Here is a 221,192-nt window from a genome sequence, read left to right as displayed (position 1 = left end):
TGAATAGCTTGCTTTTCTAATTGTTCCCTAATTTTGTATTCCACACGAATCTAGATCTTGAAAGGAAATGTGTACATCTGTCACAGGGCAGGGGCTGTGCAGTGACTGAGTCCATTTGCACTGTGGTGGGAGGGGATTGTAGGGGAGGAAAATGAGTTGTTTCCTCTCCCAATCCTCAGTGCAGGCCCATCAACCCCGTTCCCTCTCCCAACTCTGGCACTGCCAAGGACAGATTGGGGTGCACGGCTGCGGGGAAGGGCCAGAGACGGGAGTCAACGAGGATTTCTTAGCCATCCAAGTGCCCTACTTGCCAGCTGGGCTGTTTTCCTCAGCTGGGGCTAGAAAAGAGATAGATACCAGTTGTAGAGGGGAAGTTTCCTCTCCTGATAGAACAGAAAAATCCCAAGCTGCTGAGAGTTCTAAGGCAGAAGGTGAAGAAGAGGTGACTCTTTTTTGCTGCCGCTGCCGCCGCCCACCGCCAAACTCTAAAAAGAGGGAAGGATTTCAACAGCCCCAGGACATCACCACCGGAACCAAGGTACTTTTTACAGGACTCTCCAACTTCTCATTTTCCCACCTGTCCTTTTCCAGACTCTCCCTTCACTATAGACAAAACCACTACCCTCCCACCCACAAGCCTGAAACCCTGACATTATCCTCGACTCAACTCTGTCGTTCAACTCACGTATTCGGTCGGTCACCAAATCTTTCTAGGTTCTACCTTCGCTACGTCTCCAGAATTTGCCTTTTTCTCTCCATCCAAACTGCTGTCCGGCCGATCAAAGCACGTTTATCCCGCTTTGAACACTGTGTGAGCGGCCTCAATGGCATCCCCGTTTCCAGGCTGGCCCTTCTCCATGTCCATACTTCACTCGCTACCCGGATCATTTTTTCTGAAAAACCAATCTCCCCAATCTCCAAAAACCTCCATTGGTTGCCCATCTACTTCCGCATCAACAGAAACTCCTTAACATCCGCTTCAAGGCACTGTCGGCCCCCTCCCTCTGGCATTTCCTTTCCGATCTCATATTATACAACCCGGACCTCACATTGCACTTCCCTAACTAGTCTCGGAACCTCGATCTCCTCTAGCCCTCCCCTGACCGAGTTCTCCCTCAGGCCTGGAATTCCCTTCCATCTTCATATTTGCCAGTCCACCATTCTCTCTGCCTTCAAAACTCTCCTAAAATCATATCTCCTCAAAGAGACCTTCCCCAGCGAATCCATCACTTCCTTTCTATGTCAACTATGTCCTTGGCATTTTGATACTCATCCCAGCTCCCCAGCATCTACGGAAACATCCTAACGCTCTATTTCCCTTGTCTGTAATTTACTTTCATGTCTGTCTCCCCCCTGTAAAGGGGAGTAGAGATGTATTATCATTAGCAGTAGTATTGTTGTTGTCTTCAGGAGTATTGTTTTTAGGAGTATTGCTTATCATGGGCCAAGCACTGGTACTAAGCGCTGAGGTAAATACAAGATAATCGGGTGGGATGCGGACCCCGTCCCTCATTCATTCATGCAGTTGTATTTATCGAGCACTTACTGGGTGGAGAGCGCTTGGGAGAGTACAACATAACAGAGTCGGCAGACACGTTCCCTGCCCATACTGAGCTTACACAGCCTTCATTTTATTATTGTTGCAGACGCTCCTAGAAGAGAGTGTAGGCGGAGCGGGCGCCGGATGCTCTCGGCTCTCCCTCCGGGAGGCAGGAGCGCGCTCCTACGGCACCTCGGTCCTGCTGCGCCAGGAACGACCCAGGGCACCTCGGGGGCCTCCGGGCCGGGGGCCGGGCCCGCTCCGGCCTGCGGCCGCCGGCCCGCCCGGCCCAGACCCCGGGTCTCTGCGGCCCATCGCCCCATCCCTCCAAGGGCCGGAGGCAACAGAAGCAACCTGGCCAAGTAGCTAAAGCCCGGGCCTAGGAGTCAGAAGGTCACGGGTTCCAATTTCGACTCCGCCACACGTCTGCCGCTGACCCGGGGTGAGTCGCTTGACGCCTCTGGGCCGCAGTTCCCTCGTCTGTAAAAGGGAGATTGAGACTGGGAGGCCCATTCGTTCATTTGATCATATTTATTGAGCGCTTACTGTGTGCAGAGCACTGTACTGAGAAGCAGAGAAGCAGCGTGGCTCAGTGGGAAGAGCAGGGGCTTGGCAGTCAGAGATGGTGGGTTCTAATCCCAGCTCCACCACTTGTCAGCTGTGTGACTTTGGGCGAGTCACTTCACTTCTCCGTCCCTCAGTTACCTCATCTGTAAAATGGGGATTAAAAGTGTGAGCCCACATGGGACAACCTGATTACCCTGTATCTACCCCAGCGCGTAGAACAGTGCTCAGCACATAGTAAGCGCTTAACGAATACCAACATCATTATTATCACTAAGAGCTTGGAATGTACAATTCGGCCACGGATAGCGACAATCCCTGCCCAACAACGGGCTTACAGTCCAAAAGGGGGACAGGGACTGCATCCAGCCCCATTTGCTTGTAATAATAATAATGTTGGTATTTGTTAAGTGCTTTGTGCAGAGCACTGTTCTAAGCGCTGGGGTAGATACAGGGTAATCGGGTTGTCCCACGTGAGGCTGATAGTCTTCATCCCCATTTCACAGATGAGGTAACTGAGGCCCAGAGAAGCGAAGTGACTTGCCCACAGTCACACAGCTGCCAAGTGGCAGAGGCGGGATTCGAACCCACGACCTCGGACTCCCAAGCCCGGGCTCTTGCCACTGAGCCACTGTATCCACGCCTAGCGCTGAGTACAGGGCCTGGCACATAGTAAGCGCTTAAGAAAACGCAGTATTATTATCGTTGTTATTTCTTTGCCCCTCAGATTGTCGCCGCCAGGAGAACCGAGTTGAGCCCAGGCCTTCCTAGGCGATTCCAACCCAAGGGTCGCTTGGCTTCGCCCAATGAGAATTCGTCCGCCTGCGCCCGGGAGCCAATCGGAGGCCCCGCCGCTTATGACGTAGGTCACCCCTCCCTTCCCTCCCCTCGTCCGCTTCGCGGGGGCTGGCGGCCATCTTGACTGTGGGCAGCCATTCCCCCCCCCCCCCCCCGCCCCCTCCCCCGCTCCCCCGGTTGGGGCAGCCGACGGAAGGGTCAAGGCGGGCGGCGTCGTGGGGGTGTCCGAGAGGCGGGGCCGCGGGCCGAGGACGGAGCCCCGGCAAGGGGTCGGACAGCGGGGCGGCCGCCCTCACCCAAGATGGCCGCGGCCCCAGAGGACCCCGCCGTCCCTCCGCCCCGCCCCGCGGCGGCGCTGTAGCCCGGTTCCGGGCGGGGGACGACTATCTGGCCCAGTTCCGGGGTCGGCCGCCCGCCTCTATGGTGGCTGTCGGGCGGGGCCACGACGGGCCGGGCCGGGACGGGCCGCGGAGGCCCGGGGCAAGCGGCGGCGGCGGCGGCGGCGGGGCTGGAGCGGGGACCGCAGCCGAGGCCCAGGTAACCAGGCCCCCGCGGCACCCCACGACCCCCCTCCCTCGTTCAGTCCTATTTAATGAGCGCTTACGGTGTGCACAGCACTGGACCCTCGCCCCCCCCCCCCGCCCCCCTTCATATCGTCTCCTCGTCCGGTCCTTTCTCCCCGTAGCCTTGCAATCCCCCTCCACTCTTGCGCGAAGCGCTGCGCTCGGACCCGCCGCCGAGGTGGAGCTTCGGCCCCGGGAAGGCGGAGGGACACCCGGGTTGCAGCTGCCGGCCCGTGGAACTGCAAAAATGGAAGCCGTCCCCCCGGCCTCGGCCCGCTGCCCTTTGTCTCCGTCCGGATTCTCTTAGCCCTGTAGGAGCTCAACGGATCGCTCTTTTATTCCGCAGCTTTTGCTTCCGTTTACCAGCGGCTGCCCGAGTGGTGGGTGCGAGGATTCGTGGCCTCGGAGTGGAAGGAAGAGCCCGGGTTCCCCTCTTAGAAGCGCTTTCTGGTCGAAGTAGGGAGACCAGTGACTTTAGAATACAAAAGCCCCGCTCCGAGGAGGCCTTTAAATCCGAGTGGAGAAGCAGGGAGGCCTAGTGGAAAGAGTCAGGGGTCGCGGGTTCGAATCCCGGCTCCGCCACTTGTCAGCCGGGTGACTGTGGGCGAGTCACTTCACTTCTCTGGGCCTCAGTGACCTCATCTGGAAAATGGGGATTAAGACGGTGAGCCCCACGTGGGACAACCTGATTCCCCCGTGGCTACCCCAGCAGTTAGAACAGTGCTCTGCACATGGTAAGCGCTTAAAAAATACCAACAGTAGTAGTATTCTAATCTGGGCCCCCACACCTGTCTGCCGAGTGACCTCGGTCGAGTCACTTAACCGGTCTGCCCCGCATCTGTGAAATGGGGCTGCCCACACCGTGAGCCTTGGGTGGGATCGTGACTTTGTCCCATGTGATTATCTTCTATCTACTCCGGTGCTTAGTGTAGGGCCCGCCACACGGTAAATGCTTAACAAATACCATAAAACGTCCTGGGCAGGGATCGTCTCTGTAGCCGAATCGTCCATTCCAAGCGCTTAGTACAGTGCTCTGCATATAGCGCTCAGTAGATACTGAGCTTCGGGTTGGACTTAAGGTGAATGCGTTCTGGAAGAAGGAGCGGGTTCTTATTGTGAAATGTTTTCACGGGCTCTGGTTCCTCGTGTTTCTTCCCTCTCTGCAGGCCCCCGCTCCTGTTGCCGAAAGTCCCTTCTGGGCCTCTGCTGCTCGTTAAGTAGCCTGGTTAAACGGGCCGATCTCTTTCTTCCGCCAAGTGGATTTTTCCCTCTCCCGTCGTCTCGGGCGCCGTGGGCTTTGGAAAGTGCCCGGGTGGCTTGGAGAAGCGAGAGGACGCTCTGCGCTGGCTTATAGGAACCGGTCGAAAGTCCACCTTACCGGGGAGGCCCCGGGTCCGACCCGTCCACGGGGCCAGCGAGTTCACCTACTCGTGGTTGAGACGCCTGGACGACCGCCCCGAGGTGCTGAGCTCGGCCCACAGAGCGGGGCGGGCTCGGGGGCCTCTCCCGGGTGGGAGGGTGGACGGCTCTCGTCCACCCCCGTGCCGGCCCGCTCCAGAGAAAGGCAGACGCTCGGGCCGATTGCACCGCCGACTCGTCGAGCGAGTGACCCGCCCCACGTGGCTCTGAGACGCTGACCCCGAAGGGTCACGTCCTGCAGGTCACACGACGCCTCAGGGAAACTCGCAGCCCAACGTGTGGTCAAAACCTGTTTTTCCTCCCGCTCGGGCGAAGAAGAAAAAGCGCGATTGCCCCACACGCTGCTTTGGGAAACCTCGTCTTCCTCAGCGGGGATAGGCCCTGTGATTCTTCCTGTTTTCGTTGCCTTTGCCCCGTAGTGCTTTCTGAATCTGACTTGCTTCCCTCTGGATCAGAGATTCCCCCTGCCCAATCCTGTTCCATTTCCATTCCCGAGCAGATGGGAGTTTACGTGGAGGTGTTAAAGGTAAACAATAATGAGGTTGTCTGAAGAGAGCAGACTAGTCCCATGTGGGACCGCTTTTCTGGGCTTCTTTGGTTTTGCTTTTTTAAATTGTTACGCACTTTACTGTGTGCCAGGTGCCATACTTACAGCTGGGCTAGGTATAAACTAATCAGATCAGACAAAGACCGTGTCCCACGGGAGGCTCGCTGTCTTAATCCCCATTTTACAGATAAGGTAACCGAGGCACAGAGTAGCCGTGTCTTGCCCACGGCCCCACGGCAGACAAGTGGCCGGGATTTAGACTCCAGGTCCTCTGACACCAGGCCGCTTCTTGAGGTGTGTAGCAAAAACTCAGCTCCAGAGCAAAGAAGGTACAGAGTTGTTTTTTTTGTTTTTTGGTTTTTCTAACGATGAGCTTCTTTCCGAAGACTGAAGAGCCTAGGTGAGCGGCGTTCGGGCCCTCGGTCATGTAATTCGGACAGCCGTCTCCGGGACCGTTTCCTGTTCCTTCTTTCTGTAGGATTTAATCGGCCCAAACCTTTCTCCTCGTCCACAGATCCGTTCGGCTCGGAGAAGAAACTTCCCGGCAGTCCTCTTGGCCAAGGGATGGGATCAGAGAGCAGCGTTTTAAAGAGCTACACGCTAAAAGAGCCGCCTTTTTCCCTGCCCTCTGGACTTGCCGTTCACCCTGCCGTGCTGCAAGATGGCAAACTCGCTTCCGTGTTCGTGTACAAGAGAGAGAATGAAGACAAGGTTAATAAAGCTGCCAAGGTACTGGAGGGGCTCGGGGGCCTCTTCTCACTAGCCCCGCTGCCGCCTCCTATTTCTCCTCCCGTTTCCCCTCTTCCTCCTCCTCTTCCCCCTTGGCGTCCGTATGCGGTGGCGGCGACAATCCCAAACCTTCTCTTTTGAAATCGGAATTAAGAAAGGCATCGTTGGAGCTCTGAACCTATTTTTTTGTCCCTGTAGAGCTTGTGTGGAAATCGGTAGAGTGGGAAAGACAGAATCGCAGAATGGAAGCCTGCGGGCTTCCTTTCCTTTTATAGCCGGAATGAGAACTAACCGGCAGGAGTGGTGGAGGGATTTGAGAAATTAGTTTGGGTGGCGATGTGGAGGAGAGAAAAGATTTATTAATAGTAATAATGTGGTACTTGAAGCGCTTCCTAAATGCCGATTGCTGGGATAGAACTGCTAGAGTTTAACTCTGAGCCTCTTCCTTGTCTGTCTGCCGTGTGCGTGTGAGAGAGAGACAGATTTGCGTACTGGTGGGGCTGGGATGAAGGGCTCTCATTCATTCACTCGGTACTATTTGACTGATACGGGTGAGCGATACACAGTAGTGGGGGGGCGGGGTGACCCCTGCCATCCCTTGGGCTGAATGTCAGAAAGTACATGCCTCTGGGATTTTAAGCCAAAGTGTTTCTGAGTTCATCTTTGTCTTCCCGGGTGGGCCTGAGTTGCCATTTATTGCTGAAATCATGATACCCGTCAAATTTTCTCCTGGCCTCTCCCTGACCAGGACCGCTGTGCCACATCGCAGGCCGTTCAGCCGGATTGGGATGGGGTCGAGAAGGTGGGAGTGGCCGGCCCTGGGGCGTGGTGTGGTCAGTCGGGGCATGCGTGGCCGTGCGGCTCCTTGCCCTCCCGGCCGCTTGCTGGAGCTCCATTCGTTCATTCAATGGTATCCAGCGCTTACTATGTGCAGAGCACTGTACTAAGCGCTTGGAATTTACAGATGGGCAAGAGATAGAGACGGTCCCTGCCCATTGACGGGCTTACAGTCCAATCGGGGGAGACGGACAAAAACAATAGCGATAAATAGATTCAAGGGGATTTACATCTCTTGGCCAGCCCCCAACGGGGGGTTGATCCCCACCTCCTCCCCCCCCCCACCACCCAGAGTTTGGGCTCAGCCCTTCCGGATGGGAGGGATCTGCAGCGCTGCTGGGGCCGGGGGACACTGAGGACTTGAGGCTCTGCGTGTGTGCATCTGTGTGTGCGAATGCACGCCCCAAGTTGGGGAGGGGGGGCAGCAGCCAGTCTCTGGGGCTGCTCGAGGCCGAGGTGGCAGAATCAGTTAATCGGTAGTATTTATTAAGCGCATTTTGGGGGAGCTGGTGACCGTACTGAGCTCTCCGAAGAGAACAATATAAATAGAGTTGGTAGGCACGGTCCCTGCCCGCCAGGTGCTTACAGGCGAGAGGGGGAGACGGGCTTGGGAGTCAGGGGTTGTGGGTTCCGATCCCGGCTCCGCCACTTGTCAGCAGAGTGACTCTGGGCAAGTCACTTAACTTGTCTGGGCCTCAGTTCCCTCGTCTGTAAAATGGGGATTAAGACCGTGAGCCCCACGTGGGACGATCTGATCACCTTATATCTACCTCGGCGCTCGGAACAGTGCTGGGCGCATAGTAAGTGAGTGACCGGTACCGTCTTTCTTATTAAAGTACAGATTGGGGAAATGGCAGAGCGTAAGCACGAGCGTGTAATTGCAGAGGGGCTGGGGGTGGGGCAGATATGGGCTGGGGGTGGGGCAGATATCAAAACGTTTAAGGAGTACAGATTCAGAAGGGAGGAGGAATGGGGAAGTGAGGGTGTAGTTGGGAAAGGCCTCTCAGAAAAAGAATGATTTTAATAGGGACAGGAGAATGAAAGGCAGGATTACTTTCTTTTCCCCACCCGTTGAGCTTCCCCTCCTCACCCCTACGGAATGCGGCACTGCCTGTGGATCCCGGGAGTCTCCCGTCTGTGCCGGGGGGCCCGCCCCTCCCCGAAACTCTCACTCTCTGACCGGTTACCCGGTGAAGACTGGGCCCGTGTTCCCTCTCAGACCTAGAGCGGAAAATAGTTCCCCTCAGGTTGCCTCGGGCCCGGGCCACGAGGCCGGCAAGCTGAAGATCGAGAGTCTCCGCAGGGAAAGTCCTAGGCGCCGCAGAGGGGGGTTGAGGTACGCTCTGGGCACGGGTGTGGATTGTGCAGATCGGCAGCCGTTAGGATCTGAGACTCCGTCCACTGAACCGTCGGCCCCCAACCTTCAGTGGTGACACCAAGTGATTAGTAGTGGGGAATTGAAGAGAAGGGAAAACCTCTTATCCCGGGAGTTTGCGTGTGTGCGCGTCTACGTGTGAGTGAGAGACGGACTAAGGTATCGCTCCAAAAGCGAGCAGTGGCCACCGGTTGGAACTGAGGGAGGAGCCGCTACCTCGGGTGAGTGTCCCGTTTTGAAGAGATGAAAGCCTAGCCCACGGCTGGCCGCGGCGCTGTGCCGGGCCTCCCTGAGCCGCGGCGGTGCCTCCGCTTGTGTCTCTCCAAGCACTTGAAGACCCTGCGTCACCCCTGCCTGGTCCGATTCCTGTCCTGCACGGTCGAGGCGGACGGCGTCCACCTGGTCACCGAGCGAGTGCGGCCGCTGGAGGCGGCCCTGGGGACCCTGTCTTCGGCGGAGGTCTGCGCCGGCATCTATGACGTCCTGCTGGCGCTCGTCTTCCTTCACGAGCGGGTCGGTGTCTGGCCGGAGGCCGCCGGGGGCGGGGAGGCCGCCGGGGCGGGGGCACGCGGTCCTGACCTCACACTCCCACGGGCGGATACCCCGAGGCCTCGAGGAGTGGTTTGCCTTGGCCCTCGACGGTTCCTGCCGGGGTGGGGGTTGTGGGGAGGAGCGGAATGCCGATGATGCTTCCCTCAACCCGTCACTCTGGCCACTTAGTCGGCCAAGATTTTGGGAGAAGAAAGTGTGGGAGCGCTCGGTGCATCTCCTCCTCTCTTCCCCCGGTTTCCAACCCCCAGAGTCTCCAGAGGGCTGCCCTTCCTCCCGTTGGCCTTCTCTGGGAGCCCTCCAGGTCCCTCGCCGCACGGCCGGAGGAAGCGGCGTCTGTCCCAGAGACGGTCCCGGCCGGCTCGTCTCCCTCGGCGAGGCCTCGCTTGCGTCATCCTCCTCCTCCTTCTCGTTTTTCCGCAGGGAAACCTGACGCACAACAACGTCTGCCCGTCTTCTGTGTTTGTGAGCGAAGATGGACACTGGAAGCTAGGGGGAATGGAGACGGTGTGTAAGGTGTCCGAAGCCACCCCGGAGGTAAAGAGCCAGACGAGAAGCCCTCCGTCCCGGGTGGGTTGGGGAGCGGTTAGCGGTGGGAGAAGTAGCATTTACTGAGCACCCAGGCGATGTGGTGCACCGTACTAAGCGCGTAGGAGGTACGGAATATCGGTCGGCCTGTTTCCTGCCCGCGGCAACCTTTCGCTCCGAAGGGAGAGACGGTTAGGAAAATACGCGCTGCCGGACTAGTCGAAGTGATCGAGTACGGAGATGAACACGGATGCTTAGGAAGACGTAAATAAGTTCCAACGCGGTAGAGTTGGCCGAAAAGGTGATGTGTCTCGGGTTGCCGGGGAATGAATGGGAGGAAGCTTGTGAGATGGAGTGGGTTGCCTTTTGTGGGATGGGAGGGGATTCCGAGCCAAGGGAGGAGCTTGAGTGACGGATAGGAGGGGGAGAGTGAAGTGTGGCTTCGTCTCGGATCCGTGCGGCGACGTGGCATACGGATTGGAGCAGGGAGAGCAACGAGGAGGCCAGGGCGGCTCCGTAGCCGTGGCGGGACCGTAGCTTGTGCTGGGGCGGAAGCGGTTGGGTCGGAGAGGATCGGGTCGATCCGGGAGATGACGTGCCGGAAAACCCGGCGGGATCTGGCGACGGATCGGCTGGGAGAGTTATGAGACGGCAAAGGATCGAGGGCGACCCCTAGGTTTGGGGCTTTACTTCTGGGCCGGGAAGCCCTCGAGAGCCCCACCGAGTCCCGTCTACCTGAATGCCGTGCCGGGCCCCGGGGGCCCTCCGTTTCGCCGGCTGGGGGAACGTGTTCCACCGCAAGCCAAATGACTCTTCTCAAGGTTCGGGAACCGGTCGGTGGCACTGGAACCGTGACACCTCCCCCCCGCCCCCCCGACTTCCCCTGGTTTGAGCATGAATCCACGCTGCCCAGCGGGCACCGGGCCGCTCCCGGTCGGCGGACCTCGCCACCAGAAAACGACCTCCCCCCCGGTGGGGGACGCGTCAGTCACTGGCTCTGACGTCCGGCGCCGAGCCTGCGCCTGCCCCCGTCGGCTCTAGGTTTAATCCCCATTTCCTGTTTTTGTCAGTTTCTGAAGAAGATCGAGCCCGTGAGGGACCAAGCGGCCATTCCTCCCGAAGAACTGGTAGGTTATTCGGTCGGTCGGACACTTCACCCGAGAGGTCTCCCTGCTCCCAGAGCACACCGGGGCTAGAAGTGCAGAACTCACCTGGCCTGCCCTTACCCCGGGGGCGGGGGGCCTCCAAGCTCCCCGCCCAACTGCCAGGCTGGGGGACTCCGGGGCCCAGCTTTCAGGCCCGGGGAGGAAGAGGAGGCCGGGACCACCAAGGCCTGCCCCACGTAGCCGGCGCGTGCGAGGCTTCGTACCGGGGCTTCTCCCTGAAAAGCTACCAGGTCGGGGCCGGAACCTCGAGGCGCTGCCAGGGCCACGGGGAGCGGGGGAACGGCCGGCGCGCTTGGCAGCCGGTCACCGGGACCCGGTCCTTCCCGCTGTCAGGCCGCGGAGTTCGAGACGCTGCCAGAGGCCCACGGACACGCCCGTGATGCGTATTCATTCGGAAGGATGGTGGAAGGTTTGCTCGCGACCGTAAGTGACCAGGGTGAGTTGGAATGGCCACGCCGCTTCCCCGAGGGTCCGGTGGGACGGGACGCCCTCCTCGCCGGTGGTCCGGGGCCCTTCCTCGGCGCGGGCCCCCCGGCGGGCCGCGGGGCCGACGGAACCCCTGCCGCTCCGGAAACTCCCCCTCCCCGCGGTCGCTGGGGCTCCCGGGGCGACCTCGGGGACGGGCTGAAGGCCAGCTGATCCGGAGAGCTTGCGGCTTGGGCGGGGCGGGCTGGGCGGGCTGGGGGCTGGGATTGGGCTTTTTCCCAGGTTGGTTTTTGCTCCCTGTCTGCCTGCGTGCGGTGACCGGGGGGAGGGAAGGGGGAAAACGAAACTAACGGCAGCTGTGGATTTCAGTTTCAGCCGACGTCCTCTCCGGCTTTGAGCGCACCTTGCGGTCTACTGTGCTGAGCCCCGATCCCCAGAGTCGGCCAGCGCTCCGCACCTTGCTGTCCCATGACTTCTTCAGGTGAGGGACTGTGGCTGGGAGGGCCGCCGGCCCGCCCGCCCGACGCGTGCGTGCACGCTCTGTGTGGGCCATAAAGGCCTGGGAGAGTACGCTGGGGTGGGGAGACACGACCCCTGTCCTCAAGGCGCCCTGTCTCAGCTGCTAGATACTTAATGTGCTTTTCTCCCTTTCCCCAGAAACGACTTCTTAGAAGTGGTGAACTTCCTGAGCAGTTTGACGCTAAAGAGCGAGGAGGAGAAAACGGAGTTTTTCAAGTAAGCGAAGCACGTCGAAGCCCAGGGTCAGGAAGTCAAATTGAGGCTGTGCGTCCGTCCACCCGTTCCCGGGGCAGGCCCCTGGGGTCCGTCCTCCCAGCCTCCCGTCTAGGTCTGCGGTTGCGCCCGCCGGGAAAACCCTCCCCCCCTTTGCCGAGCAGGGCAGCGGCCCGGGGAACCCCGGGCTCTCGGGCGCCGACCGGGGGCCCTCTCTCACCCGGGCAGCTGCGGCTGCCGCTTCCTTCCGTCAGCGCCCCGGGGTCCTTATCCGGGCGCGCTGCCCGCTGGCGTTTCACCGAGAAGGAAGGAGAGGATGAAGGCGGCGGGAAATCCTCACTTTTGCTCTCATTCACTTGCCTTGCAGATTCCTGCTGGACAGAGTCAGCTGCCTGTCGGAGGAACTGATAGCTCTGCGGCTGGTCCCGCTTCTGCTTAACCAGCTGGTGTTCGCCGAGCCGGTGGCCGTCAAGAGTTTCCTTCCTCATCTGCTGGGTCCCAAACAAGGTGAATATCCGGAGCGTCCCCGGTCCCGTCGATGTCCGTCTCCCCCTCTAGACTGTTCTGCGCTCTCCCGACCGCTCAGTACGGATCTCTGCACCTAGAAAGCGTTCAGTGAATGCCATCGATAGATTGGGAGAGGGAGCCCTTGGGGGCAAGGGGCGGGGCCGGGGCGCCGTGTCCGCCCTCCGTAGGGCCGGGGCTCCTGAGAGTCGGACCGAGCGGCCAGTTGATTTCCCTTCAAGGGAAACGAGTCCACTTGGCTCAGCCACCGACCTGTCCTAGCTCCGCGGCCGGGGACGTCCGCGCTCCGGTCACCGGCCCGGCTCCGGGGGGCCGAGGGGCCGCTGTCGGGTGGCGCGGAGCTGTGCCCGTCCCCATCCTCGGCCGTCGCCCCTCCCTCTCCCTGCCGGGGGCCGAAGAGCGAGCTCTCCGCTAGTGGGACTTTTTACTCCGTAAAGACGGGAGCCGAGGAGGCCCAGGGGACACCCCCTGAAACTCGAAGATGGTAGCTTCGGAGTAAACCGGAGCAAACGCTTTGCCCTCACCCGGGGGCAGAGAGGAGCGGACTAAAATACCGCCCGGTTGGGCGAAACGCGTGCACAGTGGGTCTGTAATGGAGCGAGTTAGTGCGGCCCTGCGTGATCGAGCGGAGGCAGAGGATCACCGCCCCATCTGTTCCGAGCCGCCGTGCGCCTTGCTCCTCCCTCTCCCCCCCCCCACCCAAGTCCATCCGCCCGGCTGAAGAGAGGGAAGCGTATCATCGACGAGCTCGGTTGACGGCCCCCGGGCGAGCCCGGATCGTAAGGCAGCCTGCCGGCCGGCCCCGCACCACCCCCGCCTGTGCCGACTCCCGTTTTCCGTAGATCCACCGGGCGAAAAGCAGATGAGCCACTTGCTGTCGCCGGCTCTGTTCCAGGCGCGAGTGATCCCGGTGCTGCTGAAGCTGTTCGAGGTTCACGAGGAGCACGTGCGCATGGTGCTGCTGGCCCACATCCAGGCCTACGCCGACTTCTTCACTCAAGACCAGCTGAAGAACCTCATCTTGCCGCAGGTCAGCGGGCACGGCTCCGGGGAGCGCGCCGGGGCCGGAGCGGGGCCGGCGGGTGGAGAGACGGGCGCTTTAAGGCCCTCGGCTACACCGAGAGGCGAGAGGGGCGGCCGCCTGGCCGAGGCCCGGAGAGCGGGGCCACGGGCCTGCTTTCAGAGGACGGTGAGGGAAATATGCAGCAAGTCCCGCCGGTCCAAGAGTGAAGGAAAGGCCAAGCGCTAGAATTTGGTCGTGAACAGGGGGCCGAGGCCCTGGGTGAAGTGTGCATCTCCTCCCTGCCCTCTTGCCCCCCGGTTATTTGGGGCGAGTGCCACCTGACCTCTGGAACCCCGAAGACAGCCTTCCCGGAAACTGAAGTTGAGCCCGCTGGCGTGCTTGGATTCACTGTGACGTTAAGATTTTCACTGCCTTGGGCTCCGCTCCTCGTCCTTATGATAATCATCATGTTGGTATTTGTTAAGCGCTTACTATGTGCAAAGCACTGTTCTAAGCGCTGGGGGGATACAGGGTGATCAGGTTGTCCCTCATGGGGCTTCCAGTCTTCATCCCCATTTTACAGATGAGGGAACTGAGGCCCAGAGAAGTTAAGCGACTTGCCCAAAGTCACACAGCTGACAAGTGGCGGAGCCGGGATTAGAACCCGTGACCTCTGACTCCCAAGCCCGGGCTCTTTCCACTGAGCCACGCTGCTTCTCTTATCCCACGCGGTCTTCTCAGTGCCGGGAGAAACCCAATCCGGTCGCCCAGAGTTGTTCCGTGAGAAATGCAAAGATGAAAACATTGACGTCTCCCTCGGCTTCTGCTTTTCGACCCCCCCCCTTCCCCCCCCCCCTTAGGTGTTGCTGGGCCTGCGAGATACCAATGACTCCATCGTGGCTATAACCCTGCACAGCCTGGCCGTGCTAGTGTCTCTCCTTGGCCCCGACGTCGTGGTGGGAGGAGAGAGGAGCAAGATTTTCAAACGCACCGCACCGAGCTTCAGCAAGACGGCGGACTTCTCCCCGGAAGGTACGTGGGTGGGAAACGATCCGGAAGCCCGAGTCTTCCCCAAACCCCCGGGGGGTCTTCCCGGGGCCGAGGATCCGGCTGCCAACCGGGCTCCTGCCTCTGCAGGTGCACGATGGGCGGGGGGTGCCTCCGTCTACCGACTCTGTCGTGCCGTCCCCTCCCCGGCGCCCTGCACGCCGTAAGCGCCGACGGTTTTCCCGGGCTCCGGCCGCCGTATCGCGGCCGCCGTGGGCCTTCCCGCAGCCGGAGGAAGGGGAGAAGGGGCCTCTTCCAGCCGCTCCCGTCTGCCGCTCGGATGGGGAGATCGGGCCCCTCCCGGGGCTCGCGGAGGGGCTGCTCCCGCCCCCTTCTCCCGGTCAGCCGGGCTTCATCTTTGGTTCTCTGAGAAGAACCGAAGGCAGACGCCGAAATTTCAGGACAGCCCGTTCGGGGCAGGTCTAGAAAGAGGAGCACGCTGGAGAAGGGTAAATGTAGCGCTTACTCATTTAGGAGTTGAGGTTCGTCTTCATTAAGGCGGGGTTTAGAGTGGTCGGGGCGGGGGAGAACTGGCAGTCCAGCGGATAACCCTCCTGGAACCGAGGGGCCGGCGGCGATCTCCTCTCCCTCTAGCACGGTTCTCCTTTCAGACTTCACAGGAAACCAAAAGAGCACCCCCCTCCCTCTGTTTTGCATAAAACGTGGTTGCTCTTAAGAAGCCGTCGGCCTGGCGGTCAAGTCCAGGGGATGCGAACCGCGGAAGAAAACCGGGGAGTGGAGGGAATACACGGTGGCCCGGCGGATAGAGCCCCGGGCCCGGTAAGGCAGGAGGGCCTGGGTTCTGATTCTGGCTCCGCCACTCGTCCGCTGGGTGACCACTGGGCTGAGCCCCACGCGGGACGTGGACCGTGTCCGACCTGATGAGCTCGTGTCTACCCCGGGGCTCGGGACGGCATGCCAGCGGGGAAGAAAATTCAGGGAGTCTTCAAGGGGAGCCAGCACGTCTCCAGGGAACCGCAGCTCCCACGTGGGCCTCGGTCGGTGGCTCTGTCGACAGATTTGATCGTCTTGCAGGCTCTCCCGATCACATCATCCACAGTCAGCCAGCTCAGGCCTTGCCTCTTCCCGACGCCACACCCCACGGGCAGGAAGACGGCCTCCCTCGCCCGCCGACAGGTAAGGCCGCCCGCCCGGCCCATCGGAGCGCGAGCTCTCACCCCTCCCGACGCGTGAGCCCTGGGGTCTCATCCCGGGCTCCGCCTGTTGCCTGCGGCGGGACTTCGGGTGAGTCGCTTGACTTCTCTGGGCCTCGGTTACCTCACCTGTATCGTGGGGATGAAACCCTTCTCCCCCCACCCCATTCGCCCAGGCTGCGTCTGATAGCGCTGGGGTGGATTCGGCTTGGCCCAGCGTGAACACTTGAAAGACACCACGATTATCGCCGGGATGGCTGAGATCGCGGTGGAAGTAATGACGGTTTACCGGGAGATCTGGAATCCACCGAGATGAAATTAAAGGCTACCGAGGTTTACCGTTACACAAAACCTAGGCCTAGGTCAAGACGTCGCCGCCGTATTAGCGGATTCGGTGCGATTTAAAAAGATCAGGGGCCTGAAGGTCTTTCGGCTCGACGGTCAATCCAGTCGGTTGCTGTTCCTGAAGCTCGAAAAGGTTTAACGGAAATCTGTTTTCTTATCTTGCCTAATTACCTGCCCGATTATGATGAGCTTACCCGTATTAATATAAATTGGTTTCTGCGGAGGAAGGATACAGTCTAGAGGAGAGTCACTATGGGAGTAGCCCAGACCCCTCTCAGAAAGGCCAAGCCTGGTTTCTTGCGGTGTATTCTGGGTTCTTTCCAGCGTTGCCTGTTGGAGATAAGTTCCTTCGTAAGGCTGGCTAGCGAGGGCAAGTCATTAACTTTTTAGTAATAACCGTGGTGTTCGTTAAGCGCTTACTGGGGGCCGGGCGCTGTACTAAACCCTGGGGTGGATACAGGCGGATCAGGTTGGACGCAGTCCCTATCCCTGTCCCCCGTGGGGCTCACAGACTTAATCCCTATTTTACAAATGAGGTGACTGGGGCCCAGAGAAGTGAAATGACTTGCCCAAGGCCACGCAGCAGACAAGTAGGCGGAGCTGGGATCAGAACCCATGCCCTTCTGACTCCCGGGCCTGTGCTCTATCCACTAGGCCATGCTGCTTCCCCTGCTTAACTGGGCCGATTCTCCTTTGCCTTCGGCAGGTGGGCGGGTCCCTCAGCCCCCGGAGCCGTCCGTGAACGGCATCCTGGGCGGCGGCGGGAACTTGCCAGCCAGTTCGGCGCGGCCGGGAGAAGAGTGGCCCGACTGGAGCGAGCCCGAGGAAGAGACCGACGGCATACGGGTGTGGCCGGTGGACCGGCGGCCCTGGGACCACGGTGAGCCCGACGCCGCTCCGAGCCCCGCCCCGGCGGGAAGGGAGAAGCCAGATCCTGCCCTGCCGCCGCCGCCCCGGGAATCCGAGAGCCTAAAAGCGAGCCTCCCGCCGGGCTCCAGTTCCGGGGGCGGCCCGACCAGGTCTCCCAAGTTCCCTGCCGAGTCGGGCTTAGGAGAGGAGTTCACGATCCGGGTGAAGAGGAAACCGGCGCGGGATCCGGAGCTGGACTGGTTTGCCGACATGATCCCAGACATCAAACCCTCCGCGGCTCTCCGGATCCTGCCCGATCCGAGCCCGGACCCGGCGGCCCCCGGCCGCGCGGACCCTCCGCCCGCGGTTCGGTTTTCCTCCAAGTTTGCCGCCGTCGAAGTCGCCGAGGTGAGGCTCGCCTGTTCTGCGGTCACGCGGTGCTGGGATGCGAGAGGTTTTCGTATTTCACCGAAATGCGCAAGCCTGGTCTGGCGGGCTTGGGCACTGAATTTGTAGGCTCGGGGAGATCAGCGTGTTAGAGGGCAAACACGCATACTCTCCTCTCTCTGCTAACCTGACAGGTTCAGCAAGGGCACACCCACTTACGGTCATCTCCTCCAAAGATCCTAAATAACGGTGACCATCTCTTCCCCACTCTGAGGAGGCTCGCTTTCAGCTATAAACGAGGAAGGTTGGGGGCTTTCTAACCCGAGCGTTTTAAGAAACTGGACCACCGAGGGAGTGAGTGGCCCAGCGGCATCAGGGAGAGGACATCACCTCTGATCCCGGGGACGGGGGCCTGACGGCCGCTCCGGAACCGAACCTGTTCCCCTCCCTTAGTCTGAGGCAGCAGGAAGCCTCCAGAGCCCCAGGTGGATTGTGGAGGCAGAAGTGGTGAGGAATCTCTGAAATTCTGCCTCCCCCACCGAAGGGCTGAGTCTCCGGGTGGTGGTGGTTCTGCTTGGCAGATTTAGACAGCCCCGTCAGAGCTTAAGGGCAAAAACCAGTAAATTGATCGGGCATTTCGACTTCTTAAGGGACACACGACCAAACCTGACTTCGCCCCACTAGCCCAATGTGACCCAGCTCAAGTCCTGGACGGCTCAGGGCAAAAAGTCAGTCCCCGAAAACGGAGGGTTGCCCGTTAACTCTGAACTGAAGTTGACGCTGAACCCCTCACACCGGCATTGGCCGTCGGGCCTAGTGGGCGGAACCCCGGGTGAGGGAAGGAAGCCGGGGAGAGTGGAGAAGCGGAGCTGTTCTCACCCGAATGGCGCTTCGGTCATTAAACCAGATGGGACCCGGGTGAAGGCCTGGCCCTCCTCACCGTGGGGCTCTCACCCGCGGCGAAAAGCCTTTAGGATCGGGGAGCCGGGGAAAGAGCCGAATACTTAAAAGACATCGTTTATTACCGCAGCGCTTGGGCTGACCTTCTCCTTCCTTGCAGGCCGAGGCCGGAGGCTGGGGAGAAGAAGGGGAACTCACCTGGGAAGATGACAGCAGCTGGTGACAGCTCGTGGAAACCAACGAGACTACAGCGACTGAGTCGTTTTCTTCCTCGATCTGTTGAATTACCTCAACAAGTAGGCGCTTAGCACAGGGGGCGGGAGTGGCCCAGACCTTATTTTTCCTGTACCAGGAAGCCGTTTTTTCCCCCCAGGCTGTCCCGACAGCCGTCAGCTCTGTGCTAAAAAAGCCATAGATGTGGACCTGAGGTTCCCCCACTGGATTCTGGGCGGAGAGGCCGCGCCGGAGGGCTGGAGCCGAGTGGCAGAAAAGATTATGCCTCAGGAAAACGAAAATTCGATTTGGCTGACTTACCCCGCTGTTCACTGTGCCACTTTCCTGCGTTCAAAAGAGCCCCCCCTCTTAAAAACTCCCAGAGGGGCTTGCCGACGTTCGACCCGGGAAAAGGTTTTTTAGACTGCCCGACTCCGGACTTATTTATTTGTTTACGCACGTGGTCCCGGGATCAAAAGGCCCGTTCCACGCCATCCGCCTGTCTCTAAATACGTCCAATAAAGATTATTTTCAGGAGATGAAACTCTAGCCAGCCACTGCCTCTTCTCCCGTCGGCGCCAGACTTTATTTTCGTTATAAAAGTTAACAGATGGGGATGCCGGACTCTGACCGGGGCTTCCTCTCCCAAGAGCTTGAATTCCCACCTCAACTCTTTATTGGAGTTGCACCCCGCCAACCCCTCTGTCCCCTACTGCCCTCCCGCTGAGTTTTTTTCTAAGTTAGCGATCCTTGCCTGGAGCTTCACTAGGGTCCCCGGGAGCCAGCCGGGGGCAGGGATCTTCTGAAGCAGTAACTGCACGGTGGCCAGGGCCTCGTCGGCCGTGAGCAGCGCCGCCTCCAACTGCTCTTGGAGGGGACGTTCCTGGCAGGGGCGCTTGGCACTGGGCTGCAAATAAATACAGAAGTCCGAGGTTACACCCGACACACATTCGGGAGCAGGGGAGAGAACTCTCACTTGAGCAGTCTTTGGACCCCAAGTGTTTATCTTCCATAAGTTGAACATCCTGTTTTCAACTGCCCGCTTTCTGGTTCTGGCTACGGTTTTTCTCAAAGTCCAGGAAGAGTTCAGATTGTACGTCACAGATTTCCTTCTCCAGGCTGAGACCGGATCTGTAAAGTCGGTACTTTGCGGCGGCTCTTCGGTCTCACCCCGTATGGCGTTTTGGTGACCAAAACGGAGTGAGCTGCCAAAATTCCATGTCTGTTTTCACAGCCAATTCATTTAATTACATAGCGACCAGCTAGGCAAGCAGTTTTCACATAAGGAGCAGTGGGTGGGGTGGGGGGGAAGAGAAACAGATGGCCTGGATCTCTTAATCGCAGTTCTGCCCCTGCACTGATTGACAACTTCTCTTCCCCAAGACAAGAGCGGTCTTGGTCAAGAGAGCCCGGGAGGAGAATGCCGCCTTACTGAGAGAACGCTCACGAGGACCAAGGTGAGATCGTCGGGTCGTTCCGGGCGGAGCAGGCTGCCGATCTGCCTGACAATAACTTCAGTGGGGTTTAAGGGAGACGCCGTTCAGGATCAGGGAGGCAAAATAAACCACGAGCCCTGCGTCCCCAGAAGGTGGACAAGAGATGTATAAGACCACTTCGCCCAAGCCCTTGAATCCACAGCAAGCCCTTCCATAAGTACCATTAGCTGAGGCGGGTTTCGGCCATTTAAGGCTACCCTATTCCTGATTCCTCAGTGCTCGTTAACTCCCTGAGTTATACTCCTTATGCACGTAGCTCGGGCCCTTTTTATCACCCATACATGGAAAGGTGAACTCGATCAATGGTGCTTATCGAGTGCTGTGTGCCGTACTAAGCGCTTGGGAGGATATGATATTAACAGAAGTGTTAGACGCGTCCCTGCACGCGACAAATTCAACGTTGTGACCTGCTCAGGTTCATCTGAGTTTCACAAACTCTTCGGTTCAAAATCTTAAACAAATTACCCCCCGCTCCATTTCCTCTGAAATGGGGAAGGTCATTTTTTTTCTTAGCAGCCCAGAGCCGAACAGAAGAAAATAATGTTTAAAGGACCTCCCTTCTTTTCAGTGCTGCTGTAATTCCAGCACATCTACCCAGATCCAGAATCACTAAGCCGTCGGTTGTGGAGAAAGCTTAATAATGACAAGGGCGCCAGTGGACTCCACAAGCCTTCATTCCTCGGCTGCTTAAGAGATATCCTGCCGCTAAACAGCTTTCATTCTTTGCCCAGTGATGTGAAGGGGAAAAAGCACATACCTGAAAATCCGACCTCGTTTCTTCGGTCTTCATGTGAACTAAGTGCTGATTTACTACACTTCTTTCTTGCTTCACACGTTCTGCTCTTGCTTCTGTGGGTTCATCTGTAAGTCTTACCTGCGAAGGAAATCGGAAAGCCATCGATCAGGTGAGATGCCTCCTCTGTTCTTCAAAGGACAGAGGGAATAGCAAAACTGAGTTTTGTAGGGGTTGGGTTCTTCGATGTACCGCCATTATAAAGGGAAAGTTGCTGGGGTTAATCAATTACAAGAAATCACTACCAAATGCTTCCTCGTGAATGGGATCAGCTCCTGCTACCGTTAGACTGTTACATAAACAGTTCTTGAAAGGCCACTCTACCGGGGGAAAAAACAGAGACTCCTAAAGGATCCTGCAATCCCCGAACCATAAACGGGTACAGATGAGGCAGCGACCTTTCTGCTTGGCCTCACGACACCCGACCTCCTTGACTGGCCCACTCCAAGAGTTCGATTGAGTTTCTTAAATTTTAGAGGGCCAGGTTCCCGTTCCTTTGGACCCAGCTGAAGCAGGTGGGTCACTGGAATAAACTCTGAATTGCACTTTGATGCGACGGTACTTTCAGTGTGTCCAGGGGACTTTAAAGGAGGAAAAAAGGATCAAGAAAAACATTCTAGCACCATGGGGTTTAAACTAGAAATGAGCATTTCAACATCAGAGTTCTGGGAAAGGTCAACATGCCCGGAGCGGTATGATGTCACAAAAGTTTAAACTGAAATCGAAGTAGTTGACCACGAGACATTCCTACCACTGCATACCCTAAATTGATGTCTTCCTAATGCAATGGGTCCAATGCTGAGGAAAATTTACCCTCAAAAAAGGCAATGGAATTGCTATAAAAATAGATTATTTCAAAGACAGGCCTGTATTAAACTTACCTTATCCAGAAAGCGCACAACTTTATTCTTCAGTTCTTCTGAGTTGAGGCACTGGGGCACAATTTCTTCATGGCTTGTCCCCTATCAAAGGATATTTTCAACCATCGATTAATAGCATTTTCCACTGCCAAAATCATAAAGTTAAACAGAGCTTGCCTCTGTCAAACCCTCTGACTGTGCGTACCGATGTTGTCTTAGTGAGGACCCAAAACTAGAGTTCCTATTTCTAGCCCAGTGAATTTCCTTCACCTCTCAGCCCAGATGTTCAGAAGTGGATGAGGAAATCTTCCTCCTGCTTTTCTCTTAGTTGTTCAGAATGGCCATTGGGTTCCTCTCTATAAAAACAACCACTTCCCACAGCTCCCTCCAATTTAGAGAAGCAGTGTAGCATAGTGGAAAGAGCTCAGGCCTGGGAGTCAGAAGGACCTGGGTTCTAATCCCTGCTCTGCCACTTGTCTGCTGTGTGACCTTGAGCAAGTCACTCCACTTCTCTGTGTCTCACTCACCTCGTCTGTAAAATGGGGATTAAGACGATGCCCCAGCACAAGCTACCTAGTACTCGGGCACCAACATACCCAATTATAAAAGAGGATCATTTGGTTCATTCTCCATCAGGCTGCTTTCTCAGTTTACTTTGGCAACATCCTACCCTATCCCAGCACGCCGGCCTTGCTCTTACCTCTGCAAATCGAGTAAATGCTTCCAGAGCGTGCTGTTGTAGCAGCCAACTCTTACCGTTCAACAGGGTGGCGAAAAGGCAGGCCAAGCTGCGCCCAACTTCATCCTGAGTTGGGGGAAAAAATACAAAGGATCCGTCACACCGACAGGGAGGCTTAACGAGCTCCTTTTAAATATCCATACTGCGGAGCAAAAGCTAAAGCTGTGAAAAGGTTTCCACGTTTATGCCCTGCAGAGCACGCGTGAGGAATGGGCTACATACATACATTTATGCCCTGGCTCTGCACACAGTAAGCACTCAATAAATACCACTGATCGACGTATCCCAGTTTGTGATAGCAATACTGTCTGACAGCTGGGAACACCCTCAGAGTCCAGACATGCAAGTAAACCACAGTTTAGCTTCGGTGTCCCCTTCCCTGAGCCCCCAAAGGTAGGGCCGGTACCGTAAAATGGAGAAGCGGCTTTAGCTTGCCTGAATCATCACGTGTGGGCAAAATGAGGGTTGCTGATCCATCAGACATTTGCTAAAATACTTAAATTTCCACGCATTTTGCAACGAGCCAGTACTGTCAACAGAACGCTTCTTTCAAGCCAAAGCCTCTGAGGATACAGTATCGGTCACAACCGTTTTTAGGCAGTGCCTACAGAATGCAGTACATTAAATCACACAATAGATGTATTCTAGCCAGGCGCTACAAACATCATCAGTGTTATTGGACAACACTGGACAGGCTTGTGGCTTTGGCGTTTTCGGCCACATACACCCTCGCGAGTGAACTTCACTGTCAGTGGTGTCGTCTTCAGATATGAAGGACGACTAACTAACTTGTAGTAGGGCCGTGGGGAATACCCCAAAAAAGTACAAGACCTTTGTCTTTGAGAAGTTTCAATCTAAAGGAGAAGAAAATAGAGAAAAATGTGTGATTATCGAGTACCCTCGGTACAGCTGAGCTAAGTAATCTAGCCATGTGAATAAATACCAACTAAATGCATGGACTACTGAGGAAGGTGAAGGAATTATCTGACATTAAAAAAAAAAATTCCTTTACTCTGAAATTGATTTTGCCCAAGAATCCGAGTGAAAAACAATCTTTTCGTACATCCTTCTTTGAAAAGGGATTTTTTTCATTTAATCACCTAAGAGGAGAGCGTTTCAGAGCACTGACCTGGATATCTGGTGGGATACGGAGTTTCCCTAAAGAACCAGCTAAATCCAGTCCTGCCAAGTGCACGTAGTCAGGAGGATCCAACTGGAGAAGTGAAGTCTGAAGGGTCACCACCTAGAGAACAGCAAATCAAGATGGAGACTTTCCAAACGGTATTTATAATCCCAACTGTACGGGCCGATTATAAAGCCCTTAGTGCCTATGTGCCCTGCACATAATAAGCACTCGGTAAATGCCATTGATGATCAGAAACACCACATCACCCCGTCAAGTACTCAGTTCCAATATGACATAATTCCCAAGCCAGTGGATTCGCTACAGGTAGCTACCCTTAAGCCACACTGATCAAAAGGGAGTCAACTGGCGGGTTAAAAGCTTAACCTAGTTGCTTCAACTGGGATTCAAGGGCCACATGGAGATTTTACTCCGCAATGAAGGATTCAGCAAAGAAGAGGAAAAACAAAAGCTTAGAAGAAACTGCCCCGAAATACCACTCTGGACAAGGTTTCATTCCAGGGCAGTTAAGCCAGAGACATAGTTCTTACCTGATTTATCAGCTGAGGGTCTACGAGGTGGATGAAAAATCCAAAGAGTGGCAGCAAAAGACAGAATGTCTGTTGAACGGAAGGCCGACTTGAGACCTGAAGGAGCATATTAATAATAATAATGTTGGTATTTGTTAAGCGCTTACTATGTGCAGAGCACTGTTCTAAGCGCTGGGGTAGATATAGGCTACAGAAGAACACAGAAGCTCACAGAAGAACACAACTTGTTCATACCTCGTGGCACAATTACTTCACAAACTTCCCCACGTAATGCAAGCCAGTAGAACTGGGGAGGGTGATAAGCCACCTAATCTAGTTAAAAGGTACAAATGTTCAAAGGTTTATTCAAAGGTACTTAGACAAACCCACTAAGTATCTAGCAATCATAACAACCAATAGTTCTATATGCTTGGGTACTGAAGTTATGTTATTTTAGTGCTCAAATAAACACGTTGGGCCTGATCTTTCAGAGAATCAACTTTGCTCTCAGAGTAAAGCTTAACCCCAACATAACATCTCTTCCACAGCAGTAACATACTAAGGACGTTCCATACAGTGTAGTGCAGTCAATATTAAGTTTTGAGAAAGTTGGCAGAAGTGTTTACTTACAAATGGTTTCTACCTGTCATGGAAATAAGCAGTTGCCATGGGCTGCCGGGACAGCCCGCACACGAGCAAACTACCCCTTAGCTGGTGTGACAGTTAGGGGTCAAAGCCAGGAAAGTGACTCGCTCCCAAAACTCTGTGTTGCTAAAATTCCTCACTGTTCATGTGGATAAGTGTTAAAAGTTAGAACCACCAATAATTTTGACCTTTACCAGAAGAAAGCACTGACCATGCATAAATGTTAAAAGGTGGGGCAGATGATGAGATGTGCATAAAAAGAGGTGTTCTTTTATCTCTCTAGAATAGGTGTACATCACTACAGGTCCCACAGCCAATCTATTTTGAATTCAAAGAAAGAATCTTACTCAGGAAAACAACTTCTCACTCATAATGTTCAAGCTAAGAATTCCCATGAAACTGAAAGCAACTTTGCGGAAATGGGGGTGCTGACCATCTATCTTATTTCTAGATTTGTCCAGTCTTTTGGCCTGGCTGGGAGCCTAAAGATGGAAGTGACTTCTGGCCCTGCACCCTCTCTGATTGGCCAGATCTGCCACCCAGTGCTGTAAAGAGCCGCCCGGTCAGAGGGGTGGCCTGGACCTGACCTAGTGGGGAAGAGAGGCAGGGAGCAGATTTATGCCCAGGACCACTAGGCCTCAGGCAGCAGATTTTAGGGATGGAAGGTTTTGCCACTGCTGTGCCACCCTCCACTCCCTTCTTCCTGCCTTGATAGGAGACTCTCGGTTCCCAGCCGCAATGGCTGCGCTTCCTTCCTGCCCAAATCTTCTGTTCTTCGATCCCTCCTCCCGCCCAGCCAATTTGGGCATCATCTAAATTCGGTCTGGCACGGCCTCCGGTGGCCCCGACCGCTAACATCCCCCGATGTCAGCACTTGACCACCTGGGGACCTAATAGTGGCACATTTCATACTGGGCCTGAGGGAAGCGGATTCTTCAATCTGCTACTGGGCAGACGGGTCCAGAAACAGTAACCTGGCCGGGTTTGAAGAGCAGCATGGCCTGGTGGAGACAGCCCGGCTAGGAGTCAGAAGGACCTGGGTTCTAATCCCGGCTCTGCCAATCGGTTGCCGTGTGATCTCGCACAAGTCACCTCATGTCTGTCCCTCAGGTTCCACAAGTGTAAAATGGGGATACCTGCTCTCCCTCCTACTTAGAGCATGAGCCCCCTGCGAGACGGGGGGTCCGACCTAATTAACTTGTACTTACCGCAGAGCTTAGAACGGTGCGTGACACACAGTAAGCACTTCACAAATACCATTAAAAAAAAAAAAAGAATGCAGGACCGCTGCCTAACTGTGATATACTTCAAACTCAACTTTAAATCCATTTGTGTTTTTTAATTATAATCCAGCATCTTTCTTTTCCAAACATTCAATCGAATGTCATTAAAAAAAAAAAGAATATAACACAGTGGCACATTACGTTTTTCAAAAACTCAGCTCAGCGAGAGATTTCACAATCTCTGCATTAGTGCCAGAAGCTGAATCCAGTGAGCGGGAGGAGGAACAAATCCTGTACGAGAGGAAATTCTTTCAGTAAACAATGTGAAACTCGTCTGATCGGTCCCTCACCTGTTTAATGTGGAGGAGAGCCCAGAGTTGGCTCCCAATGCTCAGGACTGCTGACTGCACCTCTGTCTCCAGAGTGTCGCCGGCAGAGCTGCACACATTGAGCAAAACGGAAAGGGCTGCATTCTAACAGGAAAAAAAAAAGGAAAAAAGAAAGAAGCCTCATGAGAAATCCCCCTGCCCAAACCAAATGTTTCAGGAGTGTCGGCCCCCTCAGGCATTCACACATGCTCCCCGTAGGCTGCTGTAAAACATAAGCGACTTGAGGACCTGAAGCACTCAGGGCTTTACACACAGTAGGCATTAAATGAATCCTATTGATGTGACTAATCAAACGTTTCTCAGTGATTCCTGCAAATAAGGACCACTGCCTCAAAGCAATCACTGGAAAATGCATAGTTTTACCTTGGTTGCCCTCCTTTTTTAAAATTAAAATAAGCTTGAATCTCCCAAATTTTGGAGACCTGTAAATTCAGGTACCTGGGGAAACGGGGCAAAGGTATCAAAGTAGAACCAGCAAGTGATTAGCAGGTGTTTACATCACACTACCATGAAAAGTTCAATTTAAAACCCCCCTTGCTGTGTGACCTTGGGCAAGTCACTTAACTTCTCTGTGCCTCACTTTCCTCAACTACAGAATGCGGGTTCGGTACCTGTCCTCCCTTCTCCATAGACTGTGAGCCCCATGGGGGGGGCAGGGACTGTGTCCAATCTGATTAATTTTTGTACCTACCCCAGCACTTCGAAAAGTGCTTGACAAATACAATCATAATAACAACAATAATAATATGAACTTTAGCTAAAATTTGCTCTAGCTGTACCCTTGACTCTTGAAAAAGGTAGGATTCTCACAGAGCATTATTTCACTCTTTCCCGGAGCACTTAGTTGAAGATGTACGGTCAGGACAATCCCGCTGTACCAGCCAACCTAAGTGTTCACACTTTCTTTCTGGCTTCCTTTCCCCCTTGGAAAAAAACTCTGCAAACACTCAAGTTTTCAAAAAGCACACTTCACTTGAACGAGACTGCACCGTATGAAAAGAACACCGCGATAGACGCACACGGTTGTGCAACGGCAATATGATTTAAAGAATTCACGACCAATAGCAAATTATTAGGATCACTCAGGAATCTGGATTCATTCCCAGAGTCACTTCCTAAAAATGCTGGCATGCCAAAAGATTAGCAACATTAAACTCTTTATGTCATAATCTCACGTTGTATTATCCTCTCCCAGATGGGGCAGACCATCCTAGCTTTACAATTTATCGATCAGTAGTATTTACTGAACACTTAATCCGTGCAGACTACCCCATTTATCACGGGAGAGAGTTAGTAGGCACAATCTCTGCCCTCAACTGGTCAAAATCCCTGCCATTAATGCCACGTTAAATTCTTGTGGGCGAACCCCCACTGAACTCTGCTGCAGAGCAACATTTCAGGAATCACAAAAAAAGTAGATGCTTCACCTCCAGACTCTACAATACCGAGACCAAACAGGAATTGTTTCACCGATGATCTTAAGCTGTTTGCTTACCACAGGCTCCAGTTCTCCCAAGACACGCTTGCCGCTGATCCATTTCTTACATTGTGCGATCGCCTCCTGCGTGACTTCACTTACTATTTGTTTCCTAAGATCAAGAGGAAAGGCCTTGAAGGAAATATACTGCCACAAAGGCAAGTTCTCCTCTTCTTTGGGGGGAAAGTTTTGGAGGAAATCTCTCTGGAAGAATTGACAGGATGAGAAAAACACGTGAATAAATGTCCCTGGTGAACGAAACCAGAAAGAAAAAGTCCCTTAGAGTTTAGTACTTTAACCATAACACTTACTAAGCATGTATGACATGGGAAAGATGGTATTGTGCAGTGGGAAGACACTGGCATCCAGTGGGGAGGACAGGACCACGGAAAAAAAAATTAGGGGCTAAAACAAGCAAATCAAAAGCATCGGCAGCAAAACAAAACCACTGATTCCTGCCGGGAAGGCATAGTCCTCCTCTCCTCAGGCTGCTCTCGCTCCAGGCCGGGCCAAACTGCCTCTCTGGCTCCCTGTGGGGCGGGAGGCTTCTGCCCACTCTTAGGCTCCTGCCAGTTGAGGGTGGGAGGGTGAAGGGGGCCCTGGCCACTGGGTCACCCCTTGCAGACTCCATAATTCCGTCTCAATTCAAAATCCTCAGCAACCTAGAGGGCTGTGAACATCACTGGGTACGTCCTAGCCTACACTGTCCTCACCACCACTGCGTCACAGCGGCCTCCTAACCACCAAGAAGGCTTCACTTCTCCAGGCCTCAGTTCCCTAATCTGTAAAATGGGGATTAAGACTGTGAACTCCATGTGGAACAGGGAGTGTGTCCAAAACCCCATGTGGAAGAGGAACTGTGCCCAACTTGATTAGCTTGTAACTACCCCTGCACTTAGTACAGTGGTTGGAACAGAGTCCCAGCCATTCTGGGCTTCTATTTTCCCCTCTGTCAAACACAAATACTAATACAGTACTTGCCAGCTGCCTATCTCACAAGAATGCTATGGGAAAATTACCCCCTGAATTTAAGGAAATATTAAGGCACCTCATTTCAACTGAATGGCACACTATTACAAAACATTCACTTTGGGGTTTTTTCCCCCCCAAAAAAATTCCTTTTGAATGTTAAAAAATCAATTAGTGCCATTCCATCATATGCACAAAACCAAAATTCAACTGAGTATTCTCTTCTGATACCTGAAGGCCAATCCCACACATTTCCCACACAAAGTCAAATGTTTAAGAATGTTCATGGTTTTTAAAAAAAAAGACAATACCACCTCAAAAATCTGCCTAACGCCACAAGATGACCCAGAGGGCTTAGGGGAAGAGAACAAAACGTTCTAGGGAGAGAAATAGTTTGATTCTCGATGTATGGCGTGAAGAATGAATCTGAAAGTAGCCTTGGTGAAAAGGCCTTGGGGTCCTCATACGAGTTTGTCCCGTGGACTAGAACAGAGCCAGACAGAGTTCAGCAAGGCCCGGGGTTGGGTCGGGGGGGCCTTCTTTACCTGGTGTCCTGCGGCCATGAGGAAAACCATGCGCCGGAGCAACACTGACAAGTTAGAGAGCTGGAAACACTCTCCAGGGCAGGACTTGATCTGTGGGGTCAAAAGAATAGGAAATGAACGCCATCATTTCGACTACATTTGAAAAGTACCGGATAAGCCCTGAGAATAAAAGGAAAAGGTTGCTCCGGGGACTACGCTGCTTTCTGGCCCGAGCACCGTTGCGGGAGTGTGAGGTCAACAACTGTCTAGTCCACCATGGGCTGCAGAAGCGCTCAAGAGAAAAGGTCGGAAGAAAGATAACTCCCAATGGGAGACACTTTGGAGAAAGGCATTTTCTTAATCACCACGTCCAAATAAGGGGATGTTTAGGAGTGGGAGGTTGGAGTGGAGGAGCACCAAAATTGTAACAAATCTACATCTTCTGCCCACCGGTCAAAGAATGAGCTTACGACCAACGCTCAAACCATCAGTTCAAAGTAAAGAAAAAGCCTAAATAAAGAAAGGAGGTTTTCAAGTCAGAAGGACTTGGGTTCTAATCCCAGCTCCGCCACTTGTCTGCTGTATGACCGTGGGCAAGTCACTTCATTTTTCTGGGCCTCAGATACCTATCTGTAAAATGGGGATTAGGACCATGTGTCCAACCTGATTGCTTTGTATATATCCCAGTGCTTAAAACAAAGTTTGGCACATAGTAAGTGCTTAACAAATGCCAGAAAAAAAAAGTTTTAAAAGTCCCCACCCAGCACAAAATGTTCACAGGAAATTAATCTTTTTGAATGGAGAGGAAGGACATCATCTTTTCTGTCAGAAGCTAGGCCCATAACCAGCATTGCTGGGTTTCTTTCCTGCATTCTAGTTTCAATAAGTGCCCATAAATGGCCCAAATTCGGACAGGTAACCGGAGGGAAAAGAGTGCCAAGTTTATCAAGCCCAGAAAAAACAGATGTGGATTTACATACTACTGGCCACTCACTTGTTTCTACATTCTATTTTCTATATTAAACTCTTTTTTGCTTGTTAATTCAGTCCAGCTGTGTGACAGTCCCCATAACATAACCTAAATATGCACTGCCTCAACCTTGGGCCAATGGCTTATTTGCTGTCCCTTTCTAATACAATAATGCTTCCCACAAAAAAAAACAACGAACAAAACAACATTTTCACACTTCTGCTCTGGTGAAGTCAGTGTTCCAATTCCTAAATGGTTTTCCACCAAAGCCTCTCTGCCTCTCTCCTAAAAGTAGCCCCCTATTCCTTGGATAGTCAGGCACTGCAGAATAGAGGTAAGGAGATTCTACAAACTACTCACCAAATGGGCTATAATGAACACATGATGGGCACAGAGTTCAGCAGTCCCATATCTGCGATCCAAAAGAGAAACCAATCAGATTTCAACCAACCAAGCGAATTAAAAAAAAAAAAATCAGATTCCCAAAAGGCGCCAGATATTCCAAAAACAACAGGCAGATTTCAGTCATTTCTAAACCATAGGAAACCGAAATGAGACATGATCCCAAACTAGCAGTCTGTGGCCAAGCCTTCTTCTCTGCTACATCCCCGGTCTCTCGTTCACCTTCTCCCCTATATTTAACTCCATTTTACATAAACACACACTCCCTCACTCTCTCTTTCCCTCCACACCACCCCCATCCACCCCCACCTCCACCACTACCAGGTCACTCATTTTGTCACTTGTGTGTGAATCCAGGTTTCTCTATGGGGGACTCTGTGCCTACATTGTGAGGGTACAGCCGAGAGGTAACTGCTTATACTTTCATTTTTCTACATGGCTCTCCTAGCTCCTTAAACTCCTTCTGGGTGAGAAGATAAAATCCTTAGGCTCTCTTCAGGGCCAGTTCAATAGTCCTGGAAGGGTAGGCAGTTCCTCCAGGACAAGGATCACGTCTTTTTGTTGGATTGTATGGCCACGAATGGGTGCCTAAAGCAGGGCGCTGCACATAATACGTGCCCAGTCCATGTTGATGCTGAGGATGGGGCCGAAGGTGACAGTCTCCCAGGACGCCTGAGGAAAGCTGAGAACCAGGCATCGGTCAAAAGAGCAGAAGGGCTGTTTTTAGCCTGTTGGTTTAGAAAGATCTTTCCCTTAAGGGGAGACTTTCAAAAGCATGGCAATCCCTGATAGGGAAAGTTTTATTCTCTTTTCTTTTGAAACTGTTCTCCCAGATACACAGTAGAGGCTTGAAAATTGGAGTCCACTGAACCGGGTACATGTGGAATGGGGAGGGGTGGGGAGAAAGAAAGACAGACAGGCAGAGAGATCAATACAGTGCTCACAGTAAGCACTTAATAAATACCACTAATTGATTAATTCACTAGGGGGGTAGGGGTTAGGGGAGGGAGAGAGACTAGCTGGAACCATTTAGAAAGGATGATGAAAGAAGAGGAAGCAGGGGCAAATGTTGTAAGGGGCAAAACAATAATCAAGAATAATCACTAAGATGACAAGGGCCAGCCAATGGATGTTAGTCAGGGCTAAGTCAGTTTCTATTTCCTAAGTCAACGAAGCAAAGGATGAACTGGCAAAAGAAAGGAAAAATATTATGAGAGGACCAGCTCATTTTATGATCTGATGACACTGGTATGCTACTTGTTTTTAAAGGAATACAGCAAAAGAATTTTCTTTTGAACTTGCACATATCCAATGGTTCCTATAACCGGCACTGCTACACATCAGACTTCCCAATAAGTGAGAGCAGGTAAATGTCCTACCGGGCAAGAAAGCACCATGCATCCATAGCCAGCAAAGAGGTAATAGTGCTGTAGCTAAGCACGGCATCCAATAAAGAGGCATCCTGATAAGAAAACAGAGAGATTGTATTAGTTTATTTATGACGATGCCTCCAAAATGGTGGAACAAATGTGCCTTAACATCTTATTTACAGTAACAAAGCAGAGATTAGATTGAGAAGAGTCACTGATTCTCAGCCAAAGGGTACCAAATACTATCTCCTCCTCTTGGAGCCAAATCTTGATAAATACCTAGGGTCCCCTTTTAAGGACGCCATTACTCTGCTGGGTTGGATAAGCCAGAGGATACATTTCGTTAGACAATTTCCAATTTGTTATAGACGACTGGGCAGGCTCCTACAGCACTTCCCAAACAGAAAACACTGAGATTCTTAAAGTAATCCCCTCACCCAGTGTGCACCTCCTACATACCCCTTCCTAAAATGGAGACTCAGTACCAGAAGGGATTGAGAAATTAGAATTCCTCAGCTACAGCAATTTTAAACCTGCTGAAAGCTTGCCAGGAATCTTGAAATATTTCATTTTCGGTTTAACTAATCTCTCTCTGAAACCAAGTAAACAGAGGGAAGTAAGGGACTTTTTACCTGTTTCTAACACAGAATATACTTCAACTCAACTGCAAATAATCACGCTACTGCAGCCCGGCGGGTGCTAAAGAAACTCTAAATTGGCATTTTGCCTGACTTATTTTGCTCTTAAACATTTGTCTGCATCATTTTGAGGACTACAGTGACTTCCGTGAGTGAATGGGGAAAAGCTAAGGCCGGGTAACTGACTTTTTGGGTAACTATCCAAAGTTGCAGAACGTCTTTTTAAGGCCCTGGGAAATGAGACGCTGGCTGAAGGTCAGTTTAATGTTTCAGTGTCCAACGCATTGCACTGGTGTTCTCACTTACCAGCTCAGGAAACAGTGAAGGGTGAAAAGAAGCAATGAAGGTACATAAATGGACGCAGACGTGCTGATACAGGGTGACGGCGACTTCGGCTTGCCCTCTACTCACCACTCCCTGCAAACGAACAGGTAGAGCGAGTTCACCAGAACACTGCTCAAAGGTGCCAAAAAGGGCTTTGAAGAGATTCGACCTGCAGAAAAATTGAGAACGTTAAGCTAGAACTGATGTTTACTATCTGACAGGCACACAAGCAGTAGCAGTGATGCTCTATCTTGAGAGGTTGATTTTCTCGAGTGAAGGTACATCCGTCAATCCTATTTACTGAGCGCTTACTGTGCGCCCAAGCAGCGTGGCTTAGCGGAAAGAGTCCGGGCTTGGGAGTTAGAGGTCGTGGGTTCTAATCTCAGCTCCGCCGCCTGTCAGCCATGTTACTTTGGGCAAGTCACTTACCTTCTCTGTGCCTCAGCTACCTCATCTGGAAAATTGGGATTAAGACTGTGAGCCCCACCTGGGACAATCTGATAACCTTGTATGTCCCCCAGCATTTAGAACAGTGCTTGGCACACCGTTAGCACTTAACAAATACCATCATCATCATTATTACTAAGCGCTTGGGAGAGTACAATGTAACAGAGTTGGAAGACACCTTCCCTGCCCTTCTGGAGAATAATTCTTCAGAGGAAAATAATTCTTTTTTAATTCTTTTTCACTTCAAATACAGTTTGCCATTCCTTTGCACTTGCTAAATGATACTTAAGCATTTTTTCTTAACTGATAAGAATCTACTAAGTTACATCACTAAGTTACTTAGCCAAATGAGAGTTAGTTTTTTCATCTGTACCAAAAATATTTTAATCCTTGTTGAAATTATTGTCTTGGCAAAAAAGAGACTTTTTTGACTGTCAAAATTATAAAAACTCATATATTTTGGAAATGACACATCATCTTAGTATCACTAGAAAACAACCTGACAATTAGTTTCCGTTCAATCGACTCAGCTTCTTTAAGACTTTAAAGTCACACTCATATAGAAGCCGATACCCAAAATATTTCTGTTTGAATTAGAACTATCCTTGTTACCTGGTCGTTTCTCCTGAAAACTGGTTTCCAGAGCACCAGAGAGTTTGAACATCCTCCGGCTGAGACGAAAGTTTATCCATGATGGTAACCAGAAGTAAACACTGTGGAAGTTGCTGGTCTGAAGAGAGGCCTTGCAGGAAGGAAAGACAAAATGATACAGTTAAAAAAAGCCTGCAGTTGTAAAAAATTACTTCAGCAGAAAGAAAACACAGGTAGGTTGAAAAGATCCTTCTAGCACTTTGAAATAAATGTCTAAGTTGAAAGTAGAGGGTGTCATGGAAGAAGCGGATTAAAAGTAAAATTCCTGAGGCACAAGAGAGCAGTGTGGCCTAGAGGAAAGAGCCTAAGCCCGGGAGGTAGACAGCCTAGCTCTAGTCCCAGCTCTTGCCGCTTGCTTGTTGTGTCACTTGGGCAGGTCACCTAACATTGGGGTGCCTCATTTTTCTCATCTGTAAAATGGGGATTAAGTCTGTTCTCCGTTCCCCTTAGACTGTCAGCCCCATGTGGGACAGGGACTGTGTCCAATCTTACGATTCTACATCTACTCCAACGCTAAGCACCACGCTTGGCAGTAACTGCTTAACAAATCACCACTATCCCCCTCCTACCTTATCTCCCTGACTCCCTACTATAACCCAACCTGAACACTTTGTTCTTCTAAGGCCAACATGTACCTCGATCCCATCGCTCTCGCCGACCTCTTGCCCACATCCTGCCTCTGGCCTGGAATGCCCTCCCTCCTCTTATCTGACGATCACTCTCCTAACCTTTAAAAGTCTTATCGAAAGAACATCTCCTCAAGAGACCTTCCCTTAGCCCTCGTTTCCTCTTTTCCCACTCCCTTCTGTATCACCCTCACACTTGGATTTGTAACCTTAATTCACCCCTCCCTCACCCCCACAGCCCTCACGTCCATATCCATAATTTACTTATAGTAACTTTTGTCTGCCCTTCCAGACTGCAAGCTCATTGTGGGCAGGAAACGTTTCCAGCAACTCTGCTGTAATGTACTTTCCGAAACACTTAATGCAGTGCTCTGCACACAGTAAGTGCTCAATAAATAAATTGAATAATTAATTAGTATTGTTAAAATGAAAGTTCTCTGATCTACAGAATATTGAAATTGAGGGAAACATGAGCCATGTGCAACATCAACTCTGGTTGGGGACATACCTAATTTATCACCTAGCAACACTTCCACAAAAGGCTGGAATGAAAGGAGCTGGCTGATGAGCGGATCCAGGGCCACTAGAAAAACACCGGCTATTTCGTCTTGATGTGCTTTAGAAATCACTGGGGAATACAGACTGGGAGGAAACTTGCTGAAGAAAATAAAATGGGGGAGGGGGAGAGGAACAGAATCATTTATCTGTTTCATTTTCCGGCAGCAGTTCATCTACAAATGATATTGATGGAGTTGAAAATGTATGAGTGTTGCGTACATGGATTCTATAAATCAAATGTCTAAAGGTAAGATTGTTCCAGAGGTGGGGAATCAGGGCAATATGAGTCATGCTTGACAACTAGAATGCAAAATCTATCAACCAATGGCATTTATTGAGCACTTATTATATACAGAGCACCTTACTAAGCGTTCGGGAGAGGACAATACAACGAAATTAGCAGAACATGCCGTAACAAACTTGTAGTCCAAATACAAGGCAAAAGCCACATACAATAAGAGATCGGGTTATTTTAGTAAATTGAGCATTCAATGCAGTTTATTTCTTTCTTTCTTTCCTTGGGCCAAGGCAGAAGTATGCAAGCTAATCTTCTGCCCCGGCTCTGTGAGCTCAACACTCCCTGCCAAAGCTTTTCCTTTTCTTCAGTGATGTCCAAGACAAACTCAAGTCAACTCAAGACTCAAGTCACGCGGTGGTCATGGGTTCAAATCCCACCTCCGCCACTCGTCCGCTTTGTGACTGTGGGCAAGTCACTTAACTTCTCTGGGCCTCAGTTCCCTCATCTGTAAAATGGGGATGAAGACTGTGAGCCTCATGTGGGACAACCTGATTACCCTGTATCTACCCCAGCGCTTAGAACAGTGCTCTGCACAGTAAGCATTAACAAATACCAACCTTACCATACCTTAAAACAGTTCGGCGACTCTTTTAAAACTCTGTAGGTTGGCCTGGAATGCTGAGCAAGGGCCGGAGTTCGTGCTGCCACAGGGGGACCCTGGCAGTGTGCAATCCATCGATCGATCGTGTTTATTGAGTGCTTCTTGTATGCAAGGCACGGACTGAGGGACTGACTGTCTGACTGACTTGGGAGAATGTAGCAGAATTAGCAGACCCGATCCCTGGGGGGAATTGGCACTAAAATCAATTACAGGTGCTGTGACTGCTATAGAGCTTTCGAGGACATCAACAGGTACTGAATGAGATCCAAGCCAGACCTAGATGTTCCTGATTTGACCCCTCACGGGAAACTGGGAGACTCCAAGGAGAGGTGACAACTTTGTCAGCACCTTTCGGGCAGGGATTGTGTCCTCTCCCTCTAATAGAAACTGCCAAGTGCTTAGTACCACACTCTGCATATGGTAGTCACTCAAAAAACATTACTGATGATTTGAGCTCTTCTGAACTGCTAGCTTCTACTGAATTTTTGGTCTAAACAGGAAAAAAAATAGAACTTCAGTCCAAAATACTGCCAGTACGACAGCCACGCTCAGTAACGCCCTGGAAATTAATTGCGGGCAGAGAGAAAGGGGATTTGGTACCTGCACAAGAGACTTTTCTCTGAGAAAACTCACAGAAATGATGCAAAAAAGATGATGAAGGGTTGCAATTACTCTACTGATTTCATCTTAGATGTTGTACTTTGCCTTTGAGGGTAAATTTAAATTTACATTGCATAACTGTCACCTTTTATTGTGACAATTTCTTTACCTGTGTATCTGAAGATAAAACTGGTGCAATTTACAGCAAGAATCAGAGATGAAAGGCATAAATTCCTAAAATTTAAAAAGACATTTTTAAAAAGACATTATTTTTAAAGTACAAAATAAAATCCAATCCTTAAATTGGGTTAGAAAAGTAGACACACACTCAATGAAATTTCAAGAAACCTGTAATTCTAAACTTGATGGAACATTAGCCGTGCCTATGATGAATGGGACAATGGGCTCTTAGAAGAGAATTTTTCAGTAGAAAGGTAAGTTTGGAGAGCAAATCTGCCCTGGAGAAACCCAGCATCAATCCAGTGTCAGCAAGAACTGCACCTCCTCTGACAATTCTTCCCTGATTAATCTGCTAGGACAGCAAGCCACATAATCCCATCAGCCAATTGTAGCATTTATCTACATACCTTTAATTTATGTACTATAAATTTCTTATTTATTCATATTAATGTCTCTCTCCCCCTCTAGACTCTAAGCTTGTTATGGGCAGGGAATGTGACTGCTCATCCTGTTATATTATACTCTCCCAGGCGCTTAGGCCAGTGCTCTGCACATAGTAAATGCTCAATAAATGATTCCTTGATGATGAACCTATTTCGACCCATTTTCAGCACTCACGGATATACACGCCCACGATCATTAATTGTGCTCAGCTATTTGTAAATATTTTTTGTCAATCAACAGTGTTTATTGAGCGATTACTATTTGCAGAGCCCTGACTGTCTCCCTCAAGAGTGTACTCTCCTTGTGTGTTGGGAATGGGTCCCTTTTTCTCTACTTTCCAAGCGCCTAGTTCAATGCACTGCACTGCTACTGCTGCAACGTACAAATCAGATTTGTGTTCACGAAGCCTTTCACCACATACCCCGGCCCTACCTGCCGCACTTCAGACTTTCCTTCTCGCAGCTCATTACTAGAAGGGGGGCCGGGGGGAAGGAATCAAGGTAGCTCATGCAGGCTGATTCATTAAATCGTATTTATTGAGCGCTTACCATGTGCACAGCACAGTACTAAGCACTTGGAACGTACAGTTCGGCAACAGATAGAGACAGTCCCTTCCCAATAACGGGCTCACAATATAGATGTTTGCAATACACAATACATAATGCTGGTCTTACATTTAGATAAGACAAAAATTACGCTTACCTTTGTATAACGTACAAGTGAATTAGCAAAGAAACGACACAATTTAACCATTTTCTGGAATAGTTTTTGATCCACATTATCCTGTTCAAATGAAAAAGAAAAAACCAATTAATTAACAAGTCAGTGAAAAAGCAAAACTCACTTAGAAGTATCAAAAAATTTGTATTAGAACTATGCTTCAAGTATATCAAAAATATCTTGCAGAAACCTAGAGAATTTGTAATTCTCTAAAGGGCTGGTCACATAAAGGAAAAACGTGACGGGCTATCTGTGAATATTCAGTAGGTGCATAGTCAGTTTGGAAAATCAATCAGAAATATCCAGGTCATATTACTGCAAACTCATTCTGTAATGGTTGCATATCACTATATAATAACTACAGATAAATTTGAAATATCTTGTGTCCTGTAGGATATGACATGAAGCAACATGACCTAGTGGAAAGAGCATGGGCCAAGGAGTCCGTTCTGTTAACTGCTTGCTGTATGACCCTGCGCAAGTCACTTAACTTTTCCGTATCACAGTTTCCTCAACTGTAAAATGGGGATTAAATACCTGTTCTCTCTCCTACTTAGACGGGACAGGGACTGTGTCCAACCTAATTAATTTGCATTTACTACAGAGCTTAGAACAGTGCTTGATGCATAGTAAGCACTTAACAAATGTCATTAAAAATTAAATTAAAAAATTTAAAAAGTTAAAATAATTTGACTTTAAAAATGCAATCATGGACTATAAATTCCATGAGGGCAAGAAACAGTTGCCCTTGCTTGCTCTATTCTTCCAAGGGCTAAGATTAATTTTTATACTTAGTAAGTGCTCAATAAATACCACTGACTGCTTGACTGGTGGTGGTCAAAGAGTAACAGGAAAGTAGAGTGAATGTTAAAATTGCTACCCCAATAACATGTTCAACCACTGCTCAATAAATCTTAGAAGTCAGACTAAAAAGTGACTAATATATTTATAAAATTAGAGAATATACATTAAAAGAGAAAATAAAAGACCATTTGTCAGCTTTTTCCTTGGTTTTGAAAGATTTGCATTCTCATTATGGGCAGGGATCATGTCTATCGACTCTGTTGTGCTGTATGCTTCCAAGTGCTAGTGCATTGCTTTGCACACAGTAAGCACTCAAATTAAATACCACTGATTCACTGACTGATACTGAGAACCAAACAATTTAAAAATTAGCTATTATTCTATTCCAGTTTTAGCAATATTAATATTTAAATATTATTTAGCCTTCCGACATCCTTTATGTCACGGAGAACATTTCCTATTTCCATAATCATGTTCTCATTTCTGCCCATGATACATTCTTATAACTCCTATTAATGAATTTGCCACCTTTTATGAAAAATAATTCTCAGCTTTGTAGTCATCTTTTACTAGACAATAGATGCAGGAAACTGGATAGAGCATTGGGTCCCATAAATTAATCTCACCTTTAGAGGTGATATGTCTTTATCTTATCTTGGGGAAAGGTAATATGTTGTAGAAGCATTAGCTCCCATGGCCGGGTGGATAGAGCACGGGTCTGGGAGTCGGAAGGACCTGGGTTCTAATCCCAATCATGCCATTTTTTTCCGCGATCTCGGGCAAGCCGCTCGACTTCTCTGGGCCTCAGTTGCCTCGTCTATAAAATGGGGATGAAGACTGTGAGCCTGACTGTGTTCAACCTGATTAGCTTGTATCTATCCCAGTGCTTAGTAAGTGCCTAGAACGTAGTTTGCGCTTAACAAATACCATTTTTTAAAAAAAAGTTCTTTCTCCCAAGTTGTCTCCTCAATGAACCGCCCCCCCAACAAGACCAGCAGGGGGCACTGTCAGCGCAGTCTGCGTTATAAACCGAGAAGTAAATTACGAGAAAATAGGCGGAAACCCAGTTCTGACACCAGGTAGTGCTAGGAGACTGTCATATGGGTACGTATCAAATCTACAAGAAAGTTAGAGAAAAGAACACTGAAGATGGCCAAAGTGATTATCACATAATGTTCACCTGGTGAAATATCTGATTTGTACTCACATCAAAAGAAAAACAAAGTCCCCAAAGCAAACCGCGCAACACGCGGTTATACTTTGCATGGGATTTTTAGACCTTGGAACATTAGGCAGGGCAATTTTAAACCCAGTGTCAATCCACCTTACTGTTTCCATTTAACTTTTCCACTATCGGCACCTACTATGGAATACTAATCCCTTTCCCTCCTTAACCCATCCAATCCCTGAGATTTTGCTTTTGAAATGCCAGGCGGTTTCGGTTTTCGGTTTATCTTTCAAGGTGGAATAAGTTGCTGTTTTCAAACTCTCAAGCAGAAAACAGGAATCAGTACAGAAAGATAAAAATAGAAAAGACAATTGAAAAAACAAGCAGAAAGGGCAAGACATGAATATTAATGAGGAGCCAATGCGTAAAAGAAGCAGAAAAAATAGGTAAAGCAAACAGCAAACAGGAAGAAATACGAAAAGAAGAGGAACCCAGTGTAAAAACAAACGATTGTGTTAACAGCACACACACTGATGTTCCCTTTATTTTGTGAAGTTGCATTAAGTGCTATATCTTATTGGCAATACACATCCCAAAATTCCATCAATGTTGGGAAAGGTGTATATCCAGAATAACCAATCTACAATACTGAAATTACCACAAAAGAACAGCAACTTGGCTTTGTGCTTTAGTCATCCCTGGCTCATTCTGTTTGCCAGGCCTTGAGCCAGCACTAAACTGGTGCTGTAATATCTCTTTTACCTGTATCCCTGACTGTGCCATTTCCTCAGCTATCTGTAAGCAAGAGTGGAAGGCGACGAGGTTGTCATCACACAAGGCAGTAATGATGTCCTTATGCTTCAAATGCCTCTCTATCGCAGGCTGATGCTTTAGGCTCTGCCTTTAAAAAAAAAAAGGAGGAATCCTTCGCTCAGTATAAAAATAAATAAATAAATGGTGGGACCACAAAGAGTACAGCTCCTCAAAATCCAGTGATCACAAAGCCCAAATTAAACAGAAGTGTGGTCTCAGTTACAGCAGGAGACTCGGGAGTCTAGTCTACGACTGACTATGGAATGAGTCTGGCAAATCAATTACTTTGCTCTTTTCTCACTGTAGCACAAGATCTCCTGCTCCATAGCCAATACAGAAAACTGTGCGGCCCCAAGAAGGAACGTTAAGAAAATGCTTAAATGTTCATACTTCTAGACTGTGAGCCCATTGTTGGGCAGGGATTATCTCTATCTGTTGCTGAATTGTACTTTCCAAGTGCTTAATACAGTGCTCTGCACACAGTGAGCGCTCAGTAAATGTGATTGAATGAATATTACAAATACTGGAAAGCATGCAAAATTATAGAGCACTAAAGCAAAAATAAAAAACATGAATCTCATTTCCTAGGTCTTCTAAAGCCAACACAATAAACCGTGGCACTTGAAAAGCAGAAGCTATACAGAAAAATTATTCAAATACAATGTAATTTAGAGTGTATATATGAAAAAATAGAATTTAAAGCAGATAAACCCCGGAAAATGATGACACATACTTGATAACAAATTTCCATGTGTTGGCATGAAAAGCATGATCCATACTGGAAATAACTGAACATATATCCAACATGGATTGGATGACTGCAGAGATTTGGAAAGAAGAAATCATGAAACACAAATCAACATCCTGAACAAAGTTCTATTATATAGAAAACTAGTTACTGGACAAGAATAACAACACTTATTATAATGGATCGGAACATCATTCCACTTCCCACTTCATGAGCAAACATCATCGCCAACTTGAATTTGTAGAGGCCATTAGAATGGAAAACAGTTGCTTACACCGAACAGCTTGATTTACCATTTTTATAACACTCAATGGTAAAATAACTAAGTTCCTGCTAGAACCAAAGTTACAGCCTGATAGAATTAGAACCCTTCACTGACATGGATAATATCCCATCAAGCACAAATTATGATTATTGTTATTATTATAATAAAGAAGAAAAAATCAGTAATGTCAAGTTCACTCCCTTTCCTTCTCCCTCCAAAAAAATTTATATCACTCCTCCTCTCCCAAGCACCAGCCCTTTTAACATTTGCTCAAGCTATTTTGTTTTCTTGTTCCTTCAGAATGCCCATTAAAATATTGACCTAGAGAACCTCAGAGCTTAGCCATTAAATTTTCAAGCAAGACCATGATTTCATTTCACAGAGACTCTATGAACGACATTATCCTCTAAGACCTAGTTCAGGGGAGAATAAAAGCATACTGGAAGTACTGAATAGTCAATCACCCTAAACAGACTGATTGAAAAAAAAATCAAACCTGAAATGAATCAAGTCAAAAAATTATATTTGGTAGCACATTTCTACAGTGGGTTCATTACGCAGGGTTTTCCTGACTGTTTTGAGCTCTGCAAACACTCAGAACTCACCATTCCAACCGTCAACTACAATCCAGAGTGGACCGTGGTCCATTTAACCCTAATCAAGGCGACACAGGCAATAGGTTATATAGAAGTAGAAGTACCGTAACACACCTGACACCATATGCAAAACAACATCATCCTCAGCTACCGAAGGGTCCATAGAGACTGTGTCCAGCAGTTCCATTAGCTGCTTTTGAAGGGAATAGGCCTCCTTGAACAGAGCCTGGAGAAGGTCAGAAACGAGGTGCAGATGACCAGAGTACACAGACTCACTGTCCTGATGAAAAGCAATCCAAGACAGACAAAGCTCATTAGAAGAAACAAGAACTGAATCTCCAGTTTATCCTACAAGTCTCACTCCCAGGAAATTTGTCAGGGCACTGGTTTGCAGAGAAACACAGAGCTGAAAAGGAATTGGAGAAATGATTTCACTGGAGGCACCTCAGAGGCACCCATCCAGCTATTTTTATTTCAGAGAACGCACGATTCCTTGTCTAAATGTACATTTCCATCATCCTTTTCTCAAGTGTTAAGTAGAATTTCCCAACATTACAGTTCAAGCAAAATGTAAAAACCAAATTGTTCAAGGCATCAATGCAAATACTTCCAAGCCTAAAACTAAATGAAAACCTAAAATAGTTTACCAGACAAAATGTAGGCGGGAAATCGTTCACAATACCGCTCTCAAACCAAAACTAGAATCTACTGCAAAATACACTATTTCAACAGGATACTTTTCTCGCATGTTTAGAGTTTACTCGTGAGCATAAACACATACGAGTGCTGCAGTGATTTATATTTACACCCAGTTAAAGAATAAATTTAATCTGGAGTGTCAAACCTTGAAAAAATGCAATAAACTGGCTGTTATTAAGAACATATCACCCACTTCCAGTCAGAAAGCTAAGTGACAGGTGGCAGGAAAGAAGTCAGTTGTGTGGAGTAGATTTATTCCCTGCGGTGTTATTTTTCAACCACGGTTCACACCCATTACCTTTTTCATTTCTTTTTTCCATTCACAATACCACCACCCCACACCTAATACACACATTTCCCTTGTTACGTGCCTTGGAAATATTCAAGCAAGCCTTGACAAAATTCTTTCCATATACAGCCTTTCTTCTGTGGATATTAAATGGCTAGTGCTCTTTTGAACCTACTTTGAATTAAGTAGGCAGTTCTTAAAAACCCCAATTATATCATTTTCCTTATCTTAAAGCTTCGATCAAGGGTTACCCACCTTACAGTGCACAAATGTCTTCTTGATGACATGAATAACGGAAATGGGGAGGGTATGGATGTTTTCTAATACGATGGGCTCCTGGATGGAGCAGACGTGGCGCACACATCCTGTAAGAGCGCCCAAAACTTCCACCATAGCCTGGAAAGGAAGGGAAAAAAAAGGATTGTAAGAAAATATTCTGAACACACATGCCTGAGAGTTCAGACTATTGGATTTACACTTCTTGTGTTGTCATTTCTAAGAGATGTGATGCTTCTTATTATGATAGAAAACTAATGTCAGCGTGCACAATAATGATGGCTCTCTCAACTTTTCTCAACCTTAAAATTGGGCTTTCGGGGCCCAAAACAATTATGTCCCAAAACAATTAAATCACATTTTTAATTTATTCACAATCAATCAATTGTATTTACTGAGTGCTGACTGGGTGCAGAGCACTATATTAAGCATTCGGAAAAATACAATGCAAGAGAGTTGGTACCTAAGTAGCATTCTTTTTCCAATCCCACTGTACTCGACTTACTTGTAAAATGTTCCTCAGGGTGGTCCGAAGCTCTAAATTTTGGCTCGAGAGACCCTTGGCCTGGCTGGATAATTCATACATCATTTCGTCAAACACTTTTACCGTCTATTAGGGCAGAGCAAGTTAAAAAATGAATGCACCCTCTACTGTGTCTGTTGGGTAAATCAAATCCCTAAAACTGAAATACATGCTCTATTAAGTGACATCATTTGATTTTTGTAAATCCACTTAAATTTATAGAGAGCTCAACATCTTTGAGGGGAACAACCATGGCTGTATCTACCCCAGCACTTAGTACAGTGTTTGGCGCAGAGTAAGCATTTACCAAGTACCCTCCCCACCACTACCCCCCCTCCCCCTGCAAAAAGAGAAAAAGATAATTTATAAACTATGTGGGGAAAAATTATGCAGAATCTAAGCATTTCCCCTACCAAAACCAAGGGTCAGACCCAGATATGTTTTGTGATTCATTTAAACCTAGTAAATAACAAGATTAACAATTACAGAGATCAGATCTCTGGATTGAAACAGTGCAATTTTTAACACGGACTGCATTAAAATATACCTGTGGTAATACATGTGAAAAAAATGCTTGTTCCAATTCCAAGAGGTTGATATGAGGTAGAAACATCTCTGTAAGAATCTTCAGAACACCTAGGATGCAAAATAAGTACACAATATGGTGAGAAAATTGATCAATATCTGCCAAATTACAGTCAACTGGCTAAAATAAATAAAATAAATTGGCATAAAGCACAAAATATATAACTACTCATTGAAACATTTATTACTAAATATCAATGGCCAATGCCAGCTACCCATTATTAAAAGAGAAACAATTAATTACCAAAACCAAAAAGAGAGGGAAATATTCTTAGAAAAATAATTTGCTTCACCTCCATTGGAAAATGATATAAACTGTAAAGCTACAAATTTACAAATACTTGGCCTAGTGGAAAGAGTCCGAGTCTGGGTGTCCGAGAACCTGGGTTCTAATCCCGGCTCTGCCACTTATCCGCTCTGTGACTTTGGGCAAAGCACTTAACTTCCCTGTGCCTCGGTTAGCTCATCTGTAAAATGGAAATTAAGACTGTGAGCCGCACGTGGGTCAGGGACTGTGTCCAACCTGAATTATCTTGTATATACCCCAGTGCTTAATACAGTGCCTAGCACATAGAAAGCACTTGATAAATGCCATTAAAGAAAAAAATAACCTTCAGAGATGAAAGAACTGACGACAGAGGTAAATGACATTAGCCTTCAGGAAAGATCAGGCAACTATATGTCTAAGAATACTTGGAGATAAACTTGTAGTTTCCTTAATCCAACCCCAGGTGATAAACTTGGCCAGTTAGGGGGTTTCTCCACCATTTCACAGTCCTGACCATCCACCCACAATATAATTAACGAGGAAAATAGGCAACTCCTCCCTGTGCTCTCTTAAACCCTTCCAATCCTTTTGTGAAACATAGGAACTGAAGTGTTCAAAAACAAAACTTTCCAACCTCTATTAGCCCTTAACGCTCTTTAAATCATTACCACGCCAAATGAGCTAGAACTGAAATTTAAATGAGAACATATTCAAGCAAATTCATCGGACAGGGTCTACTCCAAAAGGACCCAACTCTAACCAGGCCCAAGTGCACAAGCAAACTGTGTTGAAAACCTTGAAAAATGATTTTAAAAAGCCCGCTGATGTTTTCTAAGGAGGCTTCCATACACGGCATATTCCCCAGGCAAAGTTCCCCAAATCAGCTAATAAAACATCTCATCAAGAAATGGCATTAGAGTTGCACTAGTGACTCCGATTACAGTATCAACTTCTTCCTGATGGAGTGGGCCTTCACAGCTATCTAGGGAATGCAGTCAGGTGACCACACGTCCAGTTTCCAGTCGGTTTATATCCCATCTGGTACAGTATATGGTGAGGGAGAGGTGGTGAGAGTCAGCTAAGGCGTGTCCAGTGTCCTGGAATGCCATCAGTGGCCACCCTAAAACACAATAAGCTACGAGAGCTTCCATTGAGACCTGTGCCCTGAACTCCGTCGGCGCGTAAAGAGGAACTGTTTCATTTACACGGTCAAAATATTCCTACTTACGAACATGCTCAGTCCAGCTGTCCGAACACTGATACATAGAGTAGAATAAAAATTAAGGAAAAAACTTAAGTATCAACCGAAGCACAAATCAGGCAGAAGTCATTCTGAATAACACGACTATACACACCGCCAAACTGCAAGCACAAGTTCCCAAGCGTTTAGTACTGTGCTCAATAAATATGCTTACTGTTTGCAGAGCACTGTACTAAGCATTTACTACTGCTATCACTATCAAAATACTGGTCTGTTTTGTCCCCACATACACCATGTACACAAAGAGCAGCCTGGAGGGAATGGGAAGATAAATAAAATGCTGTTGATTCCATCTCAGATGTTTAGCCCTCAAGAAAACTGGGTGGTGGGGGATGACTCTTATCACCCTACTACTGCACCAGGAAAAATGACACAGCAGAGGCCTCAAAATACGGGGAATACCGGGTTCTTTAAGCCAGGAAATGTCTCAGTCAAAAATAACTGACAAAAAGTACATTCCATACAAAGGACTCAGTGAGAGCTACCATTCAATCATCAGGAAAGGGGAGAAAAAACATACCCATAAGAACCCTTTTTATGATATTTGTTAGGTGTTTACCATGTGCCGTACCACTTTACTAAGCGGAGGGATAAATACAAGCTAATCAGGTTGGACAGTCCCTGTCCCCGTAAGGCTCACAGTGTCAATCCCCATTTTACAGATGAGGTAACTCAGGCACAGAAGAGTGAAGTGACTTACCCAGGGTCACACAACAGACAGGTGGCGGGGCCAGAATTAGAACCCAGGTCTGCGCTCTTTCTACTAGGACATGTTTCTTTTCCTTATAATACATCTACAAGTATAATGCATCTTTTGCTATTCTCGCAAATTCTCCATGGGCCCTACCTAGTTGTTACTAAGAACCACTCTTAGATCTGGAGAAACATCTCCTAGTCAGGTCTCTACAGGAACAGTGTTGTATAGTTTGCACAACTGCTCTTGGAAAAAAATGAGATTGTAACTCACTGCGGGCAAGGAATGTGTCTGTTCACTGATGTACTGTATTCTCCCAAACGTCCGGTACAGTGTTCTGCGCACAGTAAGCGCTCAATAAATACAATGAATGAATGAGGATGCACAAATTACTTTTGGTACAAAATATACAATCTGATTGAAAACATCTGATTTCAAGTTTGCATGCTGGTTTAACTTTTGAAAGAAAAGCTAAAACTATTATCAGGGAAAGTGGTCAAACTGAAAGAGGTTGGACAATTACTTTCCCAAGCACTTAGCCCAGTGCTCTGCACAGCTCAATAAAAACGATAGACCAAATAACTGGCTTTAAGAACTCTTTTGAGTGAAGAATCACATTATTTTAAGGTCATTGTAATCAGGCAAAAGCATTCCTTGAGCACCTTACCGTGTTAAGTGCCTGGGAGAGTACAAAACAACAGAGAAGCAGCATGGACCTGGGAGTCAGGGAACCTGGGTTCTAATCCTGCCTCTGCCACTTGCCTGCTGTGTGGCCTGGGGCAAGTCACCGAACTTCACTGTACCTCAGTTACCTCCTCTGTAAAACAGCAGTAAAGACTGTGAGCCCCATATCAGACACGGACCGTGTCCAACCCCATTTGCTCGTATCCACCCCAGCATTTCGTAGAGTGCCTGGCACATTGTAAACCTTTAACAAATACCACTATTATTATTATTAGGGAAACTGAGGCCCAGAGACATTAAGAGAGTTGTGCCAACTCGCACAGAGCAGAAGCAGCGTGGCTCAGTGGAAAGACCCCGGGCTTGGGAGTCAGAGGTCATGGGTTCGAATCCCCACTCTGTCACTTGTCAGCTGGGTGACTGGGCAAGTCACTTCACTGGGCCTCAGTTCCCTTATCTGTAAAATGGGGCCTCACGTGGGGCAACCTGATTACCCTCTATCTACCCCAGCGCTTAGAACAGTGCTCTGCACATAGTAAGCGCTTAACAAATACCAACATTATTATTAAAGTGGAGGTGGGAGGAGAACCCAGGTCACCTGAGTCCCAGGCCCTGGCTCTAGCCACTAAGCAACGCTGCTCCTCATTCATTCATTCCCTCCATTGTATTTGTTGGGGGCTAACGAGGTGCAAAGCACTGTACTAAGCACTTGGGAGAGTCCAACACTGCCATAAACTGACACAGTCTCTTCCCACAACGACAAATACCAGAAATGGAAGAGCTGGGTTGGGGGGAGATGAACAAAGGGAGCAAGCAGAATGGCGTTGTGGCCATTCTGTGACCTGAGAGTCCCGAGTCATGGGTTCTAATCCCGCCTCCGCCCCGGGTCTGCTGTGCGACTGTAGGCAAGCCACTTCACTTCTCTGGGCCTCAGTGACTTCATTTGTAAAATGGGGATGAAGACTGTGAGCCCCATGAGGGACAACCTGATCACCCTGTATCTATCCCACGAGATGCAGCGTGGCTTAGTGGAAAGAGCACGGGCTTGGGAGTCAGAAGTCATGAGTTCGAATCCCGGCTCTGCCACCTGTCAGCTGTGTGACTGTGGGCAAGTCACTTCTCTGTGCCTCGGTTACCTCATCTGTAAAATGGGGATTAACTGTGAGCCTCCCGTGGGGGCAACCTGATGACCCTGGATCTCCCCCAGCGCTTAGAACAGTGCTCGGCACCTAGTAAGCGCTTAACAAATACCAACATTATTGTTATTATTAAAATGGGGATTAACTGTGAGCCTCCCGTGGGACAACCTGATGACCCTGTTTCTCCCCCAGCGCTTCGAACAGTGCTTTGCACCTAGTAAGCGCTTAACAAATACTAACATTATTATTCTCTGTGCCTCAGTGACCTCATCTGTAAAATGGGAATGAAGACTGTGAGCCTCACGTGGGGCAACCTGATTATCCTGTATCTCCCCCAGCGCTTCGAACAGTGCTCAGCACACGGTAGGCACTTAACAAAGACCCACATTATTATTATTATTTCACTTCCCCGACCCTCAGTGACCTGAAGCAGCGTGGCTCGGTGGAAAAAGCCCGGGCTTGGGCGTCGGAGGTCGTGGGTTCAAATCCGGGCTCCACCGCGTGTCAGCTGGGTGACCTCGGGCAAGTCACTTCCCTTCTCTGTGCCTCGGTTTCCTCCTCTGCAAAATGGGGATGAAGCCTGGGAGCCCTACCTGATGACCTCGTATCTCCCCCAGCGCTTAGAACAGTGCTTGGCACCTAGTAAGCGCTTACGAAATACCAACGATATTATTATTATTCTCTGCAAAATGGGGTGGAGACGTTGGGCCCCACGTGGGACAAGGAACCGAGTCCAACCCGGCCGGCTCGACTCCACCCCAGCGCTTAGTACAGTGCCTAGCACCTAGGAAGCGCTTCACAAATATCACGGTTACGATGCGGATGATGATTTTATTCCGAAGGGGGGGGGAGAGGGAAGGGAGGGGGGTAGTCAGGGAAGGCCTCCTGGAGGAGGCGCCCTCGGTTGGGCTGAGAGGAGGGAGAGGGGGAGCCAAGGATATGAGAAGTCGGGGCAGGACGGAGGGCCAGTGTCGGCGGCACAGCTCCCGGGGCCAGCGGCCGAGCTCGTCCAGCGTGGGGGCGGTGAGGCCGGTCCCCTCAGGGCCCGCGCCGCCCGGCGCCATCTTGCCCCCTCCTCCCTCGCGCCTCAGGGCTCCGCCACCGTCCCGGCAGCCCCCGCCACCAGCGAGTGGCGGCGGGCCGCAGCGGCTAGAGGGCCCCTCCGCGCAGGCGCCGTGCGGCCACTCCCCACCAGGCCCCGGCCTCTCTGGCCCCCGCGGCTCTCACTGGTGCGTCTTGGCGGCCCGCGGGACCGGCCCGGGCGGGAGGGAGGGGAGCGGGGAGGGAGGGGAGCGGGGGGGCCGGGCCTTTCCCGGCTTCTTAGAACAATGCTTTGCACAGGGTCAGTGCTTAACGAATAATACTACTAATATTGGTATTTGTTCATTCATTCAATAGTATTTATTTGTTAAGCGCTTGCCATGTGCAGAGCGCTGGGGGAGATCCAGGGTCATCAGGTTGTCCCACGGGAGGCTCACAGTTAACCCCCATTTTGTTAATAATAATAATAATGTTGGTATTTGTTAAGCGCTTACTCTGTGCCGAGCACTGTTCTAAGCGCTGGGGGAGATCCAGGGTCATCAGGTTGTCCCACGTGAGGCTCCCAGTCTTAATCCCCATTTTCCAGATGAGGTAACTGAGGCCCAAAGAGCCCACAGTCACCCGGCTGACAAGTGGCAGAGCTAGGATTCGAACCCATGACCTCTGACTCCCAAGCCCGGGCTCTTGCCACTGAGCCACGCTGCTTCTCTAATACCATCATTAGCATTCCCCCTCTAACAATGGTATTTTTTAAGCGCTTACTATCTGCCAAGCCCTCTTCTAAGCGCTGAGGTAGACCATCAGGTTGTCCCACGTGGGGCTCCCACTCTTCATCCCCATTTTACAGATGAGGTAACTGAGGCCCAGTGAAGTGACTTGCCCAAAGTCACCCAGCTGACAAGCGGCGGGGCCAGGACTAGAGCCCACAACCTCTGACTCCCAAGCCCAGGCTCTTTCCACTAAACCACGCTGGGGGTGATAATAATAATAATAATGATGGCATTTGGTAAGCGCTTACTATGGGCCAAGCATTGTGCTAAGCACTGGGGAGGATACAAGGTGGTCAGTTTGTCCCATCTGGGCCTTTCAGTTTTAATCTCCATTTGCAGATGAGGTAACTGAGGCACAGAGAAGTGAAGTGACTTGCCCAAAGCCCTTGCTCTGAGCCCCAGGTGGGACAACCTGAACACCTTGTAGGAATTTAATAATCGTTACAAACCTGGTATACGAACTGTCTCGGCACTCCAGCCTGTTTTTAACTTCTACTCAAGTATGTGTTTTCCTTGTTCCATTTGGATGGAATGCTGTTGAAGAATTAGGAAACACTGTTTCCACAATGCCCATCTATCTGCACAGAACACGAACCGGTGTGTACATAATTGCAGGGTTGTGTCAGTTAAGCTGTGAGTATAGAGAAACAGTGGGAAGATGATAGGCCTGGGAGTTCGAGGACCCAGGTTCTAATTCTGGCTCTGCCACTGTGTGACCTTGGGCAAATCCCCACTCTGTGCCTCAGTTTCCTCATCTGAAAATGAGAATTTAATCTCTTCTCCTTCCTACTTAGACTGAGAGCCTCACGTGGGTTAGAAACTGTGCCCTATCTTGTATCTACCCCAATGCTTAGTACAGTGCTTGGCACAGAGTAAGCGTTTAACAATTCCATGACTATTATTTCTATAGCACTAGTTTCTTTAAAGAGCACAAGGTTCTTTAAAATCCCAACCTCCACTTTGTAGGAGAACAGGCTCTACCGTAATCTAAGTAGCTGAATTGAAATACTGGTTTTGATTAAGGAAAAAAAAAATACATGTTTTGTTTCCCTTTCTGTACAGCTAAATTGAAAAATAATCTCAAAAGAGCATATGGATGTGAGATCTCCAAAGTAGCAGACTTGTAACTGTTGCCTGCAAGGAAGCAGCTGAAGAAAATTGCACTGGCTGTAGCTATATCAGAAATACGACACAAATTCCATCACCGAAGCAGAACTTGAACATCTTTGGGTGAATAGAGACAGCTCTTTAAAGGCCACAGGAAACTGAGTGCGTGAATATCAGGGAAGGGACTGGCTGCGCCTTACGAGAAAATGGCTTTTCAGTTTAACTTTGCCATAGAAGATGACCCAGAAAATGAACCAACGATTTTTGGAGATGAGGCTTCGAGGCTGGACTCCGGAAGAGGTGTAGCAGCCTTGGAGGCTCAAAAAGGACTGCTGAAGTCCGGAATGTGCCCGTCAGATAAATGTGGGGGGCCACAGGAGGCTTTGCCTATATCTAAGTCAAGACAAGAAATGACTCTCGATAGAGATAGCTCTCGAAATAGTGCTGACGAAAATGAAGGGGGTTTGGATCTCAGAGAAAAACAGTCCTGTTTTAGAAATGCTAAAGAACATGAAATTCCCCAAGATTTAAAGGGAGTTTTAGAAAACAAAGTGGTGGAAGAAGTATCGGGCCTCCGATATATTAATACGTCAACTGTGGACGTAGCGTCGTCCAAAGTTAGTTCCTGTGGAGAAGACACAGTATCCAGAAGTCTTTCTTCCCATTCTGATCTGATAACAGGGGTCTATGAAGGGGGCTTAAAAATCTGGGAGTGTACCTTTGACCTCCTGGCTTTTTTAGCTGAAGCCAAAGTGCAGTTTGTTGGGAAAAGAGTGTTAGATCTTGGCTGTGGAGCGGGGTTGTTGGGCATCGCTGCGTTAAAGGGAAAAGCTGAAGAAGTTCACTTCCAAGACTATAACAGTACTGTGATTAATGAGCTAACCATCCCCAACGTAGTAGCTAACTGCGCTTTTGACTGCCAAGTCGGAGAGGTCGAGGAGCCTCAGCTGAAGAGATCCAAGGCCTCCGACCCCCCGCCCGAACTTTTGTGGAGGTGCCGCTTCTTTTCTGGGGAATGGTTTGAATTTACCAAGCTCGTGCTCGGCGGTGCAAAACCGCACGGGAACTATGACATCATTCTCACGTCAGAGACCATCTACAATCCAGATTATTACAGCGCTCTGCACGACGCGTTGGTTAGGCTGCTGAGTGAAAATGGGCGTGTGTTTTTAGCAAGCAAAGCACATTACTTTGGTGTGGGTGGAGGGGTTCACCTATTTGAGAAGTTCGTGGAAGAAAGGAACGTGTTCAAGATTAGGACTCTCAAGCTAATTGACCAAGGACTAAAAAGGTTTTTAATTGAGATGAGCTTTAAGCCCCTCAATTAGTGTCCACCCTCACTGTATGTATGTAGTTGAATGGTGGTGGCTAATAAATAGGTATTTTGACCTCGTCTATGTCCTGGCGCCTATTCTGAAACTAACAGTGTGTTTACGATTATTTCTTTCTCTAAAGCAAACAAGTGTAAGCTGTTGTGGGTGGGCAATGTATCTGTTTATTGTTGTACTCTCCCAAGTGCTTAGTTACAGTGCTCTGCACATAGTAAGCGCTCTATAAATGACTGAATGAATGAATGAACTATTCAGACCTGGGAGAGGAGTGTGAAAGAGAGAGTGAGAAGGCGCCTCTCCCTGCCTCCCACCTCTCCCCACCCCAGTTCATACTTCACTGTGGATCACTTTTCTACAAAAATAATCAGTTCACAGTTCCCCGCTCCTCAAGAACCTCCAGGGGTTGCCCAACCACTTCTGCGTCAAACAGAAACTCCTTTACAATTGGCTTTGAAGTACTCAATCCCCTTGCCCTCTCTCACCTTGCTACTCTCCTACTACATCCTAGCCCACACACTTCATTCCTCTAATTCTGACCTACTATACTTCAGCCTCGTCTATCTCGCCGCCAACCTCTCGCCCACGTCCTGCCTCCGGCCTGGCTCGCCCTCCCTCCTCTAAGAGCCTTCCATGACTAAGGCCTCATTTCCTTTTCTCCACTACCTTCTGTGTCACCCTGATTTGCTCCCTTTATTCAACACCCCCTGCCCAACCTCAGCCCCATAGCACTTACGTACACCTCTGTGATATATTGATTTCTATTAATGGCTATCTCCCCCTTTATGGCTGGAGTTTTGGGCAAAGAATATTTCTTATACTGTACTCTCCCAAGTGCTTAGTATAGTGCGGTGCACGTTATAAACGCTCAGCAAATACAACTGATTGATGACACAAATCACGTGAGGGTCATCCCGCCAAATCCGTGAGACCCACTCAAGCGGGGGAGGTAACAACAGTCCCGTATCTGGAATATCAGGGGAGGAGTTGACCCACCTAGTACGGTTCTGACACACTGCAGCCCTTCTGCTCTCTCTGTCAATCCTGGGTGAGGAGAAATGATGCGACCCTGACCGATTCTCCCATTCTCAACGAAACCCAGATTTGACACAGCTTGCCCCAGCCCACACCGAAAACACTCGGCTAAGAGGCGGCTATGAAACCCAAGGTCTTCTGACCCTGGGACCTCTTCAGGAACTCTCCCCTCTCCCCTTTGGATGGCACCCTTTACTGAGTTCCTCTCAAAGTGATTCTTTCCTGTTTTGGATGGCAAGAAAAAGAGGAAACCGCTGCTGGGTTAGCATTATCTGGAGGAACAACTTTGGGGAAGGGTCATTTCTTGGGGAAGAGCTTTGCTCCACCAATAATTTTAGAGCATGCCAGCCTTTTATTACCGTGCAGCTTTCTCCATACCCCTTCTATTTCCAGATTCTATGGAGCTAATCGCAATAACCCTGCCTTTATTTTCTTCCCTGGTCCCTTGTGAAGTGTTTTCTGCATCCTGTTGATCGGGATTAACTTGCTGTTAGTAATAATGTTCAATGAGGAGCGCTGATAGCCTTTTGCTTCTGAGTACACTACATTGGGGAAATAGTTTCTAGGAAGAATGACCTTAATTTTTCTGCTACTTTGAATGTCAGTTCTTTTCCTGTAATAGCCACCCTGACAACTCTTTACAAAGTATGCTAGATCGCACAACATTATTTTAAAATACACTCATACATCCTGAAGCTTCATAGTCAAGCTAGAGCTCTGGTCATTTTAAATAAAATAAGTAAATAAAGCCTAAACAATAATACGATATACCATCACAAATCCAGAATCCTTAGGGCCTAAGCATCTTCCAGATTTTTGAGGCACAAGGTAAGTTTAGGGCTATCTCTCAAATAACAAATTACACAGCAAATGTGGGACCTTAGTCTCTATTCGAAAATAATGCTATTACATTAGCTTCGTTGAAGACATTGTCTTTCAAAGGTAATGACGATTTTCCTAATCGTGGCACTGCAGATCAGTCAGGCACAGCACAATTTAAGGTGAATTTTTGAAATCCTGATTGATGAGATTATACTCCCTTCTGTGTCGCCCTGATCTGCTCCCTAATTCACCCCCTCCTTCACACCCAAAGCACTTATGTGCAAATCCTTAATTTATTTATTTATATTAATGTCTGTCACCCCTCTAAACTGGAAACTTGTTGTGGTCAGGGAATGTGTCTACCAACTCTGCTGTTTTGTACTTTGCCAAGCACTTAGTACAGTGTTCTGCACACAGTAAGCGTTCAGTAAGATTACTTTCAAATGTTATTCCCTGGGCGACTAAGCAGACTTGTTAGGGCAAGTACAAAATTGAAAATTAAATTCTGCCATGGAAGATCCCAGTGGGGCAAAAATAATATTAATGATAATAATTTTGATATTTGTTGAACGCTTTACTATGTGCTAAGTACTGTACTACGCTCTGGCATAGATACAATATGTGTAGATCAACCCCTATCCCTGTCCCACATGGGACTTTCAGTCTAAGCAGGAGGGAAGAATGTATTGAATTCCCACTTTGCAGTTGAAGAGACTGAGGTCCAGAGAAGTGAAAGGACTTGCCCTAGGTCACACAGCAGACAAGGGGTGGAGCTGGAATTAGAACCCAAGGCCTCCAACTCCCAGGCCCGTGCTCTTTCCACTTAGCCTCTTCCCACTCTCCCTAGAAGGACAATGAGGCCCACCGAGGCCAGGCGACTCATCTCAAGGCTCACGAGTCAGTGGAGAAGAAGACACCAGAAACCTGCCGTCCTTGCTTCTGCCCACTGAACTGCCACCCAACCCAACTCCCACCATCCATTTCTAAACCATAGATTAGCAGATCCTAATTGCAGAGGTATTACAGATGACATGTCACTGTCAGGTGCCAACATCTGAACGAAGGACTTGTTTTCCTCAGACGGGTTGGAGGCAACATAGAGCCCCCATGGTACCTTCCTTAAGTGCACCTAGAAATTGCTGGGGTCCAAGACCCAGCAACAGATCACTTAGGTCGCTTGCCCAAAACCCTGACATCACTTGTTTTGCTTCGAGGTTGAGGTAGCCAAAGGCAGCTAGTCATTAGAAAACACGAAAATTGAAACCAATGGGTTTTTAACACACGCGGTTGAATAAAATGGGGGTTAGTTTCCATCTCGTAGTCTCACTTTAGGTTCTGATGATAGAACGTTTCACATATTTCCTGTGGGCCGTGAGGGAGAACTTCCAAGAAGTGATATGGCCTAGTGAAAAGAGCATGGGACTGGGAATCAGGAGACCTGGGTTCTAATCCTGGCTCCGCCACTTGCCTTCTCTGTGGCCGTGGGCAAGTCACTTTGTTTCTCTGTACCTCCGTTTCCTCATCTGCAAAATGGGGATTCAAGACTTGTTCCCCCTCCTACTTAGCCTGGAAGCCCCATGTGGACAAGGACTATATCCAGCCTGATTAACTTAAATCTATCCCAGCGCTTAGAACAGTGCTTGATATAGTGTGGCCTAGTGGATAGAGCATGGGCCCGTGAGTCAGAAGGACCTGGGCTCTAATCCCATCTCCACCACTTGCCTGCTGTGTGACCCTGGTCAAGTCACTTCACTTCTCTGTGCCTCAGTTCTCTTATCTGTAAAATGGGGATTAAGACTGTGAGTCTTATGTGGGACATGGACTGTGTCCAACCCGATTATCTTGAATCTACCCCAGCACTTAGAACAGTACCTGCCACACAGTAATTGCTTAACAAATGCCACAATTCTTCTTATAATTGTTGTTATTATTATGAATAATAAGCACTTAAATACCATAAAAAGTTTAAAACTGTTTGGCACAAAATGAGAGCTTAATAAATACCACTATTATTATTATTGATACTAGCATCATTAATTATAGTAGAGCTTACTCTGTAAGAAAAAAGTGGTTGGGAAAGTAAAAATCCCCAGTGCAATGAAAAATGAGGAGGAAAGAGTTAAACAAAGGAAGACTTGTAATGAAAGAAGCAGTCTTCAAAAGCAAGGGGTTCGCAATCCCAGAAGATCAAAACACAGCCTCAAATATAACCAGGACATCATGGCCAAGTTTGCCTGGGAGAAGCATATTTTTCCAAAGAAAATTTTGCTGAGGAAAAATCAATTTCTAGTCCCGAATCAACCATAGCAACAAGTCAGTCCTAGGAGGGGTGGCCCTCTGCAGACCACGGTGAGGGTTTCCTAGTTACCCAGCAAGTGTCCTTTAGAGTCTGTCCTCCCCTTGAAGTCTAATGCCATCCCTCCCACCCCCTTGATGGGCATGCTGCATTTCAGGCTGCGCCCCGGCCGCTGGATCTGTCCCCTTACCTTGCTGGAGTGCCTGGGGTGGGCACAGGTTGGCAGCAATGGAGGTGATGGGCGGCAGAGAGGAGAAGGCTTGTTCTTTCCAGCCCAGACGACGAGAGAACCGGCAAGGTAGGAGGCAGGGGAAACTGCGTCTGTTCTTTTCCTGGTGGAGAAAAGTGTGGGGAGGGGTTTACTAAAATGGGTTTTGCTGAGGGGGCTTTCCTGGCCCATGTGTGGGGCTGCAAAACTAAACAGAAAATTCTTGCAGATACTTTCAGGTGAGAGGGAAAAAAAAATCATCCGCACCTCCTGGCAGCAGCCATAAGACAGAATACTGGACAGGTAATAAAAAACAATAATAATAATACCCGTTGAACCCTTACAATATGCCAAGTACTGTACTAAGGGCTGAGGTAGATACAAGAAAATCAGGTTGGATACAATCTATGTCCCACATGGGGCTCACAGTCTAAATAGGAGCGAGTATGATTTAATCCCCATTTTCAGCTGAGGAAACTGAGGCACAGAGAAGTGAAGTGACTTGCTCAAGGTCACACAGCAGGTAAGTGGCAGATTTGGGATTAGAATAGTTCCTTCTGACCTCCAGGCCTAGGCGCTTTCAGCTAGGCCATGCTGCTTCCCAAGGAAGCACCCAATTACATAGGGAAAACCTGTTGTGGGTAGGAAATGTGTCTTCTGACTCAGTTGGCGCTGTTTTCTCCCAAGTGCTTAGAACAGTATTCTGCACAAGGTAAGCTCTCAGTAAATACCATTGATTGACTGAAACAAAAATTCCCAAATTTTATCAATAGGATCTCAACCAAATGGATTGCAGTCATTCCTTGCTGACTTGAAACAGGTTGTAGGAGGCTAAAAATGCGGGTGCTCTTCGGAAGGATGGGAATTCATAACGGCACCATATTCTGTGGAGTAGAGTGGAGCAAGCATTTGGACTTTTTCTTTCATTCAATCATTCAACTATTTATTGAGATCTTACTGTGCGTAAAGCACGGTTCTAAGCGCTTGGGAGAGTCCAATACAACTGTAAACTTGGCATTGTTCTCGACTAACCTCCCCTTCAACCCACATATTCAGTATCACCATGTCTTGTTGGTTCTGTCTTCACAACATAGCTAAAATCCACCCTGTCCTCTCCATCCAAACTGCTTCCATGCTGATCCAAGCACATATCCAATCCTGATATGACTCCTGCATTTGCCTCCTCTCTAACCTCCCAGCCTCCTGTTTCTCCCCACTCCAATCCATATTTCACTCTGCTGCATGGATCATTTTTCTAAAAAAACTTTCAGTCCATCTCTCTCCACTCCTCAAGAATATGCAGTGGTTGCCAACCCACCTCCTCATCAAACAGAAACTCCTTACCTTCGGCTTTGAGGGCCACAATCAGTTCACCCCCTCCTACCTATCTCACTGATCTCCTGCTACAGCCCAACCCACACAATTTGCACCTCTAGTCCCAGAGTTTACTCACTGTGCCTCGATGTCATCTATCTCACCATGGACCCCTGTCCCACATCCTCCCCCTCCATATACCCCATACCACCACTTTTTCCACCTTCAAAGCCCTATTAAGGTGACATCACTTCCAAGAAGCCTTCCCCTATTAAGCCCCCTTTTTCCTGGTTCCCTCTCCCTTCTGCATCACGTATGCACTTTGGATCTGTGACCTTCGGGCAGTTGCTATTCCCCCCACCCACAACCCTGCAGCACTTATGTACGAATATTTAAATTATATACTATAAATGATTTATTGGTATTAATGTCTTTCTCCCCATCTAGAGTATAAGCTCATAATGGGCAGGGAACATATCTGCCAATTCTCTTTTATTGTACTCTCCCAAGCGCTTAGTAAAATGCTCTATACCTAGTAAGTGCTTAGTGAATACCACTGATGATCAATTAATCAATCGATCATATTTACTGAGAGGTTACTGTATGCAGAGCGGCACTGTTCTATGCGATTGGGAGAGCACAACAGAGGTGGTAGACACAAATATAATAATAATAATAATTGTGGTATTTGTTAAGCGCTTACTGTGTGCCATGCACTCTACTAATCACTGGGGTGGATGCGAGCAAACTGGGTTGGACGCAGTTCCTATCCTACTTCCGGCTCACAGTCTCAATCCTCATTTTACAGATGAGGTAACTGAGGCACAGAGAAATGAAGTGACTTGCCCGAGGTCACACAGCAGACAAGTGGCAGAGCCAGGATTAGAAACCATGTGGCTCAGTGGAAAGAGCCCGGGCTTGGGGGTCAGAGGTGATGGGTTCAAATCCCGGCTCTGCCATTTGCCAGCTGTGTGACTGTGGGCTAGTCCCTTAACTTCTCTATGCCTCAGTTACCTCATCTGCAAAATGGGGATGAAGACTGTGAGCCTCACGTGGGACAACCTGATGACCCTGTATCTACCCCGGTGCTTAGAACAGTGCTCTGTACACAGTAAGCGCTTAACAAATACAAACGTTATTATTATTATTATTATTATGACCTTCTGTCTCCCAGGTCTGTGAATTAAAGGGTACAAATCTAAGTGCAAGGGTGACACAGAAGGGAGAGAGAGTAGGAGAAATGAGAGCTTAAGGAGATGTGATTTTTAAAGGCTTTGAAGGGGGGAAGAGGAATTGTTGGATATGAAAGGGGAGGGAGTGCCAGACAAGAGCAAAGACATGGGCAAGGGGTCGAAGGAGGGATAGACCCGATTGAGATTTGAGTGACTTCAATTTTTTAAATAACACAACGTACAATTTAAATAGTTTTGAAGCGTTCCTAGCATTCTTGCCTGAATTACCCTCTTTAAAATGACTCCTAAAAGAATTTTTAAAAGCCAGGGATAGGCAACCTAAATTTATTTACATATGCAAAAAGCCTTCCTGTAAATTTGACTAACAGATAGAAAAAACTCTCCTCATAAATCTTCCCGGAATTGAATCTGACAAAATCTAAGGATTGCGAGCCAAAGGAAAATCATTGTGTGGTTTTCCTATTATCTGAAGATGAAGTTGATAGAGAGGCAGCCCCCTCCTTCTCTTCCCTCCCATCCCCTTCCCAAGAGGATTTCACATCCTCCTTCAGTGACCCATTCCATTGTTTAACCACTCTCCCTGACAGGAAATCTCTTCTTATCAGCTCACCTAAACCCCTTCTGCTTCAGTATAAAACTATTCCCTCTTGTTTCCTCCTCAGAGGACAGGGAGAGCATGTATGTGTGGGAGACAGTTCTTTTTGTGTGGGAGACAGTTCTTTGTGTGGGAAACAGTTCGGAGACACTGGGATTCCTGGCATACCTTCTATATCCTCTCTAAATTCTCCCTTCCCTCTTGAAATTGTGCAGCATTCTTAACTAGACTCAGGTCTCTTACCCTCTCTGATTGTAAGATAACTCTAAGCTTAAATTGTAGCGGAAGGGATTTGCGATAGACACAAGGAAGAGATGGGGGATGGCTGGTAAACACTGAGAAGGGTCCCATCCTGAAACTGCTTGGGTCATTACTGGCCGGAGGCAGAGTACTGGATTCATTGACTTTTGACCCCGGCTCCTCTACAACCATGACCTTCTATCTGATCCTAGAGTTTCGATCAATCAATTTACTGTGTGCAGAGCACTGCTCTAAGTGCTTGGGAGAGTACAGTGTAACAGAATCGGTAGTCACATTTTCTGCCCACGAGTTCACAGTCCAGAGGGGGTGTTAAATGGAGAACTCAAAGATCTAGTGTTTGGGCGAGTCATTCTGAAGAATGGTTTCAAGCCTCTTTTATTGCTCCTCAGCTCCTAAGTTCAAGATGCATTAGAAATCCGACAGAAATCTGGAAACACATTATCCTTCTCACCCACATCCTAAGGAAACCCAGAAAACCTTGCTGTTTTATAATTCTGTAGTATTGCGCTCTGCACATAGTAAGCACTCAATAAATACAACTGAGTGAATTAAAGCCCCCAAGAAGCTAGTTATGTTTTCCTGCTTTTGACTTCTCTGTCTCCAGTCTCTCCTCTCTTCAGACCATCCCTCACTCTGCTGCCAGGGTCTTTTTTCTAAAACGTCCTTCGGCACATATCTTGCAAACCTCAAATGGTTACCCATTCCTCTCTGCATTAAGCCAAAAGTCCTTTCCGTTGGGTTTAAGTCACTCAATCAGCTCTTTCCCCCAGAGAAACACTGCCAAGTAGAGCATGAGTCAGGAAGACCTGGGTTCGAATTCCAGTTTTGCCATTTGTCTGCTGTGGCCTTGGGAAAAAATCCCTTCTCTTCTCTGTGCCTCAGCTACCTCATCTGTACAATGGGGATTAAAAGCGTGAAGCCCTATATGGGACATAGTCTGTGTCCAACCTGATTAGTTTGTAGCTACCCCAGCACCTAGTACAGTGCCTGGCACATAGTAAGTGTTTAATAAATAACGTTTTAAAAAAATAAATACTATTGATTGCTTGCTTGTTTCATGGTCACAATAGCCTGATTTCTATGTACAGAGTCCAGCCCACAGGGTAGGACCAGCTCCCCCCCACCCCACCCCATTCCCAAAAGCTGGTTCCATTTTGATCCAGACCCCAAAGTGGATTTCTGACTTAAAGGAACCTGCTCTGGTCCTCAGGTGCCCAAGGGAGTTGGACCTACATCTTTCATAGTATGACAAACTCGGGAAGTTGGCTCCGAAATCAATCCTGAGATCTGGGGATTTTCTAACCTGTAAATTCATTATGGGCAGGGAAAGTGTCTGATAATTCTTTTGTATTGTCCTCTCCCAAGTGCTCAGTACAGTGCTCTGCCCATAGTATGTGCTCAGTAACTACCACTGGTGGATTGATCGATTCTTTTTTGAGGCTTCTCTCTGGCTTCTTCATCTAATCTTATCCTTGTGGTCAGGGATAGTGTCTACCAACTCTGGTGTACTGCACTCATCCAATTGCTTAGCACAGTAAATACCACTGATAAATACCACTGATCGACTGATTGGTCTTAAAAGGACCCAAGGTATGGGTTGGGTCCAATCTGTCTCAGCGTCATTAATATTAACAATGACCCAGAACTAAGCCAGCCACCTGAGCTTGCCCTGACCCAGTCCTGGGCCTGGAAAACGCCTATCAGGGTCATCAGAGAGGGGAACAAGAAGACCGGGATAAAATTCCAAGTCACCTCGTACAGTTCTCATGGAGACAGAAATTCTGTTTGGTCAGGATGGGAAAGCAAAATGACCCCCACCCCCTTCCTGTTTGTCTCCTACTTTTCCCAGAACCGAGAAACTCTTTTGTCTTAGAGGAGCTGTGCCTGAGGATCTATTTCCCCATCTGTACACCCTAAGACTAAGAATTCCGGGATTTTTTTTACTGGGTTTTCAGAACAGGGTCTCTGCCATTTGCCTTTTAAGGGTAAGAGCTTTGTCTTAATAAAATCCACACTTCGAATGAGAAGTGCAATCTAAATAGATGCTTTCAGAGAGACTAAAAGTAGACCCGATTAATGTGACTAGAAAAGTTCTTGACCACTCTGAGAGAATTCTCAGAGTTGCGTCACCTGCAAATCTAACCTAAGGGTAAAAACTTGCAATTTCAGTTTTACTGGTTGGATTGATTTTTAGGTAGAATCAAATACTTCTCAAATATAAATTGCAGGCTCCATAAAGGCAGGGTTCATGTTTACTAATTCTACTGTAATCTCTCAGGTACTGAGCACAGTCACTGGATTCATTCATTTATTCAATTGTACTTATTGAGCATTACTGTGTGCAGAGCACAGTCCTAAGCGCTTGGGAGGGTACAATACAACAATAAACAGGCACACTCCCTGCCCACAACGAGCTTACAGTTCAGAGGCGGGGAGATAGACATGGATACAAATAACTAAATTACAGATATGTACATAAGTGCTGTGGGGCAGGGAGGGGGGAGAACAAAGGGAGTAGGTCAGGGCCACACTGAAGGGAGTGGGAGAAGAGGAAAGGGGGTGCTTAATTTGGGAAGGCCTCTTGGAGGAGATGTGCCTTCAATAAAGCTCTGAAGTGGGGGAGAATAACTGTCCCATTTGAGGAGGGAGGGCCTTCCAGGCCAGAGGTAGAACTGCTTCACTGAATATTCAAAATACATGATAATTGTGGTATTTGTTAAGCACTTACTGTGTGTCAAGCACAGAGATACAAGATGATCAGGTCCCACAGAGGGCTCACAGTCTAACTAGGAGGGGGTAGGATTTAATCCTCATTTTGCAGATGAGGGAAGTGAGGCAGAAAAGTTAAGTGACTTGGCCAAGGTCATACAGCAGACAAAAGGCAGAGCGAGAATTAGAACCCAGGTCGTCTGACTCCCGGGACCGGGCTCAGGGACGGGAGCTGTCATGGCTGCTCATCTTGGAAGACAAAATCATATCTGAGGCTGAGTTTGTTTGACAGAGAGAGGGGAAGTACCAGAGGAATCTTCTTCATAAAAAGTGAAAGTTTGGGATTTAGAAATTTAAGCTTGCAAGATGGTTTTAAGTAAACAAATGTAATTCTGAAGGTTTGAGGGAGTTTTTTTAAAGCCGAAAAAATGAAGAGGTTATCTTTTTTCTTTTCTTGTTACACACTATAGCAATGGAATTGAGTCCAATTCCTGTCCTCATTAGGAGGATGAGATCCACTAGGCCATGCGATTTCTGCATTATGCATTGATATAACCCAAAGTAGCCTTATTCCTTTGAGAAGTTTTATGCCTTAGAGAAGCAGCGTGGTCTTGATAGATAGAGCTAGGCCCTGGAAGTCAGAAAGACCTGGGTTCTAATCCAGGCTTTGCCACTTGTCTATGTGACTTTGGTCAAGTCACTTAAAGCCTCTGTGCCTCAGTTACCTCATCTGTAAAATGGGGATTAAGATTGTGAGTCTAACGAGGCACACGGACTGTGACCAAACTGATTAGTTTGTACCTATCCTAGTACTTAGCGCAGTGCATGATGCATAGTAAGCACTTAACACATACCATTAAAAAAAATTCATTATTAACAAAGCCCCGAATTCCATCTTTAAAAATGGCCTTCAAGATCAATAATCTTATGATTAACAGGATAGGAAATTTCTCTTAGCAACAAAAGCCAAGTTCCTAATTGGCAGGGGCAGAATATCAATGTGATTGGCCTGTGGGCCTCGGTTTCCCTTTCTGCAAAAGAGGGGAGAAAATCCTGGATTGTTCTTCCACATCATCCTGAGGCCTCCTTTGTTTTTGAACGGGGTCCCAAGGTCTATAATCAGGGGCAAATCACCCAAGGGCAAGGGACTCTGTTATGCCTGCCTTTCTTAGAATTTCCCCATGAGAAATCAAATTTGAGGAAACTCCATTCTCTCCATGACAGGAAAGGACCATAAAGATAACCCCAGCTGTGCAAAAACCCCAAACCGTGAGCCAAGCCAGCCTTACATCTTGCTCCAAGTTGGCAAAATTCACAGAGATTAAAGAAGTGAAAAGCTGAGGTTCGAGACGTGTTTTCCTCTGTGGGGCTTCTCTTGATCTGCCAGCGCCTTCTAGGGAGAAGGAGCTCCTTGTTCCTGGCTCGCGCTATCTCTAACTCCTTGACCAAGGTAAGCACAGGTTAGATTTCTCAGGGGCTTTGACAACCACTCCCTAGAGGCTCCTCGACTTTAGGCTGTCAATCATCTCTGCTTCCCTCTCTCTGTCAAAAGAGAAATTTATTTTTATGGTATTCATTAAGCACTCACTATGTACTAGGCACTGAACTGAGAGCTGAGGTAGATATGAGTAGATCAGATTGGACCCAATCCATGTCCCACATGGGGCTCATAGTCTTAAGCCCCATTTTACAGATGAGGTACCTGAGGCACAGAGAAGTGAAGTGACTTGCCCAAGGTCACACAGCAGAGGTGAGGAGGAGCCGGGATTAGAAGCCGAGGTCTTTCTGACTCCCAGGCCTGTGCTCTAACCACTAGGCCTCTCCGCTTCTTGGTCCAGAAGTGGGAGGAGGACTGAGGTTGGTCCGCCATTCTCGACGGGAGACTTCTTCATCATACCTACCAAGAAAGTGACTTTCCCAGCCCGATCTGGAATTTTGCCGGGGATATTCTTGGATTGTGCCAGGGACGCTGGGGGTCTCTACTGTGGGGCAGATGACTGAGTTCAGGCAGAAGAAGGCATAGGAGGCCTCCCCAGCTCCCCTCCCTGGGGGCACAGAGGGGTTCAGTGCTGGAGAGGGAGATAGAAGGACAACAGATGGATCAAAGTGGAAAGAGCCCGGACCTGGGAGACAGAGGACCTGGGTTCTAGTCCCAGCTCTGCTACTTATCTGCTGTGTGACCTTGGGCAAGTCGTTTAACTTCAATATCTGTTCTCCCTCCTACTTAGAATGTGAGCCCCATGTGGGACCTGATGATCTTCTACCTGCCCCAGAGTACACTGCTCCGCATGTACTAGGTCCTTAAAAGATACCATTATTATTATTATTGTTATTAATAAAGGGTGGATTGCGGGACCTCAGAACGGACCGCCACCTACAGTAGCCACAGACTTTCCACAGCAGCGGCAACCTCTCTCTTTCGGTCAACCCAAGGCCAGCCAACCCAACCGGCCTTCCTCTACCAGGCCCCGACCCAGGACTCCAATGGTTTGATCCGCAACTCTGGGCTGGGACCTGTGGGTTGAGTAAAGCATGGGACATGCCCTCTGCCACCAATTCAGGACACATCTCTTCTCGCTTCCTGCATCCCACAAGGCTTTGGTACAAGGGAAGGAACCCTGTCCCTCCACGGCCCCGCCTCGGTCCCCTAACTGCGGGCTCGGGCTGCCGGACTCAACGGGCAGCTCTTCCACGCCTCTCCGCCACACCCCGGCTCTAGCATTTCATCACCACAGCATCGCGGCACGTTTAGATTGCTCGGGCTTCCGGGCCGTTGAGCAAGATGGCAGCTCTCGCAACTGATTCCCCATTTTTCAGGGCAAGCAAAGAACGGCTTGTGCTGCGGAAGTGTAAAAGTGCACGAGATTGAAAATCTGGCAGAGGATCTGTTAGTGGGAACGAGACGACTAAAGCGCTTTGTTTATTTCCGCCCTGGGACGTCATTTTATGTCACAGCAAAAGGTTAATTTTAGGAACTCTTTCCAAGAAAACCTGTTTTTTTCTATGGTATTTGTTAAGCACTTACTATGTGTCCACCACTGTTCTAAGCACTGAGGTAGATACAAGTTAATTAGGTCAGACACAGTCCCTGTCCCTCATGGGGCTCTCAGTCTAAGTAGGAGGGAGATCAGGTATTGAATCCTCATTTTACAGTTGAGAAAACAGGGGCACAAAGAAGTGAAGTGACTTGTGCAAGGTCACCCAGCAAGCAGTTGGCAGAGCTGGGATTAGAACCCATGTTCTCTGGCTTCCAGGACCATGCTTTTTCCACTAGGCCATGCTGCTTCTCATAATTTTCACATGATTTCCCTGCATTTAAATGTATTTAATAAGCTGTATTTAAGTGTGTTGAATTTAGAATAATATAGGGTGGAGCTTCTGGGGAAAAATCACACCATGAAGACCCCATCCTCATCACTCAATCAATCAATCAATGGTATTTATTGAGCAGAGCACTGTACTAAACGCTTGGGAGAGTGCAATACAATAGAGTTGGTGGGCAGGCTCCCTGCTCATAACAAGTTTGCGTACCTTTCCCTTCTTTCTTGGCTGCAGGTGGGAGGTGCAGAATGTATTGTGTCTATTTATGGTTGCATTGTACTCTCCCAAATGCCTAGTAAAATGGTATAAACACAGTAAGTGCTCAGTAAATACGAGTGAATGAAAGAATGAGTCCTAAACTGAGCATGCTCCGGGGTGGATGTCGGTGTCCAGATTCCGTATTTCCTTTTGCAGTTTCTCGGGGCTTCTCTTCACTCAAGCCACCATCCTTTCCCTGTGTCCACCTCCTCCTCCACTTACTTAACTTCTCTGTGCCTCATCTGTAAAATGAGGACTGTGTGCAACCTGTCAAACTTGTATCTATCCCAGCGCTTAATACAGTTCCTGGCACATAGTAAATGTTTAACAGATACCATTAAAAAATGAATAAATACCATCGATTGATTCATTGAATCTAAAAAAGTAGGTGAATGATGCCTGGTTTGGGGGGCTTGCTGCAAGCACTGAGTACTGGGGAACATCCCCAGCTCAAAGATTTCCAGGCCAAGGTTTGGTCAAGATACAGGAGGCTTCTGCCTCACCAGTGAGTGAACTCAGTGGCAGGAATTAAAACTCTTTGCCCTGAAAATCCCGAACAGGTGTCTTTTAAATCATTTGCATACGGAGATATGATCTGTGTAATTTTAGAGCCAGAAGGTTCAAGAATCAGCTCCCCCAAATTCCCCACCATTTCCCCCACTTGGTTTGAGGAGAATCACCGAGGATGAAACAATATCCCTTCGCCAAAGAAAGGAACTGGCCACTCCACTTGTTGGGCTGCTTCCATCTACTAGCAACCGCAATCAAAGACCTCGGACTCTTGTTGGAGAAAATAGTTCTCCTCTGAAATCCCTGGCTCCGTTCTGGCTTTTCACTCTTCTGTTTATTTTCAACGGTGGCTTCCTCACCCAGCCCCTTAGCCAGGAGCATCAGGAGGGAAAGGCCCCCAGAGTTACTGGTTTCTTGGGTTTTTTTTAATGGTATCTGTTAAGCACGTACTATGTGCCAGGCACTTTTCTAAATGATGGAGTAGATACAAGTTAATCAGGTTGGACACAATCCATGTCCCACATGGGGCTCACAGGCTTAATCTCCATTTTACAGATGGAGGAACTGAGGCAAAGTGAAATGACTTGCCCAAGGTCACGCAGCAGAACCCAGTTCCTTCTGATTCCCAGGCCCGTGCTGTATCACAAGGCTATGCTGCTTCCCAACGCTGCTCACTTATACAATAGAATTCTCTGGCTTTGGAAATTCCCTTCATTTTCATGAAAGCGTGAGGGCAACAGGACTGACTACTGCCAGTAGATTTGCAGGTGAGTCCTGGGCACTCAATTCTATAGCTGATCTCAAGAAAAATAAGAGGAATCAGCACCCTGCGAGAAGGCAAAGAGTCTCCTCAGCTTTCATTTTCCAGAGGCTAAGACCCTCAATCGTATATTCTTCAGCTTCCCCTGATTTATCTAATTTATAGCAGTTCTCAGCTTTTGGATATATATACATATTCAATCAAACATTCAACTTATCTGACTGATTCCACTGCCTGCATTTGCCATGTCTGCCTCTCCAGCTAGAGTGGAAACTCCTTGAAGATAGGACCGGGTCTTGAGTTTCTTTCAAACTTCCCAAGTACAGAGTACAGTGCACTGCATTCCGTAGACTATAAGCTCGCTAGTAAGTCTACCAACACTGTATATTGCCCTCTCCCAAGCATTTAATACAGTGTTCTGCACTCAGGAAGCACTCGATAAATACCATTGATTGATAGGTGCTCAATAAATACCATTTCTGCTATTATGGTGTCGTCCTGAAAATCATCAGGGCCACCGTGGCTAGGCATGTGAACTCAATCGAGGGATCTTTAAGCTCTCTGAGCTACAATAGCTCCGTCTTCAAAATGAGGGTTAAGCTACCTTCCTCAGGGTTAGAAGATTGTGAAGGTTGAACTGACAGGGTTGAGTGAGAGACTTTGTGGGTTGAAAGAGAGATGTGATTCACTGATAACGTCAAGGTTATGGGAGAAAGGATGATGGTGGTGTCTACAGTGACAGGAAAATCGAGGGAGGGCAAGGAATGGGTGGGAAGATAAGGAGTTCTGTTTTGGACATACTAAACTTGAGGTGACGGGAGGACATCCAAGTAGAGATGTCTTGAAGGCAGGAGGAAATGTGAGACTGCAGAGAAGGAAAGAGATCAGGGCTGGAGATGCAGATTTGGGAATCATCCACATAGAGATGGTAGTTGAAGTCATGGGAATGAAGGAGTTCTCCAAGAGTGAGTGTAGATGGCGAATAGAAGGGGAGCCAGAACTGACCCTTCAGGGATATCCACAGGTTAGGAGGTGAGAGGCAGAAGAGCAGCCTGCGAAACAGGCTGAGAATGAGCGGCCAGAGAGGAGGAGAACCAGGAAAAGACAGTGTCAGCGAAGCCAAAGTTGGATAATGTTTCCAGTAGCGGGGGTTGGTTGACAGTGTCGAAGGCAGCTGAGAGGTTAAGAAAGAGGATTAGGATGGAGAGGATTTGGCAAGAAGATTATTTGTGACCTTTGAGAGAGTGGTTTCATATCCATTTCACTTCTCTGTAAAATGAGATTTAAGACTGTGAGCCTCATGTGGGTCCAACCTAATTAATTTGTACCTACCCCAGCATTTAATACAGTGCCTGGCTCATAGTTAGTGCCTAATAAATGCCATTAAAAAATTTTTTTAGTAAACTTCTGCTGTAGAGGCGCAGAAGTGGCAGTTGTTGAGGGGATTTAATCTGGGGAGATTAGAGAATGATTGCAAAAGGATTCTTGGAGGAAATGTGATTGAAGAAGAGTTTTGGAGATAAGAAAAGCTGTGGTCTTTCAGATTTGAAGTGCCAGGAAGTTCAGGTAGGAAGAAAAACAGTAATTGTTTTTGTCAAGTACCGGACTGACTACGTATACCTCACCAAAAATAAATAAATAAAACAGATCAGAGAATTGTTGGGGCTCATTTCAAAGAGGAAGGAATCAGTGGAATATGACATCCATGAAGGGTAGATCTAGACACTTACTTATATTAGTCATGAGCAGCTATTGTCTGATTGCTATGGCAATCTCCCAGTCTTGTTGTGATTTTTAACATTTCTTAATTGAAAAATGCCGCTTGTCTCTACAAATCCCAACAAACCAACTTTTGAGGACAGAACCCTGGAAATGGTCCAGGCCGTAGGAATTACAGGAATCAACTGAACTTTCTCAACAGCTCCAAAGATTCTTGGCATGAACAGGAAACAGCTTGGTATGATCCCTAAATGTAACCACGGAGAAAACAATCACACCTACGACTGTTCCGCGAAAAATGCTTCGGTGGCCATCATAGTGGATTTTAACCCAAGAAACAGTTCCAGGATTTCCAAGCACTTTACTATTCCAAGTCAATGGAACCCCTAAATACCACAAGAGGTGGTACTGCTGCTAAATTGCTCCTTCACAGTCAGGAAGAATGTGTCTCAGGGTGATCAATGCAAAATGGAATATACAAATCTTAGAGGAGGCAGAACTTGGGGTGACAGATTAGATCCATCTAATTTAATCCATCGCCTATTTAGCCTTCTTGCCCCCGTCCTGCCTCTGGCCTGGAACCCCTTTCCTCTTCACATCCAACAGACAATTAGCCTCCCTACTTTCAAAGCTTTATCTGAAGGCACATCTCCTCCAAGACGGCTTTACTGACTAAGCCCTCATTGCCTTTTCTCCCACTCCCTTCTGTGTAACCCTGATTTGCTCCCTTTATTCATACTCCCCTCAGCCCCGTTTTAGGTATGTATCCATAATTTATTTATTTACATTCGTTTGTGTCCTCCTCTAGAGTAAAATTGTGTGGGCAGGGAATGCATCTGTTCAGTTGTTATAGTGTTCTCTCCCAAGTGCTTAACACAGTGCTCTGCATACAGTAAGCACTCAAAAAATACTATTGATTGATTAATCCATCAGGTCCATCAATGGGGAAGTTCTTCTGGGTTCTTCTTATTCCCACTGAAATGACCACAGATAGAGTCTCTCATCTGTTTTCCTGATTCTCTTGTGGCATCTATCTGATATCACTAGTTCAATAATTTGCCACCTAGAAGGTCTTTAGAATCACCCAGAAGCTTAGACTCAAGGAAAGCAGCGTGGCCCACCAGAAAGACCATTGGCCTGGGAGTCAGAGGACCTGGGTTTTAATCCTAGCTCCATCACTAGCCTGCTGACTTTGGGCAAGACACTTAACTTATCTGTGTCTCAGTTACCTCATATGTAAAATGGCAATTAAATCATTTTCCTTCCTACTTAGACCATGCGGGACAGGGATGATGTCCAACCTGATCTTGTATCTTCCCCAGCACTTAGTATAGTGTTTGGCATATAGTAAGTGCCCAACAAGAACCACAAAAAAACTGCTAATACTCTAAATTAACTGGCACTATTATGCCACCAAAAATTTTTTTTATTCTAATAGAGGACAACTTTGCCTATATCTCAATATCTTGACTGAGTAGATTTCCTGGAAATAGCAAATCCCAAAGTCTCTTCCTTGGTCTGTAGTTCAAAGAGGCTCCTGAAACAAGGGAAGAACTACTGTTTAGTACAGTTCCTGGCACATAGCACTTAAAAAAAGACCACAAAAAAAAGATACTAGACTTCCGATTTGCCACGATCAGACATCTTTGTCTCTTGACGGAACAAGGGGGATCCCAGGGGTTAATTTTGAGTTTTAGGATCTGGTCTCTCCTCAGTGACCGCGACGCAGGCTCCAGGCCTTAAATGGAAATTCTGCCTGTGATGCATAATGGTGCTTAGTGCCCCTTGAAGTCCAGGGACTAATCAAAAATGAATCAATCAATGGTATTTATTGAGCACTTACTGCGTGCAGAACCCTGTACTAAGCGCCTGGGAGACTAAGATACAACAGAGTTAGTAGACTGATTGATTATTCTATTTTTATTAGGGTATGGATTTTCATATTCCTTGGAAGTCACCCTGAAGTAAAAATTACCAGGGGAGGCAGAGCTGGTGAGCAAATGACACTTAAGACAAGTAAACCTTAATGTAGAATATATGCAAGTTGTCCATGTGCATAGAATTCACCAAGGCTGCAGACCCAGGGTGCAGAATAGATGAATAATAATTATAATGGTATTTGGTGAGCATTTTCCATGTGCCAGGCACTGTCCAAAGCACTGGGGTACATACAGGCTAAGCAGGTTGGACACAGTCCCTGCCCACATGGGGCTCACAGTCTAAATCCCCATTTTACAGATGAGGTAAACGAGGCCCAGAGCAGCAAAGCAACTTGCCTTAGGTCACACAGCAGACAAGTGGTGGAGCCGGGATTAAAACCCAAGTCCTTCTGACCTGCGGGCCCGCTAGGCCTTACTGCTTCTCAACGTGGATTTACGTGCAAACAGGGTAATTGGGCGACCTGCTCTCAGCTCCTCCGGTCCCTTGCCCAGTAAAGACATCCTGAGGAGCAGTTTCAATTGTTTGGGCCTGACTCCACAGGCCATTACAGTTTCCTTTCCTTCACACGGAAAGTGATTTGCCTCCCAGGGTGAGTAGGGAGGAAGTCCCTGGTGTGGGAACTGCCCCTGGGGAAGAGGCAGTGTGGCCAACTGCTGCTCGAGGTGGAGAGAAAGGCTAATGGGATCTGGGACCGAGGGGAGCGTGTCCGGAAATCCCTAATTAAATCAGGCAGACCTTTATGAGTGTGCCTGTGTTGGGGCCATTGTGCCATGCTCCCTGTGGTCATGCCAAGCTGGGGACGCCGGATACCTGGGGGAATCTTGCCGGCCTCAGTGGTTAATTCAGGCCCGGTCTCAATCATCCAGACCCAGGAAGATTTTGGTCTTGTGTGATCGGTTAATCAATCAGTGGAATTTACTGAATCAGAAAATTGGATCTAATCCCACCTGCACCACTTGTCTGCTTTGTGACCCTGGACAAGTCACTTCACTTCTCTTGACCTCAGTTACCTCATCTACAAAATAATAATAATGAAAATAATGATGATGGTATGGGTTAAGCGCTTACTTTGTGCCAAGCACTGGGGTAGACACAGGGTAATCAGGTTGTCCCACATGGGGATCACACTTTCAATCCCCACTTTACAGATTAGGTAACTGAGGCACAGAGAAGTTAAGTGACTTGACCAAGATCATACAGTAGACAAGTGGCGGAGTCGGAATTAGAACCCATGTCCTCTGATTCCCAAACCTGCGCTCTTTCCACTAAGCCAAGCTGCTTCTCATGGGAATTGAGACTGTGAGCCCCACGGGGGACAGGGACTGTTTCCAACCCAATTTGTTTGTATCCATCCCAGCAATTAGGACAGTGATTGGCACATAGTAAGCACTTAACAAATACCATTATTACTAATAATAATAATATTACTGAGCACTTACTGTACGTAGAGCACTGTTCCAAGTGCTTGGGAGGGCACAATACCATAGCGTTGGTAGATAAAATCTTCTTGACACTGTTCCTTGTGGGCAGGGAACAATTTCACCAACCCTATTGTACGGCACTTTCCCAAAGGCTTAGTCCAGTGTTCTGCATACAGTAAGCACTCAAAACATATGAATGATTGATTGAGAGATGCAGTTCCTGACCACAAAGACCTTAAACCATAGAGGGGGAGGCAGACATAAAAATAAATCACGGATATGAACATGAGTGCTGAGGTTCACCCCCAATTTACAGCCTAACTGTGTAACCCTCAGCTTTGGTTCAGATAGGCTTTCAGTTGGGACTCTGCTTGAACATTTTCCTAGGAAAAATCCAGAAGAGATCCAATAAGATGGACTCACATGGGATTTATAAAAAGCTTAAGCTTTTGGATGGTTTGAACTGCCAGTGGGTCTTAACACGGCTAGAGACTTTCTGAACGGGGTGCAAGCTGGGAGGGAATGTGTCTACCAACTCTGTTATATTGTACTCTCCCAAGTGCTTAGTAGAATGTTCTGCACACAGTAAGCGCTCAGTAAATACACTGAATGACTGACTGGAAACTACTTTGAACATCAGATTCCTTTGCCAATAGGATGTAATTGCTAAAGGGTAAATGAGACAACCCAAGAGAAGCCAAATAATCTGGCTACTAGACCCCAAATCTTATTTCTACTCTTCCAAGCTCCTAATACTGTTATCTGCATTTGGGTTATATTATACTGTGAAACCCCTGAGGACGAGGACTGTATTTATTGCTTCTGGCACACTTAATCCAGGGCTGTGCACATGGAAGGCAGTTAATAAATACTATTAACTGATTATTGATTATTTGCTCTGTAGTCTGCGGTCTTAGAAAGCTCTATTTTGGTGCTTTGAGCAATTAGTTTACTCTTTGGGGCTGTTTCTTTCAAGGGTTGTGCAATAATGGATCAACCGCCCTAAAAATGTCATTGGTATTTTTCTAGAAACACCCTATATGGGAGAGATTTTCTTCCGCAGAAAGGGAAATATCTCTTGAGTGACAGAGAAACAGAGAGCTGAACTTCTGGGATAAGGGAAGAAGAGGAGCAGGGGTGATTAAAACAGGAACCCTTCACACAGCACAGGAGGACTTGGGAGTGAGCTAACACAGAATTCTTTGAGCAAACTGCCCAAACCACAGTTTTAAAAATTACGATGACTGCTTTTTGATATTATTTTTCAAAACGTTGGAGATATTTTGATGCTAGGTACCGTTTTTTCCCTACTTTCCAACCGACTTTCTGATAGGAGTAGCACGGTATAGTGGATAGCATGGGCCTGGGAGTCAGAAGGTCATGGGTTCTAATGCCAGCTCTGCCATCTGTCCCCGGAGTGATCTTGTCTCTGTGCCTCAGTTACCTCATCTGTAAAATGGGGATTGCAACTGTGAGCCCCACGTGGGACAGGCACTGTGACCAATTTGATTTGTCTAGAACCTAGTACAGTGCCTTAACAAATACCATAATTATCATTATTATTATAAGCCTGGTTGGGAGGTGGGAGTACGTTAATATTGCTTAATAATAGTGGACCCAAACCCTGGAGTTGAGGAGCACCGAACAGATGTTCAGGTTATAAAGGCCCACCTCCTTCCACTTACCTCTTCCTGCACTTCACACCCTTTTCTTTTGATTATTTTTTGAGCCCTCAATGTGTGCTTTCCACAGAATTATCAGAAATTGGTTCCTATTCATTTCTCCAGGGGGAAAAAAACTGGAGGGACTGAATCATAAGGGGCTTGAGGTCTCACCTTGAGAGTTAGATAGGGGTTCAGGACAGGGAATTCATGCATTCATTTATTCAGTTATATTTACTGAGCACTTACTGTTATGCAGAGCATTCATTCATTCAATAGTATTTATTGAGCGCTTACTATGTGCAGAGCACTGTACTAAGCGCTTGGAATGAACAAGTCGGCAACAGATAGAGACGGTCCCTGCCGTTTGACGGGCTTACGGTCTAATCGGGACTGTACTAGGGTTGGGGGAGTACAATAAAAGAATAAATGGTCACATTCCCTACCCACAGGATATGACTGCACACTAATGGCTGCTCCTCGCTGCCCTGTTTCTCAAGACTATTAGAAAACCTGGCTTTCCCCGATGCCAAACTTTCCCAAGAAGAAATATCCTGCTCCCCCATCCCCATGATCCAATAGAACAAGACAGCAGGAGAGACCAGTCAGTGGGCATGAGATTCAGAGGACGTGGGTTCTAATCCAGGCTCTGCCATTTGTCTGCTTTGTGACTTTAGACAAGTTGCTTCACTTCTCTGGGCCTCAGTTCCCTCATCTGTAAAACAGGGATTAAGAAGGTGAGCCCCAGGTGGGACAGGGACTGTGTCCAACCTGATTAATTTCTATCTACAGCATTGCTTAGAACAATGCTTGGCACATAGTAAGCGCTTAACAAGTGCTATTATGATAATGATGATGATGATGCCAATTTAGCTATGCCCAGAATCAGTCGTAAACCTGGAGGGCAGACCATTATTCACTTGGGCAGGGAACATGTCTACCAACTTGGTTACACTGTATTCTCTCAAATGCTTGGTATGATGCTCTGGACACAGTAAACACTCAATAATTATGATTATTTGCGAGGTCCTGCAGGAGCTCATTGGCAAGGAATAGAAGATGAGGTTTTATTATTGAGTTTCTAAAAAGGTTTCGATAGCCTGAATAAGGTGCTGGTGCATATTGTTTCCGAAAAGTGACCGCCTATACGAAGCTTACAAAAAGTAATTCAAAATCCCCTTAAACTCCTAACGGGACCGAAAACTTCAGAAAACAACAAGAAAATAATGTTTTCAAATGCTTCTCTGTTTCCTTGAACTCTTACCTCTCAGTATAGCAAAGGGAAAGAGAGGCTGCAAGTCAGCACTAATAACACAAGAAAAGACAGAATAAGTTAAGAGGAAACATCTCAGCAATTCTGCTCCTAAGGATTCCTGCCCATTTCGGTCAAAATGTTCTCCAAACTTTAGTCCCCAAATTGTTTTCTCAGGGGAAGGACACTGCCCCCCATCATCTCACTCTCTCTCAATTTCCCTCACTCTCTCACTCACTCACCATATCTCTGTCTCTTTCTCACTCTCTCCTTTTCCAAGTACACCATATAACTTGGCTCAAAACTTTTTTCTCCCATCATATTGCTTGCCTAAACGAAGCTACAGAGGGTGTTACAGATGAGGCCGGGCAGTCTAACTCATTGACAGTCAAACTAAAAGGATTTGGGTTGAAAAAACATCTCCTCAATAAATACAACACACCAGTTGGAAAGACAGAACAGATATCGCAATTATTATTTTTGTTGAATACTTTTGAGAAATGTTTCGTAGGAATGAACCAGTTTTTACACTGGTTTTACATGTACACTGAGTAATTATTTCCCAAAATGTTTGCTGCTGGCAGGGAGTAGGGGGGACCCTGAAGATTAGCTGCCTTGGTCAGGTGATCGATTTGTCCACTGGTTAAAACAGCTTTGCCTTTTTCTCTTTGACAGGATGAAGGGTTTTTATTTTCATGAGTCAAGCTGAGGGATGTTTATGGAAAATATTCCAGTTATCAGGACCAGAGATAATTGTCCTAGGCGCCTACTACCTTTGGCCAGACTGGAGACTGAGTTTTCAAACTTAGGAAAAATTCCAGTTTTTAGTAAGACGTATTATTCATCTCCTCCTTTTCTTCCCATCTAATGTAATGGCAGAGAGGTCAGGAGATGAGACTACACGGACTTCATGTCAAAGTCTTCAGGCTTCTTGGAATTTATTCACTGGAGAAAGATTGAGGATTGTTAATCTCAGCCTTCCATCCAAAACTAACAGCACTGAATAACTGAAGGAACCGTGTGTTATCGAAGACTGAGGCTCACACCCACAAAGTGAGGAAATGATTATCTTGAAAGTGAAACCAGTAATCAGTCAATTGATGAATGGTATTTATCGAGTGTTTGCTGAGTGCAGAGCAGTGTAATTAAGCACTTGGGAAAGCACAATACAGTAGAGTTGGCAGATATATTCCCTTCCCAAAATGAGTTTACAGTCAAGTTTTAACCCCTCTTGCTCTCGCTCACCCCTCTTGTGAGACAAATGGGGTCTCCTATCATTCCTATCTCCCTCATCTCACCAGCTGGAGGGAGGCGAGGAGCGAAGAGAGGGTTGCCAGCCCAAGATGGCTCATTTCCGTACCACAGAGAGGCCGACTAAGGCTGTGGCAACTGAGCCACCAGAAAATCAACAGGCAGAGCAAGAAACAGATTCCAGGCCAGCTGATTTGTATTAGATTTGTTCTTAAACTTTTATTCAGAGAGGCATGGGGCCCTAGTGGTAAGAGTCCAAGCCTGGGAGTCAGAGGATTTGAGTTCAAGTCCTGGCTCTACATCTTTACTGCTGTGTGACTTTGGGCAATTTACTTAACTTCTCTGTGCTTCAGTTTCCTTCTCCTACTTGGACTATGAGCCCCATGTGGGACAGAGACTTTGTCCAACTTGATTATCTTGCATCAGCTACCCCAGAGGTTAGTTCAGTGTTTGACACATACCAAGTGCTTCAGGAGAAGTAGCGTCATCTAGTTGACAGACCAGGGGCCTGGAAGTCAGAAGGACCTAGATTCTAATCCTAACTCTGCCACTTGCTTGCTGTGTGACCTTGGGCACGACACTTCACTTCTCTGTGTCTCAGTTACCTAATTTGTAATTTGAGAAGCAGCGTGGCGCAGTGGAAAGAGCACGGGCTTTGGAGTCAGGGCTCATGAGTTCGAATCCCAGCTCTGCCACTTGTCAGCTGTGTGACTGTGGGCAAGTCACTTAACTTCTCTGTGCCTCAGTTCCCTCATCTGTAAAATGGGGATTAAGACTGTGAGCCCTACGTGGGACAACCTGATTCCCCTGTGTCTACCCCAGCGCTTAGAACAGTGCTCTGCACATAGTAAGCGCTTAACAAATACCAACATTATTAATTTGTAAAATAGAGATTAAGACTGTGAGTCCCATGTGGGACACGGACTGTGTCCAAACTTATATCTACAGTGCCTGGCACATAGTAAGCACTTAAAAAATCCCATTTTTTAAAAAGTGTTTAACAAATTCCACAATCATCATCAGTTAGTTGCTTGCCCTTACCAAACTCTTTGGTCAGGGAATTCCTCTCACACTTTCTCCTACAGTATCAATTTCTTCATTCATTTCAATTTCCACAGGACTATGCTTTCATTTTAATAATTCTATTTATCTTGGGCTGTTCTATGAACAGAGACCTCTTTGACCTTTCAGGTATTCTATGAATCTCAGCTACTCTCTCCTCAGACTTACTCTCTCTTCAGACTATGGGGCCCCCTTAGCCCGTAGCTTGTGAATAGAAATAGAGGAGATGTTTGCCAACAGCGGAAATATCACAGGAAAGGTCAGAAGCAGATTTGGTCCCCAAAACTTATCCAGAGGAAATCATTAAATGGTATATCTCATTGTGTGGGGGAAATCTTCAGTGAGTCAGAGCCTTCACTGAAGCCTTTCTGTCTGGCCTGAACCAGATGTTTCCCCATCTCGGTGATCTGAGAACTTGGAGGCTCCACTCTGGACCTCACCCACAGATTTTCTTTCAACTGATTTTAAACCACGGGTGCCTTTTTAACCTCATTTTGAGGACAGCCCACGCACTTTCTTGTGTTTTATCCTTGTATCTCTTCCCCTCTGCTACCCTCTCCAGATTGGTAATGAATTTGGCTATATTTCCTTGAATTGCTCTTGAATTTTTACAAGAGCAGTAGTTATTCAAAACGGTATGCTCCCCTTAGGGAAAGGGGTTTTTTTGGCATTGTCTTTTTTAATGATATCTGTTAAGTGCTTAGGTGTGTCCAGAACTAAGCGCTGGGGTAGAAACAAGTTAATCAGGTTTGACAATATAATGGAGTTCGGGTTTCTGCGCAAAACACAAACGTTAGAGATGGTGAGCCCAATTTCTGCACTTATCATTACTTTCCTGGCTATCGTAACCATATTCTCCACTAGATTATAAATTCCTTGAGGGCAGAAATCATGTCTACTAAGTCTATAGTTACAGTTAACTATAGTTACAGAGAAGCAGCGTGGCTCAGTGGAACGAATCCCGGCTCTGCCACTTGTCAGCTGTGTGACCGTGGGCAAGTCACTTCACTTCTCTGTGCCTCAGTAACCTCATCTGTAAAATGGGGATGAAGACTGTGAGCCCCACGTGGGACAACCTGATTCCCTCGTGTCTACCCCAGCGCTTAGAACAGTGGTCTGCACAGAGTAAGCGCTTAACAGATACCAACATTATTATTATTAACTCTATATTTAACGCTATACTAACTCTTCCCAAGCGCTTAGTACAATGCTCTACACACAGTAGGTCCTCAATAAACAGCACTGATTTAAGTGTCAAATTCTGTGTCCTTTGGATTTTCTAGGTCGGCTATGATCCCAAGTTCAAAATGTCTTCAGCCCTGAAATCTAAATGCTTAGGGGATAAGGAATCAAGTGCATAGGCCGGACAGTAGAGGGGGGGAAACGGGGTGAGGAGAAGAGAGATTGCTCAGGGAAGGCTGCTTGGAGAACATTTGATTTTAGTAGGGGCTTGCAGAAACGGGGAGTGGTAGGCTATTGAACCTGAATGAAGAGGGAGTTCCAGGAAGGGGATAGAGTGTGAGCAAGAGGGTGATTGTGAGGCACAGTGAGTAAGTTGCATTAGAGGGTGAATACTGTGGGCTGGGTTGTATTGTGCAAAGAGCAAGGATAAGTAGTGGGGAGAGAGCCAACTGAATACTTTAAAGCCCTTGGTCAGAAGTTTCTGCTTGATGTGGAGTGGGCTGAGAAACCACTGGAAGTTTTTGAGGAAAGGAGTGGTGCATGCAGAATAAGAATAAATGATTGATTTTACATATATACATACAAGTGTCAAAGAAGCATATAATAAATACTCCTTTCAGGAGAGTTCTTAGATATTCATCACCTGAAGACGGCAAGTTCAATTTAAGAATCTCTGCTGATGCTCACTTGAAGGTAGTTAGTTTCAAGGTGCTCGTTTTCCTCGAAAACTTAGACATAAAAAACAAAGGGCCAGATTGAGTCCCTGCCTGAAAATGTCCATGCTAAACGGGTGGAAAGCCTAAAGGGGGTATAGGTACAATATCGTCTTCCACCTAACATTAGTGTAGATATAATAGTACAACTCCGTTTTCTAAATCCAGCAATACTTTCACTGAAAAGCAGTGGAGTCATTGGTGCTGGAATGGAACGGTCTCAGGTGAGAGATACCTCCCACAGGAATTCAGGAGAAGTAGCATAGCCTAGTGGCTAGAACACAGGCTCAGAGTCAGAAGGACCCGGCTTCTAATCCCGGCTCCGCCACTTACCTGCTGTGTGTCCTTGGGCTAGTCACTTCACTTCTCTGTGCCTCAGTTACCCCATCTATAAATGAGGGATAGAGACTATGAGCCCTATGTGGGTCAAGGACTGTGTCTGATCTGATTATCTTGTATCTACCCCAGAGCTTAATACAGTGCCTGGAACTTAGTAAGTGCTTAACATATACCATTAAAAAAAAATTCAGGGGCCCGTTTTGAAATACATCTGAGTAAGGATCCCAGAACAGACACATTAGGGGTAAGAACCGTCTCTACTCCCAAAGACATAGGATGACGGTCCAGGTTCCTGAGGTCAGGAAAGGCCTCCACAATAAAAATGAGGGTGAGATATCTGCCAAGGGCTCAGGTGACATTTCACTAACCTTTTCTGACTTTCTTATTCAAGGAAAAAAAAGACGACTCTCACGATTGCCTCTTCCCACCCGATTGTGTTTGGGGGTTTTTGATTTCTTAGAGCATTTGGACATTTCATTGTATTCTATTTGGAGCAAATTACAGCTGTGAAAAATCAGCATCCTGATGGAAAATCCAAGCTTCTGGAAGGGTGGGCTTGGAGAAGACAGCCAAACAGAGCTAATAATAGCCCCTTCGGCGCCCACTTCCAGCTGATCGTCCATCAGGTTGCAAAACAGGTAGCCTGGGCCGCCAAAGAAAACAGCAAAGGGGATTTTCGATGCCACAGGGATATTTTTCCGGTCAAAACTGTCGACAAACAGTCTGGCTGCATTCAGGAAGAGCTCTGTAAATTAACCACTAGGTTCCATGTCGCAGCCTCTTCCGTTCTGGGAATTCACCGCTCTTGGCCCGATTTTGCAAAAATTCCAATTACTAGGCTGCGTGGGGCTAAAGCACAAGGTGGAAGTAACCAGATAAGGACCAGCCAAGGAGGAAGCTCATTAAGTAATTAGAGTAGCTACCAAAAAAAAAAAAAAAAGAAAGAAATGCTATCTTGGGGATTTCAGTTCCCTTCTGCCTCAGGGAAGAAATAAAGGAAATCTATAAGTAAAATGGATCTGTATTTGAGGAAGCTTTTGAGCCCTTCTCCTCTTCTCCCCTCAGTGATTTCTTCAGTTTGGTTCGATATCCTTCACTTGATTGCGAGTTTCTGAGAGATTACTAAACGCTGAATCACCCTCAGAGGAAAGAGAATAAGTTCCTAAAATGAGAGTGAAGTGCTCACTTTTCACCAAACAGAACAAGGACAGAAGTAGGATATAGGATTTGGAGAAATGCGGTTTTCCAAGGTGCCTGGGTTTCTCTCAAGGATAAGAAAATGTGTGCTCCTTGGGAGACCAGGCTACCTAATCTTTCAATTCCATCTCCTTCCTTTGGACAAAATTATTTTACAAAAAGCTAATAATAGCGGTAATGGGGTAGATATAAAATAATCAGTTGGGACAGGGTCCTCGTCCAACACGGGACTCACAGTTGAATAGAGAACAACTATTGAATTCTCATTTTAGAATCGGGATTAGAACCCATGTCATCTAAGTCACAGACCCTTGCTCTTTCCACTAGGCTACGCTGCTTCTCTAAGTGAGAGTAAAATTGGCAATACAGATTTCCTCTTTATTCACGGTAGCGCAGATAGCATTTGGGACAAGGAGTTGGATGACCTTGGTCCTTGCCCCAGTTCTGCCACTGATTTCTTGAGTGACCTGGAGCATATCACTTAACCTCTCTGTGGCTCAAGAGTTTCCTCAGATGTACAAAGGGAATAGGAGGCCCATTCTCTCTATCAGCCTGCCATCCCATGCAGCACCAAAATTGCCTTGTATTTTGGTGGGAAACTGCCCTCCAGCTTAGCACCGTGCTTGGTACATAGTAAGCACTTTAGTTTGTTATAGGCAAGGAACGTGCCTGCTAATTCTGTGTTTTTGTACCCTCCCAAGCACTTAGAACGGTGTTTTGCACATCCTATTGATTGATTGGATGATAATCAGTAACAACAAAGCTTGGAGAGGTATCAGGCACTAAGGCTGGATTTACCCTAGATTTACCAAAATCCATATGCCAAAGGCATAGTCCAGAGGTGTTTTATGGACCTAACTAAATAAGCCAGATAGTTGTGGTAACATTTATAAGTTCCTTGAAGGCAGGGAATATGTCTGTTTTATTACTGTATTGTACTCTCCCAAACACTGGTACACAGTAAGTGCTCAATAAATACGATTGAATGAATGAATTGGTAGCATTGATATTTTTTAAATTAAAAGTTCCAAGTATCCACTGTTAATTCTACGTCTACAGTTCCCTTCTGACTCCCTTCGGAGTCTGACTGACTCCAATCTCATATTTTTCTTCGATATTTATTAAGAATGACAAATCGGCAAAAACATGGAAGGGTGAGGCAATTTCCCTCAATAGAATTACTGGGGAATAACTGAAAATATCAACAGTTCTTGCACCTGCAAGATTAGCCCAACAAGCAACCCCAACCCTAGCCGAACAGGGATCAGTGAATACCACTAGTACTAAATACTACTAAAACCAGTAGTAGAGGCAGGTAAAGAGAGAATAACATAAAGAGCAAAAGGGAGCCTTAGTCTGAGATGTAAACTAGACTGTAGTCTACTACAATCTGGGAAGTAGCATGGTCTAGTGGAAAGAGCAGAGGCCTGGGAGTCGAGAGAAACCATGTTCTAATCCTGGCTCCGCCAATCGCCTGCTGCATGACCTTGGGCAAGTTGCTTCACTTCTCTGTGCCTCAGTTTCCTCATCTGTAAAATGGGGATTCAATGCCTGTGCTCCCTCCTACTTAGCCTGTGAGTCCCACTTCAGACAGGGACTGCATCTGCCCTTACTAACCTGTATCTACCCCAGTGCATATAATAGCATATAATAATCATAACAATGATAGGTAAATTCCTCCACCAGGTTGCTAAACTCTTTGAGGGCAGGAATCTACAAACTCTACTTATTGTGCTCTCCCACAAACCTAGGTCAGTGCCATAAATACAGCAAGCGCTTAATAAATATCACTGATTGAATGACAAATAGCAAGTACCGAATCACTAGGGGTCCGAGCTCTCAGTAAGTGGAACCCTTGAGGGAGAAATTTGAACCTGGGCTATTTAGTTGTGCTTTGGGGTCAAAAAAGTTGCTTCTGCTAATGAGATTTTTATCGACACATGCGCAAATGTGACTACGAGCACCACTGTGTGACAGCCTCTATATCTGATGGAGACGGCCCTTTCCTCCACTCTCGCATTCATTACCCAAAATAACGGGCGCTGTTCTCTCTCTCTCTCTCTCGATCTTCCCAAAGCCTCGGTTCTAAGACAGTCACCTTATTCCTTACTGCACATCCACAGGCTGAGCTGTAATCTGCTGTCTTTGTCTTCTGCTCTGCCACATTAGTTTCAAGTTTGCTTTATTGGGCCTTTACTGTGTTTGCAGTTGTTCCGTCTCAGCTTGCCGCAGGGAGGCTCTTTGAATGTCTAACTGCTGTCCATTCTTCTCACCTGTCTTGCCCGATCAAGTGGGATGTGAAAGGCATTGCTTCCATGCTGGCAGACAGATTCATTCTGGAGCCTCGTTTTTAGTGACGCTGCCAGAAACACGGCTCAGTCCCCAAGACATTGGATGTCACATTGCCCCATCCAAGATTCATTTCCTGTCACCATCCAACTATTTATTAGCCTGGAAAATGATTCTAACTTATCCACTGTCAAAAAAACCCCAAAAATCAAAACTTCAAAAGGAAAAATAAACCAGTTCCCTTTCTCACCAGTCTTGCTTCCAGCCTCCAGAGACTGGAAAAGGATCGGAGATTCATTCATTCAATCGTATGTATTGAGCACTTACTGTGTGCAAAGCACTGTACTAAGCACTTGGGAGAGAACGATAGGACACTAAACAGACACATTCCCTGCCCATAACGAGTTTACAGACTAATAATAATAATAATAATAATGTTGGTATTTGTTAAGCGCTTACTATGTGCCGAGCACTGTTCTAAGCGCTGGGGTAGACATAGGGGAATCAGGTTGTCCCACGTGGGGCTCACAGTCTTAATCCCCATTTTACAGATGAGGGAACTGAGGCACAGAGAAGTTAAGTGACTTGCCCACAGTCACACAGCCGACAAGTGGCAGAGCTGGGATTCGAACTCATGAGCCCTGACTCCAAAGCCCATGCTCTGGAAGGGGAGATGGACATGAGGATCCTGGAGGAGGGAAAAGGGCTCAGGAATCCTGTCTTTGATTCTAGACCGTAAGCTCGTTGTGGACAGGGAGCGTGTCTGTTTAGTGTTGTACCGTATTCTCCCGAGCGCTCTGCACATTGTAAGTGCTCAATAAATACCACTGATTGATCGCTCAGGGAGGGATTCAGGGCAAAGGGGTTTAATGGCTGATCGCCCCCTCAGCTGAACTCTTCAAACCTGCTTTTTTAGGACGTTGTAGAAACCAAGAGCAGGCTCAATACTTGGCAGCTGGCATGGTGAACTGCACCTCACTGTCACCCCATCACCTTCTCTTGCCCTTGGATGTTAGGCGTGGCACAAAGGTGGCATTGAAGGGATTGCCCTAGAAGTTGAGTGTGGCAGATGGAGCTGTGGATGAATTTCCCACAGACCTTCACTCTGGTCTGAATTTCGATGCCTTGATGGTACCACCCGCTCAGTCTCCCAGAGGACATGATAGTCTTCCTGATTCAGTTCCTATTCCTCTTTATCCTAGCATCATTGCAGAAGATTCTTTCATTCAATCAATCGATCCCACTTATCGAGCGCTTACTGTGTGCACAGCACTGTACTAAGCACCTGGGACACTATATGAGAGGAAGCAGCAAGGCCTAACAGAAAGAGCACAGGTCTGGAAGTAGGAAGAACTGGGTTCGCATGCCGGTTTGGCCACTTGCCTTCTGTCTGACCGTAGGCAAGTCACTTCCCTTCTCTGTGCCTCGTTACCTCATCTGTAAAAGGGGGATTAAGATGGTGAGCCCTAGGTGGGACAGCGACTCTGTCCAACTCAATTATTTTATATCTACCCCGGTGCTTAGTACGGAGCCTAGTCCATAGTAAGTGCTTAACAAATACCATAAAAAACTATAGCAAATACCATAAAAAAATCAATCTACTTATGCCATTTATCTTGTCCAGCTACTTCACTGTGCCAGCTTCATTTGTATCTTTGTGCTCATTATTTGTAAATAATCTAAGTCCCTCTCCCCTATTTGACTGTAAGTTCCTTGAGCAGTAGTAGTAATAATAACATTTATTAAGTGCTCACTGTGTACAGAGCACTGTGCTATGCACCGGGAGAGAATACACAGGTGGGGATTTGACTCAGTCCCTGTCCTTCGTGGGGCTTAGTCCAGGGAAAGTGTCCTCTGCTTCTGTCATACATTCTGAGTGCTTAGTATAATATTCTGTTTGGAACGGGCGTTCATTAAATATCATCGATGGATCATTTTCAGTCTAACTGCCCATGCTTCTAGAACAGAGTCAGTGTGTTAACTACTTGACTGTGGTCTAGTCCCAGTTCAGCCACTAGCCAGCTGCATGACCTTGGACAAGTCATTTAACCTTCTTCTGGACCTCGTAATTTCCCCATCTATAAAATGAGGCTAATAATCCCCACCTCACCTTACCTCACAGGGATGTTGGTGGGTAAAATGAGAGAACTGATGTGAAAATGCTTTGGAAAAAATAAAAGTGCTCAATGAGTTCCAAGGTGTCTCACCAGCACGTAGGAGCTATTCAGAGTTATTCAAAGGCTTTTTAGAGGCGAGTTACATACCTGGGCTCTAAACCCGGCTCCGCCGTTTTTCGGCTGTGTGATCTTGGGCAAGTCACTTCACTTCTCTGTGCTTCAGTTCCGTCATCTGTAAAATGGGGATTAAGACTGTGTGCCCCATGTTGGACAGGGACTGTGTCCAGCCTGCTTAGCTTGTATTTATCCTAGCGCTTAGTTTAGTGCCTGGCACATAGGTAGTGCTTAACAAATACCATTAAGAAAAGAATAAAAACATCCCAACCCGGGGAAGACGTACAGACGCATAGTCTGAGAGAGCCCCTTTGCTCAAAGCTGACCTGGCATACAGCCACGGAGCCAACACTGAGGGGCTTTGAGATCTTTTAGGGGTGCTGGGTTACTAGGGAATGGTTTGGGAGAGTGGGGATTGGGCTTCTGTCACCATGGGTTTTCCCAGAATTTTTTTTCCTCAGGAAATTTCTGCCTCTCTTATTTGGAGACATCCTCCCATTATTCCCAGCTGACACATCACGGAAATTTCATAGGAAGTAGGAGCCGGCCGGCACAGGGATATAAGGCTGCCGGGCGTCAGCAGAAAGAGCAGAGCGAGTAGCAGTTCTTGGCTGTTGGATCAGAAGACAGCATCTGAAGCCCCCACAGCAGCAGAAGAGAGGAACAGCTTCACATTTAGGGGTATCAAGAGAGTCAACTACCGCATCGTATCGCAAAGCTGTGAGTACAAAATCTTTTCAAGGAATTTTGTTTCTTCCATCTCACTACAGAGAACTCGGACCTGATCGAGAGGTTTAGGAAGCAATCTGGAGAAGTAGCTTGCGGAGTTCGTTTAATCTCCAGCTTGCCTAACCCCAGCTTTCTTATATGAATATCATTCTTCATTAAATAGTACTTACAGAGTGTTTACTGAATGCAGAGCACTATATTAAGCGCTTGGGAGAGAACAGTATAACAATTAGTCTACTGTTTTTAATCATCTCCATGAAGCCTTTCAGGAGACAGTTGGTACTGAGAACACCAAAATTCTAGTACTGAATTTTAAAAGAACCTCTGCGCTTGAAATCTGATCCCTTAGCATTCACAGTCTAAATTGTCTTCTGACACGAATGATTGTCTAATCAAGAGTCCCAACGTTTCTGTCTCATTGGTGTTTGCAGACATCTCCAGGAGGAATTCAGTTCAGCCAAGAATTTACAAGATGCCCAGAAACATGATTGGCCGGTGGTTCTTATCTGCTCTTGCGTTGGGTAAGATAATGTTCATTTGAGTCAGGTCCCCTAGTTAAAGGGAAACACCCCATTCCAGGGACGGAAATGATGTAGTTTATTTTCTGAGGCCCCCATGAGTGTTGGATTATAATGATGGAGGTGAGGGCATTTTTTAGGGGCTTACTATGCGCCAGGCACTGGGGCAGATTCAAGACGATTAGATTGGACACAACCCCAGTCCTACATGGGGCTCGCAGCCCAAGCAGACAGGAGTACAGATATTTTAACCCTATTTTACAAATGAAGAACTGAGGCCCGGTGCTGATAAGAGACTTGCCCAAGGCCACCGGGCAGGCAAATGGCAGACCCAGGACTAAAACTCAGATCTCCTGACTCCCAATCTTGTGCTTTTTCCCAGGAGGTCACACTGCCTTCTGTACTTAGAAGAAATGACCACTACTTTAATTATCCTCTTTGTTAGTGCCCAAAGAAATAACTGGTTTCCAATTGGCTCTTTCTCTGGCCAATCATTCAGTTAATCAATGGTGTTTGCTGAGTTCTTACCTTACGCCGAGCACTTTACTTAATAATAATGTTGGTATTTGTTAAGTGCTTACTATGTGCAGAGCACTGTTCTAAGCGCTGGGATAGACACAGGGGAATCAGGTTGTCCCACATGGGGTTCACAGTCGTAATCCCCATTTTACAGATGAGGTAACTGAGGCACAGAGAAGTTAAGTGATTTGCCCACAGTCACACAGCTGACAAGTGGCAGAGCCAGGACTCAAACCCATGACCTCTGACTCCAAAGCTCGTGCTCTTTCCACTGAGCCACGTTGCTACTTAGCCCTTGGGAGACTACAATCGAGTTGGTAGACATGATCCCTGGCCTCAGGGAGCTTGCAATTTAGTTGAGGAGACAGATGTGAAAATAAGTTACAGCTAAAAGAAGCAGCAGATTAGGAGGATATGATTAGTGGGGCTTTGGGGGTTGGGTAGCAGAGTGTTTATTTAGAGGGTCTAGACCCAAATGCATAGGTGATGCATTAGAGGGAGGAACATCAGGATGAGATGAGAGGTAAGTCAGGAAAGGCTTCCTGGTGGATTAATCCACAGTCAAATATAAGATTAAGTTCAAATTTAGGATATAGTTCACTTAGCAGTTGAAATTTTGATCTATTCAGATTATCCATTAAGGTTTTGTGGGTGGGGGTGTCAGGAACTGAAACTTCTATTCCCCACAATACAGTGATGAAGGTCTGATGGTATTTGTTAAGTGCTTACTATGTGGCAAACAGTTCTAAATGCTGGGGTTGATACAAGCTAATCAGGTTGGACATGGTCCTGGTCCCATATAGGGTTCACAGTCTTAATCCCCATTTTACAGATGAGGTAACTGAGATTCAGAGAAGTGAAGTGACTTATCCAAGGTCACACAGCAGACAGGTGGCAGAGTCCGGGATTGGAACCCAGATCCTTCTGACTCCCAGGCCCATGCTCTCTCCACTAGGCCATGCTGCTTCCCTGCCTTGGGGAAGCAGGCATCTTATTAGACTTGAGGAACTCATTTCTCTGACAATCCAATTTACCATCTACCAAATGGCGATGGCTATTCTTGCCCCTTGCCCTATAGGCATGATGGGTGAATTTGCCAGATCAAGAAAAATAGATGCCCATATTTTTTTTTTTGAGCATATCTCTTTCAAAATGAATGGGACCCGTGACAAAAGCTCATTGATCCTTCTGTGCTCCTCTTTCTAGCTCTGATGGTGTTTAAAGGGAGCAACGCCTGGTCATACAATAGTTCCCCCGAGAAAATGGACTACGAAACCGCCAGGAAATGGTGTCAGGAAAAATACACCGACCTGGTTGCCATTCAGAACCACGAGGAAAATCAGCACCTTAATGAAATATTCGACTACTCTGCCGGTTACTACTGGATCGGAATCCGCAAAATCAATGGCGTCTGGACCTGGGTGGGGACCCAGAAGAGTCTAACGGAAGAAGCAATGAACTGGGCCGAGAACGAACCCAACAATCTGAAGGCCAATGAAGACTGTGTGGAGATCTATATCAAGAGGCAAGATAAGCACCAGGGCAAATGGAATGATGAAAGTTGCATGAAGAAGAAACGAGCTCTCTGTTACACAGGTAGGGGATGCGATTGGGCGGATCTAATTTACGAAAATTGAAGTGGTTGTCCTGGGTGGACCTCTATCTGGAGGGATGACCATCCATTCCTCCATAAGGAGGAAAAGGTTGATTTCCCTATTGCGTCTCTCGCTTCGAAAGATGTCAGAAAACATTTAAAGGGAAAGTGCCATCTTATTGAGAAGCTTTAAAGGGTAAAATGCTATTGAATTGGGAAATTCAGAGTTCTGAGACTATTTGGGGATGCCAAAACAGAACTGGATGAAGTTCTTGTATTGTCCTCACTGAATATTGAGTCGGGCCCATTTTAGAGCAGCATTTCATCAGAGAAAAGAAATCCAGTGCATTAGAACTGAGGGTTTGAGCAGGGAAATCTGAAACACAAGCCCAGAAAGGTTCTTGAGTTCGAATAGGAGGTTCCTTGGGAAGGGGACGAATCTGAGTCTTTGTTTCTGGGCCTCTGCGCTTCCTCTGTGCTAACTTCACGTGTCGGGGAACTAACCGTGGCCATATCCAGTGCTGAGAACAGTGCTTGGCACATGGTAAGCGCTTAACAGATGTCATCATTATTATTATAATTGTTTTGGTTGCAGCTGCCTGTCACTCATCTTCCTGTAACCGCCAGGGTGAATGTGTGGAGACCATCAACAGCTATCAGTGTCAATGCCACCCTGGTTTCTACGGGTCCGAATGTGAGCATGGTAAGTAAGACCTGTTCCACCCGCGTGGTCTCACGGTCGCCCCCTCCTCCTACTTGGCGGTCTGGAAAGTCGGTCCTTGTGACTGCCCTTCTGCCCCACTCAAGGCTGAAGAACAAGAGCTGTTCATGCTCCCCGTCAGATGTCAGAGGGAGCGTGACCTAATGGGAAGCAGGCAGGCCTGAAAGCCAGGGGACCTGGGTTCTAATCCCAGCTCCTCTCCTTGCCTGCTCAGGCAAACCCCTTCACTTCTCTGTGCCTCAGTTTCCTCGCCTGTAAAATGGGGCTTCAATACCTGTTTTCTCCTCCTACTTAGATGGTGAGGCTTCTGTGGAACAGGGACTGTGTCTGACCTAGTTATCTTTTTTTTATGGTATTTGTTCAGCACTGTGTGCCAGGCACCGTTCTAAGCGCTGAGGTAGATACAAGTTAATCAGGTTGGACACCGTCTCTGTACCACCTAGGGCTCACAGTCTTCACCCCCATTTTACAGATGAGGGAACTGAGGCATAGAGAGTTCACTTACTTGTCCAAGGTCATATAGCAGATAAGTAGTGGAGCCGGGATTAAAACCCAGCTCCTTCTGACTCCCAGGCCTGTACTCTATCCACTAGGCCATGCTGCTTATCGTGTAACTTACTAGTAAGCGCTTAACAGATACCACCATGATTATTATTATTCTGTTCCTTTGCAGTTGCGACCTGTGAGGTGCCAGTGACCCCCAAACAAGGGATCCTCAATTGTCACCATCCAGTGGGGAACTTCAGTTACAATTCGACCTGTTCTGTTCACTGTGAAGAAGGGCACATCCCAACTGTTGATGAACCAGTGCGATGTACTTCGTCTGGACACTGGAGTGCTCCGCTCCCAGCCTGTAAAGGTAACTAACCTCTACATAACCTTTACTTAACTAACCTTTAAAGGTAACTAGAGGGATGAAGTAGTCCCTCTCTCCTCCACCTGCCCACTTCCATCACAATCCTGGGCTATAGGTTCCCATATGCCAAACTATTTTTCAGGGTCCAGGATATGCTACTTGAATAAAATGTTAGCAATCTCCAGGAAATACATCGAGATGTAACCTCCCAAAATGTTTAAAGGAAAATAAAGAATGTGCGGCACACTGTAAAATTCACTGGGTCATTTCTAATTTCCAGTGGTGGAGTGCGGGAGCCTGACAGACCCCGATCACGGAACGATGACCTGCTCTCAACCTTCGGGAAGTTTCCCGTGGAAAACCAGCTGCACCTTTGCCTGCCAGGAGGGATTTGTGCTAAAGGGCTCGGACAGGCTCCAGTGTGGCTCTTCGGGGAAGTGGGACAGGGAGCAGCCCAAGTGCGAAGGTAAGGTTTCTTTCAAACGATCAATCAACCAATCAATCAGTGATAGCTACTGACCACTTACCATGTACTAAGCCCTCGGGAGAATATAATACAATTGAGTTGGTAGACACAATCTCTGCTCTCGAGGAGCTTCCCCCCTATCGACTTTCGATTGAGGTTTTCAGAGACAAGATTTTTGTTTCCTTGCCCAGCTAATCCCTGCACGACTCACGCTAACTCTTAATGTGCTTCTCTGTTACAGCGGTCAAGTGTGACGCCCTCAGCCAGCCCCCAAATGGCTCCATGACGTGTGACCATTCTCTCAGTGGACAGTTCTCTCTCCACTCAACCTGTCACTTCACCTGCTCGGAGGGATTCGCGTTACGGGGAGCAGCTCAACTGGAGTGCAATCCACGGGGAGAATGGACAGAAGCAATTCCAACCTGTGAAGGTAGGCCTGGAGTCCTTCTTTAACAGTGCTCTCTCTCTCTCTCCTTACACCACGGGCTGTTGGATGTCTAGTTAGTTAAGCCTGAGCAATGGAACCGTATCTAGGAAGATCAGATCAGGAGCAACATGAAGTTTTAAACCCAGTTATTCCCGCGGCAACAACCAAATGGTGGTAATAATAACAATTATGGTTCTTGTTAAGTGCTTATTACATGCTAAGCACTGTTCTAAGTGGTGGGGTAGATAGGAGTTAAGCAGGTTGGACACCGTCCCCATCCCACATGGGGCTCACACACTTAATCCCCATTTTACAGATGAGGTAACTGAGGCCCAAAGGAGTTAAGTGACTTGTCCAAGGTCACACACAGGACACGTGATGGAGCCGGGCTTAGAGCTCAAATCCTTCTGACTCCCAGGTCCGTGCTCTATCCACTAGGCCAGGCTGCTTCCCGGTATTTATCGCCCGTCACCTGGGTGCCAAGCACAGAGCTCAGTGCTTAGGAGAGATCAACAGAAGCTTCTAGAACTGGCTGACCCTGCGTTACGTCAACAGAAATGCAAATCTATAAAGGCTGAGGGCCAGAGTAGCCATTCAACCAGTCTGATTGAAGTCACAGGAGAATTTGGGTGGTCGTTTATCCAATGAGTCCTTGCCTGGAAAATACTAAAATTCACGGCTGCTTCTGAGGTCTTTTTTAATGGCCGTTATCATGAGCATTAACGGGATGCTACTGAACACTTGGAGGGCACGTATCAGCGTTTTAGACAGCATCTTGACCAACGGCTAAGGCACGTCATCTCTTCCAATGAAAGGAGGGTATTCAGATCCAGGTTCTAACTCTTGACCTTTCCATCTTCGTCCTGTAGCGATGGTCTGTGAGCGCCCAAAGACCCCGGAGGCTGCCGTGTTGGACTGTTCTCACAATGCCGAGAGCCTGGAACTGGGTACCACCTGTAATTTCAGCTGTTCAGAAGGGTTCTCCCTCCAGGGCGCTCAGAGTCTCCGCTGTGTCAGCCCTGGGCGTTGGACAGAGGAAGTCCCAACTTGTGAAGGTAAGCTGGGGTGGCATTTTTCTACTTCCCAAAGTGCCCTGACTAGCATATCCCAAGGGTTCCCACGGAAGAATCCGTCAACGCCTCATTAGGACTCTAAACCACGTACTCTGCCCTTCCCAAGTGAACTATTAGCTGGGGTTTGGTGTGGAGGGTGAGTGGGAGAGTAAAAGTGGGACAGAAAGTGAGATGCAATTCTAAGCATTATGACACTAATGTCCTGAGCATTCATAGAAGTTTTCTCTCTTCTGTGTCACACAGACCTATTGGGATTCTTCCTCCCAGTTGCTCAGAGCAGTCAATCTAGTGATAAATCCCATATAACGGTACTAATAATAATGATGATTACTATATGTCGAGCACTGTTCTAAGCACTGGGGAAGATGAGTTAATCAAATTGGGCATAGTCCCTGCCCCACGTGGGGCTCCTAGTCCAAGGAGGGAGAACAAGCGTTGAAACTGAGGCCCAGAAAGTGAAGTGACTTGGCCAAGGTCTCACTGCAGGCAAGTGGCAGAGTCTGGATTAGAACCCGGGTCCTCTGACTCCCAGGCCCGTGCTCTTTCCTCTAGGCTATGCTGCTTTCAGATGAGGGAACTGAGGCCCATGGGAAACTAAATGGCTCAAGCCAAGATCTCTTAGACCCAGTCTTGGGGAAGCCTGGTATTTTCAGAAATTAAAAAGCTTTGAGTCATTTGGGCTCTCAACGGTCCTGCTTAGCCTAGTGACCGAAACAGCCTTCCCCCAGAAGTGCCTGGTATTACACACACCCGAGAGTAGGCAACTCTACTTTCCCTGAATTGTAAAAACGGTTCTGGTGTTGAACCATCCCCGCCGCCAAACGGACCCCGGGTTTCCTCGCCATCCCGACACTGGTCCTTTGTGTCTTATTAGCTGTGCTGTGCACCCCACCCTCCATCCCGGAGAGAGGCAATATGCTTTGTTCTTCTGGAAACTTCCAAAGTGGCTCCAGCTGTGCGTTCTCCTGTGAGGATGGCTTCTCTCTGAGGGGTTCGGCTAACCTTCACTGTGGCGTGACCGGCGAGTGGGACGGAGAACAGCCCACGTGCGAAGGTAAAATTTCCCGAGATGAAGTCTTGAAATCGTGACCCTTTTGTTCCTCACCCTGTCTTCCTTGGCGCGAGGCAAACTGATTGTTCACGTGGTTGTGTTTGTGTGTTACAGCGGTAAAATGCAAAGCCGTGGAAGGACCTCCAAATGGCTCTTTGCAGTGCTCCCATCCTTCCAGTGGAAAATTTGCTTCCGGGACAACCTGCGATGTCTTCTGTGAGGAGGGCTTCGCACTTCAAGGACCGGCCCATCTTGAGTGCAGCATGCAGGGGGAGTGGACCCAGCAAATCCCCACCTGTAAAGGTAGGCCTCCCTTTCAAAGATGTGGAGGAGGCCTGGGGACTTGGGCGGACCCTCAGACCTAGAACAGGCACTGCCAGTTAGACAAGGCCCAAGAGACTGTCCCGCAGAACAAGCTTCCCAGGGGATTTTACAGACCAGCTGGGCGGAATAGGCCGGCTCGGCTTGTAACACTAGCAGTCCGGAGCAGTGTGGCCTAATGGAAAGAGTGTGGGCCTGGGAGCCAGAAGACATAGGTTCTAATCCTGGTTTCGCCTCTTCACCTGCTGTGTGACTTTGAGCAAGCCACAACTTCTCTGTGCCTCAGTTCCTTCACCTGTTAAATGAAGATTTAATATCTGTTGTCCCTCCCCCTTAGTCTGTGAGCCCCATGTGGGACAGGGACTGTGTCCAGACTGATTATCTTATATCAACCCAACACTTAGAAGAGTGTTTGTCAGAGAGTAAGTGCTTAACAAAATTCAATAATAATAATAGCCACGCATTATTTCTAAAGTGCAATGCAGAGCACATTCTTCACAGTAATGGGACTTCCATTAATAATAAAAGAAATAATATTGAGTGCTCACTGGGTGCAGTGTGCTATACTACTACTAATAATAATTGTGGTGCTTGTTAAGTGTTCACTTTGTGCCAGGCACTGTGTTAAGTGCCGGGTAGATACGAGGTAATCAGGTTGGACACAGTCCTAAGTATTTAGGAAAGCACACCAGAAAGAAGAGATATATTCCCTGCCCTCAAGGAGTTTACCCTCTAATAGAAGAGCTTTTCTTGACCTGGTATAATTCTTATGTTTTTCAGTGGTACAGTGTGCAACCTTGACCGCCCCAGAGAAGAGCGTCATGAACTGTTCTCACCCTATCGGGAACTTTCTCTTTGGCACCGTTTGTGAATTCGGATGCCCAGAAGGATGGAAGCTCAATGGTTCCGCTGCCCTCAGATGTGATCCTACGGGAAGCTGGTCCGCGATCCCGCCCACGTGTGAGGGTATGTTTTTCTCTTCTCCCGGCCTGCACAGCTCTGCATGGAGAAGCTTTGATCTCTGCTGGAGTGGAGGGGAAGACGAAGGGAGCAGGGAGAGCAGAGAGCCAGCCTTTTCCTCCATTCCAATTTTTTTCTTTTAATAGCATTCATTAAGCGCTCACTATGTGCCGGGCATTGCTCTAAACGCTGGGGTAGATTTAAGGTAATCGGATTGGACGCCGTCCACGTCCCACGTGGGGCTCACAGTCTTAATGCCCATTTCACTGTTGAGGAAACTAAGGCCCAGAGAAGTGAAGCGACTTACTCGATGTCACGCAGCAGTCAGGTGGCTGAGCCAGAATTAAAACCCAGGTCCTCTGACTTCCAGGCCAGGGGTCTACCCACTAAGCCACACTGCTCATCTCTTTGTTTTGACCTAATTGCAAAGTCACATCTGACTGGCAGTTCTCTGGAAGGGTCAGTCAGGTAGAATAGCTTCAAGGTCTGTAGATTCCCTCCTCATCCTGATCTCCCAGTCATTCTTCCATTCCCTCTGGTTCCTCTAGCTCCCACAGTGTCAACCACCTACTTAGCAGTTGGAATGACAGTCACCGGAGCTTCTCTCCTGTCAACGGCCTTGTTCCTTCTCTGGCTCGCCAAACGCCTCAGAAAAAAAGGTGAGGGGCTGGGGGAGATGGGCTTTGTTGCTGGAAATTTGGAAATATCTTCACACAGGATTGAGTAGAAGAAGACTGACTGAATTTGGGTATAACATGGCATATTGCAATCTACAGGCAACGCTGATGGGTAGAAAGAGGGTCTAAAGGAGCCCAAGAGGTGGAATCTTGGGAATGTCTGAAGAGCAGAGGTGTCAGGGGCTGTTTGGACTACTGTGTACCTGAATAAATCCCAGGCGAGAGAGCTGTTCAGGGAACAAGAATTCAATCCAGCTGAGGGTGGCAGGGTGATGATTTTATAAGGATGATGTGGGGGAAAGATATCGGTGTCTTTCCATTGCCAGGATTGAAATCAGAGAGAATTCCCACGATTCCACAGCTGACTTGGGAGAGGGAGACAGCTAGAAAACGGTGCCCTTAGATTGTAAGCTCGCTGTGGGCAGGGAATATGTCTACCAACTCCGTTATATTGTACTCTCTCAAGTGCTTAATACAGTGCTCTGCACACAGTAAGCGCTCAATCAATACAAGAGATTGATTAATTGATTGGCTAATCGGTGGGAGAGAGGGGTGCAGAAGGTGAATGAAGGATGTTGTTTTCGTTCCTATGAGCATAGTCGTTGCTAACCAGTGTTTTGAAAAAGTGAACCAAACTTCAAAGATAGGAAAAAAGGAGGGCAGGAAGGTTGGCAGAGATAACAGGGTTGCCTCTTTTATTAGAAAGGAAGGGGAAATAGTTTACGGCCTAGTGATCTTTTACTTTCACTTATTTCAGCACCCTAATGGCTTTCTTTCTTTCCCTTGCAGCAAAGAAATTCATTCCTGCTAGGTAAGTCGAATCTCTGTGTCTCTAAAATATGACATTTCATATTAAGCGGGGCTGTCTATTTCTATTTATCCTGGTGATGAGTTGTCAACCAAGTCTTTCCCTGTGTATTTTACAGCAGCTGCCAAAGCCTTAATTCGGATGGTACCTACCAGACTACTGCAGAGCTGATCTAACTCTAAAGAGATAAGGTAAGATATTTAATTTACTGGGCCCCGACTATCTTTAACCATTCTTCAAGTTCTTAGCCATTTTTCCACCACACACGGAAAGCGCTTAACAAATACCATGCAAAATATGATGTGAGTGAAAACTGACTGTGAAGAGCAAGCTAAAATATAATCCACGCATTAGTTTTCACTGAGTGCCCAGTTAATGTGGTGCGCTGTCCTAAGCACTTGGGAAGCACAAAATAAAGACGTGATACGTTCCCATCCCACAAGGAACTTGCTCTCTAATGGAGGGAGGACAGGAATTCAAATGTTTACAGGAGTAGTTCAGATTAAAAAACTGAATTGTCCCTTGAGGTGTTTTAATAGTGTGATTTTTTCGTTTGTTTTTTGGCAGGAACTGAAGGTTTGCTTCCCATCCTCAGGAAAGAAAATGGAAGCTGCTCCACAAGACAATCGTCCTTATCGTCAAGAAGGTTTTTCTCTGGTCCAAGATCCTCCTCTTACGCCCGAGAGGAATTGCCAAAGACCAAGACTGGGAAGCCAAGGGTTACAAGAACCCTAACTTTCACCAGGAAACCATTCTGTTCAGTTTCTTCTTTGATGTATTTTTGTATAAACCGCAGAAAGGCACTCCCTAAAGGGGGAGAGCCTGTTGTTTTGTAGGTAAATCATAGGTGCTCAGAAAATCTTGGGATTTGAGCCCCTTGCCTTTCAGATTCATGGTATGATCTTCAGAGAACCTCATCCTCTCTCAGATCCCCCACTTGAATAAGGGGAGACCCCAGCTTTCCGGCTACTTTCCTCCCGGGAGCCGTCGTGAGCACTGATAATATCGGTCAAGGGTTTCAGGAACCCTTGAGGAACTTGCTGCTAACAAGCTTTCATTTTTTTCCGAATTTCTAGTGTCTCCCGGGAGACGAGCCGATGAGAGCTCTAGAGGCTATTAGCCAAACCCTTTCCTGGAGGGCTCGGGATAGTGGAGTTGCACGGCACAGAGTCAGATCACTTTCATCCCCGTGGGATATCATAGAGCAAAACATTAGTGGCGTAAGTTGGGGCCACTCGGAAGTCACTTAAGGGGTGGCGGAAGAGTTCTAGTCCTGAAAAAGAAAAATTGCAGGATCTCCTACGCTCCTGTCCAGAAGCCATGTAGGGTTTATTGGGCCACGGGTTTGCTTGGATGCACGTTTCACCATCTCTGCAGGTCCAAACCGGCCCGCTTTTCCACCCGCTGGGTGATTTGCTTCAACGGAGACCAATCCCTAGTCCAAGTGAGGCAGAGAAAAGCTCCGTTGCTAATGAAGCCAACATGGAGGCTGGGGAATATGCACTTCTCTAGAATTGGGGCAAGTCATTTAACTTCTCTGGGCCTCAGTTTCCTCAGTCCTAAAATGGGGATAAAATAATTGTTCTCCCTCCTTTTAAGACTATGAGGCCCATGTGGGACTGGGATTGGGTCCATTCTGATTATCCTTTATCTATCCCATCATGGTGCTCTAATAAGCACTTAAGTCCCACCGTCATCATCATTCTTAATATTATCACATTAATAATAATAATAATAACTTCCTTCTTCCCATTTGGGTTTTCTACTGTATAAACTATGAAGCCCACCTTTACCTTCCCCACATTGTTTTTTACTCAGGTATAAGGGCTCAATATCACAAGTGGGTAAAAGTCGCACAATTAGTGGGTTTGTAGAGTTTCAGGGATCCTCTTCCAGATATTTCTTATAATGCAAATAGTCAATATCCTGTCGTGTAAAGTAGTCCTGTAACACTGAGTGTTCTGCTTTTAAAAACCAATGGAGGTACAATTGTTTCGAAGCAAATATGTATATATATTTATGTGCAGAATTCCCAGATGAAAGCTTACCACCCACGTAGACTGAAGCAATAACTTGTGGGCAGGGAACGTGTCACTTTTTGTGTTGTTGTTGTTGTGTTTTCCTAAGCACTGAGTAGAGTCCGTGAACGCTCGGTTCAGTATCGTTATAACCACTGATGGGAAGCGATCCCAGGCCATTGACTCTTTCTAAGATGACCGGGTCTTTTTGGCTTCTGTGGCCCCGCACTGAAGATCCAAGGAGGCACTGAAGCTTCAAGGAGGGCAGTGAAATCTCTAAGAAAGGGAATGAGCTTGGAGTGCTAGAGAGGGACGAAGCCACTGACACAGAGAACTGCTTCTCCCTGAACATGCTCAACCTTTGTCTATATGTGCAAATGTGAGTGTACGAACCATCTGTGCGTATGAAACGTGGTCGTCCTTTTGGAGTTTTCGACTTTTAATTTATGTCTTTAATATGTTCTGTATTTATTTAGGTTTTTATATGTATTGATTTTATCCCATTATTTATATAGATTTACCTATTGGTCGATTTTGTCTTACTATTATGCTGTAGATATTAATAATAAAAGATTAACACCTTCCAACGTGTTGAGTGCTTCGCATATGTGTTAGGCAACCACTGACCTGGGATAATCGGGGGCCTCCAGGAGACACACATCATCAACCAAATATAAAAATGCTAGTCAAAGCAACAAATCCCTTTTCATCCCTGAAGAAGGAGCGTTGGGCAACCACTACAGTGTGATAATCGGGGCCTCTAGGGGACACACATCACCAACAAATTCTAAAAATATGAGTGAAAGCAACACAGCCCTTCTCATTCCTGAAAAAGGAGGCTTGACCCCGGCCTGGCAGGTCTGATTTTTCCATGTTGGGGCTTTTAACACTTATAGGTTCACTGACAGGTGTCCTCGACCCATCACATCTCCTCCGAGAGGCCTTCCCTGATTAAGCCCTCTGAACCCTGGCTCGCCCTACCATCTGTGTTGTCTACGCACTTGGATCTGTGCCCTTTGGTCATTTGATAGTCACCTTGCCCTTAGCCCTGCAGCATTTATGTCTACACCTTTAAATTATATATTACAAGCGACTTATTTACATCAATGTCTGTCTCCCCTTCTAGTAACGTTCCCGTCACTGTAGACAACACTGCCATCCTCCCAGTCTCGCAACCCTGTAACTTGGAGATTGTTCTCAATTCATCTCCCTTCTTCAACCCTCATCTTTAGTATTTAACCAAATTCTATCAGTTCTACCTTCACAACATTTCTAGAACCCACCTTCTCTCTCCAAGCTGCTACCAAACTGGTCCAAGCACTTATATCCCACTTTAACCACGGCATCAGTTCCCTTGCTGACCTCCCTCCATCCTACTGCTCTCCAGTCCGGTCCACACTTCACTCTGCTGCCCAGATTATTTTTCTAAAATAGTTCTGTGCACATTTCCCACTACTCAGAAACCTCCAGGCGTTGCCCATCCATCTCTGTATCAAACAGAAACTCCTTCATATAATAACTAATAAGAATTATGGACTTTGTAAAGCACTTACTCTGTGCCCGGTACTAAGCTCTGGGGTGGATATAAGCAAATCAGGTTGGACAGTCTCTGTCCCATGGGGAGCTCACAGTCTTAATCCCCATTTTACAGATGAGGGAACTGGGGAGAAGTGAAGTGACTTGCCTGAGGTGACACAGCAGACGAGCAGCAGAGCCGGGATTAGAACCCATGATCTTCAAGCCCCATGCTCTATCCATTACGATGTGCTTGAAGGCCCTCAATCAGTGTTTTTCCTGCAACCTTGTCTCTCTAATCTCCTACTGCAACCCAGCCTGCACACTCTGATCCTCCAATACCAACCTACTCATGGTACCTCAATCTCATCTCTCTTGCTGCTGACCCCCAGCTCACATCCTCCCCTTGGCCTGGAACTCCCCTCCAGCCCTTTATATCCAAAGCCTTATTAAAATCTTATCTCCTCCAAGAAGCCTTCATTAATTCACCTCTTCTCCCCCCATCCCATTCACCCTCCCTTCTTAGTCACCTAAGAACTTGGATCTATACCCTTAAACATTTAATAATGTTGGTATTTGTTAAGCGCTTACTATGTGCCGAGCACTGTTCTAAGCGCTGGGATAGACACAGGGGAATCAGGCTGTCCCACGTGGGGCTCACAGTCTTAATCCCCATTTTACAGATGAGGTAACTGAGGCACCGAGAAGTGAAGTGACTTGCCCAAAGTCACACAGCTGACAAGTGGCTGAGCAGGGATTCGAACCCATGACCTCTGACTCCAAAGCCCGTGCTCTTTCCACTGAGCCACGCTGCTTCACCACCCCCCGACCCCACCCCCGAAGCCCATAACTTATTTATAAATCCTCATACTCCACGCTTCCCCTAGCTGTAATTTATTTTATTCTCTGTCTCCCTGGAAGGCAGGGATTAAGTCTTCCAGCTCCAGTGCATTGCATTTTCCCAAGGACCTAGTACACTGCTCTGCAGTAAGTGATCAGTAAGTACCATTGTTTACTGATTGTGCTAAGCACTGGGTTAGATACAATCAGGTCAGGTACATTTCCGTCCCAAATGGGGCACGCGGTCTATAGCGTAGGGGCAACACGTATTTTATCCCCATTTTACAGGTGAGGAAACTGAGCTAACATCAAGTTAAGTGACTTGCCCAAGGTCGCCCAGCAGGCGAGGGGCAGAGAGTCAGAATTAGAACCCAGGTCTCCCGATTCCCAGTTCTGTGGTTTCTCCACTAGGCCACACTGTTTCTCCTTAGACCTCACTGTACTTTAAATCACTGGTCTGAAGTATAGCAGCAGTCAAAAGGGCCAAGGAAAATATGGATTTACTCAGAAAGGGGATAGGGATCTCAAATGAAGTCATCCCTAGTCACTATTTGAAAGCTTGGTAGACACGGACCTGGAATACCACAGGTAGGTCTGGTTGCTATGTCTTAGGAAGCCCATAATGCAGCTGGAGATGGTTCTAATCCCCGCTCTGCCACTTGTCTGCCGTGTCACCTTGAGCAAGTCACTTCACTGTGCCCCAGTTCCCTCATCTGTAAAATGGGGATTGAGACTGTGAGCCTCATGTGGGACAGGGACTGTGGCCAACCCAATTTCCTTGAATACACCGCAGGATTTAGAACAGGGCCTGCCACATGGTACGTGTTTAACAAATATCATTGTTACTATTTCTATTATTATTAAGGGAAGAGCCTGATTTACGCTCTTCCCTCAGGCCTGGGTGAGCGTGTTCTCCAGGGCTGGAGGATGGGGTGAACATAGGTGAGGAGGATCCTCTATTGTCCAAAGCCCGAGGACCCTCACACCCTTGATCTGGCCTTGCGCAGGAGAGGGGCAGAAGTCCAGCTGGACTCAGCAGATAAGATGTTATATTTCCCTTCCTGTTCAGATCTTGCCAAGATCAATCCAACAAGCATTTTTGAAATTGAAAAGCTTTTTGTGAATTTATTCCGCATCAAATTCCCCTACTCGGACAAATGCCACAGCAATAATGTGAGGAAACTACCCAGTCCAAAATGTAACACGCACACCCTGAGAGAGAGAGAGAGAGAGAGAGAGAGAGAGAGAGAGAGAGAGAGAGAGAGAAATCTCTGCTACTGCAAAACACTGACCTAGAAAAAGAGGAACTCTTTTTTACCTGAATGCTTTGATCATTTGCCTAGAAAACTATAAAGTCCCCAGATTTTTCCTTCAACAATCCCTTTTGACAGCAGATTTTGATACCAATAATAATAATGATAATTATTATCATTATTGCATTTACTAAATGCTTACTATGTGCCAAGCACTGTACTAAGCGCTGGGGTAGACACGGTCCCTTGGGGTTCACAATGGGGCTCATGGTCTAAGAGGGAGGGAGGGGAGGCATTTTATCCCCATTTTACAGATGAGAAAACTGAGGTCCCAGATAAGTTAAGGGACTCGTACGAGGTCACCCAGCATGCAGGTGGGAGAGTTGGGATTAGAACCCAGGTCCAATGACTACCAGGCCAGCGCTCTTTCCATTAGGCCACACTGCTTCCCAACTTAACAAAATGGCCCACGGGGCAAAGATTTCAGGGGGGCTGGGGTTCTTGGCCTAGATTCAGAACCCATGTACTGTGAGACGTCAGATGAGCCCTTCCTATCTCTGGGTCTCTGTTTCCTGCAACAAAATATTCCCTCCTCATCCTCATCAGCAGTATTTACTGGGGACCTTTGTTCCTTGAGGGTCCAGGGGGAAGGAGAAGGAGAGATGATTGGAGGGAAGAGAGGGGTTAGCTCTGGGTGGGATCCACTCTCCTTGACATTTCTCTTTCAAGAAAAATCCCCCCTGCACTACTGAGGCAGATCATTTTTTCTTCATTTTATCTTCATAGTGGTTGTTTGGTGTCCCTTTTTCTTTTCCTTAGCCTCCTCTAAAAAGTGCCCAGATCTTGTGGATTTCAGGGATGCCTCTATTTCCATGATATGGCACGTTCTGCCAGTTTAAATAGAGAAGCAACGTGGCCTAGTGGATAGAGCCCAGAAGGATCTGAATTCTAATCCTGGCTTTGCCATTTGTCTGTAAAGTGGCCTTGGGCAAGTCAATTCACTTATCTGGGCCTCAGTTCCCTCATCTGCAAAATGGGGTTTAAGACTGGGACCCCCATGAGCGACATGGACTGAGTCCAACCTGATTACCTTATATCTGCCCCGGCACATAGTACGGTGCCTGGCACATAGTAAGTGCTTAACAAATGCCATTAAAAATTTTTTTAAAAATCAGTCAATGATATTTACTAAGCACCCATAATCTTTGCCCTCAAAGAGCCTACAATTACCAGAGGAAACAGGCACAAGATAAAATAAATCACAGAAATGAGGAAGAAAGGAAAGGAGAGATGGGCATGTGGAGGAGTAAGTGCTCAAAGAGTAGAGTGTGTAAATGAACAAAAACAGAAGAATTAAAGTTGGTTGTGAATGCCTGAGAGTGGTAATGGTATAAAAAGTGCTGGGGTGACGGTTGACGAGAACGGACAAGACACTAGAAAATACTAGTAACACTAGTGGTATATTTTAAGTGCTTACTATGTGCTAGGTATTGTACTCATCTCTAAGGTAATTACACGATAATCAGGTCAGATACAGTCCCTGCCCACTTGGGGCTCACGGAGCAGAATCTGAATCGCCATTTTACAGATGAGGAAAGTGACGGACCCACATTCACACAGTCAGCAAATGTCAGGGCTGAGATTAGAACCCAGGTCCTCTGACTCCCAGGCTCTTGTTCTTTCCATTAGGCAACACTGCTTCCCCAACGTGCCTTAGAATATTTTCAGGTATTCAGTGGGGAGGGGACAACCTTCCACAAACGTGGCTGTCACTTGACTTTCAGCAGGGTCACCTTCTGATTTGTAGCTCAGCCCCAGATGACCACAGACTTCTTGGACTGTGAGCCCCAGATAGGACAGGGTCAAATGCAGGTAATAATAATAATGATATAACAATAATTGTTTTTAAGCACTCGCTGTGTACCAAACAATGTATTTAGCCCCGAGGTAGATAGAAGATAATCATGTCAGACACAGACCCTGCCCCACATGGGGCTCACAGTTGAAGTAGGAGGGAGAAGTTATTGAATCCCGATCTCTGAGGTGCAGAGAAGTGAAGTGACCTGCCCAAGGTCACAGAGTGGGCAAGTGGGAGAGCCAGGAGCAGAACCCAGATGCCCTGACTCCCCGTGCTCTTTCCACTCAGCCTTGGCCCTTGTGATGATAATGACATTAATTGTCATCACAATCAAGAATGGGTTTGCGGTAAAAAGGAAAAAAAAAAACGGTCCTACTAACATTTCCTGTCAGATAACAGGGAAGTGGTGCAGGGTGGGTGTTGGGAAGGATGTGAGGAGAGTTAAGCAAAAAAAGAAGCTAAGGTTCTGAGAAATGCTCAGTGTGTGTCTAGCACACCACCAGAGCACTTGCACTGAAGAGGACAAGGGCCCAGAGCACCAGCGTCTGAGCGCAGAGATTGAGCGGCCGCAGGGAGACCTGTTGTAGAAACTGTACATCATGGTAAGCCCTTCCCTCCTGAAAGTCTCCAAGCTCTGATGGAGAAACATCGGCTCTCGGGAATGTGGAGGAGGAGGAGGGTGGCAAAGAGCAAAAAGGGATTCGTTTCGAGATCCGAAATGGAAGAGTCGGAGAGGCCTGGGAGATGTCCCACTTGGTGACATCTCATGGAAAGAACAAATCCCAAGGTCTTCTCGCTCTTACGGTTGATTTCATTTCCTCATATTGGCTCTTGGATGAGATTCTCAAAAGGGGTGAAGGGAGAAATGAGACTGAAAATACGTAAAAATTCTCAAGAGATGCGTATTTTAAAATAGACTGATGCATGTTGATCTTTCTGTAGAAAACAAATGGTGGTTTGTGGGAAAAAAAAGCATTCTTTTTTTTCAACCAGTTTTTTCAAAGATATCTCATGAGTATAGGTAGGGCTTTTTTTTTCCTTTTAAAAGTAACCCCAGGGCAATTCCACCAACCAGCGCCATCTCAAAGCGATCGAAATTACTCCTGCCTCACGCTCCGCTCCGTATGCAGGGCACCGCGTCCAATTTAAAACATTTAAATCACTTGATTCCATGCAAAAGCATGATGTTTGGTGGGTAATGTTTCACATGTATGTTGGAAAACAGTCTGCTCATTTGTAGTGACTTTTCTATGTTTAAACCCTTTTCTTTCCCAGAGTTTGTTCATTTAGAATCTCTACGTGGTACGATCGCTGAAATCAAAGTTTATCATTTCTTGTGCTTGAGGTCTTATATTGTACCTTAAGGCTTTTGCGCCGTACAGGCACTGAATTCAAAGCTTATGGTATTGTGCAGTCCTAGAATATGATAATCTTGTGTTTGAGGTTTTTTATATTTTACCTTAATGCTTTACTATGGATCTTGTTCTTTAAAAGGGAAATCTCCCGGGGGCGTTTTTATTTTATTTCCTTTTAGGAAATATTACTACCACTACTCAGACATACAAGCGGGGTCTTCAAGAGAGGAGCCACAGGGCAGATGATAGTATTTTAAATCTCTGTTACTTCAACATATCAAAAATGAGTAGGAATGGGGATTAGTAGCCTAAAATAAAAAAGGGATTAGAACTCCCCCATTAGGAGACAGGCATAAAGGGGGCATAGATTTAATTTGGTTTTGGATTTTTGGAGTTAAGAATATGTGTCTGTTTGCACATATTTACTTTATTCTAACTTTCGGCAAGCTTTTGAAATCTCCTCTTGCCCGGGCAAAGCCTGCGGCTTGGGAAGAGCTAATGATCTACTTACGATTCTTGGTTTTTAATCCTGCAGAATGAAAAAGTGGGCCCAAAGAAGTGGAAATCTGAGAATCTTCCCGGAGGCCAGTGGAATCTCCCAAAGCTGTGGCTCTTGACAGTCGTTTGTTTCGGTGTGTTTAACCACCTACTCGCTCTCATCCCTCTAGACTGCAGTAAAATTGTTGGGGGCAGGGAATATGTCCGTTTGATGTTATACTGTACTCTCCCAAGCACTTAGTACAGTGCTCTGCACACAGTAAGCGCTCAATAAATATGACTGGATGAATGAATGAATGGAGGGATTGATGTTTGCTCTTGCCCTTCATTCTGGAAACGAGCCTAGGGGGTTTCCGATCCCTTGAGGCTCGATCTCTATTCTGAGGGGCTTCAAAGCTGACACCGATTTGCCCTCCTCTTAGAGCTGGGGTGTTTACGGGTGGGAGTTCAAATTGAAAAGGACTTGAAGGGAAAATCCCACTCCCCAAGAACTCCCCCAACACCATATATTTTTTTTTCTTCCACGCTGCAAGAAAAACTGACCACCCATACTGACCACGTTCCACCTACGTTGTCCATATCACAGAGAAAAAATAGGATGTAGTCTAAGAATCTCTAATACAGCCAACCTAGTAACCCCGAGAAGCAGTGTGATCTAGTGGATAGAGCACCGTCCTGAAAGTCAAAAGGACTTGAGTTCTAATCCCGGCTCCGCCACTTGTCTGCTAGGGGGACCCTGGGCAAGTCACTTCACTTCTCTGTGCCTCAGTTATCTCATCCATAAGATGGGGATGAATACTGTGCGCCCCATGTGGGGCGTGGATTGTGTCCAACTTGATTAGCTTGTATCTCCCCAACACTTAGTACAGTGCCTGGCACATAGTAACGCTTAACAAATACTATTTTTCAAAAAACCCTGCTTTTCACTCCTCCTTAGAATGATATCCCATTAAGCCTTAAGAGTAATAGCTACAAACTCCATAATACCTGGAGCTGTAGTTAGTTGGGCTTATAGGGGATGTGGAGTTCTTGAAGATATGGGTGAGAAGGCTAGAAATGCAGGAGAAATAGAAGTGAAAGGGATTACAAAAAAAAGGGTTACTGAAATGGGAAAGGGAAAGAGCAAAAATAGGACGAATGATTTTTTTTTCTCACCCTTGCATCTTTTAAATCTATTTCCGATATCGTTTACTGAATAATAAAATTCACATTTATAATTAGAAAGAAACGCCCATAGAAAAGGTAGATATTTAATAGCTAAAATTGCCACTAGAGTTGTGCCAACTGCAACAACATTTCATTCATTCAATTGTATTATTAACTGAGTGCTTCCCATGTGTGGAGCACTGTACTAAAGGCCAGGGAGAGTCCAATAAAACAATAAGCCGACGCATTCCCTACCCATCATCACCAATCATCAATGGTATTTACTGAGCTCTCACTGCGTGCAGAGCACCTAACTAAGCACAAGGGAGAGTACAATACAACAGAGTGGGCAAAATTCAGTCTAGTCCTGGCTATCTATTTTGCAGCGATAACCGGTGCTCACTAAATACCATTGGTGATGATAACCATCTGAGGTATCCAAGCGCTCAGACCACAGAAGGACTTGCATCACGTGGGTTCTAATCCCGGCTCCGCCGCTCCTCTGCTGCATGACCTCGGGCAAGTCACTTTACTTCTCTGTGCCTCAGTTACTTCAACTGTAAAACGGGGATTGAGACTGTGAGCCCCATGTGGGACAAGGACTACGTCAACCCGATTCGACTGTATCCACCCCAGCGCTTAGTACACTGCCAGGCACTGTACGCAGTAAGCTTAACAAATAGCCTTATTATTACTTTCATCATATGTTATTCTTTTAGAGTTCCTGGCTTGGCATGGGGTTGACTGCTGGACTTACCATTATTCTGCCAAAACCCTACCATGGGAGAACGCGAGGCGGTTCTGTCGGAAGTACTACACAGATCTGGTGGCTATTCAGAACAAGGGAGAGATTGCGTACCTGGAAAAAACCATCCCCCACAGCAAGAGCTACTATTGGATAGGCATCCGGAAGATTGGCGGGGCCTGGACCTGGGTGGGGACCAACAAATCTCTCTCCAAGGAAGCGGAAAACTGGGGTGACGGGGAGCCCAATAACAAGAAAACCAAAGAGGATTGTGTGGAGATCTACATCAACAGAACCACCGATTCGGGCAAATGGAACGATGATTCCTGTCAAAAACCGAAGAGAGCTCTGTGCTATACTGGTAGGAAGCCATCTTGGGTTAACTTTTTTTCTTTAATGATATCTGTTAAGCACTTACTATGTGCCAGGCACTGTTCTAAACCCTGGGGCCGATACCAGATAACCCAGTTGGACACAGTCCCTCATGGGGTTCACGGTCTTAATTCCCATTTTACAGATGAAGTAACTGAGGGACAGAGAAATTAAGTGACTTGCCTAAGGTCACACAGCAGGTAAGTGGCGGTGGTGGGATAAGAATTCAGGGTCTTCTGATTCCCAGGCCTGTGCTTTCACCACTGGCCCACTCTGTTTTTCTCAAATATCTAGTACTTGGCAGCTTCAAATGAGGGAAGGGGGTGGAGAGCTGGGGGAGAAAGGCTGGAAAGAGCCCAAGAATAACTGGGGAATGGACAAGGCAATTCGGTTCAAGTAGTCAAAAAAGATCTTTATCAAGAGTTCAAGATCAGGTGCTACACGCCGACAGGTGTTTAATGAACATTACTGATAAGATTAGGACCAGATTTCAAGCAGCTTATCCTGATGCAAAAGTCACAGGCCTGGGAGTCCGAGGATCTGGGTTCTAATCCCACCTCTGCTACTTGCCTTCTCTGTGACCTTGGGCCAGCCCTCAATGGTCTGGGCCTCAGTGTCCCTATCTGTAAATATTGGGGATTGGTAAAGACCTCTAAATGTGTTTCTACCCCAGGGCTCAGTCAGTGTTTGGCATATAGAAAACTTAACAATATCACAATTATTATTTCACAATTATTTATCCAAAGGACTCCCTCCTCCACCGCCTCAGAGGCAATTCAGCCAAGAGCCCCTGGACTCTTAAGCCTTTTTGATTTGAATGACCCATGGACAATTCAACCTTCTAATCTGTTATTAATAATAACATTAATAATGATTCATGTAAACACCACTCTCTGTGCATCAGTTCCTTGTGGGCAGGGACTGTTTCTACAAAGGATATTTTCCTAGATGTTTAATACAGTGTTCTGCACACAATAAGCACTCAATAAATCCCATTGATCAATTGATTGACAGAAGGGAATTTCTACCTTACTGCTCTCCCCCTGCATCTTTTATAGACAACCACAATTTTCAATCAATCCATTAAAGGCATTTATCGTAAGCATGTTATGGGTAGGGAACGCGGCCGCTAATTCTCTCGAACTGTACTCTCCAAAGCGCTTAGTACAGGGCTCTGCACATAGACGGCACACAATGAATTCTTCCGAGTAATAATAATAACTGTGGTATGTGTTAAGAGCTTACTCTGTGCCTAGCACAATTCTAAGCATGAGGTAGGTCATCAGGTTGGGCACAGTCCCTGTCCCACATGGGGCTCACGGTCTTACTCATTTTACAGAAGAGATAACCGAGGCACACAGAAGTGAAATGACTTGCCCGGGGTCACACAGCAGACGTGGCAGATCCAGGGTTAGAACGCACATCCTCTGACTCCCAGGCCTGGGCTCTTTCCACCGGACCACGCAGCTTCTCCGATTGACTGATCGAGCGCTTACCGTGTGCAGAGCGCTGCACTAAGTGCTTGGGAGAGTACGATACGGCAATAAACAGACCAATTCCCTGCCCACAAGGACCTTAGAGTCTAGACAGGAGACAGATGTTAAAATAAATTACAGAGAAGGGAAAAATGGGAGAGAAAAACCTTTGGGCACGAGTGTTGTGGGGCTGAAGGTGGGGAGTGGAACTCAGTTACAGTTTGACTCTCTCTTTGTGCTCTCTGTTTAAAGCCTCTTGTCGAGCTTTGACCTGCAGTGGCCACGGGGAATGTGTGGAAGTCATTAATAATTACACCTGCAACTGCAACCCCGGGTTCTTCGGGCCACAGTGTCAATACGGTAAGGCCCCCGCTCACGCCCTTCCTTTGGTCTCACCTCGGGGTGACCTCATAAAAGGGTTGGGTTCTGTTTTTCAAACTTTGGGGCGCATCGGCACCGTCAGCCCTTCTGAGAAATGGGAAGTGGGCCCTTCAGAAATCTGCAACGCCTTACTTTTCTGAAAACGGTTTCACAATCAGCATGATGCAAAAGGAGAAGACGAAGAACCTAGAAGCCAGGTCACCTCAACCTGGGCCGTTCCTTCGCCCTCACCGCGTGTAAACTGTAAGCTCCTCACGGGCAGGGACCGTGCCTTCCAACTCGGTTGTTCCGTGCTCTTCCAAGCGCTTAGTACAGTGCTCGGCTCACAGCAAGCGCTCGATAAATACGACCGATTGATTGACCATGGCGCCGAGGCGTGGCTCGGGGCTGTGGAATGAGGAGGAACCTCCCTCGTTGCCCCCCTGTTCTCATAAGCTCCAATCCACCGACTCTATGGTATTTATTGAGTGCTTACTCTGGGCGGACGACTGTACTAAGTGCTTGGGAAAGTACAATCCGCTAGAGTGGGTAGATAAAATCCCTGCTGATGCCTGTCTACTTGTTATGTTTTGCTGTCTGTCTCCTCCTTCTAAGCTGTGAACCCGTTCCTGGGTAGGGATTGTCTCTATCTGTTGCCGAATTGTACTTTCCAAGCGCTTAGTACTGTGCTCTGCACACAGTAAGCGCTCAATAAATATGATTGAATGAATGCCCACAAGGAGCTTATAAAAATAATAATAATTATATTTGTTAAGTGCTTTCTATGTGCCAGGCATGTACTAAGCACTAGGGTGGTACACCAAATCAGGTTGGATACAGTCCCTGTCCCATGTGGGGCTCACAGTCTCAATCCCCATCTTATAGATGTGTCAACTGAGGCACAGAGAAGTGAAGTGACTCACCCAAGGTCACACAGCAGACAAGCGGCAGAGCCAGGACTAGAATAGTATCCACTATGCCATGCTGCTTCTCTACAGTCTACGGCTTAGTGGCCTACTCAGGACAAGTGCTCCGCACCCAGTGAGCGCTCAACAAATACCACTGATCGCCCGGGTGAGTAGGGCTTTGGATGATCTCTTTGACCCCGGCAATTTGTGCTTCTCCCATGGGTCCTGCTGCCCTTCTCCCTCCGGAGCAATTTCACACCCCTCACGCGACTCAGAGCGGAAAAATTAGCAATTAAAAACCCACCTACGGGAGCCACAAGTTCAGTACTTGTTTTGACAGCTCTTAGGCTATTCCAAGACCAGATGTCCCAGATGAGGAAAGACGCCTCTTACATGATACTAACGTTTTGTGCCGTAGTGGAAAAAGGTCAGGCCTGGAAAGGAGATCCATGTTCCAATCCCCACTCCGCCACTTGTCTGCTGTGTGACTTAGGGCAAGTCACCTAACTTCACTGTGCCTCAGTGACCTCATCTGCAAAATGGGGATTAAAACCGTGAGCCCCATGTGAGACATGAACTTTGTCCAACCTGATTAGCCTGTATCTATTCCAGCGCTTGGGACGGCGCCTGGCACATAGCAAGCATTTAGCAAATACCATTAAAAACGCGAAACAAAATAACAGTCGGTAGACACATTCCTTGCTCGTTATGAGGTTATAGTCTTTCGCGGAGCTTACAATCTAGAGGGTCGGGATAGGGTCTGTGTCCGCCTCGGTTATTGGGAAACTCCTTCTGCACTTCGCGCAGTGCGCGGCACACAGTGAGTACTTCATTGACACCATCAGTGTTGTCTTGATCGTTGCAGTGGTTCAGTGCGAGCCTCCCCTAGTCCCGATGCTGGGCGCCATGAACTGCAGCCACCCGCTGGGGAACTTCAGCTTCAGGTCGGAATGTGCCTTCTCCTGCCTAGCGGGAACCGTCCTGACAGGAAGCGAAGTGACTACTTGTGGAGCAACTGGAAACTGGTCCACCCCGACCCCGACATGTGAAGGTTAGAAATTGCAGGGCGACAGTGGGGGAAGAAGAAGAAGAATCATAATGGTATTTGTTAATGATGATGATGACGTTGGTATTTGTGAAGCGCTTACTACGTGCAGAGCACTGTTCTAAGCGCTGGGGTAGACACAGGGTAATCGGGTGGTCCCACGTGAGGCTCACAGTTAATCCCCATTTTACAGATGAGGTAACTGAGGCACAGAGAAGTGAAGTGACTTGTCCACGGTCACACAGCTGACAAGTGGCAGAGCCGGGAGTCGAACCCATGACCTCTGACTCCGAAGCCCAGGCTCTTTCTACTGAGCCACGCTGCTTCCCTAAAGCGCTTACTATGTCCTAGGCACTGTTCTAAGCACCGGGGTAGATACGAGATAATTAGATTGGACACAGTCCCTGTCCCACCGAGGGCTGCCGGTCTTATTCGTGGCGATGGCTTTCACTGTCCAGGTTCTGTCCCCCTTACATTTCCTCTTCCCTATCAGATAAGAGGACCATTAATCAATCAATCGTATTTATTAAACTCTTACTGTGTGCAGAGCACCATACTAAAGGCTTGGTGCTTGTACAATATGACAGTCGGTAGACAGTCTACTTAGATCGTGAGCCCCAGATGGGATCTGATGATCTTATCTCTACCCCAGTGCTTAGTATTGCACTCGACACATAATAAGCATTTAAAAAAATACCACAATCATCATTATTATTATTACCTGTTCCCCGCCCACAAGACCATCCCATTGGACAACAGAATAGCTATCCTTCTGACCCGTCCGGGTGGTTGGCACTATTACGATGTCCTCCAGACCCTCAGCCTAAGATGCTTAAACAGCCGACGTGTACAAAGACGACGCCGTCACCCGTCGAGAACGGCAGACTGAGAACCTGAGCGGAGGAGATGATTACAGTTACTACTGGCTGTGCAGGACTCTAGGCCGTAAGCTCGCTATGGGCAGGGAACGCGTCCGCTAGTTCTGTTGTATTGTCCTCTCCTAAGTGCTTAGTAGAGTGCTCTGCACAGAGCAAGTGCTCAATAAATACCACTGATTGACCACTTGCGCTCTCTCGCCTCTTCTAGGCGAGCTCCTTCCCGGGGCCGGGAGGGTGACGAGCTATGGACAGGGAAGTGGTAAACAACAGTGATCACGGAGCGCACGATCAGCATTCAGAAAGGAATCTCAAGAGATTATCGGGTCCAGTCTCTCTGAGGAGAGTTATTTCCAAACAAATCAAGAAAAATCTGTTTCCTAAGGGAATCCCTGTGGCTTTCTCTCTCGGTAATCCGGCTCAGCCTTTAATCTCTCTTAGACACCAGAGTCCTTTTCTATATCTAACTGAACTCTCTCGTGCTGGAGGCTAGCTCCATTTCCTTTTATTCTGTCCTCTGGGGAAATAGAATAAAGCTAAGTAACATTCTGCTTCTCTTGGATCTAGAGCAGCGCTTAGGGCACAGTAAAGACTTTATCCACACCATTAATATGAGCTTCAAATAACTCTTCACGTACTTAAGCGCCGTTAGTATCACCCTTTAGCCTGATCTTTTCCCCATCCTCTTGGCCTCTTTTTTCCTGCTTTTTAATAGTCTTAATAGTTCCACTTTCCAGTTTCTCTGCATCCCTTTTGAAGAGATCCATCCAAAGCTACAACGAGGACTGAAAATGGCTGAAAATGGGGTCTAATTTCCCCCTTTGGCCTGAATCCTCCTGTTCGAGGCTTCTTTTTTCTGGAGAAGGTGATCAGCCCACCACAGGCTTCACTATGGATGGCATAGCCTGTCAGGAACGAAGGAGGAGGCTTGCGCTGACACTTTCAGGCTCGAGATCACGCATGGAAGAATTGATTCTGATGCTTAGCAGCGTGGCTCAGTGAAAAGACCATGTGGGCTTGGGAGTCAGAGGTCGTGGGTTCTAATCCCGGCTCTGCCAATTGCTTGCTGGGTGTCTTTGGGCAAGTCAATTACCTTCTCTGTGCCTCAGTTTCCTCAACTGTAAAATGGGAATTAAATCCCACTACCCTTTACTTAGACTGTGAGCCCCAAGTGGGACAAGGACTGTGTCCAACTTAATAAACTTGTATTTACCCCAGCGCTTAGAACAGTGCTTGACACACAGCAAGGGCTTAACTAATACCATAAATCAAATCAATCCATGACCACAGGAAAAAGCTACTCATGCTCCCCTGCTTTCATTTCTGCAATCCACATGAGAGTGGACTCTTCCATATTCATAGACCAAGTCTCATTCTAGCCAAGCATGGACCCAAGAGAAGATAGTTCTAGAGGTTTTGCTGTACTGAGGCTAGTGTTTTTTTCCCTTCGTCCAGTATTATATTTGTTAATGTAATAGCAGCCCTTCTTTTCAAATGATATTCAATTTATGGCCCACTGTGGCCCCAGATCTTTTGGAAAGAGCATGGGCCTGAGCGTCAGAAGGATCTGGGTTCTAATCTCAGCTCCACCACTTGTCTTCTTTGTGACTTGGCCTCAGTTACCTCATCTGTAAAATGGGGATTAACACTGATTAGCTTGTATCTACCCCAGCCCTTAGAACAGAGCCTGGCACACAGTAAGCACTTAACATCATTATTATTTGGGTTATGCTTTCCCTGGCCATTCTTTCTCTATTTTTCCATCACACTGTAAGTTTCTTGAGGGCAGAGACCTCAGTTACACTAGAGGACTTAATTTCTACGGCCCTTTCCGTCCACCAACACGTTCCTAACTTTTCTCAGCAAAACCCACCAACGCACATCCTCTGTGTCTTCTCAGCCCCTCTGCCCCTACCCTTCAGCTAACTGAGCAAGTTCCTGAGGGGAAGCAGTGTGGCAATTTCAGGAAGGGGAGGGTGAGGATGTGGTTCCAAAAATAAACAAACAACCTGCCACAGCTCTAACAGATCTTAATGCCCCACAGAGTGCTTTTGGAAACCCTACCCAAGTGGGAAAAAGATCTGCGCTTAACCAAGCACAATGCCAATCATCTTTTTTTTTTTTTTTTTAAAAAAAGCAACTGTGGAAAAGATTTGGAGTTCAATTCAGGGTGCGGGGTGAGGTGTGTGTGTTTGTACATACATATACATAGAAATATATGTGATATTTGTTAAACACTTACTATGTGGCAGGCTCTATACTAAGCGCCGAGGTAAATATAAGCTAAGCAGGGTGGAAACAGTCCATGTCCAACGTGGGTTTACAGTCTTAATCCCGATTTTACAGATGAGGGAAGTGAGGTCCAGAGAAATTGACTTGCCCGAAGTCACCCAGAAGGCAACTGGCAGAGTCAGGATTAGATCCCAGGTCCTTCTGACTTCCAGACCTGTGCTCTTTCCACCAGACCACACTGCCTCTTGAACCAGTAAAACGGGCCATGCATTAGATTGTAAACTGTACACTTAAAACCTTCTAGACTGTAAGCTCCTTTCTCTGTAACCTCCTTACGGGCAGGGAACCTGTCTACCAACTCTGTTCGGCTGCACTCTCCCAAGCGCTTAGTACAGAGCTCTGCAAACAGTAAATGCTCATTACACACAATTGATTGATTGACTGGACTGGGGAAAGACCGATACGACGTGAGGCCGGATAGAGGCAGGGCGACTTACTATTGCTTCCGTGCTCAGATTCCTGGCATGGCTGTCACCTTCATCAGGACCACCGTAGCCGAAAGCGGTATCTTTCTGGGCCCCGCAGGGCTTGGCTGGCAGCTTCTCTGGCATCCGAGGCAAGCGGGGCTGAGGCTACGGCGGTCACAACCTGTAGGTAGGAGGAGGTTGAAGGTAAGTCCAAGAGGCGGGCTGAAGCAGGTAGAAGAAAATCACACAGGTGCCTTGGGGGTGCAACCCCTTGCCCGCTTAACCAAATCCCGGCGTGGCCTAGTGCAAAGTCAGGAGGACCTGGGTTCTAATCTCAGCTCTGCCAACTGTTTACTGGGTGACACCGTGCAAGTCACTTAACTTCTCTGTGCCTCTGTAAAATGGGGATTAAATCCTCACGCCTCCAATTTAGACTGGGCAGGAACCACCTTGCTGGGATTCTTGTAGATTAAACTCCTTTTGCCCGTCACAGGTATGCCTGCTACAACTCTGGTCCCTCAGGAAACGGCTCTCTATCTTACAAGCTCTGCCACTTATTCGCCGCAGCCCAGAGGCAGCACGGCATCTCTCTTGGGAGGCACAACCAATGTCACGAACGACTTCATTCTAGATCTCGGTAGGTAATTATAAAAATAACTGTAGTATGGGTTAAGCGCTTACTCTGCCCCAAGCACCGTACTAGACACTGGGGTGGATACGAGAGCGTCGGGTCTGACGCAGTCCCTGTCCCACAAGGGGCTCCCGCTCTAAGGAGGAGGGAGAACAGGTATTGAATCCCCATTTATAAAGGAAGAAACTGAAGCACAGAGAAGTTAAGTGACTTCCCCGAGGTCACCCAGCAGTGACAGGGAAGGGATTAGAACCCAGGTCCTCTGACTCCCTAGGGCTGTGCTCTCTCCCCCACACCATGCTGCTAGAGAAGCAGCGTGGCTCAGTGGAAAGAGCCCGGGCTTGGGAGTCAGCGGTCATGGGTTTGAATCCCTGCTCTGCCACTTGTCAGCTGTGTGACTGTGGGCAAGTCACTTCACTTCTCTGTGCCTCAGTTCCCTCATCTGTAAAATGGGGATTAAAACTGTGAGTCTCACGTGGGACAACCTGATCACCCTGTATCTCCCCCAGAGCTTAGAACAGTGCTCTGCACATAGTAAATGCTTAACAAATACCAACATTATTATTATTATTCTCAAGTATAATTTCCCCCCAACTCACATTGCTCAGGCAGCATTCAGGGTCAGCTACAGATAGGACAGATCTCCCCATTTCCTCTTCTGAAACTAGCATTCCCCATAAGCTTCCAACAGCCAGCTCTGCCTTGTGACCTTGAGCAAGTCATTTCACTTCTCTGGGCCACAGAGAATCTGTAAAATGGGGATTAAGACTGTGAGCCTCATGTGGGGCACAGACTGCGTTCAACCTGATTAGCTTGTAGCTACTTCAGTGCTTAGTACAGTGCCTGGCACGTAACAGCTGCTCAACAAATACCATAAAAAACAAAATTAAAAAAACCCAAAAACCCAGCCCAGGGCACCAGGCACTGCACCGATTGAAATATGCCCTGCAATTGTATATTCAACTGCTCGGAGGGCACCGCTTAACTGGTGCTGAAGAGGAAGCTGAGATTCATTCATTCACTCTATTGCATTTATTGAGCACTTACTGTGTGCAGAGCACTGTGATAAGTACTTAGAAAGTACAGTTCAGCACCAAATAGAGACAATCCCTACCCAACAACGGGCTCACAGTCTAGAAGGCTAGATGAGGACCTGTGAGGAAGCTGGTAGGTAGTCAGGCCCAGGGCCAAGGAGTGAAGATAGGGAGCCACTTTTAAAAACATAATAATAATAATGTTGGTATTTGTTAAGCGCTTACTATTTGCAGAGCACTGTTCTAAGCTCTGGAGGAGATACAAGGTAATCAGGTTGTCCCACGTGAGGCTCACAGTCTTAATCCCCATTTTACAGATGAGGTAACCGAGGCACAGAGAAGTTAAGTGACTTGCCCACAGTCACACAGCTGACAAGTGGTAGAGTTGCAATTTCCATGATAATCCACCCGCTATCTCAACATTTTAATGAACAACTCCTAACTAATGGCCTCGTGTAATATAGATGCTCTTCATTTAAGATCCCCCTGCTCCTTTTCAACATACTCCTGGGGGGGGGGGGGGAGATTGCTCAGTTGTTCATTTTCCCTATCTTGCTCTGATCCAAGGGCAGGTGGGATTCTAGCCTGTGAAATGGGGGAATCTCTAAAGACGCCGGGGAAGTTGGGAAGAAGGCAGAATTTGTTGATTTTCCTCAGTTTGAACTGATCCTACCTCAACGGCCCCAGCAGTCAATTCATCCACAGTCAATCGATCAGTATTTATGGAGCACTTACTATATGCAGAGCACTGTACTAGACGCTTGGGAGAGTACAATATAGTAAACACGAACCCTGCCCCCACAAGGAGCTTACAGTCTACAGTGTGCAGAGCACTGTGCTGAGCACTAAGGAGGGAGCACAATCTAGCAAGACAGGGGAACTGAATAACTGAACAATCTCCCTTCAGGAATGTGTTGAAAAGGAGCAGGGGTATCTTAAAAGAAGAGCATCTGTATTATATGATGCAATTAGTTAGGGGTTGTTAATTAAAATATTCATTCATTCGATAGTATTTATTGAGCGCTTACTATGTGCAGAGCACTGTACTAAGCCCTTGGAATGTACAAATCGGTAACAGATAGATACAGTCCCTGCCCTTTGACGGGCTTACAGTCTAATCGGGGGAGACGGACAGACAAGAACAATGGCAATAAATAGAATCGAGGGGAAGAACATCTCATTAAAACAATAGCAAATAAATAGAATCAAGGTGATGTACATCTCATTAACAAAATAATAATTGAGAGAGCAGGTGGATTATCAGGGAAATTGCATAACTATGTTTTTAAAAGTCGTCACGATCCCTGCTCCCAACGAGTTTAAAGCCGAAGTCCTGCTCCTCGGCTCCTCCTGTGTTGTGAATTGTCTATCGATTATAAATTCCTTGAGAATGAAAGATGAGCCTTGGCAAATATTACTACTAATTATAATAATAGTATTTATTAAGTGCTTCCTATGTGATAGAACACCGTACTCCGTGCTGGGATAGACACATGATAATCCGAATGATGGTCAATTTCTAGCAGAGCAAATTGCTTACATTCGTATTTCAATACTGATCGAGAACAGTGCACTACAGAGATCTAGCGGCACAGTCTCCTAAGAAGTTTGGGAGAAATTCTCATCCTAAGAATGTACTTATTCACCTCTCACATGCTTTCTTCCTTACATCTTTCTGCTGAACAAGTCGAGGAGGACATCCAAAGAAATACATATGTGAATATTTATCTACTTTGAATTCTACGCTTTGTCGCCCGGCAGACTGTAAGCTCCTTGTGGTCTACTGACTACTGTGCCGTGCTTTCCCAACCACTGATGTGGTGCTCTGAGCACAGTAAGCATTCAGTAAATACCACTGGTGGATAGATGAGGCCTTCATGTTTGAGGACGAGGAGAAAGAGATGGAGGCGAAATGGGAGGGGAAAGGACGGGAGAGGAGGAGGAAGAAAGAATAAGTAGAAACAAAAGGAGGAAAAGGAGGAGGGAAAGAGGAAATGAAAAAGACTGTAAACTGACTGTGGGTGGGGAACACGTCCGCCGAATCTGTTGTATTTGGACCTTCTCAAGCGCTAAATTCAGCGTAGTAAGTGCTCAATAAATACCGATGATGACGATGAAGGAAAATGAAATGGACGAGAGGCGAAGGAAGCAGCTACCAGCACCTTCCCTGCCTTCCGTGTGCTCCGTGGGCATTTCAGACTCCAGGAACGTTGGGGCTACAAGCAGCGGTGTGCAGGAAAGGGGGCGCTCAGGCGGGAGAGGGATGGTGCCAGGGTGCTGAACTTCAGCCAGGGATGTACCCGGGCCTCTCCGGGGTCTTCCTTTAAGAGAAGACTCATTATCCGTCTCCTTTCCAGCAAACGGGATGCACTGCGATGAAGTAAGGGCCCCAGAGCGGGGCTCCGTGAACTGTTTACACGCCCTGGGAAACTTCAGCATCCACACCAAGTGCACGTTCAACTGCTCGGATCCCAGCACTTTAGTGGGTGCCAGTGTGATCTTCTGCGGGGAGCTGGGGCGATGGACGGCCCCCGCCCCGACTTGCGAAGGTGGGCCGCGGTCTCCCCCGGAGGGTCATCGCCAGCGGGTTGCGGGCGGGATGGGAGTCCCCTAGGAGTCGGTCTGCCTCGATCTGTTCATCTGGCTTTGGGCACCGGGAACCGAAACTACGACGGGTAGCGCTCGGAAGGCTCTGGAAAGCAGGAATCAAATTCTATTTCCTTGATCGATCTTGACGCCAGGCCTAAAAACCCAGGTTGAAATCCAGTGGGGACAAAGGAGCGGGGAGAAACAGTGTGGTCTAGTGGGTAGAGCACGGGCATGGGTGGCAGAAGGACCTGGGTTCATCCATTCATTCAAATGTTTTTATTGAGCACTTACTGTGTGCAGAGTTATGTACTAAGCGCTGGGGAGGGGACGATACAACAGTAAACAGACACATTTCCCGTGCATAATGAACTTCCCAGCTCCGCCACTTGTCTGCTGTGTAAACTTGGGCAAGTCACCTCACTTCTCTGCACCTCACTGACCTCATCTGTAAAATGGGGATGAAGGCTGGGAGCCCCCTGTGGGACACCTGATTACCTTGTATCTATTCCAGTGCTTAGAACAGTGCCTGGCACATAGTAAGCGCTTAACAAACACCCTTTTAAAAAAAAAAAAAAGGAGCGTGTAGCGTGCACACCTGCCTGAATTGGTAGGGAGAAATCTGTCCCAGGGCTTGCTACGATTTAGCCCGAGGACCCCGTGAAGAATTTCAGCACCTGTAGCCACGGCCCCGCAGCCAACACCCAAACCAGAAGGAACCGTGAGAGGAAACCTTTACGAACTGAGGCTTTACGAAGTGTGTCAAAAGGGGAAGAAACAGAGTGCTATACAAAGTAGCAACCGGGCTAATATGCAAAGCTTTGGCTCGGAGATGCCACTGCTGACTGTGAGATTCGAGCTCTCGGCGAGAGCGTCCCACAGACTCTTACACGCCGGTCTCCTGAAAAATACAATAATACACCTTTCCTGGCTCCTTGCCATTTGAGATGAATTTATCAATCAACCAATTGTAGTTATTGAGGTTGACGGTACTAAGCGCGTGGGCGAATGTGATATAACAGAGTCGGTAGACACCTTCCCTGCTCATGACCAATGCTCAGACCCCAGTGATTAAAATGGTAAAGTAGGCCCTCACATTGTTTTTGTGGAGCTGGTGATGGTTTCCACTGAAATACCCACAGTCTTTCACCATTCTTTCATCGCTACAGAAGCAGTGTGGCCTGGTGGAAAGAACTCTGCACATAGGAGGCACACGATAAATACGGCTGAATGAATGAACATGGGCCTGGGAGTCAGAGGACCTGGGTTCTAATCCCGACTCCGCCACGTGTCTGCTCTATGACCATGGGCGAGTCACTTCACCATGCTGTGCCTCAGTTCCCTCATGCGGAAAATGGGGATTCAATACCTGTTCTCCCTTGTACTTAGTCTGTGAGCCCCAGGAGGGATCTGATGATTTTGTATCTACCCCAGTGTTTAGTACAGTGCTTGACACATAATAAATGCTTATTAATAATAATAATAATAATAATGCTGGTATTTGTTAAGCGCTTACTATGTGCAGAGCACTGTTCTAAGCGCTGAAGTAGATACAGGGTAATCAAGTAGTCCCACGTGAGGCTCACAGTTAATCCCCATTTTACAGATGAGGGAACTTAGGCCCAGAGAAGTTAAGTGACTTGCCCACAGTCACACAGCCGACAAGTGGCGGAGCTGGGATTCCAACCCATGACCTCTGACTCCCAAGCTCGGGCTCTTTCCACTGAGCCATGCTGCACCATTATTATTATTATTATTATTACCTGGTCTCCTTCTCCCAGCAGCACACATCATGTGACTGCAGTAGGGAGAATGGGTGCAATTTGGGGTCCTAGAAGCCCGTCAGTGGGCCGGGATTGTCTCTATCTGTTGCCGAATTGTACATTCCAAGTGCTTAGTACAGTGCTCTGCGCATAGTAAGCGCTCAATAAATACTATTGAATGAATATCTCTGAAATCTCAATTTTAGCAGACCTCTCAAAAGCCATCTTTTCATTCAGCCATATTTATTGACCACTCACTGTTAGCAGAGCGCTGTCCCTTGGGAAACTAAGTACTGTCAATCAGAAGGGTCCCAGTACCAAAAGTCCCAGTCGTAGAGAGTGAACGATAGGGAAGGAAAAAATTCAAGTATTTAGAACCCTCAAAGACCCTCACTTTTGGGGGGCTAAGTCGGCCATGGGGCAGGGGGATTCAGGATTACCCAGAAGTCCCATTTTCCTGAGGTAAACCAGACATGGAGGTGAAAGAGAACAAGCAAAGGGACAAAAAGAGTGGCTTGCTCAAACAAACAAACATAAAGAGAGGTGGCTTGCTCTGCTTACTTTCTTCCCGTCGCCCGGTCCTGGGTCTGGTCTGAAGAGGGCAGCCTCTTTCCTTCGCTTAGCCAGACAGACCCACGACTCAATTTTTAATGGTATTTATTAAGTGCTTACTACATGCCAGGCTCTGTGCACAATCCCACGTTCCTCTCCCTAATGGAAGGAGAGTCTGGAAGTCTTCGGGACAAATGCGTAAGGTGAAATTCTGAGAACGGATCCAATAATCTGTGGTGTTTGTTAAGCGCTCACTATGTACTAAGCCCTGAACTGAGCCCTGGGGTAGATACAAGATGACTGGATTGGACACAGTCCCGATCTCACACGGAGCTCACGAATCAAAGTAGGAAGGAGGACAGGTATTGGGTCAGGTGAGGAAACTGGGGCCCGGAGATGTTAAGTCACTCATCCAAGGCAAGTGGCAGAGCCGGAATCAGGACCCAGGTCTTCTGATTCCCGGACCCATGTCCTTTCCACTGGGCCAAGCTGCTTCTCTAAGATCCCCGTAATTACTCATAACGGATACTGTAATTACTACTGTAGATCTGTTTCTTAAACAGAAGAAAACGTATTGCTTTCTTCTTTCAGCTTTGAATTTGGTTCTTTCGAGCATTAAGCGGGGTGAATACCAACCCATCTTAATTCCACTGGGAGTTACGGTTGGAGCAGTATCTGGATTGGCATTTACCATCTGGCTGGTAAAGCGACTAAAGAAAGGTATGCGAATGCAGGCTCCTGAGTGGACTGAACGGAAAATTCTAAAAATCCACAGGAAGCTGGATGTGACAGACTCGGCTGCTGTATCAACTACTGAGCAGGTTATAGGATTTCTTGCTCCAGAGAGATCGATCCAATTTTCAGGACTCTGGGCTGGCCCCCTGGGACTTCAGGGGGCTTTTGTGGGGGGCATTGTGTTGGGTTTCAGGGTGCTGAGCTGGTGATGAAGGGTGAAACACATTTTCTGAGGCCTTGGCTACAGTGCCCTGAGGTAATTTACAGAATGTCACTTCTCTGCACCTCAGTGACCACATCTGCAAAATGGGGATTTAAACCGTGAGCCCCATGTGGGACGTGAACTTTGTCCAACCCGATTAGTTTGTATGTACTCCAGCGCTTAGGATGGTGCCTGGCACATTGCGAGCGCTTAACAAATACCCTAAAAAAGGGGTGTCTACCAACTCTGTTACGTTGTTATATTGTACTCTCCCAAGCGCTTGGTACAGCTCTGCAAATAGTAAGCGCTCATTAAATACGATTGATCGATTGCCGGATAGCGAAACCTCCCCAATTTCAGAAGGGGAAACTGAGGTTCCGGCATGTGTTCCATGCATTTTCCACGGAAAGCCAGGAGCCGAGTGTGAATCAACCATCGACTCCCCCGCCAGCCCACAGGTGGCATCCAAAAGGGGGCACTCTCTGGATGCCACTCATCTGGGGAGGGGTGCCACCTGAATGCACCCCAGGTCGAGAATAGAGCTTGAGATGGAAAACACGCCCCAGTCAGTTCCTTTTTCTCTCAAAATAGACCCTGTGAACAAGAACAGAATCGTGCCCGTGTAAGAATCAGTACCTCTGCCCTCCCTCCTATTTGCTCTTTATGACTAGGATTGGATTCTTTTCACCCTCTGCCCAGCGTCTATTTCAAAGGCAGGCTGACAGTTCGGAAGAAATGTCTGTCCTGAAGCTCTTCCCCTAAAGCCCTCATCTTCAGCTTCTCCTGGAGCTGGGATCAGGGCTGAACACGTTTTGATTCGTTCGTGGCATTTGTTAATCATTTCTTGCCATGTGCCAAGCACTGTCCCCAGCGCTGGGGTAGGTACAATATTTCACCCAAATATTGGCTCAGCGGCACGGAAGAAGTCCAGTGGAGAGAATCTTTAGACTCCTGGTAGGGAGGGATTGATTTTATACTTATATCACCACTTAATTGACTTAACGGGAGGTGGGAAGAAGGGTAGTGGTTTCCCTTTGGATTCTCACATGCCTTCTGATGCCGGTTTTCTTTCTCTTTCTTTCTATTGCCAGGCAAGAAGTCAAAAAGAAGGTAAGTCCCTTTCATCAACGAATCCCCACTGCAGTGAAATCAGGTCTCCTGGCTTTTCCGAGCCCCGGACTTGCTCAAGACCTCGCTCAGCTCTCTCTCTTGACTATATGCTCTCTTCTCCTACTGCACCCCAGCTTGCACTCGCCATTCCTCCTAAGGTCTCTGGAGAAAATCGGATGCGGTGTCGGAAGAAATGATCGGGTGCCTGTGTGCAGTGTCGGTCAAGGCATGAGCCTAACACAGTTTTTCCTCAGTGGGAACGTCATCTCCGTGTTCTAGGAGAACTGATGATAACAGGCAGTCGTCCCTGCTGGGGAAGTGTTGATAATCTTATAGTCCTCTAGACTGTAAGCCTATGGTGGGCGGGGGACTGTGGCTACCAACTCTGTAATCAATCAATGGTATTTATTGAGCGCCTACTATATGCAAAGCACTCTACTTAGCATTTGGGAGAGTACAATATAACAGAGATGGTAGACACATTCCCTGCCCACAGTGAGCTTTAAGTCTAGAGAGGGAGACAGATGTTAATATAAACAAATGTATTTCTATATCGACCAAGTGCTCAAGATATACTCTTGATTGATTATCTCACGGGGGAGGTATTGAGAGAGGCTGGAGGATGGAGTTCCAGTCAGAAAATCTCCTCTGTTCCATTTATCAACTTCTTGGGAAATTTCAGGACCCCACTGTGATCTGACAAACTCAACTTTGTGGTCAATCAGGGAATGGATAGCCCAACCAACGCATCTGATTTAACTCCTCTCAGAGTGACGACGCAAGACTGCCGTTCCTTGCCCCGGCAGGGGCTGGGAGAGGAGGGACAGTTGTGGTGGTTAAGCAGGGTTTTATGAAGCGTTTGGAGACCTTAACCACCACAGAGGCTCCCTAAACTAAGGAAGGAAGAAGAGGAAGGATGGAGGGAGAATGACACCGGCCAGGCCGTCCACGAAAAAGGGCCGATGGAGAATAGAGCGGTAAAGCTCTTCCTGCACTGTAAATTCCTCCTCTAGATTGGAAGCTCCTTGTGGGCAGGGAATATGCCTACCCTCTCTGTTATACTGGACTCTCCCACGCACTTGATTCAGTGCTCAGCACATTGTCAGTGCTCAATAAATACCCCTGACTGATCGAAAAGGACTACTAAAAAACGCAACCTAAATAATCCAGGGTGTCCTATTCGATGACCAAGAAGGTTGGTTTGTGACCCACAAGGAGACTGTGGAGCCCCTTTTCCTGGAAGCCATTTGAAAGGGAAGAGAATTTTTAATGGGATTTGTTAAGCGCTTACAATACAGCAGGCATCGTACTAAGCCCTGGGGTAGACAGAGGGTAATCAGGTTGGACACAGTCCCTGTCCCACAGAAGGCTCACATTCTTAATCCCCATTTTTCAGATGAGGGAAATGAGGCCCAGAGAAGTTCGGTGACTTGCCCAACGTCACACAGCAGACAAGTGGCAGAGTCGGGATTAGAACCCAGGTCCTTCTGCCCCCCGGATCCGTGCTCTATCCACCAAGCCACGCTGCTTCTTATCCATCTAAGACGGAGTTCCCATCAATCATGTAGGAAAAGAGCTGGCAGATTAAAGATTTAATTATTCAATCCTTCCTTGGCTTGTCCTGAGTTAGGGAACTGACTAGTCTTCCCTGGCCAAGCGGCTCAGTGAAAACCGATGAATTCATCTCTTACTCTCTCGATGCATGTCATCCGTCACTCTCAGTATCACTAATGATGTGGCTTACTACCTCATTAAGGGCATGCTTCAGGGGTTGAAATTCTCTGGAGGTTTTCATCAGCTCCCTATAGACTATAATGGTACTTGTGAAGTGCTTACTCTGTGCCATGCACTGTGCCGAGCACTGGGATGGACACAAACTACTGAGCTCATAAGCGGTCCCTGTCCCACAGAGACCTCACAGTCCAAGAGGGAGGGCGAGCGGGTATATTATCTCCATTTTACAGATGAGAAAACTACAGCCCCACAGACATCAAGGGACTTGCCCAAGGACACACGGGCAGGCGAGGGGTATCAATACCGTTGTCATCAATGGCATTTATTGAGCGCCGACTGCGTGCAGAGCACTGTACTAAGCGCTTGGGAGAAGACAGTACAACAGAGTTGGAAGACACATTCCCCGTCCACAGCGACCTTACAATCTAGAGAGGTGAAACTGATCATTTCATTTTCTTTTGGGGGTATTTTTTTGCAGACGTTTGAACTTGGTGAAGCAGATGTTATCTCTCTCTTGGGCTGGGCTATAACCTCTGTGGGTCCTTGGGCAGGAAACTTGACAAGATTTTCGTATTCGTTTCATGGTCACACCCACTGTGTAAAAAGATGCGACCATTTTAGCCGTCACAATCCATCTCAGGCAAACTTCTCCCTCTAGAATTCCCGTGCTCTATTATCACTAGGCACAAGCCGTTCAATTCAATCGCTCAATCGTTCAGATCCGGGAATATTTCTTGAATGTCCCCGGGGGATAAAGCAACACCCTGGGAGGGTTGAGGAAATCCAAATTGTTAAAGAGTCAGTCAATCAGAGAAGAAAACAGTGAATCAAAGCATTTCTGAATCAGGCCAGTCTGGGCTTTGAGACTTTCTTATCACCGCTGTATGGAAAATGACTGGTTTTACTGGTTTTTCGAGGAGAAAAGAATCTCAATATGCCTAAAATGGAACTAACTCATCTTCTCTTGCAAGCTCACCCCTTCCTCTTAACTTTCTCATCACAGTCAACAACAACTCCACCCTCTCAGTCCTCTAACCTTGACATTTATCTTGAAGTCTTGCTATCTTTCACCTCACACTGAATTTGTTCTAAAGTCCCGCATTCATTCCTCCACAACGTTCCCTTAACCCATCCTTTCCTCTCTTTCTAAATGACCATCACCTTGGTCCAAGAGTTCATGCTAACCTGCCTAGATTACCAAATCAGACCATAATGTACTCTGCTGCCTAGGTCATTTTTCTAAAATATTATTGGGCCCACATCTCTCCATTCCTTAGTAACTTCCATGGGTTACTCACTCCGTTCCACATTAAGCAGTAACTCCTGACTATTGTCTTCAAGATAACATAATAATAGTAACAAAAATAATAATATTAATAATAATGGTACTTGTTAAGTGCTTACTATATGCCAAACACTGTTCTTAGAGCTGGGGGAGATAGAGGTTGGATGCAGTCCCTGTCCCATATGGGGCTCACAGTCTTAATCTCCATTTTACAGATGAGGGAACAGGTTCAGACAAGTGAAGTGACCTGCCCAAGGTCTCACAGCAAACATGTGGCAGATCCAGGATTAGAACCCAGGTCCTTCTGGCTCCCAGGCCTGTGCTTTAGTCTATCCACTAAACCATGCTACTTCAACATTCTCCTTCTCACTTATCCATTCTCGTCTCCCACTACATTCCAGCTCGCACTCTCCTCTCCTAAAATAACTTGCCACTGTCCCTCATTCTCACTTCTCCCATTTCAATTCCTTGCTAAAATGTTTCTTCCTCCCTGGAACACCCCTCCCTTCAAATCCACCAGACCCCTTCTTTCCCCGTCTTCAAAGTCTTCCCGCAAATTCACCTCTTCCAGGAGGCCTGCCTCGGTCAAGCACCACCTTCTCGATCCCATCCATCCGTCCGCTTCGCTTGTTATTTACGTTTATTCTCCTGTCCTTTGCAATTATTAATTTTCTTTATTTTAACTTGGTATCTATCCTTCCAAAATTTTGCCATGACCTTGTGTAACACTGTTTCTTTCTCCTCCAACTATCTGTGAATGGCTTCGGTCCCTCACTCTCCAACATTACATTTGTAAGCGCTTGAGATAATTGTACTCACCCGAGTACTAAAGGGAGTGCTCTGCGATCAGGTAATGATTGAAGAGAAGGGGAACCCTGCTACCACTGGGAAGCAGCGTGGCTCAGTGGAAAGAGCACGGGCTGGGGAGTCCGAGATCATGGGTTCGAATCCCGGCTCTGCCGCTTGTCAGCTGTGTGACTGTGGGCAAATCACTTCACTTCTCTGTGCCTCTCTTCCCTCTTCTGGAAAATGGGGATGAAGACTGTGAGCCTCGCGTGGGACAACCTCATTACCCTGTGTCTACCCCAGCGCTTAGAACAGTGCTCTGCACATAGTAAGCGCTTAACAAATACCAACACTATTATTATTACCTCTTCTAGAAAAAGAGAAGAGATGTCCTGGTGGATAGAGCTTGGGCCTGGGAGTCAGAAGGTCATGGGTTCTAATCCCGGCCCCGCCATTTGTCTGTTGTGTGACCTTGGGCAAGTTACATAACTTCTCTGTGCCTCGGTTACCTCATCTGTAAAATGGTGATTATGACTGCGAGCCCCACGTGGGACATAAACTGTGTCCAACCAGACTAGTTTGTATCTACCCCAGTGCTTGATATAGCGTCTGGCACAGAGTAAGTGCTGAATAAATACCATTTTTCAAAAAATATCAAGCTTCTATTAGAATGTGAAAATGACCAGATAGTGCAACTGTGTCCGTTGGCCTAGTTGACTCTATCTGTTGGTGAGTTTTCAAAAAAAGTCTCTCGGCAGATTCCCTGGGAGTATTTAATTATTACTTGAGTCATTGAGAAATGGTTGGGGGGGGGGTCTTTGAAATAAACTGTGAGGTGGACCTTGTCCACGTCCTCTTTTATTCCCCACCCCTACCCTCTCAACCCGCCAACCCAGCCGACGGGTAAACACTGTAACTCTCTACTGGGCACTCTGGGTATTCGTGCTTTCACCCCTTGCCGGGTGGTTTTCATTTCTGCAAAGCCGTCTTGTTGATTCCCTCTTTTGATCTCTGAACAACTCAATTCCACCACGGTGAAGAGTCTACCACAGATGCCCAGGAAGATAGTGCCCAATTTCCGATAAAGATGTTTCTGAAACTTTTGCTTTCTGAAACTGCTGCTCTGCATAGAAAAGCCTGTACGCAGAAGTTGGGCTGTGGTTCACCCAGGCACTTCACAGTAAGGTGACAGAAAGAGCCCCGAACCCAGAACTCAACCTCAGCCACCTCGAAAGCACTGTTTGGCTTCCCCTGCTTTTTTATTTTGTGTGTGCTTTTTAATGGTATTTGTTAAACACTTTATTGTGTGTCAGGCACTCTACTACGTGCTCTTGTAGCTAATCTGGTTGGACACAGTCCATGTCCCATCTGGGGCTCACAGTCTCAATCCTCATTTTAATAACGATAATTATTATTATGGTATTTGTTGAACACTTACTGTTGTGCCGGGCACTGTACTAAGCGTTGGAACTGAGGCATGGAGAAGTGAAGTGACTTGTCCCAGGTCACACAGCAGACAAGTGATAGGGTGGTTATTAGAACCCAGGTCCTCTGACTCCCAGGCTTGGGTTCTCTCCATTAGGCCACGCTGCCTCTCTGATGCGGGCATTTGAGAAGAGCTCATGCTGACAACTTTGTCTCCGAAAAACCATTCCTCAGCTTCCCAATCCTCTTAGACTCTCTGAATTTAGAAGCCACCTACAGATGTAAACTCAGCATATATCAAAAAACATGGATGGAGATCCCCTTGTGGGACAGGGACTGTGTCTGACCTGCTCAACTCTCCTAACTTGTAACTACCTCAGCACTTAGGACAGTTCTTGACACCTAGTAAGCGCTTAAGACTTAATAAATACCATTATTTGTATTATCATTATTATATATTTAAGGTCTAGTCTTCCATCAACTCTCCCAGCCTGCAGGAGTATGAAAGTGGGAGTCAGGAAACCCAAGTGCTAATCCCAACTCTGTCACTGGCCTGCTGTGTGACCCAGGACAAGTCACTTAACCTCTCTGGGCCCTAGTTTTCTCATCTGAAGAATGGGAATAACATGTTTCCTTTCTCTACCTCTCAGACTATAAACCCTACGTGGGCCTGTAAGCTCCTTATAGGCAGGGAACATGTCTACCAACGCTGTCATATTGACCTCAAAAGAGCGCTGTGCACTCAGTAAATGCTCAGTAAATATCACTGATTGATTGTCTGGGGCTCGGACTGTGTGATCTGAGTGTCTTATTTCTAGCCAAGTACTAGACACTTAGTTGCAGCCCAAGACAATTAGGTACTCAATCAATTAATCAAACGTGTTTTCTGGGGGCTTACTGGGGGCAAAGCACTGTACTAAGCGCTTGTCCTGTTGCACTGCTCCTTAGTACTGGTGAGAGTGCCTCGACTACTGCAGCCCTCCAGTGTCCTCCATCTTAGAACACTCCCCACATAACAATGAAGGTACTTGCTGAGCACTTACTCTGTGCCAAGCACTCTACTAAACGCTGAGGTAGATGCCAGATCACCAGGTCAGACGATCCCTATGCCATGTGCGTCCACACTCTGAGGAGAGGGAGAAGAGGTACTGAAATCCCACTTTACAGATGAGGAAACTGAGGCCCAGAGAAATGACTTGCCCTAGGGTCACACACAGCAGCCAAGTGGCAGAGCGGGGATTAGAACCCAGGTCTTCCGACACCCGGGCCCGGGCTCTTTCGCTAGGCCACGTGGCGATCTTGTCCAGAGCTTCTCCAAGTCTCTTTCCTTGTCCTCGCTTCGTAACGGTCTGAGACATTTCATCTGAAAGGTGCTAGAAACGCAAAAGCATCCCCCGGGTAATTCCTATTATGTCGGGATTCAATCGACAGGGAGGACGCGTATTAAATCACCGCCGAGGAGAGAAGATCCCGCCAGCACCAAAGAGCCGCCCGCGGGGAGACCAGGACGGCGTTGACGTTACTGCCCTCACCTCTGGAGTTCGACTGCCGGGGATGGGGTGAACCGGGCCTGGGCAGTCGTTCCTTCCGCCAAGGGGTCCCGCGCTTAGCCTGCCCCCCCGGGTTGCCACCGATGCCATCGCCCACAGAGCCCTTCGCTGTCTGTAGCCTCTGCCGCTGAACCCGTATCATAGCCGTAAAGAAAACTCGCCTGACTTCTCAGGGGAAACGAGAATGTTAAAACATAAAGATGCCTGACTGTTCTCTGGTTGGTGGTGTGATTTCTGTGCTTCCGATTTCACCACAGTTGGTGGTCTAAGGGGTGGGAGGACGGGCATTTGATCCCGATTTTTACAGATCGGAGGCCCAGAGAATTAAATCACTTGGCCAAGGTCACACAGGAGGCAGGTGGCAGAGCCATTACTAGAATGTGGGTCTCCTGACTCCCGATCCCACGCTACTTCTCCGAAATGCCACTGCTCCTATGATGCGGTGCCAGGTTTAAAACTCAACTCCCTCTTTTCAGGCCGCCAATACTTGGAGTTCGCAACCAGCAGGGGAGAGTGGGGAGACTGAGTGGTCCCTCCACGATGTGCGCTGGGATCAGCGCCCAATCCGCCCTTGCGGGATTTTCCGCCTCCTGCTGCCCCCCGTCGCCACCCCAAAAGTATCTGTCCTGTATCCATTCCACTTCCAAAACTGAGAGTCAAAGTGCCAGAATTTGCCAGATCTTTCCAGCAGAGAAGCGGCATGACCTGGTGGAAAGCGCATGGGCCTGGGAGTCAGAGGATGGGAGTTCAAATCGCAGCTCTGCCAGTTGCTTGCCGTGTGACCTTGGGCAAGTAACAACTCCTCTGTGCCTCAGTTTCCTCTACTGTAAAATGGGGATTAAATCCTACTCCCTCCTAGTTAGACTGTGAGCCCCTCGCGGGAAAGGAACTGGGTCCAACCTGATAAACTTTTATTTACCTTAGCACTTAGAACAGTACTTGACACATGGTAAGCGCTTAACAAATACCATAAAATAAAACAGTTATAGAAAACAAACCATCTACTTCTGCCTTTATTAACCCAGGCCATTAAGTCCCTAATAGGGTATTTTCAAGGATTGTTTGTAGTGGAAAAACCACCTCAACTTCCTCTTCACTTTCCCAGCTAAGACTGACAACTGCCAAGCTGCTCTTACCATCTAGGAATTGGATGGACAATAATAATAATAATAACGTTGGTATTTGTTAAGCGCTTACTATGTGCAGAGCACTGTTCTAAGCACTGGGGTAGTTACAGGGTAATCAGGTCGTCCCACGTGAGGCTCACAAGTATCCAATTCCTTGAGATGACCAAGCTAGACTTTCATTTGGCCTTAGAATCGGGCTGTTTCTCCCTCTAGGCTATGAGGTCCTTATAATTATAATTTATAAGTGTGGTATTTGTTAAGTGCTTACTATGTGACAAACACTCTTCCAAGCATGGGGTAGATACAAGTTAATTGGGTTAGACACAGTTCTCGTTCCACAAGGGGCTGAAGGTCTAAGAGGGAGAATGGGTGTTAAACCCTCCTTTTACGGTTGGGAAACTGAGGCACAGAGTGATTGAGCAGGGTCACCCAGCAGGCGTGTGACAGAGCTGGGATTAGAATCCAGGTCCTCTGACTTCCAGGCCGGGGTTCTTTCCACTAGGCCGTGCTGCTTTTACCATCTAGGAATTGGATGGAGCGACACCTATCTCTAGGCAGGTTTCTAATTCCTCGAGATAAAAAAAAAAAAGGCTACAAACTTTCGATTAGCCTTAGAATGAAGCTGTTTCCCCCCGTTAGTCCGTCAATTCCTTGTGGTCAGCCATCTACTTGCATTTTACTCTCCCAAACGCTTAGTATAGTGCATTACGTACAGTAAGTGCTCAATATATAGCATTTGATTGGGTGCCCGAAGGCGATTAACCGGAGAGGAGTCGGATGGGCCGAGCCCTGAAGATGCTCGGTGGATGTGGTTTCTGACAAAGAATGCTCACAGAGAAAGGAGAAAATCAGCGGATGAGTGAAATATGGCTTTTGCAGATTGTTTTTGGTTGGTTCTGGGTGGGGGGGATGCGAGTCCCCTCCCCGACCCCACTCATCATGTTTCCTGTAAATCAGCTAAAATGTGTATTGGCAGCTGAAAAACTTAACAATATGCACCATACCATGCACCATAAAGCTCTCTTTCGCTGTCATTGCACTTCTGCTGTGTTATTGCCGTTTTTGCTGTGCTACTGCCCTTTTTGCTGTGTTTTCACACCCAGGTTTTGCCACCCTGAGCTTCTTTAGATCAACAGAACCAGGACCCCCATTTCCCTCAGAAGCCCATCATAAATAAAGATGGAGAGGGAATGTGTTCTAAGTTATTCCAAAATAGCTAAGTCGTGGATCCTTCTCGGTATGCCAGAATGAAATTGTGGAGGGAGAGGGAGGAAGAAGCTAAACCTTTTCTCCGCCTGCGCTGTTCAGTCACGAGCTTTGCAGGTTGGAAATGCTCATTAAAAATTAAAAAGTCACACAGTCCCATCCCAAGTCAGTTTTCAGCACCCTTCATCAATCGATCCATCAATCAGAGGTACAGATTGAGTGCTGATTCTTTGCCGTGAGCTCTACCAAGTGCTTGGGAGACGTAAACTAGGAATAATCTGGTTACGTTTGGAACAGATCTATTTGAGGTCCTTTGGTTTGATTCTACTATCCTTGGTATTTCCTGCCCGGGGCAGCAGCAGCATCAGTTGTCTTTATCGAATGCTTCCTGTGTGCCGAGCACTGTACTAAACGCTCGGGGGAGGGAGGACTCCGAGAGGGGACAACCCCCAGTCGGCCTAATCCCGTCCCATCCCGCCTGAGGTTTCGGAGGTCCCGGATGGGGTAAGCTGCAAGGGTCCTGGGTTTTGGAAAAGGAGCAGAGAATAATGATCGTAATATTGTGGTATTTGTTAAGCGCTTACTCTGTGCCAGGCAGACAGAAGCTGGGCTTCCAAATTAAGCTCCTAGAGGATGGGTTCAGTTATGGGTGTGGACTGACCCAGCAGCGAGGTGGTCGGGGCGGGGGGGAAGGAAACAGAGAGGGCCACGGGAAGGGGAGTGGGGAGGGGCAAAGGGAACTAGGGGGGGGGAGAGGTGGAAGGGAGTCAAGAGGGAGGCAGGATGCGTGGGGTGGGTGGGGTGGTGAGGGTGGAGAGAGGACAGGGTGAGAAAAAGCCAAACAAACAAATCATGCGGTTGGCAAGGCGGGGTCAAGCAGGGAGGGCACGGGAGAACGCCCCAAAGTCGAAGCCCCCCCCCCCCGACTCCCACCTGGAAAATAAAGCTCCTACTTATGGAGGCGGGCGCCTGGACGGTCAGGATCGGAGAATTCCACAACTGGGCATCCTGCCGGTAGGCTGGCCGGCTTCTAGCTCATTACCTTCCCTCCTCCGGGCGCCTCTTGAGAAACACTTAGAAGAGCGCTTTACTGGGCTCACAGAGAGCCCAACGCATCCTGTTCTCAAAAATCCGATGAACAGGAAATTTAGCAATCAGAATTTGACCCCTGCAGTTGCGAGGGGAGTGGCTACCTGGAAGACTTCGGTATCTAACGGGCCTGGGCTAGATCCGAAGCATCGTGGTTTAGTGGAAAGAGCCCGAGCTTGGGAGTCAGAGGATGTGGGTTCAAGTTCCACTCCGCCCCTCATCTGCTGTGGGACCTTGGGCAAGTCACTTCACTTCTCTGTGCCACCGTTACCTCATCTCTAAAATGGGGATTAAGACTGTGAGCCCCGTGTGGGACGATGTGATTCCCTTGCAACAATCCCAGCGCTTGGCTTAAAAAATACCATCCTTAATCATCATCATCATCATCAATTTTTCCCGGGGGCATTACCAACCTGAGAGTGAAATTTATCTTTACATTAACCGCTCATTCCTGCCGCACAAAACTGGTGCAGTGTTGATTCTTAATACTGCCAATCGCTAAGCCAGCCATAATAATAATCATCATCATCATGGTATTTGTTAAGCGCTATGTGCCGAGCGGTGTTTTAAGTGCTGGGGTAGATACAAGGTAATCAGGTTGCCCCACATGGGGCTCACAATCTTAATCCCCCTTTTCCAGCTGAGGTAACATAGGCACAGAGAAGTTAAGCGGCTTGCCCGAGGTCACACAGCAGACAAGTGGCAGAGCCAGGATTAGAACCCACGTCCTCTGACTCCCAAGCCCTGGCTCTTTCCACTAAGCCACGCTGCAGATCCTCAACCCGGCTACCCAGCAGCACAATACTTAAGTAAATTTCTTTACACTCCCGTTTCCCCTCTTTTCATGTCTGTCTCCCCCTTAGACTGTAAACTCCCCGTGGGCAGGGATTGCACCTACGATCTCCATTGCACTATGTTTTTGCGAGCTCTTAGAACAGTGCTCTGCACACAGTAAGTGTTCAATAAATACCACTGAATGACTGGGGATTCAACGTCTGTCCTCCTATTTAGACTGCGAGCCCCACGTGGGACCCGGTTATCTTGTATCTACCCTTATGCTTAGTACAGTGCTTGGCACGTAGTAAGTGCTGAACAAATACCACAGTTATTATTACTGCTATTATTACCATCGGTGTCATTATTATCCACTCTCTTCTTCCACCACACCCCGGCTCACACTCTTTGCTCCTCTTAAGCTAATCCGCTCACTGTGCTTCGTCTTCCATTCCTCCGACTCTGCCCCCTTGCTCATTTCTTTCCTCCTGCTTGCAACTTCCTCCCCCTCCCAATCTCCATTAATTTAACCCCACCCTTAACCCTCCCTGGCCCAAGGTCAGCAGTGTGTCTTTCCACTTGCCTGCCGTGTGACCTTGCGCAAGTCACTCGACTTCTCTGGGCCTCAGTTGCCTCAACCGTAAAATGAGAATTAAACGCTTGCTCTCTCTCCCCCTTAGACGGCGAATCCCATGTGCGATAGGGACCGTGTCTGCTCTGATTGTACCGCGTCTACCCAGTGCTTACCGCCGAGTTGGGCACACGGCAAGCGCTGAACAAATACAATTGTTATTATCATTAGGGAAACCTTGCCTGGTCAGGCTTAGTCTGGGGACTCCCTTCCATCCCCACAGCCCATACGTATATATTTGGAGAAGCAGCGTGGCTCAGTGGAAAGAGCCCGGGCTTGGGTTCGAATTCCTGCTCTGCCACTTGTCAGCTGTGTGACTGTGGGCAAGTCACTTAACTTCTCCGGGCCTCAGTTCCCTCATCTGTAAAATGGGGGTGAAGACTGTGAGCCTCACGTGGGACACCTGATGACCCTGTATCTATCCCAGCGCTTTGAACAGTGCTCTGCACACAGTAAGCGCCTAACAAATACCGACATTATTATATATCTGTAATTCTATTTATTTATATTAATGTCTGTCTCCCTCTCTAGATTGTGAGCTCGTTGTGGGCAGGAATATGTCCGTTTGCTGTTATACTGAACTCTCCCAGGCACTTAGTACAGTGCTTTGCACACAGTAAGCACTCAATGAATACATTCGAATGAATGACTGAATGGAGAGAGGGGAAATTTCATTGTCTGTCTCCTGTCTAGCCTGTAATCTCCTTCTGGGCAGGGATCTTGTGATTACTATTACTGTGGTAACTGTTAAGCGCTTACTATGTGCCATTTCATGCCCATTTTACAGATAACAAGTACAAGGTCACGCAACAGACAAGTGGCGGAGCCTGGATTAGAAACCAGATCTTCTGCCTGCCAGATCCGCGCTCTTTCCACTAGGTCACACGCATGTCTTCCATTGTACCCTCACAAGCGTTTAGTACAGTACTCGGCACGGAGTAGGTCTTCGATAAATACCACCGATTAACTATTAGTTTTCAGCCACTTGGCTAGACACCACAAGAACATTCCAAAGCAGATGAGGGGTGGGAGGACGGTGGAATAAGCTGGGGGAAATAAAGGTTCTAATAATAATAATAGCGCTATCTATAATGAGCTTACTACATGCCAAGCACTGAACTAAAGCGCTTGGGTAGAGACCAGATTAATAGGGTCAGACCTGTCCCTGTCCCACACGGGGCTCACGGTCTAAGGAGACCATGTAGCAAATCCCCATCTTACAGATGAGGCAACTGAGGCACAGAAACACTGCGTGACTTGTCCACGCTCACAGAGATTAGAACCCAGGTCCTCTGACTCTCAAGTATGTGCTCTTTCCAGTAGACCACACTGACTCTTGCCAAGCTATCGCCGAGCATCCAACCCGACACCAATCCTCTCCACATCGGTGATATTTACGGAGCGCTTAGAGTGTGCAGAGCACTGGACTAAACACTCGGGCGAGTACCAAACAACAGAATTAGCAGACACGTTCCCTGCCTCTAACAAGCTCCTGGTCCGGAGCAAAGCTTATCTTCACCGCTGTTCTATGCCAACTTGCTAAACATTTGCAGCCTCGATTGCATTCCTCCTAAATTAAGCAAGAGAGCACCCAAAAGAGGAGTGATTTAGAAGACAAACACATCTGTGCCATTTCCCAAGGCAAGGACCGCACCCAGATGTCAAGGAGAAACCAGCTTCCTCCTCAGAATCCTTCTCTTCCAAGATACCTTCCCTCTGCTTGGTGCCGCTGAAGAGCTTCTACCAACGGGAGAGGGAGAGAGGAGAGAAGGAAAGGGCAAAAGGAAAAGAGAGAAAGGGAAGAGGGACAGAGGAAAAGGGAAAATGAAGACGGACAGGAGGCATTCAATCCAGAAGGACAACACTGGTTGGGCAAGAATCGGTCTTTGTCAAGAGGCTTGCTCAATGCAGTCAGTAGTTGTTTCTGCTTTTTTTTTATTTATAATAATGAGGGTATTTGTTAAGGGCTTACTATGTGCGGAACACTGTTCTAGGCGCTGGGGTAGATACAGGGTCATCGGATTGTCCCACGTGGGGCTCACATTTTTTAATCCCCATTTTTACAGATGAGGTAACTGAGGCACAGAGAAGTTAAAGGAATCGTCCGAGGTCACACAGCAGACAAGTGGCGGGATCAGAACCCACGACCTCTGACTCCCAAGCCCGGGCTCTTTCCACCGAGCCACGATTTATAATGGCATTTGTTTAGAAATGACCACGTGCCGCGTAGTCTACTAAGCGCTGGGGTAGATACAAGCTAATCAGGTTGTCCCACGTGGGGCTCACAGTCTTGATCCCCATTTTACGGATGAGGTCGCTGAGGCACGGACGAGTGAAGCGACTTGCCGACAGGCGGCAGAGACGGGATCAGAACCCAGGTCCTTCTGACCCCCAGGCCCGGGCTGTAGACCACGCTGCTGCATACCACCCTGGTCTGGCAGCTCTAGGGGGCTTCCAGTAGCCCACAGAGGGACCTGCTGAGCACCAGCATTATTTGAGATTCTGCCTCACTACGTCTTTAAATTGCTCACCCTGTTCTCTGGCTTTTTCAGTTCATCCGGCCGTCCCGCTCTCCCCCGACTGTGGACATCGCCACCATCCTCCCCGTCTCACAAGCCCATAACCTTGCCATTCTCCTCGACTCATCTCTCTCATTCAACCTCCGTATTCAATCTGTCACCAGATCCCGTCGGGTCACCCTTCACGACATCGGTAAAATCCACCCTTTCCGCTCCATCTAAACTGCTGCCGTGTTAATCCAGGCTTTTATCCTAACCCGCCTTGACTAGTGTATCTGCCTCCTTGTTGATCTCCCTCCCTGCCTTCTGCCTCTGCCCACTCCAGTCCATAATTTGCTCTGCTGCCCGGATCATTTTTTCTACAAAACTGTCGGGCCCACGTTTCCCCACTTCTCAAGAACCTCCAGTGGTTTCCCAGCTACATCTCCAGCAGACAGAAAATCCTTAGCATAGCTTTAAAACCCTCCATCACCTTGCCCTCTCCTGCTTCAACTCTCTACTCTCCTACTCCACCACAGCCCACACACTTCGCTCTACTCCCAAAATACTCACTGTACGTTGATCTCATCGATCTCGCCACCAACCTCTTGCCCCCATCTTCTCCCCAGCCTCCGTATCCTCCAGACCAACGACTCGATTATCGTGTATCTACCCCAGCTCGGCTTGGCAAATGCCAAGCCAAATACCATAATTATTAACAGATACAACTTATTATCAGCCCATAGTCCTAGGCCAAATCTGCAAAATGATTCATAAATACCATGGGCAGGGAACGTGGCTGCTAATTCTGTTGTATTGGACCCTCCCGCGTGCTTAGTACAGTGCTCTGCACATAGTAAGGGTTCAATAAGTATGACGGATTGATTAATCTATAAGCAGTTGAATTTATCAAGCACCCAAAGGAGTTTAAGAAAGTATAGAAGAGGTAATTGTTGATCTTAAATCTATGGATAGAAAGACACACATTTATAGTGGGGTGGGGGGAAGAGAACGAAGAAAATGGAAAGATGCATCAATGATCGAGTGTTAAATAGAAGGGTATATAAATTGATGTGTGCATAAATTCTAAGGAAAGATGTGGATACATAACTGTTGAGGTGAACAATAATAACTAAGAACAATAATAATAATAACTGTGGTATTTGTTAAGGGTTTATTGCATGTCAAGTGCTCTGCTAAACACAGAGATAGGTACGAGATGATCAGATTGGACCAAAGGCCCCGTCCCACACAGGGCTCACTATCTAAGGGGGAGGGAGGCCAGGTATTGCATCTCTATTTTACAGATAAGGAAACCGAGGCACAGAGAAGTTAATATGGCCAAAGTCACACAGCCGGTTAGTGGCGGAGGCCAGGATCAGCCTCTCTGACTCACAGGCCCGGGCTCTTTCCACTGGGCCTCACTTGCGAGGACGTAACCGGGGAAGATAATGAGTAAGATAATGCCTCCAGGGAGAGGTGGGATTTCAGGAAGGCCATAGAGACGGCCATAGTGGGCAGGGATCGTGTCTACCAACTCCAATGTTCTTTCCCAAGCACTTAGTACAACGCTCTGCCCAAAGGAAGTACTCAATAAATATCACTGGTGGATGGATGGATAGCATCAAGAGCAGCGTGGCCTAATGAAGACAGTACAGGCCTGGGAGTCAGAAGGACCCGGGTTCTCATGCCCGCTCCGCCGCTTGTCTGCCGTGTGACCTTGGCCAAGTCACTTCATTTCTCTGGGCCTCAGTTCCCTCATCTATGAAAAGGGGATTGAGACTGTGAGCCCCACATGGGACAGGGACCGTCCAACCCGATTTGCCTGTATCCACCCCAGCGCTTAGAACACCCCCCGGCCCATGGTAAGCGCTGAACGAACACCGCAGTTATCATTATTATGGACAACTAGCGTGAACAACTCGAGCCTGAATTCAAGGGCCGCCTATTACACAGGTAGGTTCCACGTTGTCTGTCTGATCCCCGTCGCTGATCGCATAGTAAACGGTATCTCTATCCCAGCTCCGCCACTTGTCTGCTGTGTGACCCTGAGCAAGTCACTTAACTTCTCTGTGCCTCCGTGACCTCATCTGTAAAATGGGGATTAAGACTGTGAGCCCCATGTGGAACAACTTGATTAGCTTGTATCCACGTGGCTCAGTGGAAAGAGCCTGGGCTTCGGAGTCAGAGGTCATGAGTTCGACTCCCGGCTCTGCCACTTGTCAGCTGTGTGACTGTGGGCGAGTCACTTCACTTCTCTGTGCCTCAGTTCCCTCATCTGTAAAATGGGGATTAACCGTGAGCCTCACGTGGGACGACCCGATGACCCTGTATCCACCCCAGCGCTTAGAACGGTGCTCTGCACGTAGTAAGCGCTTAACAAATACCAACATCATCATTATTATTATTATTACTCCAGCGCTTAGAACAGTGCTTGGCACAAAGTAAGCGCTTAACAAATACCACAATTAAAGAGAAATGGAAAACAATGAACGGGAACGGGATTAATCAAGCCCGAAGGAAGAAAGCACTGGTTCGGCCGAATCGAAATATAAACAGTTCACTCGATTCAATCTTCCAGTTCACGCTTCCTCTTGTCCGGTCATTGTTGAAACTAAACCAAAGAAAAATTCCGAGGAAAACTCTTCCACCAGTAGCCCAGCCAATTCCCCTGCAGGAGAACCCAGTTTGAAAGAATTATTTTAAGATTCAAAAATTAGATTTGGCTTTATCACTTCCAGTTAAGTGATTATATGCTGTTGGGAAGTGATCCTCCTCTTAGTGTGACAGAGTTAGTCTATTATTGCTGGCGATTTTAGATACCTTAACGAATTAATAATAACCGTAGTATTTGTTAGGCATTTACCATGCACTAAGTGCCGGGGCAGATACAAGTTAATCAGCTCAGATGCGGTCCCTGTCCCACACGGGGCTCACGGTCTAAGTAGGAGAGAGAACAGGGGTTGAATCCTCATTTTACAATTGAGGAAACTGAGGTACAGAGAAGGTAAGTGACTTGCCCAAGGTTACAAAACAAGCAAGTGGCAGAAGTCGGAATTAGAACCCAAGGTCCTCTGACATTCAAGCCCGTGCGTGGCTCAGTGGAAAGGGCCCGGGCTTTGGAGTCGGAGATCATGGGTTCGAATCCCGGCTCGGCCACTCGTCAGCTGTGTGACTTTGGGCAAGTCACTTCACTTCTTTGGGCCTCAGTTACCTCATCTGTAAAATGGGGATGAAGACTGTGAGCCTCACGTGGGACAACCTGATTCTCTTGTGTCTACCCCAGCGCTTAGAACAGTGCTCTGCACGTAGTAAGCGCTTAACAAATACCAACGTTATTATTGTTATTTTCCACTAAGCCACGCTGCTTCCCATAACCAATTGTCAATCTGACGGTCCTCGTGCTCCGAGGTATTTGCTGAATTTCAAGAAATAGAATTTCCACTGAGACTCCGGCCAGCCGAGGCAGCAATCCCAGGGTGGGGGCTCATTAACCTTCATTTGCCCTCCGTGAGGCTAAACGGTTCTTCGCCATCACCACCAACGGTCTTTACGGTGTACCGAACACCGTACTGAGCGCTTGGGAGAGTACGATACTCTAGCGCTGATAGACACGTTCCCTGCCCACAGCGAATTCTTCGACGCTGGCAGGTGCCCGTGGACGGTGAGGTGACCCTTGGAGGAAGGCCGAGCATCCGGAAGTCGCCCTCCGTTGCTTCTCCAGGTTTCTCCGTGTCTTTTTTGGTTGATTTTTTTTTTGGTAATAGCATTTGTTAAGCGTTTACTACGTGTCAGGTGCTGTACTAAGTGCTGGGGCAGGTACGAGCTACTCAGATCGGACACAGTCCCCGTCCCACAGTCCCGTGTCCTCTCGAGAAGGTCCGAGCCCGTCAGTGAGCGACGATAAAGACCAACACCCCCGGATCTGGGCCCGAACCCAGAACTCTCTGGGGTAGGAGGACAAATGAGTCCCGTCTTCAGGGTTCAGGCCTCAGCCCCCGCGCCTACTTTCATTAGAACACAATATTCAGGAGAACATTCAGGCGAGTCTCTGTCCTAGGTCAGGCATCGGATTCAGCCCTGAGTGCTTAATACACAGTGCTCCGCACACGCAACCGGTAAGCGCTCAGTAAACGCCACTGATTGATCAAAGCAAAATCCCTGCAGGGTTCCTAGACACCTTTAATGAGTTCCACTTCTTTCCTTCAGTGAAATCCCACCCAATCCTCAGTCAGTCATCCTACTCTGTGGCCATTCCCCCTTAGCTCAGGCTGGTAGCTATTTATATGTTAAATTTCAACTCCCGCATTCATTCATTCAATCGTATTTATCGAGCGCTTACTGTGTGCAGAGCACTGTACTTAGCGTTTGGAAAGTACAGTTCAGCAACAGAGACAATCCCTGCCCACAACGGGCTCACGGTCTAGAAAGGGGGAGACAGACATCAAGACAAGTAAATGGGCACTGATAGCATCAATATAAATACATATAATTTTAAATATATACACATCATTAATGAAATAAATAGAATTATTTGTTATTATTTATTGAATTAGATTGCAAGCCCACCAGAGGCAGGGCCCAGGTCTTTTCTTTAGAAGCGGCGTGGCCTAGTGGAAAGAGCCCCGGCCTGGGAGTCAGAGGACCTGGGTTCAAATCCCGCATCTGCCGACAGCTCACTGTGGGACCTTGGGTAAGTCACTTCCCTTCTCTGGGCCTCAGTTCTCCTGTTCTCCGTCTGTGCGACGGGGTGCTGTGTCCAACTTGATTCATCTCTATCTACCCCAGTGCTTAGAACAGTGTTCGACACAGAGTTAGCGCTTAATAAATACCGTTAAAAGATAAATACCAGCACTTATTCAGTGCTCCAAGAGTGCTCGGTAAAGGCTTGCGGACCGACGGTTGCCGGAGCTTTCGTCAACTGGGCTTTGCGATCCGCCCCCAGCTGCCAAAAGCACCGGCATCCTGCAGGATAATTCTGTTTATCCAACACTTCGGTTTACAACAATATGAACCAATTTTACTCAGATTTACCCTTTCACGCCCCATTGAGCCACGGTTGAATCACACCGTCTTATCCCCACAGCCATAAAGGAATCTGGGACCAGGTCAGGGTCAAGCGCCGACCTCGCCGCTTCCAGAGGGATACTCTTCCCCAAACTCTTTTCTCTTTTATTTCTGGGACTTCCTTCTCAATCAGTGGTCCCCCAAATAAGGCTAGGTGTCCTGCTGGGATCTGTACCTTGTAAGTCCTCTCCCAACTTCCCCCGGGGAAGTGGATTCCCACCTCTCCTCCCTCTTCCCGGCCCTCTCCCTTCCAACTGGAACGCCAAAGCTATTGAGAGAGCGAAGATGCAACCTCCCAAGAGTTCCATGAAGGAAGTGGTAATAATAATAACTGTGGTGTTTGTTAAACACTTACTCGGTGCCAGGCACTTTCCTAAGCGCCGGGGTAGATAAAAGCCAACGGAGTTGGACACAATCCCCGTGCCACAGAGAGGTCGCAGTCTTAATCTCCATTTTACAGATGAGGGAGTTGAAGCCCAGGGATTTGCTCGAGGTCCCGTAGCAGATGAGTGGTGGAGCTGGGATTAGAGCACAGGTCCTTCTGACTCCCGGGCCCGGGCTCTATCGGCTAGGCCAGGTGGACTCGCCAATCGGATCCCGCCTGCCCCGCTTTTCCACGCCAAGTCTGAGAGCTGCGTCTCCACCGGCAGATAGGCCGCCGGGGCCTGCCTGGGGGAACTAATCCGAGAAAGCGCTCCGTAAAACGATACTTTGAACGGAAAGAAGGTCGCCCGGAAACTCAGTAAGCCTCGTCAACAGGTGACTTTCTGGATCCGCACAGGAGGCACGACCACCATCCCGCATCCCATCAAGGCCTGGGTCTGTGGTCCCCGAGAGGTTTGAAATCCAATAGCTCCATCCCCACCCGGACACTCCGACCAATTACAGCCGGTAGAGTGGAATAGAGGAGCGTGGCCTGTTGGATAGAACCTGGACCTGGGAGGCAGAAGAACCCGGGTTCTGATCCCCGGCTCTGCCACTTGTCTGTGTGACGTTGGGCAAGTCACTTCACCGGGCCTCAGTTCCCTCACCTGGAAAATGGGAATTAAGACTGCAGGTCCCATGTGAGACAAGGGACCGCGTCCAACTTGATTAGCCTGTATCTACCGCAGTGCTTAATACGGTGCCCACCGCATAATAAGTGCTCAACAAATACCATTTAAAAAACAGACGGCACGTAGATAGGTTCAAGGATATGAGAGGTTAAGGGCTTAGCTGGGGTGGAAGGGCAGTATTGGAAGTCGGTGGGTATTAGGTGGGAAAATTGGAGGGAATTTGGGGAAGACCTCCTGGAAGAGATGTGATTTCAGAGCGGTTTTGAAGACAGGGAGTGTTCTGGTCGGTTGGATGTGAAGACGGAGGGAATAAATTGGCCTCCCCCCTGCCCGTTCTGATCTGACAGATCACCACTCTCCCTATCTTCAAAATCTTAGTAAAATCACCTCCCCTCCAGGAAGCCCTCCCAGACTAACCTCTCACATCCCCCCATTCTCTTCTCCCTCCCTTCCAGGCCATCTAGACGGTAAGCTCCTTGTGGGAAGGGAATGTGTCTACCAACTCTGCTGTATTAAACTCTCCCAATACCCTGGGAGTGCTGAGTACGGTGCTCTGCACACAGAAGGAATACAGCCTAATGGATAGAGTCTGGGCCTGTGAGTCCGGGGATCTGGGTTCTAGTCCTGGCTCCCCCATCTATCTGCTGTGTGACCTTGGGCAAGCTGCTTAACTTCCCTGTGCCTCAGTAACCTCATCTGTAAAATGGGGATTAAGGCTGTGAGCCCTCTACCAGATGGGGACTGCGGCCAACCTGGTAAAGTTGTATCTACCCCAGTGCTTAGTACAGCGTCTGACACATAGTAAGGGCTTAACAAATACCATTGAAAATAAAGAAATCAATAAATACCCGTTTGATCTTTGTGCTTATTATTATATACATCCCTTTACATTCTGTTGCTCCTTCCCAACCCGTAATTTATTTTAATGACCGCCTCTCCGGCTACACTGTGAACTCCTAGAAGGCAGTACAGTGCTCTGCTCACCTTAATTGCTTGGTAAATACCATCGATGGGTTGATCGAGAGGTGGGAGGCAGGAGAGTTGAGAAGGAAGGCACAGTGAGTAGGTAAGCAATTAATCTATTCTTTTCCAATTTGCTTTCGAGACAGAGGCGGTGACTGCTTTCCCAAACCACATTCCTCAATTTAGCTTTGCGAGCTTCTAACGCTTGGATAGTTTTAAACCGGTTTGTTGGTTTTTTTTTTTCAGATGGTATTTGTTAACTTCTACCAGGCACTTTAGTAAGATGTTGGGATAGATCCAACAAATCAGGTTGGACAAAGTCTGGGTCCCACAGGGGAACCCCGGTTTTCATCCCCGTTTTACAGATGAGGGAACCGAGGCACAGCGAAGTGAAGCGACTTGCCTAAAGACACACGGCAGACAATCACGGAGCCGGGATTAATTAATCCATCGACCGTTGATGTTTATTATACGCTTACTGTGTGCAGAACACTGTACTACGTGCTTGGGGGAGTACGATATTAGGGAGTTGGTGGATATGTTCCCTGCCCACCACGAGTTTAGATATGAAGAAGGAGAGCCGTTCCAGGCCAGAGGCAGGATGTGGGTGAGAAGTTGGCGTAATGATAATAAGAGTAGCATTTGTTATGCATTTACTGTGTGCTATGCACTGTACTAAGCATTGTACCGTGGATACAAGATAATCAGGGTGGACCCAATCCGTGTCCCGCATGGGGTTCACGGTCCAGTTGGAGGGGGAACGGGCAGTGAATTCTCATTTCACAGATGAGGAAGCTAAGGCACAGAGAAAAAGCGATTCGCCTAAAGTAGTATTGATGCTCTGATTTTGAATAATGGTTTTACTTGTTTTGCCCTCACAATATCTCGGTCAGGTGGGGAGAGAGGCGAATCAAGTGGAGCAGCTGGGATTAGAACCCTAGTCCTTCTGACTCCCAGGCCTGTGCTCTATCCCCTAGGCCAAGCTACAGCACTCGGGTGCTAGCTGACAAGACGTGACCCGAAGATAAAAAGAAAAGGAATCGGGGAGTGCCTGACGGAGGAGGCAGGAGCATCAGGTGGGAGGTTTGGAAATGGGGTGAATTCCCAGTGGAAGGGAAGCTGTGAAGAAGGAGCCGAGGCTGTCCCGAAGCTAATTCTCCTTAGCCCTACGGGAAATGCTGACGAGTGACCTGGGTTCTTCTTTACTGTGCTCTGACTGGAATATCTCTGAAATTAGCATCCACGTTCCCATCCGTCATTAAGAGTGGCATTATTGGCACGCCTAGCCCCCTTGCATCAGCACCGGGCTTGGCAGGGGGGGTCACCGGGCTTCGCCCAGAGCAGCCGCGGCCAATAGGAAGGGGCCGCTGAGGATATCTGGAAAGTTCATAGGAAGTGCTTTAAAAACAGCCTGACCCTAAAGGAGAAGTAGTGAGTCTATAAATCGCCCTGGGAGAGAGAGAGACGCGATTCCAGGAGCATCTGCAGAGTCGGTGAGTTCTGATCCTCTTTCCCTTTGGGAAGGGGAAGTCCCAAGGAGGGGTGTTTGGGAAAGTCTGGGGCAGGAGCAGGGAAGCCCAAAGCCAAGGAGAGGGGAATGACTGCGAGATGGTTACGGGCAAGGAACGAGTCTGCTAATTCTGTTGTATTGTATTCTCCCAAGTGCTTAGTACAGTGTTCTGCACAGATTAAGCAGTCAAAAAATGCCAGTGATTGAGTGAAAGATAGGGCATTCCTGTGTCATCCTCCATCCCTCAATTCTGCTCCTTGGAACGCGACCGGACGCAGAGGTGAATAATGTAAATCCCGGGCCCAGGTGCCTGCGGATGCCGGATAAACCTTTAAGGTGCATCCCTGTCCGGGAAGTTCCAAGAGATCCAGCTTCTCTCCTCATCTTTCTCTTCCCGCTTCATCTTCACCATCTGGCCCCTCCTTTCTCGGTCTCTCCTCTGGGACGTAACACTGACCGTTCGGCCGCTACGCTCCCCATCTCCCATCCTGTCAACCAACCGGGGAAATTGATGGAGCGCTTACTCTGTGCCGAGCGCTGTGCTAGGAGTTTGGGAAGCAGCGTGGCTCAGTGGAAAGAGCATGGGCTTTGGAGTCAGGGCTCATGAGTTCGAATCCCAGCTCTGCCACTTGTCGGCTGTGTGACTGTGGGCAAGTCACTTCACTTCTCTGTGCCTCAGTTCCCTCATCTGTAAAATGGGGATTAAGACCGTGAGCCCCACGTGGGACAACCTGATTCCCCTGTGTCTACCCCAGCGCTTAGAACAGTGCTCGGCACATAGTAAGCGCTTAACAAATACCAACATTATTATTATTATTAGAACACAATACAGCAGAGATGGTAGACACGTTCCCTGCCCACAACAAGCTCACGTGACTCCCAGCCCCAGGGGAATAAGAAGTAACAATTATGGTGCTTATTAAGCTCCTACTGTTTGCCCGGCACTTTTCTAAGCCCTGGGGTAGATACAAGTTAATCAGGTTACACCCCGATGGGGCTCACGGTCTCAAATCCCATTTTACAGATGAGGCACCGAGAAGTGAAGTGACCCACCCAAGGTCACACAGCAGACGAGTGGTGGAGTCGGGATTAGAATCCAAGTCCTTCAGACTCCCGTGCCCGTGCTCTATCCACTAAGCCACGCAGAGAAGATCTAAAGGGCTTTTCTATGCCAACCGACTCTGTGTCGATTTTGCCTTTGCCAGCGCTAGGGGAGAATTCTCTGCCTCATGACTCCTGCTTGGGAGCTGAGGGTTGGGTGAAGAATTTCTGCGAAGGGGACCAGTGTCTGATCTCTGGAAAGCGGCTGTGAGCGAGGAAGCTCACGGGTAGGAAGTGAGGTGGTTTCCCCAGTCAGTCGGTCGATCGCGTTTATTGAGTGCTCACTGGGTGCTGAGCACTGTACTAAGTGCTTGGGAGAGTACAATATTCAATAAACAGACCCATTCCCTGCCCACAGTGAGCTGCCACTCCAGAGACTGTAAGCTTCATTCGCCGGTAAATCTGCCTTCTTCCAGTTTTCCTTGGGGCTCCCTGCCCATGGGGGGCAGTTTTAAAAAAGTTCCTCATTAAACGGAGCTGAGCAAGGCCAGCGTTCCGGGGCTTCTCTTGATAAATTGACCTGAATCTCTGGGAAAACTGAACTGCACTTCTGGAGTGTAAGCTTCTTATGGGCAGGGAACGTGTCTACCAATTCTGCTGCATCGGAGTCTCCCAAACGCCTCAGAACAGTGCTCTGCACACGGTAAGAGCTCAAGCCCGTGCTCTATCCACTAGACCACGCTGCTTCTCCACTTCCAGATGTTAAGGAGGATTGAAACGCTGTTTAAACAAATAATAATTCTGTGTTTAGAGAGCGCCTACTTTGGGCAGAGCGCCGTTGAAAGCGCTAGGGAGAGTACGATAGAGAAGAAGAGGTTCCCACACTGGGACCGGGGCTGTGCCCGATCTGCTTACATCGCATCTACCCCGCTGCTTAGTCCCGGGCCTTGAACATTATAAGTCTAACAAATACCCAGTTATTATCACTATTATTATTATTGCTATCTACACGGAAATTAAAGGATAGGAACAACTGCAGAAACGACGGTTTCATATAAACTCCCTGGAAAGTTTATTTCCCAAGTTGGCAGTCCTAGCTCCACTGGTTTAGGTTTCCGGGATGGAAAGCCCCAGCCAGCTTTCTGCTTACCTTCCTATTTGGATGTCGACCGGGGAAAATGGATGGGATACGATCCGGTGGGTGGATGGGGGGGGCTGGCTGGTCTGTAATAACATTAATAATTGTGGTATTTGTTAAGTGCTCACCATGTACCGGGCAGCGCGTTAAGCACTGGAGTTGATACAAGATAGGCCCATCAATCAGTTATATTTATTGAGCACTTTCGGGGAGCATGGCACTGTACTAAGTCCTTGGGAGAGTAGAACACAATATAACAGACACATTCCCGGCCCACAACGAACTTCTCACTCTAGGCTTCAAGGCTGTCCATCACCTTGCCCCCTCCCACCTCTCCTCCCTTCTCTCTTTCCACCGCCCACCCCGCCGCTCCTCCGCCGCCCGCCTCCTCACCGTCCCCCGTTCTCGCCCGTCCCGCCGTCGACCCCCGGGCCACGTCCTCCCGCGGTCCCGGAACGCCCTCCCTCCTCACCTCCGCCAAACTCATTCTCTTCCCCTCTTCAAAACCCTACTTAAAGCTCACCTCCTCCGAGAGGCCTTCCCAGACTGAGCTCCCATTTTCCCTCTGCTCCCTCTATCCCCCCCTTCCCCTCTCCGCAGCTAAACCCTCTTCTCCCCCCTCTCCCTCCGCTCCTCCTCCTCTCCCGTCCCCTCCCCTCGGCACCGTGCTCGTCCGCTCGACTGTATATATCTTCATTACCCTATTTATTTTGTTAATGAGATGTACATCACCTCGATTCTATTTATTTGCTATTGCTTTAATGAGATGTTCTTCCTCTCGATTGTATTTATTGCCATCGTTCTCGTCTGTCCGTCTCCCCCGATTAGACGGTAAGCCCGCCAAAGGGCAGGGACTCTGTTACCGATCTGTCCATTCCAAGCGCTTAGTACAGTGCTCTGCACATAGTAAGCGCTCAATAAATACTACTGAATGAATGAACTTACAGTCTAGAGGGAGGCAGGCATTATTAGAAATAAGTAAATTGTGGATATGGACATAAGTGCCGCGGGGCCGGAGGGAAGTGAATAGAAGAAGCAAGTCAGGGTGACGCAGAAGTGAGGGGGAGAAAAGGAAATGAGAGGTTAGTCAGGAAGGCCTCTTGGAGGAGATGTGCCTTCTCTAAGGCTTTGACTGGGGGACGGGTAAGTGTCTGTCGGCTATGAAGGGGAAGGGCATTCCAGGCCAGAGGCAGGACGTGGGCGAGGGGTCGGCGGCGAGATAAACGAGATCGAGGTACGGTGGGAAGGTTAGCATTAGAGGAGCGAAATGTGTGGGCTGGATTGCAGTAGGAGAATAATGAGGTGAAGTAGAAGGGGGAAAGGTGACTGACTGTTTTAAAGGACTTTCTGTTTGATGCAGAGGTGGATGGGCTACTATTGAAAGTTCTCGAGGAGTGGGGAAACACGGACTGAACGTTCTGGAGAGGTCAGATACAGTGCCTGGCCCACATTCATTCATTCATTCAATAGTATTTATCGAGCGCTTACTATGTGCAGAGCACTGTACTAAGCGCTTGGAACGTACAGATCGGTAACAGATAGAGCCGGTCCCTGCCCTTTGACGGGCGCACGGTCTAATCGGGGGAGACGGACTGACAAGAACAATAGCAACAAATAGAACAGTCTAAACCAGAGGGAGAATGGATTCTTCCGCTTGTTTGCCTATGGTCCTTATTAAGTGCTTACTACATGCAAGCACTGTACTAAGCGCCAGAGCAGATAGAAGACAAGCTAGTCGAGCACAACCCTCGTCCCACACGGGGCTCACAGTCTACGTAGGAGGCGGTAGGATGTAATGCGCGTTTTACAGATGAGGCCCAGAGACGTTAAGTGACTTGCCCGGGGTCACACAGCTGCCAAGTGGTAGAGCCGGGATTAGAACCCAATCCGATTCCCGGTCCCGTGCTCTTTCCCGTAGGCCACACTGCTTCCCCATATTGAATCCCCACTTTACAGGTGAGGAAACTGAGGCACAGAGAAGTGACTCGCTTAATATCCCGGAACAGGGCAAGTTGAGGAGCCAGGACTAGAACCCAGGTCCTCTGACGCCCAGACCCAGGCTCTTTCCACTAGGCCAGGGTTTGCGTTTTTAGCTCAAGTCTATTTTTTACGCAACGCAGACGGGAAGCCGGCAGCTACCGAATATTGTGAAAAAACCACCACACAATCTGATTCCTGAGCCTGGCTTTGCCAAATCTTTCCTCGAGGTTTATCTGGCAACTGTTCTCTAGCAAAACACCCTAAGAGGCTCAACAGCCCACAGAAAGGTGAGGGGGGAAAAAAGGTGGTTTCACGGGCTGCGGCTGCTGCTGCTGCTGCTGCTGAAGTTATCTGCCGAGTTATCCGCTCTGCCCTCTGTCCGCTGTGTGACCTCGGGTAAGTCACTTAACTTGTCTGGGCTTCAGTTCCCTCATCTGTAAAATGGGGATTAAGACTGTGAGCCCCATACGGGACAGGAACTACGTCCCACCCGCTTGACTTGTATCTGCCCCCGCGCTCAGAATGGTGGTTGTGGCCCATAGGGAGAAGCAGCGTGGCTCAGTGGAAAGAGCCCCGGCTCGGGAGTCGGAGGTCACGGGTTCGAATCCCGACTCGGCCGCTTGGCAGCTGTGTGACTTTGGGCAAGTCGCTTAACTTCTCTGGGCCTCAGTTACCTCCTCAGTAAAAGGGGGATGAAACCTGTGAGCCCCACGTGGGACAACCTGATCGCCTTGTATCCCCCCAGCGCTTAGAACAGTGCTTTGCACATAGTAAGCGCTTAACAAATACCAGCATTATTATAGTAAGCACGTAACAAGTACCATTACAAAAACACCCACCACCCAACCTCTCCCACAACCAAGCCTTGGGCTATTCCTCCAGTGGACCTCAAATAAATAGCGGCGACGGACTAGGTTATAACTATTTATCCCTGAAGGTGGACCTCAAATAAATAGCGAATAAGTTCTAACTATTTATCCCTGAAGGCATGCTAAAAACCGAGGCACAGAGCGATGAAGGAGTTTGACTAAGCTCTCCCAGGAAACGATCAGCAGTGCTAGGCCCCGGTGCCAGGCATCTTCGAACCCAACCCTCGCCTTAACTTTCTGGGTGATGCTTCCTCTGCTGGTTATCGCAGCCGGCCGGGCTCCGAGCACAATGGAAACCTTCCCGTTTCGCCCGCCGTAATCACCCTGGATGATTTAGCCCGGCACTGTAACCTTATGAAGTCATCAGGCGCACGAGGGTTGGCGAGATAACCATAATAATAATGTTGGTATTTGTTCAGCGCTTACTATGTGCCGAGCACTGTTCTAAGCGCTGGGGTAGACACGGGGGAATCAGGTTGTCCCTCGTGGGGCTCACGGTCTTAATCCCCATTTTCCAGATGAGGTGACGGAGGCACCGAGAAGTGAAGTGACTTGCCCAAAGTCACACAGCTGACAAGTGGCCGAGCCGGGATTCGAACCCATGACCTCTGACTCCCAAGCCCGGGCTCTTTCCACTGAGCCACGCTAAGATGACGGTGATGGTATCTGTCGAGCGCTTATTATATGTCAAGCACTGTTCTAATGATAATAATAACAATGTTGGTATTTGTTAAGCACTTACTACGGGCCGAGCACCGTTCCAAGCGCTGGGGGAGGAGATACAGGGTAATCGGGTCGTCCCACGTGAGGCTCACGGTTAATCCCCATGTTACAGATGAGGTAACTGAGGCACAGAGCAGTGAAGTGACCTGCCCACGGTCACACAGCTGACAAGTGGCAGAGCCGGGAATCGAACCCATGACCTCTGACTCCCAAGCCCGGGCTCTTTCCACTGAGCCGCGCTGCTTCCCCGCTGGTGCTTCTGAGCGCTGGACAGATCTCCAAAGTCCCAGGCAAGTGAAAGCAGCGTGGATAGAGCCCAGGCACGGGAGTCACCAGGATCTGGGTTCTTATCCCAGCTCTGCCACTTGTCTGGCCTCAGTTTCCTCATCTGTAAAGTGGGGATAAAGACTGTGAGCCCCGTGTGGGACAGGGACCGATTAGCCTGTATCTACTCCAGGGCTCCGTAGCGGGCCTGGCACGTAGTAATGTCTCTCCCTCTAGAGTGTACACTCGTTGTGGGCAGGGAATGTGTCCGTTATACTGTCATATTGAAATAATTGTAATTGTTAAGCGCTTAATCATGTGTCAGGCACTGTATTAAGCCCTAGAGTAGATACAAGTTAATTGAGTTGGACGCAGTCCCTGTCCCACGTAAGGCTCACGATCTTAATCCCCATTTGACAGATGAGGTAACTGAGTCACAGAGAAGTTAAGTGGCTTGCCTGAAAGTACAGTGCTTTGCACAGAGTAAGGACTCAACAAATACGAGTGAACTAATGAACTTGCTCAAGGACACACAGCAGACAAGTTAGGGAGCCGGGTTTAGAACCCAGGTCCTTGTGACTCCCAGACCTGCGCTTTATCCACTAGGCCGTGCTGCTACTCTCCCAAGCGCTTAGTACAGTGCTCTGCTTAGCGCTCAATAAATACCATTGACTGCCCTGCACACAGTAAGCGCTCAAGAAATACCATTTTCGGGAAGCAGCGCGGCCTGGTGGATAGAGCACGGGCCTGGGAGTCAGAAGGTCACGGGTTCTAATCCAGCTCCTCCAGTTGCCTGCTGTGTGACCGTGGGCAATTCATTTTTCTTCTCTGTGCCTCAGTTACCTCATCTGTAAAATGGGAATTGAGACCGCGAGCCCCACGTGGGACAGGGACTGTGTCCAACCCGACTTGCTTGTATCTACCCCAGCGCTTAGTATAGTGCCTGGCACATAGTAAATGCTTAACAATTACCAGGATCGTTATTATTATCACTGACTATCAAATAGCACGAGGAAAAAAAGGGATGCCGTTCCACCTCCCACCAAGAGCCTAACGGGAGCTTCTCCGTCCTTTCCTCAGACAGGCCCGGGACAGAATGGAGCAGAGGACTCCCTTCGGTGCCTTGAGATTTCTCTGCCTGGCCGCCCTGAGCTCCGGTAGGTAAGGAGGCCGGGGCGTCTCCCCCAGCCCCGGCCACTGCGGCGGCCGGAGCCGGGGGCAGAAGGGGAGAACCCGAGGGGCCCGGGCCCGGTGATGGAAGGAAGCACCCGGAGCCAACATCCCCGGCCTCGGGCCCGGGCTTCGGGAACCCCCCCAGCCTCCCGCCCCTGAGGAAGCTTACCGCCCAGCGAGGAGGCGGGCAGATGCCACCGAGAGAGACACACAGAGAGGTCGGGATGGGGGAGGCGGTCAGGCCCAGGCGCGAGCCCCTTGGGGGTCTGGCTGCAGGGGAAGGGCAGCTGATAAACAGGAAGGGAAGCTGTTTCCCCGCCCCGGCTCTGCTCTTGCACACCTCTCTTTTATGGCTTTATTTTTTTCTGGTAGTTGTTAAGCGCTTTCTACGGGCCAGCCACTCTTCCAAGCACTGGGATGGACACGAGGTTGGACACAATCCACGTCCCATATGGGGCTCAGTCGTAATCCCCATTTTCCAGATGGGGTGACTGAGGGATAGAGATATCAAGTGAATCGCCCAAGGTCCCGCAGCAGACCCGTGGCGGAGCCGGGATTAGGACCCAAGTCCTTCCGACTCCCAGGCCCGGGCTCTAACCGGAAGGCCACACCGCTTCTCTTCCAGAGCCTGGGCCACACATTTGGCCCCAGCTCTCGACCCAGCCAGGGGCTCGGATTTTTGACTCGAACCAGAGTACGATTTAACGATGATACTTTGATGGCCGTCCCGATGGGTGAGAAGCCTCCTCCACCCGGTCTATGCGACGTTTCCATCTACCGGTGTGTCGGGTTCGTTCCACTTCCTCCTCAGTCCGCTGAAATCCAGAGTTTTATTTTCTGGGAGGATGCACCCGAATGGCTCTCGGTGAACGGGGTGGGGGGAGCTTGGTCTGTGGACCCCAACAAAATGTGGGGAGCGGGAGAGCAAACACTGGGGCCATTCATTCATTCTTTCGCTCGTATTTATTGAGCGCTTACTGTGTGCAGAGCACTGCACTGAGAACAATAAATAGCAATAGAGACATTCCCTGCCCACAGCGAGTTCACAGCGGAGGGAGGAGTTTAAAATTAGCTGCCTTGCTGCTGCTACTGTTGGACAGCTGTGCAGAGCTCAGGACCCCTGGGTTACTACAAGGGAAAGGTAAGTCGATGGGGATTCATTCATTCAACAGTATTTATCGAGCACTTACTGTGTGCAGAGCACTGTACTAAGCGCTTGGAATGTACAAGTCGGCAACAGATAGAGACAGTCCCTGCCCTTTGACGGGTTTACGGTCTAATCGGGGGTTGGGGAAGCACTAGCATTGTTTGGATAATAGTAATAATTCTGGCATTTTTTAAGTGCTTACTATGTGCCAGACACCATCCTAAGCGCTGGGGTGGATATAAGCAAATTCAGCTGGACCCAGTTCCTGTCCCGCCTGGGGCTCACAGCTTTTAGTCTAACTCTGGTATACTGTACTCTGCCAAGTGCTTAGTTCAGTGCTCTGCACACAGTATCTTAAAGGCTTAAAAGATACTTCAAAGCTCTTGGGGAGTCCGGAAAAGAATTTTCTTTCCAGGGACTAAAATCAGTTTTGCAGAGGCTTTGCTTCTTGTCTGAACGGATGATTCTTAAAGCATAGAGCATTCTTCCTCGCCCCTGTAAACTGTGGGAAGGGAATGCGTCTGTTTATTGTTGTATTCTACTCTCCCAAGTGTTTAGTCCAGTTCTCTGTACACAGAACGCGCCCAATAAGTACGATTGAATAAATGAATGAAAGTAGTCAGTAAACACCATCGATCGATCGACTTTCCTCCCTCTCCTTCACCTCAGAGTGGATAAGGCAGAAGAACGTGGACGCCTGGACGTACCATTACAACAATAAAGGGATCTACGTCTGGGATGAGGCCCGGGAATTTTGTCAGAAGTATTACACCGACTTGGTGGCCATCCAGAATCAAAAAGAAATCTCCTACCTCAACGGGCACCTCCCCCGCTTCAGATACCACTACTGGATCGGGATTCGGAAAGTCGCCGGGGTCTGGACCTGGGTGGGGACCGGGAAGCCGCTGACCAAAGAGGCCGAGAACTGGGCCGACCACGAGCCCAATAACAAGGGGTCCAGCCAAGACTGCGTGGAAATCTACATCAAGGGCGACACCCAGCCCGGGAAGTGGAACGACGAGCCGTGCAACCGTCGGAAGAGGGCACTCTGCTATCGGGGTAAGAGGAGCCTCCTCCCTGCTCTCGTTCCCTCCGCTACACCGGTCATCCATCCTTCGGTGGTATGTACTGAGCGCTTACCGGAGGCAGGGCACTGTAATAATAACAATCCGTTAAGTGCTTACTATGTCCTGGCCGCTGTACTCGGCGCTGGGGTGGATATCAGTAAATTGGGGTGGACACAGTCCCTGTCCCATGTGGGGCTCATAGTCTCAATCCCCATTTCAGCTGAGGCCCAGAGAAGCGAAGTGATTTGCCCAAAGTCACACGGCAGACAAGTGATGGAGCCCGGAATCAGGACCCACGACCTTCTCATTCCCAGGCCCGTGCTCTATCCGCTACGTCATGCTGCTTCTTTAGTAAGCGCTTGCGAGAGGACAGTACCACAGAGTCGGCAGAGACGAATCCTGTCCCCAAGGGAGTCTAGAAGGGTGATCCCAGCTCTGCCACGTGTCAGCTGTGTGACTGTGGGCCAGTCACTTAACTTCTCCGTGCCTCGGTGACTCATCTGTAAAATGGGGATGAAGACTGTGAGCCTCACGTGGGACAACCCGATGCCCTTGTATCTCCCCCGGCGCTTAGACCAGTGCTCTGCACACAGTAAGCGCTTAACAAATACCAACATTATTATTATTATCACGTGTTGACCGCCTGTGAGGGATGGAACAGGTCCAAGCGGTCAGCTCACAGCTCCAGGTTTTTTATCACGGGTAGTAGCAGTAATAATGATGACGTTAAGCACTTAGTACGTGTCGAGCACTGTTCTGTGTGCTGGGGTAGATATATAAATTAATCAGATTGGACACAGTCCCCGTCCCACACGGGGCTCACACTCTTAATCCTCATTTTACAGATGAGGTGAGTGAGAAGCAGGACTGGGGCCGGTGGGGCGGGGGGTTGGTGTGAGGGGCACTTGGTTACCCTCGCCAACCTCCGCCCACCGGATGGGCCCTGCCGGCAACAGGCTGTCCCGGGGGGGCCCCGGGGGGAAATGGTTCTGCCTTTGGCTTCCCTCACGAGCTCCCCTTCCGTGTCCCCTCAGCCTCCTGCCAGCCCGACTCCTGCAGCCAGCGAGGAGAGTGTGTGGAGACCATCGGGAATTACACCTGCTCCTGCCTCCCCGGATTTTCTGGGCCGGAGTGTGAATCCGGTGAGGACCGGGGCAACTCAACAGAGGGGATGCTACTCCGAGTCGGGGAATCAGGTCCTTCCCGGAGTTCATATTGGAAACTTTTCCGTTCCCTCCATTAGCAGCCCCGTCCCCCATAATCTGAACCCCGAACAGGAAGCCATGGGGAGAAGGGCTCGGGGCAGTCACTGGCTCCAGCCCCAGGTCAAGCTATGGGTCGACAGGATGCAGAAGTTCCAGTCTCTGAGGGGGTGATGGCTCGTAAGGACCCTTGGTCTACTTAACGATAACAATAATAGTATCTGTTAAGGACTTTCTATGCGCTAAGGACTGTTCTAAGCACCTGGGTAGATTCAAGGTTCTCAGGTTGGATGCAGCGCTTGCCCCACGCTGGGCTCACGGTCTTAATCCCCATTTTACAGATGAAGTAACTGAGGCCCAGAAGTGAAGTGACTTTCCCAAGGTCACACAGCAGACAAGCGGCAGAGCCGGGATTAGGACTCCGGTCCTTCCGGCTCCCGGACCCGGGTTCTATCCTCTACGCCACGCTGCTTCTCAAAAGCCACACAGTCTTTGTCATCGTGACAGCCCTACGCTGAATTGATCGATCGGGCAATGGTATTTATCGAGAGCTTACTGTGTGCAGAGCACCGTCCCGTGTGCTCGGGTGAGAGCACTCCAACAGAATCGGTAGACACGTTCCCTGCCCGCAAGCAGCTAGAGGGGTGGTAGACATAAATATAAATCGTTTATAATCTGTAATCTGAATGTACGTACACAAGTGCCGGGGGCCGAGTTGTGGGGCAAATACCAAACGCCCAAAGGTCGCGGATCTAAGCGAATAAGTGACGCAGAAGAGAGAGGGGGCCGGGGAAGAGACGACTCAATCGGGAAAGGCCTCTTGGAGGAATGTGATTAAAGAGCCCAGGAAAAATGCTGGGGTGGGCACGAGCAAATCAGGTTGGACACGGTCTACGTCCCGTGGGGGGCTCTTGTCTCAGTCCCCCTTTCACAGATGAGGTAACTGAGGCTCAGAGAAGTGACTTACCCAAGGTCACACAGCAGACATGTGGGGGAGCCGGGATTAGAATCCATGACCTTCTGACTCCCAGGCCCGGGCTCTAGCCACTACACCCTGCTACTTCCCGTTCCTATCCCAGTGCCGAAAGTGGCGCCCGACACATTGTTAGTGCTTAAAAAATACCAGAAGAGGAAGAGATCCAACTAGTTTCCCAATGCCTTCAGCCAAGAACCAACTGTGACTCGGAATGTCTCCCTCAGTGACAGAATGTAAAGATCTCCGCGCCATCCCTCACCAACCCAGCATGACCTGCAGCCACCCACTGGGATACTCTGCCTTCGATTCCACCTGCAACTTCAGTTGCCCGGAGGGATTTGAGCTCCAGGGAGCCGCCAGCCTGCAGTGCTTGGCATCTGGAGACTGGTCAGCTGAGATCCCACAGTGCACAGGTATGACCTCCCTAGAGACCACGGGTGCGGGAAATGGGTCTGTTCTATTGTGGCGCGGAACCCCCCTGAGCGCTCGGTACAGCGTCCGGCACACGGGACGCGCTCAATAAATCCGACCGGCTGACCGATTGAGGCTCTTTCCCTATGGGCACGGAAAAGGTCTGCCGACTCTGTCGCACTCTCCTGGGCTCTTAGGTACGGTGCTCTGCGTGCTGTAAGCGCTCAGTAAATATCACTGACTGATTGATAGGACAAATTAGAATTGGGATGGAATCATTTGAAGACACTGGGCATTCCTCAAAAATAATAATAAATAATAAAGGCATTTAAGCGCTTACTATCTGTCAGGCACTGTACTAAGTGATGGGGGCGGAGGGATGGAAGCACATTAGGTTCCATGTGGGGTTAACGGTGTTAATCCCCATTTTATAGATGAGGTAACTGAGGCACAGACAAGTAAAGTGAGTTGCCCAAGGTCACAGAGCAGACAGGTGCGGGGGCCGGGATGAGAACCCGTGATCTTCTGACTCCCGCCCGTGCTTTATCCACTACCCGACGCTGCTTCTTCCTCAGAGACTAACACCGCTCCATTTCTGTAGCTGTCCGGTGCCGGCCCCCGGAGCGTCCGGACCGAGGGGACGTGAGCTGTTCCCCTTCCCTGGCGGAACTCCAGTTCAACTCGATGTGCCGCTTCCGCTGCGAAGAGGGGTTTGTTCTGAACGGCTCGGAGACCGTCTGGTGCGGGGCCTCGGGGGAATGGACGACGCCAGCCCCAACCTGTGAAGGTGCCAGGGCGTCTAATTGCTGCCCTCTGCTCTAGGGCATCGCTATGGAGACCGCGCTACTGAGAAGACTCTGGGAAATACAGATGGGCAAAGTTGGGCGAGGAATAATAATAATAATAATAATAGAAAATACGCTCTTTGTTAAGCAGTCTGTGCCAAGCGCTGTCCTAAGCGCTGGGGTTGATATGAGATCATTAGGGCCCACATGGGAGAGAGAACAAGTACTGCATCTCCATTGTGCACTTGAGGGAACTGAGGCATAGAGAAGTGACTTGCCCAAGGTCACAGAGCGGGTACAAGGTGGAGTAGGGATTGGAAGGCAGATGTCCTGACTCCCAGGTCCACGCTCTGTTTTTTTTTTTTAATGATCCTGGTTAAGTGCTCACTATGTGCCAGGTACCGTACTAAGCACCGGGGTAAATAAAAGCGCTGGGTGCCACTTGTCAGCTGTGTGTCTGTGGGCAAGTCACTTCACTTCTCTGGGCCTCAGTTCCCTCATCTGTAAAATGGGGATGAAGATTGTGAGCCCCACATGGGACAGCCTGATTATCCTGTATCTCCCCCAGCGCTTAGAACAGTGCTCTGCACATAGTAAGCGCTTAACAAATACCAACATTATTATTATTATGGGTGTGTCTTCTCGTCACTTGATCATCACTTGGCTGTTTTTTGTCATTTCTAGTAATAAGATGCCCCAGCTTGGAAAGTCCTGAAAGAGGCACCGTGAAGTGCCACCATCCCATCGGCCCCTTCGCCTACGACTCTCGCTGTGACTTCCGCTGCCCACCTGGCTTCCGCCCGAGCGGCTCAGCAACGCTCCGCTGCACGGCCCTGGGCCTGTGGACGGCTCCGCCCCCAGTCTGCCGCGGTGGGTTTAGCCCCTGAGGTGGGGGTCTCCGCTGCCTCCGCCCCAAAGTGGGTGACGCCATAAAACACTGTGACTGAGCAGTTCTCCATCCCTGACTCTTGGGTGGGATGATGATGATTACAGTATTTATTATGTATTTACTATGTGCCAAACAATCATACTAAGCGGTCTACTAAGGGATAGACACAAGATAATTCAGTTGGACACCGTCCCTGTCCCACACGGGGCTTAATCCCCATTTTAAGATGAGGGAACCGAGGCACGGAGAAGTGAAGTGACCTGCCCATGGTCACCCAACAGATGAGGGTGGAGTCGGAATTGCAACCCAGATCCTTCGGACTCTTAGGCCCGGGCTCTATCCGCTGGGCCATGCTGCTTCCCTGGCTTTGCGGGTTGGATCCCGTGGGCACGGGGGAACCCGCAGCACGTCCGCCAGGGCAACCAGGCGGCACACAGCGGGCATAGAGTTCGGTCTGATGGCAGAGTAGCTGCTCCCAGCCCTCAGTCTGTAAACGGAAGCGAGAGCGAGGGGATGCCCAGGGAGGGGAATGAGCCGATCAATTCCGGCAAGAATGGCCAAGGTGCAGCTCACGACCCAGATGCTTCCACGTGAACGGCCCCTCGGGGTCTGGGGGAAAAAGCAGGTCCCCTAGCGTCGCGGAGATCCAGGAACGGCATCGGTTCCTTTAATATCTGGTTTCACTGGGCCTCGATCTCATCTATCTCATCTACGCGCTTAGACCTGTACCTTTTGAGTACTTGCTATTCAACCCATCCTCCACCCCACAGCGCTTATGTCCGTATTCGTAATTTATTTATTGATACTAATGTCTGTCTCCCCTCTAGGCCGTAAACTCGCTGAGGGCAAGAAACGTTTCTACCAACTCCGTTGTCCATTCCCAAGCATTTAGTAAGGTGCTCGACACCGAACGATTGATTTCTCTGGTGGTTTTTCCCTCTTCAGTCGTTGAGTGTGAGCCGCCGGAGATTCCGGCCCATGGAGCCATGGATTGTTCCCTCTCCGGGGGAAGAGTTCTGTACAATTCCAGCTGTGATTTCCGTTGCGCTGAAGGGTTTACCCTGAATGGAGCAGAGACGGTTTCGTGTTCCGCCTCCGGAGACTGGACGGCGTCGGTCCCCACTTGTCAAGGTAAAGTTTTCACAACTCTCTAGACTGTAAGCTTCGTGTGGACAGAGACTGCGTGCGTCTAGGAAGGAGGGAGGGTATGAGCAAGGGGTCAGAGGTGGGAGAGTTGAGAATGAGGCACAGTGAGTTGAGCTTGGGAGGAGCCAAGAGTGTGAGCTGGGATGGAGTGGGCAAAGAGAGTGGATAAGTAAGTAGGAGAGGGTTGATGGAGTGCCTCAGAGCCACTCATCAGGAGTTTTGGCTTGACGTGGAGAGGAACGGAGGTCTGTGAAAAGCGGAGACATCGGCCACCGAATCTTGGCCGCCTTGAGAAAATCAGGAAACGTTCCTAAAACTCAGTTTACCTCTCTGTCGAATGGGACGTTGAATTCCTATCCACTGCCCGTCTGGCTGCCTCAGTGTGGCTCATTGGACTATGTCTTAAAAGCCCCCTGAGCTTTCTCCACCAGCTCTTACATTCTGATGCCTTTCTGCCGTCTGACCTCCTCACCCTGCAGCCGTGCGGTGTCAGGATTTGGAAGGTCTTGTCAGAAGCCAGATGACTTGCTCTCACCCGTTTGGAGATTTTGCTTTCCAATCCACCTGCAATTTCACGTGCGAGGAGGGGTTTCAGCCGGCCGGGCCCAAAACGCTGCACTGTTTGGCTACTGGACACTGGACTTCTTTGCCACCCGTTTGCCAAGGTAAAGCTGCTTTCCTTCCTTAAATTAGGAACCTCAGGTAGGGAAACCGGCCAGATCTTGGAGAGATTGGATGGCAACATGGCCTATTGGATAGAGCGCAGGCCTGGGACTCAGAAGGTCATGGGTTCTAATCCCCGCTCCGCCCCGTGTCCACTGTGTGACCTTGGGCAAGTCACTTCACTGGGCCTCATTTCCCTCATCTGTAAACTGAGGATCGAGACTGTGAGCTCCTCGTGGGACAGGGACTGTGTCCAACCTGATTTGCATGTATCCCCCCCAAGCGCTTAGTTCAGTGCCCAGCACACAGTAAGCGCTTAACAAATACCATTATTATTATTATTCTTCATTCATTCAATAATCAGCGTGGTTGCCCATCTCTGGGCAGGGCTCCCTGGCCTCCCTGCTGGCAGAATGCAGAGGCACAGAAGAGCAGGAAATAGGAGACCGCGTGTATATGTGGGTGTGTGTCTGTGTGCATGAGCACGTGCGCACACGCACCGGAAAACCACCAAACACTAGAAAGCGATCTTTATATATTCGGGGAAAGAAAGAAAGAAAAAACTACAGACCAACAGATGGCAGATTTCAGGTGCTTGTCCTGGAGCTCCAAAGTCAGAATTTTCAAACCTCAAATCTCTGTCCACCCAAAAATGCATCCCTGATATTCTCTCTTTCCTAAACTCTTTGTTATGGTATTCGTTAAGCACTGTATGTCAAAGGCTGTTGTCTCTATCTGTTACCGATTTGTACATTCCAAGTGCTTAATACAGTGCTCTGCACATAGCAAGCGCTCAATAAATATTATTGAATGAATGAATAAGCGCTTAGGTAGGTACAAGTCAATCAAGTTGGACTCGGTCCCTGTCCCACACGGGGCTCACGGTCTTAATCCCCATTTTACGGATCATGGAACCGTCGCCTAAAAAAAACACCACAGTTAGTGTCGTTATTCCAACAACACACCTCTCTGGATACGGTATGGTTTGGTGTTGGGAGAAACGGTTGTGCAAATGGGTGCGGCGTTCTTTCTTCCTTTTCTTTTCTTGTTTTTCTGTCTGGAGTAAAAACCAATGTGAGTTTCCCTTAACACGAAGTACGTCAGGAACTCCCTTCCCACATCTGAGGAGAGCTGACTGGCCTCGAGCCCAGTGCCAGGGTGGGAAGGTAGAGAGGGAGAGCCCACCAGTCGGGAAGTCAAAGAATTTCTGGAAGTGCTCAACCAGAGCACAGGGAATACAGAAGGAAAAGGACTCCAAGAGGAGACGATAGAGATTGCTCCACTTCTGTTGATGCTGGGAGGGGCTGTTTCCTGGCCTAGCAGCTAGTATCCTTCCTTGGACTGTGTCCAACCTTATTAGCTTATAGCTACTCCGGTGCTTAGAACAGCGCTTGGCTATTCCTTGCCACAGCTGTGGGAAACTAGCGGATAGGGCCTAGGAGTCGGAAGGACCTGGGTTCTAATCCCGGCTCTGCCATTTGTCTGCTGTGTGATCTTGGGCAAGTCACTTCACTTCTCTGTGCCTCAATTACCTCATCTGGAAAATGGGGATTGAGATCGCGAGGCTCATGAGACACAAAAAGAGCAAGTTGGAGGGGAGCGGGTTAAGCGGGCAGATGTGTAAGGATGGGTAAATTGGTGCAGAGCCTCGAAGCAGTGTGGCCCAGTGGAAAGAGCAGGGGTCTGGGAGTCAGAGGACGTCGGTGCTAATCCCAGCTCTCTCATGTTTCTGCTGGGTGACCTTGGGCATATCATTTCACTTCTCTGTGCCTCATCTGTAAAATGGGGATCAAGACTGTGAGATCAATGTGGGACAGGGACTGTGACCAACACGATTAGCTTTATCTACCCCAGTGCTTAGAACGGTGCGTGGCACACAGTAAGCACTTAAATACCACAGTTTTATCACTGTCACTATTGAAGTGGATTGGGAAGAGGTTTTGTTTGAATACGAGGGACCCGGGGAGCTACTGAAGAGCTTTAAGTAGGGGAGAGCTGTGTGCTGAGCCATGCTTCAACAAGAAGATTAGAGCGGTTAGCGGATGGTATATACTGATTGGATTGGGGAGCAGTTGGAGATGGGGAGATCATCGGCAGGACTGAGCAGAAGATTAAATGTGAGAGTAAAAGGACACCAAGGAAAATCCACGAGATTTCACTATATACTTTGAAAATCACCTCCCTCAGCCTGGCACCCATGCTGCCTGCGTTCCATGCTGACCAGGGGTTGTGCCCTGGCATCTGCTGCTCCCCGGGCAGCCATCTGGGGCAACCCCACCGACAAGGGTCTTTTCCAGCCCGTTGGCAGAAGTAATGTGACCTAGAGGAAAGAGCATGGGCCCGGGAGTCACGGGGCCTGGGTTCTAAACCAGCTCCATCACTTGCTTGTGGCGAGACCTTGGACCAATCACTTAACTTCTCTGTGCCTCCACTTCTTCATTGGTATAATGGGGAGAAGATACCAGTTCTTCCTCCCTCTTAGACTGTGAGCCCCATTAGAGAGAGGAACTGTGCCCAACCTAATTATTTAGTATCTACCCCAGCCTAGCACAGTACTGGAACACCCTAAGCCCTTAACAAATACTACAAGTACCTGTCCTGTGCGGGTGGAAACCCGGGAGGGCTACAAGTTGCCCAAAGCCAAAACCATCCTGCTTTTCACCGCAGCGGTTCAGTGCAAGCCTCTACTGACCCCCCGGCAAGGAACCATATCCTGCGTTCACCCTGTTGGAAATTTCAGCTTTAAATCCACCTGCCAGTTCACCTGCCTGGAGGGATTTTCCTTAAATGGATCCGAGACGCCGAGCTGCACGGAGGCTGGACTGTGGACGGCGCCGCCCCCGACGTGCCAAGGTAGTTTGAAGCTAAAGATGCCTGAGATGAACGTATCCATTTTCCTCACGGTGGAGAGAGAGAGAGAGATGAAAACAAGCCGGGGCAAAGATAACCGCCTCGACCGAGCGGAAGAAATGCCGCCGGTCGTGGCCAACCACGAGGTTCTTTATCAGCAATGAGGAAGCAGAGGAGTTGGAGGCCACTGGTGCTAACACAGTGGCCACTGCTGGGTGACCTTGGGCAAGTCACTTAACATAAGGAGCAGTATGGGCTAGTGGAAAGAACGCGGGCCTGGGAGTCAGAGAACCTGGTTTCTAAATTCACTTGCTTGGGGCAAATCCTTTACTTCTCTATGCCTCCATTTCCTCTTCGGTTAAATGGGGTAAGATATCCCCTCTCCCGCCCTCAGAGACCGTGAGCCCCATCAGGGGAAGGTACTGTGTCCAGTCTATCTACCCCAGCCCTTAGCACAGTGCTTGGAGCATAGTAAGCACTTAACAAATACTGCCGGTACCTTGCCATTTAAGGGTAGAAACTCTAGAGAGCTGCAAGCTAACAAATGCCAAAATCATCCTGCTTTTCATTGCAGCGGTTCAGTGCAAGCCTCTACTGACGCCCCAGCAAGGAAGGATGTCTTGCGTCCACCCTGTTGGAGATTCCGGCTATAAATCCACCTGCCAGTTCACCTGCCACGAGGGATTTTCCTTAAATGGATCTGAGACGCTGAGCTGCACAGAGGCAGGCCTCTGGACGGCACCGCCCCCGACGTGCCAAGGTAGGTTGAGGCTAAAGATGCCCGGGACAAACCCAAACGTTTCCCTCGTGGTGGAGAGAGAAATGAGAACGAACTGGAGCAGAGATAACCTCCTCACCGAGCAGGAGAAATGCCACGTCCGTGGCCAACCACGAAGTTCTTTATCATCGATAACTAAGCACAGGAGTCTGAGGCTATTGGTGCTGAGACAGTGGCACGGCTGGGTGACCTTGGGCGAGTCACTTAATTCGAGGAGCAGCGTGGCCTAGGGGGAGGACCAACACGGTCTAGCGGAAAGAACAAAGCCTGGGAGTCGGAGGATCCGAGCTCCAAGCCTGGTCCTGTCACTTGCCTGCTGCGCGGCTTTGGGCAAGTCGCTTAATTTCTCTGTGCCTCGGCTTTTTCACCTATAATAATAGTGCTTCGGTACCTTTTCTCCCTCCTGCTTAAACTGTGAGCCCTATATGGGACAGGGACTTTATCCAACCTGATTAGCTTTTATCCTACCACAGTGCCAGGGATCCCTATCTGCTGGATACCCCTTTGGGTATCTAGTCTCAGCCTGGGTAAAGGTCACGCTTCCTTCTCTGTGATTTATCGCTACCTCTCTGCCCGAGCGGGAAGGTACAAGGAGCCAAGGGAAGGCTGAAGAAGGGTGAGGAAGCCCATCAGAAATTTTTGCCGGGACCCAACCTAAAGACCAAATAGAGGGAACCCGTGGCCTGCGTAAGAGACAGAGACGGCCCATTATTTTCAGTTTTCTGAAAGGGGGGAAAAAAATTTCCAGAGAGACAGAATTTAGAACCGTTCAGAGCTAGTCCTCTAGACGATAAGCTCGGTGTTGACAGAGAATGTGTCTCCTATATTGTACTCTCCCAAGAGCTTAGTACATAGTACGCGCTCAGTCAGTAAATACACTGACAATGGTGGGTGACAATGTAGTAACGCAGTTGAAGAATAGAGGGCACTGGTGAACTGGTAAAAATAAGGGTAGGGATTATTATTAATAATAATAATAATAATAATATTCATCCTCAATAAAGCTCACTGGAAATTTTGCCTAAATTATTTGCCACTTGGTTCACTGGAAAATGACTGGTGCATCCTGAAGGCAAATGACAAGAGGTAGAGTTCTTATTAATACAGGAGCTAAATAGTCCAAGCACAGTAGAGGAGCGACGTGTTGTGGGATGAAGAATGTGAGCCCTGTGTGGGAGAGGGACTGTGTCCAACTGGATCTGCTGGTATGATGCTGGTATTTGTTAAGCGCTTACTACGTGCCAAGCACTGTTCTAAGCGCTGGGGTAGATACAAGGTAATCAGGTTGTCCCACGTGGGGCTCACAGTCTTAATCCCCGTTTTACAGATGAGGTAACTGAGGCACAGAAAAGTCAAGTGACTCGCCCAAAGTCACACAGCTGACAAGTGGCGGAGCCGGGATTAGGACCCGTGACCTCTGACTCCCAAGCCCGGGCTTTTTCCCTAAGCCATGCTGCTTCAGTACTCGGTACAGTGCCTGGCACATAGTACGCGCTTAACGAATACCATTATTATTATTTATAGCCGTGAGAATAATGTTCTAAGAATTACTCTGAGGGCTCTAAGTGGCAAATGGGGGTTTCATGGTCATTTTCTGGGCTGTTTTTATAGCGATTCAGTGCCCGGAACTGCAAGCCCCCACGCACGGCCTCGTGAACTGCTCGGACCCTCCGAAGCGATTCGGCTTTAATTCATCCTGTGACTTCGGCTGTTCGGAAGGATTTGTTTTGCGGGGACCTGGGGTCGTTCGGTGTGAAACTACTGGAAACTGGACCGATCGGCCTCCCGTGTGTGAAGGTACCACAGGAACTTCCGTACTGGAGTTGCCTGCCGGGAAAAGGGGCCGGGACGGGGGGAGAATCTGTTTCTCAGATTCGGAGTTTAAATTCGCCATCGGTCCAGAGTTTTTGCGTGAGGAGTGGGATAACCTTTTGAACTGTATCTTATTCTAACAGCACTCTTTATCCAAGGCCCTAGAGATTTCACCCCAAGGTAGTCTTACGTAGACTATAGCTCTGAGAACGGCTGGCTCCTGGGAGAGGCGAGCCTCTTAAGGTGAATCGGAACATGGAGACTGCAAGGGTTGTCTCTGATTTAAATACTAATTCAGTCTAGGACGCTAAGATCTTTAGCTTAGTCTGAGGGCTCTTGCTGCCCCATTATTATTGTTATTATTGGTGGTTTTACTAAGCACTTACTATGTGATGAGCACTGCTCTAAGCATCGGGGTAGATACAAGTTAACCAGATCAGACACGGTCCCCGCCTGCTCATTCCGCACCCCACCGGGATTCGTCTGAAACCCACCAACTGGCTTGGTAGAGTACCAGAATTCCTTCCCTCGGGGTAGCGAGTTTGGTCCTGCTGCACCACACAGGGGGAGAAAAGAAGACCCAGCTGTTGTGGATATTTTTTCCCTATCCTGGATTCATGTGTTTTCCTTGTTCTTTTATCCTTTCTCCACAGTTATCAGATGCCCCTACCTGGAGGCTTCTAAGCCACTGGAAATGAACTGTTCCCATCCCTTGGGGAACTTCAGTTATGGATCCGCCTGTGAATTCCACTGCCCCAAGGGCCAAGTCTTAAACAGCTCGCCAACCATATGGTGCCAGGGGAAGGGCGAATGGTCAGACAAGATGCCAACCTGCCAAGGTATTTTGTTTTTTGTGGGTTAGCATGTCACCCCGATACAGAAGGCAGAGAGGTCTGGGCTGCTTCTCTGGCTCCTAGTACACCCCAGCTGGGGTGTTTGTTTGTTTTTTAATGGTATTGGTTAAGTGCTTACTATGGGCCAGGCATTGTCCTAAGCACCGAGGCAGATCCAAGATAATCAGGTTGGACACAGTCCATGTCCCACATGGAGCTCACAGTCTTGATCCCCATTTTATAGATGTGGAAACTGAGGCACAGAGAAGCGAAGTGACTTGCCCAAGGTCACACAGTTGACAAGTGGCATAACCGGTCTTAGAACCCAGGTCCTTCTCACTCCCAGGTTCTTGATCTATCCAGGAGGCCACACCGTCTCTGTGTTTTTCTGTCATTTCTCCTTGAAAGAAGCAATCAGTCAAATCAGTGCAATGGAACACTAACTGTGTGCAGAGCACTGTCCTAAATGCTTGGGAGCACACAATCAAGAGTTAGGAAATATGTCCCCTGCCCACAAGGAGCTCACAGTCTAGATGACACAGAAGGGAGGGAGCAGAGCCCCCTTTCTGAAACCACGGAGACCCAGGATGTAGAAATAGCCGCTCTGCCTTGATGATCATCTCTCTCTATCTGGGTTCAGTTTCCAGAAGCGAGTCCATTTCATACATCTATGATTGGACTGCAAACTCCTTGAGGGCAGGGGTCATGTCTACCAATGATATTGTACTGCCCAATGTGTTCAGTACTGTGCTTGGTATACGATAAGTGCTCAATAAATGCAATTGATTCATTAACTCCGCCTAAAAGTTTGAATTGTTTTTTTCAGTGAGTTGTCTGCTATCCTGTCAACTACTTTCATTATCATTACTATTATTAGTACTAGTATTATGGTATTTATTAAGAGCTTATTATGTACCAAGCACTGTTCTAAGCACTGGGATACATACAAGATTATCAGGTTGGACACAGTCCCTGTCCCAAACGGGACTCACAACCTAACGGACCTCATCTCCAAAAAGGTTCATTTATCAGTGAATCCTGCCAAGAGTGGGGTTCATTCTTTGGCATTTCTCCTCTAAACTCTGCTGATCATCCTGGTTAACCAGTGGGACAAGCAAAACTTTGAAGCATGTTCTAGCCCATTCTAACCTTTGCCCACTTCCCTATGTCTAACATGTCATCCATCTCATCGGGCCTTTCCTTGGAAGTTGTCATTCAGATTGAAACTCCGACAATAAACATACTCCAGATTCTTGTTTCCATGGCTTTTTGGGTTTTTTATGACCTCCAACTCCCACTTTCAACCTCTTCTCTGCCTCACTGTTAGCAGCAAAAATAAATCAATAAAAATCAACCAATAGCATGTATTCAGCACCTACTCTGTGAAGAATGCTGTATTAGGAATTTAAGAGAGTATAACTAAGAGACATGCTTCCTGGTCTCAATGTGCTTACACTCTCATGGGGTAGACTGACAGACGTTACCCATATACAAACAGTTGGAGGACGAAGAAGAAAAATCCTGGCTGTTGATAGCAAAAGTATTGAAGGAAAAAGAGAATAAGTTCATGTAAGTGAAGAATATTCTCAACTGCCAAGAGCAGCTATTGAATGCATGTGACTTGAGAAGGTGAATCTTAATTAGGGAATGAATTCTGGAGGAGATGTGATGACAAGAAGTCTTTGATGATGAGGAGAGTTGTGCTCGGGAACAAGCATAGCCTAGTGGAAGAGCACGGGCCTGGGAGTTAGAGGTCCTGGGTTTTAATCCGGGCTCCGTCACTTACCTGTTGTGTGATTTGGGCAAGTCACTTAACTTTTCTGTGTCTCAGATCCCATATTTGCAAAATGGGATTCAATACCTGTTCTCCCTCCTACTTACTCTGTCAGCCCCATGCGGGGCCTGATTATCCTGTACCTACCCCAGAGCTTAGTACAATGCTTGATGTACAGCAAGCAATTAACAAATATCCCAAATAATAACAATGGTACTTGTTAAGCCCTTACTATGTGCCAGGCACTGTACTAAGCAGTGGGTAGACACAAGCAAATCAAGTTGGACACTGTCCCTATCACAAGAGGGGTTCAAAGTCTTAATCCCCATTTTACAGATGAGGTAACAGACAGAGATGTTAAGTGACTTGCCCAAGGTCACACAGCAGACAAGTGGCAGCATCAGGATTAGAACCTGGGTCCTTCTGACTCCCAGGCCTATGCTCCATCCCTTAGGCCAAACGGCTTTGAAGGGGGAAGCTTCGGGGAAGGGGAGGGGCAGGAACCAGAAAGGTCAAGAAGGAGGTCCAATGAGAAGGTCCATCTTTCGAGGAATGATGAGTCCGAGCTGGGGTAGAGTGGTGGAAGAGAGCTGAAAGCACCAAGCCCCTTTGTAATTGAGAGGGGTGGTTTCCTCAAGATGGCCCGGTTGGAGGCTGCTCATCCGGAATCTCGAAAGGCTTTCGGCGGAACAACAGCCGGGGCCAATGCTGCCCTTTCCTCGTATAACCCTCTGCGATGGGATCTCTTGCAGGGGGAGCCTTGTCTGTCCAAGAAGCCCTCACCTACTTGGGCGCAACTGTGGCAGGTGTGACCAGCCTCCTCGTAGGTGGGACCCTCCTGGCCTTGCTAAGGAAGCATCTCAGGCGGAAAGGTAAGGAGGAGAAGAGGAATCTGGTTCCTCTCGTCTTTCTTCTTTAAAGGTAATCTGGGGATGATATATTTACTCGGGAATGACTCATCGGTGTCCCAGCCCCAGCCCCAATCTCTCCCGACCACATTTAATAGTTGGAAACATTTGCCGAAACACACACGCTGTAGCCGTGTCCTCTCCTGTCCACGGGGCCACCTGTGAGAGGGACAAGTAGGATGGGACACCGTCCTGTGACTCGGAAGGACTTGGGTTCTAATCCCAGCTCTGCCACTTGTCTGCTATGTGATCTTGGACCAGTCAATTAAATTATCTGTTCCTCAGTGACCTCATCCGGAAAATGGGGATGAAAACTGTGAGCCGCATGGGGGACACGGATACCATATTGTACTCTCTCGAGCGCACGGTACACACAGGAAGCACTCACTAACTATGGTTGATTGAATGAATACGATTGCTTGATCTGTGAAATCCTGATACTTCAACAGGCAAACTGAAAACTCTCCATAGATGGTCACTCACCCTGTCCAACTCTCCCGTTGGGGGATCTGGTGTTCCCACCCTCCCTGATTGCCTTCTCACCTCCCTTCATGAGATTTAGGGGTTAGATAGTTTAGGCCATCTTCAGGTCCTTGAAGGCCTAATGCTGACTTTTCATTCCTATGTTTGATGATTGTTTCTGTCTTTTTTTTTCCTTCTTATTCTTCTCTTCTCGACACCTGCCAATTATCAGATGATGGGAAAACACCCCTGAATCCTTGTAGGTAAGATGAAAAGTGTTTTTGACCCCATCTGTGCCACCTCACTCAGAGATTCATCTCCATCTGGCCCTGTATCCTGGGTTTTTTGCCACCCTACTCTGCCGTGCCAGGCAGGGACCCAATTCTGAGCAACAACTTCACTTTCCTCCCCACTCCCAGAAGAGGCAAAAAAAACCCATTGCCTAAGGCCTAATGGATGTTTGAGGAATCGACCCAGAAAAGAGAGAGACTCACGCAAATTTCATTGCATTTTTGTTCCACAGTCACTTAGGTACCCCCGGAGTTTTCACAAATGCAGCCTTTGATTCCAGTTCTTAAGGTGAGCTCTCTGAAGTGGGGTCTTTGGGGAAAGCAGGATGCATGTATTGAATTTTCCTTGACCTAAGTAAGGGAAGTTGAATATTGAGGAAAGCAGGGGAGAAGGAAGAGGGAAAGGAGAGGAAGGAAAATGGGACACCAACAGACTCTGAGGCCTTCTGACAGCCTGAGGAGGCAAATGGTTTGGTGGAAGATCAATCCATCCATGGTGGTTAACGAGGAATATGACGCTTTAACTGTTGGGGCATCCCCACCCCAGTCTCTAAGGTTGAATTACGGTCGGAAAAGTACCAGGCGCAGGGTTGAAATCAAGGACAGAGGTGGGTGAAAGGGGTGAGAGGCAGAGGAGGGGAAGGGATGAAGATCAAAATCAATACAGAGCTAGTAGTTGGAGCCACCAGTCGTGGTCTTTACCAGTGATGAAAAACTGCCAGCACTCTGGGATTCAGGCAATGGAAGGGCAATATTCAGAGCCACACTGGAAATCACACCTAGTCCTTTGGCCCAGGGACAGATAACCATTCTGATTTTTCCTCACTTCGCTTTCCAGAGATCTCCACATCCTCTACCCCTCCAACTTCCCCAGGACGCAGTCTTTCGAACATTCTGCCTTCTCACCAAAATCCAACCTCTCCCGCAGCTTAAACTGGCGGTTTTACAAATATTTCGGTAAACAAAAGACTTCATTCTCCATAGGTAGCATTTTTTTCCTAAGGCTGCCAGAGAAATCGTCTCCGATCTGCTGCCTCTCTGACCTTCAACCCAGCACTTCTCAGCGGTAGAGGCGACTGGAACCTCCAGCTCCTGAAGAGCTGTGAGGGGGAGTTTGACTTTTTCCCCCAGGCTAGATCTCCCTGTAAGGAACTCTGGGTCAATGAGGGAGAGAGATGTCGGAGAGCTGCGACTCGCGTAGAAATCACAGTTGGGGCTCCCCATTTTCAGGGGAATAAAGCCTTACCCTCTGGACAAAGTTGAAAATCCGCTCTTGTGAGGTCAGTGAGGTGCTTTTTCTCCAATTCCTCTGTCTCCACCGGACGGTCTGTCTGTGATGATCCAAGCCAGAGAGAGGCTCGGAGAAGCTGAAGAAACAATGACCAGGAACAGAGTCACTTTCCAGAAATACTGTCAGGAATCCTGGAATGATGTAAATACTGTTCTACTGAAGATGCCTTGTTTAAAACTTTATAGGACTTACATCCATTTACTAGGTGTGCTAAGTGGAACAGACTAACAACCCAAAAGGCATAGAGTCGTAAAGGTAGAAAAAGAGGGGGTTCAATGAATGGTTGATCCATAATCAGTCAAGTTATTCCTCAAGTTGGGTGAGCAACAAAAGAAAGCGAATCCATTGACTATATTGTCTTGCCATTAGGATTAATAACAATAATAGTAATAATTGTAGTATCTGTTAAGTGCTCACTATGTGCCAGGAACTGTACTAAGCTCTGGGATGGATACAGGCTTATCGGGTTGGAAACAGCCTGTGTCTCACACGGGGCTCTCAGTCTTAATGGGGATTAAGACTGTGAGTCCCAGGAGGGACAACTTCATTACCTTGAATCCACTTCAGCTTTTAGAACAGTGCTTGGCACATAGTAAGTGCTTAACCAATACCATCATGATTATTATTGTTATTATTAATCTCCATTTTGCAGATGAGGGAACTGAGGCCCAGAGAAGTTTAGTGACTTGCCCAAGGTCACACAGAAGGCAAGTGGTGGAGCCAGGATTAGAACTCAGGTCCTTCTGACTCCCAGGCCTGTGCTCTATCCAGTAGGCCCTAGCCACATTTCATTCTGCCCAAGCCAACGTACTCACTTTGTCCCATTCTAGTGTCTCTGCCAAGCTCTTGCTCATGCCTTCCCTTCTCCTTAGAGCTCCCTCCTCCTTCAAATCCAGCAGACCACTGCTCTCACCCTACTCAAAGCCATTCTGAAATCACATGTCCTCCTGGAACTCATACCTGACTCCAGAGAAGCAGCACAGCCAAGCGGATAGAGCACGGGCCTGGGAGTCAGAAGGACCTGGGTTCCAATCCTGACCTGGGTTCCAATCCTGGCTCTGCCACTCGTCAGTTTTGTGACACTGGGCAAGTTACTTCACATCTCTGGGCCTCAGTTCCCTCACCTGTAAAATGGGAGTAAAGACTGAGAGCGCTATATGGGATAGGGACTCAGTCCAACCTGATTAACATGTACCTACCCCGGCACTTAATACAGTGCCTGATACCTAGTAAGCACTTAAATACCATAAAAAAGAATTCTCATCTCCCAACTTGAGACAGCTCCTATTGCCACTTGAGCACTTCTTCGTCACTTAAATGGGTACTCACATTCCTCCATCGCATTTATGTACTGATCTTTTTACTCCATTGCTTCCTCCTATCAGTAATTTATTGTAATGTCCCACTTCGCCTCTAGATTGTAAACTCCTTGAGGGCGGGGATCATGATTAATTCTATCGTAGTCTCCCAAGTGCTTAGTTCAGTGCTCTACACAAAGTAAGAGCTCAAGAGATGTTACTGATTAATCGACTGCTAATTTAAAGTACTGGTCCAGTGAGTGTTTCAGTCTTATAATGGAAAGAAATTCCACTAAGGGAATACAAAAGGGCATGCAATTTTCCAAAAGGCAGAGAAAATGGTGATTCCAATAAACTGAGGTTGAAAAAAAATGAGTCTCTATTACTATGAGGGGTGTTCTAAACTGTAAATTAGGAAATGAGGGTTTAACTATTAGGAAGGCAGCGGGGAAAGATTTAGGAAGCAGGGATTTTTGAAACCTCAAAAATAATTGATGGTGAAGAGACAGTTCCAATGAAGTGTCCAGCCTGTGATCCCCGTGTGAGAAAGGAATTGTGTCCAACCCAATTAATTTGTGTCTACCCCAGTGCTTAGAACAGTGTTTGACACATAGTAAGCATCTACCAAATACCATAAAAAGCACGATAAACTAGTCGATAATCCAACCTTTGATTAACCGACCGAAGAAATGATGAGTCAGTTCGGGACAAGCACCACAGACCACCGCTGCCCTCCCATGAAAGCGCTTAGTACAGTGCTCTGCACATCGGAAGCACTCAATAAATACCATCGATTGACTGAGGATGAAAGTTGCTCCACGTTCCAATCACTTTCTACTTCTCAACTACCAAATTCAAACAAAACATCAGCTAATCCAAGAGGATGTGGCAAAGAGATCTGAAAAATCTATTTCTGGAAGAGGGGCTTTTTTTTTCTTCATATGCCCGGAGAGGAAAGTGGACTTTGAAGATATTTAGCTATTTCTGGGCCCTGCCCCTCCTTTTGAGTACTAATGGTTCAGTCTTTACCACAGGAACACACAAATGACACCATCTTTTCCTCCTAGAAACTCCCTCTGGGCTTGATTTTACTCTCCTGGTTTTCCTTCCTTAGACTACAATCCTCTTGAGGGTTGGGATTGGGTCAGGAAGTTTATTATGGGCAGGGAAGGGATCTGCTAATTCCACTGGATTGTACTTTCCCAAGCACTTAGTGATAATAATTCTGGTATTTGTTAAGCGCTTACTATGTGCCAAGCACTGTTTTAAGCGTACCGTGCTCTGCACGTAGTAAGCACTCAACAGATACCATTGATTGATTTTACTTTTTTTAATATATTCATCCAGAGCATAATATTTTATGCCACATATATCAGGCCTGATAAATACCGTTGGTGGTTAGGTAGTATGATCAGTCTTACAGTACAACGGTTCAGTCCAAACAGGCTAACGAAAGGCTATTTGAAAGCAACCACACTCTTCGAGAAAGGACACAACTTTGGGAAATAAAAGATGAGATCTTTTGCAGAATAATAATAATAATGGTATTTATTAAGTGCTTACTATGTACCAAGAACTGTTCCAAGCACTGGGGTAGATAAAAAATAATCAGGTTGTCCCACATGGGGCTGACAGTCTTAATCCTCATTTTACAGATGAGAGAACTGAGGCCCAGAAAAGTGAAGTGACTAGCCCAAGTGCAGAGCTGGGATTAGAACCCACATCCTCTGACTCCCAACCCCATGCTTTTGCCACTAGGCCATGCTGCTTCCCCATAAGGCCAATCTCAAAAACAGCCACGGGAGTAGTTGGAAATTTAACTTGCTAATGTTGAGAAAGAAGACAAGATAGGTTAGAACTCTAAGAGACAAGGGATTGTGAATGGCGACTATAATGAACCTGGAAAGAAAACGTGGGGAAAACTCACAATGCACAAGAGTTCCCACTGCCCTTTTCTTTTCCCACCTTATGCACTATGTTGCTTTGCTATGAGATCTTATATAATCAAATGGTGGTGTTCATTCATTCATTCAATTATATTTATTGAGCTCTTACTATGTGCAGGGCACTGTACTAAGCACTTGGAATGTACAATTCGGCAACAGATATTGAGCACTTCTGTGTACAGAGCACAGTGGGAGAGTACAACAGAATTGGTAGACACAGCCCACTTAATGAAAAAAATATAATTGAAATATTTCAAATTCAATTCATTGAGAGAAGCAGTGTGGCCTAGTGGATAGACCCAGGACCTGGAAGTTAGAAAGGCCTGGTTTCCAAACCTGGCTCTGCCACTAGTCTGTTCTGTGATCCTGGGCAAGTCACTTCTCTTCTCTGTGAAATGGGGGTAGAGACTGTGAGCCCCATGTGAGACATGGACTGTGTCCAATTTGATTAACTTGTATCTACCCCAGTACTTAGTGCGGTGCCTGGCACATAACAAATACCATTAAAAAAAAAATCAGATACCGTAGTTCCACCATATTCAGTGAAATTCCAAGAGATATCTACATTCAAGAGCGATTCTATTATCTAGAGGTCTCAGAAAACAGAATTTAACATCACTTCCTCTAGAAGGGGCAGGGGAACAGAAGAAGAAAATCGGACTGATCTGGAATCCTTTCAACATGAAGAATTTACTGGAATTCTGCTCAGGGAGGTCAGGAAACACCCACTGTGGAATGGGTATAAGTCAATCAACTGGGCAGCTACAGATGTTTGCATTGAGTCTTCGCCTCTTATTTTTTATCTTCTGTGAGCCCTTGTAAACATTACCTAAACTGCATGCCCAAGACTAAGGCAACAAACAAGTTGGTTACTGTGGTTTCTCCGGATAAACATTATCTACTGTGCATGGGAAAGCCTGATAAAGACCAAAAAGAGAAAACAGAGAGAAAAAGAAAGTTGACTAGATCAAACAGACACAAAAAGGGAAGCAAAATTAGAGACAAAGGTCAAACCAGGGCCATAAGCGCTTCTGTGGGCACGCTGCCTCTTCAAACCAACAGAAAGGAAGAGGACTATTTGTCAGAATGTTCACCGCTATATCTCGGTCACTGCACCGATGGCCTTAGGAAGGACGGGCAGTTCTGAGCCTCTCTGGCTGGGCCCCTTACTCAAAGGCCAGTGGACGGGCAGCGTGGGCATCAAAAGTGAGGTGAAGCCGGCTCAACTCCGATTCCCCCAGTCTACGGCCGTGTGGCATCTCCTCCTTCCGCTTGCCTGCTGTGTGACTTTGGGCAAGTCTCAACTTCTCTGTGCCTCAGTTACCTCATCAATCAAATGGGAATGAAGACCATGAACCCTATGTGAGACAGGGTTTGTGGCCAACCCGATTATCTTGTAATTACTCCAGTGCTTAGTACAATGCCTGGCACATAAGAACTAGCCTGGCCTAGTGGATAGAGCACAGGCCTGGGAGTCAGAAGGACCTGGATTCTAATCTTGGGTCCACCACTTGTGTGGTCTGTGACCTTGGGCAAGTCACTTTGTCTCTCTGTGCCTCAGTTCCCTCATCTGTAAAATAGGATTAAGACTATGAGCCCCATGTGGGACAAGGACTGTGTCCAACCCAATTATCTTGTATCTAACTCAGTGGCACATAGTAAGCGCTTAACAAATACCATTAATATTATTATTATTGGTGCACTTTGGCCCTGGCAATATTGGTATCAGTTGTATGGACTCAGTGTGGGGTGAAAGAAGAGGAGGGCTTTTTTTAAAATGGTATTTGTTAAGCACATACCATATCTCAACTGCTGTTCTAAGCACTGGGGTAAAATTGATCAGGTTAGACACAGTCCCTGTCCTGCAAGAGGGTCCCAGTCTAAATTGGAGGGAGGAGGATTTAATCCCTATTTTACAGATAAGGTAACTGAGGTGCAGAGAAGTTAAGTGATTTGCCCAAGGTCACACTGCAGGCAATTGGCAGAGTCGGGAGTGGAACCCAAGACTCCTAGGGCCGTCTTCTTTCCACTAAGTCATGCTGCTTCTCTGTTCAGGGGAGTCCCCATGAAAACCACAGAACTAGTCTCTATAAAAAACCGCACATGTCCACGTCCTTAGGGAGGCGAGGGTCCATGAATGACAACATTAACGGCGGTATTTGATAAAAGCTTTCTACGTGTCAAACACCGTCCAGCACTGGGGAAGATGTAGGGTAATCAGATTGGACACACTCCCTTCCATTCGCAGTCTAAGTAGGAGGGTAAATGGGTATTTAATCCCCATTTTGCAGATGAGGAAACCGAGGCGCAGAGAAGTAATTTGCCCAGGCTTGTGGCAGAGCTGGGATTAGCACCCAAGTCCTCCGACTCCTGCACTCCGGACCCTTGGACTAGCCACTAGGCCACGCTGCTTCTCTTGGAGGAGGAATCCCTATGTAGAGACCTGCCAGAATGCCAAGCTGAACCGGGGAGGAGCTCAAAGGATAAAAGAGCAGGGTTGGGCCCCTCTTGCCACCAGATCGCCTCCGGTGGGGAACTCTGCTCCCGTCTCTCACTCCAAGCCTCCTGCAGTCAGTCACACCACCCCGGCCCTGGCCGCTTCCCACAGCGCTTCACTGACCGGGTGGACAGTGACCTCGTCAACTGCTACAAACGCTGGCCCAGGAGAGGGGCGGGGTGCTCCACTGCTGAGGGAGTTCCTGCCAGGGAGGAGGGGTGTGCGGAGCCATGATAGGGCGGTGATACCACATGGAGCCACGCACAGCTCCCTGAGGCAAAGCCCGCTCAGCGTTTAGAGGAGACCTGTGGGCCCAACGCTACTGTGGGCAAGAGCACCGACCATGGCCCGGGGCTGGCCCGGCCTCTGGGTGCTGGTGGTCCTCTGCAGCAGCTGGCCACCCGGTCGGCAGCACCGAGCGGAGGCAGCTGGGCTCCGGGACTTCTACGTCGCCGCTCAGGCCGTGGACTGGACCTATCGCCCTCCTCAGCCGGAGGCCCTCAGGTAATAATAATAATGATGATAATAATGTTGGTATTTGTTAAGCGCTTACTATGTGCCGAGCACCGTTCTAAGCGCTGGGGTAGATACAGGGTCATCGGGTCGTCCCACGTGAGGCTCACAGTCAATCCCCATTTGGCAGATGAGGTAACTGAGGCACAGAGAAGTGAAGTGACTTGCCCCCAGTCACACAGCTGACAAGTGGCAGAGCCGGGATTCAAACTCATGACCTCTGACTCCCAAGCCAGGGCTCTTTCCACTGAACCACGTTGCTTCTCTAATCCCCCCGGGGTTTTGACAGGTGGACTGCTCTCCAGGCCACCTTGTGGGGGGAGGACCCTTCTCAAATGCTCGACCGAGTCCAGGCCATATTCCCTAGCTGATCACCTGCAGGCGACCTAACCCAATCGGTGGTGGACTTTCACGAATGCACATTAACTGCTGACGTTAATTACGGACAGAGATCAAAACGCAGAGCACGAACCAGCACTTTTGCTCACGGTCGTGCTACCGACCCTTCCAGAGTTTTAAAATGATACGGTGAGCTTTCAAGCTTGGTCTGTTTACACGAGTCCTTCCTACTCCGTGAGTTCAGTGTTCATAAATTTAGAGTACATAGTCTTCATTTATCATTATAATATTTCTGTCTAATTAGCTCCTAAGAACTCTCGAGGGGGAAAGGATGAGAACAGATTGTTATAGATCATTCCTCGTTATAGCGAAAACTTGAAATTACTAAGCTATAAGTAACATTGCAATGTTGGTCATTTTAATAATACTGATAATAATTGTGGCATTTGTTAAGCGCTTACTCTGTGCCCGGCACGGTACTAAGCACTGGGATGGATACAAGCAAATTGGGTTGGACACGGTCCCTGTCCCCTGTGGGGCTCACAGTCTCGATACCCATTTTATAGGTGAGGTAACTGAGGCACAGAGAAGTGAAGTGACCGGCCCGAGATCATACAGCAGACAGTGGTGGAGCCGGGATTAGAACCCACGATCTTCTGACTCTCGGGCCCGTGCTCTATCCAGTAGGCCATGCTCCTTCTCTTCAGCAAATGTTTATCTGAGAGTGATGATTTAGAGCTAATGTACCTTTAGCTTTCAGATTATTTTTTATAATATACCTACTATTAAAGGTTAGATGAGATTTTTGAGTGGCTGTTAACTGCCATTCTACCTTCCAAAAAGGAACAGACCACCTTTGTGAACATTTTCCAGTAAGAAATCTTCTATCATTAATAGCTTGGTCAACTAACCATGTTGATTGCTCTTAAAAATTATATTTTAACCTAAAACCACACTGTTGTTTAAGGTCTCGGGAAAGATACGTTCCTCTTTCACATATTTTGTAACATGGAAGCAATCAGCACAGAAATAGAACTGTATTTTTGAGAGGTCTTCACTGTTTAACATTAAACCTTAGTCTCATTATAATATGTTCTAACATTGAAACATTACACTATTCACTCTGTTGTTGTTGGATAACATTTTTTTTTACAAATGTATTGAGGGACTATAAATCACAAACTAATGGCCTAATTTTAGACAGACCTTCAGTGGAATAATACCAATTAAAAAACATAACAAGAGTCTTTTCAGCATTGTTTGCCACGCATATCAGTGGATTAACCAACTCTGTTGAAATCTTACCTTTTGTACATTGCATTACGATCTTTGAGAATTTGCTCTTTCTAATGAAAAGTAATCCTGAAAATGAGGAGACCCTTTACGTCAAAAATTTGGAAAAGTCCATCAGACCCAACTACAGAGATTATAGAAAGTAAAATTTAGTCAGATGACGTAAATATCTTTTGGGGAAGAATCTTAGTTGGGTAAACATAGTCTTTCAAAGATAAGGCAGTTTTGGAGAGTGCTTGTTCTGCCTTAGATAAATTTGAAAATGAATGGAAAACAACCTTAATTGCTTGTGCATAGTACCGGAGGGTGAACATTTACTTATTCAATAATAATAAAAATGATGATGGTATTTGTTAAGTGCTTATTATGTGCCAGGCACTATACTGAGCACTGGGCTGGATATACACGAATCAAGTTGGACATAGTCCCTGCCCAATGTGGAGCTCACAGTACAGCAGGCAAGAATCCAGGTCCTCTAACTCGCAGGCCCAGGTTCTTTCCTCTAAAACACGCTGCTTCTCATTAAGGTTGAAGCTTCAGTGAGGGTCTTAACCTGTGAGTTTAGGAGTTCTGTACACCCACTTCATGATTTTGTCAACCCAGTCTCCCCTTTGCTTTCATTCTTCCAGATTTAGGAGTCTTAACTTTTTCAGTCTATCCTCATAAGGGTGAACTTCACCTGCTCCATGAAAAAGAGTTTGCTTTTATTTGTTTTGAACTTGCCACCTTCAAGTCTCAATGGCTACTTTGTAGTCTTGCAGTTGGGGGATTGGATGAACAGCCATTACATTTTTTTCCTTCATGACTGTGTTGACTCCAATCACACTTTTTTTTTTTTTTTAACTTCACAGGAAAAAAAGCGAACTGGGCTTTGATGTGCAGGAATACCACACAGGGTTTTGTAATTGTCCTATTGGCAAATGCCAGATCTTATGAAACTGGGAAGTGGGGAGAAGAAGGGTGTGAACAAAACGTTGAAGACAAGAGAGATGAGAATGAGGTCCAATCCAAAAATTGGAATGGGAGGAATGAAGAGTGCCCACTGGTCTGAAGTGGGGTAAGCTCCTTGTGAGCAGGGAACATGTCCCTTTTCTCTTTTTCTAACGGTAGCTGGGGGCTTTTTGACCCAGACTCCCAGTGACACTCATCCCAGGTCTCTGACTGTAAGTTCCTGAGGGCAGGGATCGTGACTGCTAAACTCTACTGCATTGTACCCTCCCAAGCGCTCAGTACTGTGCCCTGCACACAGTAAGGCTCAGTAAATACCACATCGATGGACTAACAGATCTGGAAAGATCCCAAATAGAAAGTGCCTGCCCCCTCCTACTTATTCTCCATCCTCCTTAAAAATCCCAGCCTGCTTTCTGCCCTCACTCAAAAAATGAAAAGTTAGCGACTATTCCCTCAACAGGGTCTTTTGCCCAAATTAACATCTGGTGAGTTTAGTGGAAATTCAGCTTGTTACACACAGTTTTGAGGGATATACCAACTGCACGTTCCTTGTGGGTAGAGATTGCATATACCGACTCTTCTGTATTGTACTTTCCACAGAGCGTATTACAGGGCTCTCTATATAGGAAATACTCAATGAATACCAATAGATACCACCATATCCCTAGGAATTGAGAAGCCCTTTGTAAACCATGTCATGGGAAATTTATATGATTATAATCTAAAGTCTTTTGAACTCAAACAACTTAAAAACTATCTGAAAAATTGAGAGTGGATATAGGAAAAGGGAGTACAAAGCAGCAGAATTGGATGATGAGAACTTCCTCTACATGATTCATTAGCAGGAACTCTCTGGATAGATGACCAGAGGTACTATCAACCATATCTACAAACTGTCTTTTTTCTCCCCCACCATCTTAGGCACTTAGGTTTACTAATGAAATACATTAGTAAAGCACAGACCATTTATTCTTGTTTCCAATCTAAGGAAATGTTTATTTATGAGGCAGGCAATGGGCAGTAGAAGGCAAGAGAGTCATATTAGATGTATTTTAAAGTAGCTCCTTTTTCTGTTTCAAATTTCAGATTTAAAAGATCAGAGTCAGTCTTTAAGAAAATTGTCTACAGAGAGTATGATGCAGATTTTAAGAAAGAGAAGCCAAGATCTAGCATTTCAGGTAAGCCTCAAATGCAAACACTTTTTATGAATGCACCTATGTATAATTTGCCTATTTATAGTCATCCAGATTTTGCATATTCTTTCATTTTCTACTTTGCTCACGGGGTAATGTACAGCAGCAATGTCCTCTAATGAAACAGCTGAGGGCATTGGCATAAAATAACTACACTAATCATAACATAACAAAATAGGAGTTTTTCATCTATCCTTCTTAAAGAATTATCAGTACTATTGTCACGTGATCTTATTTTAAACACATTCCCATAGATCGATTCTAAGAAGCATTAGGCAAGACATTCTCTCTGCTAATTGTCTTTCTTATCCAAAATCCCATGCTAGAATTTCTATCCATCTCACTATAGAAAATAATTTTTAAGGAGAACGTGCACCAATGAGGATTCAATTCCCATTCTCCCTCCTACTTTTTCATTCATTCAGATAGTATTTATTGAGCACTTACTGTTTGGCTCAAAGTTAAGTGCTTAATTACCACATACCACGTCTGGCCTCTTGAATAGTTTCATTATCGCATATTCGGATCTCAGATGGCAAGGGGGGAAAAAATCACCAAAAATGATAGCTGGAACTCAGTTTAGCAGTACCGGAGAGACATGTGAGGAGAATAAACGTTAAGATTCCCAAGCAGAGGCTGCATGGGACACCCAAAGGGGAACCCCTCCAAAATGTCCTAGAAATGGGGTGAAACACAATCTAAACGTGGAAGAGCTGCTGACTGATCAGCCAGGCCGATAGCAGTCAGGAAAGGGTGGCTCGATTTAAGGAAAAGCTTTGGGAAGACAAGATAACAAGAGGCAGGTTCAAAAACACTGTCCAGTGCTTTAAGTAACATAGGATAAGGCGAAGGAGAAGCAGCATGGCCTAGTGGAAAGAGCCCAGGCCTGGGATTCAGAGGACTTGCTTGGTCACTTGTGTGCTGCATGACCTTGGGCAAGTCGATTCACTTCTCTGTACCTCAGTCCCCTCATCTGGAAAATGGGGGATTAAGACTGTGTCCAACCTGATTATCTTGTATCTAGCCCAGAGTTTAGAACAGTACCTGGTAGATAATTAGCTCTTAGCAAATATCATTAGAAAAAAAAAAGGACAGTCAAATGCAGAGTGTGGGCATTAATCCTTTTAGTGGCAGCCACGGGATGGTGTCTTACCATCCATTTTCACTTATGAAACACAAGTCTGAGTAGATTTATTTGTATGTGTATAATATAGAATTTTTTACTCTACGTGCATAATATCTATACATTAAATCAAGAGGGCATTTTCTGATGAACGAAAAATGATTAATAATTATGAACTCACTGCGGGTCAGGACTTTATGTCCTTTTTCCATCTCTGCCTTTATTTTTTGTGCGATTTAAGCCAAGGCTCTTAACCCTCCGCTCTTATCGAGCCCAGGCTGGTAGCTGCCATTTTGTCTGGCAGGCATTTTGAAGTGAAGATAAAAGGGGTGACAAAAAGGATCAAGGTGGGAGATTCACTCGGGATCTGAATATATATCATCAGACTTTTTTTTTTTAATGTTCCTTTTCTACAGGACTTCTGGGGCCAACTTTATATGCAGAAGTGGGAGACACTTTGAATATTCACTTTAAGAATATGGTTAACAAATCTTTGAGCATCCACCCACGAGGGATTGCCTACAGCAAACGATCAGAAGGTAAGGGGAAATCAATGTTTCATTTAGAGGGAAAAATAAATTATGATCCGATAGCATCGAGCAGGGAAGAGCGATATTCTCTGACAGGAGTAGTCAAAGAGTTTCCCTTTGCTGAAATTGCACTGTTGAATAATTTCTTGAGAAGATTTATATCTTGGAGCCCTAGGCTCTCCAAGTACATGAAACAAAAAAATTGAGCTCCTTCAGAATCTAGTGAGCTAAAGAATTGGATTGAACCATTATAGTGCAATATTGTCAACATTTGGGAAAGATCACTGCATCGTGAAAGTAAAGTGATAGGAGAAACCCTTCCAAATCACAAATAAATTCCATTTTAAAGAAAGAAATGAGGTGAACTTTGCAACCCAGTGCTGCTATTTGTTCAGCAAATAAACCTAAGGACCTTATCCTTCTCTTCCCTTACTGTTTAACTGAAAATCCTTCCCAAAACTCATTATTCACTGGTGGTTATTTAAAATGTGCTGCTCTATTCCATAAGGAAAGCATTTCAAGATATTTTTACAAAGATTTTTATAAAAGCACATCTTTAATAAGCTGAATGGCCTGAGAAAAGTAACTTTCTGAAATTCTTTATATGATTTTGTTTACTAAAGTCCTAATATTCCTCATTAGTAACATGAGTCCTTGGATTGAGGAGAACCCAGGGTATAATATATACTACAGAAGCAAAGTAGTTACCCCAGTGGGCTGGTACGTTTGGCAAGATAATAATCAGTAAAAATGACTTACTGACCCTATCGAAAAGTTGTTTCATTTCACAGAGTAGGGCAGAAAACTATATTTTGGCATTAAGTGCTTATTAAGTGCCAGGCACTGTACTAAGCACTGGGGTAGAAACAAGCTAATCAGGTTGGACACAGTTCATGTCCCACATGGGGCTCACAGTCAATTCCCATTTTACAGATGAGGTAACTGAAGCCCAGAGAAGTGAAGTGACTTGCCCAAAGTCACACAGCAGACAAGCAGTGGACCCGGGATTGGAACCCAGGTCCTTCTGACTCCCAGGCTGTTTGCTATCTCTAACTTAACCTCTGCTAAGGAAATGTGACCTCACAGGATTGTGATGTTGTCCTGAGTCCTGTTCAGGCAGTCCCCGACTTAGAGTATATCGAGTTGTGATAACCGGGATATCTGGTCTTAATTGATAATCTGTTTCAATTTCACAACTCACAGGGAAGCAGCGAGGGCTAGTGGATAGAGCGTGGGCTCCGGAGTCAGAGGGCCTGAGTTCCAATCCCAGCTCCGCAACCGTGTGACCTTGGACAAGTTACTTTGCTTCTCTGTGCCTCAGTTCCCTTACCTCTAAAATGGGGGAACTGATTATGAGCCCTATTTGGCACAGGGACTATGTCCAACCCAATTATCTTTTATCTACTCCAGTACTTAGAACAGTGCCTGGCACATAGTGAGTGCTCGATAATAATAATAATAATGATTGTGGTGTTTGTTATCCATTTCAGTTAACACTACCCTCTTTTATGGTACTCGTTCAGGAGAGGCTGGGTAGAGAAGGTGCACAGGATCGATCGGAGGGAAATGGGGAAAATGAGCAAAAATGTGATGGGGCGGGAGAAGGAGTAGGGAAAAGTTAAAGAGGGCTGGGAGGCTGCAGGGGGACAAAGGGGAGAGCTGCCTTTTTGTCAGATGAAGTCTCAAGGGCCTGGAGGACAGGCCCATTTTCCTTCCAGTGAAGTTAGAGTTGGCCGCCCTAACGGAGAACATGATGTTCATTAAGTGCCAAGTACTGTACTAAGCACTCATCAGATCAAACACAATCCCTGCCTCACATTGGGTTCATTATCTCAGTGGTGAGAGAATCGGTCCTTTATCCCCATTCTGCAGATTCATTCCATTGTATTCATCCATCGTATTTATTGAGTGTTTACTATGTGCAGAACACTGTATTAAGTGCTTGAAAGAATGCAATACAACAACAAACACATTCCCTGCCCACAACAAGCTTAAAGCCTTGAGACGAGAAAGCTAAGGCCCAAAAAGTTAAGTGACATGTCCCTGCCCCTAGAACCCAGGTTTCCAGACTTCCGGTCTTACGCCCTTCGCACTAGGCCACGGGGCTGATCCTGGCTCTGACTTTCCCCAGGAGCACTGTACGCCGACTGGACGACACCGTTCGAGAAGATGGATGACGCAGTGCTTCCGGGCCAACAGTTCACTTACGTGTGGAAGATCACCGAAGGAGTCGGACCTACTGAGGCTGACCCGCCCTGCCTCACTCAGATCTATTACTCTCATGAAAATGTCATCCAGGACTTCAATTCTGGCTTGGTTGGAGCTCTGCTCATTTGTAAGAAAGGTACGGAGAAACATTTGCCAATATGAAGCCCGATGGTTTTTGAAAACCAAGCTGCATGTGTGTATAGGTTCTGGGGGGCCCTGGAGATGAGGGAGGAGGAAATTTTAACCCGGTGGGACCCTGGAACGGTAGAAGTACAGGTCTCCTGCCTCGGCTTGACCGTAGCGTGACTGGTGACGGCAAATACGCTCCGACTCACGTGACATCATTTGGATGCCATTTTCATGGAAGCCTGCCCCAGTCGGCCTAATTCTAGAACATTTTACTGATGCGGCCCAAGCCTCCCTCTTGTTCTAGAGCCCTTCCCACCTCCCTCTCAACAATGAAGCTTCTAGGCCACAGAATGCTGTAACAGGATGATAATCATTCATTCAATCGTATTTATTGAGCGCTTACTGCGTGCAGAGCACTGCACTAAGCACTTGGAAAAACTTTGGTTTTGAATAGTGCTTTTATTCCCAGAATTCTGTAATTAGCTCATTTTTACTCTCACAACGACCCTGTCAGATCGGGATGGAGGCAGGGACTATTAGCCCTATTTTGGAGATGAAGAAACTGAGGTTCAGGGAGGACAAGCGGCTTGCCTACAGCCATACGGCTGGCCCGTGGCTGAGTCCTCCAGCTTCTAGACCACGCTCTGAAAATGTAAATGCCAGACAGAAAGTGCGTCTGGTCCCGAAATTGCAGCAGACAGGGGATGGGCCATATGGAAAGAGGGCTGACTGGGATATAACTGGGGAACTTGTCAACCAGTTAGGTTGTATTGGACTCTCCCAAGCACTTAGTTCACTTCTCTGCACCCAGTAAGCGCTCTATCAATGCCACTGATCATGATAAATGGTCATCCTACCGCACCTTCACATGGATATTCTCCTTGTCTACCAGGTTACTTTTTGGAGAGGAGCAGTCAAGGAGGAGATGGCTTCGATAGGTAGTCATTCCCAAGAGTCCTAAGCCTCCGACCCCTTTCTATTTTGCTTGACATAGTAAGCGCTTAAATAACACCATTATTTTGCCATTGGCTACAGAAGAGGACCGAGGTCAATGCTTCAATGTCACATCGTCTCACAGACTCTCGAGTGACCTAACCTCTCTTTACGGTGCCAACCATTCCTCTGGACAGCTCAAAGTGTTGGCAGGATCCACAAAAAACCCTTACCAAACCTTTTTCATACAGGACCTGGGTTCAAGTGCTGTTTTGTTTTGCTGTCTGTCACCCCCGTTTAGACTGTGAGCCCGTCACTGGGTAGGGATTGTCTCTATCTGTTGCCAAATTGTACATTCCAAGTGCTTAGTACAGTGCTCTGCACATAGTAAGCGCTCAATAAATACTATTGAATGAAAGTTCCGGCTCTGCCACTTGCCTGCTGTGTGACTGACCCTGGGCGAGTCACTTCACTTCTCTGTGTTTCAGTCTCTCATCTGTAAAATGGGGATTAAGACTGCGAACCCCATGTGGGACCTGGACTGTGTCCCACCTGATTAGTTTGTATCCACACCAGAGCTTAGAATAGCGTCTGGCACATAGTAAGCCCTTAATATATACCGATATAAAAAAAAGCATACTATCACCAAAAATGTCTACTTAGTACCCGTAATGCTTATGGTACACCTAGGGTTCTGGAACTCACAATATAGGGATGAAGACAAATAGAAACCCTGAAGGACTATAGGTTATGGTTTCAAAAATTAAACTGTCCTGCCTGTCAAGGGTTCCCTTCCTCAGCCCACTCTCAGAGCCTAAGGAACAGAAAATACCAGATTATAATAATGATGATAATTATGATGTTTGTTAAGTGCTTACTATGTGCCGGGCACTGTTCTAAGCGCTAGGGCGGATACACGCAAATCGGTTTGGACACAGTCCCTGTCCCACGTGGGGTTCACAGTCTCAATCTCCATTTTACAGATGAGGAAACAGGCACGGAAAAGTGAGGTGATTTGCCCAAGGCCACATAGCAGACAAGTGGCAGAGATGGGATTAGAACCCATGACCTTCTGACTCCCAGGCCTGTGCTGTATCCATTAAGTAGCTTGGCCTAGTGAAAAGAGAATGGACCTCAAAGTCACAGGACCAGGGTTCTAATCCCAGTTCTGCCCACTGCCTAACTACTTTGGGCCTCAGTTTCTTCATCTGTAAATTGGAGATTCGATATCTGTCCTCCCTCCTATTTAGACTGAGAGCCCCACGTGGGACAGGGAGTGTCCAAAATGATTAACTGTATCCAACAAAGTGCTTAGAAAACACTTAGAAGAGTGTTGGACACACAGTAAGTGCTTAACAAATACCATCATTATTATTAATAGTCTAATTTTGTGGAATTCAAATCCACCGATCCATTTGCAGCCAGTGTGGAGGGACGAGCCCCATGATGGCAGGAGACATTTTTTATGGTATCTGTTGAGCACTTACTATGTGCCAGGCACTGTACTAATCGCTGGGGGAGATACAAGCTAATCAGGTTGGACCCAGTCTACGTCCCATGTGGGGCTCACAGTCTTAATCCCCATTTTACAGATGAGGGAACTGAGGCTCGGAGACGTGAAGTGACTTGCCCAAGGTAACACGGCAGACAAGTAGTGGTGGAGCCGGGACTAGAGCCCAGGTCCTTCTGACTCCCGGGCCCAGACCCTACTCACTAGGTCACTATGCTTCTTGGGGCATCCTTCACTAGTAGAAAACGATCAATAACATCTGCAATCCTCTCTTAATTATCTAGTAACTGATTAGCTAATCAGTTAGCCAGTACCTATGTTCTTGCTCTTCCCGCCTGCCTGCTCCTGTTTATCCCTTGCTTTATCCTGGACCGCTGCCCAAGTAAATCCCTGTATTTAACGTGCTGAGTGGGTTAACAGCTACATATGGAGAGAGCCATGATAACTGCTGACCCCTACCCACTGCTTTCCGCTTTCCAGTGCCCTTTTAAGGCACCAGGAAACACCTACTTCTTTGAGATCTCAAAAGGACACAGTTGCAAAACGCTGGAACCTAGGGAAAGAAAGGCCAAAGGATCTGGTTTCCTTCTTAAGCACGGAAGTCACCTGAATATTTTGCAAAATGGAATAGCAGTAATAATCATGGTACTTGGTAAGTGCTTATTACGTCTCAAGAACTCTTCTAAGCGCTGGGATAGATACGAGTCATTCGCACTCACACTCTTAATCCCCATTTTACAGATGAGGGAACTGAGGCCCGGAGAAGTGCAGTGACTTGCCCAAGGTCACACGGCAGGCATGGGGCAGAACTGGGATTAGAATCCAGGTCCTTCTGACTCCCAGGCCCGTGCTGGACCCACTAAGCCATGAAGCCATGATCCACCATTAAAAAGAGAGAGGGTTTTAACAAGGATCACATTCATTCTACTTTGCAGGAAGGGTTTACGATGATGCGCTGATTGACCGATTGATGAATAGGCCTATTAAAAAACCGCCCCATCCATTTGCACACTTAAATGAGGTCGGAACAACAATGATGTATAATGACGTCCCTGAAAATTTTATAACGTTCCATTTTTCCCTCCATTATAGCAGGCTATCCTCATAATGTCCCTTTGAGGTAGAAGGGAGCAAAAACTGGGGACCTCAACTATACAACGGGGGTTCAATACCTGTTCTCCCTCCTATTTAAAGTGTGAGCCCCATGTGGGACAGGGACTGTATCCAACGTGATTACCTGGTATCTACCCCAATACTTAAAACAGTGCTTTGACCCATAGTAAGTGCTTAACAAATACAAGAATAATAATAATATAAATAGCTCCTTGTGGGCAGGGAAAAAGCCTACCAAATCTGTTATATTGCACTTTCTCAAGCACTTAGTACAGTGCTTTGCACACATTAAGCACTCAATAATTAATTGATTGATTATTTATCATTCTTCTAAAATACCATAATCAACTTTATGGCAGGCTTTTATTTCCTCACAGTGTTCAGAACCTTAAAATATCCACATTTAACTGAATTTAGCAGACCTAGGCTTAACTAGGTCTGCTTAATTCAGTTAAATGTGCATATTTACCTGACCTAGTTAAACCTGTCCATAGTTAAGCTCCAAATTTCATCAGTATCCAAGTTTTTGGGAAATGAGAGCCTCTCTCTTTCTCTACCTGGAAACTATTAAAAATTGACTAGCCAAACCCCAACCGTCATTCTGTAAAGGGACATCCAGTTTCGTATTGATTTCTGCGTGGGCCCGATGCTGTAATGACAAACCTTTGGGCAGATGTAGCTTAAATAAGACATGCTTTTTGTGTTTCCTGCTTCTCCCCAAGAGCCCAACTTTTCCCCTAACCATTTCAAACCGTTAATGCAACTGGAAATATATCTGCTCGCGGTTCATAGCAGTCTCACTGACCCGAAAACGGCTAATCGAGGGATCATAATTCATCCTTTCTTATTCGTCTCAAATTTCTTCTCCCCCTTGGCAACCCTACCACATTTCAATTGTATTCATTGAGCATTTACTGTGTGCAGGGCACTATACTAAGCGCTTGGAAGAGTACAATAGAACAATGAACAGACACACTCCCTGCCCACAACGAGCACTTAACTGAGAACTTCCTTTGCCCTTGAGTTTTCCGGTTCCCTCACGTTTCCCATCTCCCCACAGGAAGCCTGACTGAAAGAGGAATTCCGGATATGTATGACAGGCAGCAAGTGTTGATGTTCGCAGTGTTTGATGAGAGCAAAAGCTGGCAACCGAGATCCGCCCTAATGTACACCGTCAATGGTTACGCCAATGGGACACTTCCAGGTAACTGGTGCATTTGGTGCCTTGCGGGGTGAGTGAAGTAAACACTGAGCTTTTTTCTGGGGAAGGTTTCTGTCCAGATCACAGCGGAAGATGCCTGCAGTAGCCATTTCAACCCATGACCACCTAAAGACATCTGAGCTATAGTATAGAGGGGGGAGAAGTACGTTATGTACCAAACTCCCTTTCCATCTCAGATGGGCTAAGGAAAAGCGACCACACAAAGTAACGTGGCTTGGTGGAAAGAGCACAGGCTTGGGATTCCCGGGATCTGGGTCCTAAATCCATCTCTGCCACTTGTCTTAGTCCTCATTTCACAGATGAGGTAATTGAGACACAGCCAAGTTGAGATTGTGCGCCCCATGTGGGGCATGGCCTGTGTCCAAATTCATTCGCTTGTATTTTCTCCAGTACTTAATACAGTGCCTGGCAAATAATAAATATTTAAATACAATTTTTAAAAAAAACAATGGGTTTTTTAATGGCATTCGCTGCACTGTGCAGTCACTGTCTCCATCAGTGGCCAGGTATGTTGTACCAAATATTTTGTATTCAGTGGAATTTTTTAGTGGGTCTACTGTCCAGCCTCATGTACAATGGCAATGCTAGCGTAGGGCACAGCCGATACCAGTTAATCGATTATTCGTTAATCAATAGTTCAAGAACATGGCGGTGTCTTAATAGTGCCGAAAACATTTCCTGTTCACTTCTCAAAGAAATCAAAAGAATGTGATTTGATACGCATTTTTATAATAGATTAGCATCAGCTTGGGATCCTGGGAAAGTTTCAAGGTTGCCCTATGCAGATGTAGAGTTTAGACTGTAGGACTGGGTGTTAATTCTTTTTTTTTTAATAGTATTTGTTAAGCGCTAACCATGTGCTAGGCACTATACTAAGCACCGGGGTAGAAGCAGCGTGGCTTAGTGGATAGACCACGGGCCTGGGAGTCAGGAGGTCATGGGTTCTAATCCCGGCTCCGCCACATGTCTTCTGGGTGACCTTGGGCAGGTCACTAACTTCTCTGGGCCTCAATGACCTCATCTGTAAAATGGGGATGAAGACTGTGAGCCCCACGTTGGACAACCTGATTACCTTGTATCTACTCCAGTGCTTAGTACAGTGCGTGGCACACGGTAAGCGCTTAGCAAATACCATTATTCTTTTTTATTACTACAGTGCTCTGCACACAGTAAGCAGACAATAAATATGATTGATTGGCTGGCACTGTCTGTCCTCGGACGCTCTGAGAAAGTCCAAGGTGGTAGAACCTGAGTTCTGCTTCATTCTCCTCCAAGGCCGGCCTCCCCGGCAATCCGCGAGGGACCTGCGGGTTGGGGGAGAGCAGGGCCCGCGGCCCCCGTCCCACCCGCTGCCCCTGTCTTTCTCTTCCAGATATACAAGCCTGCGCCCTGGACCACATCAGTTGGCACCTGATAGGGATGAGCTCCGGGCCCGAACTGTTCTCCCTTCACTTCAGCGGGCAGGTCCTGGAGCACAACGGCCACAAGCTCTCCACCTTCAACCTCGTCGGCGCGACATCTTTCACGGCCAATATGACCGTGAGCCACGAGGGATGGTGGATGATCTCTTCCCTCGTCCCGCTTCACATGGAAGGCAAGGAGATTCATCGGGGGCTGGGAGGCGGGTGAGGCCTGGGAGTCAGAAAGACCTGGGTTCTAGTCCTAGCTCCGCCACTTGTCCGTTGGGTGACCGGCAGGTCACTTCACTTCTCTGCGCCTCAGTGCCCTCATCTGCAAAGTGGGGATTAGGTTTCCGGAGCCCCACGTGGGAGGTGCACTGTGTCCAACCTTGTATCTATCCCAGCGTTTAGAACAGTGTCTGGCACATTGTAAGTGTTTAATAAACGCCTTAAAAAGAAAAAAAAGACTTTGGGCTCTGTCTCCCCCTGCTGGGCATGGCTGTTTCTCATCCTCATCTTCTTGTGAGAAATTGCCCCAGCAAGAAATTTTATTCAATCGTATTGATTGAGCTCTTACTGTGTGCAGAGCGCTGTTCTAAGCGCTTGGAAAGCACAATTCGGCAACAGAGACAATCCCTACCCAACCACGGACTCACAGAGGGGAGGGAAGATAGGGGAAATAAAGGGCAGAGTTTGGAAGCTTCCTCATAGAAGCTACTCCTGATGAGGAGTGGAAATGTCATTGTTTTTAAAAAATCCAGCAGCCACTCGGAGCAGAGTACTGCATGAATTCCTAGAGGAGTCACAAAGTGGTTCAACTGCATCCTGGTAGAGTGTTGAACCACTTGCCCCAAACCACACCTAAAGCTAGCGATCAGTTAACAAATTAGGGATCTGATATTCAGTCAACAACAATCAAGCCATCAGGAAAAGCCAGTCCTCAATGGAGAAGCTGCATTTAGTGGAAAGAGTCCAGGCCTGGGAGACGGGATGTGGGTACAAGTTCCAGCTCCACCACTTGTCTGCTGTGTGACCTTGGACAAGTCACTTCACTTCTCTGTGCCTCAGTTACCTCATCCGTAAAACGGAGATTAAGACTGTGAGCCCCATGTGGGACAGGGACATGATTAGCTTGTATGTACCCCAGTGTTCAGAACAGTGCTTGACACGTAGAATGTGCTTAATACCATCGTTATTATTCAACTGAATTGCAGGGATAACTATTGTACATTTGAAAAGCAGAACTGATAGAAGTGAGTACCCATCTCACACCAAGCAGTAAAACTTTAAAACTTTTATTCCAAGAAATCAAAGAAACAGGGGTGGTGTCACCCATCTGATTTCACAACCCAGTCGGGACCAAATAAAGTAAGGTCTCAGTAATAATAATGTTGGCATCTGCTAAGCGCTTACTATGTGCAGAGCACTGTTCTAAGCGCTGGGGTAGGCACAGGGGAATCAGGTTGTCCCTCGTGGGGCTCAAAGTCTTAATCCCCATTTGACAGATGAGGTAATTGAGGCACAGAGAAGTTAAGTGACTCGCCCACAGTCACACAGCAGACAAGCGGCAGAGCCGGGAGTCGAACCCATGACCTCTGACTCCAAAACCCGTGCTCTTTCCGCTCAGTAGGTGTGTATGACTAGAATTCTGGACTGTAAGCTTGTTGTGGGCAGGGAATTTGTTTATTGTTGTAGTATACACTTCCAAGCGCTTAGTACAGTGCTCTGCACACAGTAAGCACTCAATAAATGCCACTGAATGAATAAATTGAAAAGCAAAGCAGATATCTCCAATTCACCACCCCGTCTTTCAAATCAGCTGGAATGCACGGTTACCTCAACATAAAGTCTTGCCAGAAGCAAACCAGGAGCAACAAAAAAATATCCCGCGACCAGAGACGCCAGATTAAAGACTGGGAATATTTCATCGCTGCTGAGGAAGTAATGTGGGATTATGCGCCTGTCATCCCAGGGAACATGGACAAGTAGGTGGAATCGCAAAACAAAGCTAAACAAAATTTTGTCAGCGATCCTTTGGAAAACGTCTGGTTTCCATCAAAAGGTCAAAAGATATTTGAGCATCAAAAAGTTAAAGATATTGATTTATAATTTCCTGTTTTGGGGGTTATCACCCGTTCTTGCAGTGGGTTGGTCTGGGGCTTCAACCCCTAAACAGTCAATGCAGAAGTCGGGGGGCTCCTTGGCCCGTTACAACCCTTCCATTAACCCAGTCCAGGCTAGGAGACGGGGAAGCCCAACAGTTTTGAACGACAAAGAAGTAGCTTGAGAAGCAGCCTGGCCTGGTGGAAGGAGCCCGGGTCTGGTGGTCAGAGGTCCTGGGTTCTAATCCCGACTCTACCACCTGTCTGCTGTATGACTTTGGGCAAGTTGCTTCACTTGGCTGTGCCTCAGTTCCCTCATCTGGAAAAAGACCGTGAGCCCTACGTCAGATAGGGACTGCATCCAACTCTATTATCTTGTACCTAACTCCAGCTCTCGGTACAGTGCCTGGCACATAGTAAGTGCTTAGCAAATACCACAATTATTATTATTATGAAAAGAAAGCACGGAGTTTCTCTCCGGGCTCTGTGGCCACTCGACATCAATGCTTGGCCCCTCTTGGAAGAGTCACTGTTGTTTCAGGAAGTGTAGGTGTCCTAACAACAGGGCTTCAACTCAGGAGTTTTTCCCGGACTCCCGGAGGCTCCCTTGAGGAGAAAGTGTTATAAGCTCATTGCGGGCAGGGACTGTGTCGGTTATAATTGTCCTCTCCCACACGCTTAGTATAGCGCGCTGCACACAGAAAGCATTCAATACGATTGACTAATTTGTTCGTTTTTTTTTTTTTTTTGAGAAAATATAAATCTCAGCACTTGGACAATTTCTCCAACCAAATCGGGAAGATATACAAGAAGGTTGTCTATAAAGAGTATCAGGACGCCTCCTTCACCAAGCGTCGAGAGAGTAACAAAATCTCGGAAACTGGAATCTTGGGCCCTATTATCAGAGCCCAGGTCAGAGATACAATCAAAGTAAGTGACGGAGGGATGGAGCCCGGGACCAGATTGAGAAGCACAGGTCCAGTTCAGATGTTTCCCAAGTGGCTGCTTTAAAACACCTGGTTGACTAGTGATGAAAGGCAACAAAAATCCACACACCTTTTCCTTTCCCCTTCCTGCCCCTTTTTTCCTCCAATCCCAGAGTTCCCTCTCCTCTCCTCCGGCCGCCGGCCTCACTTCAAAGTTGCGGGCAGAGAACCTGTCTCCCAACTCTATTATAGTGTACTCTTCCAAGTGCTTAGTACGGTGCTATGCACGCGGAAAGCGCTCAGTAAATACGATTGATTGGTACTGAGAGAGCGTGAGGAGGTGGGTGGGCTAGAGAGGGTTGGAGAGGCTGAAAGAGTGACCATGGACGAGATTAAGGGGAAACTGCAGCAGTGGGAGTAAGTGAGAAAACTTCCCCTTCTCTAGACTATGCTCGTTATGGCATGGAATATATCTTTATCGCTGTATTGTGCTAGCACTTAGTACGGTGTTCTGCACACAGTAAGCACTCAGTAAATACGATTGAATGACTGACTTATAGACACTGGCCACCTGATGAAATGACACACTAGAAGATTTCTGGTTTTTCCACATGAGCTTGCCGACACTTTTTACAGAGAATGGTCAATTGGTGAACCAATATTCCACCCAGTGGACGAGTAGGAGATGTAGCTGGTGCCACTTTAAGGGCATTTTCGCAGCCAGGGGTCCGGATCGAGTGCGCCTGACGCTGAACGTCGGTGGTCTCCGATTTTCATCCCTGTAGGTCGTGTTCAAGAACCTGGCCAGCCGCCCCTATAGCATCTACCCTCACGGGGTGTCGCTTTCCAAGACGGAAGAAGGAGTGTCCTATCCCGGGGATACCTCAGGTCTGAATCTTTGCTGACTTCTAACAAACCACAGAACCCGATTAGTCTTTTGATCCGGGCTTCAGGGGGTTAGGTGAACCCAATGGCGGGTGAGGTGGCCCCAAAATCCCCAGTTCAAGAGCGCACTGGCAGCCTGCAATACTCAAAGCCAGAGACGATTTAGGCACAGGGGAGCAGAGCCAGGGTTCAGTGCTGGGCAGACCACGCTGTGTGAATTGAAAAGCTGCAAATCCCAAGCATGAGAGGGAGGAAGGGAGCGAGAGACAAAGAGAGACAGACAGAGACAGACAGAATGGTGAGCAAGCATTCTGGGAGGGACTGGTGAGCAGCGACGGTAAACAAGAGACAACCAGGGATGGACGTGGGGAACTTGGTAGACTGTAAGCTCCTCCATTCTTCTACTCTAAGCTCCTTAAGGGCAGGGATCATGTCTGCCAACTGAGTGCACAAAATAAGTTCTCGATAAATATCGTTGATTGATCTCTGCCCTTGGAAGGGCTGGAGTAGTGGCCCGCCGTGACCTGCTTCCACCACAAAGGGTAATCAAGCAAATCTTAGTTTTTCACCGGGAGCCGCTCAGCAAGCGCCCGCATTGGTCTCCTCTGGCCGAGCGGGAAATGTGCTGTTTGCCCGAGAGGGTGGGAGGGCAGTTGGAGACACTTCCCGCAGTGGTCATCCTCTCCAAACTTAACAATAATAATAATTGTGATATTCTTTAAGCGCTTACTATATGTCGGGCACTTTACTAGGCTCTGGGGTAGATACAAGCAAATTGGGTCAGACATAGTCCCTTTCCCACATGGGACTCACAGTCTCAATCCCCATTTACAGATGAGGTAACTGAAGCCCAGAGAATAATAATAGTAATAATAATAATTGTGGTATTTAAGTGCTTACTGTGTGCCAGGTACCATACTAAGTGCTGGGGTGGACACAAGCAAATCGGGTTGAACAGATTCCCTGTCCCTCATGGGACTCGCAGTCTCAGTGCCCATTTTACAGATGAGGGAACTGAGGCCCAGAGAATTCATTCATTCAATAGTATTTATTGAGCGCTTACTATGTGCAGAGCACTGTACTAAGCGCTTGGGATGAACAAGTCGGCAACAGATAGAGACAGTCCCTGCCGTTTGACGGGCTTACGGTCTAATCGGGGGAGATGGACAGGCGAGAACAATGGCGATAAATAGAGTCGAGGGGAAGAACATGTCATAAAAACCGATGGCGACTAAATAGAATCGAGGCGATGTACAATTCATTAACAAAATAAATAGGGTAACGAAAATATATACAGTTGAGCGGACGAGTACAGTGCTGTGGGGATGGGAAGGGATAGGTGGAAGAGCAGAGGGAAAGGGGGAAAAAGAGGGTTTAGCTGCGGAGAGGTAAAGGGGGGGGTGGCAGAGGGAGTAGAGGGAGAAGAGGAGCTCAGTCTGGGAAGGCCTCTTGGAGGAGGTGAGTTTTAAGTAGGGTTTTGAAGAGGGGAAGAGAATCAGTTTGGCGGAGGTGAGGAGGGAGGGCGTTCCGGGACCGCGGGAGGACGTGACCCAGGGGTCGACGGTGGGATGGGCGAGACCGAGGGACGGTGAGGAGGTGGGCGACGGAGGAGCGGAGCGTGCGGGGTGGGCGGTAGAAAGAGAGAAGGGAGGAGAGGTAGAAAGAGAAGGGGCTTCGGAGAGCCTCGAAGCCTAGAGTGAGGAGTTTTTGTTTGGAGCGGAGGTCGACAGGCAACCACCGGAGTTGTTTAAGAAGGGGAGTGACATGCCCAGATCGTTTCTGCGGGAAGATGAGCCGGGCAGCGGAGTGAAGAATAGACCGGAGCGGGGCGAGAGAGGAGGAAGGGAGGTCAGAGAGAAGGCCGACACGGTAGTCCAGCCGGGATATAACGAGAGCCCGTAGCAGTAAGGTAGCCATTTGGGTGGAGAGGAAAGGGCGGATCTTGGCGATATTGTAGAGGTGAAAGCGGCAGGTCTCGGTAACGGATAGGACGTGTGGGGTGAACGAGAGAGACGAGTCAAGGATGACACCGAGATCGCGGGCCCGAGAGACGGGAAGGATGGTCGTGCCATCGACGGTGATAGAGAAGTCTGGGAGAGGACCGGGTTTGGGAGGGAAGATGAGGAGCAAAGTGACTTGCCCAATGTCACACAGCAGACAAGTAGCAGAACCGGGATTAGAACCCATGACCTCCTGACTCCCGGGCCCGTGCTCTATCGACTCTACCATGCTGCTTCTCAACTTAAATGAGACCAAAACTGCTGCAGTCAACTGAAAGCCATTTGTTCCACCTAAATGACCGGCCAAAGTGTAGCTAGCCAAGGGCACTTATGCTCAGACTAAGCTTGTTGTGGGCAGGGAATGGGTCTGTCGGATTGCTCTATCGTCCTCTTCCAAGCGCTTAGTGCAGTGCTCCGCACAGAGTAAGCACTCAATAAATCCGACTGATCAGAGTAGGGTCAGTCGGTTCTGTCAGAACGCAGATTTTCAGTAAGAGTTTTAGAAGGAAAAGTAACAGTAGAAGAAAGGAACGCTATCCCGAACATTTGAATTCAGCCTGACGTGCCGTCAGAGAAACGGGTAGGGGTGTGTGCAGGGAGTTAGACCCACGACCCACCTAAATTTTCCTTCATGCGGAATTTGGCCAGGATAGGGCCGTCACACCTTGAGATGACTGGGTGAAACACGGAGGAGAGCACACCCTGGCCTGGCTTAACCAGAAGGCTCGGATAAGTCATTTGCCAGAAATGTTTTCCACCTCACGGAAAAGCCGTCACGAATAAACTTTCTTTCAGGCAACAGCACCCTGAGCAGAGCGGTGCAGCCGGGAGAAATCTACACCTATCAGTGGACCATCCTGGAGTCCGACGAACCCTCCGAGAAGGACGTTCAGTGCGTCACGAGACCTTATTACAGCGCGGTGGATGTCTCGAGGGATATCGCGTCTGGCTTGATCGGGCTCCTTCTGATTTGCAAGGGCCGGTCTCTGGACAAACGGGGCATGCAGGTACCGCGTTCTGGCAGTTACCCTGCAGAGAGGGTGAACTTTCGTCGAGGAGAGGAATAGCTCCTGAATCAGAGAGAAGATTGGGCTAGAATCCTGTCCACCCTTATTTGGGTAGACAGAGCTATATAGTGTAATGATCATCATCATCTTTGTTAATAATAATTAAAATAATTAGGGTATTTGTTAAACTCTTACTATGTGGCCGGCTATGTAATGAACGCTGGGGTAGATACAAGCAAATCGGGTTGGACACGGTCCCTGTCCCACATGGGGCTCACAGTCTTAATCCCCATTTTACAGATGAGGTAACTGAGGCACAGAAAAGTGAAGCGACTTGTCCATGGTCACAAAGCAGACAAGTGGCGGGGGCAGGATTAGAATCCGTGACCTTCCGACTCCCAGGTCTAAGCTCTATCCGCTCTGCCAGGCTGCTTCAAACATAATTTCCAGGAAACTCTTCCCCGAGTGCAGGCAACAAATGCTGATAATTGAGATTTGGAAATTGGAACTTTTGTGGCTTATGTATGGGTGGATCTGTTTGTACCTGAAATTCTTAATAATAATGCTCTGTTAAGCACTTACTGTGTGTCAAGCAGTGGGGTAGATACAAGTTGATCGGGTCAGACACGGTCCCTGTCCCACATGGGGCTCACAGTCTAAGTAGGAGAGGGAACGGATTTCGAATCACCATTTTTACAGTTGAGAAAACTCAGTTATACCCAAGTCACACAGTAGGCAAGTGGCAGAGTCAGGATTAGAACCCAGGTCCTCTGACTGCCAGGCCTTTCCCAGCATCAGAGCTCCTGTTCTGAAGCAGGAGAGGGTTTTAATATTAACTTATTCTTAACTTTTCCCAGTAGGCCAAGCTACCTCTCAGGGATTGGGAGGTTTAAAATAACCTATTCTAATGAACCAAAACTTGGGACTCCAAGTACCTAAAAAGAGATGTCTGATACTTTTTCAATTACAATAACGAGTCCTTAATACGACCCGGCCGTTGACTTTCAGATGAAAGCGGATATCGAGCAGCAAGCCGTGTTTGCCGTCTTTGATGAGAACAAGAGTTGGTACATCGAGGACAATATCAACAAATTTTGCCAAGACCCCACCAGCGTCAAGCGAGACGATCCCAGGTTCTATGAGTCCAACGTTATGAGCAGTAAGTAGATGCCCCGTTCGTCCTTGAGATTTTTCACTTAGGTGGTAGGAATTCCGCCTTGTCGAAGGCGGAGAGGGAGGAGGTGGGCCGATTATCGCTCGATATTCCTTCCAGTCCTCTACGAGGGGCGTGAGAGCATTTGCCCTGCCCAGGGCTCCTAGAGTCATTCATTCAATAGTATTTACTGAGCGCTTACTATGTGCAGAGCACTGTACTAAGCGCTTGGAATGGACAAATCGGTAACAGATAGAGACGGTCCCTGCCCTTTGACAGGCTTACGGTCTAATAGGGGGAGACGGAAGTTCGGGGGTCGGGTACGAAGAACGTCACTGAAGCCTCTGCTCGATGCTTCTTGGAGGGGCCGGTGGGAGGGTGACTATATTTCAGGGCTGCTGGAAGACTGGTGGTTTGCCCACCTGTGTTCCTTTTTCTTTCGGACTTTTCTTTCTCTAGAGTGTAAGCCCGTTGTGGGCAGGGAACGTGTCGGCTAATTCTGTTGTATTGTACTTTCCCAAGCGCTTAGTAAGGTGCTCTGCACATAGTAAGCGCTCTATAAATAGCATTGATTGATTTCAGCCATAAATGGCTTTGTGCCCGAGAGCCTTCCAATCCTGGGATTTTGCTTCGACGACGTCGTCCAGTGGAACTTCTGCAGCATAGGCTCCCAGAACACGATTGTCTCGATTCACTTCACCGGACACTCCTTTTGGTATGAAGGGAGGCCAGAAGACGTCCTGACTCTCTTCCCCATGAGTGGAAAATCCGTTACCGTTCCAATGGACAACGTTGGTAAGTAGAATGGCTTCACTTGGCCATTTTGTTTGGTGGCTAATGTTCCTCGGGGAATGTGCCGGTTTTATGGTTATATTGTACTCTCCCGAGAGCTTCGTACAGTGCTCTGCACAAAGTAAGTGCTCAATAAATACAATGGATTGATTGATTATAGGGCTGCTCACAGCAGCTTAACACTTAGCTTTCTTGGCAGTTTGGAGGACACCTTTTTTTAATGGTACTTGTTAAGCACTATCTTCATTCATTCGTTCAATCGCATTTATTGAGCGCTTACTGTGTGCAGAGCACTGTACTGAGTGCTTGGAAAGTACAATTAGGCAACAAATAGAGACAATCCCTACCCAACAACGGGCTCACAGTTGTCGGCCTTAATCTCCATTTCACAGATGAGGTAACTGAGGCCCAGAGCAGTGAAGTGACTCGCCCAAAGTCACACAGCAGATAAGTGGTGGAGCCGGGATTAGAACCCAGGTCCTTCTGACTTCCTCTAACCATTAGGCCACAATGCAACCTTCTGACAGTTGTATAGTCAGTATACTCTTGGAGTACAACAGATAATGGTCTGTCCAATAGTCTGCGTCCAGCATGCTTTCTGTGAACTACGTTCTTGAGGTCCACAGGACCCCACTTCATGAGGGATGTTGGGGGATGTTGGACTCCCACCGCTTTTTGAGTTAGACTCCCTGATTTGCTCATCTCAGATCTCTAACACCACCTGACAGTTTCCTGTCGGGGCTTAAGCCGTGAGTCCCATGGGGGACAGGGGCTGTGACCAAACTAATGATCTTGTATCTACCCCAGACCCTTGTGTGGTGCTTGCCATGGAGTAAACCCTTAAGAAATGCCATTATTATGAAAATACCCAAAACGATGGTTTCCTGACCTATTAGCTCTTTGAAGCCCGTCCCCTCCCAAGCCTCATTCCCCGCCAAAACCCCTCTCTCTTTTGGCCTGCTCCTTGCTCAGAATGAAAGTTCACACATCTATCGAGTCCTCTCTGCTAGATTATGCTGTTCGGATGGTGGCTGTACAGAAGGTGTTTTTCTTCCATTTGGAAGGGGGACCTTTAGCTTCTGTCTCAATTGCTCCCTTGCCCTACTCTTCTTGCTTTTCCTTGTAGCTGCTCTCCTACTTGGAAGGACCATCGGCAGTGTCCAGAGGGGGTGGGAGATGGGAAAGAGAGGGCTGATCCTAATGATCAGACAGGTCCCGACGGTACTCATTCTTCCGCAACCCAAGTTTTCTTCATGGTTTTCCAGGGACCTGGATGGTGACCTCCATGGGGTCGGCAAAGAGAGATGAAAGCATAGGACTCAAATTCCGGGATGTCAAATGTATAAGAGATTACTCCAATTACGATTATGAGGAAATTGTATTCGACTCAATAAAGAAGACTCTGAAGTCTGACTTCACCGACGTTCCCTCTCCCGATGGCTACTTGGAAGACCCTTTAGCCAACGGGGATTCTTTCGATTATCAAGATGCCCTGGCTCTAGAACTAGGACTAAGATCCTTCAAAAATAAAGCGGTGGCTCCGGAAGAAGAGCTGCTCCTGAATCTTACGGCTCTCGCTCTAAATGACAGTCTGGGTCCCAGTACACAGAGTGCCGAAGAAGCTAACGCGTCAGACCCTTGGCCGAGTAAAATTGAGAGCTTCCTGACGGATGACCCATCAGAACCTCAGACCACGTCCCCTCACCCTGCCATCCCGACCGCCGGGAATCTTCCAGAGCATCTCCCGGGAGCAGGTGGGCATTCCATCGTACAACGCTCTGTAGCGGAGAATTCTGTACTCCCTTCTGACCAACTCGAAGGCACCCCAGCTTCAGACGTGAAGGAGATGGGATTGTTTCCCGATGGGGAAGGAATGAGCCAGAAAGTTGCCGAGGAGGAAGACGGTCAAGCAAGGGCTACGTCCCAGGTTTTCGATAATTTGACTTTGGCGGAGAAAGGTGGCGACGGGTCAGAAAGACGCCATATCCCTCCATCAAAAATAGCCTCGGGTAGATCTCCGGAGGGTGTCCCTTCAGAAGATTCTTTGTCCCTCAGCGGCGTCACTCCAGGAACAAGGGGACAGCCCCCCGGTCATCAGTTCTTCTCAGGGCGAAAGGACCCATCTAAGATGCCCATTAAGAACTGGAATCTGGGCTCTGAGAAAGAGGGCTTGGAAAACATTAAACGTACAGATGAAGTCGGGTCATTCAATAAGCTCCCAAAAGGCCCCTGGTTCACCTCTCAGTCTTGGAGAGAGAGGACCCATTTGGCTAGCAGACAGGGTAGACCAGTGAGCCATCAGAAGTTTGCAGAACACAGGCAAAAAATAAAAAGAGCCAGGCCCAAATTCCTGAATCAGGGAGCGGATGGTGAGAGCACTCCTATAAGGCCAGCGATGACTTTCATTAAGACCCGAAGGAAGAAAATAGATAAATCAGCTTCCCATTTCGCAATGTCTCCAAGAGGCTTTAATCCTCTACATGGAAGTAAGCCAAACAGCTCGTTTTCACCTGGCCCAGCTAATCACACCTCCTCGCTCAATGAATCTGACTGGACAAGCCCTCCCCCAGTTGTCAGTCCCACTTCCCCGTTATTGACTGTCAATCAATCACTCCCGCCGCTGAGCCTCGATCACACGTCTTCCTCGCTGGACCCCGGCCACGAGCTCCTGCCTCCGTCTCTCGATCAAAACATCTCGTTGCCGGACCCCGACCCAACGTATCCAGCGCCGGCTTTTAACCAGCCCTCCCCACCATCTCCCCGTTTCAATGAGACATCCTCTCCCCTGGGCCCCCGATTGCCAGATCTCTATCCAACATCGACACTACTGTATTCCCAATGGTCATCTCACCCGTCTGACCTCCAAACGGTCACCGGACCGCCAGATCACAGCCGGACGACCCAGTCGTCCTCTTCCGACCAGACCTCGCCCACGTGGGATCCCGAGCGGGATGGTCACCAGAGGCTCCCGACGCCGTATTCTGAACGGACGACTTCGCCCCCGGATCAGGTGTCCGAGTTGCCAGATCTTGCTCGGCTTCTGCCTCCGGCACCCACTCAAATGCTCGCTAACCTGAGCCTAAACGAGACCACTTTGTCTCTGCCAGCTGAACCCGGTGACGCACTGACTCCCAAGCAGATGAAGCCGGAGATTATACTGGGGCTGACCAAGGAAAATGGGGATTATATTGAATATGTTCCAGGGCCGGAGATCCAGAACAGCGATGAAGATCTGGCTATGATTCAATACGTGGCCTACGATAACCCTTATGAAAATGATTTCAGGGCAAACCCGTACACACTCCGCAATCCGGACACCATCGCTTCCTGGTACATCCGCAGCTATAATGGAAACCGAAAGTATTACTATATCGCTGCTGAGGAAGTGTTTTGGGACTACTCCGGATTGAGGAAAAGGTCGGGTAAATTTTCTTCTTTCAACTTCTTATTTGCTACTAATTTCTGAGGGGAGGTTCGCCGTCACGAGCCTCTTGTGGCTGTTGTCGTTTCAACGAGAGGGCTCTATTAACCTGTCGCTTCACATTATGCAACTGTTGCCTAGTGTAGTTGGAAACATTCTACGTGATGGGAGACATAAAATAGTTTAATGAAAACTACAGAATGAACTACAATCTGGCCCCCTTTACCTGTCAGTCAGTTGCATTTATTGAGCACTTACTGTGTGCAGAGCACCGTACTAAGAGATTGGCAGAGTACAATATAACAATAAACAGGCATATTCCCTTCCCACAAGCAGCTTACGGTCTAGAGGGGGACTGTACCTGATGATCTTTTACTTACCCCTGCTTAGTACAGTGCCTGGCACATAGCAATTGCTTAACAAATACCACAGTCATTATTCTTACCAAACCAAGAGGTCTGGTAACCGGGACTATAATCTTAACTGTGAGCAGGGATCATGTCTACCAACAATTCCATATTGTCCTCTCCCAAGTGCTTAGTACAGTGCGCTGCACACAATAAGTGTTCAATAAATACTCTTGATTGACTCTGTAGAACCTTGGCCAATTTCCCTGTAGAGAGCGTTTCCCCTACCAGTCCGACTCTTTATACTTGATTGACTTAACCCACATTTTGGAGTAATCAGCCCATCCCATTCCTCGAGTGTGCTGGATAACAACAATTTTACTGAAATGTGTTTGGTGGTAAAAGCTCCCAATTAAGATTCATTTGAAAACTTGATCTATTAGGTTTAAAAGATGATAGCCTGATCCCCTGGGGAAGTAGCATGGTCTAATGGAAAGAGCCCGGATCTGGGAGTCACTTGACCAGCATTCAAAACCCACCTCTGCCAAGTGTCTGCTGTGTGACCTTGGCCAGATCGCTTAACTTCTCTGTGCCTCAGTTACCTCATTTGTCAAATGGGGACTAAATCCTACTCCCTCCAAATTAGACCGTGAGGCCCACGTGGGACAGGGACAGGGTCCAACCTAATTAACTTCTCTCTACCGCAGCACTTAGAACAGTGCTTGGAACATAGTCAGAGCTTAACCAGTACCATAAAAATACCAAGCCTTAAATACCAAAATTATTACTATCCAGATTGTCCCAGGGTCAAGTTACTCCTTGACTTAGTACCTACATTCAACAGAATAATATTGCAGCATAAACAACTAACACCCCACCACAGCTCTGAGCCCCAGTATACCGTCTGACGGGAGGGCCTTTAGCATCACTTCACCTGCTTTCTCTTCAGAAATTTGTCCTTTCAATTTCTAACTTTCTTTGCAAACTAGCCAAGAATTTCTTTTCCAAACTTTCTGATAATGCCATTTTTTCCAGTTATTCTATTAAGCCTATATGTACATAAGCACGTGTGTGGACGTATGTGCTCTTATTCCATTAGCGAAACAAAAACGGGCCACCCTGGTAGCATCCCAGGGGACACCGTGTACAAAAAGGTGATTTTCCGAAGCTACCTCGACAGCACCTTCACGACTCCGGATCCGCGTGGGGAGGACGAGGAGCATCTTGGAATCCTGGGCCCCGTCATCAGAGCCGAGGTGGATGATGTGATACAAGTAAGACGGGGTTTAAGCATTGGAGTTTGGGTTTTTTTCAAACGGTATTTGTTAAATGTTTACGATGTGGCAGGCATAAACCATGGCTGAGAACCGCAAAGACAGAAAAGGGTGGCTTAGAGAACCGGCAGCGGGGAGTTTGAAAGAGGAGCAGTGGGTCTGGGTCTTCTCCCACCTTACCAACTGTTCCTCCTCAAAGCTTCCCCCAAAACAGCATGGCCTAGTGGAGAGAGCACAGGCCTGGTAGTTAAAGGATCGGGGTTCCAAACCCAGCTCCATCACTTAACTGCTGTGTGACCTGGGGCAAGTCATTTAACTTCTCTGGGCCTCAGTTTCCTCATCTATAAAATGAGTATTCAATACCTTGTTCTTCCTCCCTCTAAGATTGCGAGTTCCATTTGGGACAAAGAAAGTGTCCAACCTGAACATCCTGTATCTCCCCCATTGAGAGGTAGCTATGAAGGCAGCTTCGGAAAATCACCTTTTTGTACAAAGTGCTCCCTGCGATACTGCCAAAATGGCCCATTCTTGTTTCACTAATTGAATAAGAGCTTGTGCACAAACACACACACACACACTTATATACATATACAGTTTTAAGAAAATAACTGGAAAAATTTCCATTATCAGAAAGTTTGGGGGAAAAAGCCAAAAAGTAGCGCAGGCCCTGGGAGAATCTGGATACTAATAATAATTTCATATTTACTTCCCTTAAAGGCTTTCCCCAGTCCTTTCATTGCTGGATGCTATTTGGGCAACATGCACATGGGTTTCTGAAAAACGACCAGAATCCTTCCTGCGTGAATTTCTCCTGCATTAATAGAGAACAGACAGTAGTTGGCTACCAAACCCCCCTGGAAGGCACAGTCAGGGCAAGCGAAGGAGAGGCTGGAAATTTTACAGAAAGGAGAATCTGAAGGAGGGAAAAATCCAACAGGGAGAGTTTCTCTAGAGCCCCCCATGATCATCCAGTCTCTGCTCCCCACATCGGGCTCAACTGCATGAAATTCTTAGGATTCTCCTTTCTGTTTTCCAGGTCCGTTTTAAAAACCTAGCATCGCGGCCTTATTCTCTCCACGCCCACGGGCTTTCCTATGAGAAATCTTCAGAGGGAAAGAGCTACGAAGATGAGTCACCTGAGTGGTTTAAAAATGACAGTGCCGTGCAGCCTAACAGCAGTTATACCTACGTGTGGCACGCGACGGAGAAATCGGGCCCAGAAAATAAAGGATTGGACTGCCGGATCTGGGCCTATTACTCTGCTGTGAACTCGGTATGGTCAAAGGGAATTTCTGGAAAGATACTCCAGCCCAGTGAGAGCAAAAATTAGCCTCTATCTCTGCTTTTTAGGAAGGATACTAATTCAAAGAGGCTTCATTTAGAAGTAGCATGACAGTGGATAGAGCAAGGGCTTGGGAGTCAGAAGGTCTTGGGTTCTAATCCCAGCTCCGCCACTTGTCGGCTGTGTGACCTGGGGCAAGTTGCTTTGCTTCTCTGTGCCTAAGTTACCTCATCTGTAAAAGAGGGGCTGAAACTATGAACCCCATGTCACAAATGTTGTTATTAATAATAATTTCAAGTTGAATGAGTTAGAACAGAAGCTTGACAAGAGGAAGGGAATAATATGACATCATGTGGGTTGAGAGCAATTGAAAAGCTGTGTTGAATTCCTACCTGTAGATTCTCTCTCAGTGCTCCGCACACAGTAAGCGCTTAATACGATTACTATGAAGGAAAACAATACAAACTGTTCCAACTGTCTTCCAGGAAAAAGACATCCAGTCGGGCTTGATAGGTCCCCTCTTGATCTGTCGCAAAGGAACACTGCATAAAAAGAGCAACCAGCCGGTAGACACACGAGAGTTTGTCTTGCTTTTCATGATCTTTGATGAAGAGAAGAGCTGGTACTTTGACAAAAAATCCAAAAAGACTAGGTCGGAACAGACATCTCACAAGTTTCATGGTATCTACCAACTCTGTTGAATTGTACTCTCCCAAGTGCTTGGTACAATGTTTTGTATCCAGTAAGTGCTCAGTAAATACCACTGACTGATTAGTGGATATCCCTCTGCCTGAATCGCCGGTAAGGTTGGGGAGGAAGTGGGTAGTGAGGGGGGCGGTTTTGATATCACGGCTACCAACTCTAGTGTACTGTACTCCCCCAAGTGCTCAGTACAGTGCTCTGCCCGCGGTATGCACTCAAGAAACACCGTTGATTAACGGTGTCTGGTATTTTTCACCGGTACGCTTTGTTCTTCCAGCTATCAATGGGATCGTCAGCTACTTGCCGGGCCTGAGGATGTACGAGGGGGAGGTGGTGCACTGGCATCTCTTGAATATGGGGGGCTCCCAAGACCTCCACGTGGTTCACTTTCACGGCCAGACCTTGCTCGAAAGGGGAAAACAAGATCACCGGCTGGGGGTCTATCCCCTCCTTCCTGGTAATGACCAAGGTCCAAGGAGGGGACGGGGGGGGAGAAACGGAATTCCTCTGAATAACCTGAGAGGGAAGTTTTTCCAAGTCGCCAAATTCTCCCTTCTTCCCCAGATGTGCAGGCATCTGTTAAGAAATTTGTTAACAGCGCTGCTGTTAACGGAAACCACGTACTCTGAAGTATATCGTAAGCTCCTGGAGGGCAGGGAATGTATCTTCCAACTCTAGTGTATTGTCCTCTCCCCAGCACTTTGATTCATTCAATCGTATTTCATTCATTCATTCAATCATTTATTGAGCGCTTACTGTGTGCAGAGCACTGAACTAATCTCTTGGGCGAGTACAACAATAGATACATTCTGCACAAAGTGCTCAATAAATACCATTGACGTGTTTGCGATATTGTGAACATCCATAATTTATTTATAATAACGCCCATCTCCCCCTCCAAACCGTAAGCTCCTTGTGGGCAGGGAACAGATCTACCAACTCTGTTAGGTTTTACTCTCCCAAGCACTTCACGTAGTCCTCTGCCCACAGTAAGTGCTCAATAAATACCACTGCTTGATGGGTTCGAGGGATTGGGTAATTGCAAATTCAGTCTGGGAATATCCTGGGTATATTTCAGGATCTAGAAAGATGTTTTTTCTATTCATTGTGTTTTCTCACAAAACATTCAGATGTAATTGTGTGACTATAACGGACAGGCGGTACTACTGATAAGTCCGTAGGCTGAGGTTTAAAGTCCTTTCTAGCTGTTGAGATTTGGAACTTGGGGGCTGGAAAAGGAAGAAAGGACAGAGGAGAAATTTAATTGCCTCCAATTACGAATAGGACTATATGGAGAATTGTTGTATACATGATGCTTTCGATTTCCACTAAGTACCATAGAAGAGTAAGTAAACTTAAATCACAACGTAAGAAATTTCCAGCCAGTGCCGACTGCTGTTCACTAGAAAGTGTTGGAACGAATTGGTAAAATATCTTTCTCTAGAAGTCTCAAAACCCAGGATAGATTATCTTTGACCAGGTTACTCCTCACCCAGCAGAGGCCGAAGTGAGGTTTGCGGATCACCCTCTCTAGACTGTAAACTCCTTACGGGCAGGGAACGTTTCTGCTCTCTTGTATTGTACTATCCCAAGAGCTTAGTACAGTGTTCTGCACATAGTAAGCGCTCGCTAAATATCACTAATTAAGTGGATCAAATTACCATATAAAAAATCAACATGTGTCCATCTTCAGGTGACAAACTCCCCGTTCTTTACTCCATTCTAGGCTCATTTCGAACTCTTCAAATGACAGCAGAAAAACCTGGTTTTTGGCTTTTAGATACTTCAGTAGGAGATTCGCAAAAAGGAGGGATGCAAGCCATTTTCCATATAATCGACAAAGGTACCATCTGCTCCCGGCATAACTGTTTCAGAACCACTGTCTGTGGTGGCAATGGAAACTCTGTTTTTTGTGCCACTGAGGCAGCAGGCCACAGGGCAGTGATTCTTGAGTGCCCTTGCGAGCTCCTCCCCATTTAGAGGAAAGAATGTTGTTTGGCGAATAGAGACTGGGTCTGGGAGTCAAAAGGACCTGGGTTTCTAATCCTGGCTCTGCCACATGTCTTCTGGAGCAAGTCACTTCACTTCTCTGTGATTTGGTTACCTCATCTATATAATGTGGATTTAGACTCTGAACCTCATGTAGGTCAGGGACTCTGTCCAACCCGATTATCTTGCATCTAGCCCAGCACTTGATACAGTGCCTGACACATAGTAAATATTTATTATAAATAATAATAATTGTGGTATTATTTACTATGTGCCAGGCACTGTACTAAACGCTGAGGTAGATACAAAATAAGCAGATTGGACACCGTCCCTGCTCCACCTGGGGCTCACAATCTTAATCCCCATTTTACAGATGACAGAACTGAGGTCCAGAGAAGTGTCTTGCCCAAGAATACATAGCAGATAAGTGGCAGAGCTGGAATTAGAACCCAGGTCCTTCTGACTCCCAGGCACATGCTCTATGCACTAGGCCACACTACTTCTAACCCCTGACCACTGGAGCCAGAGAAAGTAAGGTGGTCAGAAGGAGAGGACCTTCAGTTCTCTGAGACAATCCCTCCCTTTTCCAATTCCCCAAAACCTCTCCCAGGACACATTAAGGATAGAATGCCACTCACACATTACTCTCTTCACCCAGGATGCAAAATGCCAATGGGTCTCAGTACCGGGACTATACTGGATTCACAGATCAGCGCTTCTGAGTATCATAGTAAGTATGAGCTCCTTTCTCAATACACGACTTCTCTTTGGGAAACGCAAACTCAACTGAGATCCTATAGTAGGAGGTGAAAAATGGATCAGAAAGGCAAGATTTGGCACTGTGAAAATAAGAGTTAAGTTTTGAAAGCAGCTGATCGGATAAGTGGGATGAGGTTTCCCCAGGCTACATTACGGGGAGTGGTGGGGGGGACATTGGGAAGGGGGATGGATTTAACTGGGGGAAAGGGAGAGAGGGAGTTGGAAGAAATGGTAGAAATGGTTGCAAGTGAGGGTAGGATTGAATGCAAATCCTGAACATGGGCTGCAAAAATAAGTACTATTCACAGAGTTCAAAAGAACAGCATGGTGGCTCTTGTAAATAGAGAGAAATGAGAGGTAGGAAGGCAAGAAAGAGGACTGAAAGAAGGAAGTCCAGACACAACTGGAAGACACAAGGATAGAAACATTCCAGATTTAAGCAACAGTGAGGGTTGAGGCAATTGAATGAAATCGTACTGGATGTTAAAAGAATTGGTAGAATTGGTAAAGGATGAGAACTTGGATGGGGTCAAAGATAATCTTGAGACTTCCAGCAAAAACGATAAGACCGTACTACCTCTGGTAACTAAAAATTAAATACAAGTGAAATGATGAAGAGAAAATAGGGGTTCTTACTTTAGCAAGTTGGGTTTCCTGCATTTGTTTTGGGGTTTTTTTCCACAGTATTTGTTAAGCACTTACTGTGGGCCAGGCACTGAAATAAGCAGTGGGGTAGATGCAAGATAATCAGTGTGGACAGTTCATATCCCACATGGGGCTCACAAGAAGAATGCGGGACAGTCCATGTCCCACTTAGGGCGGTTGCAAAAACATTAATTTTCAGAATCTCTTTTCCCTCAGTTCTTTTGATTCAACCTCTCCTCTTCACCAGTGGGAATGGGGAGAAGGAAATGTGGATTGTGAAGGGGATTCCATCTGCTGGATGATGGGGAAGCCTGGAGCAATCCAGAGCCAAGGCAGGGAAACGTGTCATAAGGAAAATATCAAAGGTTGAGCTTCTATCCAAACCTTTCTCCATTCTCCTCTGAGGAGCACAGGGGCTCCACCAGCTCTGCAGGCAGGGAATGTGTCTGTTATATTGCAGTGCTCTGCATACAGTAAGCGCTCAAATAATTACTGACTTCCTAGCCTTCCGTTACATTTCTGACTTTTTGGTTTTCTTTCACCTAGGCAACTGGGAGCCTAAATTGGCAAGATTAAACAAAATCGGATCTTATAATGCTTGGAGCACAGAAAAGTCCACTTCTGACAATCCTTGGATACAGGTACATCAGCACCTGGGGAGATCTGCTGGCTTATTAAGGATCACATCTACACATTGCTCTGCACACAGTTAAGAGCTCAGTAAATACCAGAGATGGACTGGGTTCCAGCCTGAACCCAGACCCCTCCGTGGGGTGGCCTCGGGGGTTCGATAAGGTCCGGGATGCTCAGCAGGGTTTGGTGCTTCTGACGAAAGTTGGGGATTGTCCGGCTGACGGGGAGGATGTGCCCAGGACTGCCTGCATAGTATGAAACGGAGGCAGTGGGTGTCCTCGTTCAATCATATTTATTGAGCGCTTACTGTATGCAGAGCCCTGTACTAAGCACTTGGGAAAGTACAATACAACTATCTACAGACACAGTCTCTGCCCGCAGCGAGCCTAGAAGCCACTGGGTTTCTGTTGTTATAGATTGACCTCCAGAGGGAAGTTGTTCTCACAGGGATTCAGACTCAAGGAGCCAAACATTATCTCAAGTCCTACTTCACCATCGAGTTTTATCTGACCTACAGCACAGACAAGAGAAGATGGAATACCTTCAAAGGGAAGAGTACTTTGAAACAGCAGGTAGGTTTACACAGTTCCACTTGCAACAAAATCGCTCGGGGAGGGTGAATTGAGACAGTTGGCTCAAGTGCTTACTTTCTAAAGGTGTCTAAATCTATGATGCCTATTCCAAATGAATTATTTAATATTAATTGAGCTCTGCAGTAAGTATTTCCATTTACTAACAGCGTGGCAGGTTCAGAATAAACTCAAAACATCATAAAACGGCCGACTTCATTATCTATCAAAGTGAACACTTCACTGGACAGTAAAACAGAACACACGAAATGGACTCCACCTTTTGAGCATCAACTCAAGAGGACAAAGGAAAAATTCTTAGTTTTTGTTTTAAAGGATTTTGTTTGGATTTAAGTGCAATTAGGCATACTGCAAAGATGTCTTTTTAGTAAAATATCCAACTTTCCAGATTTCTCCACTAAACTTGCCACCTACATGATGCAACCAAGACAGAAGATTCAATTTATCAGATGTACAAACTGGCACAGATTCTGACTCTCCTGAACCTTTGCATTTCTGACTTTTCCTCAAACTGAACTACTTCCATTGGAATTACCTGGGCAAAATCTTCTACGACCTCTCTCCTTTTTCCTTTCAACTAGAGCTTTGAAGGCAATTCAGATGCCTCTACAATCAAGGAAAACAAGATTGACCCTCCTATTGTGGCTAAATATATTAGGATCTATCCAACTCTATACAACCGCCGGCCTACCTTGCGCCTGGAGCTGCTTGGCTGTGAAGTGCTGGGTAAGGAATGTGGACATCTGTTCCTCTCTCCACAGACAGACTGGTTTGGTCAGGGGTAAATAGGCTGTGATGGCACCGAGGACAACTTTTGAACAAAAGAGTTGGTTTTTACCCACAGTTCCGGGGAGTCCCAGACAGCCCTCACCCTGCCTGGGGTGGCACGGGAAAACCATTTGCAGTGAGATGTTTAGACTCTTCGCTGCAGATGATTAACCACCATCTCCTCTCAGGCCATTACAAGTACCCAATGAAACAGTCTGAAACCACCCGATGAGGCAGCTTTAGATGGAATCCACTTTGGCTACGACTTAAGCCCGCCTGGATTCAAGCCTCCACTAGAGGCCTAGAGGATTCGTTCCTCCACCTTCTCCAGTCCCCAGCTCCCTCTGTTTTAAAGCCAAATGAATGGAGCTTTGACGTGTATTTCTGAAAATCCTTGTGCTTGGGTTTTTTTTTTTTTTAAATCCACATGCTTGAATTTCTAATTTATCCATCCACCTTTAGGCAGAGAGGAAGGAAAAGTTCATACTTCCTAACAGTGAAACTTGTTTAACATTGGATTGAGTTTCTAGGAAAGGAGGTGCATTCTCCTATTCTGGGGATTTAAAAATTCCCGTCAGATAGGGTCCTGTCCGTGGGTGATGGCTTGGTCGGGGGAGGGATGGGGACAGGAGGGGCCAACTGACTGTCTTCGAGAAGGTACGGTTCCATGACTCCTGTCCCTATTTCTGTCCTGACAGGTTGTTCCACGCCCCTGGGAATGGAAAGCAAGAAGATAGCCAAAGCTCAGATCACAGCCTCCTCCTTTAAGACGTCTTGGTGGGGGACGGCGTGGGAGCCTTCCTGTGCCCGCCTCAACGAGCAAGGCCGGGTGAACGCCTGGCAGGCCAAGGTAAAAGCCTAGAAATGTCCCTCTAGAAGCACCCAGGAAAGGAAACAGAGACCGCTCATTAGAGAGGCCGAGCAGGGTGAGAGCAGCAGCACGGGAGCTCCCGACTGCACCCGTCTCCTATGTGACACTGGGCAAGTCGCTTTACTTCTCTGTGCCTCAGTTACCTCATCTGTGAAATGGGAATTAATCCCGGGAGCTCCATGTGGGGCAGGGACTGTGTTCGACCCGATTGGCTTGTATCCGCCCCTCAGCTTAGTACAGTGCCTGGCATATAGTAAGTGCTTAACAAATACCACAGTGATGACGATGATCTATCAGTGGTATTTACTGAGTGCTTACTGGGTACAGAGCACTGTATTAAGTGCTGGGTGTTTATCCACAGTCAAATTCTAGCCCAGTTGTCGAACGGAGATCTTTCATCCGTCTCCAGTACCTAGATTAGAATCATTCCCCGCCTCTCTAGTTACTCGGTTCCAGTCAATTTATCAGTGGCATTTATTGAGTGTTTTCTGTGTGCAGGACACTGTACTGAGAGGTTGGGGGAGACCACCCTCCCCCAGGCAGTAAGAGGGTTGAGCTCTGGTGAAGAGTTCATGCTCGTGGTGAAACTGATGAAAAACCTGTCAAAACTAACCAGGGGATTGGATTAGAGATCACTATTTTGCATCTTCCACAACTGGGTTGGGGGAACAGAAATGAAGAAAGGCAGTCTAGTAGAATACACAGTAGGCCTACCCCAAATGGGCTTCCGAGTTCCCCACCGCCTTCTCTCGCGGATATTTGTGGTAATTTTGGGACTTTCAAAGGCATTTCCAGCCACCGCAACACACGCAGGGAACCTACCAGACAGAAAAGGGAATTATAATGCTAATCAAGTATCTCAAGGGCGATTGCAGCCATGTAAGTGTGTAGGGAAAGCGCCTACCAACCCTGTTAAATAGTGCTCTCCCAACCACTTAGCACAGAGCTGTGCACCCAGTCAGCGCTCAGTGTGATTAGTCAAACTCCCAGGGAGAGGATTTTATAGGAAGAGGACCTAGGGTGCCTACAAACTGTGGCACCAACAGGACACACCTTGGGTAAGTCACTTCACTTCTCCATGCCTCAGTTACCTCTTCAGTAAAATGGGGATTCAATACCTGTTCTCCTTCTTTCTTAGATTGTGAGCCCTGTGTGGAACAGGGACTGTGTTTGACCTGATAATCCTGGATCTTTCCAGTGCTTAGAATAGTGCTTGGTGCATACAAAGTGATTAAAAAATACCACAGTCATTATTATTTTCTTATTACCAAGGATTCAAGTGATCAGAGTCAATCATCTCCAGGCGCTTACTGTGTGCAGAGCACTGTAGTAAGAGCTTGGGAGAGTACAATATAGCGATAAATGGACACATTCCCTGCTGACAACGAAGAGTAACAGGAGAGTGAAGAGCTGTTGGGACAGAGAGGGTGACATGAGTTGATGAGATCTTGACCTGGGAATCCAGGACCACTCTGACCCATGCAGAGGCTCAGAATCTAACAGTAATAATCGTATTTAGACTATTTCGACTCAGGACTACTCAGAATAGAATATACAGCAATTGTTCTTCGATTGAGGAGGGCCTTTGTGTTGCCCTTAGTCAAACAACAACAACCAGTGGCTGCAGGTCGACCTGCTCCAAACCAAGAAGATAACGTCCATCGCCACCCAAGGTGCCAAGTCTCTCAACCGGGACATGTATGTGGAGACGTACACGGTTCTTTACAGCGATCAAGGCTCACAGTGGAAACCTTACACGGAGAACCTCTCTTCGATGCCGAAGGTACGAGTTTGAAATATCTTACCAAAGCCCAGCCAGCACACTTTGCACCTCTTGCACCAGCTTGCTCACTGTGCTCCTATCTCAACTAGTTCACCACTGACCATTTTCCTATGTCCTCCCTCTGGCCTGAATCTCCCTCCCCCACCATATACCCAGACCACCATTCTCTCCACCTTATTTAAAACCTTAAGGTCACATCTCCTTCAAGAGGCCTTCCCAAATTAAATCCTCTTTTCCTTCACTCCCTCTCCCTTCTGTGTCATCTATGCACTTAGCTGCATCCTTTGAGCACTTGATATTCACCCCCATACACACCCTTAGCCCCCAGCTTTTAGAAATATATTTATAATATATTCCTATTAATGTGTCCCCCTCAATCAGTAGTATTTATTGAGCACTTACTATGTGCAGAACACTGTTCTAAGTGCTTGGGAGAGCACAACTACAGCAGAATTAGCACATTCCCTGCATATAACACACTTACATTCTAGAGGGGGAAACAGACATTATATGAATAATTTATAATACATAATTTAAAGATACCTACGTAAGTGTTGTGCAGTTAGGGCAAATATCAAATGAACGAAGGCCTAAACTCTAAGATCCTTGTGGGCAGGGAACGTGTCTCCCAACTCTGTTGTGTTGTACTCCCAAATGCTTAGTACAGTGCTCTGCGCAAAGTAAGTGCTCTATAAACACAATTGATTGCTGTGAGCATCATCTGGATTGAAGTTGAGTGAAAAAGATTCAGCGTAAGATTGTATTTGTAAATATGTTCATAATAGGCTCTAACGTATCTCTGATCTTTTTCCAGATTTTTATTGGAAATGTCAACACTAATGGACTTGTCAGGAACTACTTCAATCCACCTATATTTTCCAGATTCATCCGCATCATTCCCAAAAGCTGGAATGACAGCATTGCACTTCGACTGGAACTTTTTGGCTGTGACATTTACTAAAACTGTCAAAGAATAAGAGAACCCTCAACTTTGGAAGGAGGGGGAGTTTTAATCTATTTTCCAGTGGTTCTGTTTCAGACCTTACATATTTTCATTGTTCATAACATTTGTCAGTTTTCTGGTTTAGCTATAAAATTCAGTGCTTAATTCATGACACTGCTCCTTCATTAAGTGAGGGCAGCTGTGATGCCCTGGTATTAATTCCTATCCCTGTGGGAAAAGTTTATTAATGACAATGCCACTAGGCTGGTGCTTTCCACGAGGGAATCTATCACTTTGGAGTATACTTGTTAAGCAGATTTGAGTCTCCAACGATCTATGTTTTAAATAATGTAATGATGTTGATATAATGTGTTGCTATTATTGCATGGGAAGTGAGTTTTCCCATCTTGAAATTGAAAGACCTAAGCAGGTTAGTGGTTGCGCTGCTGAAATATTTCAGTGTTTGCTATTTAGAGAATCAAGCAAAGATAGCTAGGGAGAAACATTTTTTTCAGTGTTTAATGTCATGTAATATCTATGTTGTAAACTGTCTCATAAGTATTATTTAAAAAAAAAAGAACTGTCAACTTACTGTTTCACATTTTAATGTCGGGTGTGTGTTCTTACCAGATAAAGGTCTTGGCAACCTAACAGGGAACTAAAATTCTGAACGATTTTCTATTTTATGCCCTGATCTTGATCATCCCTTGTCTATCACAACAGTTTAAGCCCTGAACAGAGTATAATATAGACAGGTTTTCGTCTTCGGGCTATCAGAGAGACTTTTCCCTAGGAAATTTCCCCATCTTGCTGAAGCCAGGTAAAATGGGGTGTCAGGTTTAATGGAGCCCAGGTCTCCACGGGGCTGGGCTGGGCTGGAGCCAGGAGGGAAGAGAGCCCAGACTTTTCTTCAAGAAATACTGTTGTACCAGTGGACTGCTGGGACGTGCAGTCCCGCCAGCCCGGGGAAGAGCCACAGATGAGCAGAGCCCCTGAACATTCAGAGTAGAGATTCTTCCGAGTGAGGCAGGGACCACTTCCAGTTTGATCCAGGCTTGCTTCATCAGAAAGGGATTTATTTAGGAAGGCAGGGAATGTGTCTACCAACCCAGCTATCGTACTCTCCCAAGTGCTTATTCGAGTGCTCGGCACACCGTAGGCATGCAAACCGTGTGGGCAGGGAATGTGCTTTTATCTCAGAAGGGTGGAGAGCAAAAATCTTTTCCCCATTTTACAGATGGGGAAACCGAGGCCCACAAAGGTTAGATGCCCGGCTCGCAACAGAAGGCAAGTCAGTGGCAGAAGTGGGATTACGACTCACGTCTCGGGACTCCCAGGCCCGTGGCTCTGCAGAACCACACTAACCTAGCTGCTTTCCCCCCCGATACCTCACTGACCCGGTGGGGACGGATCAACCTGCCACCTGTGATGGAGGAAGTCACCTTTAAATCGCTATTAGGCGAGGAATAGGGGCGGGGTGCTCCACTGCTGAGGGAGTGGAGGTGGGGCTGTGGTAGGGCGATGATACTACCTGAAGCCACGCACAGCTCCTTGAGGCAAAACCCGCTCAGCGTTTAGAGGAGACCTGTGGGCCCAACGCTACTGTGGGCAAGAGCACCGACCATGACCCGGGGCTGGCCCGGCCTCTGGGTGCCGGAGGTCCTCTGCAGCAGCTGGCCACCCGGTCGGCAGCACCGAGCGGAGGTAGCTGGGCTCCGGGACTACTACGTCGCCGCTCAGGCCGTGGACTGGACCTATCGCCCTCCTCAGCAAGAGGCCCTCAGGTAATCCCCGGGATGGTGGCGGGTGGGGGGACACGCTTCTCAGATGCTTGACAGAGTCCAGGCCACCCTCCCCGTTACCCCTGATTCCCTAGCTCTTTACCCGAATGCAATTGGTGGTGAACTCTCAAGAATCAATCCTATTTACTGAGCACTTACTGTGTGCAGCACACAGTACTATATACCTGGGCGAGTGTTCAGTACAGAGTTATGAGTTAACAGGATACGAATACACATCCTGAAACACTCCAGTCGTCAACTGTTTAAGCACTTCATATGACTTATTCCACTGCCAAGGATCAAACTTCTGTTTTATATTTGTAGTGAATGCAGTCCTATTAGTGAGTTAGTGTTGAGTTATAGAAAAACATCAAAATGCAGAGCACAAACGAGCACTCTCCCTGGAAGCTCCGCTACCAATGCTTCTAGGTTTTATAACAAATTACAAAGGTTTAAAAACTTGGGTGTTTACAGCCCCCTTTGTCC

General features: G+C 47.8%; 7 protein-coding genes and 1 long non-coding RNA gene across 19 annotated transcripts; 7 read left to right on the top strand and 1 right to left on the bottom strand.

Annotated features, from left to right (window-relative positions):
• The first annotated feature begins 2,847 nt into the window (after nt 1–2,847).
• Nucleotides 2,848–18,740, top strand: SCYL3 (SCY1 like pseudokinase 3). 3 transcript variants are annotated; one of them, XM_029080985.1, is made up of 15 exons: nt 3,370–3,439; nt 5,946–6,160; nt 8,700–8,885; nt 9,345–9,458; nt 10,520–10,576; nt 10,949–11,051; nt 11,411–11,522; nt 11,699–11,776; nt 12,141–12,280; nt 13,141–13,328; nt 14,162–14,333; nt 15,384–15,485; nt 16,554–16,789; nt 16,832–17,104; nt 18,144–18,740. In XM_029080985.1, exons 2-15 carry the CDS (start codon nt 5,996–5,998, stop codon nt 18,204–18,206), a joined length of 1,989 nt encoding a protein of 662 aa, XP_028936818.1. In that variant the 5' UTR covers nt 3,370–3,439; nt 5,946–5,995; the 3' UTR covers nt 18,207–18,740. The 3 variants fall into 3 exon arrangements, with proteins under 3 accessions (XP_007667063.1, XP_028936818.1, XP_028936816.1); XM_007668873.4 differs by lacking the exon at nt 3,370–3,439 and adding an exon at nt 2,848–2,966 and having other exon boundaries at nt 16,554–17,104; XM_029080983.1 differs by having other exon boundaries at nt 16,554–17,104.
• Nucleotides 18,741–18,758: 18 nt separating this feature from the next.
• Nucleotides 18,759–116,207, bottom strand: C16H1orf112 (chromosome 16 C1orf112 homolog). Of its 5 annotated transcripts, none has more exons than XM_007668872.4 (24): nt 116,101–116,194; nt 57,192–57,333; nt 44,522–44,610; nt 43,957–44,061; nt 43,431–43,571; nt 42,302–42,467; nt 41,312–41,396; nt 40,528–40,666; nt 37,776–37,856; nt 36,619–36,683; nt 34,901–35,049; nt 33,728–33,857; nt 32,651–32,837; nt 31,716–31,798; nt 30,295–30,346; nt 28,986–29,075; nt 27,490–27,675; nt 25,956–26,078; nt 23,759–23,854; nt 23,214–23,327; nt 22,046–22,150; nt 21,367–21,447; nt 20,450–20,566; nt 18,759–19,103 (listed from the first exon to the last, which is right to left on the bottom strand). In XM_007668872.4, the coding sequence occupies exons 3-24, from the start codon at nt 44,585–44,587 to the stop codon at nt 18,906–18,908; spliced, it is 2,559 nt and encodes an 852-aa protein (XP_007667062.2). In that variant the 5' UTR covers nt 44,588–44,610; nt 57,192–57,333; nt 116,101–116,194; the 3' UTR covers nt 18,759–18,905. The 5 variants fall into 5 exon arrangements, 4 of the variants coding, with proteins under 4 accessions (XP_007667062.2, XP_028936812.1, XP_028936813.1 ...); XM_029080979.2 differs by lacking the exons at nt 57,192–57,333; nt 116,101–116,194 and adding exons at nt 46,056–46,095; nt 49,544–49,696; XM_029080980.2 differs by lacking the exons at nt 57,192–57,333; nt 116,101–116,194 and adding an exon at nt 46,060–46,101.
• On the top strand, nt 19,100–21,030 carry LOC114817348. Its single transcript, XR_003765204.2, has 2 exons — nt 19,100–19,653; nt 20,261–21,030. It is a non-coding gene; the product is annotated as an uncharacterized LOC114817348 (long non-coding RNA).
• METTL18 (methyltransferase like 18) lies at nt 49,790–52,915 on the top strand. 3 transcript variants are annotated; one of them, XM_029080988.2, is made up of 2 exons: nt 49,790–49,831; nt 51,476–52,915. In XM_029080988.2, the coding sequence occupies exon 2, from the start codon at nt 51,727–51,729 to the stop codon at nt 52,846–52,848; it is 1,122 nt and encodes a 373-aa protein (XP_028936821.1). In that variant the 5' UTR covers nt 49,790–49,831; nt 51,476–51,726; the 3' UTR covers nt 52,849–52,915. The 3 variants fall into 3 exon arrangements, with proteins under 3 accessions (XP_028936821.1, XP_028936822.1, XP_001514509.1); XM_029080989.2 differs by lacking the exon at nt 49,790–49,831 and adding an exon at nt 49,911–49,944; XM_001514459.4 differs by lacking the exon at nt 49,790–49,831 and adding an exon at nt 50,809–51,010.
• SELE (selectin E) lies at nt 86,993–98,691 on the top strand. Its single transcript, XM_029080982.1, has 15 exons — nt 86,993–87,108; nt 87,549–87,638; nt 89,361–89,750; nt 90,344–90,451; nt 91,143–91,328; nt 91,606–91,791; nt 92,033–92,221; nt 93,088–93,273; nt 94,166–94,345; nt 94,457–94,645; nt 95,444–95,629; nt 96,172–96,282; nt 97,090–97,111; nt 97,227–97,299; nt 97,676–98,691. Exons 2-14 carry the CDS (start codon nt 87,590–87,592, stop codon nt 97,282–97,284), a joined length of 2,040 nt encoding a protein of 679 aa, XP_028936815.1. The 5' UTR covers nt 86,993–87,108; nt 87,549–87,589; the 3' UTR covers nt 97,285–97,299; nt 97,676–98,691.
• SELL (selectin L) lies at nt 105,022–131,677 on the top strand. 2 transcript variants are annotated; one of them, XM_029080986.2, is made up of 10 exons: nt 105,025–105,194; nt 106,483–106,579; nt 108,311–108,697; nt 110,436–110,543; nt 112,317–112,502; nt 116,564–116,707; nt 120,093–120,284; nt 123,228–123,356; nt 124,665–124,683; nt 131,345–131,677. In XM_029080986.2, the coding sequence occupies exons 1-10, from the start codon at nt 105,192–105,194 to the stop codon at nt 131,358–131,360; spliced, it is 1,281 nt and encodes a 426-aa protein (XP_028936819.1). In that variant the 5' UTR covers nt 105,025–105,191; the 3' UTR covers nt 131,361–131,677. The 2 variants fall into 2 exon arrangements, with proteins under 2 accessions (XP_028936820.1, XP_028936819.1); XM_029080987.2 differs by lacking the exon at nt 116,564–116,707 and having other exon boundaries at nt 105,022–105,194.
• Nucleotides 131,678–147,287: 15,610 nt separating this feature from the next.
• LOC100083867 (selectin P) lies at nt 147,288–174,300 on the top strand. 3 transcript variants are annotated; one of them, XM_029080244.2, is made up of 17 exons: nt 147,288–147,366; nt 154,479–154,555; nt 156,388–156,777; nt 157,820–157,927; nt 159,188–159,376; nt 159,976–160,161; nt 160,844–161,029; nt 161,994–162,179; nt 162,674–162,859; nt 165,525–165,710; nt 166,282–166,467; nt 168,097–168,282; nt 168,951–169,136; nt 171,657–171,776; nt 172,507–172,537; nt 172,798–172,853; nt 173,403–174,300. In XM_029080244.2, exons 2-16 carry the CDS (start codon nt 154,495–154,497, stop codon nt 172,850–172,852), a joined length of 2,442 nt encoding a protein of 813 aa, XP_028936077.1. In that variant the 5' UTR covers nt 147,288–147,366; nt 154,479–154,494; the 3' UTR covers nt 172,853; nt 173,403–174,300. The 3 variants fall into 3 exon arrangements, with proteins under 3 accessions (XP_028936077.1, XP_028936081.1, XP_028936082.1); XM_029080248.2 differs by lacking the exon at nt 165,525–165,710; XM_029080249.2 differs by lacking the exon at nt 166,282–166,467.
• Nucleotides 174,301–179,640: 5,340 nt separating this feature from the next.
• On the top strand, nt 179,641–219,589 carry F5 (coagulation factor V). The gene is made up of 25 exons (XM_007668865.3): nt 179,641–180,100; nt 183,779–183,870; nt 185,425–185,547; nt 187,670–187,882; nt 192,492–192,635; nt 194,026–194,247; nt 195,873–196,038; nt 196,908–197,085; nt 197,867–197,969; nt 200,762–200,973; nt 201,982–202,132; nt 202,709–202,921; nt 204,184–206,335; nt 207,786–207,960; nt 208,997–209,233; nt 209,728–209,923; nt 210,222–210,401; nt 211,671–211,787; nt 212,592–212,663; nt 213,884–213,978; nt 214,387–214,542; nt 215,142–215,286; nt 216,027–216,178; nt 217,800–217,982; nt 218,797–219,589. The coding sequence occupies exons 1-25, from the start codon at nt 179,940–179,942 to the stop codon at nt 218,941–218,943; spliced, it is 5,985 nt and encodes a 1,994-aa protein (XP_007667055.2). The 5' UTR covers nt 179,641–179,939; the 3' UTR covers nt 218,944–219,589.
• The last annotated feature ends 1,603 nt before the right edge of the window (nt 219,590–221,192 follow it).

This window comes from Ornithorhynchus anatinus, chromosome 16 (assembly GCF_004115215.2).
Source record: "Ornithorhynchus anatinus isolate Pmale09 chromosome 16, mOrnAna1.pri.v4, whole genome shotgun sequence".
In the NCBI taxonomy this organism is placed as follows: domain Eukaryota; kingdom Metazoa; phylum Chordata; class Mammalia; order Monotremata; family Ornithorhynchidae; genus Ornithorhynchus; species Ornithorhynchus anatinus.
The sequence above is the reverse complement of the archived record's forward strand: the minus strand, read 5'-3'. Positions and strand labels throughout refer to the sequence as shown.

What these genes read in the sequence shown, in the direction of transcription:
- C16H1orf112 (XM_029080979.2), bottom strand. Translation starts at nt 49,666, where the DNA reads ATGGCGCCGGGCGGCGCGGGCCCTGAGGGGACCGGCCTCACCGCCCCC. An exon ending in CCCTGAGGAACATTTTACAA is followed by an intron (nt 43,572 to 43,956) that starts GTAAGTCGAGTA and finishes CTTCCTTTCCAG; the next exon opens with GCTATGGTGGAAGTTTTGGG. An exon ending in TGTTTTGCATATGGTGTCAG is followed by an intron (nt 41,397 to 42,301) that starts GTGTGTTACGGT and finishes AAATCTCTGCAG; the next exon opens with TCATCCAATCCATGTTGGAT.
- METTL18 (XM_029080988.2), top strand. Translation starts at nt 51,727, where the DNA reads ATGGCTTTTCAGTTTAACTTTGCCATAGAAGATGACCCAGAAAATGAA.
- F5 (XM_007668865.3), top strand. Translation starts at nt 179,940, where the DNA reads ATGGCCCGGGGCTGGCCCGGCCTCTGGGTGCTGGTGGTCCTCTGCAGC. An exon ending in AGGTCAGAGATACAATCAAA is followed by an intron (nt 197,086 to 197,866) that starts GTAAGTGACGGA and finishes TCATCCCTGTAG; the next exon opens with GTCGTGTTCAAGAACCTGGC. An exon ending in ATTACTCTGCTGTGAACTCG is followed by an intron (nt 209,234 to 209,727) that starts GTATGGTCAAAG and finishes ACTGTCTTCCAG; the next exon opens with GAAAAAGACATCCAGTCGGG.
- LOC100083867 (XM_029080244.2), top strand. Translation starts at nt 154,495, where the DNA reads ATGGAGCAGAGGACTCCCTTCGGTGCCTTGAGATTTCTCTGCCTGGCC. An exon ending in CCTGGCCGCCCTGAGCTCCG is followed by an intron (nt 154,556 to 156,387) that starts GTAGGTAAGGAG and finishes CCTTCACCTCAG; the next exon opens with AGTGGATAAGGCAGAAGAAC. An exon ending in GCCGCCCCCGACGTGCCAAG is followed by an intron (nt 165,711 to 166,281) that starts GTAGTTTGAAGC and finishes TTTTCATTGCAG; the next exon opens with CGGTTCAGTGCAAGCCTCTA.
- SELE (XM_029080982.1), top strand. Translation starts at nt 87,590, where the DNA reads ATGCCCAGAAACATGATTGGCCGGTGGTTCTTATCTGCTCTTGCGTTG. An exon ending in CTTATCTGCTCTTGCGTTGG is followed by an intron (nt 87,639 to 89,360) that starts GTAAGATAATGT and finishes TCCTCTTTCTAG; the next exon opens with CTCTGATGGTGTTTAAAGGG. An exon ending in TCCGCTCCCAGCCTGTAAAG is followed by an intron (nt 91,329 to 91,605) that starts GTAACTAACCTC and finishes TCTAATTTCCAG; the next exon opens with TGGTGGAGTGCGGGAGCCTG.
- SELL (XM_029080986.2), top strand. An exon ending in GAGAGCTCTGTGCTATACTG is followed by an intron (nt 108,698 to 110,435) that starts GTAGGAAGCCAT and finishes CTCTGTTTAAAG; the next exon opens with CCTCTTGTCGAGCTTTGACC. An exon ending in CGACTTCATTCTAGATCTCG is followed by an intron (nt 116,708 to 120,092) that starts GTAGGTAATTAT and finishes TCTCCTTTCCAG; the next exon opens with CAAACGGGATGCACTGCGAT.
- SCYL3 (XM_007668873.4), top strand. Translation starts at nt 5,996, where the DNA reads ATGGGATCAGAGAGCAGCGTTTTAAAGAGCTACACGCTAAAAGAGCCG. An exon ending in GGCGGACTTCTCCCCGGAAG is followed by an intron (nt 14,334 to 15,383) that starts GTACGTGGGTGG and finishes ATCGTCTTGCAG; the next exon opens with GCTCTCCCGATCACATCATC. An exon ending in CCGCCGTCGAAGTCGCCGAG is followed by an intron (nt 17,105 to 18,143) that starts GTGAGGCTCGCC and finishes CCTTCCTTGCAG; the next exon opens with GCCGAGGCCGGAGGCTGGGG.